The sequence below is a fragment of the Penicillium mononematosum genome (assembly GCF_028829835.1).
Source record: "Penicillium mononematosum strain IBT 11891 chromosome Unknown utg000001l:1.0-4488741.0:1.0-4491989.0, whole genome shotgun sequence".
NCBI lineage: Eukaryota > Fungi > Ascomycota > Eurotiomycetes > Eurotiales > Aspergillaceae > Penicillium > Penicillium mononematosum.
The window spans coordinates 910,430-1,177,422 of NW_026643271.1; the positions used below are offsets into that span (position 1 = coordinate 910,430).

General features: G+C 48.2%; 104 protein-coding genes across 104 annotated transcripts; 52 read left to right on the plus strand and 52 right to left on the minus strand.

Annotated features, from left to right (window-relative positions):
- Positions 1-432: 432 nt before the first annotated feature.
- N7519_000335 (uncharacterized protein) lies at positions 433-917 on the plus strand (the record flags this gene model as incomplete). The annotated part of the gene is made up of 2 exons (XM_057287114.1): positions 433-518; positions 614-917. 2 exons carry the CDS (start codon positions 433-435, stop codon positions 915-917), a joined length of 390 nt encoding a protein of 129 aa, XP_057153197.1.
- Positions 918-1,862: 945 nt separating this feature from the next.
- Positions 1,863-3,956, plus strand: N7519_000336 (uncharacterized protein; the record flags this gene model as incomplete). Its single annotated transcript, XM_057287115.1, has 5 exons — positions 1,863-2,037; positions 2,086-2,293; positions 2,349-2,984; positions 3,052-3,648; positions 3,698-3,956. The coding sequence occupies 5 exons, from the start codon at positions 1,863-1,865 to the stop codon at positions 3,954-3,956; spliced, it is 1,875 nt and encodes a 624-aa protein (XP_057153198.1).
- Positions 3,957-4,812: 856 nt separating this feature from the next.
- On the plus strand, positions 4,813-14,307 carry N7519_000337 (uncharacterized protein; the record flags this gene model as incomplete). Its single annotated transcript, XM_057287116.1, has 3 exons — positions 4,813-11,589; positions 11,642-12,932; positions 12,992-14,307. 3 exons carry the CDS (start codon positions 4,813-4,815, stop codon positions 14,305-14,307), a joined length of 9,384 nt encoding a protein of 3,127 aa, XP_057153199.1.
- Positions 14,308-15,752: 1,445 nt separating this feature from the next.
- Positions 15,753-16,170, minus strand: N7519_000338 (uncharacterized protein; the record flags this gene model as incomplete). Its single annotated transcript, XM_057287117.1, has 2 exons — positions 15,753-15,761; positions 15,808-16,170. 2 exons carry the CDS (start codon positions 16,168-16,170, stop codon positions 15,753-15,755), a joined length of 372 nt encoding a protein of 123 aa, XP_057153200.1.
- A 1,265-nt stretch (positions 16,171-17,435) lies between these two features.
- N7519_000339 (flavin monoamine oxidase family protein) lies at positions 17,436-19,553 on the minus strand (the record flags this gene model as incomplete). Its single annotated transcript, XM_057287118.1, has 1 exon — positions 17,436-19,553. The coding sequence occupies one exon, from the start codon at positions 19,551-19,553 to the stop codon at positions 17,436-17,438; it is 2,118 nt and encodes a 705-aa protein (XP_057153201.1).
- Positions 19,554-20,808: 1,255 nt separating this feature from the next.
- N7519_000340 (uncharacterized protein) lies at positions 20,809-21,207 on the minus strand (the record flags this gene model as incomplete). The annotated part of the gene is made up of 1 exon (XM_057287119.1): positions 20,809-21,207. The coding sequence occupies one exon, from the start codon at positions 21,205-21,207 to the stop codon at positions 20,809-20,811; it is 399 nt and encodes a 132-aa protein (XP_057153202.1).
- Positions 21,208-21,720: 513 nt separating this feature from the next.
- Positions 21,721-22,293, minus strand: N7519_000341 (copper transporter family protein; the record flags this gene model as incomplete). The annotated part of the gene is made up of 1 exon (XM_057287120.1): positions 21,721-22,293. The coding sequence occupies one exon, from the start codon at positions 22,291-22,293 to the stop codon at positions 21,721-21,723; it is 573 nt and encodes a 190-aa protein (XP_057153203.1).
- A 406-nt stretch (positions 22,294-22,699) lies between these two features.
- N7519_000342 (ferric reductase family protein) lies at positions 22,700-24,653 on the plus strand (the record flags this gene model as incomplete). The annotated part of the gene is given in 2 exon segments (XM_057287121.1): positions 22,700-23,900; positions 23,911-24,653. 2 exon segments carry the CDS (start codon positions 22,700-22,702, stop codon positions 24,651-24,653), a joined length of 1,944 nt encoding a protein of 647 aa, XP_057153204.1.
- Positions 24,654-25,277: 624 nt separating this feature from the next.
- N7519_000343 (uncharacterized protein) lies at positions 25,278-28,201 on the minus strand (the record flags this gene model as incomplete). The annotated part of the gene is made up of 5 exons (XM_057287122.1): positions 25,278-25,403; positions 25,457-25,531; positions 25,588-25,812; positions 27,001-27,800; positions 28,168-28,201. The coding sequence occupies 5 exons, from the start codon at positions 28,199-28,201 to the stop codon at positions 25,299-25,301; spliced, it is 1,239 nt and encodes a 412-aa protein (XP_057153205.1). The 3' UTR covers positions 25,278-25,298.
- Positions 28,202-29,047: 846 nt separating this feature from the next.
- On the plus strand, positions 29,048-29,785 carry N7519_000344 (RTA1 domain-containing protein; the record flags this gene model as incomplete). Its single annotated transcript, XM_057287123.1, has 1 exon — positions 29,048-29,785. The coding sequence occupies one exon, from the start codon at positions 29,048-29,050 to the stop codon at positions 29,783-29,785; it is 738 nt and encodes a 245-aa protein (XP_057153206.1).
- A 456-nt stretch (positions 29,786-30,241) lies between these two features.
- N7519_000345 (uncharacterized protein) lies at positions 30,242-30,451 on the minus strand (the record flags this gene model as incomplete). Its single annotated transcript, XM_057287124.1, has 1 exon — positions 30,242-30,451. The coding sequence occupies one exon, from the start codon at positions 30,449-30,451 to the stop codon at positions 30,242-30,244; it is 210 nt and encodes a 69-aa protein (XP_057153207.1).
- A 1,525-nt stretch (positions 30,452-31,976) lies between these two features.
- Positions 31,977-33,688, minus strand: N7519_000346 (uncharacterized protein; the record flags this gene model as incomplete). The annotated part of the gene is made up of 5 exons (XM_057287125.1): positions 31,977-32,138; positions 32,194-33,016; positions 33,076-33,089; positions 33,154-33,455; positions 33,514-33,688. The coding sequence occupies 5 exons, from the start codon at positions 33,686-33,688 to the stop codon at positions 31,977-31,979; spliced, it is 1,476 nt and encodes a 491-aa protein (XP_057153208.1).
- A 375-nt stretch (positions 33,689-34,063) lies between these two features.
- On the plus strand, positions 34,064-35,193 carry N7519_000347 (uncharacterized protein; the record flags this gene model as incomplete). Its single annotated transcript, XM_057287126.1, has 4 exons — positions 34,064-34,353; positions 34,404-34,864; positions 34,911-34,993; positions 35,050-35,193. The coding sequence occupies 4 exons, from the start codon at positions 34,064-34,066 to the stop codon at positions 35,191-35,193; spliced, it is 978 nt and encodes a 325-aa protein (XP_057153209.1).
- Positions 35,194-36,033: 840 nt separating this feature from the next.
- Positions 36,034-37,618, plus strand: N7519_000348 (fungal specific transcription factor domain-containing protein; the record flags this gene model as incomplete). The annotated part of the gene is made up of 4 exons (XM_057287127.1): positions 36,034-36,351; positions 36,400-36,454; positions 36,506-37,319; positions 37,393-37,618. 4 exons carry the CDS (start codon positions 36,034-36,036, stop codon positions 37,616-37,618), a joined length of 1,413 nt encoding a protein of 470 aa, XP_057153210.1.
- Positions 37,619-37,725: 107 nt separating this feature from the next.
- Positions 37,726-39,485, minus strand: N7519_000349 (CRAL-TRIO domain-containing protein; the record flags this gene model as incomplete). The annotated part of the gene is made up of 5 exons (XM_057287128.1): positions 37,726-38,201; positions 38,270-38,369; positions 38,429-38,470; positions 38,521-39,053; positions 39,095-39,485. 5 exons carry the CDS (start codon positions 39,483-39,485, stop codon positions 37,726-37,728), a joined length of 1,542 nt encoding a protein of 513 aa, XP_057153211.1.
- Positions 39,486-40,893: 1,408 nt separating this feature from the next.
- Positions 40,894-42,317, minus strand: N7519_000350 (glycosyltransferase family 2 protein; the record flags this gene model as incomplete). The annotated part of the gene is made up of 2 exons (XM_057287129.1): positions 40,894-41,927; positions 42,104-42,317. 2 exons carry the CDS (start codon positions 42,315-42,317, stop codon positions 40,894-40,896), a joined length of 1,248 nt encoding a protein of 415 aa, XP_057153212.1.
- Positions 42,318-43,859: 1,542 nt separating this feature from the next.
- On the minus strand, positions 43,860-44,868 carry N7519_000351 (uncharacterized protein; the record flags this gene model as incomplete). Its single annotated transcript, XM_057287130.1, has 2 exons — positions 43,860-44,411; positions 44,467-44,868. The coding sequence occupies 2 exons, from the start codon at positions 44,866-44,868 to the stop codon at positions 43,860-43,862; spliced, it is 954 nt and encodes a 317-aa protein (XP_057153213.1).
- A 640-nt stretch (positions 44,869-45,508) lies between these two features.
- On the plus strand, positions 45,509-46,276 carry N7519_000352 (uncharacterized protein; the record flags this gene model as incomplete). The annotated part of the gene is made up of 2 exons (XM_057287131.1): positions 45,509-45,918; positions 46,039-46,276. Coding segments are annotated over 2 exons (648 nt in total), but the record flags the coding sequence as incomplete, so codon positions are not given.
- Positions 46,277-46,716: 440 nt separating this feature from the next.
- N7519_000353 (uncharacterized protein) lies at positions 46,717-47,663 on the minus strand (the record flags this gene model as incomplete). The annotated part of the gene is made up of 3 exons (XM_057287132.1): positions 46,717-47,352; positions 47,423-47,610; positions 47,657-47,663. 3 exons carry the CDS (start codon positions 47,661-47,663, stop codon positions 46,717-46,719), a joined length of 831 nt encoding a protein of 276 aa, XP_057153215.1.
- Positions 47,664-49,848: 2,185 nt separating this feature from the next.
- Positions 49,849-51,176, plus strand: N7519_000354 (NADH:flavin oxidoreductase/NADH oxidase; the record flags this gene model as incomplete). Its single annotated transcript, XM_057287133.1, has 2 exons — positions 49,849-50,019; positions 50,079-51,176. The coding sequence occupies 2 exons, from the start codon at positions 49,849-49,851 to the stop codon at positions 51,174-51,176; spliced, it is 1,269 nt and encodes a 422-aa protein (XP_057153216.1).
- A 2,305-nt stretch (positions 51,177-53,481) lies between these two features.
- On the plus strand, positions 53,482-53,712 carry N7519_000355 (uncharacterized protein; the record flags this gene model as incomplete). Its single annotated transcript, XM_057287134.1, has 1 exon — positions 53,482-53,712. The coding sequence occupies one exon, from the start codon at positions 53,482-53,484 to the stop codon at positions 53,710-53,712; it is 231 nt and encodes a 76-aa protein (XP_057153217.1).
- Positions 53,713-54,854: 1,142 nt separating this feature from the next.
- N7519_000356 (Short-chain dehydrogenase/reductase SDR) lies at positions 54,855-57,388 on the minus strand (the record flags this gene model as incomplete). The annotated part of the gene is made up of 7 exons (XM_057287135.1): positions 54,855-55,041; positions 55,099-55,717; positions 55,786-55,968; positions 56,294-56,473; positions 56,533-56,860; positions 56,913-57,174; positions 57,246-57,388. 7 exons carry the CDS (start codon positions 57,386-57,388, stop codon positions 54,855-54,857), a joined length of 1,902 nt encoding a protein of 633 aa, XP_057153218.1.
- Positions 57,389-59,711: 2,323 nt separating this feature from the next.
- Positions 59,712-60,393, minus strand: N7519_000357 (GFA family protein; the record flags this gene model as incomplete). Its single annotated transcript, XM_057287136.1, has 3 exons — positions 59,712-60,015; positions 60,139-60,318; positions 60,386-60,393. The coding sequence occupies 3 exons, from the start codon at positions 60,391-60,393 to the stop codon at positions 59,712-59,714; spliced, it is 492 nt and encodes a 163-aa protein (XP_057153219.1).
- Positions 60,394-60,861: 468 nt separating this feature from the next.
- Positions 60,862-64,279, plus strand: N7519_000358 (uncharacterized protein; the record flags this gene model as incomplete). The annotated part of the gene is made up of 7 exons (XM_057287137.1): positions 60,862-60,911; positions 61,024-61,058; positions 61,153-61,267; positions 61,371-61,423; positions 61,767-62,852; positions 62,906-63,068; positions 63,130-64,279. 7 exons carry the CDS (start codon positions 60,862-60,864, stop codon positions 64,277-64,279), a joined length of 2,652 nt encoding a protein of 883 aa, XP_057153220.1.
- A 2,392-nt stretch (positions 64,280-66,671) lies between these two features.
- On the plus strand, positions 66,672-69,708 carry N7519_000359 (La domain family; the record flags this gene model as incomplete). The annotated part of the gene is made up of 5 exons (XM_057287138.1): positions 66,672-67,439; positions 67,495-68,286; positions 68,380-68,968; positions 69,015-69,072; positions 69,135-69,708. 5 exons carry the CDS (start codon positions 66,672-66,674, stop codon positions 69,706-69,708), a joined length of 2,781 nt encoding a protein of 926 aa, XP_057153221.1.
- Positions 69,709-70,828: 1,120 nt separating this feature from the next.
- N7519_000360 (SPFH domain-containing protein) lies at positions 70,829-72,210 on the plus strand (the record flags this gene model as incomplete). Its single annotated transcript, XM_057287139.1, has 3 exons — positions 70,829-71,191; positions 71,235-71,314; positions 71,400-72,210. The coding sequence occupies 3 exons, from the start codon at positions 70,829-70,831 to the stop codon at positions 72,208-72,210; spliced, it is 1,254 nt and encodes a 417-aa protein (XP_057153222.1).
- Positions 72,211-73,333: 1,123 nt separating this feature from the next.
- Positions 73,334-73,630, minus strand: N7519_000361 (uncharacterized protein; the record flags this gene model as incomplete). The annotated part of the gene is made up of 1 exon (XM_057287140.1): positions 73,334-73,630. One exon carries the CDS (start codon positions 73,628-73,630, stop codon positions 73,334-73,336), a length of 297 nt encoding a protein of 98 aa, XP_057153223.1.
- A 458-nt stretch (positions 73,631-74,088) lies between these two features.
- Positions 74,089-74,505, plus strand: N7519_000362 (uncharacterized protein; the record flags this gene model as incomplete). Its single annotated transcript, XM_057287141.1, has 1 exon — positions 74,089-74,505. One exon carries the CDS (start codon positions 74,089-74,091, stop codon positions 74,503-74,505), a length of 417 nt encoding a protein of 138 aa, XP_057153224.1.
- A 592-nt stretch (positions 74,506-75,097) lies between these two features.
- On the plus strand, positions 75,098-75,517 carry N7519_000363 (uncharacterized protein; the record flags this gene model as incomplete). Its single annotated transcript, XM_057287142.1, has 3 exons — positions 75,098-75,151; positions 75,265-75,335; positions 75,403-75,517. The coding sequence occupies 3 exons, from the start codon at positions 75,098-75,100 to the stop codon at positions 75,515-75,517; spliced, it is 240 nt and encodes a 79-aa protein (XP_057153225.1).
- Positions 75,518-76,738: 1,221 nt separating this feature from the next.
- hir1 (putative histone transcription regulator Hir1) lies at positions 76,739-80,306 on the plus strand (the record flags this gene model as incomplete). The annotated part of the gene is made up of 5 exons (XM_057287143.1): positions 76,739-76,775; positions 76,905-76,979; positions 77,076-77,297; positions 77,366-80,125; positions 80,191-80,306. 5 exons carry the CDS (start codon positions 76,739-76,741, stop codon positions 80,286-80,288), a joined length of 3,192 nt encoding a protein of 1,063 aa, XP_057153226.1. The 3' UTR covers positions 80,289-80,306.
- A 609-nt stretch (positions 80,307-80,915) lies between these two features.
- Positions 80,916-82,519, plus strand: N7519_000365 (YchF/Obg family ATPase; the record flags this gene model as incomplete). Its single annotated transcript, XM_057287144.1, has 3 exons — positions 80,916-80,994; positions 81,203-81,720; positions 81,968-82,519. 3 exons carry the CDS (start codon positions 80,916-80,918, stop codon positions 82,517-82,519), a joined length of 1,149 nt encoding a protein of 382 aa, XP_057153227.1.
- A 394-nt stretch (positions 82,520-82,913) lies between these two features.
- On the plus strand, positions 82,914-83,794 carry N7519_000366 (translation machinery-associated protein 20; the record flags this gene model as incomplete). Its single annotated transcript, XM_057287145.1, has 3 exons — positions 82,914-82,927; positions 83,152-83,292; positions 83,404-83,794. The coding sequence occupies 3 exons, from the start codon at positions 82,914-82,916 to the stop codon at positions 83,792-83,794; spliced, it is 546 nt and encodes a 181-aa protein (XP_057153228.1).
- Positions 83,795-84,172: 378 nt separating this feature from the next.
- N7519_000367 (uncharacterized protein) lies at positions 84,173-85,481 on the plus strand (the record flags this gene model as incomplete). The annotated part of the gene is made up of 6 exons (XM_057287146.1): positions 84,173-84,214; positions 84,270-84,335; positions 84,393-84,460; positions 84,537-84,760; positions 84,890-85,087; positions 85,141-85,481. 6 exons carry the CDS (start codon positions 84,173-84,175, stop codon positions 85,479-85,481), a joined length of 939 nt encoding a protein of 312 aa, XP_057153229.1.
- Positions 85,482-86,263: 782 nt separating this feature from the next.
- N7519_000368 (uncharacterized protein) lies at positions 86,264-86,557 on the minus strand (the record flags this gene model as incomplete). The annotated part of the gene is made up of 1 exon (XM_057287147.1): positions 86,264-86,557. One exon carries the CDS (start codon positions 86,555-86,557, stop codon positions 86,264-86,266), a length of 294 nt encoding a protein of 97 aa, XP_057153230.1.
- A 594-nt stretch (positions 86,558-87,151) lies between these two features.
- On the plus strand, positions 87,152-88,381 carry N7519_000369 (uncharacterized protein; the record flags this gene model as incomplete). Its single annotated transcript, XM_057287148.1, has 5 exons — positions 87,152-87,229; positions 87,286-87,366; positions 87,426-87,493; positions 87,545-87,768; positions 87,816-88,381. The coding sequence occupies 5 exons, from the start codon at positions 87,152-87,154 to the stop codon at positions 88,379-88,381; spliced, it is 1,017 nt and encodes a 338-aa protein (XP_057153231.1).
- A 757-nt stretch (positions 88,382-89,138) lies between these two features.
- On the minus strand, positions 89,139-90,182 carry N7519_000370 (GPI anchored serine-threonine rich family protein; the record flags this gene model as incomplete). The annotated part of the gene is made up of 5 exons (XM_057287149.1): positions 89,139-89,362; positions 89,481-89,734; positions 89,803-89,937; positions 90,002-90,080; positions 90,131-90,182. 5 exons carry the CDS (start codon positions 90,180-90,182, stop codon positions 89,139-89,141), a joined length of 744 nt encoding a protein of 247 aa, XP_057153232.1.
- Positions 90,183-91,582: 1,400 nt separating this feature from the next.
- On the minus strand, positions 91,583-93,663 carry N7519_000371 (alpha-amylase; the record flags this gene model as incomplete). The annotated part of the gene is made up of 8 exons (XM_057287150.1): positions 91,583-91,607; positions 91,698-91,950; positions 92,035-92,257; positions 92,311-92,331; positions 92,391-92,414; positions 92,469-93,064; positions 93,142-93,549; positions 93,606-93,663. The coding sequence occupies 8 exons, from the start codon at positions 93,661-93,663 to the stop codon at positions 91,583-91,585; spliced, it is 1,608 nt and encodes a 535-aa protein (XP_057153233.1).
- Positions 93,664-94,229: 566 nt separating this feature from the next.
- On the minus strand, positions 94,230-95,934 carry N7519_000372 (alpha-amylase; the record flags this gene model as incomplete). The annotated part of the gene is made up of 2 exons (XM_057287151.1): positions 94,230-94,868; positions 94,927-95,934. 2 exons carry the CDS (start codon positions 95,932-95,934, stop codon positions 94,230-94,232), a joined length of 1,647 nt encoding a protein of 548 aa, XP_057153234.1.
- A 2,896-nt stretch (positions 95,935-98,830) lies between these two features.
- N7519_000373 (uncharacterized protein) lies at positions 98,831-106,404 on the plus strand (the record flags this gene model as incomplete). Its single annotated transcript, XM_057287152.1, has 8 exons — positions 98,831-99,184; positions 99,240-99,415; positions 99,469-101,903; positions 101,974-105,148; positions 105,199-105,465; positions 105,521-105,726; positions 105,791-106,301; positions 106,356-106,404. 8 exons carry the CDS (start codon positions 98,831-98,833, stop codon positions 106,402-106,404), a joined length of 7,173 nt encoding a protein of 2,390 aa, XP_057153235.1.
- A 512-nt stretch (positions 106,405-106,916) lies between these two features.
- Positions 106,917-107,867, plus strand: N7519_000374 (uncharacterized protein; the record flags this gene model as incomplete). The annotated part of the gene is made up of 1 exon (XM_057287153.1): positions 106,917-107,867. The coding sequence occupies one exon, from the start codon at positions 106,917-106,919 to the stop codon at positions 107,865-107,867; it is 951 nt and encodes a 316-aa protein (XP_057153236.1).
- On the plus strand, positions 107,843-110,246 carry N7519_000375 (ankyrin repeat domain-containing protein; the record flags this gene model as incomplete). The annotated part of the gene is made up of 2 exons (XM_057287154.1): positions 107,843-108,796; positions 108,867-110,246. 2 exons carry the CDS (start codon positions 107,843-107,845, stop codon positions 110,244-110,246), a joined length of 2,334 nt encoding a protein of 777 aa, XP_057153237.1.
- Positions 110,247-111,092: 846 nt separating this feature from the next.
- Positions 111,093-111,914, plus strand: N7519_000376 (uncharacterized protein; the record flags this gene model as incomplete). Its single annotated transcript, XM_057287155.1, has 2 exons — positions 111,093-111,498; positions 111,673-111,914. Coding segments are annotated over 2 exons (648 nt in total), but the record flags the coding sequence as incomplete, so codon positions are not given.
- A 320-nt stretch (positions 111,915-112,234) lies between these two features.
- On the minus strand, positions 112,235-113,067 carry N7519_000377 (Dimeric alpha-beta barrel; the record flags this gene model as incomplete). Its single annotated transcript, XM_057287156.1, has 2 exons — positions 112,235-112,797; positions 112,851-113,067. 2 exons carry the CDS (start codon positions 113,065-113,067, stop codon positions 112,235-112,237), a joined length of 780 nt encoding a protein of 259 aa, XP_057153239.1.
- Positions 113,068-113,944: 877 nt separating this feature from the next.
- Positions 113,945-114,780, minus strand: N7519_000378 (glycoside hydrolase family 12 protein; the record flags this gene model as incomplete). Its single annotated transcript, XM_057287157.1, has 3 exons — positions 113,945-114,024; positions 114,090-114,310; positions 114,365-114,780. The coding sequence occupies 3 exons, from the start codon at positions 114,778-114,780 to the stop codon at positions 113,945-113,947; spliced, it is 717 nt and encodes a 238-aa protein (XP_057153240.1).
- A 4,330-nt stretch (positions 114,781-119,110) lies between these two features.
- On the plus strand, positions 119,111-119,635 carry N7519_000379 (uncharacterized protein; the record flags this gene model as incomplete). The annotated part of the gene is made up of 3 exons (XM_057287158.1): positions 119,111-119,273; positions 119,382-119,460; positions 119,527-119,635. The coding sequence occupies 3 exons, from the start codon at positions 119,111-119,113 to the stop codon at positions 119,633-119,635; spliced, it is 351 nt and encodes a 116-aa protein (XP_057153241.1).
- A 624-nt stretch (positions 119,636-120,259) lies between these two features.
- Positions 120,260-121,273, plus strand: N7519_000380 (uncharacterized protein; the record flags this gene model as incomplete). The annotated part of the gene is made up of 1 exon (XM_057287159.1): positions 120,260-121,273. One exon carries the CDS (start codon positions 120,260-120,262, stop codon positions 121,271-121,273), a length of 1,014 nt encoding a protein of 337 aa, XP_057153242.1.
- Positions 121,274-121,810: 537 nt separating this feature from the next.
- N7519_000381 (uncharacterized protein) lies at positions 121,811-122,560 on the plus strand (the record flags this gene model as incomplete). The annotated part of the gene is made up of 1 exon (XM_057287160.1): positions 121,811-122,560. The coding sequence occupies one exon, from the start codon at positions 121,811-121,813 to the stop codon at positions 122,558-122,560; it is 750 nt and encodes a 249-aa protein (XP_057153243.1).
- Positions 122,561-123,278: 718 nt separating this feature from the next.
- Positions 123,279-128,669, minus strand: N7519_000382 (putative VPS9 domain protein; the record flags this gene model as incomplete). Its single annotated transcript, XM_057287161.1, has 5 exons — positions 123,279-123,739; positions 123,768-124,579; positions 124,626-126,876; positions 126,943-127,192; positions 127,986-128,669. The coding sequence occupies 5 exons, from the start codon at positions 128,667-128,669 to the stop codon at positions 123,279-123,281; spliced, it is 4,458 nt and encodes a 1,485-aa protein (XP_057153244.1).
- A 346-nt stretch (positions 128,670-129,015) lies between these two features.
- tim44 (protein translocase subunit TIM44) lies at positions 129,016-130,593 on the plus strand (the record flags this gene model as incomplete). The annotated part of the gene is made up of 3 exons (XM_057287162.1): positions 129,016-129,860; positions 129,917-130,079; positions 130,108-130,593. 3 exons carry the CDS (start codon positions 129,016-129,018, stop codon positions 130,591-130,593), a joined length of 1,494 nt encoding a protein of 497 aa, XP_057153245.1.
- A 3,856-nt stretch (positions 130,594-134,449) lies between these two features.
- Positions 134,450-135,359, minus strand: N7519_000384 (carbon-nitrogen hydrolase family protein; the record flags this gene model as incomplete). The annotated part of the gene is made up of 2 exons (XM_057287163.1): positions 134,450-135,271; positions 135,318-135,359. 2 exons carry the CDS (start codon positions 135,357-135,359, stop codon positions 134,450-134,452), a joined length of 864 nt encoding a protein of 287 aa, XP_057153246.1.
- Positions 135,360-135,881: 522 nt separating this feature from the next.
- Positions 135,882-137,770, minus strand: N7519_000385 (uncharacterized protein; the record flags this gene model as incomplete). The annotated part of the gene is made up of 5 exons (XM_057287164.1): positions 135,882-136,130; positions 136,195-137,377; positions 137,431-137,501; positions 137,568-137,668; positions 137,710-137,770. The coding sequence occupies 5 exons, from the start codon at positions 137,768-137,770 to the stop codon at positions 135,882-135,884; spliced, it is 1,665 nt and encodes a 554-aa protein (XP_057153247.1).
- Positions 137,771-139,833: 2,063 nt separating this feature from the next.
- N7519_000386 (uncharacterized protein) lies at positions 139,834-140,307 on the minus strand (the record flags this gene model as incomplete). The annotated part of the gene is made up of 1 exon (XM_057287165.1): positions 139,834-140,307. One exon carries the CDS (start codon positions 140,305-140,307, stop codon positions 139,834-139,836), a length of 474 nt encoding a protein of 157 aa, XP_057153248.1.
- A 761-nt stretch (positions 140,308-141,068) lies between these two features.
- On the minus strand, positions 141,069-142,322 carry N7519_000387 (FAD-dependent oxidoreductase; the record flags this gene model as incomplete). The annotated part of the gene is made up of 2 exons (XM_057287166.1): positions 141,069-141,310; positions 141,359-142,322. The coding sequence occupies 2 exons, from the start codon at positions 142,320-142,322 to the stop codon at positions 141,069-141,071; spliced, it is 1,206 nt and encodes a 401-aa protein (XP_057153249.1).
- Positions 142,323-142,585: 263 nt separating this feature from the next.
- N7519_000388 (alpha/beta hydrolase) lies at positions 142,586-143,700 on the plus strand (the record flags this gene model as incomplete). Its single annotated transcript, XM_057287167.1, has 2 exons — positions 142,586-142,880; positions 142,958-143,700. The coding sequence occupies 2 exons, from the start codon at positions 142,586-142,588 to the stop codon at positions 143,698-143,700; spliced, it is 1,038 nt and encodes a 345-aa protein (XP_057153250.1).
- A 462-nt stretch (positions 143,701-144,162) lies between these two features.
- Positions 144,163-145,312, minus strand: N7519_000389 (uncharacterized protein; the record flags this gene model as incomplete). Its single annotated transcript, XM_057287168.1, has 3 exons — positions 144,163-144,467; positions 144,520-144,745; positions 144,800-145,312. 3 exons carry the CDS (start codon positions 145,310-145,312, stop codon positions 144,163-144,165), a joined length of 1,044 nt encoding a protein of 347 aa, XP_057153251.1.
- Positions 145,313-145,670: 358 nt separating this feature from the next.
- N7519_000390 (uncharacterized protein) lies at positions 145,671-147,388 on the minus strand (the record flags this gene model as incomplete). Its single annotated transcript, XM_057287169.1, has 6 exons — positions 145,671-145,875; positions 145,928-146,013; positions 146,066-146,131; positions 146,180-146,853; positions 146,907-147,165; positions 147,218-147,388. The coding sequence occupies 6 exons, from the start codon at positions 147,386-147,388 to the stop codon at positions 145,671-145,673; spliced, it is 1,461 nt and encodes a 486-aa protein (XP_057153252.1).
- A 424-nt stretch (positions 147,389-147,812) lies between these two features.
- On the plus strand, positions 147,813-149,316 carry N7519_000391 (uncharacterized protein; the record flags this gene model as incomplete). The annotated part of the gene is made up of 6 exons (XM_057287170.1): positions 147,813-148,028; positions 148,077-148,169; positions 148,220-148,417; positions 148,473-148,827; positions 148,879-148,941; positions 148,994-149,316. The coding sequence occupies 6 exons, from the start codon at positions 147,813-147,815 to the stop codon at positions 149,314-149,316; spliced, it is 1,248 nt and encodes a 415-aa protein (XP_057153253.1).
- Positions 149,317-149,434: 118 nt separating this feature from the next.
- N7519_000392 (uncharacterized protein) lies at positions 149,435-151,308 on the minus strand (the record flags this gene model as incomplete). Its single annotated transcript, XM_057287171.1, has 5 exons — positions 149,435-150,360; positions 150,411-150,955; positions 151,007-151,109; positions 151,169-151,211; positions 151,267-151,308. 5 exons carry the CDS (start codon positions 151,306-151,308, stop codon positions 149,435-149,437), a joined length of 1,659 nt encoding a protein of 552 aa, XP_057153254.1.
- A 1,037-nt stretch (positions 151,309-152,345) lies between these two features.
- Positions 152,346-153,517, minus strand: N7519_000393 (uncharacterized protein; the record flags this gene model as incomplete). The annotated part of the gene is made up of 3 exons (XM_057287172.1): positions 152,346-152,415; positions 152,471-153,465; positions 153,515-153,517. 3 exons carry the CDS (start codon positions 153,515-153,517, stop codon positions 152,346-152,348), a joined length of 1,068 nt encoding a protein of 355 aa, XP_057153255.1.
- A 289-nt stretch (positions 153,518-153,806) lies between these two features.
- Positions 153,807-157,285, plus strand: N7519_000394 (RIC1 family protein; the record flags this gene model as incomplete). The annotated part of the gene is made up of 5 exons (XM_057287173.1): positions 153,807-154,130; positions 154,195-155,589; positions 155,646-155,913; positions 155,970-156,445; positions 156,497-157,285. 5 exons carry the CDS (start codon positions 153,807-153,809, stop codon positions 157,283-157,285), a joined length of 3,252 nt encoding a protein of 1,083 aa, XP_057153256.1.
- A 1,131-nt stretch (positions 157,286-158,416) lies between these two features.
- On the plus strand, positions 158,417-159,338 carry N7519_000395 (SDR family NAD(P)-dependent oxidoreductase; the record flags this gene model as incomplete). The annotated part of the gene is made up of 3 exons (XM_057287174.1): positions 158,417-158,679; positions 158,753-159,063; positions 159,151-159,338. The coding sequence occupies 3 exons, from the start codon at positions 158,417-158,419 to the stop codon at positions 159,336-159,338; spliced, it is 762 nt and encodes a 253-aa protein (XP_057153257.1).
- Positions 159,339-159,873: 535 nt separating this feature from the next.
- Positions 159,874-160,842, minus strand: N7519_000396 (uncharacterized protein; the record flags this gene model as incomplete). The annotated part of the gene is made up of 1 exon (XM_057287175.1): positions 159,874-160,842. One exon carries the CDS (start codon positions 160,840-160,842, stop codon positions 159,874-159,876), a length of 969 nt encoding a protein of 322 aa, XP_057153258.1.
- A 1,930-nt stretch (positions 160,843-162,772) lies between these two features.
- On the minus strand, positions 162,773-164,393 carry N7519_000397 (uncharacterized protein; the record flags this gene model as incomplete). The annotated part of the gene is made up of 3 exons (XM_057287176.1): positions 162,773-163,644; positions 163,704-163,930; positions 163,984-164,393. The coding sequence occupies 3 exons, from the start codon at positions 164,391-164,393 to the stop codon at positions 162,773-162,775; spliced, it is 1,509 nt and encodes a 502-aa protein (XP_057153259.1).
- Positions 164,394-166,182: 1,789 nt separating this feature from the next.
- N7519_000398 (uncharacterized protein) lies at positions 166,183-168,598 on the minus strand (the record flags this gene model as incomplete). The annotated part of the gene is made up of 2 exons (XM_057287177.1): positions 166,183-168,013; positions 168,072-168,598. The coding sequence occupies 2 exons, from the start codon at positions 168,596-168,598 to the stop codon at positions 166,183-166,185; spliced, it is 2,358 nt and encodes a 785-aa protein (XP_057153260.1).
- Positions 168,599-168,910: 312 nt separating this feature from the next.
- On the plus strand, positions 168,911-169,657 carry N7519_000399 (RraA family protein; the record flags this gene model as incomplete). Its single annotated transcript, XM_057287178.1, has 2 exons — positions 168,911-168,964; positions 169,031-169,657. 2 exons carry the CDS (start codon positions 168,911-168,913, stop codon positions 169,655-169,657), a joined length of 681 nt encoding a protein of 226 aa, XP_057153261.1.
- Positions 169,658-171,153: 1,496 nt separating this feature from the next.
- N7519_000400 (uncharacterized protein) lies at positions 171,154-171,867 on the plus strand (the record flags this gene model as incomplete). Its single annotated transcript, XM_057287179.1, has 1 exon — positions 171,154-171,867. One exon carries the CDS (start codon positions 171,154-171,156, stop codon positions 171,865-171,867), a length of 714 nt encoding a protein of 237 aa, XP_057153262.1.
- Positions 171,868-172,160: 293 nt separating this feature from the next.
- On the minus strand, positions 172,161-175,745 carry N7519_000401 (LLM class flavin-dependent oxidoreductase; the record flags this gene model as incomplete). Its single annotated transcript, XM_057287180.1, has 2 exons — positions 172,161-173,377; positions 174,689-175,745. 2 exons carry the CDS (start codon positions 175,743-175,745, stop codon positions 172,161-172,163), a joined length of 2,274 nt encoding a protein of 757 aa, XP_057153263.1.
- A 580-nt stretch (positions 175,746-176,325) lies between these two features.
- N7519_000402 (glycoside hydrolase family 172 protein) lies at positions 176,326-177,699 on the minus strand (the record flags this gene model as incomplete). Its single annotated transcript, XM_057287181.1, has 1 exon — positions 176,326-177,699. The coding sequence occupies one exon, from the start codon at positions 177,697-177,699 to the stop codon at positions 176,326-176,328; it is 1,374 nt and encodes a 457-aa protein (XP_057153264.1).
- Positions 177,700-178,061: 362 nt separating this feature from the next.
- Positions 178,062-180,008, plus strand: N7519_000403 (uncharacterized protein; the record flags this gene model as incomplete). The annotated part of the gene is made up of 6 exons (XM_057287182.1): positions 178,062-178,176; positions 178,242-178,536; positions 178,598-178,951; positions 179,006-179,080; positions 179,132-179,711; positions 179,799-180,008. 6 exons carry the CDS (start codon positions 178,062-178,064, stop codon positions 180,006-180,008), a joined length of 1,629 nt encoding a protein of 542 aa, XP_057153265.1.
- Positions 180,009-180,092: 84 nt separating this feature from the next.
- On the minus strand, positions 180,093-181,933 carry N7519_000404 (glycoside hydrolase family 32 protein; the record flags this gene model as incomplete). Its single annotated transcript, XM_057287183.1, has 2 exons — positions 180,093-181,720; positions 181,792-181,933. 2 exons carry the CDS (start codon positions 181,931-181,933, stop codon positions 180,093-180,095), a joined length of 1,770 nt encoding a protein of 589 aa, XP_057153266.1.
- Positions 181,934-182,183: 250 nt separating this feature from the next.
- Positions 182,184-184,176, plus strand: N7519_000405 (putative MFS alpha-glucoside transporter; the record flags this gene model as incomplete). The annotated part of the gene is made up of 11 exons (XM_057287184.1): positions 182,184-182,194; positions 182,244-182,317; positions 182,364-182,687; positions 182,735-182,858; positions 182,914-182,955; positions 183,008-183,048; positions 183,098-183,302; positions 183,391-183,512; positions 183,707-183,822; positions 183,873-183,977; positions 184,030-184,176. 11 exons carry the CDS (start codon positions 182,184-182,186, stop codon positions 184,174-184,176), a joined length of 1,311 nt encoding a protein of 436 aa, XP_057153267.1.
- A 582-nt stretch (positions 184,177-184,758) lies between these two features.
- Positions 184,759-185,123, plus strand: N7519_000406 (uncharacterized protein; the record flags this gene model as incomplete). The annotated part of the gene is made up of 3 exons (XM_057287185.1): positions 184,759-184,860; positions 184,918-185,000; positions 185,069-185,123. The coding sequence occupies 3 exons, from the start codon at positions 184,759-184,761 to the stop codon at positions 185,121-185,123; spliced, it is 240 nt and encodes a 79-aa protein (XP_057153268.1).
- A 121-nt stretch (positions 185,124-185,244) lies between these two features.
- Positions 185,245-187,052, minus strand: N7519_000407 (alpha-N-arabinofuranosidase; the record flags this gene model as incomplete). Its single annotated transcript, XM_057287186.1, has 6 exons — positions 185,245-186,143; positions 186,200-186,299; positions 186,359-186,447; positions 186,507-186,634; positions 186,696-186,890; positions 186,946-187,052. The coding sequence occupies 6 exons, from the start codon at positions 187,050-187,052 to the stop codon at positions 185,245-185,247; spliced, it is 1,518 nt and encodes a 505-aa protein (XP_057153269.1).
- Positions 187,053-187,797: 745 nt separating this feature from the next.
- N7519_000408 (sugar porter family MFS transporter) lies at positions 187,798-189,620 on the plus strand (the record flags this gene model as incomplete). The annotated part of the gene is made up of 7 exons (XM_057287187.1): positions 187,798-187,824; positions 187,875-187,920; positions 187,971-188,046; positions 188,097-188,288; positions 188,356-188,563; positions 188,647-188,903; positions 188,963-189,620. 7 exons carry the CDS (start codon positions 187,798-187,800, stop codon positions 189,618-189,620), a joined length of 1,464 nt encoding a protein of 487 aa, XP_057153270.1.
- Positions 189,621-190,139: 519 nt separating this feature from the next.
- N7519_000409 (PSME3-interacting protein) lies at positions 190,140-190,984 on the minus strand (the record flags this gene model as incomplete). Its single annotated transcript, XM_057287188.1, has 2 exons — positions 190,140-190,696; positions 190,819-190,984. 2 exons carry the CDS (start codon positions 190,982-190,984, stop codon positions 190,140-190,142), a joined length of 723 nt encoding a protein of 240 aa, XP_057153271.1.
- Positions 190,985-191,628: 644 nt separating this feature from the next.
- gcy1 (putative glycerol dehydrogenase Gcy1) lies at positions 191,629-192,652 on the plus strand (the record flags this gene model as incomplete). The annotated part of the gene is made up of 3 exons (XM_057287189.1): positions 191,629-191,648; positions 191,720-192,097; positions 192,157-192,652. 3 exons carry the CDS (start codon positions 191,629-191,631, stop codon positions 192,650-192,652), a joined length of 894 nt encoding a protein of 297 aa, XP_057153272.1.
- A 379-nt stretch (positions 192,653-193,031) lies between these two features.
- Positions 193,032-194,461, plus strand: N7519_000411 (uncharacterized protein; the record flags this gene model as incomplete). The annotated part of the gene is made up of 2 exons (XM_057287190.1): positions 193,032-193,084; positions 193,150-194,461. The coding sequence occupies 2 exons, from the start codon at positions 193,032-193,034 to the stop codon at positions 194,459-194,461; spliced, it is 1,365 nt and encodes a 454-aa protein (XP_057153273.1).
- A 1,182-nt stretch (positions 194,462-195,643) lies between these two features.
- cbhC (putative cellobiohydrolase) lies at positions 195,644-197,145 on the plus strand (the record flags this gene model as incomplete). Its single annotated transcript, XM_057287191.1, has 6 exons — positions 195,644-195,882; positions 195,944-196,197; positions 196,270-196,407; positions 196,472-196,729; positions 196,805-197,046; positions 197,101-197,145. The coding sequence occupies 6 exons, from the start codon at positions 195,644-195,646 to the stop codon at positions 197,143-197,145; spliced, it is 1,176 nt and encodes a 391-aa protein (XP_057153274.1).
- An 854-nt stretch (positions 197,146-197,999) lies between these two features.
- On the plus strand, positions 198,000-199,268 carry N7519_000413 (Casein kinase II regulatory subunit alpha-helical; the record flags this gene model as incomplete). The annotated part of the gene is made up of 2 exons (XM_057287192.1): positions 198,000-198,704; positions 198,771-199,268. 2 exons carry the CDS (start codon positions 198,000-198,002, stop codon positions 199,266-199,268), a joined length of 1,203 nt encoding a protein of 400 aa, XP_057153275.1.
- Positions 199,269-199,603: 335 nt separating this feature from the next.
- On the minus strand, positions 199,604-200,617 carry N7519_000414 (arylformamidase; the record flags this gene model as incomplete). The annotated part of the gene is made up of 2 exons (XM_057287193.1): positions 199,604-200,444; positions 200,511-200,617. The coding sequence occupies 2 exons, from the start codon at positions 200,615-200,617 to the stop codon at positions 199,604-199,606; spliced, it is 948 nt and encodes a 315-aa protein (XP_057153276.1).
- A 438-nt stretch (positions 200,618-201,055) lies between these two features.
- Positions 201,056-202,336, plus strand: N7519_000415 (putative eukaryotic translation initiation factor 3 subunit EifCh; the record flags this gene model as incomplete). Its single annotated transcript, XM_057287194.1, has 4 exons — positions 201,056-201,063; positions 201,117-201,156; positions 201,226-201,695; positions 201,757-202,336. The coding sequence occupies 4 exons, from the start codon at positions 201,056-201,058 to the stop codon at positions 202,334-202,336; spliced, it is 1,098 nt and encodes a 365-aa protein (XP_057153277.1).
- A 364-nt stretch (positions 202,337-202,700) lies between these two features.
- N7519_000416 (uncharacterized protein) lies at positions 202,701-203,051 on the minus strand (the record flags this gene model as incomplete). The annotated part of the gene is made up of 1 exon (XM_057287195.1): positions 202,701-203,051. The coding sequence occupies one exon, from the start codon at positions 203,049-203,051 to the stop codon at positions 202,701-202,703; it is 351 nt and encodes a 116-aa protein (XP_057153278.1).
- Positions 203,052-203,848: 797 nt separating this feature from the next.
- On the minus strand, positions 203,849-204,802 carry N7519_000417 (MBL fold metallo-hydrolase; the record flags this gene model as incomplete). Its single annotated transcript, XM_057287196.1, has 3 exons — positions 203,849-204,023; positions 204,077-204,260; positions 204,319-204,802. 3 exons carry the CDS (start codon positions 204,800-204,802, stop codon positions 203,849-203,851), a joined length of 843 nt encoding a protein of 280 aa, XP_057153279.1.
- A 1,477-nt stretch (positions 204,803-206,279) lies between these two features.
- On the plus strand, positions 206,280-207,602 carry N7519_000418 (NAD(P)/FAD-dependent oxidoreductase; the record flags this gene model as incomplete). The annotated part of the gene is made up of 1 exon (XM_057287197.1): positions 206,280-207,602. One exon carries the CDS (start codon positions 206,280-206,282, stop codon positions 207,600-207,602), a length of 1,323 nt encoding a protein of 440 aa, XP_057153280.1.
- Positions 207,603-207,975: 373 nt separating this feature from the next.
- Positions 207,976-209,262, plus strand: N7519_000419 (putative mitochondrial carrier protein; the record flags this gene model as incomplete). Its single annotated transcript, XM_057287198.1, has 3 exons — positions 207,976-208,005; positions 208,097-208,286; positions 208,361-209,262. The coding sequence occupies 3 exons, from the start codon at positions 207,976-207,978 to the stop codon at positions 209,260-209,262; spliced, it is 1,122 nt and encodes a 373-aa protein (XP_057153281.1).
- A 442-nt stretch (positions 209,263-209,704) lies between these two features.
- N7519_000420 (uncharacterized protein) lies at positions 209,705-210,325 on the plus strand (the record flags this gene model as incomplete). Its single annotated transcript, XM_057287199.1, has 1 exon — positions 209,705-210,325. The coding sequence occupies one exon, from the start codon at positions 209,705-209,707 to the stop codon at positions 210,323-210,325; it is 621 nt and encodes a 206-aa protein (XP_057153282.1).
- Positions 210,326-210,754: 429 nt separating this feature from the next.
- N7519_000421 (uncharacterized protein) lies at positions 210,755-211,681 on the minus strand (the record flags this gene model as incomplete). The annotated part of the gene is made up of 1 exon (XM_057287200.1): positions 210,755-211,681. The coding sequence occupies one exon, from the start codon at positions 211,679-211,681 to the stop codon at positions 210,755-210,757; it is 927 nt and encodes a 308-aa protein (XP_057153283.1).
- A 3,189-nt stretch (positions 211,682-214,870) lies between these two features.
- Positions 214,871-215,247, minus strand: N7519_000422 (uncharacterized protein; the record flags this gene model as incomplete). Its single annotated transcript, XM_057287201.1, has 2 exons — positions 214,871-214,910; positions 214,997-215,247. 2 exons carry the CDS (start codon positions 215,245-215,247, stop codon positions 214,871-214,873), a joined length of 291 nt encoding a protein of 96 aa, XP_057153284.1.
- Positions 215,248-215,837: 590 nt separating this feature from the next.
- On the minus strand, positions 215,838-216,233 carry N7519_000423 (uncharacterized protein; the record flags this gene model as incomplete). The annotated part of the gene is made up of 2 exons (XM_057287202.1): positions 215,838-216,012; positions 216,073-216,233. 2 exons carry the CDS (start codon positions 216,231-216,233, stop codon positions 215,838-215,840), a joined length of 336 nt encoding a protein of 111 aa, XP_057153285.1.
- Positions 216,234-218,234: 2,001 nt separating this feature from the next.
- On the plus strand, positions 218,235-218,846 carry N7519_000424 (uncharacterized protein; the record flags this gene model as incomplete). Its single annotated transcript, XM_057287203.1, has 1 exon — positions 218,235-218,846. One exon carries the CDS (start codon positions 218,235-218,237, stop codon positions 218,844-218,846), a length of 612 nt encoding a protein of 203 aa, XP_057153286.1.
- A 550-nt stretch (positions 218,847-219,396) lies between these two features.
- N7519_000425 (uncharacterized protein) lies at positions 219,397-221,525 on the plus strand (the record flags this gene model as incomplete). The annotated part of the gene is made up of 4 exons (XM_057287204.1): positions 219,397-219,582; positions 219,690-220,184; positions 220,213-221,367; positions 221,406-221,525. 4 exons carry the CDS (start codon positions 219,397-219,399, stop codon positions 221,523-221,525), a joined length of 1,956 nt encoding a protein of 651 aa, XP_057153287.1.
- Positions 221,526-222,077: 552 nt separating this feature from the next.
- Positions 222,078-224,445, plus strand: N7519_000426 (dynamin family protein; the record flags this gene model as incomplete). Its single annotated transcript, XM_057287205.1, has 4 exons — positions 222,078-222,458; positions 222,521-223,117; positions 223,167-223,990; positions 224,055-224,445. 4 exons carry the CDS (start codon positions 222,078-222,080, stop codon positions 224,443-224,445), a joined length of 2,193 nt encoding a protein of 730 aa, XP_057153288.1.
- A 344-nt stretch (positions 224,446-224,789) lies between these two features.
- Positions 224,790-225,167, minus strand: N7519_000427 (uncharacterized protein; the record flags this gene model as incomplete). The annotated part of the gene is made up of 1 exon (XM_057287206.1): positions 224,790-225,167. One exon carries the CDS (start codon positions 225,165-225,167, stop codon positions 224,790-224,792), a length of 378 nt encoding a protein of 125 aa, XP_057153289.1.
- A 1,075-nt stretch (positions 225,168-226,242) lies between these two features.
- Positions 226,243-231,732, minus strand: N7519_000428 (uncharacterized protein; the record flags this gene model as incomplete). Its single annotated transcript, XM_057287207.1, has 4 exons — positions 226,243-227,601; positions 227,663-227,778; positions 227,837-230,738; positions 230,791-231,732. The coding sequence occupies 4 exons, from the start codon at positions 231,730-231,732 to the stop codon at positions 226,243-226,245; spliced, it is 5,319 nt and encodes a 1,772-aa protein (XP_057153290.1).
- A 1,565-nt stretch (positions 231,733-233,297) lies between these two features.
- On the minus strand, positions 233,298-234,529 carry N7519_000429 (uncharacterized protein; the record flags this gene model as incomplete). The annotated part of the gene is made up of 4 exons (XM_057287208.1): positions 233,298-233,433; positions 233,495-233,796; positions 233,858-234,354; positions 234,463-234,529. 4 exons carry the CDS (start codon positions 234,527-234,529, stop codon positions 233,298-233,300), a joined length of 1,002 nt encoding a protein of 333 aa, XP_057153291.1.
- Positions 234,530-234,746: 217 nt separating this feature from the next.
- Positions 234,747-238,423, plus strand: N7519_000430 (uncharacterized protein; the record flags this gene model as incomplete). The annotated part of the gene is made up of 4 exons (XM_057287209.1): positions 234,747-234,890; positions 234,958-235,266; positions 235,324-238,084; positions 238,149-238,423. 4 exons carry the CDS (start codon positions 234,747-234,749, stop codon positions 238,421-238,423), a joined length of 3,489 nt encoding a protein of 1,162 aa, XP_057153292.1.
- A 376-nt stretch (positions 238,424-238,799) lies between these two features.
- On the minus strand, positions 238,800-239,247 carry N7519_000431 (uncharacterized protein; the record flags this gene model as incomplete). The annotated part of the gene is made up of 2 exons (XM_057287210.1): positions 238,800-238,958; positions 239,026-239,247. 2 exons carry the CDS (start codon positions 239,245-239,247, stop codon positions 238,800-238,802), a joined length of 381 nt encoding a protein of 126 aa, XP_057153293.1.
- A 1,224-nt stretch (positions 239,248-240,471) lies between these two features.
- Positions 240,472-242,518, plus strand: N7519_000432 (C2H2-type zinc finger protein; the record flags this gene model as incomplete). Its single annotated transcript, XM_057287211.1, has 7 exons — positions 240,472-240,684; positions 240,741-241,821; positions 241,895-242,035; positions 242,084-242,160; positions 242,216-242,243; positions 242,298-242,360; positions 242,412-242,518. 7 exons carry the CDS (start codon positions 240,472-240,474, stop codon positions 242,516-242,518), a joined length of 1,710 nt encoding a protein of 569 aa, XP_057153294.1.
- Positions 242,519-243,041: 523 nt separating this feature from the next.
- N7519_000433 (uncharacterized protein) lies at positions 243,042-243,671 on the minus strand (the record flags this gene model as incomplete). The annotated part of the gene is made up of 1 exon (XM_057287212.1): positions 243,042-243,671. One exon carries the CDS (start codon positions 243,669-243,671, stop codon positions 243,042-243,044), a length of 630 nt encoding a protein of 209 aa, XP_057153295.1.
- A 714-nt stretch (positions 243,672-244,385) lies between these two features.
- N7519_000434 (EGFR-like transmembrane domain-containing protein) lies at positions 244,386-245,225 on the minus strand (the record flags this gene model as incomplete). Its single annotated transcript, XM_057287213.1, has 1 exon — positions 244,386-245,225. One exon carries the CDS (start codon positions 245,223-245,225, stop codon positions 244,386-244,388), a length of 840 nt encoding a protein of 279 aa, XP_057153296.1.
- An 883-nt stretch (positions 245,226-246,108) lies between these two features.
- N7519_000435 (DUF3176 domain-containing protein) lies at positions 246,109-247,206 on the minus strand (the record flags this gene model as incomplete). Its single annotated transcript, XM_057287214.1, is given in 4 exon segments — positions 246,109-246,517; positions 246,538-246,820; positions 246,859-247,103; positions 247,118-247,206. 4 exon segments carry the CDS (start codon positions 247,204-247,206, stop codon positions 246,109-246,111), a joined length of 1,026 nt encoding a protein of 341 aa, XP_057153297.1.
- Positions 247,207-249,917: 2,711 nt separating this feature from the next.
- On the plus strand, positions 249,918-251,595 carry N7519_000436 (Protein kinase-like domain protein; the record flags this gene model as incomplete). The annotated part of the gene is made up of 2 exons (XM_057287215.1): positions 249,918-251,097; positions 251,126-251,595. The coding sequence occupies 2 exons, from the start codon at positions 249,918-249,920 to the stop codon at positions 251,593-251,595; spliced, it is 1,650 nt and encodes a 549-aa protein (XP_057153298.1).
- A 1,257-nt stretch (positions 251,596-252,852) lies between these two features.
- Positions 252,853-253,947, minus strand: N7519_000437 (uncharacterized protein; the record flags this gene model as incomplete). The annotated part of the gene is made up of 1 exon (XM_057287216.1): positions 252,853-253,947. The coding sequence occupies one exon, from the start codon at positions 253,945-253,947 to the stop codon at positions 252,853-252,855; it is 1,095 nt and encodes a 364-aa protein (XP_057153299.1).
- Positions 253,948-257,392: 3,445 nt separating this feature from the next.
- Positions 257,393-257,613, minus strand: N7519_000438 (uncharacterized protein; the record flags this gene model as incomplete). Its single annotated transcript, XM_057287217.1, has 2 exons — positions 257,393-257,466; positions 257,541-257,613. The coding sequence occupies 2 exons, from the start codon at positions 257,611-257,613 to the stop codon at positions 257,393-257,395; spliced, it is 147 nt and encodes a 48-aa protein (XP_057153300.1).
- Positions 257,614-266,993: the final 9,380 nt, after the last annotated feature.

Consider the following 266,993-nt stretch of genomic DNA (forward strand, 5'->3'; position numbering starts at 1 on the left):
CCGTTGCCAACTTGGGCCTTAACGAGTTCTTGGGACTGATGTAAAGCAGCTTCACCAGGCCTGCTTGTTCAGGCCACTGCCCTGGTTTTCAGCACGCGCATTTTTCGGAGGACATCCTCCAGATATTGAGGCCCCGGTCAAAACCTCTCACCCCATGTGTCTCCAAGTTTGCTCCTTAAGCATGCATCATCAGCATTTCAGCTAGAACGACATCACCTCCATCGCCCAGCTGCAGGTTCTCAGTGCGAGTGAGATAGTAAAGACAGGTCGGACCTGCCCACTAGGACGACACCACTTTGGCTGGCAGATTTCAGGTCCTCAGTGCGAGTGAGGTAGCTGTTCTGTCTATTTGCACACTGGCACGCGCGTCCGTTCTCTCGGGTCGCATAGACAGTCTCGTCGGGTCCTCTCGACCCGTTCGTCACTGCCATTATGTGCCACGCCCCACAGGGAGAAGACTCTCTACTTCGCGTTACCGGCCGAGATCTCTCTCTGCCGGCAGACCGTGTCTCACAAAGGTGGCCAGGAGTATCCTGCCAGGAGTATCCTCATTGACCTTGTAGGATACCCCAGCTGTCCTTCACTAACCAAGCTTGTGTCCCTGGTCTTGCAGCCCTCTCGAGCACCCGTGGCTGTGCCTTAACGAGTTCGTCGAGGGTCGTCGCCAGACTGTGCACCCCGCTGGGGAGAAGCCACCAGGTGTCCTGGTCAGAGTTGCCCGTAGCTTTGCTTTAACGAGGTTCCGACCCAGTGTATTCCATGGAGCTCCCGAGCGGCGTACTCAACCTCCTGCGCCACCAGTTGTTTTCCCCCTCGCTGCTGAACGCCATCTAATATATTTCCATTTATCGCGTGCTGTCTTCGATATTTTCCTCATTCAAGTTCCTTGGCGTCTCGCGATCTCAGAAGGTGTTTAAGCTCAGAGGCGTCCTGTCTCCTACCTAGGCGATATCACAACCACTGGAGAACAAGTCCAGCTTCGGTCTCGACTACGAGTCGAGTAGGCGGTCGTCGGATGGTTTTCATAATCCGTTTTCCTATGGTTTTGTGGGGTGGAATTGGTGTCGTCAACCACGGAAAACTCTGCGGCCCGACCCCTATTCACCCCACGCGGATTCTTTTGGCTTCACCTCCACAGAGACGGTACTGACACCGGACACTACGAGAAGGTAAAAAACGATCGTCCTAATTGCTTGACAAAAGCAGTTACCTGACATGCTCGCCAGGGACTTGCTGGCGTACATTTTTAATGAAGATTGGTGTTGACTGCCTTGACCCCACCTTTGATTTGGAGATCGATGCTGACGGCCCCACCTACGGCCCACCAACAACCAGTGGAATATGTACGGCTCCTGATCAATGTTTTATAACAAATGTGTTATTACCTGCCAAACAGACTGCCGATCCAGCCTTTATTTGGTAGTTAAGACAAGTCAATCTCTATATTTCCGAAATGGGATGATCGCCAAGTTGCGGTGAAAGGTCTGCAGTCTTGCATATGTACCAGGACATGGGTGTTTGTGGGCTGTTGAATGATACCAATCAACGGTTTATAGTCGATAGAGTGAGCAGAGCAGTCCTTCGGATTGTACTTTCAAAGGTAGGAGTGGTTTGAGGTCAACGCGTTATCGATTCGTCAATAAGTGGAAACCTGACTTGAACATTGACCGATCGTTTCGTGTTCTTACTGATCTAGAAGGCCAAAACTTGCCGCGAGATCAATGTTCACATTGAGCTCACTTATTCTGCGAAATGTCGGTGAAGGAGATATTGACTGTATAAAGATGTTCTTTCCCGCTTTATTCGCATTCTAGGAATTTTCGAAGCACACCAGACCTGTTCCGTCTCTCTTGAAATTTAAAATGAGTGCCGAGGCAATCGACAAAGTCCAAGAACTATTTGAAATCCCGGAACTGCCCGCGGATCTCATCCAAGAAGCTCTCACTGTTGCTGGAGCCAAAAACCTCGCTCAGCTTGGTGCGTCCTGCATCAATGTTTGCTTCCAGGAAATGGGATACAAAGGCTTATTAAGCAGGGGTTAGTCATCACTTCGTGTAAGGCATATATGGCGCTAAAGTATTTTAGCGGCAATCTCTGATGTCATGACCAAATACAACACCATGGAATATAGAGCGGTTATAGCAAGGAAAAACGGTATCCAACGCTTGATTGAATACGGCAAAAATGGAAAGGAGACCGAGAAGATTCTCTCCTTCGCGATGGGTGCACTTATTGCAACCGTCCATCTGAACCGAGGGCTAGATTGTGTCCGAAGATGTGTGATCAAGTTAGGGTCTGTATCAGTGAGAGGAACGAGAATCTGACATTTTGTTAACGCTTTACTGCAGATTCCTTGATGAGGGACCCGGGCTTCAGATGCGGCAAAAGTATGAGGCCCTGATGCCGAAGTGCTCCGTACCCCTTCCTATAAACCCGCCTTCTATTTCTGCGGCTTTTGTTCCAAGCAACACTACAATGGATGAGCAGAGCTCGCCACTGCCCGTCCAGCAAAGCTCTGAAGTCAGTTTCAGTGAGAACAGTAGCTCACGAGCTGCCACACCTGAAACATCCTTGACAAGCGAGTGTGACGGTTTCATCCCGTTCAACCTGCCTAATGAACCTAATGGTTTGGATTTAATAGATTGTGATATCGGACATTTGGGGAATAATCAAAGTCATGTACAGGCAATTGATACTGCTCACTGTATGGGTCTTGACTCGCAATTTCGACAGGCCCTTGATGGTCTTCAACTTGTGGATACGATGCCATGTCTTTCAGAGAACTGTGCGTTCCCTGCCCAAACAACAGCCCTCGAGTCAACTTGTTGGCAAGGTTCAGTCGAGGTGGAAGCTGCCGTCACAACGGCTTTAGGAGAAGAGCCAATCAGTACTGCAACCTTGAGCAGCACGGCGAGGAAAAGAAGAAATGTCAGCGACAATGACCCCCGAAAACCCAAACGGGCCGACACGGAAGTCAGAGCAAGGTGGGTTGTCTCTTTGAGTAAAGAGAGAGAAAGATGCCAGTTTAAGAAATCCTGCATCCCCCCCTAGCGTCTTTTTCCGAGAAGATATCAAGATGCAGTGTTCCCAGTTGGAGACTCGTTCGACTGAGCTTTTAACCTCAATCCTTGTTCAAATTGCGGATTCAAGTTCATTCGTATGTTTTCGGGATGCAATCTGTGCTTCCAAGACGATGGAGTCAAACAAGCCCCGAAAGATCTCAATGCACACGTCAATGGCAGATCGACTCGACATCTTGGAGGAATTAAACGGAGGAAACAACTACAACGCTTTCTTGGCTCGCTATCACATTCTGGAGCTTTTCAGAAATTGCGGCGGCCATGGGGGCAGGGAAGACCTTAGAATAATCCCCTACGCTGCAGATAGTACGGTATCTCAGCCTGGGAAGAGGGGTCACCCAATCCGCATTGCTCTCGCAGAAGTCACACAAAGAATGATGAGCATGGCATTCCCGTCCGTTACCCCTGATACAGAGGTGTATAAATTGAAAAAAGCGATGATGAAGCGACACCGATCATTAGCAAGCCGTTTCCAGGCATTTGTGGACAAGTTTGGCCTCGCAATACTCTGCTTCATTCAACCTTATCACGGTCAAAATGGATCATGTGGGGGCATTTCAGATAACAAGTAAGTTATGTGAGGACTCCATGGAATTCCATATGCTAACGAGGGTCAGAATCCGAGAAATAAGCGAAAACAGCCTGAAGACCTTTATTGAGATTCTGGATCAGTCTCAGGGTCACTACCTAAGAGCTGTGTGTAAAGCCGCCGACCCGTTGTTGCAGTACCTGGTCTATGGAAATTCTACTACAACTGAATTTGCCATCGAGAGTACTGATGCAGCGGATATTCTCCAATTGCCCAAGGGCTCTGAGGAGCTGTTGCGCCTACTTCAGGGCACTCCGCGGAATGCTTCCATTGCGGGAATCTGCTAGAAGACATTTGGCGAGATCGAACCCGTCTATGCGAAAATTGAGATCAAGGAGGATTTACAATATCCAACTTGTGGTTTGTAGCATCTTCATAGATAGCAAGGCTATTCCCGATGAACTCATAAATCAAGTTTAGTTGAGTACAAACCAAATGAAGTGAATTCTCAGTGCCCGGGTAAATCGAAGTTCTTAGTAATTTACCGCTTTCCGTCTGTAACTTTTTCAAAGCGCCATGTGATCCCCGTATATGTTAAAGCGAGCTGGATTTGTGTAGACTAGTATGTATATGGACGAATGGGAAAGGGGTAAGTTGAGCTGTCCCATTGCGGTCGGTGTAGCCGAGTATTCGAGTGGCAATACCGATGTCGAGGTGCTACGCATATTATGTACAAACACATAGAAAAGATGGGTTGGATATGGACCAAGCCCATGTCACTCTAATAAATCTCTCCACTTTTCCAAGACAGTATATTTCAGTATCAGATGTTCATATTTGGTAATTTCATGGCCTTAATCTGTGGATATTGGATGGCAATGCTGTTCTTAGAATCCATGACATATACAGGTGGGGCCGGCGTCTTGTCGGCTATCTTTGCACTCACAAGAGATAACTGTGAATGGAAGTAACAGGTCCACCCAAAGAGGCTTCCATAGTTCAGGGACAGTGGCAATTAGAGGCAGACCGCCTGTTGCTAGTGAGGTATAAATAAAAATACATCCCAAGACAAGGCAGCTGTAGAATACTTTCTGATAATCACTTCAAATCAGGCAATCTATTACCCATCACAGACGCTCTCAGGCCTTATAGTGCTTTTAAAAAACCAACATGGATCATTCTCCATTGGAAAATTCTCAAGACATGTTATATCTCTTTCATCACTTATTTCTCCCTCCAAAACTCCCACAGGAAGACGACTACAGCGTCGACCGTGAGATTCTGCTGATTGATGTGGTGGCCGATGCTCTTCATAGCTTCAAGGCCTACTTTTCTGCAGTCGATGCTGAAGTTATTGGACTAGCTTCGACGATGATCATTCGACTGCGACGGATTCACGGTCCCAATGGCGAGATGGATGAAGTGGAGCTTGAAAAGATTCTGAGACGGCTGAAAGAAGAAGGTAAACTTGAATTCAGCGGACAGGGTATAGACGAAATAGTTAATAAGTCTTCAGGTGGTTTCCTTCCAATTCACGTCCGCGAGCAGAATGCTGCTATTTTGATCAGCAATAAAGGCATTAAGACGCATATCGAATGTTTCGAGCTCTCTGCCGCCAATGAAGCGGTGATGTCAACGAAGGGTCGGCTTGAACGCACATTTCCTGGCCCAACGTTGGCTTTCGATACCTGTGTCATCAGTGAGCCTGATCTGCTTACGATGTTGGCGCAAACAATTTCACGCATGAGCCAACAGCCCGTTGCAGGTACAAAGCCGAAAGTTCGAAAATCAAAACGCAAGCATGACGAAGACAGGGATACAACCGATCCGAAAATGGTCATCGACTTTCTCATGGCCACACTTCGGCCGCTGTCCACGGACGTCACGGACGAACAAATCCTGAAACACTCTCGTGAAGAAGTCATGTGGCGTGATTGTCGTTCTCCGTGGAGACGGTCAGCTTTATGGCTTCTCATTCGTGTCGCGCTTCAATTGGTCTTTTCCCGTTTGTCGGATGGCCGAGGACAGGCTCAGTTGTATAAATCTTTTATGATATATCTCATGGGCTCGACCATCGAACGAATGTCAGAAACAGCTTCTCATGAGATGCTTCACCTCATGGCGGCCAAGGTTGTCCGTCGACTATTGAAATTCGCGTCAGCGGGAGAGCCGGCGTGGTTTTCTCCAATCCGGTCGATTCTTCAGCGGGTGGGTGATAAAACCCAGATTGGGTGGCAGCGTGTCGTGGATCAAAACGACAGTCAAATTGATTTCCAGTCTCTGATGGAGTTGGAATTCATGAAAGATACAGAGTGTTCATTGCCTCAGCTGGATCGCTACTTATTGGACATGAGCCGGAAGAGTGATAAAAATCATTCCGAGTCGTTCCAGCCATCTCCGCAGCTTATGCTTTTTGAGCCAGGGAATCTGCCGATGGGCTTAGATTCGTGCGACCCTGGATCCATCGTACAGAATCTTTGTGGATTGGAAGATTGGGTCGAGTCATGTCTGGGCAGTTGGATAGAAGATCATCTTGAAGACGCCGCAACATGCAACCAGCTTGGCAGTTTAATTTCCGAGTACCACAAAGTGGCGTTCAGGGCATACCTGCACAATCCTGAAGCCATGTCTACTATGCTGCTTACACTGTTGGAATTATGGATTGCCTGCGACAAGTCAGTCATTCGCTTGCACTCACAGTTGAAAGACTATGATCCTTGCATACCCACGGGCTGCTTCTACTCCCTCTTACTCCCTTTCAAATCACAAATGATGCGACTTGCCCGTGCAGAGGAGTATCTGGATCAACGTCAGAGACAATTAAGACACCCCGGGCCTGGGATTTTCCATGATTTCGGAACGAGGTCTTGCTTCTCAGTTCGGTATTTCGATCAATCTGATGAGCATCGACAGTTACTTCGAACCATCGAGGAGCAGGCCAGCCACGCCAGGGACCAAAAAAGAGCTGAACTGGCAGAGAAACAAGCCAGATACACCCACTTGATGACTTTGGCGTCTGAAACTGAATGTCAGTACGAGTATGTTCTCGTGGATCGAAGATTTGGTTTCCGCGAGTCGCGGCATAGCCATTCGTGCCCATGCCATGGATATAAATCAAAGGCAAATTCAATCACGATTGACATTCATGAATGGCCGTTGCCGACCGATCCCCTGCGAGCGAAATCCACTATCTTCGAGCTGCGAGTCCCACAGCCATTCGGTGGGTGGAGAGACACCACGCTGTACGTGCTTCACAATTGCTTAGGTATCGAGTATTCGAAAATTGAGAAACCAAGATCCGAGTATCGGTTGAAGAAATATCAAGGGCTCTCTTCGTTTTTCTCTTCCCCGACTGACTCCAAGCGGCTCTGCCTTCTGTCACAAATTAAACCTCACCAGAAGACCCATCGCCGCAAGAGGTTAATCATCCATGTCGGAGAAGATGATGTTTGCTTAAATAATGCTTTGCACTTCCAGTACTTTGACAACACTGCAGGATGCTTTGTGAGCAGTTTTGAGAGGAAAGAGCAGACCGAAATCAGCTGTACCTATCAGCTGCCGCAACGGAGCTCCACGCTTCAGAAATTCCTGTTTCGTCCAGCCAGTCAACCACACGGTCTGTCGCCGAATACCGTGATTGCGACCCAGAATGCCACACCTGTGGAAATGTCACTGGCAGAATACAAATCTCTCGCAGCAATGCCACTGGGCCTCGAGATTCAATGGCAAAACATCCTTTTGGAGTTGTCAATGCCTTCGATCGACATGAAAAAGGTGGAGACCGCAATATTCTTCCGTCAGATTGTCAACCAAGCGGGCCTGCCCAGCACAGACACCTGGATGAGACGCGGGCATGCGATCTTGTGTAAACCGGATTTCATGGCGAGGTTGCTCTCCTCTATCAGTGAGGCAGCGGAGAGGATGAAAGAGAACTGGAACTTGGTTCATGGATACCACACGCTCATACATCTCCTTCTCCGAATGCTGAGTCTGTCACCCTGTGAGACTGACCGTCGAAGGTGTCTCGGTCTTCTGAGCTCAATGCGCCAAAAAGCCTTTCAATGGGTCGAAACGGTCAGGAAAACGGCCAGTCAGGAGATTGACGACGCGCGGAAGCTTGACCTGGTTGCGAAAGCCGTCCATATTGCTCTGGTCTGTGTTCAAACATTTGACACCGAAACCCATTTGCAGAGCTTTGCACTGTCGTCGGATGTTTCGATGTTTCTCGAGTGCTGCATGATCATCTGGAATGGACGTGACTCTCTGCCCTTGGAAGCGGGCTCCTTGCAGCGCATACTGTACTACCGCTGGCAAGTTTTGTGCTATCACACCCGTGCAATATTGGCAGAGAAATGTTCCAACACTTCTCCTTCCCCAATGGACACTGCCATTTTGGGAACGTGGGCAGCATACCCAGCCGGTTCAATATGGTCGAATGTTTCCCCATCTGTGGGATATTGGCTTCACTCCATGCGTTCCGAACCGGCTGAAGAGTGTACCCGAATGCATGTACACTATAACCTGCTGACAGGAGAACTTCTTGTCAACGGACTTCCACTCGCGCATCTGCCGGCTGAATATATGTCAAACCAGAGATATCGTACGCTATTTGGGGAAAGATCACAATTGGAAGTTATGCCAAGTGACCAGCCCAGAATGCAATTTTCGTGTCGAGCGGAATACTGTGGTCATACTGTTCATTTGGGCATGACCCCCGTCCCCGAATCGCCACGGTTTGACTTGTCAATCAAAGCGGTGAGAGGTGACCAAGCGTGGGATTTTGTGCCATGGAGACTACTTTCTGGCCATTTCCCTGATGATTTCGTTCACAATTACGCCCACTGGTACGCCATCGACAAAGGGTACATTGAATTCCGGCCTCTGTCATCCCCTTGGGTCTCATCCAAGCATCATTGGCGATTACGCAGGGGCAATTCGGACGATTCATGGCGTTTGGAGAATCAGGAATATCAACTGGTCGGCAGCACAAGCAAAACGGCGAATACCTTGGCTAGAATATTCAATCCCTTGGAAAAGGCTTCCGAAATACACGGCCGGCTCGACAAAATTGAATCGACGTTGCACATCGACCTCCCCCGTTTGCGATTGGAGTTCATCCTCCCGGAGCGCTCCACGTCGGTTCAATGTCGACAGTATCCGGGCATGATCATTGATGCGAAACAAGCATGCAATTCGCTGGTCGGGCTTCACAGTAAATTAATCCTCGTGAACACTAATTTTCGACAGCGCATCATTCTCATACCCGAAGGCGATGTTGTCTGGTCAAAAGCCGGCGATCACGTTCAAGTTAACGTGGTATGCGAGGCTCAATGGCATGCATATTCCATTGATGAGCGGCTTGGGCGTTTGGTAGATAATGAAAGCTTACAGAGCAAGCTGTTCCTGGCTTATTTGCATGCTCTCACTTCATACTTCCTCCCAGATCCATTGACCAAACGAACTGGCACCGAGCAGGCCCTTTCCATCCTCCGTTCTGCGTCTGTCCGATCGTTCGACCGACTCCAGCCGGAGAACGTCGCGATCCTCACCAAGATCGCCGCGCTGACCCCACAGAGAAGATTCTATCCCGATAACGAGCAGGTGATGCAGAGTGTGGAGTGGAGCCACGCTCTCGGCTGCTTGTCACAACACCCAGGGTTTCACGATGAGGTAGCAGCCATCCGGGATCAAAACTCACGGGTCGTCTTTTACTACCCTGGCGAAGAACCTGCCACTCCTTCTCTTCCAAAGATTGACCACCATCTGCTACTCCGTGATCAAATCCGCACTTCCTCATTCCGGGTTTCTCGATTTGGCGCAGAGGATCACACAACGAAGCACGACTGCCATTACGCAAGCCGTGACACCAATCGCTCGTCCCCGAATAGCACTCGAGCGTTCACAATCAGCACGATGCTTTGCAACAGGATATCTCGCACGCGAAAACTTGAATCGGGGGATTGGCTCTCCCACCTCTGGAAGTTTCTTTCTACTTCGTGTGAAATCCGCGGCCCTGGGGCCCAGATGGAGAGCGCTAAGTTGCGATATAGCGCAGAGTGGATGCTCACCTCCCGAGACTTTATTGTTGAGAATTGGTGTGCAATACACCATCTGGTTTCATCACAAAATCGTCGCTTTAACAAGTACCAGCTCCTAATCTGGTTGTCAACCATCGCCTACTCGGCCCAGGCAGACATGATTGTCGTCGAGACCATTGCATCATTGTACTTGAATCCAGAAATCATGTGCGAGTACACGGCCATCCGAGGACAATTTCAACCCGACGAAGGTTTTGAATGGGACCGAGAAATAATTCAGGCCCTCGTACAATCTGCACAGCTTGATTCAACACCGGAAGATAGACTTGAACCCATAGCCTATGAGACTTATGACATTTTTGGATCACGCATCAAGAAGCTACGGAAACAGAATCGGAAACTAGCATGCAAAACTGCGTCAGATCATTTTTCCCGTGAATGGCCTACTAACTCGCCATCGCGTCCTGCCTCACAAGAAGCCGTGAACTTGGATGAATACCTCAATCTTCGCAAAATCATGGACATGGTGACAGAGAGGTTCTGTATTTGGAAAGACAACGGTCAGCTTCGGCAATGCCTGGCCAGCATGATAAACCAGCTATGTGGACATCCAGTCAAAGGTATTCAGCCACCGTCCTATCCGCAGCTGGCCCATCCACAGGCGGCTGAAACACGAAGAGGGGGCATCTCTTTTGATGACTTGATGACGGTATCTACACTGCCTGATATAGAGGAGCCTATGTTGACGGATATTCTCCGGGAGAGCTCAAAAGCGATTGACCCGACCGGTGATCTGTTGAATCTGATTGATTCAATGGATAGCTACGCTAATTCTCCGTATGAAGAATGGTACGTGAAACTGTTAAGAGATAGTGTAACATCGCTGGCATACACAAAAAGACAAAATCAGTTCACGGTTGCCTGTGACAATCTCGAACGGTCTGTCAGCACCTACCTCATCTCGTGTGAGAGGTATACCCAGGATGTTTATACAGCTCTTACATCGCGGCTGCTGCCACCTGGTCCGATAGACGGGTCACCGACATCCAGCACTTTTAAAACAACTGTTTCCGCCCTGGCTTTCAGGGTTCACCACGCCCCGAGACTGTCACCCATTCTCGTGTTGGAGCAGCTAAGCCGGCATCGGTGGCCACGATTAGCCATTCCGTGGCAGAAGTGCTTCATAATCTACGGTCGTTCCATCACAATGCTCCAGCGAGCGGAGCGACTCTGCCGTCTCGTCCGCAGTCCCGAGGATTTTCTCAAAGAGATCCGCAACCCGGGCCATACCAATTGGGATCCTTTTGAAAAGCCAGAGAACCTTCTTTTAGAGATCGAAAATGGCATTTTGATTCGAGCGAACCAGGAAAACATTGCCCAAACGATGACGTGGTCCACCCCAGGGCAGAATATCGTGCTACAATTGAATATGGGGGACGGAAAATCCTCGGTAGTGGTGCCTATCGTCGCCGCGGCGCATGCCAATGGCCGATGCATTGCCGGTGTTCTAACCCCAAAGCCCCAATCGCGACAGATGCACCAAATGCTGGTTGGAAAGCTGGGCGGCCTCCTGGATCGTCGAGTGTATCAGCTTCCATTTTCGCGGTCATTGAATCTTCGGGAGGCTGAAGTGGATGAAATTCAGCGCATGTGTCACGAGTGCATGTCGAACGGCGGCGTCTTGCTTGTGCAACCGGAGCATATCCTGTCGTTGAAGCTAATGTGCCTTGAATGCTTCATTACCGGGAAGACCGTGGTGGGGCGCTCGCTGCTCCGAACCTTGAACCTCTTTGGCGAATATGCATGTGACATCATCGACGAGAGTGATGAAACTTTCAACGCCAAGTTCGAGTTGATATATTCCATGGGGGGCTCAGCGCCCTGTCGAGCTCAGCCCGCAGCGATGGAACCTCATTCAGGAATTGTTGCACTTGGTACGAGTGTACGCCAGCCAAGTGAAGGTCGATCTGCCAGACTCCATTGAGGTTATTCAGCAAGAGAAAGGAGGATTTCCACGAATCCGCGTGTTGGACTGCGATGCTGAACATGCGCTGCTCCAACGGATCGCGACTCATATTTGTGAGAACGGAATTGGCCCCCTACCGATCGCCCGACAACCTCACGTGGTCCGACAGGCGGTTTTGATCTATATCCTGAAGCCGGAACCCACCGCCGACGAGATATCCACAGTGGAATCCGACGGTGTGGCGGGCTTTTGGGACGAAAGCATCCAGAGTCACCTCTTGCTTGTACGGGGCCTGCTCGCAGGAGGGGTGTTGGCATTCTGTCTGGGGCGAAAGCGATGGCGTGTCAACTACGGGCCCGATCCGCGCCGAGACCCACCGACTCGGCTTGCGGTACCGTATCGCGCCAAAGACAGCCCTTCATTGCGCTCGGAATTCAGTCATCCCGACGTCGTCATCCTCCTCACCTGCCTTCAGTATTACTACAGCGGACTCACCAACGATGATATCTCCCTCGCCTTCGATCATTTGGCCAAATCCGATGAGGCGGAGGCAGAGTACCAAGCCTGGGCACAGGGTGCACCAATGCTCGAGCAAGACTTTCGGCAATTGACCAGTGTCAACCTGGATGATGAACATCTTTGCGCGAACCGAATTTTCCCTGCACTTCGGGTCTCGAAAGCTACAGTGGACTATTTCCTTTCCCAGATAGTATTTCCTAAGGAGATGAAAGAGTTTCCAGACAAGTTGTCCGCGTCAGGCTGGGATACGGGAGAGTTCAGAACGAACCCCACCGTCGGTTTCAGTGGAACGAACGACTCCCGGAAATCCCTGCCTCTGGCCGTCGATCAGCTTGACCTTCCGGAGCAAAACCATACAAACGCCTTGATCTTGGAAACTCTATTGAGGCGCGAGAACTCGGTGGTCGACATCCCCACAGGTCATCGATCAACACAATCGGATGCCCATGTGCTATTGGACTTGGTGACGAAGCTGGACCATCCCACAAGGGTGATTCTGGACGTGGGTGCGCAAATCTTGGAGCTGAGCAACGTGGAGGTGGCAAGGCAATGGTTATCCATTTCTCACAACGAGCAGATCCAAGGCGCTATCTTTGTCAATGATCAGGACAATATTTGCGTGGTGGACACGAAGGGTCGAGTGGAGCTTCTACAGACTTCACCGTTTGCGTTTCAGATGGAGGCTTGCTTGGTCTTCTTGGATGAGGCACACACGCGAGGCATAGATCTCAAGCTGCCGGTGGATTACCGTGCGGCGGTTACCCTGGGCCCGGGGATCACCAAGGACAAGTTGGTTCAAGGTTCGAATTCCTTCCCTATTAGATGGTTCCGAAGACATGCAAGCCCTAACACCGCATAGCCTGTATGAGGATGAGAAAACTTGGCTACGGTCAGTCGGTCATTTTTTGCATTCCTTACGAGATCAAGCGCCAAATCCTTTCCTCGCGGAGACGGGATGAAACCACGGACATTGACGTGTCCGACGTCTTGCGATGGGCGATCCTAGAGACGTGGAAAGACGTTAGACGCAGCATGCCACTCTGGGCTGTTCAAGGCTGCCGCTTCGCGAAGCAACAGACAAAATGGCAGGACCACCAAATGCAAGACAGCGTCAGCTTGGCCCCGGAACAGGCTCAAACGTTCCTCGAACCAGAATGCCAGACTCTCGAGCAGAGGTACAGACCGTCCCATAACACCGTCCAACAGATGGATGCAAATATTGAGGTTTTCGGGGCCATCCATGAGCGCTGTGGTGAAGTTGGAGGCCTAGCTCTGTCCTCTTCCCTCGATGAGGAACAAGAGCGCGAGCTCGCACCAGAAATCCAAACCGAGCGTGAAGATCAGCTCCCTCCCGCGGCACAGCCTGCCACGCACTGCATCGATAATGACGTCGTTTCATTCATTGAATCAGGCATGATTCTGCAATTTTCTAACGCCTACCAACCCGCCTTCATCACTTTGCGTAATCTTTCCGCCGCATTGCAGATAGACCTGGATCGATTTCACTCGAATCTGTTGGCAACTACTGATTTTTCCAAAACCATTCAATTTCCGGAAGGATCTTCATTTGTCGCCGATGCTTACCAACGATCTGTGCGATTCATTCTGTCCACTGCTCCGTCTGTTCCACGGAAAGGAGACAGCCTGGTGTACATGATGATCATCAGCCCGTACGAGGCAAATGTTTTGATGCCGGCAATTAGAGAATCAAGAGCGGTCGCTCTTCACGTGTATGCTCCTCGCCAAAATCGAGAGTTCGCACCTCTCGACAGCCTTATGCTCTATACCACCCCTCCGGTCCTCGACATGGGCCCTATCCCTGCCCTCCTCCGCATGCAGCTAAATCTTTTTGCGGGCCAGCTTTACCTCGAGTCTTATGGCGATTACCAGGAGCTTTGTATTTTCTTAGGTGTGGCATCGGCCCCAACACCAGCCGGTTTGTCGGTTGCGGCAGACGGTTTCATCAATATGAATACGAATGGAACTTTCCTTCGGAGCCCACTGAAGTTCATCAAGTTTTTACTGTCCCAAATTCGCAAGGACTGCCGAGATATCCGAAGGACCCATTTAGGACGGATTGTGGATGGTCAATTGTTAACCCGTTCGGATCTGGAAGAATCTGCCCTCGCCATTACGGAACGGGCTATCCGAGCACTGCAGCTCCCATCCAAATAAAATGGCTATGTCAGCGTTGATAGTATCGTTATATTATCTTGGCACGGGGCATCATGACCGAATTTTGCTCTCAAGCTGGAGACTTTACCGTTCGCGAAGGATCCCTTTGTGTCTATCGTCCTATTGTACTCATGGCACGAGGACCAGGAGTTCTAGTTCCGTCCCTGTCGCAATGTCAGATCATTCAATTTTGCTTTTTACGTATTTTCTGGTTACTGGTCGCATGGAGCTGCTCGTCAGGTTATGGCTGAAGGTAAAAGTAGATATGACAGTATAGGATAAGGTTGAATTGCAGCATTGGTTGCAGTGGTTGGTATTGACGTCGTAGTGCCTGTGTAGTTCAATTCTGGAGGGAACTAGCCAAACAACTCGTGAATTCTGATCTAACACATTTCCTATTGGTGCACCCACATGGCTCATTCATCTGTGTTTCGACAGAAAAACATCTCCTAATCTCCGAGCCAACTGCTGGCTCACCCGCGACGAGGACCTCCGTCAAAAGAATAAGTTATGGAGACAACATTGTAAGACGGTTCTGAGTGACCCACTTTTCTTGCCTTATGATATTCGTTCGTTCTCCCCGATCAAATATAGTATTGAATTACTAGTCCGTACTGCAGACATTTTTTGGCTAAGACGTCGTTAATGCTCGCACGCATGGGTAACGTTAGACAATTTGCCTCCCGGAAGTTTTGCGAATCAATGAGCCGGAGCTTGGACATGTCCATATTGGAAGGCTGATTCGGAATAGCGCTGCCGGGGAGAAAACTTATGATGGATGGTAATGCGTCTCAACACGAACATGTTCGGCGGTCAAGAAGCCACGCGAAAGGTCACACTTAGCCCGGGCGGCCAGATCAAGCCCTTTAAAACACCAATCTGTCGCTCAGATTCTTTTGTGGTAACGGACACAAAAAAACATCCGGGAATGGCTCTGTTGAGTGCCTCTATATTCCAAAATGATAGCAGCCAGCTTAAAAAGGCTCTCGGAGCGCTAGTGTAAGCCCCTTTGAGCGACCATCCTAGTAAATAGCAATGTCTGCACTCAATCGCTTGGTAATAGGTAAAGGACGTGTTTAGATCCGTATAACTAGCGAGTAATTCAACATAGTAACGCGACGCGCGTGCCTTAGCGTCGTTTTGTCCACGCGTTCCAGGAAGGCGGTGTATTATTAAATAGGTTGTCGAGGAGTGTGGGTACAGGGCTGTTGTTAAACTTTTCAGTCACTGTACACCTCGTGTTGCATGCAAAAGAAACCATAGAGAAATATTTAGTATTTAACAACCTGCGCGGACTCGATGACCAACTGTAATATGCATTTTTCTATCTTATGTTTTTGTACTGTCGCCACATGATTTTATGGGTACAATGCGTCTCAAACACCTACTTTTGGTATCCGGCATTCTATTCTGTCACCTTCTTTACCCCGTTATTTAATTGCATTTTAGTCGGCCTATACTTAGAACATCCAGTTAATACATCGAAGGCCCGAGACTTACCAAATCCCGCGACCTTCTACGAAAAATATAAGTCCGATTGATAACCAATTCTCCCGATTTGACCTTCCCGTAGAAGTAATCCAACATGGCTTCAGCCACTTCATGAACTGCGTCCTCGTCGGGCAGTTCGCCAGCGACGCGGATTGATAAACAGTGAGAGTACCTGTGGTGCATGGGGAATTCGTCGACTGTAACCTGTCGGTTCACAACCCGGTACATCATAAGACGGATCAAGTCTAGATTGTTGATCCTGGCCTCTTCGGGGTAAAAGTACACTGTGGCCCACACAACATGTTGTCCTGATGGGCCGTCGGCTATGGGAAGGTCGGTAATGCGCGTCCTGAATGCGGTTCGTGTAGACATATTGATCTTTTGTTGGGCTATTGAATATAGGGATGAGCTTGGGGATTGGAGGTACTGAGAGTTTTCCTTTCTCTTTTCTGGAACAAGGATTGTGATAGGGTTGGGTATTCTCCTCCCAAATGGTGGTGGTACCTATAGGAGGTGACGATGTTTAAATACCCAACACTGAGACAGGAGGATATGTCCTATTATAGTAGGCTTGGGCCGTTGATAGAAACAATGGATATTTTGTGAACAACCGCTTTGTCGAGTCTCCTGTACTAATTATAGAATGTACTCGGCAAGTTATTCGAATCCTTCTTTCTTACGCCTTGAAATAAAAGGGCGCGAGCCCTTGGCATGAGATCTCTTTGTTATCGGATTGGCCATGGAATATACCGAAAAAGGACACAAAGCAATCTTCCATTTCTCCTTAGTCTATTGCATTCTTTGTCCATCTACCATATAAACAAAAGAAATCCAGATCAATGAAAACCCCAACCCAAACACCTAAAAAGCATCCGACCTTAAATGAAACAACCGAAATAGTCTCTCCCGATCAATCTCAATATTCCCCGCCGCACATTCAGCCTGATAAAAAAGCGCCAACTCCAACGCATCCCTAAGAAAAGAATCAAAATACAAATCCCGAAACCGCGTAAATGCCCAATAATCCCCACGGGCAGGTAAGGAGAGACATCCCATGACTCTATGGTGCATGGGCTCGGGGTAACCGAGACACTGACATGTGTTTTCTTAGAGATTCTGGCGTGAATGGTCTCTGCCACGAGATTCATGAACTCCGCGTCTGTTTTGTTGCAGTTTTCTGGGGTTGCGACGAATACGTTTACCCATACTATAGGTCCGCGGATGTGGCATCTTTCATCGGTGTAGATCCCGTTGTGGGTGAACATACCTTCTTGTACCACTTTTGGCCTTGGTCTGTACTGGGACTCCATTTTGTAGAAGGAAAGCTCTTTTCCTAAGAGATCACTTCTGACTTAGGTACGGATCTTAGAATAGGCCATGCCACCCTAGTGACATGGGAATTTATGAGATATGCTCGTAATATTATATAGTTGAAATGCTCTCGGGTCTTTGTTGGGATTGAAGGACTTTCTTTGATACAATGGCTTTCTCGCGTCAATTGAAGATGAGCTAGAAATGGTCTCTATTGGATGGCTAAGACAAAGACCTTTCGGTTTCTGTTTTCTAGATAGCTGTGTAATGTATGTTGCTCATACATATTATATCTTCATCCTTATCTATTGGCTTGTCGTCTAACGTCATGCACTGCAAATTTCTAAGAAGTGGCTGCTCTGAGTGAAACACTCTCTATACAATCTCACAAAGGCGCCGTTCACCTCACAGCTTAATCCACCTCCCCATCCAAGTCTCAACAATCTCTTTAGCCTCATCAACCAAACCAAGATCAAGCAACAACTGCGTCGTCCCCGCACAGCGGAATCCAACGCCGAGAATATCCAAGCATGAGTATAACTAGTATGCTCCCCAATAAAGATCGTCTTAAACTCCGTCTGATAATAAGCAGGCAAATACAGTTCCTGCTGCCCAACAAGCGGACTAGCCCACGCACCCGCCTGATGCTGATCAACCTCCCAGCACTGGCGATCATAGACACTGGTAAACTGCTCAGCAGCAATTTCACCATGCACCTCGATCATCGTGCGTTGAATGAGTGCAACATGTTCCTCCTCGCTCAGCGCAGCGGTCGACCGAGCCGGTGTCCCCGAGATATACGATGCCAGAATCACACCCGGTCCAGTCGCATTCATGTTGAAGGAAGGGTAGCAGACACTCCCAACGCCGGGGACGTCGACTGACCCACATCCGCCGAAAATGGGCTCTTCCATGTGTTCCCAGAAGCGGGTCTTATAGAGCAACGACAACTTGCACGAGGGGCTGTAGTTCATGGTTGAGATTGCCCGGCTCAGGAGCGACGAGTACCGCGGTAGATCCCACAGTCTGACTTTACTGAATGGTGCAGCGACAACGGCGTAGTCGTATTCCTTTGTTTCTGGCACCATCTGGAACGGATCATCGCGCCATGCGACAGCGACCTTGCCCGTTGTCTCGTTGTAGATTAGTCCTCCGACTGTGCGGTTGAGGGTTGTCTTCTCTGCGACGTGTGGGTAGAATGCGCGAGGGAGGGACTCCAGACCCTTGTCGATGGTGCGCCATTTTGTGGCTGCGAAGTAGACGTCGTCGTAGAGTCCGCCCCAGATTGGAGAGTTGTCTGAGCTGGCGACGTAGTCGGTTATGTTGGCGTCGTAGCCCATTGCGTATTTCAAATACCCGGCCTCGGACCAGTGGAACATGCCGTCTTCTACGGCTTGCTTGTGGGCTTGGTACATGTTGGTTGCGATCTTGCGGATTGTTTCCCGGTTGTTGATTGTGGTGTAGTTCTCGAATGCGGATTCTGCTTCTGCGACAGCTGTTTCGTTGTATGACGCTGCCTTGTAGACTAGTGATGAGTTGGCGGCGACTTGGGCGGCACTGGGGATTCGACCGTTGGGGAGGCGGTTGCCGCCAGAGGCTGCGGGCACATTGGGGCTATTTTGTATAAAGGGGATGAAGTTGACCTGGAGGTCTGGTTTATGTTTGTTCATCTTGTTGAGAACGTCTGCGAGTTGGAAGACCATACGGTGGTCTTGAATTTCGAGAGTCTCGTTTGTGTCGGCATAGGTGATGCTAACTGGGAATCGCATTGGTCCCATCTCCTGATATTGGTATTGGTCTGGAGTGGTGTTGTTGAGGTATTTGGTACGAATACGACCACCAACTCGCCCGGATGATTCGTAGATGTGCCAATCATGAATACCAACGGACTCAAGCAGCAAACTCGTCATTAAGCCGGACATTCCACCGCCCAGAATAGCAACAGAGGTACTTTTCGCTTTGGAAACAAAGGCTTGGTTGTTTTTCTTCGACTTCATGTAAGCCACTCCGTCAAACCACGGTCCCATGGCATCTGCCACATCGGCGATACTCTCACGCTTCTTCACAGGTGACGAGACCATGATGGGAGAAGAGCGTCCCACAAGCGTTGATCCGGAGAAAGCATGCAGACAATGTGAATGGGGTGCGTCAGATGGTGTGGTCCAAACGAATCGCTCTGGTTGCGCTTCGCGTTTCACGAACGTGCTCCCGATCTCATGATGACTCTGCATCGGATCTTGGATCCCGCATTCCCCGTAGACAAGCTGCAGGTGACCTTCGAACTGCTCGTCCAGGAACTCGACGTGAATGTTGTGCAAAGAGTCGGGCGTTACACCCCCGGGACTGTGGAATCGTATCACCTCGATGTTCCTCCCCGCGACCCCGGCTAGGCTCAGGCCTGATAGACCCAAGCCCAGGAGGGTATGTCGTAGATATACTTTCATCCTTGGTCTGGACAGTGGTAATGTGGAAATGAAATACGAGCGCTTCGTGATAGTCTATTTGTCTCCATGCTTACCGGAGACATTTTATATGTCTTTCTTTTGCTTGCATCGAGTATCTTCGGAATAGTAGAGCCGGTATCTCGAGTTATCACTATCTTTGGAGTGATTCACTGCAGAACTCTTATCTGGCAATGAAATTGTAACTGGAGAAGATGCGTAGATACGAGGTCTGCATCCACGCTGTTATGCAGTGTTGCTATCCATAGCCTCGTACTTGGCCAGCGTCGATATCATCCATCTCAGGCCGTTACGTAAAATCACCACATGTCAAGTGCCTGCAGTATTCAATTAGAGTCTCAAATCTGGCTTATAAATTGGGGATTTGTTGAGTGCAGCCTGTCAGTGGCTGTCGGTTGCCCTTATCAAGGCGGAATTTCTTCCGACGCTCTACGTTATCTCAGACTGGGGAGCTACCTAATCCGGGGTGTCGGGATATTCCACATGTGCATATTAATTGCGGGGGAGATTTTTGTCCAGATATGGGTTTGGCGTCGGCAATCTTGATACTCTTATCGTTTGCATCCGTAGATGTAACAATCCAGGCAGGTACACCCGTAGACCGGAGGATAAGCAAATGGAGCCAATACGCTTGGGGCTTGGCAAGAGGCTCTTGGCACGCCCTTTGCGTGAAGACCTTCTGGAAAAGCCGAGATACAAACTTATCATCAAAGGCCGAGATAGATGAATGATCTGAGAAATTAAAACCACAAAGGTCGCTCCCTCACCTGCTATGGGTTGTCTTGTCGTCTCTAATCCCCGAAAACACCAGTTGATACCTCGTAAATATACCTTTGCTTGCGGACAAGCTACTATCCAACTGGTCTCTTCATCGGACAAGACCATGGGAATCTTGATCTGCTCCCAACTTTCCAGTTGACTACATGTGCTGTTTTACAAGGACGTTTGGTCAGATCACTCTATGTTAAATCCCCGCCTCATAGGGCGGAAAGAGCAAATATCATAGATAAGGAACTAAAGAATGATACTAAGGTGGAAGAAATCCATGCTCGGTAATTCCGGGGCTATCACCGGCATGTACTCGGAAGGCGTCGGACCCACGCAGCCACCGGGGAAATGTCCGATATCACGTGTTGATGCCTGAATATGAATACATTCCTGCCTTGAGTTGCTCATGATATGCATTTCAACTACCCCGATAAACGCAATAACATGACTCAAAATGGTTCAAAATCAACTAAAATGGAAGCCTGGACAGGAGACTTTCCAACCCAATACAGGCAACCTCAGCACAGTCATCATAAAAGCACTCGGCGAGGATACCTCGAACATCATCCAGACCATGCTGAACACCAAGACAATCAAAGCGGAATTTACATTCCAGGAAGTAACGTCTAGGCAACCCGTGCAAGACGAGCCGATTTGGACTCTCCAATGCCATTTCCGGGCCAAGTTCCTCCATATCACCTAGTAGGGAATCAAGAAGATCGAGTTGGTCGCAGACTTCCCAACAATTCTCCATGGTGAAGCCATCGTGTTGTAGGGTGTGTATGATGCTCTTCAAAGTGGCTGTGAAGTCTTTGTGGGCCTCGTTGAAGTGCTGTTCAAGGTCCTGGCAACCTTCGGATGGATTCATCTCTAGGAGGGAGGGGTGTTACTCCCAAGGTCCTTGTTATGAGTGGTATAGGCAACTTTTGTAGCGATAATCCAAGAATGTAGAGCTCGTAGGAACTTGTTCCAATGACGATAGACTGTTCAAGACTCTCCAGCTAGCTTTAATACTCATATTGGAAAGACAGTGAAGATATGGAAATCAATAGAAGTCAGAGTACTCATTGTTAAGATTTCTTTTTTTCAGCTTCTGTTCTTCAAAGTCTTAGACAGATGCATAAAGGAATTCATTGTTCTTGTTCAGAGTTACTGCATATGTCTAAGACCAGCGACAAAGGGGGAAATTGCAGGATATACAAGACAGCAACATCGTTGAAAGAGATTTCATGGGAAGGATTAAGTGCTCTTCCATAACCAAGACATGGTATATGTGAATAATGAAAGAGTGGGTTATAACTTATATAACTCCCAAATGCAAGTTTCATATATACAATAAAACGCTAAAAATGCAGAAAATGCAGCAAATGCTCATCCATCATCAATCACAACATATCGTTGTCTCCTCCAATTTCCGTGTCTCATCCTGCACGTCATCGATTCCCACCGTGACAACCATCCAATCACACAAGAACTTGCCCAGCCCCGCACCGATGAAGATGCAAATAATCACATAGACATTGAAGTACATGGCCAACAACATGGTGATATAAGCCCCTGCAAAGGTGACTGCATGAATCACAGACCTTGTCAACTGCTGCAAAGGTGTCGCTCGAAAAGTCACGGCCGTTCTGGCCGATTCACATTTCTTGGCAAACGTGCCGTGCGCGGCTTGGCGCTCAAACTGGCGGGTCAGGAAGTTGTCGTATTCCCGCCCAATGCGCCGACAGAACTCGACCAGTACAACAAGCAGAATTGTTCCAATGCAAGTCGCAGCAAACATGCCATTGTTCTTGATCTGCCATCCGGTGGACAGGAAGCAGGCATCGATGGTGTGAAAATTAAACAGCATCTGGACTTTGGTCAGCGAATCCACTTGAAAATCTCCAAATCTCTTGGCACCCACCGAGACCTTGCAACTGCTTGAGCTGCTGCCATGATCCATGCCCTCCATCTTGACTGGTGTTCTGGGTATAGGAGGATGAGGATTTGAGGAAATGGCGTGTCCGATATCAACGCTCGAGACCGACGCCGACGGTCTTATAATAACCTGATCACTCCCCACCTGCACTAAGACGAAGTGGAGCAACCCAGCGATGGTGTGGGAGAAATGTGCTCAAATCGCCGCAAATGTGAGATGGCCACTCGACACTTGCAAATCGGCGCTCGCGTAATGGCAATGAATAAAAGCTCGCGGACTTCTCCCACTCATCCCCTTTGCGCTTCGATTATCCGACCGGACGCAGAATTCCTTCTTTTCTCGACTTGAGCTGAATCGACGCTCAGGCTCATCGGAAGTGGGCTGAGGGTCATACTTGGTCATCAACGCCAGCCCACTGCACAGGGCAGTTCAGGACATAATGTCGTCCCCAAAATTGGATGTCCGCCACATCCAAGATATGAGCAAGGCGTCGGCATTAGAGCCTCATTGGGGATACTACGATCGCGCTCTTCCTTGTACCAGCGATCCAGGATCATGCGAGTATCTTGACCAGGTATACGAATCCCACGACCTGGGAATGCTATATTCAGGGATATTGTGGTGTGTCATCGGCACAATTTTGCTCCTCTGGGTTGTCTTGAACCAGTTCAATGTGCCAACGATAGCACCGACACTAGCAGCACCAGAACTAGCCGGTCTGTACAAGGTCCGCCGCTCTGTTGCCTCATTCGCCCGGAAATATCTCCTGCCAGATGCGGCTCGCCTGATTTTCGGCCGCACAACACGCCTTCAAGTGCTCACTCTCGCTCTGTTGGCTGGCTACCTCCTCATCTTCAGCTTTGTCGGCATTCTCTACAACACATGGGTCACGCCTGTGTCAGACATGCCCGGTGTATATAATACCCGCAACAGCATGGGCCCGTGGTCAGACCGCATCGGGACCCTGGCCTACGCCCTCACCCCGCTCTCCGTGCTACTGAGCAGTCGAGAGTCTTTCCTCTCCCTCATCACTGGCCTGCCATACCAGAGCTTCAACTTCCTCCATCGCTGGCTAGGCTACATCATCTTCGTGCAAAGCTCCCTGCACACAATCGCCTGGTGCGTCATCGAGCTGAGAATGTACCAGCCGCAACCCACCGTCGGACTCGAGTGGGTCACTCAGACGTACATCGTCTGGGGCATCGTCGCCATGATCCTTCTGCTCCTACTAGTCGTGCTGAGCACACCGTGGGGAATTAGACTCACCGGCTACGAGACCTTCCGCAAACTGCACTACATCCTCGCCATGGTCTACATCGGCGCCTGCTGGGCCCACTGGAAACAGCTCAAATGCTTCATGTGGCCCTCGCTGATCTTCTGGTTCCTCGATCGCGGAGCTCGCCTCGTTCGCACAGCCTTACTACACTACCACCCCGATCACTCCGGTACTCTCAGTCTGGGCTTCAAGCCCGCCGACGCGACCATCACCCGCTTCCCGGACACCGAACACGGAGACGTCATCCGCCTCGACCTACAAAACAACCAGGACCCCCTGGTCCATCGGCCAACACTACTACCTCTCCTTCACGAAATGCAGCATCTGGCAATCCCACCCCTTCACCCCACTCAACGTCCCCACCGTGTCAAAAGGCACAGTCCAACACTCCTACATCCTCCGCGCGAAAAGCGGCGAAACGAAAAAGGTCGCTGACCTCGCCGCCACCGGCACACCCACAACACCCGTCATCCTGACCGGCGCATATGGCGAGTCCATCACCAGTCACTTGACACCAAGCACGAATATAATCTGCGTCGCCGGCGGGACCGGCATCACGTACGTCCTCCCCGTTCTGCTAAATCTTGCCCGCCAGCAACCCTCGCCAGACCGCAAGGTCGAGCTCATCTGGGCGGTCCGCCACACGGCGAATACGGAGTGGGTTGCGGCAGAGCTGGATCTCTTGCAGAAAGCGCGGAAGACATTAAATCTCGAGATTCGCATTTTCGCTACCCGGGACGCGGGGAGCAAGACGCCTTCGGAGAGCTCAGATTCCGAAAACTGTAATCTGGAGGTCCCGAAGATTGGGGAGAAGGTCGTGCAGGTCTCACCTTCGAAGTCGGTTTCTGCGTGCTGTGGGTGTGATAAGCCCACGGCTGTGGAGCGTCTCGGCGGCGCTTCGGATGATGTCAATAGACATCCTGATCTTCCGCGGTTGGTTGGTGATTTCTTGGCTGAGACGGTGCGCGGCCCGACTAGTGTCTTTGCTAGTGGGCCTGGTGGTATGATTAGTGACCTGCGGGATATTGTTGCTTCTTGTAATTCTGGTGGCAAGGTCTGGAACGGGCAGGAGAGATTTGATGTTAGTCTTATCTGTGATGATCGGTTGCAGTGGTGAATGAGGCTTGTATATTGCCCAGGTGGCTGTATTACAAGTATATATACATCAGCAGTTATGGTTTCAATGTACATATTTATCACGAATCCTGTGGATCACTTCTCTCAACAGAGGAAATATCGGAGTGCAGAATAATATAGTAGGTTCTGTCAACAAATTATAAGGCTTTCGCTCCTGATTTCTTGAATGTGCATTGAAGGATGGAGTTGGTCCGGTGTCTAGGAGAATCATGAACAGGCAAAACCACAAACATTCCATGTTGAATTAAGTGACTGAGTTTTATACAGCATGTATGTGAGACAAAAATAGTATCATGAAAATAGTACTATGAATATGAAGGGATTCCAAGATACTGCGAGAAGTAATAAATTGATTTGTCTATCTTCTTTATATATAGAAAGAAGTATCTATTTATGCTTATTTCTCGTATACCTTGTCATGATAGAACATAAAGACTCGGGGCGAATAGATAGGACTCGGTGAGAATCAATAATAACTAGAAGAAGCAAAAACTGACTAAAAGTAGGTATAATTGAAACTTTACTGAGACTTGTGGCCACTTAGCACTAGAATTACCCTGGCCAAGACGAAATATTATGAATCATGCATTAGAGTTTATCTAACAGGCTATGATAGCATTGACTTTTACAACCTTGAAGTGCTCTCCTCGCGGCCAACAAGGTTAGGGTGGCCGGCGTTCATTGGTCGGGTGACAGCGTAGAAAGCAACACCCTCAGACTTTGTTGAGAACTATAAATGTGTCAGCAAGTGTATACAGGTTGATTGGAGCACAGAGAACTAACCTGAGCCTTGGATCCAACATGGAAGAAGGCCCAGTCTCCAGCAACGAGGTGGTGGGTCTTGCCAGTGGCCTCATCCTGTAGGTTATAAGTATCATTCGTAATATAGATTTTGAAATAGACTAGGATCTTACTGTGATGTCGATTTGGCCCTTGAGAACATACTTGGTCTCCTCGTAGTCGTACTCGCCGTACCGTGTGGGTCCGGGCACAACACGGTATAATCCAGTGGTCAGGTAAGGGGTAGAGTGTGAGCTCTGGGATTTGATTGAGTGGAAGTCGGCGATAATGGCGCAGTCGCCCTCGGGGATAGGGATGTGCTCATGGCCGGCGCCCTTGATAATGGTAAGAGGAACGATCTTGTTGTTAGACACTAGATATGTTAGGATAAGATTTTAGACGACGACTAAGTGCATCTTACTGTTGAAGCGTATAGATAAAGATTAGAGATATAGACAAGTAGGTACGAGACAAGCTGTCAGTACCTGCTTATATACCAATTGAAACGCAACATTCTCGGCGTACAACATAGATGGTGTTATCAGACCTGGGGATACGGGGTCCGGCTCCGGGCCGTAGCTCCGTGCTACCCCTCAACCTTATTCAGCTGCCACTAAGCTACAAAGAGGGTTAGTGTCAGCGAATTAAGGTGGACCGAGACATAACGTGATCGGAACCCCACGGCCCTTGGCCGGATTATACTGGAGGAAAACCGATCTTCCATTACCTTGTATTTTGTTATATGATCTGAGTTCCGAATGTCTCATCTGGTTGGCTCGGCCATCAAGGGACCCTGGGGCCACGGTTGCTTCTTCGCGCCCCTCTGTGGCTACAGGCAATGAAAATGATCTTTGATACTTGTGACTTGCAGCAGTATTCACTCAAACTCAAGTATTCATGGTCAAATGGAGATGGACGGACCAGGGACGGCTCCGTAAGCATCCGGGGTAGCTTATACATCCTCGCTTTACAAGCGGTGAACAGGCTTAAGCTCGACATCGAGGCCATTATTAGGTGATAGCCACAGCCAGGTGTTATTAGTAATCTCTTATTTAAATCAGCCTTCTGATTGCAACACTAAACGAGATCATAAAATCAGACCGAAGAAGCAAAAACTCACTGAAAGTAGGTATAATTAAAATACCGAAGCGCCGATACAGTGTGATAACGAACTATACTTAAGACAGCAATGTTATGCTCAAACTGCATACAGCTAATGAATATAGGCTTCTTCTGGCAGGAGCCTGAGTGCAGATTCTTCATGCCTGAGATCTGTTGTGCAAACCCCCGAATTAGGGTTAACGTTGCATACTGGAAAAGTCTAGTGTTAATGGGAATTAACTGGGATTTTCAACATTCCATATAATGCAAAACTGCACGGTCTATTGAAGGCATTGAGGTATGCTGTGCCTCGGGTATTCAAGCCAATAATCCCACTCCAAGCCAAGAAAGTCAGAAATAATCCTCAACATATAAACCCCAGCATCCCCGATCTGCCAAAGATGTTTCCCATGCTGCAGCAGCGCTGCATAGTAAGCCAGTATGACCAAAGCCTCGGGCTTTCTGGCTACCAACAAAGCCGTAAACTCAGGAGGTCCCAGCATTGGCCATGTGCAGAGCATATGATATCTGTTCCCCTGTTCCTCTTCCGAGAACACAGCATCAAATCCAACCTGAAGGTACCTAATCACGAGCTGGCAGGCTTTCTTATCCTCCCGTCCTAGACTTTCCGCTTGATGGACCAACTCACTGGCTCTTTGACAGTCGTTTCCTCTCGGTGAGCGCGATGTAAACGACGCACTCCATGAAAGTATTGGTTCGAGTTCCGACTGCATCAGCTGAGACTTCGCTGTCATAGCAATGGTATGTATACCCCTGTGCATTTCGACGAATTGCACGTAATTGGTCATGAATTCGTCGAGATCATATGTTGTCCGTTTAGCGAGTGTGTCGGTAAGTAGATGGTGCCCCAGGATCGATGAGAATAGTAATATAGCAACGCAGTTAGACTGGTTAATTTCTGTCCAGGCGGCATTGAATATCGAGACAGCGCGAGTTTGCAGTGTGACGGCCTGGTGTAGATAAGAGGCCGAACGCTCGGGTTTCAGAAAGGCCAGATGACGGGCGGAGAATGCGAGCAGCTGATACATGAGGTATGGTGACTCTAGGCCCTTTTTGAGGCCAAGTGCGAGTTCGGGGCTAGAGACTTCGTTTTTGGCGCCGTGAGTGAGAATTAGAAGCTCTTTGTCGGTGGCCAAGTGGACGAGGAGTTCCATATGCTTGAGGTTGATTTCCTCTTCAAAGGTTTGATCATGCTGGTTCCGGACATCTGCATTTTCAGTCGAGTCTGGATTGATTAGTGAGGCTCATTAACTTTGAAAGGGGGCGGCATTAGGCAGAGTCACGGTACCTTGGCTCGATGTGTTCCCTGGACTTGTTGAAACCTCAGGAGAGGGATTGGCTGGTGTCAAATGGGTTTGTGGTATTACTTGGTTTGCATAGCTGCATTCTCGCCCGGAAGAAACACAAAGCGAGCATATCGGACGACCTTCGTCGCACTGGGTGTTTGCAAAGATCCTTGATCAGTCACGTCGGTGGACGCTTCGTCGGGGAGCATTACCTTGGTATGTCGTTGTTTGCTATGTCACAAATGTCAGTATAATTTGAGAGAGGGGTTAGCTTTATTAGGAATTCGAATCACCATTGTAGACAACCTGTCCGGGATTTCTTATGGCCGCGACGGAGCATGTCGCGGGGCTGTGCAAGTAGTAAAACACGCGTTTCACAGCCAACCAAACAACGCCGCGGTCTATCAGAGGGAATACAAACCCTAGCAGAAATACATGTGTTCGAAAGTCAAGGTTCAATACGTGGATTTAGAGGGTGTTTTACAGAAAGTCAGGTGACTGTACACCATGCAGCGCATACAAGTAGTAGTAGTTGTCATGTCTCTTGAGATTGTTGTTTTGTCATTTTACTTACGGTGTTTAGTACTCGGGAAGGGTATCATACATCGTCATACGACAGATTTCTTCCAATATTCGTCAGATTAGTGGATAAGATCAGTCTCGTCCAGGGCTGCCGGGCCCCGTTATACCATGCTTGTGTAACACGCGTGTTAGCTAACACGCGTGTTCGGCTTCTTCCGAGATCCATTTCTATACTAGATTAGGCGATATTTGTAGAACCTAAGCAGTCTACTACATTTCTAGGGTAGTCTGCCAGAGAATAGAGTGCCTTGGCGTTAGGCTATATAGAAAATATTTAAAGATGCTGACCCCTCTCACCTTCCAATGATCATGTTGCCACTTGACCTGCTACCTTGAGCGAACTTCCACATTTTCCTGCCATTTCGACCACCAGCTTAGCCGACTGTGTGATATGCCAACTCTCGAAACATACGAAGGGGTCTATTTATGGCACTATGTACCCAGCCTGCCCCTCGCCATCACTTTTACCGCCCTCTTCTGCCTCGCAACAACAGCCCACGCCTGGAAGCTGCATACAACAAAGATGTGGTCCAACCTTCCTTTCGTCATGGGTGGAATCTGTAGGTCTCAATCCAAACTATTTTCGTAGCCTCTCATTAACATTATGGCTTCTTTAGTGGAGATTATCGGCTACGTCTTTCGAGCGGTATCGACATACTCCACGGGTGAGCTGGTACCGTACGTTATGCAAGATATCTTCCTGGTCTTACCCCCAGTCTTCTTCGCCGCAACTCTTTACATGACATACTCCCATATTGTCAGGGCCATCCACGGCGAACCTTTCTCGCCCATTTCCATGCGCTGGGCCACCCGTTTCTTCGTCACGGGAGATATTGTGTGCCTATTGATCCAAGGCAATGCTGCTGGCCTACTCGCTAAACCAGAAACCACGAAGACGGGCGACTACATCATCATCGCGGGACTTATTTTGCAAATTGTCATATTTGTCTATTTCTTGATATGCTGTCTGCTGTTCAACATAAGGTTTCGAGCGAAAGTTGGCGAGACTGGAGCCACAGCCCATGTCCCGTGGCAGGCATGTCTTAATATGCTGTATGTCACATCGACGGCCATCTTAGCGCGGAATATCTTCCGCGTGGTCGAGTTTGCCATGCAGTCGGTAGATGACGCTGGCTATCTCGTCACCCACGAATGGCCGCTGTACGCATTTGATGGCACGTTGATGTTGTCGGTGATGGTCGTGTTCTTTTTCTGGTACCCAAGTCAACTTCATGCTAAGTTGAGGGACTCGATGGTGGAACTTACGACCGGTGGGTCTTCATTCGCGGGCAATGATCAACGGCCTTGCAGCGAGGGCTCTTGTCGTGGAGAGCATGTTTGAATGGGAAATTCGAATCCACAGCTATAGTGGACTCTGGATATAAGACCTGTGAGGAAGCCTCCCTTTTGTTTCCTACTTGTTTCCGATGTTTGCCTTGTGTATATATGGAGCAAAAAGAATATACATTAGATGCACAGAATCAACTTAGGGCTTGGATTACGAGAGGTACGTGGAAAGGTCTACGTACTCACCCTGTTTTATTGGTTGGGTGTTAAGATTATACTAGAACGTGGAGTGGTTTAAGGGCTTGAGACCTGAATTGGATGGCCAAGTAAACACTAGCCCAGGTAGTTACATGGCTAAGTTATCCTCCCACCTAGATACAGGCTCCCCTTTGAAATGGCAACGCAGAATCACTATTATTCCGAACGAGTGTCAATTTCATGAAATTATCAGGCAAGAAGAATCATCACGGGATTGAGCTTTTTAGCTGGTCACCGGCCGGGCGCGTCCAGTCTAACAAGCATGGCGGTAGCCATCGCCAGCGCTGTTGTTGCTGGCGGTCTGATTGCCAGTGTTCTGGCCGAAATTCTGGTTGCCGGAGTTGTTACCGGTGGTGTTGCCACTGCCAATGTTGTTGTTGCTGCCGGCACTGTTGCCGCCGTTGTTGTTGTTCGGGGGGCAGGGCTGTGGGCGAGGAGCGCAGCGTTCGTGGTACCAAGTCATTTTGAATAAAGGTGTGTTATTGGGAGTGGACTGCTGTCCGAGTCAGTATAAGTGTTTCTTTTCTTCAAGCTCGGTTTCTTTCCCCATACCTTGTATGTATCCGGGATTGTTGTGCTTGCTTGTTCGAGCCTTGCGATTGATGAGCAGGAGAAGTAGATCTGTTCGACAGTTCTTCTGCCTCTCTATATACCTGCGAGTGAGGACCGTTGAGGATACTCGGTCTCCGTTTGCGGTGTCAATTACTGGCCTCCTCGATGATATCATGACCGCGATGGTGAAACAAATCGGTGGTTATCATGCTGTCATATGGGCGGTTTGCCTCCTTTGGACACCTGAATAGACATGTCCTAGCGACCTAGATCGATCTTCACTTGAGTCTGAGAAATGAAACGCATCTCAGATTGTACAAGGATATCATTGACTACCTCCTACGCATGACTTGATTGGATCCCGGATAGACCCGCTGGTGGGGTGGCGGTTCACACAAGCTTCGGGAACCCGGGGGATCGTCGATACCCGCTCATTGTGCCATTCCAGCTGTTGTAGACCCACGGTCATGGGGCTCAGGACTTCCAAGGTTGTTCCGCGTGGATTCTTTGACTAGCGCCCCGAACCTTCCCAATGGGCCCCCGCCTGAGCTCTGGAACGGATAGGGTCACATTGGAAACCTTGGAATGTCGGGGTCATCCTGATTCGGCCGTGTTCCATTCCCTAACACCTTCTGGCAGCCAGTCTAAGCGTGACTGAACGGGCCGGTAGCTTAGAACCGTGGGTTTGGAATAGAGTGCCGTGCCGTACAACCTTATTTTTACTCGCGCATGGTTCTGGACTGCATATGTTATGCTTGGGCGCAGCTGAATGGAACTCGATGATCACATTGCGGGCAACTTAAGAATAGCTCCGCGAATAGCACCTTGTCATTTTACAAGACCCATACAAGAGGTATTGGAAAAGTGAGTATGAGGTGCAGGTGTGTTCTATTTCCAACCTTATGAATCCAATTCCAGAAACCACGGGTCTGGGAGCATCCGGGCCTTTCCGGATTTAAACCGGAAATGGAAGTCAGATGTGATCCCGTGGTTTAGGGCCAGCGAGTAACCCTAACTGCCAAACCTTATGTTTATCACTTGCCTTTTGATCTCCAAACGGCCACTGATATTGAGCCCGGGCTGTTGCCTCCATCTCCTCTCTTTGTGAGATACATCCGGCATAGGTCTAAAAGCGGACATTGAATGACGAACAGGATGCATCCTTTACGTTGCAACTCAGATTGCACGGGTCGGATGACGCTCTTGCGCTATTTTCCAAGCCGTGCTGTCGGGTCCCAGTGCCGAATAATAGGGCTTCGATGTAGTACAATCGGGAAAGAATCGTCATTGTTCGTTGCGGCAACAGGCGGAGCGATGACAATTCTAGTACCGGTATTCGCTTACAAGGTAACAAGGTAGAATTCTGTGTAAATTTCATTCGGTTGAAACATGAGGTAAGGCCTCATGTTAATGTGATTATGCCTTTTCCTTCGTAACTAGAATGCCTCCTTTGTGAGATTCTGGCATGGTTTCCATTCCTGTCTCCAAGCTCTCGAGCGTTGGATATATGTGGTTGACTTGCTATCCTCAAAAAGAGCTGCGAGTTCAACCTCCGTCTTGCCTTTGGTCTCTGGAAACGTGAAGAATATGATCAAAGTCTGCAAAGTGCGTCAGTGTCCGGAATATGATATCAATAGTCGGGAATTCACTCACGCTAAGGATGAGTATCCCCAGGTAAAATATGTAGTAATAAAATCCAATGCTGTCTAGTGCAATTGGATTCACGTATTGGTTAATAGTGAGAGCTGCTTGCGAGACAGCCACTTGGATTCCTAATCCTTTGGCCCGGATAGAAAATGGCAGAATCTCGGTCGGATAACAATAAATAAGGGGGTTATTGGCCAAGTTAAAGGTCGCGTTGTAAAGGAAAAGAAGGACAACAACAGCAAACGAGGCGCCTTTGGACCCATGTTGTGCATACATGGCGGATGATATAGTAAATGGGATGTTGACTAGGATCATTCCAATGAAGGAGATCAACCAGAGGGTCCGTCTCCCGATTCGGTCCGCAAGTAAAGCTCCTGCCAGGGAGCAGAGTAGGTTCCATATCTGCAAGCCACCGTTGATGCCAGTCTGTTGAGTTGTAGAAGTGATACCGACACTGGTCAAAATTGGACTGAAATAGTATGAAACTACACCCTGGCCGTTCCAGAGTGCTATGAGGGCAACCGTAACTACCAGCGCAATCCTTTTCCTGTTTGCTGGCGACCGGTAGAGAGTACCCCAGCTATTTTGACCACTCTTTCGGGCTGCTGCTTCAGCCTCCAAGAGTATTTGTATCTCTTTCATCTCACTTATCACAAGAGCCGAGTCGGCATTTCCGTTGCTGTGGTACTTTGCAAGTAGCTGCCGGGCTTCTTCGCCTCGCTGGTTTGCACAAAGCCATCGGGGACTTTCAGGCAAGCCACAAAGGACGGATATCATGACAAATAGTGCGGGAACCCCTTGAATGAGGGATGGAAGACGCCATGACCAGCTGGTAGGCATATACCCGTGCCAAAGGTCGTCCATGCCGCGATGATGGACCCTACGTACCAAAGTACGTTGAACTGGAAGTCCAATATTAGCAACGGTTCTCATTGAAGTATTGGCTTGATAGCTCTGGGGTCCTACCAAGCAGGATATTATGCCACGCATTGCGGGATGGGCCAGCTCGGAGAGCAGCGATGGTCCAGCAACACAAGTGAAGCTAATTCCAAATCCAATCAAAAAACGACCACCAATAAACATATCAGAGTTTTGTGCGGCTGTTTGGAGGATTGTGCCCACAAATGTCAGACTTGCTCCAACAAACATGCCTACGCGTCGTCCGAAATGGTCGGCCGTGAGGGAGGCTACCAGAGCCCCAACAAAACCACCAACGAAGACGATAGATGTTATGAGTCCTATCCTAGATGGATTGGGATTTCCCATATCTGATAAAAGCGATGTAGTTAGTTCATGCCTTGGAAGTTGTTCGATAAAGCTGCAGACCTTTAGTCCAGGGCTTCATTGATTGAAAACTCCCGACAACGCTTTCATCATAGCCAGTGGTCATCTGGGACACAAGGATGGTGGCCTGCCATGCCAGTAACTTGCGAATACCAAGATCTTTCCACCATTTTTCGAATGGATTGGATTCCATTTCTTGGGTAGGTACATCGGCCATTTTGTGAGGATGAGGCTGATCTCTGGGAATAAACAAAGACCAGAATATAATGGTCTGCAATAACCAAGGAGCCCATTGAACTTATATTTGTTTTCATGCTTGATGGCAGCTCTCAACGACCAGAAACCCAATTGGCCATAGGGAAATGTTCAAAGAGCTTATCGATGTCTGTGGAAGTCGTCAAGGAACTCGCGCGAGACTCGCGCGAGTTTCGCAGGAGTTTCGCAGGAGTTGCCCTATCTGCGGCATCTCCCGCCCAACTGCTGTCGGAGCGAGACATTTATACGAAGAGTTAAATAGTGAGGACGAACAGGTGTTTTCCAGTATCAAATTATTAGCTTCACCCACTTGTCCCCGAAACTAACACATTTTGCCATGCCTAATCCAACGGCCAATCGAACCACTATGGACGATTCCAAAATCCATGGAGACTGGCGAGACGAACTGTTCCAAAATGGATATGTTGTGGTGAAAAATGCGATTCCTCAAGCACGATGTGAATACTATATCGACAAGATGTTTGAGTGGCTAGAAAGCTTCCCTTTCGGCTTTGACAAAAACGATCGCTCAACCTGGAATGAAAAACATTTACCTACCCACATTAAAGGGGGCATGTATCACGGATATGGAATTCAGCATGAAAACTTTGTATGGGAGGCTCGAACGTAAGTCTTCCTGGTATCTATCGAGAACTGTCTAATATTTCAAATTCCAGAGAGCCGGGAGTGATCGAAGCCTTCGCAAAGCTGTGGGACACAGACAAGCTTCTAGTCTCCTTTGATGGAATAAATTTCACGCTTCCATCTGGCACTGCTCTGCCACAAACGCAGCCCTGGCCGCATATTGATCAGAGCCCGCTGCGAGAAGGTATGCAGTGTGTTCAGGGTATCCTCAACTTTGCGCCGAATGGACCTAAAGATGGGGGTCTCCTCGTCATGAAGGGGTCTTCCAAGCTTATGCCCGAGTTCTTCAAGTCTCATTCGGCTACAATTGGCCGACCAACCTGGGGACCCATCGATTGGTTTGGCTTTGAAGAGAGTGAAGTGAAGTGGTTTGAGGAAAGAGGCCTTGAGATCCACAAGGTGACTGCTGACGCCGGAGACCTCATTCTCTGGGACTCGCGCACTCTGCATTTCAACTGCGTTCCATCCTCTCAGAATCTACGCGCCCTTGTTTGTGAGTGGTCTATCCCGCGTCCAAGTGGTCTTTCTAATGGTCATAGATGCGTGCTATACACCAGCTTCCTTCGCAAAGCCCGAGATTTTGCAACAAAAAGCAGAGCTTTTCGACAAGCGGATTGGAACGGTCAGGGCTCCCCACTTTCTCTTTATAATAGGGCTGCTTATTGATTTCTTTAACAGACTCACTGGCCTCATGAAAATCTGTTCACCGATACTAGCCGCGCGGAGCGCCCAGAAGATGACGATGGATCGACCAAGCGTCTTTTCGAGCAGCCCATTGAGACAGATCTGGTATTGAAGCTGGCAGGGAAAGTACCCTACTGATATCTCACAAGTCATGTCAGTTACCTTGTCTCGCGCACCGAAAATCAAGACAGGGTCTTCTTTAACAGTCGGCCCTACCTAATCCGCCCCCGATCCTTATAGCTATTTAGTGGAGTAAGAGGGTAGGATCATATTAGCTACTAGGCTATTAAGAATTGAGAAATTAGTAACATTACTACCGCTGCCCGCGCTTTCAATATACCGCATTTAATATTACGTGTTCCACCTTAACAGCTATACCGAAAGAATCACTATATCACAAATCTGTACTCCGTATATAGTAATCTCTTTGGAAATAGATTTTCTATCTTAATAATCGTAGAGTAGCCCCGCCCCCGCCCCCGCCTTCTACTATACGAGAGACTACCAACCCTAATTCCCGCGCCGCGCGGCACTTGGGTAATTCCAATGCTATCATGATCAAGATAGGTCAATGATAGGAGATTATTTGGGCCAATCAGAATAACACTCGTGTGATAGATAACTCACGTGTGATAGATAAAGACCTGCATTTGTGTCTGGGCTCTCTCCCTTCTTAGATATTCTAAATGGCCACACGAAAGAGTCAAAGAGCACCTACGGCTTGTTCAAGTTGTCGTAAACGTCGAGTGAGGTGTGACAAGAATATCCCGTGCAAAACGTGTCTTTCAAGAGGGCTCGAAAGTACGTGTGCAAGAGAAGTTGTCAATGTCAGAGGCCGAGTTATAAAGTGCGTGGAACAATATAGTACATGTACCAAGTACAGTTCTAATTGGAACCAGTGCAAACCAAAAAGGACCCGTCCTATCCTATTTTGAGCTGCAACAAGAAAATGAACGACTAAAGGCTGAGCTGTTGAACATGAAGCCCCCAAGACAGCTGAACACGCTTTCTGCGTCTCCAAGGCATGACAGCTACATCGGCGAGCTTGGAGATCAGATCGATCTGCAACATAGCAAAAGTCTTTATCGCCGGAAGGTGTGGAATCGGACAGACATCTGGATACCAACTAAAGACTGTAGCGACGTACTATTACATCACGGCTTTACGTGGACTTCGTGGATTCATTTCGCTATTCATCTGCAAACATTCGAGTCCGAGCACGAAACTGCTTGGATGAATGGGAAATTTCTTGATGGCGATTATCTCTGGCTTGCTATATACTTTGGCTTCATCGCGGTAGGGATAATTCTCCACTTAATTACGAAGGAGGCTGACGAATGAAAGATGAGTCTCATGTTTATGGATGAACATGAAGCAAAAAGAGCCGGCTTACCTCTAGGTTTGACCCCCACTGTTCTCGTTCAACGCCTGTCAATCTAATTCATCCAAGAAAATACGTCAGAGCTTGTACAGAACTGGTACGATGCTGCACTGTTCTTCCTCAACGAAGCGGATTTCATGCGGAATCCTGACTTCAAGACAGTACAAGTCATTGCAATACTTCTCGGCCTGGCCAGGAATGTCGGAGATTTTGACCTTGTACCAGTTCTTCAAGCAACGGGGATAAGGATAGGCCAAATTTTGGGGATGGATACTGAGCCTCCTTCGGTATCCGATGACCCTGTTGTCCAAGAAACCAGTCGGCGAGTCTGGTGGACCTTGGTAATCTGCGAATGGCTCTCTATACCAGCGCGTCCACATTGTATTCGCGAAACAGATTTTCGCGTCAGACTGCCATTGGTTCTATCGGATGAAGAATTAATCACGCCATTAATTGACGATCCGGATATGGCAGTCCGTAAACCTCGTCCGATTGATTATCACCATGCTATGATTCTCTTAGCAAAATCTAACCATCGATTTGAAGTTCAAATGGCCGCCATTGAACATATCAGCGGCGAGAATAAAATCGAAGACTTCGTTCGGACAACGGACGAAGCCCTAGCCAACATTATCTCACAGCTGCCATCTCATCTTTTGGAAACACCTGCACATTATCCACCCTGGGTACTATGGCAGCAAACCAGCCTATCTCTATCGCTATTGTTCTACCGAATGAAGGTCAATGGGGTCCTACAACACCGATGGGCATCTTCTTCCGATGTCTCGCTAGCCAGGTCAAAAGCAATTTGTTTGGATTCAGCCAATGCGACTGTATCAATGGTCAAGCGACACAAAGTCGCGTTAGCACGCCATCGCCCGTGGTGAGCCTCATTTCTCCTGCTACTATTGAGTTCCGGCCAACTAATGCTTGCATCACTTCTTTGTTTTGGGAAGGCCAACTACCTCTGCCCTGTTTTCTGCTGCCTTGACCATCGCTACCGAGGCAAAACGTCTTGACACGCAGGCAGCTGAGGAACATATTGACAGACTTCAAACTTGTTTCTCGTTCTTCGAGTACATCAAAGATCATAGCGCGCTTGCTAGCCAACTGCTGGGTGAATTGAGGATATTCTGTGCCGGTCTATGCTGTTATGATGACTCTGGAATATTAGATAAATAGTATTTCAAAAGTGGGTTCTAGACTCCGGGAATAAAGTAAAGATTGTGGAGGTATAAATTCATTGTATCCGTTCCCTTCTGATTCTAACAATACCCAAACAAACATCTCTACTTTGCCTGACCGTTGGAAATAGCGTCTTTCTCAAGTCCACGGCTAGCCGCAAGCATCCCATTCCGATCAACGAATGACCGGGCTCGAATATAAGGGTCCAATTTCCAATAGTTCGCGCGGAATTCATCAATAACAGCATTCCGTCGCGACTTGAGGTTTTCCACTTTCGTCACCTCTTCCTTCCCATCAGACTGCGAGCTGGCAGAGATCCACGCTGCTGTGGCACCAATCATCCGGATGCCGATCATCATGCGGTCGTACATGATGGAGTCGCGTGTTGCTGTGTCTTTCATCACCGCGTTCTCATCTTCCACGGGCTCGTCGTATTTATAGGTCCAGTTTTCGTCGCCTGAGAATTCTTTGGGGATCTTATTGCGTGGAATAAACTTGTCCAGGTCGGCGACTGACTTTGTGAAGTGCACTTTCGATGCGACGACGGGGTCCATCCAGCCGTGGATGAGTTTCCAGATCCCTGATTAGCGAAAGTGACGCTGTCAGTACACTTCAATGAAACACGGTGATTCCCTAGGAATGACTTACCGGAGAAAATCCAGGGTGCATTATGGATGAGCAGTTGCCCGAGAGACTCGGGATAGTTTGCTTCGAAGCATTTGAGGATGAACTTGACCGGTGGGTATTCCTGTTACAAAGATTAATATGAGACCAGGCATCTCATCTAGCCGCACTATGGGGTCCTACCATGTTGGACAACCCGAATCCTGTCAGATCAAAGACAATTGTCTGTGAATATGTCAGCGTGAGTCAATATCTCAGCATTCGCTCCAACATACACCCGTTTCAACCGGAGGAGTCACGATAAGTCGCACTGCCTCAATAACATGAACAATATACCGCTCGAGAGCTTCCTCACTCTGAGCACCTGGCTTGTGGATCTTCACCCTAACGTAGATAACAGGCCGACCGTCCCTATCAAAGCCATGAAGGAAGCTCTTGCCCATTTTGAGTTGATTGATAAAGTCAGCACCTGCCTTCTTCTCCTTCGACGGAGCCTTGGCATTACGGGATTGCTCCAGAGCATATTCCTCTCCCCGGGGCAGGATCTCTTCATCGACCTCCACTTCCTTTCTCCACAGGATATTCGACGCCATCATCGAGAACGCCTTTCCGACATCCCATTTGCGGGCCCGCAAGAACCGGAGCAATAAGCTATCTGGATGTTCCTGCTTGATCATCTTCAAGATCGCAAAGCACATTTCCTGAGGCGTCATCTTAGAGAGGATATCCTCCATGGACTTGATCTCTGCATCTTGCACGCCGAGCTCGCGGAGTTGCGCGAAAAGGGAAGAAAAGTGTGCGGGGTGACCTTTCGGTTGGCCATTTCCGAAATGATAGTGTCTTTAGCACGTTCATCCATGAGCGCGTCCACCTTGTCGAGTGATTCCTGCTCTTTATTGTCGGAGTGATTTTCTCCATTGGTGTTTCCGTTCGTTTCGCCGTTGGTTTCCGCGTTGCTGTCCCCATTTGGTTCTGCCGGTGCGGTCCCGTTCGTTGTCTGCTTATCGGTGTCTTCGCCCTTCAACGCGCTAATAATAGCCTCCACCGTCGGCTCATTGATCTTATCCAGCGCAGCAAACAGCTTACTGGGGGAGCCCTTTGGAATCGGGACCTCGTAAACAGCAGACAATACAGTCGCAACAGAGGTCAAAATGATGATCCAGAATTCGATTACCTTTGCCTCCTGGTCAGGAGTAAGGTGGCCGAGGTGCCCGGCCATCAGGTCAGGAGTAGGGGCCATGGTGTGAATCGTGGGTATAGTGCAGAGTTGACTGGAGGAAATCAAGTCACATTTTAGTTTGCAAGCCCACTGCTGATGGGGTCTTGTTCAATTCATTCACTTGCTGACGGGCCCACATGAACACGATGGCTGCCTCGGCCACCCCCGGATTCACAGGCGGATTCAAAATTGGTACCTCGGTGTTTGAAATCGGCCGATCCTTTTATTCAAACATGATGGTACCTTGGCCTTTTTGTGGGGATCTTGAAACAGGTCTCGATAAATGGGCGTGAACGGACCTTGTGAGGGGGCGGGGGAGGGGATGACGATCCCCCATATTGCGGAGAAGATCGTCGCTCTGGAGGGATTTGATTGCTCTCAATTTTGAGGTTCGAATACGCACAGCTGCGAGGTTTAGCGGATGGCTCTATTTTTACCATATATTTGCGTATGGCTTTAATCCGAACTAGGTATTCAGGATGTCAGAAGTGTAGACACTTCAATGTTTGGTTGTAAGGCACTCATTTCTTCAACACCCTCGGTTATTCCCAGTTCCCAGTTCCCATCGAGAAGATCCATATGCATTCTACACTTGATAGTATAACTTATAGTTTTGCTGGAAGACTACATGACGCAAACCACCCAACACTTTTGCTACGGAATTTCTCCCACTGTCCCTACCAACGCCCTACGAAGTAGCCTAGGCAACCTTCAATGATCCACTCAGAAGGCGCAAACTCAAAGTTCCCCGGAAATTAGTCTGTTGCTCCTCATATTTGAGTTCTCGCTGAAATTGCCGTTGATAACATTCCCGAGGTCCAATGTAACGTGACTGCCGTCTCGTGACCTCTTTGCCCGATGTTTTGCGATATTTTCTTTGCCGTCTAACATAAAGCCAAGCCAAGTTCTATGATATCACAGCACCCACAAATGCCCCCAAAAGAACAATTGGCACCACAAACTAGCAACAGAGGCCAAGGAAAGACTTCCCAGAGCTAAGTTCCCCTTCAACCTCCCCTCGTGGGTATGATAGCCCCTCCCCTGTGGTAAGCAACCTCGAGTCTCTGGAGGGATAGATCGGAGGATTGAAAAGATGAGCAATGGGTACCCAATTATTTGCCGTCACCAAAAGGCACAAGTGCAGCAAAGGCGGCCAAGCAATTGTAGTGAGCAGATTGGAAATTGTCGATCCATCGGAGATAGCCGCCCAGACCGCAAAGAGTATAGCTCCAACAGTCGCAATAAAAAGACAAATGTTCAACAAAGCACCACTTTGCAGAGTATCTCTGTATGCCTTTTGGAATGACGAAATGGACGTGGTATTTTCACTCGAGTTGGCGGTGCTTCCGGTAACAAAGGATCCCTTTGGCTTGCTTCCGAACAGATGGAATCGTACAATGGCGTACAAATGGGCTGTTAACACACCAGGTTAGGATCGATCTTCAGGCTCATTGGACATGTAGAAACCCGCAAACTTACCAGTAGCAAGCCAACTATTCTCTGCATGTGCAAAAGGCACAAATGGAACACCCGCATGTGCACTGCGAGCCCAATCATATGCCCACGTAGCTGCAACATGCACGGTAGCCAGAACAACCTGAACCTTAACCTCCAACGCCGATCCAGCAGGAATAAACCCACCATCGGAGACAAGAAGAAAAGGCAGAGCAACAAAACCAACCGAATAGCTCACAAGTCCCGCCATAATAGACAATCCCCCAAAAGCAATCTCACAACGCAGATGCTCTGGAATCGCCTTGTTAACAGAAGGAAACAAAACCGAAACCTGCTGAGAGTGTCCAATATGCCACCGATTCCGCTGTTTAAGATGCCCAGCAAGCGAAGTAGGAACGAGCCCAAACTGCAAAACCTCCTGTACCTGCATCGTGCGCATCCCCAACCCTCGCAGAATCAACGACAGCTGCCAATCCTCCGAGAAAGAATAGATCGGATATCCACCTGCATCGAGAATCGCATCGCGACGGAAGACAGCACCCGATCCCGCATCTAGCGCGTGGCCGAGGAGATTGAGTTCCGCATTCTCGCACGTGTAGAAGTAAGCGCGCGACTGGGAGAGGGGATCGCCGCGGGGTAGGTTATAGAAATACTGTCGCGTGGTCAGTAATGCTGCCTTCGGGTCTGCGAGTAGATGTGGCAGCGTTGCGCGTAGAAATTCCGGCAGGAGGATGGAGTCTGCGTCGACGACTGTGCAGAACTCCGGTGGGTCTTCGGTTTGGAGGGAGAATAGGGCGTAGTTGAGGTTGCCTGCTTTGGCAAATGATTGTCCGGATTGCTTGCCGCGGGTGTGGTAGGATAAGTGTGGCCATCTCGTGGTGAGTTTTGCGATTGCGTCGTGCAGGTCATTTGAGGCTCCGTCGTCTAGAAGTCGGACTCGGAAGCGGGAGGTTGGGTAGTCTAGGCTACATGCTGCCCGGACTGTGTCGAGGATGATTTCGATTGGCTCTCCGCAGCATGTTACTAGCACGTCAACTCTGGGGAGGTTTTTATCGCTACGCAATCTCTTGCGGGGGGGTTTGGTGGGTTGGCTTTGCTGTTGCGGCTAGGGACAAGCGTTGGTGGTTCAGGGACATGTCTAACTGGGTCAGCGGTTGTTGGGTGCTCTTTATTGGGAGACTTACGAGCAAACAGTCCCTCAACTCCAAGCATTGTCCACATTTTCCATGTTTGCTCCGGCGTCATTAAGACAAAGAACAGCCGCACTGCAAAGTAGATGTAGGTGGTCCATATTACTGCTCGCGCTACATGGTGGAGATATTTCCGATACTTCTGTGCAAACAGAGTTCGATCATCAGGGGAAAGCTCATCGATGTCATAGACATTGTCAAGAAACATTAAAGCGAACTTGTTGCTGTTGAGTTGTGTGATGATCGTTCTGTTGCATATTATATCGATGGTGCGCTCTTCAACTTTTCAGAGATCCTCCTCGGGCTTTTAAAGAAATGTTTTCCCAAAATTAAGGGGTACTGTATTCAGGGCTATCTACCCCGTTTGCTTCTAGAATGTACTGTGTCTATTTATACTATCCTGAAGACGATTGACTATTACTGCCGAGAACCAATCAGCACCGTGGTTTCATCCATGTCCAGGTGGGTACGTTCAACGCTGAAATGATTATGTAAGCCGGTTCCGGCAAGGTTATCCATGGCCCGGGGATGCATTTTGCTTATTAATCAAGTCCGACAACCTTGGAAGATTGTCAAAAAACCATTGCGTATTTTAGATTTACCAGTACGCTCGCCATTACACCTGATTGCTATCAATTTATTCCGGAAAGTATTGTAGGCATTGGATTGACTCTTTAATTACTTCTGTTTGATCTTTGATGCATCTCTTTCGGTAAATGATTAACCCACAGTGCAGGTGACAGAAATGGGCAAGACGAAGCCCGGCGAGGATCATCCTGACACGCTTTAGGGTATTGCCAACCTTGCACGGCCAGGGCCGGCTAAAGGAATCCGAGCAGCTCGGGGTGCGGGTGTTAGAATTAAGCAAGACGAAGCTCGGCGAGGAGCATCCCGACACGCTTTTGAGTATGGCTAATCTCGCTTTCGCCTGGAAATCTTCAGCTCGAGAAGCCGAAGCCATAAATTTGCTACGAAACTGCTTGACCAAACAGAAGAAAATACTCGGTCTGAGCCATCCCACTACTTTGTCTAATTCTGAAACATTGTTAAAAATGGTAAAGGAGCGTTTGATATGACTGCATAGACACTTGAATATTATATATTTACATCGCAAAACATGCGCTCCGAACACAGAATAACGTATTTGAAAAACAAGACAAGGTTTTGAATCACTATGATAGTGCTGGAGAATAGACAAATATATGATTTCAAACTGTATTGCAGCGTCAATTAGGCAGTAAAAACCACTCTTAGGCTGAAGTGAGTCACACTGAGAATATAACCAAACGAAGTGTTTATTCATTGCGAAGCTTGAGCTATTTTTCAGTTACGGTGTTTAATGAGTTCAACATCCTGCAACTCGCCGGGTCCTAACGTGATCTGAACCCAGATTTCTGCCCATAGCCTGCTAATGCTCGCTTGTACATCTCCTTTGCCCCCTTCAGCTTGCGCTGATTGCAACAGAGGCTCCCAAGCCTGTGGACTGTTCGGAGAAAGGATAGATGATCGGGAGCCTGTAGATAACTGCAAGTATCGTAACCACAATCGCCGCAACCAGAAGCAATTACCCTATGTGCTTCTCCAGAGAGCGACGTATTGTGGCGATATCCGAAGATGAGCTTTAACTTCTGTATTATGAGAGATTGCTTGTGCTATAGCTAATCTTTGTGGTCCAAAAAAAGTTATTTGATATGTAGCTCTCAATGAGATATGTTGTGTGTCTTGGCAAATTCCTATTCGGCAGATCCCATTATGCACGACTATAACGACCTTGAGTTCTACAATATATATTGTAGATGAACACAACCGTCAGCCAGAGCGGCGAGCTAGTTGCAAGAAGGATTATAATGAACAATGACTTCTCCTCAACAGTTGGGTGAAATGCTCCGTCTTTGAGAATTTCGGCTCGTCGCCGATAGAATATATTTTCTTCTTCTCTCATCTGCATTTTGACTTCATTTATTCGAGCATATCCCAGTTCCTGCGACTTGATGAATCTTTGTTTTATCCTATCAAGTTTGTTATATTGCTGGCTGGACCGCATGGCGATATCTCGCTCCTTTCTTTGTTGTTTTCTGATGAGGGCGGTTTCATAATCATCCTTTTGCTTTCGTCGGCCTTCTTCGGTTGCCTTACGCTTTGGGTGTCGGTGGAGCACCTGTCTTTGTTCGAGATCATGATCGCGTAGGACTCGGCCACGAAAAGATAGCAGTGATCCTGCATTAAGCGGAACCATGACTGTCAGTGGTCCCTTCGCTTCCATGTATGTTTTGCAGATATGATGACAGGGACACCAGGAAACCTTTTCGTCAATATATTAGTAGATTATCAGGACGTGTATCAAAATCAAAGCAAACCTGATATATTCCACGATCCGAGGCTGCCCCCCTAATGGCGAATTCAAGCATGTCACTTAGACTCTCTTTAGTGTTTTCAAGATCATCCAATCTGTCATTTCGCATGTTATGGTGTGCCATAAAATTCCTAATAACTTTTGATTTTCTCAACAGTCGGCGGAAGAGTCTTAATTCGTCTTCACTCATCATTTTGGCGAGGTATCCATCAGGTTCCCTCAATTGAGGACGGAGAATGCCGATGATAGCGGGCAGGTCAGCAGCCTGATGACATCGATATCCTGTCGTATTCAAGCCCTCCTCATCGATCAGCTCACAAAGAATATAGCCCAGGAATTCAAGCTCATCGGTCCAAGCCGTTAATCGTGCTTGAGTTTCAAAGTAGGTCACTGCGCATACTGCCATCTTGATAGACAAATTATGGCACAGTATAATAAATTTTTGCGAAATCGATGCTTGTATTTATGGAAGTTCAGATGGGTAGGGCTTTTGCCTTGTAGGCTATGCGCCTATCATGACTTTAGGTTTGGCTTACATCTTGATGACGTCGACGATTGCGAAGGAGCCCCTTCGATGAGAAATGGCTGGACCTCTCGATAGCAATAGAATCCAAATCCATTTGCTGGTACAGCAGAATTCGAAAATTACCTCCCCATACACATGCCGTCTTTCCCAGCGCCCCACAGTAATCACGCTAAACTGGATTCGGTCAAGACCAGTCCCACCATGTTGTCTTCGATGTATCTCTGGTAGACTACCAAACTTGCTGTAATTACAGGTTCCGGCATTGGGAAGATCACACCTACCGAAGCGCCCGGTAGCAAATCAGACACATTTCCAGGCACTTATACTTTGTTTGTAGGCCTTTAGCCCCCTAGCATTTCAAATAACCGTAATCTGTGAGCAGTGTCTATTTCCGGAAATTGGTGTCACCGCCTACTGTTCCAGGATTTCTCCGCTCATAATGCCAAGACGCGCTAGGGCGCGCTAGTCCATATTAAGGAAGTCATCGGAATATTGATATTTCAATATTTACCAATACAAGTCCTTACTCACGATAATCGTGGCCCGTCTATACCGGCTTGGCAAGCAGCTTCTACTCCGCATATCCATTAACTATATAGAGGTTAATTCGTCCAGTATCGACAAACGAGGAAAATCGTCCGTCACCAAAAGGATGCTCGGTGTACGAGACGCTGAGCTTGACGCTAAACAGGCTTCCGGTCAGCAATCAATCTGGCGGGATGTTTACAGAATTATGGGATCTCCAGAGCCTCCATGCCGCCACGAAGGACAATACTGCTGGCAGGACCCGGACGGAAAGACGCACTGTAAAACGTGCAACAAGGAGGAGTTATTGGGTCTCATGATAACATCCCTGAAAGCCTTCGCGAACAGCTTTATGCTGAGGAGAATCAGAGTCTCGAAAGACAGAAGAGGAGCTCGAAAATCTCTGTAAGCGGATTGACATGTCCTTCACGTCCTCCCAGCTCAGTCATCCCAAGTTTCAGTTCCCACCGGTTCTGAACTTACGAAGCCCGCTTCTCAGCAAACTGAATCACTTGGTATCCCTAGGCTTCTTCATAAAGCGGTCGAGGAATATGCTATCTGGCATGAGTTACGAGTGGGCAGTGAGCCCCTTAATGATAATATTCAGAAAGCCCGCGATGTGGCCCTTGAAAATTGCCTCGATCTTGAGCAGATCCACGATGATCAATATCCTGAATTTTTCGTCAAGCAAGGCGTGAAAGCGGGGGCAGCGCGACGTTTTGTTAGTGACATTAGCGATTGGGTGAAGCAAGAGGCACGATAGTCACTTTACGCGCTTGTGCACCTGTCTCCACTGCTTGGCAACCCGAGGAACGGAACCGAATTTCTGATGTGTTGGGAGGGGTTGACCTGTGCACGGACTGCATTTCAGATTCAGGCATGGTACAAAGTGCGACTTTGGAACCTATCCTTGCAGACAGGCTACGGTCGTAGCTGTTATTGCATTCTATCTGGAAACACTGATGACCCTTTCAACCCCTAGTCACATGATAAGCTGGCCTGATAGAATTGGAATGTATAAGTTCTGTACTGTATGCCACTACCATCAAACACTGAGCAAGACACTAGAAAGTTACACCACGCGAATCCAGCAAAAATGTCGATCTGATTGGCATCTCATAGATAATCATCTTATATCTCGCATCTCGCAACTGTTTCACCACGGACACCAGGTGCTCTCCCCCGAGCGTTGGTCCGACAAGGCTAAGCCCAACCTGCAGGTGCTAAGGCCATATGACTTCCTTTGCCGTTAAATGTCTTGGATTTGGAGAGCTGTATACGGTTCTTCACTTCCATTTCTACTTTCCTTGCCCATCGTCGAGTCATTCGGCCATCATACTTTTGCCATAACTTGGGTAAAAATTGGACGTCCTGCGCACAGTATTGTCGAATTTCATCTGAAAGGGGTCGAGTGTTGAAAACTTCGTAAGAGCCACCACATTCAGGTGCAAACATTTCTCTTCCTTTGTGTTTGAAAGCTTTCCAACTCGCTCTTTCATCCGCAGTCATTCCAGCATCGTTTTCTATGCATTTACCTAGTCCATTCACGCGTCTTTTCGAGAACCTGCGCGTTGCAAGCTCCATTAACTGAAGATCTTGCACGCCTGATAGTTCAATCTGATAGTGGCTGAAAAGAGCATCTGAATCGTTGCGGACGTCGAAAAACACCTTAGGAATAGAAGGCGACTCAAGGATAGCCCGAAGTGTAGTTCCGCTCGGTGCAGGATAAGAAAACGCTTTATCCTTCAGGCCGTATATGTCAATCAAGAATGTTGATCTTTTCGGGAGGACAAAAATTTGCAGAATCGAGATTGTTCCATGTCGAGAGAGGTAGACGCCCTCGAGGTCGATATACAAAGAGGGGGGGTTTTGTCGGCAGATCAGTCAAATCGCTTATCATCTCAGCCACCCCTGCACAAGTATCGATAAAAGTAACAGAAGCCTTGTCTTCCAACGCTGAGTTTTGGAAAGCCGCCGTTAGCGATGTCAAGGCATCTTGATCAAGATTCGCCGATACTGCATGTGGTGCTTGAGACTGCTCGGTGGTCGGTATCGGTTTCAATACCATTAAACTTTCGACGGAAGCCGCAGTGATAGCTTTCAATGTCAGCGTATATTATTTTCCGTAACAAAATCAACTCACCCGACATGTTGAGGACAAAGGCGTTCGAGTGAAGGATCTGAGAGTAGTAAAGATGGAACACGCAGTAATGTCACCGGGAGCAGCTACTAGTCAAAAAGTGGGAATGCGAAGATTTTATGTCCAAGGCTACAGATACGAGGCAACCTTGCAGGTGAACGAGCGATATCTTGATTTAGATTATTTCCTTCCACTCGCGGACACTTTATTGGTCATTTTGCATTCTCTGCTCCTAATTGAACTATTTTATTCCGCGTTATACAAGTCAAAGAGTCTAGACCAAGTAGCTTGCGACAAAATGTCTCAATCAAATACTATGGGAAAGAAAATAGCCAATTATGGATATACACGTACTTGCTTCGATGGTCCATGTCCGGAGGGAGTCCTGTACTTGATAACACACAGAAGCCGCTGTGTACTTTGTTCTTGTTGCCACGTATGGCCTGCAGAACGTGTCGCTCCCTCATTTGTGCCATTCGATCTTCCACATGTACGCCGCTCCAAAAGTAATGAGCTGTTATTTGTTATGCATCTGGTGACCATGAGATAATTAAATCCAACCGCACCTGCTTGACGAATAATGTTTTCAAATTCAAGCGGTCCCGGCCTGCCCGTAAGCCGTAATATCGGGTAAGTAGCGAGAACAGAAGACAAACCAGATTCGGTGAAGCGCAGATGATCTGAGAGCGCAAGTATCAGGTCAGGGCCTGGAGAGCTGGATGAAGCCCCAGGAATCGGATATGGCCACTTTCTATAATGTTCATGTTATGGCGCAGAAATGTTATTTCCCAGCAACGACAATCGCTGTGGTGTAGTTAGTGTACGTTGATAGACATTGATTCTAGGGTTCACTTGCTCATACAGTATTTCTGGAAATCAGTGTCACCACCTACCCTCTTTGATTGATTTTCTGGCCCCATGCCGAAATCATACCACAGTGCCGGGAACCTTCACTCCTGCGGGAGTCTTTACTCCTGCGGGAGCCTTCAGTCCTGCGGGGGCCTTCAGTCTCGCGGGAACCTACACTCCTACGGGAACCTATATCCTGCGGGAGTTTTACTCCTACGGGAGCCTATATCCTACGGGAACCTATAACATGCGGCCTGTGACGATCTAAGGAGGTTTCTACTAGACTTTCCCGCCTTAGGGTTTTCGGCCGAATAGTTTCTACTAAAGATTTCCGCCTTAGTTGTTATTTGTATATAATAGGACCCTATATATAAAGGATCTCCGATTAGAGGATCCTATCTTCCTTTCCCTTTACTTCTCTATACTTAGTATTCTCGTTAAAATACGCTCTTTTTCTTAAGGAACTAGCTAGTAATATAATACTAAGAATAGGCTAGAGGCCGAAATTCTAATCTCTCCACTTAAAACCTCAATTGCCGAGCCGAAGACCAGAATTTCCAAACTTCAACCTAAATGTCCAATGTCTACGTCGAGGACCTGAATCTTGAAACTCTAACATCATCATGAATGTCCTAAATGAATCAATGAAATCATACAACCCGCCCCGACCACAGCCAATACCGGTGCTTCTTCCTCCTGCAAACGCCAGCATGGAGACTTTTGAATGAACTCAACCCTCAACCCCGGTCACAGTTGTTCGATGTCCCTTTGTCACGGACCGTCTGATTAGGAAGCAATATGGCGATCATGTTGACCGCCTCAAGTGTGGGTGAATCGCACAGGGATAGCATGTTGTACCTTAGAAGAATACCAACCATCGAACGATGTTGTACACAAGTATCCCATTGTGGAGTCATTCATATCCACACTATCACTTGCACACTCAATGTTCCTAGGAGTAGAAATAAGCTTAAACTGCAGAGTTTGGGTGCAGCCGGAGACATTACATAATCTTCCTATGTGCCGAGGACGGAAGATCCCGATGGCAAATCGGGACCGAATTCAACCGGGTGGATCTCATTCGGCGACTTTTTGCAATTTTTTATAGGAGAGATTATCGTTTCGCTGCCCTGACAAATGGAACCATATGGCTAAACTGCGGGATATTGGATTCCGTGAATATTTCGTGATTTGTTCGCCTCCAGAATCAGACAGTAGTCCCATATCAAAAATTTTCGATGATAAATCAATCTTCCCCACTGGAGATCAGTATATAACTCAGTCCTACCCCTGTAAAATGGAATCACTCACGCTTATAATAATATACATACCTGAACACCACCAAAATGACCTGGCCTGACGTCTCCGTTAAGCCCGCCGAGGGCATCTCATACTTCACCCCTGCCCAGAGCCCCCCGGCAGGCACAGCTCGCGATCCTCAAACGAGCGGAAAGCCCATTCCCAAGCTATTCAAGCCTCTCACCATCAGAGGAGTGACTTTCCAAAACCGCCTTGGTGTATGTAATTCCCCCCATAGGTATCTTGCATAAACACATAGCTAACAATAACCCTCCAGCTGGCTCCTATGTGCCAATACAGTGCCGAAGATGGCCACATGACCGCCTGGCACATGGCGCACTACGGCGCCATTGCCCAGCGCGGACCGGGAAACATGATCATCGAAGCAACGGGTGTCGTCCCCGAAGGCCGTATCACTCCCGGCTGCCTAGGTCTCTGGAAGGACTCGCAGATCGCGCCTCTGAAGCAGGTCGTTGAGTTTGCGCACAGCCAAGGCCAGAAAATCGGTATCCAGCTCGCACACGCCGGCCGCAAGGCGTCCACCGTGGCCCCCTGGCTTGGCGGTGTTGTCGCTAACAACTCTGTCGGCGGCTGGACCGATAACGTCAAGGCTCCCAGCGCCATTCCCTTCGCTGAGGGCGACCCTATCCCCATTGCCATGACCCAGGACGATATCGCCGAGGTCAAGACCGCTTGGGTTGCTGCTGTTAAGCGTGCTATTGCTGCTGGCTGTGATTTCATCGAGATCCACAATGCTCACGGTTACCTTCTCTCGTCGTTCCTAAGCGCCTCTTCTAACAAGCGTACTGATAACTACGGTGGCAGCTTCGAGAACCGTATTCGTCTATCTTTGGAGATCGCTCAGTTGACCCGTGACGCTGTCGGTGATAATGTGCCCGTCTTCCTGCGTGTGTCGGCTACCGACTGGCTCGAGAACAGCATGCCGGATGAGAAGGGCTGGAAGCTTGAGGACACTATTGAGTTCGCTCGTGCTCTTGCCGCGCAGGGCTGTGTCGATCTGATCGATATCAGTACTGGTGGTGTGCATTCTGCTCAGAAGGTTACCTCTGGCCCTGCTTTCCAGGTCCCTTACGCTGCTGCTGTCAAGAAGGCTGTTGGAGATAAGATGCTTGTTGCTGCTGTTGGTATGATCAACAACGGAAACTTGGGAGAGAAGATTCTGAACGAGGATGACCTTGATGTTATTCTTGTTGGTCGTGCCTTCCAGCGTGATACCGGTCTCGCTTGGCAGTTTGCGAAGGACTTGGATGTTGAGATCGCCATGGCGGGACAGATTCGCTGGGGTTTCACCAGCTTCCGCAATGCGTCCGAGTATATTCAGCCTAACTCTATGAAGGCTTCCATTTTTGATTAGATTTAGATACACCCACTGTTGACCGGCATGTGGCCGGCCTGCATTGCATTATATAGACTTCTTGTTTAGACGATGAAAACAACGAGAATCGATATGCCGTTTCTGCTTGAGACCGGTGATTGGCTTCAGCCCCCTCCATTAGCTATTCCTAGTTCAGATGAATGTATCTTGTTAATATATCGGTGTCAGGTCATTGCAGTGTTGAAATAGCTGGCAGCTTCAGCTTATCTTTGGAGGGTTGGCCACGCACAATGAAACAGGAGTGCTTGTCCCAATAGCAGTTCGAACCGTGCGGCCAATCACTGACGGTCCACTACCACGCAAAAGGGGGAAACGTGTCTGTCATGTAGGCAAGAGTTGCATTCAACTCTGGCGCAGCGGCAATCTATGAAAAAGTACCTAGATAAGTAACAAACAGACAGATAAGAATCAAAATAAAGAGGACAGACGTACCTGTAACTGGTTCAGGTCCAGGTATCGCGATGGACAGTGGAGAACCCAGAAAAGTACAGTCTGTATCCGCAGAGGTGAAGGTTGAGAGCGCCCATAAGGGTCCTCAAAGGAAGCATAGAAGGGTTCTCTGAGTGGTCCAGGGGGTCTCAAGGGAGGTCCCTCCTAAGCTCCTCGAGCGGTCCTCTAAGACGTCCGCCTCACATGCTTCGTGCCATTCACAGCCTTAACTGGACCGCGTCAAAGACCCATAACCTGGACCTGGGGGGGAAGGATGGAAGAGAAAAAAAAGAAGAGAGAGAAATGGGGGGTGAAGGGGGTATTTATATTTTTCCAGTGAAGGCAGGAAGGAACTGAGGTCGACGAGGTCCTGACAGAAAGGGAAGGATGATGTCTGAGGGCTCACGTGGGTCGCACCTGCCTTTTAGCTTTGGAGAGCTATAAGATGATTCCTGATTGCTTTTCACACCGATGGGAATAGCTTCGTCTTCTCACCTGCCTATTCTAAGAGTACGGACACACTCCTGTAGTTGTCGTGTCCTTTCTGATGTCTTCTTTCTTGTCCTCGAAATCATCTTGATGCCGAGAACATCTTGGAATTTGTAGAGAGTAAATAAAGGTTCCAGGTTCTGGGATTCCACTTGCTTGTGCGATCCCTTTGTCCTCCTAAGTAGGGTGCTCCATTCATCCTCGGTTGCCATGTTAAACGACCGCATATGAGGCGAGTCGTATGGAGCTGGGCTGCCGCTTATGAATCGAGCTAACAGCGCCCTTTGATGGCGATAAAAAAGACTGATGAATTCAAAGAGAGAAGAATGGTAGCACGGTAGAGAGAGGCCATACCCTGAATCTGGGTACAGAGAGCAGAGAGGAGAGAGAAGGATTGATTCTCTAACAGGAATGAGCTAACATGGCTAGTGGAAACGGTGGAAGCCTGACAAACCTGACACCGGTAGATAGCCTGTCTCAACGAAATCCCCAGGGAGACGAACCTTGGAAGCCAACATATAGCAAGTTTACTAAGTTCATTCGCGTCCTACTGATCATTCTCGTATTGGTGGTAAGTTGTGCAATGGATCCTTCAATTACGTACTGCCCTGTCAAACTTAACACGGAAGGCTACTTTGAAAAGAATCATTGAAAAGGACATGATTGAATTTTGACTAATCTAAGAACGAACTATGCTTGGCTAGTGTTCTGTCTCGCTGAGACCTGATGACATTCGGAGCTCCAGTTGTATGACCCCTTCAGCGTACATCGAAAACCAGTTATATGGTTCTCAACGGACGCTGAAGAGGCCATAAAACTACAGATCTGAATAACCACTGGGGTCATCACCGAGGTGAGGCGGTACGTGATCCACCGTCCAGGCAGCAGCTATGGCCTCAACAAAAAAAACCCCCCCTGAAATGATCCAGGGGACATAAAAAAAAAAAAGGATGTGGCATCACTACCTCACTGAACACTCGCCTGGAGGTAGAGTACCCCTCAAAGGGAGGTCCAGTTTAGCAGATCTGCACGTACCCGCCGGGCTTTCAGCAAAGGGTTGCGACCCGCGATGCATCAGCCTCGTGCTAGGGTTTCTCACTCGGTTCCTGAAGCGCTGGGCTAGGACCCAGGTCCAGACAAGTTCCAGGGTTTCACTCGAATTACTCGCAGGTGTAAACCTTGACTCTCACCGTGCTCGCTTGGGCATCGGAAACACATTCATGAAGTTTCGCAAGTGGTTCCATAAGGGGCAGGTTGCGGCTACTCCTCTGGTATCTCGACGTTGCTACTCCAACAAAGCGAAGGAAAGGTTGTCATTGCTTCAACTTGGGATCGGATGGTTCGGCACAAAGAACATCCTCAACAGATGCCGGCAAGTCTGAACCAGGCATGGCCTGGTCCTCTGCATGCCTTCCATCCTACAGCCCTGCCGGAAATCCTGCTGTCCAGACGATGGGACCTGCAGGTTTTGCCAGTCAAGACTGCTGACGTCGTCGCGATGGCCTCACAAATCAAGAATCCTTTCGCATCCGCTCTGACCAACAATTCCAGTGGATTGGGACTCAGGGCTGCCCTGAGTCCGCTCCACAACCTCTAACCGATGCTTGGATCGGAGACTCTTTCATGTACTAGACGAATCTGATCACATGCAAATCACTTGAATCATCAAAGAAACAGCTTCGAATTTCCTCCCTAATCACGCTGTATCTCGAGCGAGCGTCCACCACAGGCGTGCTGTAGGGACGTCACGAGAAGCGGCAACCGGAGAGTAGCTCAAGGCAATGCAACTCAGACGAAAATATCTCATAATAGGTACCAACCCTACAAGAGAGGTCTAGGATCTCACCACTGATGCAACACCTCGCGGATCCCAAGCTAAGTGCGAGGTTTCTCGGTGTGCATTTCGGTCGGGACCTTTCGACAATTGCCGAAATTAATCATTCCCAGCAGATAGACAGGGCCCGTCTTACTGGCTGGTCAATCATAATGACGACAGTAGAACTCTATAGGCACGATCACTGATCATGAGACAAGGAAAACCACATAGAAATCCCAACAGGTCCACCACGGGCAGAGATATTCCAGTGAGCCTCGGTATTACCGAGAGATCAAGGAAGTACCTTTGGTGGACGAACCATGGTGCTGGGTGAGAGAACTCCTTCCCCTGTGCAGGTGCCAAAGAGCCGAAGGAAAAACTCAAGGACCTCACTGCTTGCTGAGACCAGGCCAAGCAGGCACGGTTGGGAGAACTCTGGAGGAAGGAAAGAGGGAGGAGGGGATTGGGAGGATATTTATATCCGCCCGGGGATGCGTTCCAAGGTTAGCGCCCGGGCGTTTGTGGATTACCTAATCATTGCCCCACTCCAGTCCGTCCCGACGCGTCCAACCTGACTTTTAGGGCTTTCTTTCCCTTCTGTCCTGTCACATTCAGCGTCATTTTGATGCTTCCAATATGTTTTTCTGTGCCCGTTCTTTTAGACATACCTGATAAGCCCCTTAATTCCTTAATCCGTAGACTTCCGACCTCAAGTTCCACAAAAATATCGATTCACAGATGGATGGATCACCAGGCCTTGGACTGTATGTTAAGAATACTACCTTGAAATCATATCACGGAGTCTGGAATGGTCCAAGAGGATATTGTAGGTAACTAGGCAGGTAATTGAGTTTATATATCATGATTTGTTTCGTTTTTCTGCCCTAGGTCTTTTAGATTGCTAAGGACACATGCCATCAACTTCAGATCTGCGGTTTATACAGCATAGCTCCTTTCAGAACAATCCTTAGGGTTTCGGTGTCCGGAAGGGACCTTAGCACCACAGCTCGGCGGGGATTTGCAAATTGTTCCGACTTTAGCGGACCGTCTGGCGTTAAGGGGTCAATAATGTTAGCGCATTGTTTCACCTTCAAACGAGGAACAATTGCTCTAGCGGAAAATCACCTTGTTCACAGAACTCAGTTTCTGACGATCTGAGCAGCTCACGGCAAAACCTCCTTCCCCATCCAATCCCAACACCTCCCTCTCCCTCCTGTAGCCTCCGGTGACAAACCCACAAGCATCTCCAACAGCCTGTCGGCCGCATCGCCCGGCTCTAGCATTTCCCTCGTTTCCCAATACTCCTTGGTAAAATCCGTGTGCACAGTCCCAGGATGCAGCGCTACCGCAATTGCCCTCTGCGCACTCTTCGCACGCAGATGTAAATCAAAGGTCTTGGTCAATTGGAATACAGCTGCCTTACTTGCACGGTAGGAATACCATCCGCCCAATGCATTGTCGGATATTGAGCCGACTCGAGCGGCCATCATCGCATAGATGGCATGTGAGGGCAGCCTCAGCTGCCCTGGGGAGTTGATTGCAGAGCTGGACTGTGTTGCCGGAAATCCTGGTGAGGATTTCAATGGGATGAATTGGGAGAGGTGCTTCATCAGCAGCAACGGGCCGAGAGAGTTGACTTTGAAGCTGTCCAGCGCATTGGCAGCATCGATTTTACTGGGTGATTTCTCAGCATGCAAAATACCGGGGATTGTCAATCCTAGCCTGAGCGATGTATTGGGATATTTCTGGCGGATTGTGTCTGCCATTGCTGATATTGTAGACTCATCTAGGGAGTTGTTTAGCCTTGTAACGTCAAGAGGAATATATTTCCAGGAATTGAGTTGCTTCTTTTACCAGTTACATCAACTTGGAGGATGCGGAGTCGCTCCTCTGCATCTTTGGGCATACCCCTGCTTGACAGCAATCGTTGTTGTAGTTCATCGCAGTTCTTGCGGGCTGTTGCAATCACAGGGAGCTCGGTTCGAGTTAGGAGCTGCTGTGCGAAGGCGAACCCCAATCCTCGCGAGGCAGGGGTTACTAAGGCAAAACCATGAGCTGCTGGTAACATGATGCATTTGCTGAGCCAGTATATGTTTATTTTTCAAGTAGTAAGACATGGTGGGAGACAATTACAACGTGGAGTTGCTGATGTTCGGCTTTAATATGACGTCAGAAAGCATTCCATTTAAGCTTCGATCTGATCTCTTGAGCTTTTCCACATTGTTAGGTTACTTCAAGGCAATTTGGAACAATAGGCGACCTGTCTACACTCAATAATTATGAGGTACTTGTTGTAGATTGACTTTTTATCTCCCAAACCCCTCAATCATAACCAATCTACCTCAAGTCTTTCCCTCCAGACCAATAAAGAAGTCCCTGCCAAACTCGTCACTGCTATCATTGAAGCGAAGCTTCTTGTTGATTTTCTCGATCTTCTTCATATCTTCCGGGCTTAGCTTGAAGTCCCCTTCCAGATTGGCTCTGATCCTCATGGGTGTTTTAGACTTCGGTAGCACCGAGTGGCCCTGAGTGACTCCCCAAGCTGCCAAATCACACTGCAGTAAGCATCATACAAGCTAAACTCAGGCAGACCACACTTACCAAGAACGACCTGAGCGGGAGTTTTGTTATACTGCTCCCCTATCTCCGCCAACACAGGCTCCCCGAGCAGCTTCACAGGCCCGCTCTTCTCACCGTACAGAGCGTTCTGGTTTCCAAAAGGCGAGTAGTGCTCGACATGTATGCCATTGTTACGATGCCAGTCCGTGAAATCATGCTGCTGCAGCCAAGGGTGACATTCCATCTGATGCATAGCGGGAACGATGGAAGTATTCTTGAGCAGGTGCTCCATCTCAGTCTTGTTGAAGTTCGAGACACCGATCGCCCTCACCTTGCCTGTTTTCAGGAGATGTTCCATTGCTCTGTACGTCTGCCTTGGTGTCAGTGCGCTTCAATTCATAGGCCAAGAGATGGGAACATACGTCGACGATGTCGATATTCTCCTGGACCAGCTTCCCATTTTCCTTCGGAAAGAGGTCATCGCCTCTTTTCCAGGCCACAGGCCAGTGAATCAGGAACATATCAACATAGTCCGTTCCCAGGTTGTCCAGGGATTCCTGCAGAGCAGGTGCCACATCGTCCGGGTGATGCTTGTTGTTCCATAGCTTAGTCGTGATGAAGATTTCTTCGCGTGGGACGCCACTTTTCCTAACACCATTGCCGACAGCCTGCTCGGTTCCGTAACTAGTATACATACAGTCAGTATGGTGCGCTGAGCCCGTCGCTCGCCTCGGTCAGGAAGCAAGGCTACTCACACGCGCGCAGTGTCTACGTGACGGTATCCTGCCTTGAGTGCCTCCGCTACGGCATCTTCCTGTTCACTCGGATCCTGCCAGGTGCCGAAGCCAATGGCTGGGATCTCGGCTCCGGTGTTCAACTTGAATGTTGTGGAGGACATATTAACTGATTGATTGATTGGCTTCAAGAATGATCCAACAGCTAGTGTCCAGCTCTAGTTCATACATACCTAAAGCACATCGAAAGACCGACAAGACTATCAATGACACGTCAACCTGACATATGTGGCCCGGGATTGTCCAGGTTGATGACGCAAAGGTGACATGCTTCGAATCGCATTGATAAGTGCAGAATACAAAGTCGAGGAGTATGCTTCTTCAGCTAGCGAGCTTGAGCCTTTTCCAGCCGGCAGCTTGTTTTTCCCTCTATGGCAATAAGCTCCTGGGTCTTGGGTGTGCTAACACTATAGCCGTGGGTGCTGGTCAGCTTCGTTTGATGCCAGGCCTTATACTAACTCCAGGGACAAGCTCAACATCAACAGGCTTCACCGCTAAGGGCTAGACAGAAATCATGCGGACGGTCATCTCGTGTTTGTGACGACGCTGCCTGGTCTTGTCATCGGATTTGCTGTTGATGCATCCTCACAATCAACTCCACGCTACGCTACGAAGCACTTTAGGGTGATGTTCACCGAGCACCCTTTTCCGAGCGCCTCACACTTGCATACTGAGGATTTCCGCGCAATTGGCCCTGTTTTTTGGATGTTGACATCATGAGCTTCTCCTGGGGTCTTCCCAAGGTTGGCCCAGCAGTTTGTTATGGTTGCTGAGTCCAAGCTCTTCAGCTTCTCGCAGGCAATCGTTGTGTCAGTCTATCGATATCTGATTGGCAACACAACCCACCGTACTAGCATGAAGCTTCTTGGAAGACACTAGCTGGAAACACTGCCAAGGAGATCAGATCATCTCCACCGTCGCAGTAGTATGTATTGTTGCATTTCGTATCTCGTATCTCCAACCATCCCTTTTCTGTCGGTGAGACTGGTCATTCCACATGAGGATACAGTTCCCTTCACCATACCCACTCCAACTCTCGGCCCAGGTATTTCGCCGATGTTTGATGCCAAGACAAACAACGCCAAAGGTCTCACGCGTCTACCGTAGTTTACCGCTTTAGTTTATATAGCGAGCTCCACCCGCAAATTTTTTTCTTCCCTTCTGTATCGCTTGGAATTCTCCAGCTCCCACTTTACTTTTCTTTTTTTCTTCTCAGCCTGGACTGTGTCCAATGATGGCACACACTCCAGCTGTTCTCAATGCCTGAGGTTGATCCCAGCGCTGCGAGTAATGCTCAGTTTAATTTTTTCCAAAAGGTAAGGAGAAACTTTTTTTTTCTTTCTCAATCCCAGACCCCCGGGGATGATTATATTATAGACATGCAAAGGCATTCCTCAAGCAGAAGATCCATGTTGAATCTGTCATTCTTTTAAGTTTCAGCCTTGTCTGACCCATCACAACAACATTATTACTTTTACAAGCCATTCATTGAGTGATCTTTGACTAACAATCTCTCGCTCAGGTAAATCACACTTGAATTCAATCCCATCCCTCCATCGCGGCTGTTGCCTAGCATGAAGAAATCTTGAACGAACGGGCGGACATAACGTACCCATCTCCCTGCATCCAATAAAACCAGAGCGTACAAACTCTGTGGGTGTATGGGAAGTGGATTACTTGTTGAGAATTCGTCACCTGAACCATTGCCCTTGTCACGATTATTTCATGTCGCATCGACAAGTTGAGACCAGCATTTCTAACAGAAATTCTAGGTAATTCATCACTCGTCTCTCTGCCCTTCCTCAACATGGTCATACCTATCATGATGAATGTGTTATTCACACTGTTGGACTTGGACCTTGTGTCCGGGAATGAACATTTATACAAAAATCTGATTTAATGAGGTATGTGTCTGCTATCGATCAGATAAACTGTATTTCATGCTGACTGACTTGAAGCCTGACTTAGTTGCCATGTCTTGATTTCGCTTTTGACTCATGCTTTTTGCTTGAATGCCATCGCTGACTCGACATAAGTGGACACATAGGAATACCCACAGGTAGACCATTTGGCTCGTTGACCGTGAGTTTACTCTGCTTCTATTCCCTTTTGTTGCATGATGAATCCCAATATATGCTGTTCTATCTCTGAACTATCATGTCGATAAAATATTTTCACCTTGGAGAACTGATCTTTTCCTTGACTACCATTATTTCACTCACTTTGTGATATGATCAATTGCTAATATGCATTACAGGAGCCATTGGTCGTCTTACAATAGCTTAATATCAAATAATACTTTTTAAGAACACTTCACAATTCGTATCTTCGGGCTTCTCTTTGGTCTCTCATGGACATTTCGTAAATCTTTTCCTGGACGCCGTTTCTAATTCCTCTACCACCTTGCCCATGCTCATTACCAGTGCCTTACTCGAAAAACAAACCATGCTTCTTGTGCCATCCCTCAAGACTCTCTTCCCCATACACCTCGTGCACACTCTTCTTTCCCTCCGGCCATCGCGCCCACGCCGGCTTCGATCCATCCATGATGCACACCATCTCGTCGGGCACCGGTAACTCTGTATCGATTGCAGAAGCAAACGGATGAATCAGTTCAGGCCAGTGGTGGTCCCAAAGCCACAGCATGGTACTGCAGTTCGAGCAGAAGTTCCGCTCGGAGGAGCAACGCTGCTCATCCGGTGTGCCGCGGTCTTTTATGGCAGAGTATTTCCTAGTCTGATGTTAGTATATGTGGGTGATGGTTATAATTTTCCTGTTCCAGTGTATGAAATGACAGTCTCCCGGTGGATTCTGTGCTCAAAAGTGAAAGTGAGTGGGTATCGATGGGTCGTACTTGATCAGATCTTTGCCCTTGATGATATTCAGGCTATTGGCGATGCCTCCTAGGTTCACAGCACCGATGTGCCCGCCTATCTTGCGACAGATGCTGCAAGCGCATAGCTGGTAAGGAACTGGTGTTTGGGACTGGAGAGTAAATTCAACGCCGCCGCATTGGCAGCTTCCTTTGAGGTTCCTGTAGACCCGGTTAGTACCATGTCTGTGTTAGGAAGGCAAGGTGGTGCTAGTGAAACTCCACGTACATAGGCATGGTTCGGTTGATGTATTTGTTTGATAGCCAGTGGCCAGTAGGAGTGTAACTAAGGCGATGTAGATGGGTTCGTGGAAGTTTGGATATATCCAGAGTTAAGAGACGCTACTCGATATATATACTTCCACCACTGGGAAGGAAAATCTAACAACAAAACGAGCAAAACGAGCAAACTGCACAGGCCTCATATGACTGAGAGGACGTATCCAACCCCATCAACCTATTTTCCATTAACAAACCTATATCCGAATGCTCGAGGCCTATTCCTTTGACGCCAGTCTGATCTCATGCATCATCGACCGTACCCCGCAGCCGTGATTGGCTGAACTTAGTGTTTGTTTCGTTTGTCCTGTTTGTCTTTCGGAGGGTTCGATTCGCTTTCGCCGACTGATGCTCACCTCGTGAGCTACAAAGCAGAATCCTGTTTCGTTGATATTAAGAGCCGATACACGCCAAATATTACTGAAAATGAGTTTCGGAGCCCCCGGCGGTGGGTCGGTGAACTACAAGCCATCACCGTGAGTCGGATTATTCCAAGCGTGCATATTTACGCCTGTGACATGTTGTCTAGCGAACGAACGGAGATGATCTCTTGTCTTGCAATTGCTGACCCAATGGGACATTCTACAGACCCGAGCGTGGTAGCTTTCCTCTTGATCACGAAGGTACGCCAGCCAGCAGCGACACAGCCCATACCCCAAAGGAACTCGGCAAGACCAGCAAAGACAATGGAGCTAATCATAATTCGGGACACTGCAGGTGAATGCAAGCATATTATCTCGGGATATCTGAAGTGTATCAAGATGAACAAAGGCACCAACGACGAGGCCTGTCGCAAATTGGCCAAGGAATACCTTTCGTGCCGAATGGACAAGTAGGTCTGCCCAATATGCGGAGGACTGGATATTGCCATTGGAGGAGGAATTGTACATGTGATGAATGTCGGAACAATATGCTGATCTGCAACTTGTGATTAGGAACCTCATGGCACCGGATAACTTCGAGAACCTCGGATTAGTGTTTAAAGACGGTGAAGGGAAAGGACAGACACCAGCTACACCAGCTGCTGGCCCGGCGAATCCAGAACAGAAGCGCTGATATGGATTGCGAAACATTGGATGATATTGTATGATATGGAAGAGTGGCGCTAGTCCGTGTTGGTCGGGTAGTGCTGGCATTATTCAAGGCGTTGTACATAAGAAAATGTATTTGGTACTTATTCAAGTAAACGTGTTCTGTATAAACGAGTTAACGTTGAAAATCGCAAAATTATTCCAATCCTTGTGGTGACCTGTTGGCTCTCGCCATATGCGGTTCCCCGCATGTGTAACCGTTCCGCCCAGCCACTCTTACAATCTCCAACACCTCCACAGAGCCCCAAGCCACCAAATGTCATCGATCGCCCGGCCACCAGACCCGTGCCTCGTGGCAATCATTCTCATTGTGCGCTCTCGCACCGGCCCCCGCCTCGTCTTCCACTACCCCCCCGAACCCACTCAGCGAGAATCGCATCAAAACCACCACCAAGGGCGGCCGGCGCGTCTCGCGCAACCGCACACGATCCAAGAATACCGATTCGAGCTCGAGCTCTGAGAGTGGCTTGAGCTCTGACGAAGACGAGGATGAACGGGAAACCCAGAGCCATGCTGGCGGGAGTTCTGTGCTAGCGGGTCGCCGCGCTAGCAACTTCGGCCTCGATGATCATCTCCCCGCTGCTGCGTCGCCTGCTGCCGGTGAGCCCCAGCGTCCTGGGTCGCTAGGCTCCGGGCGCGGCTCGTCCGCTCGGAAACGGGCTGCGGCCACCGATCAGGATCCTGAGGACGATGCAGGGACGGCGTCTGATCGGCCTGATGATGGTCCTGGGAGCTCTAGGCCGCCTTGGGAGTCGCTTTTGGGTGTACCTGGGAGTGTGTGGGAGAAGTTGCTTAGTCCGTCCCGGTCATGGCATAAGCGGCGATTTGAGGTTGGGATCAATGATTTGGCGCTTATTGGTTGGCCGGTCTTTGTGCGCGAGGATGGGTCATGGCGCAAGCAACGACGCAAGAAGCAGAAGAAGCCCCGTGCTGAATGGGATGGTGGGGAGTTGGGTCACAATGATAGTGCCGAGGAGGGCAAGAAGGACGAGCAACCTGTTACCTCGCCTGATCTGGGTGCCAGTGTCGCTTCCATTGCGGAATCGTTGACATCGCCGACAGATACTAAGCGTGCGTCGGGCAGCGGAAGGCCTGGAAAACAGGATGAGTCGCTTGACCCTGAGGACAAAGACCATATGACAATGTTCAATGTGGTGTTTGTTGTGGATCCTCCTCTCCTGGAGTACTCCATGCGCGTGAAGGAAATTTATGAGAATATCATCAAAAAATTTGCCAAGGCTCTTAAATGGGAACAGGCTCGCACTGACTATGTGTGGAAGGAGTCTCAAAATATCCTACAAATGAGGAGAAGAGCACGAGAGACAAGTATGTTCCCTACTAACAACCACCCTGCTGGGGCTGACAATACCACTGGACAGAAACATCGACCAATAATCTTTACTCCGAATTGATATCCCAGTCTTCTCTAGCTCGGGCTATCTACACAGTCTACAGCAGCATATCGACATCGAAAATCGCATCCGTATCACTCAGCCCGGATGTTTCCATCTCGCTCCAAATTCCACCTTTGACCTCTACTCCGTACCTTACTGGTCCTGATGGATAAAGCATACCCAGGGCTGTGGCTCACGACAGCAGACAGTGCAACCCCAGTCGACGATCCAAGTGCGGATGAAAACAACACGCCACATCAGGTCCTGGCAAAGCACTTTGCCCTACTTCTTTTAGACAGCGAAGCCGCAATTATCAAGGATGTTGAAGCGTCCGGGGGAGCACTTGCCCCTGCACTTACGCATTATATCCGATGCTCCAAGCCAACCAAGTCGTTTGCACAGATATCAGCATCATCGGGAATCCCACTATCCCATATCCAGATGCTGTCAAGTCATCTTGTGTACTGGCGTCGTGCTCGCGCCATCCCTCCCATACACCAGCGAGACACATACATCGTCTCCCCAAACTGTGACTTGAGCAAGCTTGAAATAGCTACGATCGCTTATCAGACAGCATTCCCAACGTACCCTAGTCTGCCAAAAATGCTTTCCACTCTTAGTGGTACCCCTCGTCCTTATAGCAACTTCATCCCCAGCAAAGACCACAAAGAGATATACTTCACTATCCTGGCCTGGCTACTGCGCGGCGGCTGGGTCACCCAGCTCCGCACTTTCGCGCGCATCAAAGTCTCACCCGAGATCAAAATGGCTGTGGAGATTGCACTGCGCAAGGAGGAAGTTGAGCGATACCTGTCTAAGGGCAACCCGGACTCTATCTCGGTCGATGAGGACAGCGACTCAGACGATGCAAATGACGACACGCACTCTTCCTCATCCTCTTCCCTCGACAGCCACGGCAGCGGGGATGAAACTCCCACGGCCAGTCGACTCGACCCACACGCCCGACTGCGCTCTACCCACAAACTCCTCGATCAATCAACAGCTCTCCGGCTGTCCTCTTTCATCCTCTCCCCGCACCGCGCATCCCCACTCGAGTCCCGCTGGCTTGACGAAATCTTCTCCCGATTCCCCGACGATCCCAGAACCACCCAGGGAGACGAAAACGTCAGTCCGGATATCGCGCCCAACGATAGTCAGGCCCTACACAAGAAGTACTGGCCTGTCTTCCTCAAATACTTCAACGGCTACGATGCCATGGAGAAGATTCCCGTGCGCGAGAATCTTAAGCGCAAGCTCGTCTGGCAGGTCCTTATGCGCCTGGGCTTGACGACGGGTCCACTGGGCGCTATGGATCTCGATACTCGTGAACAGGTGTTGGTCAGTGTTCGGCATTGGTAGATTTTTGTTTTTGGTGTTGGTTGGAATATGGAACATGGAGTTTTATCTACCAGGACAATGATATCCCTCTTTTACATAGACGTCGTTTTCGAAGAGTCTGTTTATACGTAAATCCCACTGCCAGCGGTACATATATATCGCGGACACGGCATGTTATTTTCAGTACAGCCCGCGTATTCTGATTACATACCCACTCTCCCATTCCGATGGTTTCCGCGTGCCCTCAGCCCTAATCACTGCCGAAAGCACAACGTTGAATATGGATTTATTAGGTGAAGGGGAATTGGGATGGTTCGAGTTAGTTTAATTGGATCTCATTTTTATATTAATATATACAAAAATAGTAGTGTTAGTATTGTACTAGCAGGGCAGTTCACGTGTTCCATGGAAGCATACAAATTATATCACATTCTTTTCGTCGCACAATGATCAACATGACAGTCCTACGCTGCAATATTGTATGTTGCAGGTAATTTTTTCCTCTCGCAAGGTACTATGTAATATCATATGTAATATAATATGTAATACCTCACTTGGCACCTCCAAAGGTCCACGGGTATTGAGATGTATTACGTTTACCCCGAGGGATTCAAATGTTTCATCACCGGCCCGTATATCCGAACAATCAACGGTCCAACGGGCTGAAGATTACAGGGTTTGGGAGGATTTGGGTAGTTGGGCATGCGTATACTAAGGTCGATAATACTATCTGACTGCGGTATAATATTGACATTATGATATTTTATATACAACATAAGTAAGTAGGTATTCAAAGGAAAACCTCGACTCTCCCACGTCAGATAATTCTATTGTGCGCCAATGGCTGGAAGGGGCTCCGGTGGACCCCGCGATATTCAGATGTACTTTGTATGTATTTCTTGCTTCACGTTGATGAACCGAGGATTAGTATAGGTGTCCTGTTGTATTAGAAGCGATTTCTATTGTTAGGACTCGAGTAGAAGCTATATATATAAGGTAAAAGGTCTTTGATTGAAGGTTTAGAATAAGAACGCCATAGTGTTATCCAATTGGCTGGACATTTGTTGCTTAAGACCTCAGAACCCTGAAGTATCGCCACTTCGACAGCTATTTTAATCATGGGTCGCCTGAGCTGTAATTGTCATTGGGCCAATACCTTCTAAAGAAGCATGCGGCTCAATAACTTTGAACTGGTTCTTTGTTGGTTTCATAGATGTATAAAAAGGTACGGAGATTGTTGACCTCGGCAATGCAAATATACCAGAAGTGGACATAGGGACATAGTATAAGACAGGGTATTCTAGGCATAGTGTGTTTATTCTGCAATGTGTAATAAGTATATAAGTACTATGGGAATATGGCTCAAATCGGTTAGTACAGACTCACCGAGATGCCCGATTACATCTGGATTGAGGGAATTCTCGAGGCAATCCTGACTTGAGGTTTTAAGTAAGGTATGATACATATTCAAAGGAATGGACCTTTGACAATTTAGAAAAGAAATCAGACCAAACGAAGTTTTTCAAAATTTCCTTTTATGCGAAATTCCACAATAAAAAAAAATATAGTACAAAAAACAAGCCATTCAAAATATTAATTACGTGTAAAGAAAAAACCCCGCTACCAGTTCTGCCCTGAACCAAATAATTTTGTGTCTTCTCTCTCTTCTCTCCTACATTTCTCCCCCCGGGCTGTTTTCTCCCTTCCGCGACTTCCTTCTTTTCCGGTACCTCTCCGTCTCAGAGAGAACCGACTTCCTCTCTTCCGAATCCCACGTGCGAATCCGCAGTCCCCATTTTTTTTTTCCAAGGGACATTCGCAGATTGATCTTGTGCTTCGCCTCAAACCCTGACAGGAATTACACAACGTTCCTGTGAATCCGACTTGCACTCAGCGAGATCTTTCAACCCTTCGCAGCCTAGCGACGTTGACAAGGCAGTGCCTTCGTAGCGTCGGTGGGATTTTTTTCACCTTACACACTTTCCTCTTTGTTTTCTGACCTGTGCGCTCACAAGTCACGGCTTTGAGATCACCCCTCCACCCCGAGATATCGACGGCCCATTTATCAATGCGATTTGTGGTCTAGACGATCCTCTCAGCAGATACAACTCCTTCGATTGCCATTTCGCGACCCGATACCACCCGTGGTCCTTCGTCTCGCTTACGCACGAACTCGTCCTTTTGACACACAATTGAGAGTCTCTCTGAAACGACGGGAAGCCGCAGATTAGTGGGGTTACAAGAAGCTGGAATCTTTCCCTTTCTTGATTTTCACTTTGCGCAGGTGCCATCTCGTCCCCAGTAGGCGTAGACTGAGCCCCAGAGTCACCCAGGTCATCCGGTAAAATAAACCGCGCCTCAATTTTCTTTCCCAACGCACTCGATCGGAGCTACAATAAGCTCTCAATACGATATGTCTACGTTTTCGTACGCACAAGCCGCCAAGGGCGCCTCCGGGACACCGACCCCGTCCAAGACACCATCAGAATCCGAGAAGCCTGACTCCAAACCGGAGGAGCAGACCATCGCTGAGACTACAACGAGTGAAACACCAGCTCCCACCGAATCTGAGCCCATCCAAAAACCCGAGGTAGTCGAGGAGAACAAGGATGATGATTTCACCACTGTCACCAGCAAGCATGCCGCCAAGACAAAGGCCATCAACTCTCGAACATCAAGCCCGAGCGTTCGCACAGGCTCGAAGTCGCGCAAGTCAAAGGAGGATGATTCAAATACCTCCAACGGCAACGCAGATGCTACCGAGAAGCAGGCTCCCAGTGAGGGACAGACCGAGAAGGCCGAAGGTGCCGCAGAGAAGCCCACTGAGAAGTCCGAGGATTCCGAGAAGACCGCATCACCACCCAAGGAGCTGAAGGCGGCTCCTCTCCCCTCAGTCAACATCTGGCAACAGAGACGAGAGGCACAGGATGCCAAGGTCAAGGCTGCCCCCAAGTCCACTTCCACTAGCAAGCCCGCCTCCAAGGCTGCCTCGACTGCTGATGAGACCCAGCAAGACTCCAAGGCCGGCTCTAAGAAGAAGGGCGCCGATGGTGCACAGGAAGGTGCCAAGGATCGCAAGAAGACCGATGGAAAAGGACGCGATGCTGGATCCGTTCCCCCAGTAGAAGACGCTACTGCATGGCCCACCCCCCCAAGTCGCGATTGGCGAAGAGAAGAAGAAGTCTCAAGAAAAGACCGATAAGAGTCCGGTAATCAGACCTCACGGAAAAGAAAAGTGGACACCCGTTCCTTACGTCCCTACTGCTGTTTTCAACACCCCCCTCCCATCTGCCGGCGGCCGTGGAGGTAGACGGGCCACTCGTGGTGGCCGGGACGGCGGCCGTGGAGCTCACGGCAATGGACCCGCTGCCACCGACAAGGCCGCCTCTGGACAGGCTGCCCAAGGCGCAAAGCAGGCATCTGGAGATCGGGGACGCCACGAGTCTGGCACTGGACGTGCCGCTTCTCTTCCCGCGCAGTCGAGACGGTCCACTAGCACCGACGCCGGTGCTGCTGATGCACGCAAGGCTTCCCAGGCACCCGAGCGCGGCCGTGGAGCTCGCAACGGAGAGGAGAGCAAGCAGGTGAATGGCGGAGAGAATGTCCCCCGCGCTCAACGTGAGGGCAAGCCCTTTGGTAGAAACCAGGATGCCCGCGCCGGTGACCGCAACCAGAAGGGTGGAAACCTGGCTGTTGACTCACAGGCTGCAGCCCGCAGCAGCGACCGTCGCTTTGAGGCCGGCTCGAAGTCTGCCGACCCCGCCGGTTTCAACGAATTCAACCGCGAACGTGGAGAGTTCCGATCTGAGCGTGGAGGCCGTGGATCTGAACCGCGGGCGTGGTGGTGCTTACTCCAACTTCGGCCAGAACGCCCAGTTCAATGCGTCTATGGCCAACAACTCATTCGCCCCCAAGTCGTTTGGCTTCAACGACCGTCAGCGGTCGCAGCAGCATGGCCTACCCAATGGATCTCAACAAGGAAACCGTATGCCCCTCCGATCGCCCTCTTTGCCCACTCCCGCAAACATGTACGGTGTTGTTTATCCTTTCCCAGGTGATATCAGCACGATGTATGGCTACCCGGCTGTCAACTCTGGCCCGATGAGCGCTATTCCTACCAGCAATACATGGAGCCTTTCTCGCTCATGAATATGCTCTCCATGCAATTGGAGTACTACTTCTCAGTTGACAACATGTGTAAGGACATGTTCCTTCGGAAGCAGATGGATTCTCAAGGATTTGTGCCCCTGAATGTCCTTGCCAGCTTCAAGCGAGTCAAGTCCCTCACCGAGGACTTTGAGCTCCTTCGTCACGTGGCCCGTCAGCTCCGCAACGTTGAGTGCCAAACTGGCGAGGATGGTGTCGACCGCCTCCGCCCCAGAGAGAAATGGCAGCAATGGGTCCTCCCCGTGGACCAGCGTGAACCTGCCGCCCAGCACGACGGCGCCGCCCCCGCTAGAAAGACTGACGAGAACACTCCCGTTCACAGCCACTCCGAGAATGTTATCAACGGATCCGCTCCTCAATTCGTTCCCAACGGCGTTGCCCATGATGCGAAGACTTCCCTTTCGTCTACCGCACCGGAATTCATGCCCTCGTTGCTACCCGCTGCAGTGAACGAAATTGCCAATGTAGGATACCCCTGGAACCCCCCCGCCTCCCCCGATGACTCGACAGCGTCGTTCTTTTTCGTCGTCTTCCTCTTTTCCCGTGGACCATTCAATTGTTGACCCTTCTTCCTCAGCGCGTGGACTAGATTCGCAGCCCGAACCCCCTCTGCCCTCTGATTTGGAACCGACGGTAGCCCCGATGAGGTATGCTGGAATTTTTACCTGAGATATATTTCTTGCCAGGCATTAACTGACTGTATGAACAGTTTTGACACAGAATGCTTTCAATACCAAGCCGGCGGTCCTGATTGGTTGATCAACAAGTCTTTGGCCGAAGCTCATCAACCGGCGCCCAAGTCAAATGGGAAGGGCCGTTTGTCCACAGAAACGTCAAATTATGTCCCAAAAACTTCCAATATGTCTCGCAAAGAAACTTTCGATGGCCGAGGCCCACCGATGGCAAGAAGGTATAGCTTTGGAATGACCCAGCCTTACGAACTCTGGTCATTCAGCTTGACAAAACATTTCAATTCGCATTTGTACAATGAATTTAGGCGTTCAGCCCTTGATGATCTTTTGACTCGACACGTTGACAAAGGTTTCAACGAGCTCGTGGAATTTTATCGGAACTGTCTGCTTCACCATCGCAACATTCCGGACATCGTGATGTACGACTTGATCCATCTTTCACAAGATCATACATCGGACTACCATACGCTCGTCTCCAATACGATCCATGAAGCCATTGCCAGTGGAAAGATGAAAGTGCGCAACCGGGGGAAGATCAGCAAATATTTCAATACCCAACCCGGCAAGACGGCGGGAGAAAAGTTATCATGAGCCCTTTTGCATTTTTTTTTCTCTGTTTTGCTTCTTCGCGACACGTTTCCTTCTACTGCTCGTTCATCTTTCATGACCGGCATTATTATTTTTTTTGTCCAAAATGGGTTTTTTTTTGCATGCATATTCGCCAACTTCTCTTCTAGAGTTCCAAGTGACCCTTTCATTGCAATAACGCGGTCAGGATTCTCGGTCAACTCGAACCTTCGGAGTTATTCACCTCCCTTTTTTTCTGTTTAATCTTCATTGCTTTTCAGTCATGGGAGATTCTCAAAACGTTCTGGCGTCCGGACATGATTTTACTGGCAGACTCTCTTTCTTCAATGCCTGCCGCCACGGTGTGCCGGGTCAAAATTCGTTTTTCACCCTTGACATAGATATTTCCACAACTTTTCTTGTTTCCTGCCTTTGCGGTTCCCCTCTATCGATCCAGTCAATTTACGATTCAGGCCTTTCATTGGCTCTGGATCTTAACAAGTATCAGCATGGCAATGACTCAGAAAAAGCACATATCTTAAAAGTCTTGTCTGAGGTTATCTGTGTGTCTCGAGTTCCGTTCATGGTGCCAATCGGAGATAATGAATCCAGCATATCTACATTGCCGATCTCTTCCTTGGGTGACTGTTCATCCGGTCTGCCAGTTCTTCTTTCGACAGATCCTTTGAAGTGGATTGATCCATTTCAGTGCCTTGTTCTTCTTGCTGGGGTTCCTGCACAGAGTATTTTATTTTCTGTTTGTTTTTTTGCATAAACTGGGCTGTTCAGGTCTTTGTGGAGTAATATGATTGATATGATTGATGTATACTGTGCACACAATGGCATTAAATTTGCTCTGTAGGAAAACGTAAACGTCAATTGTAAGACGTGTCTTGAGCTATGCGGATATGGTATATCTATCTATCTACATATATGTGCACTTGCATAAAGAAAGTCGAGTCTGAAAGAATGAGGTCGATAGTTCCTGCCTCAGGCATCCAGATCTTGCCAAACGGAGACAATTCAGTCCCGATCCGGCTCTAACAGCTCCCTTTCCCCCTCTCTAGCTCTGTTCTGCACACCTAACACTCTGTTCTTCTTTTCCTTTAAACCTCTTTACATCTAATCACACCTCTTGATCAAGATGGAGGGTGCATCCCGCCAAACGTCAAGGCTACTCCGGCCTCGTGGCCAGAAACTCCTTCCCCAACATCTCACACGAACCTCCGCAGTCAGCGCCACACCCTTCACTCAGATTCAACGACGGACACTGTCAAATTCTTCTCATCATCTTGCCCCAGAGTCTCTTCTCAACAGCTTCAGAGCTGGTTCATACAATGAGGGACCCACCAGCTATTTCACCACCCGGCAAACACTACCCGCGAACACCGTCGTGCGATTCGTGCCACAACAGACAGCATGGATCGTCGAGCGCATGGGAAAGTTCGACCGTATCCTGGAACCCGGTCTTGCGATCCTTGTGCCGTTCTTGGACCGAATTGCCTACGTGAAGAGCTTGAAGGAGGCGGCCATTGAGATCCCCCAGCCAGAACGCCATTACGGCGGATAACGTCACCCTTGAGCTGGACGGTGTGCTATATACGCGAGTTTTTGATGCCTACAAGGCAAGGTGAGTGATTTTATTGCCCCCCGGTTGCGTGGAATTGGACCAGTCGAGACAAAGCAATTGCTAATACATGGATCCTCACTTGTAGCTACGGAGTCGAGGACGCAGAATACGCTATTTCGCAACTCGCGCAGACGACTATGCGTTCAGAAATCGGTCAGTTGACACTCGATCACGTTCTTAAGGAACGCGCCAATCTCAATACAAACATCACCAAGGCTATCAACGAGGCGGCCCAGGAATGGGGTGTCGTCTGCCTCCGATATGAGATTAGGGATATCCACGCGCCGGAGGCGGTCGTTGCTGCCATGCACCGCCAGGTTACTGCTGAGCGCTCCAAGCGAGCTGAGATCCTCGAGTCTGAAGGTCAGCGCCAGAGCGCAATCAACATTGCCGAGGGTCGCAAACAGTCTGTTATTTTGGCATCTGAGGCTCTGCGCTCTGAGAAGATTAACCACGCTTCTGGTGAAGCCGAAGCTATCAAGCTCAAGGCCGAGGCTACCGCGCTCGGTATTGACGCTGTTGCTCGGGCCATCGAGGAGGGTGGAGAGAATGCCCACAACGCCGTTAGTCTCAGCGTTGCTGAGAAGTACGTTGCGGCCTGGTCGAACCTGGCACGTGAAGGTACGGCTGTTGTTGTTCCCGGTAATGTCGGCGACATGGGCGGTATGATTGCCAACGCCATGGCTGTCTACGGAAAGGTCAGCGAGACGCAGGCCCGGGGTTTGGCGAAAAAGACTCTTGGAGTTGAAGATGCCTCTGGGTCATCAGAAGCGCCGCAAGAGAGCCAGGCGCCGACATTTTTTGAGGAACAGGCTGAGCAGAACACACAGTCTGATATCGCCTCGCAAACAGCCGAGGAGGGATTTGAGACGGTCGCCGGCGAGCACAAGAAATAAGCGTCTATACTTCACCCGACCGAAATGAGAACGACGACTATAATTCCCTCCATCCTTTTTCCCTTTTTGTTACGGCACCTCCCCTCAGTCGGCTCTGGTGTATACCGCTCTACTCTTCCACATTTTCTCTGAATTGGGCTCTTTACATTTACCCAACACTTCCCATTTCCGCACCTTACTTTTCCAGCTCTCACTGCCGATTGTATTCTCATAGTTTCCCGGCATTTCTTTTGGAGTCTTCCAAAACGCACGAGCTTGTGCATGTGGCGTCGAATTCGCCAAACTGGTGTTCCTGTATGTGTACATAAATGAATTGTTGTTGATCAGGGAGCAGGCGAGGAAGGAGAATATCTCAATGTACAAGTATTGGTATTTTTACATTGTCCAGGAATTCAAGTTATAGGTCAGTGCCTTTGGTCGTGGCATCTGCTACATCTATCACACCTCTTCTTCCAGATGCCATCTACCAAAGTTACTACAGATTATTACAGTGGAGATGGAGGTCAATAAAACAAGTACATTGTTAACAGCTCTCAGCAGTAAGACGTGCGAGTCCCAGTTAGTTCAAACCAAAGGTACCTAGGTAGGAGGGGAACAACGCACCTAAAGCGAATGGAATCAAGCAGCATCCACCGAAGATCCAGGAATAGGTTCAATATCAAACCTGATCTCAAGTGCACAACTTTGATCCCACGTCACAATTCTAGAAATATAATACGTACCTCTGGGGAAAATATCCAAGACAAGATACACCGCACACTTCCCAACACGTGTACCCAGAAGACCCTGGTACTCCGGGGTGTTATACTGCCAGATCCGCGGTGCCGCACAGACAGGAGGCCAGGTGAGGTCATTGCGCGATGAATAAAGAACCTCCTGCACGAAATTCCTAGTATCGACATTGACAATATCACAAACATAGAAGTGTCGCAGACTCCGGGGCTCAGCAACCTCCTGCAAATGAGCGCGGGCAATATGAGAAAACTGCGGCCCATCACTTCTGAACATCCCCTCGGCAATGACCAATCCCTTTCCAACTAGGATATCATACACGTTATCGCAGCCTGCAAGCCCGAGATCGCCCTCTGCATAACCCTGCGTCAGTGTCTGGTTGTATACCGCTTCATTGGCGTATCCTGAGTGCAAAGGCGTTCTCTGCAACTTGGAATGGGATGTTACGCTTCGCGGTACGGACGTACCAGTGTGCGCTTATGAGGTCCGCTATGGTCAGGGTACTGGGCTGGATTTGGCATGTTGTGTCTGTGGGGTCTTCGAGCCATCCTTGTCGTTTGGCGCCTTCGTCTTGGATCTTGCCGTATCGTCGGGCTGGGGTCGAACGGGCGGGTGGTGTAGCTGGTGTGGTGGTTGGAATCCCTGGTGGAGGATTGGGGGGAACCCATGACTGCTCTGAAGGTGCCATACTGAGGTGTAGGTATCTTGTCTGTGAATGACTTGTACTGCTGTTTGAATGATGAGTTTGGGATACTGATTCAATGATGGGATGATTGGCCATATATAGTATATGTCGATATGGCGAGGACTTAGTTCCGCCAGTATAGATATCTATGGGAAGAAGAGAAAGAACGTGCAACAAAGAGAACAATGGCCTGGCAAAGCGCAAGGTAAAGGTAATGTAGATGACTGAACCATAGAAGACCGCTTGTCCCATAGTCCTGACAAAGAATGAAGACCTCTGTTTCAAGGGCTTTGTGCTTCTTTGTGAAAACGGATATTTGTACACTACAATCCCATCTCCGACAACAATAAAAGCCTGGGATTTTCCACCTTGTCGAGTCTCTCTCGCCATCCCAATTTGACGCTTTGCGAGTCAATTTGTCAAGACCATCCAACCAACCCTCGTCATCTTCACCCGCAACAATGTCTCTTACTAGACCTAGCCACCTAACCCACGAACAACATTTCGAGCGTGAATGCGAGTTCTTCCAGGAAGCTCTAGGAAGGGAGGCTACCTCGCTTCATCTTTTGGAAGACCGCCGTGCAGAAACCATTCAGGTTATTTATGATCTGATCGTTCAGCTGGAGATTATTTGCCAGCTCGGTGAGACTATGGCCAGGAAGTCCCCCATGTGTCCGACTGTCCTGATTAGCCCGCCGGGCTATTTCCTTGGTGAATTCCAAGAGTTTTGCCGCACGAGGATTCTGCCTGGGTTGGCTAGGTCGTTGAAATGTCTTAGAGAGTCAAACATTATCTATCGCGATATCAACTATACAGTGGCTGGTCAGTTGGAAGCGGCTCATGAGGATCTGGCTTTTGTTCTGGATTGTCGTGAGTAGGGTAGTGCATTTGCTGGATGGATAGAATGGTCCTTATAGTTTGTACTTGAAGCTAGTATAGGTAGCTTAAGAAGATGTCTAGTACAATATATGTTGTTATCAGAGAGTTTGTTGGTAATAAGCTGACATTTCGTGGCCTATATCGTGCATGGCATGGTGGTCTACATGTCTCTTGTAGTCTTGAAACCAGTCGTAGTACGTATTCGATTTCTCTGCCTGTAAACTTCTTGCATGTTAGATCAATTAAGTGACGGTCGATACATCATATACTCATTTTAAGGTGACCTGAGAGTGCTATGTATATGTGCTCTCTGATGCACCATCGGTTAAGCATCACACTTCATTCACATTTTGAGTATACCTAGGTACAAGTGAAACACCATAAAGCATCCAACTGCGTCGTAAGTGCCGAAATCGCAGCACCCAGTGATGAACATTGTTCACTGCGGATCTATTTGTGCCGTTTCCCCCCACCTCTAACAAACAAGACTGGTATATTAACCTCCTTCCCCCCTCTTCCTCTCTTAGTCTTCTTGTCTACTCCACACTTTATCCCCAAACAAAATACCTACAAAACATCAGAACATCCATCATGTCTAGCTCTGGAAAGGGATACACCGTCAACAGCTCCGGCACCAACAGCCAGGTATGTCCCCTCCCCAATTTTCTATCTCATGCCACCAAGAACATGAGACCTGCATTTATTCTATGGGGAATGTCAGACAATAATCAACATGACACTCACAAAAGCCAAATTAGGGCAACCACTATTGCTCTCGCGATTACGGCTCCAGCGCGTCCAACTCGAACAGCTACCACTACTCCAATACGTAAGCTACTTTGAACGAAGCTGCCATGCATGATGGAAACAGTTTATTCTAACCGTCCCGTTTCTAGCAATGGCTCCTACTACTACTCCAACCCCAATGGAAGCACCTACTACAACAGCGGTTCGGGAAGCTCGACCTACACTGCCCCCTCTGGAGGATCTGGTGGATCTGGCAAGAAATAATCGCAGCGGCTCGAGACTACCGTAGCTAGTGGTCATCTCACTACAAACGCTAGCGTGTGGCTAGACGACTGCGGACAATCTGGCAACTTCTTCTTTTCTCTTGCTTTCACATGGAGTTAGCTGGCACTATGCCAACATAATACAGCAGAAAACGTTGTCTATGACTATGTACCACTTCTCATGATCGTAGGTCGTAAGTAGGCAGGGATGCGGACCAACCGTACAAATATTGTAGTAGCTTCTATCACAAACTTTTCACCTGCCAAAATCCGTCTTTGGAATCATTAGCCCAGGGCATGTTGTCAAGTCAGACTCGGACTCCGTGGTAGCATTGCTAGGGTATAGAGAAATTGTTGATTCCCATTTGGATGATTTCTGATTTCTGATTTCTGATCAACCTGAACTGTAGATAGTGTATCAGAGAACTGGAATGAGACTATCTCGACGGTAGAGTAAGCTGGATACACCGATTAGAGATATTTTGTATATAGCATCATAGTAAAGTCCAAGGACGACTGGATCAGTTTCCAGCCATGACCGCTATCCCACTGGATTAGAATGATCACTCGTTGATCTTGTGAAGCGGCGTCGGTGTCGACTGGGGCCCAATACAGCTGTTGAAAACTGGGAATTATTGATACAAACTTCAAAGATTTTTGCCATAGTATAGATGCTAGCTGCGATGGCGTTGGTTGGAGAGTCCAGGAGAGAGCAGACTCCTACCTATGACTGTAGTGACTAATCGGACCCAGCATATATAGCATGCATAAAAGGATATTTGCATAAGACAGAACATACAAAATGATAGTATCTCCCCCCCAAGAAATCAATAAGTGCTAGTACCTAGCTAGGCCTTAGCCCTTGCAGTGTAGTTCCATCTTAACGCGGGAGCTCGGACCAGGCAAATCTGGAGATCGCGACTTTTGGTTTCGCGCCCTTTTAATCTCCGGTCTCTCTCATCCGGACCTGTGATTTTATTTACTTTCTTGCTTTGGATTTGGCGAGGAACATCCTGCTTTGGCTCTTGGTCCTGCCATGTTCCACGTTAAACCCATATAATTAAAGACCCGCTCGATCACACGTTGCGCCGCTCCCCTCCTTACCCACGCTCCGCGCGCACTTTGGTGTCGATACGTGTCGCACGACCTTACCTCGAGACACAACTACTCAAACCGCTGAGAAATAAGCGAATCACCGTGACTTTGCTCCGGGACTGGCACGATGCATATCATAAAGCCAGTTTGGCTCACCCATGGAGGTACGGAGCTTGATCGCCCTGGTTTTCTTTCCTTGACACTGTCGGGGAGGGATGGAGTGCTTGATGAGAGCAGAACCGAACCATCCCATGGAAGGGACAAAATTTGCTAATTTCATTGTTCTGATACAGGTGAACGCAAGGATTTCGAGGTCTACAGCTGCGATGTTTCGCCAGATGGGAAGCGACTTGTCACAGCTGCTGGAGGTGAGCTTGACCCTTTTTGCTTTGAGGTGGAGGTCACAATGATCATGCGCCGCAGAGAGAATTATCGCTGACATTCTGGCTTTTGCTTTGCTTTAGATGGATACGTGCGAATCTGGTCAACAGATGCTATTTACGGCACCGGAACCCCCGAACTTGAGGGCAAGCCAAAACAACTGGCATCCATGAGCAACCACTCCGGCACCATTCATACCGTCCGGTTTTCGCCCAACGGGAAATACCTGGCATCAGGTGCAGATGATAAGATTGTCTGCGTGTACACACTTGACGCTAACCCTCCAACACACTCGTCAACATTTGGTATGCTTTGGATACACTGGATATGCAGAAATGGAGGCAGACACTGACGGCTATGGGAAAACTTTTAGGCACCGATGAAGCACCCCCCGTTGAGAACTGGCGCACGATTCGACGGCTGATCGGTCACGACAATGATGTCCAGGATCTCGGATGGTCCTTCGACTCATCAATACTGGTCTCCGTTGGGCTGGACTCAAAGGTCGTGGTGTGGTCTGGTCACTCATTTGAGAAGTTGAAAACTATAGCGATCCACCAGAGTCATGTCAAAGGTATCACTTTTGATCCGGCAAACAAATATTTCGCAACTGCTAGTGATGACCGGACCGTCCGCATCTTCCGATTCACCTCCCCAGCCCCTAATTCTTCATCTCACGACCATATGAACAACTTCGTCCTCGAGCAAACAATCACAGCCCCATTCGCCAATTCTCCTTTGACAGCCTATTTCCGTCGTTGTTCTTGGTCGCCTGATGGGATGCACATCGCAGCTGCAAACGCTGTGAACGGTCCTGTAAGCTCTGTGGCCATCATCAACCGTGGATCATGGGATGGTGATATCAACTTGATTGGACATGAGGCACCTGTTGAGGTTTGTTCGTTCTCTCCACGACTTTATGCAACAGAGCCACCCAATAAGAAGCAAGCCGATGGCCAGCCTGTACCTCAACACCACATTACCGTCATTGCTTGTGCCGGTGGAGACAAATCCCTCAGTATCTGGATTACAAGCAACGCACGGCCGATTGTGGTTGCCCAGGAAATGGCTGCTAAAGCTATTTCAGACCTGGCATGGACCCCTGATGGCAAGTGTCTCTTTGCTACTGCTCTAGATGGCACAATTGTGGCAGTTAGGTTTGAAGATGGCGAGCTGGGCTGGGCCACGGAAATGGAAGAGAATGAGAAATCACTCACCAAGTTTGGAACTAATCGAAAGGGCGCTGGTATCACAGAAACCACAGACAGCTTGTTGCTGGAGGAAAAGAGCAAGGCTGGCGAGATCAAGCATGTCGAAGGGAGAATGGGTGCACTGATGGGCGATGGCGCTGAACCTACCACGAATGGAGAGAAAGCCCCACAGCCATCAAACGGGACCACCCCTGCTCGGGGCCCTTCGCCAGCTCCCGAGGTTACGAAGACTCAGACGAACGGAACTCCTGCGACGCCTGCCACCACAGAATCAGATAAGCCCGACCCTTACAAAGCCAAACTGGAAAGACTCAAGCAGCGTCCAACATACACCAAAGAGGGCAAAAAGCGTATCGCTCCATTACTCGTTTCCGGAGCTGGGGCTGGCGAGTCATCCCTCCCGCAAGCACGTTTGATGGCATCTGTCAGCAATCAGGTGAAGGCTGACGCCCCCACCACCATCGTTGACCTGTCAAAGCCCTTTGATGGTCTACCAAAGGGCGGCCTGACTGCTCTTCTTCTTGGAAACAAGCGCAAGCTGGCCCAAATAGAAGGCGACGAAGATGGCGGTGTAGAAAAGCGTGTGGCACTTGCTAGTCAAAACGGTGCAACTACCATCATGGCCAACACTCCCGACGGCCTTCTACCAGCTCAAGTTCAGTCTGCCACAACTGGTCAACAGCCAACCCCAGAATTCATTCGCCCCGCAGTCACAAATCCTTGCATGTCGGTCAGTCAACTTCGTCTAGCAGTCCCCAAAATTCGCAGCCAGATTCTCCGCGCGCTAGATTCGAGCGGCAAACCGACGGAACAACCTGCCCCTGGCACAGATTCGGGATCTGCCAAGACTCGGGTGGACGTGGTTTTCGAAGCTCGGAACCCATCCCCAGCAAGTCTGACTGGTCGTGCTGTGGACCGCGAGCCAGTACGTCTGACATTGTTCCGTGGAGATCAGCCGTTGTGGCAGGATTTCTTACCGCGGACTGTCCTGCTTGTGACTGGTAATCAGAGCATGTGGGCAGCTGGCTGTGAGGATGGATCAATCTATCTTTGGACACCGGCAGGTCGTCGTCTGGTAAGTGCACTTGTTCTCGAGGCACAGCCTGTCATCCTGGAGTGCAATGGGCCGTGGATCCTGTGCATATCCTCTGTGGGCATGTGCTACGTCTGGAATGTGAAGCACTTGTCATCTCCCCACCCACCAGTCTCCCTCCAGCCTGTTTTGGATGCTGCGATTCATACTATGGGCGCGAACCCCACCGCCGCTCCCGCAGTAACAGAAGCGCGCATTAATTCGGAGGGCCGAGTCGTCGTTTCTTTGTCTAACGGCGAGGGATACTCGTATTCCCCATCCATGTTCACATGGCAGCGCATCTCGGAAGCTTGGTGGGCCGTCGGCAGTCAGTACTGGAACACCACGGACGCACCCGTGAGCAACTTGCAAGCCACGGATGCACAGCAAGATACCAAGGACGCCAAGGCAGCTGTCGCAGCCGGTATCATTCCTTGGTTGGAGCGAAACACCACGAATGAGACCCTCCTTCGTGGAAGAGCATACTTCCTCCAGCGTCTCATCAAGGTTCTATTGTCACGCGAAGGATATGAGACTTTCGAGTCCAGCGTATCCATTGCTCATCTTGAAAATCGTCTCGCTGCTGCTCTGTCCCTGGGCGCGAAGGAAGAGTTCCGGTTATACTTATCTATGTACGCCAAGCGCATCGGCGCCGAGGGTCTGAAACTGAAGGTCGAGGAACTACTGAAGGGTCTCATTGGCGGTCTCTTTGAGGACGAAGACGATGCCAGCGAGCGGGTCTTGAAATTGCAGGCCAATGAGCGCGAAGGCCGTAACTGGCGTGAAGGATCCGATGATCTGTGTGGCTGGCCACGGGAAACATTGTTGAAGGAGGTGATTCTAGCACTTGGTATGTTCTTGGTCTCCGTGCTCTTCTTTCCTTAACGATCTAATTGCTAACGAACGTTCCTCTAGGCAAACACCGTGACCTTCAACGTGTGACAGTGCCTTATGCCAAGCTACTGGATATGGTTGACACTACATCGGAGCATGGTGATGCAATGGATCTTTAATGATGGTTTCTATCTTGCTATCTATACCTTTTCTCCTGTTTTTGCTGGCGTTCAATAAGTTAGGGCTGGGTCACCCAAAAGGGTTTGCATTATTTTATCTCTGCTGAGGCGGGATTGGAGATGATATGTCTGATTTCGTGGTGTATTTGTATCATAGGTTCTCCTTTGGGGTCGTTCTTAATTAAGTCAACCTGTTCCATCTTGCTATGGACATATCTTGCCGACTATGTAGACAGGCCCTAATAACCCCCCAGGGCTCGATACACAGGATTACGTACATGGCAGTGACGTCGTCAGGGCTTGACTCTCACGTGGGCGGTGGCAGCTCTGCAGGCAGAAAATTTGAAGATGCCAGGCGCGAACCTCAACAACATTGCTTTTTGCATAGCTAGACACGCATTCGTTTACTCTCTTTTTACTCATTGACATTGCCCGCAATTTCTGTGGGCAGCCGCCATCACGTCTTCCACTTCTTCTATCCTCTTCCTTCGTATCGTCGATCGATCCGCAGCTGGTCCTGCATTTGGCGCGCTCCATCCTTGTTCCCGCTTCCGCCTTTCGACATCCCCCCACCTCCCACCTCTCTTCTGTCGCTTCTACTCAAGCAAGAAGAAAAAATCAAATAAAATGGCACCCAAGAAGCCCCAAGTCCAGGAAAAGGTCCTTTTGGGCCGTCCAGGAAACAACCTGAAGAGCGGTATCGTATGTGAGCTAGGCCCCCACCCTTTCTCTTTTTTTTTCCTTTTTTTCCACACAGCACAGTCCACTTTTTACCTCCCGAAAAACTATTTAAACCCCCCCTTGCCCCCTTTCCTCACAACTTTTTTTTTTCCTTCTTTCTTCTCAACCATGATTGACTAACAATATGGCTTCAGGTTGGTCTTGCCAATGTCGGCAAGTCGACACTCTTCCAGTCCATCACCAAGTCCTCCTCGGTAACCCGGCCAATTTCCCCTATGCCACCATTGACCCCGAGGAGGCCCGCGTCATCGTCCCCGATGAGCGGTTCGACTGGCTCTGCCAGCACTACAAGCCCAAGTCGCAGGTTCCTGCCAACTTGACCGTGTACGATATTGCCGGTCTCACCCGCGGTGCCTCGACTGGAGCCGGTCTGGGTAACTCTTTCCTGTCACACATCCGCGCTGTCGATGCCATCTTCCAGGTGGTTCGCTGCTTCGATGATGCCGAGATTATCCACGTTGAGGGTGACGTCGATCCTTGCCGTGATCTGACCATCATCAACGAGGAGCTCCGCATTAAGGATATCGAGTTTGTTGAGAAGGCTCTCGACCTTCTCAGCAAGCAGACTCGTCGTGGTGGACAATCTCTGGAGATGAAGAAGCTCAAGGAAGAGGAGGCTACTACTGCCAAGATCCTTGAGTTCCTGAAGGCTGGCAATGACATCCGCAAGGGTGACTGGAACCCCAAAGAGGTATGTTGAAAATTTTTTCTTCTCCCCCGACCCTACTTGCCCTTCTCTATCTAAACCAACTCCTTTCCTGATGAATAAGAGCACTGCTCGAAATTAACCCAGCTCGTTGAGTGCCTCATTAAAAGGATACTCACAATCCGAGGCACCTTGAGAAAAACAGTTATTTGCTGAAATTTTGGAGTCCACTTCTACATGATTACATCACTCAAACTCTTTGAGAATCTCATGCTAACCAAACTGGTTATAGGTCGAAGTCATCAACCCCCTGTTCCTGCTCACTGCTAAGCCCGTTGTGTACCTTGTCAACCTGAGCGAGAGAGATTACATCCGCCAGAAGAACAAGTACCTCCCCAAGGTCTTTGAGTGGATCAAGACCAACTCGCCCGGCGACCCCATCCTTCCCGTCTCGGCTCAGTTCGAGGAGCGTCTGACCCTGATGCACGATGATGCGGCCGCTGAGGCTGAGTGCAAGACCTTGGGCACCAAGTCCGGTCTGCCTAAGATCATCACTACCATGCGCCAGGCTTTGAACCTGGGCAGCTTCTTCACCACTGGTGAGGACGAGGTTCGGCAATGGACCATCCGCAAGGGCACCAAGGCTCCCGCTGCGGCTGGTGTCATTCACACCGACTTCGAGAAGACCTTCATTCAGGCTATTGTGTACAACTACGCTGCTCTCCGTGAGTACGGTGATGAAAACAGCATCAAGGCTGCTGGTAAGATTATGACCAAGGGCAAGGATTACGTTGTCGAGGACGGCGATATCATGCTCATCAAGGCCGGTGCTGCTAAGCACTAGGTGCACATAGACAATAGTTTAAATGATACACCAGTGTTGAACAGTCTTATATCTTTTTCTTGTAGATTTCTATTATCTGTAAGCCAATTTGGCTTGTAAATTATCATTGATCGCTTTGTATTCGCTTGGTTCAATATGTTCGTTTCGTTGCACATTGCACGATATGTCGTATTTCCCTTCTGGAGTAGTTCAATTGCCTTGATATTTGGAAAGCAAGTCTGCAAGAGGCCATATTTGTAGTCTAACGCCATACATTCTATTCTATTCTTGAGTCGTTCAGCTTCAATTCAAAAAAATGCAAAGCACTCTATCAGTCACGTGACAACGTCCCCCGCGCATCCCACTTGCGTATCAAGAGCTTGATCCTCATATTACCACACCCTCAACCAACATCATGTTTAAGAAAGAGTGAGTTAAACCCTTCAATAAACTCACAGCAACCCAACAGCTAGGCCAGTGGTCTTATTGGAACCTTCTGCCTGTCAAATGGGAGCACACACATCCTCCGTTTTGACGCACCGCAAAGACCGCAGGAGCTGTTCAATACTCCAGGTCAAGACATACAGCTCCTATAGGATGGGCTCTTGCCACAAAGTTTATCAGACACCAGCTAACATACGTGTCCTATCTAGTATCCCCCCAAGCAACCGGTCTAAGGTGAAGTCCTCAGTGCAGCGCGGCCTGCGTCAAAAGCTGCTGGAGACATACCCCGGCCTCGAGCCCTACATTGAAGATGTCATGCCCAAGAAGGCGTCATTGGAAGCCGTGAAACTGTACAGTTCCCCTTGCCCTTCCCCGGTTTTTGCCTTCCAATCGCAGCAAATCATTTCCAGCTCGAATAAATATGATATGCATCTCATCCCAGGCTAACCAAAACCACCCAGACCCGATCGCGTGACCCTCTACACAATAGACTCAACCCCCCTCTTCTTCCAACCCATCGACGGACCCCCAGTCCCTCACCTCCGCCTCATCCACGCCTACCCCTCCGCCGTCCCGACAATCCAAATCGACCGCGGCGCCATCCGCTTCGTGCTCTCCGGCGCAACGCTCATGGCTCCCGGCCTCACCTCCCCCGGCGGCCGTCTACCCGATGCCGAGCACGCGCTTGAGGCTGGACAGATCGTGGGCGTCAAGGCTGAAGGAAAAGAGGAGATTTGTATGATTGGTATGCTGAAGGTTGGCACCGAGGAGATTAAGAGTAAAGGGAAGGGAGTTGTTATTGATGAGGGTCATTATCTTGGTGATGGGCTTTGGAGAATGCATTTGGATTAAGGGTTTTGAAAGATGCAGGAGATTCATTGGGTTGGGGTTGGGGTCTTTTGTGTTTTGGATTGGAACTATACTATACCTCTATACCTCTTGCACGTATATTGCCCGGGTGTATGGTGATGATTATGTTGGATGATTTGAAATGAAATATCCCTCTCGATGAGGATCATCATTCAATGGGGTGTATTGCTTTGGATGTAGATATTATGGCTTCTTGTTTCGAAGCTATAAAAGTGGTTCTTGATGTAGCGCTTTACATTTTTGTATGTACAACATAGAAGAAGTACTTGATGCTCTGTGGGGTGTTCGGAGATTCTTAGCTTCAAATACCCACTTCGCCTTTTCATCGATGTCTCCTTTAATCTCAACGTATATCGCACGATGGCTTCCAAGGACAGAAAATACCGGTTCTGGTCTGTGCCGGTAAGTCAAAGTTAATGAACTTGAGAGAACAGAATGATAATCTAAAAATTTCCAGCTCGATATGAGTATCCCGCAGAAGCGACAGCGGCCATACTGGGACCAATTTGGCGGATATCAGGTCGTCAGAGCAAGTCGTTGAATAACAACTTGTGATATGAGTCTGAACATCTTATCCTAGAACGATTGGTACTGCAAGCATTCGTACTCCTGTTATCCGGGCGCTGAATCCTACCACTACATCAATGTGTGAGCGTTTTTGCCTTGCTTCCCGTCAAAAGGTCTCATTAGCGCCCCCATTCTAATATCAGATCTTGCAACATAGGACTGGCTGGTACTACTCCATGAACCCGGATGGGAGTGAAGAGAAGCTCCATATGAAAAGGAAAGAAGCCTGGTTTGGCCCAGCTGACAGCGATACTTGGGAGAATTGGTCGAATGTGGTCCCTTGGGACAAATTGCCTGCCATACCTGATCGTTGTATTGCAAGAACCAGCCGTCCAGGTCCCTGGACCTGGAGCGAAATTGAACGACTAGAGCGGGAGCAAGGTATGGCTTGGTCCCTTCCTAGAATGTGGCATAGCTGACACTAGGAAGCTGGAACCCAGAGAACTGAGCCACAGTATCAAGGTGTGATCAAAACCACTGACAACACGACTCATGGCTAACATCGAGTAGAAAGTTGTAAAAACGATGACGTGGTTGATCATAGATGCAATAATCTAGACCCGAAGCAGTCCAGTGAAGGGGAGATGCCGAATGTGGACGAAGATGTGATGTCCACAACTGCGAGGGGTATCTCGGTGAAATCCGAGGACAATACATCTGAGGATGAAAATGAAGTGGCAAAATATACCAGCGTCAAACCCAAACCCAGTCACAGGAAGGTTGAAAGGCCAGAGAAAGAGCCCGAAGGGCACGAGGAGCAGAAGAAGAAGACGAAGACGAAGAAGAAGAAGAAGAAGAAGAAAAGAAGAAGAAGAAGAAGAAGAAGAAGAAGAAGAAGAAGAAGAAGAAGAAGAAGAAGAAGAAGAAGAAGAAGAAGAAGAAGAAACGCAAAAGCGAGCAGGCCGAGGAGCATGACAGTGCTCGAGCGAAGAAGATGCGAACCGGAGAAGAAGAAATCGAACGACCTGATGAGCAGGAGTCCCAAGAAAAACGCGAAGAAAGGAAGATTGGGAACAAGGAACTTGAGAAGAAGCTTCGGAGGAAGCCTGAGAAGAGGCTTGAGAAACAGAAGCAGAGAGAAGCTCAAGGCGAAGCATCTTAGAGGGAGATAACCACGTTGTCCGCGTTGACTCCGCTATAATATCTCCCAGCCCCCAGAATTCCTCCGAGATTTCTTCCTTGCAAGCAGGAACCACCGAGGAATCGTCCAAAGGCTATGGTGATCAATGCATGACAATTGTCCGAACAATTTTCCAACCAGCTCGTTCGGCATCTGGCATCGATGGCGACATGGCAATTCGTCAAAGCTATACTAGCACTAATTCGTAGGCTAGGCCACTTAAGCGACACAGATAATAGCTGAGTGTTTCAAGGATCTCCCGCAATAATGGTCCGATGGGGGCGATGCGGTCCCCGTATCAAATATCATGTTGATGCCTGTTAGCCGGCAGGGCGGATCGGTATTCATGCAATCCGTGCCTCGTAAAAGAACATCTGCCCAAATGATAGATAGGTGCGCTTCTCCCCATTCCGACCGGAGTGATATTTACAGCTCTCGGAATACCGCATTAGCCAGCCATCTGACGGAGACGCTCGTGAAATGCTTCACTGCGAGCGGGGCGGGGTTCTACCTTCTCTGGTGAGAGAAAAGTGCATTTCGTTCCCCGTTCATTCCCTGGGCAAGTTGGCGGAGCACACCTCCTGGACATAGGGTGATTGTTCTTTGATTGTCCCTCGTTGGCCTATAAGATATGATCCGTAAGTTCTCCGTCTAGAGGAGTAATCACTACAATTACTTACTGTTCTTCGTTATCGGCTCAAGGCGAACACTTTTCGCTTCAGTTTTGACAGCAGCTACCGCTGGACTGTATCTAGGATGATCGATCACTGTAGTTGTGCAAAGATTCTTTCACGCCTCTCACTGATACCCCTCTGCTTCGTCAACATGGCTCGCTCTTTGCTGACACCGAGCAGAGGGCCAGAGGTGAGGACTTGACTCTGATACTCCTGCTTCCCCGATGACAGTGACAGTGTTGTAGGAGTATGAGACAGAAGGGTTGGCTGCGTACCCAACCTTGGAAGCTTCAAAAGCAGAAGTCGCGGCTTTCGAGTGCTGACAAGGCAGGAGCGTGATGTCTTGTCACATGCCATAATTTGTTTTGTTTGCTCTCGAGTCATCTTCAGTTTACCCCAATGCTACTATCCATGGATGTTTTAACGAAAATGTGCATTATATCCTTCAGTTGCCTGAAGCCGCGGCATCGGGCTTTCCTGTCGTGGTATTCCACTTCCAAGTATACTCGATTAGAGAGCCTTCAACTCGGAACATATGCGAGTTACTATGTTAGTGTTACTGCGTTTCTAGTAGAATGTGAGAGGGGAAGAGTTATAAAGAAGGAACAAGGATGCGTAGGACCCAATTGTAATGGAAGAGAAGTGGCTCATATTGCTGGTCTGTTGAGTATCCGGCCGCATTGATTATGACCTACGAGGTCAAGTTCTAGCCTGTGATTTCCAGGCTATGAACATGATTTTGGACATCACGTCGCATTGGCTATTGACATAATTGGATTCAAGCTCCTGATCAGGTAGACTTCCATAATCGAGAGATGTAAATTCGCCAGCGAGTAGATCACCCCTATATATATGTCTACAGACAGACCCACCTGTGCTAGTCCTGAAGCAGAATCTCCTTATTTTCAGTGGTCTCCCCTGAATAACCTCGTGTTCGTTATGTCTTGAATTCGTTTTATTTGCATATCTAGAATAACCATGGGAGTTTCCGGTTCTACCCTGTCGGGTAGACCACTCCGGATGCAAGCTCAACGTGTCGATCCCTCGGATGGTCTAGTAAGCCCCAAGATAGCCATTCCAATCATACGCAAGTGCTAATCATGGAATATTAGATGACCGAGGGTCCCCTAAGAGATGCCTTTGGCGAGTATACAATTGTCACCGAAAAGTTCAACAAACCGTATAGGAAAAAGGTGACAAATGACTGCAGAATATATTTAACCCATTGTTCAAGTCTGACACTGCATTCCAGAGAGATTGGTACTGCAAGCACGAGTATGCCCAATATGGCAGCAATGATAGCTACCATTATGTCCATTTGTAAGTATTGCCCTCTTGGATGGTGGTAATATCTGGTGTTAAGATCTCTAGGGATGGCCGGTACTACTCCCAAAACCCAGATGGAAGTAAAGAGCACATAAATCTCATATTGAAGCAAGCCTCGTATACTCCACCGGGAAATAAAAGCCCGATCGATTGCGCAGATGAGGTCGATTGGGAGGAGCTGAATGAAATACCGGACCTTTGCATCGCAAGGGCGGTCGTAACTCACAAGCATATGGAGAAATTCATGCAGGACATGAAGACGCAAGAAAGTAGGTTTGAGTGGCACATAACAGGTGTTATAGCTAACAAGGTGCAGAGACAACTATCTACAAGGACATCGCGAAAAAAAGGAGGGAGTGTGCAAAATTGCTGAAAGAAAAGGAATCTCCAGGTGTCACCGAGGACGAGGCCGAAGAGACCGATTGTGAGACAGAAGAATGGTCCGATGAAGAGGAGCCGACCGAGGAGAGGAATGAGAACCAGCAAACAACAGACGAAGGGGAAGTCCGCACGCCGCAGGGGAGAATGATGCAGAGAATGACGCCCATGCCAGAGGAGCAGCTGTCAAGAACCATGACAATGACGCCAATGTCTGATTTGACGTCGGACAATGAGTCAATTGACGAGTCCCTGCATCCAGGAGAGACAGAGGGCAGATCTTCTCAAAAGCGGAAGGCCAATGAAATGGAAGACAGCGAGGACGAGACGCCTAGGACTCCAGCCCCGAAGAGGGGGAACATGGATAGGAGAGACGGCACTGGGCTCACTGTTGCCGAAAGAGAGGAGCGAAAACGAATGGCCAACAGGAAAAAGCGAGCGCGTGCGAAGGCGAAAAGGGCTCGGGTGAGGTGTGAGACGGAAGAGAGGACTTTCGACCCCTAGTCTTGCGAATATGCGCCCGGTTGCCATATTCGCATCAAGTTTGAGATATTGGCATTGCCTCCGGTGAGGGTGATGAAGTACCAACAGCGAGGTTGTCTATCGGCCGGTGCGTTCAGGCTTTCATGGCCGTTCGAGTCCCTAATCCTGATGGTATTTCAGCATGATGACGGATCCTGAATTATATGCTGTGGCTGATGGGTGCTGGGGTTGAATGTCGGAATTTTTTTTGTCCTGACCGGATGCTGGTTCCTGCATCCAATCGAGTGGTGCCGGAACCAATATTGAACATACCCACCCAGATACTTGAATTTTAAATGCCCAAATCCGTGTAGTGGGTGGGTGGTGGAGTGGAAGAGGCATGGAGGAACCGCATGAAAAAGCGAAGGAAGCCGAACCCAGGGAGTGCTGTAGATAATACCTCCAGTGCTGGAATATCAAATAACAATACCAAGCCCAGAGCCGGGTAGATCTATAGAGCGTTGTATAAACGAAGAAAATAAAGCCAAAAAAAAAGCAAGCTCATGCATGCATCATCCAATTACATAGCTAGTCCACATCAATAGATGGAGCTAGAGAGATCGACTAATCACCTCCAGAAAGGAAACAAAAAGCGGAAACCCATCTATTCATTACTTCCTCCACGAATAACCAAATTCTCAGAACACAGTTCTCAACTCAGCAAACCTTGAAGCTCGAGCCATACCGAACCTAGGCACATACCAAAGTTCGGCACAGCAGCCGATTTTAAAGTTGCAACTTACAGGTTGAGAGCCAGGAGACCAGCCATAAGGCCAGCAGCGGCACCGGGGGCAACGAGACCCATAGCAGCGCCGGTGGAAGGAGTGGGGGAGGCAGAGGCAGAGGCAGAGGCAGAGGCAGAGCCGGAAGCGGAGCCAGTGGCGGAAGAAGCGCTGGTAGTCATACCAGTGTTGGTGGAGGTCTTGGTGCCAGTGGTAGTTCCGGTAGAGGTAGAACCGGTAGCTGTAAGAATAGGGATATTAGTGCTGTTTTTGCTAATTGGAAGACCAGTAGTAAGGGGGGCCAGAGGCAAAGGTTCCGGTAAGGGAGGGTTTGGTAGACACGTCTGGGGTGGAAGTACCAGTAGTGGAAGCCTCGGTCTCAGTGGAGGAGACACCAGCGGAAGTAGAAGCAGTGGAAGTGGTACCAGTAGAGACAACAGAGGTAGAGGCAGTAGAAGCAGTAGAAGAGGCAGAAGAGACAGTGGAAGATGTACCGGTAGTAGTAGCGCTGGAGGAGCTCTTGTCGGACTCGGTGACATCGAACTGCTCAGACTGGGCGAGGATGCCGGTGTTCTTGGCCTCAGTGGAGATCAGGTTGATCTGGAAGCCGGAGCTGTAGCGCGGTTGAGTGTTAGTTGGTTGCATGGAGGCACAGTCGAAGCATCGCACGAATGATCTTACCCATCGGTGACGTCCTTCAGGCCAGAGGCAGTGTAGGAGCCCTTGGAGGTGTCGACGCCGGTGGCAATCTTCTCCTCAACAGGGGGGTAGACGGCATTGTTGACAAGGACGATGTCAACAGTGGAGGCGTCGGTGCTGTAATGGGTTAGTCTTGGCTATCATAGCTAAGGTAAAGTGAGAGGGATAGTAGTCAACATACCTAACGGACGACCACTTCACGGTGAAAGAGCCAGACACATCAACCTCGTCATTCTTAGCGGGCTCAGTGACCTTGATAGCTAGACTGAGTGTCAGCGAGACTCTTGTGTCACGGGGTGATTTTACATACCTCCAACGGAGAGGGCCAGAGGCAGGAGAGACAGAACGGTAGCGAAACGCATCTTGACTTAATTAAAGCGAGTGTGGATTAAAAAACGAATGGACGTTGGAGCGCAGAAGAAGAGAGATGCAAGAGAGAATTTAGAGATGAAGGTTGGAAAAATATTCAGATAATAGGATCCATGTCATTAAGTAGGTGACCAAACAGTTCATCTGATGTCGCACAACCTTGGATGCCCTGAACCGTCAACAATGTCTCTGACGCCCCCCAATACGGAAATATACACCTGAAAATAGAACTGACATAGTGAGAAACCCAGTTTTAGGGCATTTGAATAATATTTTAATCATTTTATTACCGAACGTGGGAATCCAGGGTCTGAGTAGGGTTCCATATGGTAGAAGAGTACAATATTCGGAGTACTCCGTACAGAGAGCGAGTGGTTCGCTGACGGAGCTAGTTTCAGGCGCAAATGCCACTCCCATTTGTAATATACTAGTCCATTATTGGGAGTTCTATTGTCATAATGTGCCGAATATCCTATGCCCACGGGTATTACTCCGTTGTGTAGTTATTCTTGTACATTCGGTGACCACGGGTATGGAAACCAACCAACCATGGGTGTGGAACACCGATAGGGCCGATAAAGAGGATGCTAGTGGGGCTTGGCAACACGCTAGTGGTATTTAAGGCGGCCTTGGCAGAGCGCGGACACGAACGGCACGGTGCGACGTTGAAATTCTTTTTATTACGTTCTTTTAAAAACCTGTCTAAGCTTTCTGTATCTTTGAGTTGCAAATTCTGCGGTAACTTACCAACCCATTTAACCGGAAATGTCAGCCTTGGAACCGAGACCCTGAATTCTCGTATAGTTTTTTAATCGGTTAGCTCCGACAGGGGTGTTGGCCACAAGTTTGAGAGGCCAGCACATAATCTCACGTTTCAAAGGGAATCAAAGGGGCGTCCATGGATATTCATAAACCTAGCAACATCGAACCTCATACCCAATATGTTGTATGTAAATTATTACGGTGTCTCACAATGAACTCGAGAATGGCCTGCGAGAACCGTTTCGGTGTCTGAAGGGAGACCCACCCCATACACAGGTCAATTTCAGGATTGAGACATATCTCAATAAGTCCTCGGACCACACGCTAAATACACCATACGTGGGAGCACCGGAGGCGATAAAATGAGTGTCTCACCAAGAACCTGCAGGCGCATTATTACGGACAAAATGGTGCCATTTCCACACCAGTTGAATAGCGGTCAATTCCGGAGGACGGAGTAGTCAGATCCGAATTAGTAAATATATTTTTTTGAACTTTATGATTTATGTGAATACGAGAAGGAAGATATGAGGCAAAGTGTTATCTCAATATGTATTATCTTGTTGTACATAATTTTCCGCACCGAAGAACAGCCCCCCGTATGTGGCTTGCGCCCAACCCCAACCAAAGATTAGGTATCGTAGATATTCACATTACTAGGTAGAAAAATGGAGTTAGTCATCAAGCCACGATCTAGAAACAGTCCGGAGTTCTCGGCGAAGCAAGGATGGGAACGGTATACATACAAGTCCCTCTTCAGACCATCCCGGTCCACTGTAGCCGAATCAACCCAGACACTGGTACTCATCGCCTGGACACCGAAATTTCCATAGCCCTTCTTGTCGATAATGACAGGTTTCATGCTGGGATGTAATATATCGATCCATTGCTCGGATGCATGGTGTTGACCGACAAACATGCGCTGCGAACCAGGACCGGCGTTGCTGATAACGCAGGCAAGTCCGGATAGGTGACGGGCGTTTCCGTAGCGGACGAATCCTGTACCGTGGTTAGATCTGGGAAAACGGTCTGGTATCCCCCATAATGGGGCTGGGTATCAAGTGGAGCAAGGGATAAGCGAACCTATGCAGTTGGGCTGGTTGAAATAATCCTGTTGTTCACCGTAGGCGTAGAGTTTGCGGGCTTGTGTAAGGACGGGCAGAAGGCCGTTGCAACTTGGTGTCATTGAGTTATCCACATTTGCTCGTGTCCCATACAGGTCACCCCAGAATACGCATGGCTGACCGTCTTTACGGAGGAGGACCAGTGCGTATGCTAGTAATTTGAAGGGTTGCGATACCGGGGTCTGGGGGTCGATTAGCTATGTTCAATCATTATGAATGGAGAAGGTCGCCTCACCTCAAGCATTTGTCCTGGTTGCTGCGGATAGTTAGCTACAAAGGTAATCATGCCAAGATCCAGCCACAGTTGGTACTTACCGTATCGTGATTCGAAACAAGGGTCTGGAGAAGTTAGCTGAATGTTACTCGTTGGGCATCGGGCATCAAGCAACTTACCACAGCGTGGTCCGGCCGACACTGTACCAGTGTATCTTTGAAAATCCCGCGAAGGTCTGGTGCCTGTGCATGGGACAATTTGGAGAACCGCTCCAAGAGAGGTACATCGTATGCAACGAGATCGTACTCTACTTTCTTGAGGTAATCTAGAAGGGATGGTAAATGTCCAGTCCAGTACTCTCCTATCGCGAAAAAGTCTGGGTTGGCAGTTTTCCGAACATATTGCACGAATGCGCGTTGGAACTCAGTTGAGAAATGCTTAGCGGCATCAAGCCGCATTCCATTGAGGCTCAGTGACTTGGTGATCCACGTTCCCCATTGCAGGAGATCTGCGCGGACTTCTGGGTGTGCAAGGTCCAAATCAGCGAACATCAGGTAATCATAGTTTCCGTTCTCCGTGGACACATCTTGCGCCCAATCCTTGTTGGACGCGACGATCTTGTAGATTGCGCTTTGCTTGCTCTTATCATCCCAGTCAACGCCGCTGAAATGCTGCCAGTTGTACTTCATTGAGCTGTACATGTCACCGCGACCGGCGAAATCGAAGCCTGTCCAGCCATTGACTTCCGTCGGTTTAGATATGTTCAGATCTCTTCCTGTTCTTTCAGTCAGTATATGACCGAGAACCCATGATGAATTGAACATCAACGGAAAGAAGGATAAGCTGGCTCACGTTTAGGATCGACCTTGACAGCCTGAAAGGGCTCTGGATAATCCGCGCCAGCTTTATGATTGAGCACAGCATCCCAGATCACACCAATGCCCAAGGCTTGCGCTTGGCACATCAGGTCTTCAAGTTCGCGCTTAGTACCCCATTTCGTAGGAACTGCACCTTTCTGATCGAACTCTCCCAGGTCATACAGGTCGTAGATGTCATAGCCATTACCATGAGCGTCCATTCCCTTGCATCCAGGGGGAATCCAGATCTGATCAACGCCAATGGCTTTGTACTCTGGTAAGGCATTCTGCAGACGGCGCCAATGCTGCCGATCGGCGGGAACATGCCATTCAAAGGTTTGCAATATCAGCGAGTTATCTGGAGCAGTCCATGATGGCAGCTGTTGTAGATTCGCAGCTGCTTCTGTACCATGTATTCAGGTTAGGGGTTGGAACCGTTTTCCGGTGGGGGAGACCGACCTTCAATCTGTTTCCATTTCTGGCCTTTCTGTCGAGATCCACACCACAGGAAAGGCATCGCGGAATTGTTGCAATGAAAATGACAAGTCAGGCTGTATGTATGCACATAAGCAGAATATGCACATCCCTTTTGGGGCTAGGGCTGGGATGTGGGGGCAACTATTTTTACTCGGAGGTATCTAGGTAAGGTACAGGTTTACAGGTTTTCAAGTGGATCAAAATTATTAGTCTGGAATTATTGAAATGTCTCAGTTGGAGAAAATTTCATCCATGGAACACCTGAACTTTTCTAGAAACTAGAAACTCCACCCAGGTTATCTCATTGGCTGGCCCATAATGCGTAAAGTTTAAGAAAATCAGAAAAAAAGACCATAATGATACAGAGGCCAAACAACGTATCAAGAAGAGGGAAAAGGCTAAGAATATCGCCAAAATAAAACAACAGAACAAAAAAGAATATGTACAGAAAAGGATATCTCCGCGAACCGAGTCGTGCCGCCAATACGGCTCACCGCAATGGGGAAAAATGGGGAAAAATGGCAAAAAAAGGTTGAAATTGAAAGACCAGAAGAAGAAAGAAGAAAGGAAGGGAAGAGCGAGGAAGGACCTTTCGGAGCATTTCTTTCAAAGGAACGTGACGAAGATGCTGGTCACCACTGCTAGCAGGACGGTAGCCACCCCGGTACCACTGGTAAATTGCGTTCCAGCCGACGTAAAAGTCCTGTGAGTCTTCAACATCTCGAGGGTAATGTTGGCGTCAGAGTAGCCGCAAAGACCACTGCCTTCCATATATTTGCTGGGGAAGAAAACCCGAGGCTCTCCCTTGTCCATATCGACACGCAGCATGCCCTGGTTGTCGACAGTGTAGTTGTTACAGTTCAGAACGTCCATTACCTCCGTGCCGGCATTGTAGCTGACTGTCAAGTCGAGATCGTAGCGCCCACTAGTTGAGGGTTGATTGGACAACACCATGACTACTTGTCGACCCTGGACACCCTTGGTGAACGCAAGCTCACTGGACCCCTGGTAGATCGGGTGAGTCGCGTCCTCAAAGTAGTCAGAGCCCAAGTAGCCTGCGTGGCTCCGAATGCGATTCAGCTTTGCTATCAGCTTGTAGAGCTCCGCCTCAGTGTCGTATTTGGTGAGCCAGATGGCCTCTCGGTTGTGAGGCACGCCATCTCCCTTCAGATGCTGCTCTTGGCCTTGATATATCATCGGGATTCCGTCAAACAGCATGGTGAACACTAGAACGTTCTTGGCAATCTGCCGAGTATTATAATTAAAAAAAGGCAACCCGTCAACCCGAGGAGGGCACACATACCGCCATGTCATCGTTATAGCTAGCAATTCGAGGCTTGTCGTGATTTTCAGAAAAAGACGCCATAGCATTAACATCTGGGATCGCGACTCTCATGTTCTCCACTGCTATCGCCAGCTGTGAAGTATTGCCATTGGTAAAAGCAGATAGGATTTCGAAATAGATCGGATAATTTGGCAAACTGTTGATGTAGTTGCTCTGGTAATCTTCCATGATGCTGACTGCCCCTTCGAGAACTTCTCCCGTCATGAAAGTGTCGACACCGTCGGAGAATTTGCGTAGAAAGTCTGGGTTGACGTGCTTGGCGGCGTCAATCCGGAGCCCGTCAATGGAATAGGTCTTGATGGCGTTATTCGCCCATTTGATCAACAGCTGCTGCACATCTTCGTGCTCCGTAAAAAGATCCGGCAGCGCCACCGTGTCGTCGCCTGTATTGCACTTCTGCGCAATGGCCGGGATACTCCAGTTCATCGTGCAGTAGGGATGGAAATAATCAGCGTTATTGAAGGGTGTAAAGACAGAGTAGTCAATGTCGGTAGCGGGATCGCTGCCATTCGTGATGTAGGCCATGTTGTTGATCACTGTATCCATCATGAAGTACATACCCCGGGAGTGGAGAGCATTACTGAGGTCTAGCAAGTCCTGATGCGTTCCAAAATGAGAGTTGAGATTGTTCAAGTTCAGTGGCCAGTACCCGTGGTAGGCCTCGCCATAGTCGACTCGGCCCTCGATATTCTCGATGATGGGGGATATCATCACAGCGTCAAATCCCATTCCTTGGATGTAGTCAAGGTGGTCAATCGTTCCTCGCCATGTTCCCCCGCAGTAAAGACCCGCCTTGGTATTGCATGGTGATGTTGTCGATCCATCTGTGCGAGCGAAACGATCCGTCATGGTCTGGTATATCGATCTGGGTTTCCAGTCGGCTGTCCTTGCGGCTGACGCCGAGGAAATGAGGCCCGCAATCAAAAGGAGCCCTAGCAAAGGACCAACAGTCGATCGTGACATCATGGCAGCTCGTATTCGTGGCAGCTCGTATTTGTGTGACGGGTGATTGGAAGAGAAAAAAAATAGAGTACAGGAGTTTCCGATAAAGAGTGACTTGATTAACTCACGAAAGCGCAAAGAAAGGAGAATAAATGAGTGACATTTGGACTTTCGCCAGAAACAGAGAAGAGGAGGCAAAGAAAGCAGAAGACAGAAAACGGGGAAATTTGCCTGGCAAGGGCAAGTCAGGTGGTATGGCTTTCCAAGGGTCTGGCGTCGATCCATACATAGGTTGGAACTTTCACCCCACAAACACACGCGCTATATTTCTATTTGGGGGGGGCACGCCCGAGTGTGTGTTCTATGTACGGGACCGCCTACCTAGTTATGTTGTATGTACCTGCTTGTGAATATGATTTACCTCGGGAGAGCTGCATGAACGGACCTGATCGCCATAGGTCCTACCCGGCTTACCCACATATGTTTGTTGATATGCCCCAGGATTTAGAAATAAAGTAAGGCATGATTATCGTGGGCTTTCCATCTTGAAGAACTACTCCAGTGGATTCATAAATTGTGTGGGACATCAAGCGGGGCCTGAAGAAACGATGTTTAGTTTGATTATGGTGTGTACGGAGTGCCCTACGAGGGGGAAAAAGAGAGACTTGACACGCTAGTAACGACACTATTGGAACACACGGAGTACAGGAGCCATTTTAGTGCTGTCAGGTACCCTGGCCTGGGGCTTGCTGGACGTTACAGTTAATTGGTTGTCACGTGGAGACACTGCCCTAATCTCAGGAACAGTCGCCCTATTCATCTCACACGAAGTGACAAAGTTTCGATGGTCCAATCATTTGAGAACAAGGTGCCGTAAATCCAAGACACTAGCGATTTTGCCCTGAATTTCCACAAGAACGTGTCAAAAGCTGTTGATAGCACTTTGATACGAGTACTCCGTATCGTACATGCATTACATACCCTGAATTGATACACCAGACGCTTTGGCCCTAAGCCTGTTGCATACGGGATATGATAGTGAGACAGGGGTTTATGGAAGGGTTTAATATCGAAAGCCGTGTTCAAATTGGACAATATTATGTTACCCGATTTAATTAGAGTTGATTATTTTTAGTACCAGATACCCAGTACAGAGTAGGACTACAGAGTTCTGCAATGACTATACTGAGTAGACCATGGGCGACGCGAAAAAGGTAAAGGGATACGAGAAGTGAACAGAGATAAGTATTTCCGGTTCGATAGATAAGTGGCTCCAGGTGGCTGTATGTTGTACGAGATTTTTCTGCGCCATTCTCGCTTGTTGGTGGCTTCCCGGACTTCCGTGAGAAGTGGCGTTGATACCATCACGGTAAATACTCCGTACTGCAGGGATATCTGACCATGTGGAGATTAAATCAGAGATTTCTCTTTGCTTTAGCTTAGTTTGTGCTTGTGTACTTCCAAGGTTTTGCTTGTATATTTTGTACTTCCAAGATTTCCAAGGTTGACTTATACAATGACATAGCGGACATGCCGTCTACAACATAATTCCTGGGCACATGGAAGTTATCCGTCTTGACAATTCCATGTTCCCCATTGGCTTTTATTGTAAACACTGGAAGGATATTTAATCGTCGCACCATGGTTGAGAGCTGAGGGACTGGAAAGAAGGGAAAAACTTGGAACTTCGGAGGGAGAATGAAAAATGAGAATGAAAAAAACAAGTTCCATACACTGTCTCGTGTACCACGGTCGTAATAGACTAAGTGGGGCCAGGTCTCACTGTGCCGGCCAATCGGGCGGGTCGGGCTATCAGGATCTCGGCCCCAAATCCCATGCGGGTCATGACCGAGAGGTATATCGGGATTGTCATAGGTTGATACTTGCGGGTCTGGAAAATCACCGGTAGAATAGAAGATTTACCTACAATAGTCGGCATATGTGCAAGTTACTCTACAAGGTTGCATGAATGTCTCACTGTCCAAGCCGTATTTTTTTAAGTTATCAACTTTCAGAGAATAGACCTGCATGTACGGAGTAAGCCCTCATGAAGTCTATAAAGCCATCCCGTGTCCCGCGATAAACAGACTGCATTTATGTTCGTCAAGATACCATCAGGGTCCGGCAAGTGGCACTATGGGTCCAATCCAATAGTATATATAGAACGTGGATGCAAATCGGGTAGCGCCGTTGTCAGGCCCCAGTTATTGTTCTTTTAAACGAACCAGGTTCCCTAGTCGGACGAGAATGCCGAGGGTCTGTTCTTCTGTGTATTCTGGTGGTATCGCCACCAGTCGCATTGGATGCCAAGGACAGGTGAGAAAGAAGAATAAAACAATGATAAATTTATATCCAAAGAAGCAAAAGAATAAAAAGAATAAAAAATTACAATTACATTAAACAGAAAAGGGAAAAGAACCAAAAATACCGAGGCTGAGGCGTTGGAACCCAATACAGTCTGGGGCTCTTAAAATTGATATGGGGTCCTGTCTCAACTGCTTTTATTTTTATCTTGAGCTTCAATGCGACTAACCTTTTAGCACTTAGCACTGAGCACAGCGCACTGCTGTTATGTGATCATTTCTCTCTCACTTCCATATTCCATTCCTCCTTCGTTTACATCCCTCATCCCTCATCCCTCATCCCTCGTCTCTCGTTCGCTCGTTCCCTCGTTCGCTCGTTTCTTTTCGTCCGCCTGTCGTTATCATCTTAGGCATACTGCCACATTTGACGCCTTGTTGGGAACTTGTGACGTGACCTCCACAAGATACCCACACTCCACTCCATGGAAATTGAGAGCTGCACATATCCATCTCTTTCATAGGATATCTCTATCTCATCCTCTCCTCCCAGCGGGGATATCCGCACTGCCCGAGGCGCGCGACCACCACCGCACAGCTCCGCGCAGTCAGTACTAGTCATGAAGTGGTCACTCGCTAGCGGGCTGGTCTCACTTCTTGTGACGGCCGTCACAGCTTGGCCCTATGACGAGGCCTACCTGGATTATAACATCAACACAAATAAGACGGCCACCAACCCGGCACATTACTGGGGAACATGGCCTGGTCACGAGGGGAAATATTTCCCCTCCCCGGATAACTGGCGCTTCCCGTTCTACTCTATGTTCTTGGATCGCTTCGTGAATGGTGATCCTACCAATGACAACGCAAACGGTACCACCTTCGAGCATGATATCGAACAACGCATTCGCCATGGTGGCGATGTGGCTGGCCTTGTTGACACACTGGATTATCTCCAAGGAATGGGAATCAAGGTTTGTCTCATCTGGATCGTCTAGTCGCAAGAAAATATATGCTCACAATGTCCAGGGTATCTATATCACGGGAACCTCCTTGCTGAACATGCCGTGGACCTCAGACGGATATGGAGTTGTGGATACAACGCTTCTCGACGCGCATTATGGCACTATTCAAGCTTGGCGAGACGCCATCACCGAAATCCACAAGCGCGGGATGTACGTCTTGTTCGACAATACCATTGCGACGTAAGTTGTCCTGTATGCACAGTTAAGAGAGCAGAGCTAACCAAATTGTACAGAATGGCTGACTTGCTTGGATTTGAAGGCCATCTCAACAAATCCACCCCATTCTCGGAGAAAGAATGGCCAGCAGTATGGAAGTCTGATCGCCGATACAGAGACTTCGACATTAAAGAAGGTAACTACAATGCCAGCTGCGACTACCCTCGATTCTGGTACGAAGATGGACTCCCCGTGAATGAATCGCAGACCGCGGGCTTGGTTGGATGTTACGACAGCGACTTCGACCAGTACGGTGATATTGAAGCTTTCGGTGTTTGGCCTGATTGGAAGCGACAACTGGCCAAGTTCGCCTCCGTCCAAGATCGTCTCCGTGAATGGAACCCGAGTGTGCGCGAAAGGTTGATCCGACACTCCTGTATGATCATTCATTCTTTAGACATTGATGGTTTCCGCTATGATAAGGCCACCCAAGCTACCGTCGATGCCCTTGGAGACATGTCCGCTGCCTACAGAGAATGCGCGCGCGAGGTCGGGAAGGAAAACTTCTTTATCACTGGCGAAATCACGGGTGGAAATGACTTTGGTTCTATTTACCTCGGAAGGGGTAGGCAGAGGAACCAGTGGCCTGAGAACTCGGCCGTCACAATGAAGTTGACAAACGAGTCCTCTGCCCAGTACTTCCTCCGCGAAGCGGGCCATGAAGCCATTGATAGTGCGGCCTTCCACTACACGACGTATCGTGCCTTGACTCGATTCCTCGGCATGGATGGACAACTTTCGGCTGGTTATGATGCGCCTGTTGACTGGGTTGAGGGCTGGGACTACATGTTGAGAACAAATGACTTGATCAATGCTAATACCGGCGTGTTCGATCCCCGACACATGTTTGGTGCGACAAATCAAGACGTCTTCCGCTGGCCAGCGATTGCGAACGGCACCCATCGACAGTTACTCGGTACTTTCGTGACTACATTAATGCTCCCCGGAATCCCACTTCTGCTTTGGGGAGAAGAGCAGAACTTCTATATCTTAGATGCCACCGCGGAGAACTACATTTATGGGCGACAGGCAATGTCGCCTGCAACTGCGTGGATGACCCATGGCTGCTTCCACTTGGACTCCTCCCAGTACTACAAGTGGCCCCTTGTGGCCGGTAGAAAGGGCTGTGAGGACATGACAGTTTCTTACGACCACCGCGACCCTTCCCACCCTGTGCGGAATATTATGAGGCACATGTTCCAGATGCGCGAACACTACCCAGTTCTCAACGACGGGTACTCCCTTGGCAACTTGACAAAGAACACCACGTGGGTTCGCTACCCTGGTTCCAATGAAACGGCTACGGAGACCGGAATGTGGTCCGTTTACCGGGATGTCAACACCGACGTGCAAGAAGAGTTGGCCTTGAATCCTGACAGCATGCCAGTCTGGCTTGTTTACACAAACCTCAATGACACAATGACATACAACTTCGACTGCAAGTCCGACAATCCGAATAAGACACTGACCGCGCCATTTGATGCTGGCACCACTGTCAAGAACCTTTTCTACCCCTACGATGAAATCACACTGGTGGAGGGAGCTCGGAAGCTTGGCTTGAATGGATCGAAGGAGGTGAATGGCTGCACGGAAAGCATGGAGATGAAGGCATACGAGTTCCGCGCATACGTCCCTAAGGATAAGCACAAGTCAGCTCGGCCCATGATCACCAAATTCACTCCGGGCCATGATTTCCCACTACGCTCTACCGTGGCGCCCAACCTTCCCGAGGATGTGACGGTTGAACTTTACTTCTCGGAAGAAATGAACTGTGACTTGGTGACTGATGCAATTACCTTCAATTCATCGACAGAAAAGGGGCAGGTTCCCACCATAGACCCCAAGACTGTTAATTGCACAACCATTCCTCCCTTGCTCCAATCAAATTGGACTGCTGAGATACCAAGCGTTTGGAAGTGGACAGCAAACCTGACTGGAGTGTATAACGGAGTTCACAAGTTGACTGTCAACAACGCAACCAACACCGACAAAAGCTCTTCTACCAACGCTATTGATCACTTCCTCTTCCGTGTCGGTCAAATCGATAACCCTATGGTATTCATTACTGCCAACTACTCGAGCAGTCTACTCCACAGAAGAGAAAATGGCGACCTTTTCATCCAGCACCACGCCGCTGGTGCAGACAAATACCGCTATTCTACCAACTGGGGATCGTCATTCTCCGACTGGAGAGACTACAAAGGTGGAAATGATACTATTGACAAGCTCCCATGGTCGGGAACCAAGGATCAGGAGTGGGATGGTGAGCATGTACGTGTCGAATACTGGAGTCGCTTGACCGGAAGCAGCGATTACGTGCAGCAAGGTGATCTTGACTGGAATCACCCAGTCACACGACGCTTCCCCCATGCTTTCTTCAACGGACCGTATAATCAATATGGATACGATGCGGGCCTAGAACAACAGAATCCGGCTCGACACGAAAACCGGGGTCTGGTCCTACCATTTCACCTCCGAATGGCCTGCAGTCGGGCAGCTCAACATCTGGGGAATTAATCCAGACGGAAAGCCCGATCAAACTTGGGTGTTGGGAGACATCGACAATGACACAATCCTGGACCGAAGTCCGCCGTCTGCTCTGAGCGCGACCGTGATTAATATCACTCAGGCGCCGGCTAAAGGATACCTCTCCCACAAGCTCTACTTCGACGATGGAACCCTCCGTTTCTGGCTTGATCCGGTTGGACCCCAGTCCACACAGATTGTCATGTTCATTCTATTCTGGATCATACCATTCATCACTGCCGTGGGATGTGTGTACATCTTCATGAAGTCCTTCTACAAGGTCAAGTTCAACGAGGTCGGCGTGACTGAGAAACAAAACATCCCCCTCGCAATTTGGAACAAGATAAAGCCCTCCCATTCTAGCAGGAACCAATCCTCGAACCCACTCATGCGCCTGGCCAACAAATCTGGCTTCATGCAAAGCACCAGTGCCCTCGGCGGGGCTCTTGCATCTGGCAAGCGCCGCATGGTTCTAATCGCCACTATGGAGTACGACATTGAGGATTGGGCTATCAAAATCAAGATCGGTGGTCTTGGTGTTATGGCTCAACTCATGGGTAAGACCCTAGGTCACCAAGACCTAATCTGGGTCGTTCCTTGCGTTGGAGGTGTCGACTACCCTGTGGACCAGGTGGCGGAGCCTATGACAGTCACTATTCTGGGCAGTCCCTACCAGGTTCAAGTGCAGTACCACGTGTTGAATAATATCACCTACGTACTGCTCGATGCTCCAGTGTTCCGTCAACAGTCGAAGACCGAACCGTACCCTGCTCGCATGGATGATCTTGATAGTGCAGTGTACTATTCAGCATGGAACCAGTGTGTCGCGGAAGCCATCAAGCGATTCCCAATTGACACCTACCACATCAACGACTACCACGGTTCTCTCGCGCCTCTTTACTTGCTACCAAGGACCATCCCCGCTTGTCTTTCATTGCACAATGCTGAGTTCCAGGGTCTCTGGCCTATGCGCACTATCAAAGAAAAACAGGAGGTTTGCTCGGTCTTTAACCTTGACGAAGACATCGCTCGTCGTTACGTGCAATTTGGTGAAGTGTTCAACTTGCTCCACGCCGGCGCAAGCTATCTCCGTGTCCACCAGGCAGGATTCGGTGCCGTTGGTGTTTCTAAGAAGTACGGCAAACGGTCTTACGCTCGCTATCCTATCTTCTGGGGTTTGCACAAGGTTGGCAATCTACCTAACCCCGATCCATCTGACGTCGGTGAATGGACAAAGGAGCCCACCAAAGAGGAAGATATCACCGTGGATCCATCGTACGAGGCTAGCCGTGGTGAACTTAAGAGGCAGGCCCAGGAATGGGCAGGGCTCGACCAGAATCCTGATGCCGACCTGCTTGTGTTCGTTGGTCGCTGGTCTATGCAAAAGGGTGTTGATCTTATTGCAGACGCACTGCCTGCTGTTATCGAATCTCGACCTAACGTGCAGTTGATCTGTATTGGTCCCGTTATCGATCTCTACGGTAAATTCGCTGCTCTAAAGCTTGACCACATGATGAAAGTCTATCCCGGACGAGTCTTCTCAAAGCCTGAGTTCACTGCACTCCCGCCCTTCATCTTTTCTGGTGCCGAGTTCGCCTTGATCCCGTCTCGTGATGAGCCCTTCGGTCTGGTTGCCGTAGAGTTTGGCCGAAAAGGTGCATTGGGTATCGGAGCTCGTGTTGGTGGTCTTGGCCAAATGCCAGGCTGGTGGTACAATGTGGAATCAGTCTCGACGTCGCATCTCCTCATGCAATTCAAGCTTGCAATTGAGGCTGCCCTCAATTCTAAGACATCCGTCCGTGCGATGATGCGTGCCAGATCTGCGAAACAGCGTTTCCCTGTTGCTCAATGGGTTGAGGATCTTGAGATCCTGCAAACTACTGCCATACAGGTTCACAATAAAGAAGCGTCAAAGACACATAGTACCAACAGCACTCGACCTGGCACTTCTTCTGGATTCGGCACTGTCAGTGCGGCCATGTCACCTTCTATGACCCAACTCGGTAGCCCACTGGCTTCACCCGGCATGAACTCTCCCTTCACACATTCCAGGGAGAGCAGCTACTCTTTCAACCAAATGAACAGCCTTCCCACCCAGAAGAAGGTCAGCTACAGCGCAGATCCAGACCAGGAAGAAACGGAGAAACCAAAGTCCGGACTGAGTCGTTCTCTCTCCCTGGGTGTCCGCTCAGGCCCCGGTCATGCTGGACGTCGGAGAAGAGCAGCAGAGGGTGGTATCCCAGAGAGCGATGAAAATGGAGCCACTGATGTCGACGAGAATAGCGATGAGGAAGCTGCCCACAACGCATTTGACGATGACGAATACACTCTCACCCCGGCCCAAGTCGAGGCAGGACGACGGGCCCAGGCTGCTCAAAGGGACCGCGCTCAAAACTTGCCTTCGCCAAGCAGACGCCCCAGTCAAGATTCTTTACAACCCAGGTTCATGGTTCCATTGGAAAGCCCGAGAAGTCCGGGAACTCCGCCGGCCGCGGACAGCCTGCTTCTTCCTCCCCAGCCATTTGCCGAGTCCAACCGTCTCAGCAGTGCATCCGTTCTCTCTCTGGACTCCGTCGTCGGCAACAAGACTGACTTCAAGCTACAAAAGGTTGATCCTTTCTTCATGGATAGCACTGGCGAGTACTACAGGATATTTGACAAGAAGTTGGATATCCTCAACGGATCCAACTCTGAGTCGCAGCTTTGCATCGAAGAGTTCTTGGTTAAGAGCGAGCAAGAGTGGTTTGACAGGTTCCGTAATGCCAGACTGGGTCGCAACAAGTCTCCCACTCCATCAATTCGCCATTCATCGAGGAACACCGACACCCCAGACACAATGTTCTACAACGATGATCTCGCCTCCAACGTGAACAGCGACGAAGATAATCATCTCCAGGATGATGAGTTCCTTCTCGGAAAGGACTATGTCCCTCCCACTGGACTTAAGAAATGGATGCAGATCAAAATTGGAGACTGGCCGGTCTACTCCATCTTCCTGGCTTTGGGCCAGATCATTGCCGCAAACTCCTACCAGATCACTCTGCTCACAGGTGAAGTTGGTCAGACTGCGGAGAAGTTGTATGGAATTGCAACAACATATGCCATTGCATCCATGTGCTGGTGGCTCGTGTACCGATACTTCAAGTCTGTCGTCTGCCTTTCTACCCCGTGGTTCCTATACGGTATTGCTTTCCTCTTGATTGGATCTGCTCACTGGGAAGGAGATTCCTTCGCCCGGGATGGATCCAGAATGTCGGCACCGGTTTCTATGCCGCAGCCTCCGCTAGTGGATCCATTTTCTTCGCTTCAAACTTTGGTGACGAGGGTGGTGCTCCAGTTGAAACCTGGATTTTCCGCGCCTGTGTCATTCAAGGTATTCAGCAGGTCTACGTTATTGCCCTCTGGTACTGGGGTTCCACCATGACCAAAGCTTCGTCAGAGGGTCTCTTGAACCCTGAGACCAACATTGCCAACAGCTGGAAAATGAGGTAAATACACCTGCCCACCTATTCCCTGACTTGTTTTTTACTGACTATATTCCAGTGCGATCTGTTACCCCATCTGCATTTTCCTGTGTCTTGTGGGTGTTTTGCTGGCTATGGGACTTCCCAACTACTACCGCCAAAAGCCAGGCAAGGTGCCATCCTTCTACAAGTCCCTTTTCCGGAGAAAGATCGTCACTTGGAACTTCATCGCCGTCATCCTGCAGAACTTCTTCCTCAGTGCACCATACGGTCGAAACTGGAGCTGTAAGTCCAATTCTCCCATTCCAACTTTCGCATACCGATTAATACTAACATTCTCCCCTCCCAGTCCTCTGGACCTCCATACACACCCACGCATGGCAGATCGTCATCCTCTGCGTCGTCTTCTTCGGCTTTGTCTGGTGCATCTTCCTCTTTGTTGTTAGTAGATTCTCAAAGCGACACAGTTGGTTCCTTCCCGTATTCGCCTGCGGCCTGGGCGCACCCCGCTTCATCCAAATCTGGTGGGCCGTCTCCGGCATCGGGTACTATCTGCCCTGGGCCGGCGGGTACACTTCCGGCGCGCTCGTCTCTCGCAGTCTGTGGCTGTGGCTGGGCGTTCTGGATTCCATCCAAGGTCTCGGATTCGGTATCATCCTTCTGCAGACTCTCACTCGAGTCCACATGTGTTTCGCCCTCATTGCATCCCAGGTGATAGGTTCCATTGCGACTATCTGCGCCCGAGCTTTCGGTCCGAACAGTGTGGGACCTGGCCCAATCTCTCCTGACATGACCCAGGGCGCCCATTCCTTGGCTAATGGCTGGTTCTGGGTAGCTTTGTTCTGTCAGTTGTTGGTCTGGTATGTTGATCTTTGCTCTTGCTTAGTGGAATTCTTGCTAACGTTTCTCTGCAGTGCCGGGTTCTTGCTGTTCTTCCGTAAGGAACAACTCGCCAAACCATAAGCTCCTTTCATTTTGGGGCTCTGTCTCTTGTCATAAAACGGCTACGGCCATCACGACGAACATGAATGATCAAAATTATCTCTTCTGCATAACTGAAGCATGTTGTCCCCTCTGTGATCTGTGATCTGTGATCTATTTTCTTTCTTCAGGTATCTTAATGTTAATACAAATGTTGAACTGGGTTCTTACTCGGTCGGAATATATCAAATCGTCCTTGTAGTGAAATAGAGTAGAATCCTATGTAGAGGTCTGGTAATTATGCCTTGATCATGTAAAATTCTCAAAAGGCACAAGCACATCCAGGACCAAAATTGTTCAACAGGGCCTTCTAGAAGTCCACAGAGACATCGACGGGCATGCTATTGACAAATTGGGTACCGTGTTGTGAGATGGGTGGCTCATGAACGAGACGCCCAAAGCGTGCTAGGTGGGCGATCTGTGTCAGCTTCCCCAAATTCCCCATAACGCTGGTAACTTTCCAGAATATTCAGTATCACACATTCCCTAGAGCCATGTCATTGTCCTCAGATGATATAGAGGCCGTCCTGCGAGCAGTCGACAAGGCCACAGAAGAATTGGGTTTTTGTCGCAACCGCGTTTGGGCGATAGCCAAGAGCCTACGAGGGGGTCCACGAGAATTCCCGAAGTTACTCCCTTCCCTTGAAGGTCAACCCCGCGAGACAAAAACGGAAGACCATCAGCTTTGCACGTTCGACTTCTGCGAGCAATCTCGAGTTAATTTCACTCTGGTGACGCAGCGTCACGAACCGCCTTGTGATGGAAACCGCTGTCCTCCTGTGAATTTTCCTTCAGATATTATAGAAGGCGCTGTCCGCGAGGAGCAACAAACCACAGCGTGGGATCTTCGGGGAACGAAAACTCTTCAACGCAACGAGCGGTATATGGCAATATCCCATGTATGGTCGGACGGTACTGGCGCCGGGAGTCAAGCCAGTGGTCATGTGAACAGCTGTTTGCTGGGGTTCTTTCGGGACTTTGCTCGGACATTCAACTGCGAGGGTATATGGTGGGATACAATCTGCATTCCAACACAGAAAGAGCTTCGCGAAAAAGCTTTAAAGCGCATGCAGCTAAACTACAAGGCCGCAGCAGTTACACTGGTCCATGATTGTTTTCTCAGAGAGTGCGAATGGCGCGATGCAGACTTGGCATGTTTTTACATCCTAATGTCCCCTTGGTTCAGCCGAGGCTGGACGGCATTGGAGTTGAAAATGTCCCAGAATGTTCAAATCATTTTCAAAGGTCCCAAGGGTCCGATCACCAAAGACCTTGACAAAGACATATTGCAGGCAAAGAGCACTACTACCAAGCATGAAGTCGCGAAAGATATACTCAAGAGACTTCGGGGGAGGAAGTTGACCGATTGGATCACCTTCTGGCCGTTCTCGGTCCACGCCACACATCTTGGCCGAGAGACATGGCGATCATTTCGGGGCTCATGATTGGAATCGAATTGCCAGAAAACTACGCTCATCAGAAGATTTATCAGGAGATTCTGCAGAAACTTGGCAAAATATCGCATGCGCATCTGTTCCACAATTCAGCGACCATGACGAATGGATACAACTGGTGTCCTACAAACATTTACGATCTTCCAGTTACGCTTTCAGCCAACACCCTCCAGATTGAAGAGAACGGGAATTTGTTCGGAGAGTGGAATATCATGTCTCTCGATCACATCAAAGATGAAAGCATTGTCTTAGGCCATGCCCATCCATTGATAGAAGGAAAGGTTCGCCTCGCCCAAAAGGAGAAAGACCAACATATGTTGCTGGTTGAGCCTGAATTCACCCTTGGCCAGACTAGGATAAGCAGAGGCCTGCTGGTCAAGCCTTCGCTTAGGCGTGAGAAGAACTATCTCGATTGTGTTTGTGATTATATCGGTCCAGTTTATTTCCATCCGCCATTGATCAGATCAGATATCCCAAATTTTGACCCGACGTTGTTATTCAAGGTTCACGTTGGAAACGACGAGACGACTCACAAGGGCAGCCATCAAAGCACCGAAAGGAGGCAGAGTGCCCAGAGCATGATCCAGGACATGAAGAATGGTTCACTACACCCGCAATACAGGAAACGGGAAAGTGATTTGAAAACATTTGACGTTACCGCATGGGACGAATTAAAATTATTGGCGGAGTTCAAAAAAGCTGCCGCTGATGGTGATTACGAAAACACCAAAGCTCTTCTGGAGAAGGTACGCGATCCGAACCACACAGACGAATCCGGGTGGTCTGCATTGCATCATGCCGTTTGGTCTGGCGAAACAAAAGTAGCCAAGCTGCTTGTCAAAAGGTTGAATCTTCAACAGCAGACTGCCCGTGGCGAGGAACCACTTCACCTCGCATCAGAACGCGGCAATAATGAACTGGTTCTCATGCTGCTCAAAGGATCCACTCCTAACTTGGCACGGAAAGATGGATTGAATGCCTTACACCTAGCGGCGATGGGGGGGCTTCACCGGAATCGTTGATGAAATCTTGAATGAGAACTGGGAAATCAACGCCACCGATCCTACAGGGCAGACTGCACTACATATGGCAGCGGATCGGGGCCGTGAGGATGTAGTGCATACCCTCACCAAGCAAAACGCCGATCATGGTCTAAAAGACAACAAAGACAGAACCGCTTTGTCCCTAGCGGTTTTCGGCGGCCACGAGAGCACTGCCAAATTACTCAGAAATGCAGGAGCGGATCCTAATGTCCACCAGAAGGGGATAACTCTGCTCCAGCAAGCAGGAATGTTGAACAACAACACAGCTATCAAAATACTCGGCGGCTTGGGGGCAGATCTCGACACACGGAATGGATTTAATGCGATTGAGCATGCGGCGTGGAACGGTCACGTTGAGATTATCGAGACACTTGTCCAACTTGAAGTGGATCTCGAAACCCGACATCAATTTAACCAAACTCCGCTTCATAGCGCGGCGGGCAACGGTCAGGTGAACGTTATCAAGACACTCGTTAAACTTGGAGCGGATCTCGAAGCGCAAAATAACCGGGGCTGGACTCCGCTTTATCTCGCGGCGATCAACGGTCAGGCGAACGCTATCGAGACACTCGCTAAATTTGGAGCGGATCCTAAAGTCCAAGATAATGTTGGCTGGACTCCGCTTCATCTCGCGGCGGATAATGGTCAGGTGAACGCTATCGAAACACTTGTCAGAGTTAATGCGGACCTTGAAGCCCAAGATAAATATAACCAAACTTCGCTTCATCTCGCGGCGAACAATGGTCAGGTGAACGCTATCGAGACACTCGTTAAACTTGGAGCGGATCTGGAAGCGCAAAATAACCGGGGCCGGACTCCTCTTCATCTCGCGGCGAACAATGGTAAGGTGAACGCTATCGAGACGCTCGCTAAATTTGGAGTGGATCTTGAAGCCCAAGATAGCTTGGGCTGGACTCCGCTTCATCTCGCGGCGGATAGTGGTCAGGTGAACGCTATCGAAACACTTGTCAGAGTTAAAGCGGATCTTGAAGCCCGAGATAAATATGACCAAACTTCGCTTCATCTCGCGGTGAACAGTGGTCGGGTGAACGCCGTCGAGACACTCGCTAAATTTGGAGCGGATCTTGAAGCCCAAGATAACCTAGGCCGGACTCCGCTTCATCTCGCGGCGGATAATGGTGAGGTGAATGCTATCGAGGCACTCGCTAAACTTGGAGCGAATCTCGAAGCGCAAAATACCTGGGGCCAGACTCCGCTTCATTTGGCGGAAGACGGTCGTCACGATCTCGCTATAAAGATACTGGGCGAGCTTATCAAAGCGAGACTGACTAAGGACAGTGACGTCGACATAGTCAATGAAAGCTAGGATGTAGGGAGGGAGAGGAGAAGCACATACTGAAGGCTGATGGGACACTGAGAGAGACCCGTATGAGGGGACAATGGGAGCACTTGCTGCATTTACGTTGGGAACGGCCAGGATATGTATCTACAAAGACTTTTTCTTGTTCCAACCGACTCGCTGCCGTTGATGACACGGAAAGAGCAGCCGCTAAAGTTATGGTATGGTGAATCATTTAATCAACCGAGCTCAAAGCTACCTAGGTAGGTCTCAAGGCACAGGGCCCCGCGGCTGTAAATTGATTTAGTCACTGATATTCCTCCATGGGTGGCCCGCCGGGAACACGGGCACTCCCGATGTCACCCGTGGACCGGTGTGGGGCGGCCCATAACAGCACGGTGGTACATCCCCAAGGTCCACTTCACACTTCCCAAGCGAGGCAGTGGCTCTCCTTCCATTCCGTTAACACAAGACGAGCATACAATCTCAAAGAGGCGTGAGCTAGACTGACATTTCCTTATCGCCGTTCCAACCATGGATGCCTTCTTCAAGGTTAAAAAGAACGAGGCTGGAAGTGACACGGACAGCCTTGGTGGCTGTGCTAAGTATCTCGACGAAATACTTTCACTTTCAAGGTAGTTAGCCGAAACCAGTGACATGGTTAATGCTGGCCTCCAGGTATTCACGGATGCCGGAAGTTCCACCGATAGCCCAACCAGAACGGTTGCCCGGGATTTTCTCCAGACCTATTTTTACATGAAGATAAAGGAGACGGCCAAGGTAAAGGTGGTGAAGGGTGGGTTTCTCGCCACTTATACAGCCTTCCAGATTACGTTACCGACCTCATTTAAGACAGCATCAAAGCAGTGAGGAACATTTCTCGATGGGCAGCCGCTCAAGAGGGGCACGCCACATTCCTACTGCGGTGACACATGGCTCGAAAAGGTCCCGAGGAGTGACGTGGCTTGGGATTCGAATGGGAATGATTTGATGGAACTTGATGTCGATGGGGTTACGTTGCATCCTGCTACATTTGAGGAAGTGCCAGCTTACAACAATACCTGTTTTGGACTAACCCGAACACGAACATACAAGAGACCACTGGCCTTGTTCCTTATTGGTCACCAGATTTGGCTTCATTTCTTTTTGACTCTGATTACGATGGGCGAACTTACTGCGCACCAGGAAATGGCGGCTTGGGAGCAACGCAAAACAAACAACGAAGCCCTCTACGATGACCTTCTGCCCTCTTGCTTTAGAATACGACCTGAATACCGAGGTTTTGGGAGAAAATAAGCCTTCAGCAAGGATGTCAATTACGAAGGTTATCCCGCGAAGCGCAACTCTCTACCATGAGCTCATCCACCTCGCCATTGGTACTGACAAAACACAAGATTACACTTGGAAGTTCTTGTCGGGTATGTTAGGTCAGACCAACGCTGATAACGTGAAGACAAATGGAGTAAGATGCAAACTGCGCTCAAGAAGCCCAATGGTACGCCGTCGAAGAAAGAAGAGGAAAAAACTGGGCAATATTGGGATGGGATGAAATATCAGGATATCATGCGCCAAAATCCTGAGACATTTGTCTTCTTCAGCATGGGGTATTGGTATTTTCTACAGACTACATGGAACAAGGATGCGCGGAAGCGGTGGAGCTTCGATACTGGTGCAGCCCGTCTCGTGGCGATATAGGCAAATGACGAAAATGGAAATGGACATTTTCTAGAAAGCGAAATCGACAAATTTGGTACACAATCACTGTTCAAAGTTTGACAGGGCCTTGAAAACTGTCTTTTTGCTTCTTTATTATATACAGTTGCATAGAAAGCGCTTTGGGACTTCACACTTGTCCTCGCTCGTTTTCACTTGTTTGTCGCTGGTTTGTCTCGTATAATTTTGTACGGCAGAATATGAAGTAAGATCGTGAGAGTTGCTCTATTAAGGGTATGAGGAATATAGTAGTAGTCGCTACCAATAGCAAAGAGTAAATTTCAAATCAAAAACAAAGACATTCAAGCAAGAGTGATTGGCTTGAAATCACAAAACTCTTCCTTCCATTCCAAGGCTCCGACGCTATCTAGGTTATCACCAAACTTCTCTAGTAGGGTTCTCGCGTCCCACATAAGATAGCCACTGTTAGAATATTTCCCAACATGCCTATACTCGGCGCTCTTTGCGTCCGTCCAGAAGTGCAGCCATAGCATCAACTGAGCTTCTTGGCCATGCACAAGCTCTGTTCCAATGGCCCATATCTTTAATGGAAGGTCGGTTTGACGACGCTTCACACCATGCCGCACACCGCCAATCCCTACAGCCGGTTCACGAATACCAATCAAATCCGAAATCTGAGTCTTCTGGGCATCGGTCACCGGTGCTAAAAAGGATATCCAGAACAATTCCACGTAAGAGCACGTTAACGCATCAAACCAGCTGGGGCCCACATAGTCGGAGCTCCTCTGCGAAAATGTCTCACGAGAGGACGTAGCTCTGATTCCTCTAGCCTCGAGGTTCTCCCGATAGAGCTGGGCGGAAGGCGAGGCCATGAATGCCCTCATATCCGAGGCTCTCTCCCATGCTTAGTGGCAGTTAGCGGGACGACCTTTGATCCCCGGTTGATACACAACTCACCTGTAACTACAAGAATTGTATCCGGGCGCTCCTGCACTCTTGCATACCCGGAACCCTCGTGCCCTGGGGCCCGAAGAAGTGGCTGAAAATGTCCAGCCCATTCGGTATCCAGCTCCAGTCCCTTGGAAACTTGAAACTCGGTCCAGATTAGGATTGCTTGGTCATTGAGGTCGTCAACCTGTGATCGATCTATAGTATCATCTCCCAAGGGCGCCATGACTGAAGAGGGTTGATTTGGATCTGAACAGAATTTTTGGAGAGAACGACTGCGGGCACTGGGGTTTTACAAAGGGCACTAGCGCTAGATAATCGTGCCAAGCCCACCAACACACTACCCGGTGTTGGTATGCACCACCAGATCCCGGATTTTCACCAGATACCGGATTTTCTAAAAACTAATACGGGAGCCGGGGGTGATGGGGGGAAGGGGCGGTGGTAGTCCACGGGTGTTCCTGTAGTTTTAGGTGTTATCGGGGCTGTGTTGTCCTTGGTCCGACCCCCAATTGGGCCTTAACCTTGGGCTTCCTCTACCCCCGAATGCTCCCGAACCTTAGGCACGGGTAGCACTCACCTTATCCCCTCATGGCGATATCGTATTTATGTTCGTCCATGGCCATAAACAATAATAAGACTTTTACTGAAGTGTAAAACTCGACCTCGCCGTATGCAGACTCCTACATGTAGAACCCAAAAAAATATTGTTACATTCTACACGATAATACGCATAATCAAACTAGACACGGCGTGTTTTCCCCTAATTTTTTGGACAGGCATAGGAATTCTGGTGACCCATGGATTCATCCCCGAGTTGTCTAAGGCTATTTGTAAGTCCATATGGGGGGATACTGTTAGGGACTACAAGCAGTAGGCACTAAAAATCAGAAGGGAGAGTGACATTTAGGAAGAGAGAGTAGCAAGCTCCAAAACAACTATCCACAACACAAAGGTATAGCCAGGGCACACGTATAGTCAGGGCGTGAAAACATATCACACTACTTCATGTATTTCGAGCCGACGATGCCTTCAAACTTCATCAGACATTGAAGATCTTCAGCGATGAACTGTCTCTAGAAAAGCAACCGTAAGAGGCATATTTATTCCACCTTAGCGGACCAGTTTGACACCGTGAAGGTAGACTTCGCGCCAGTGAATGGCTCTGTCCCAAATTGCACAGCTGGAGCAGGTGTAACACATTAGTATATTTCACGCTCTGGAACACGTGTATTTGGAATCACGTACTGATGAGGTTTTGGGTTTTGGCTGGGAATCCTTCCTTCTCAGTCAGGTAATCGAAAAACTCCTTGATGTCCCCGCTCCAAGATGTAATAGGGTTTGAAGCGACAAAGCTGTACGTCTTCTGCGAGCCATTGGCGCCACTCCAAAGCTCCCATTTGGTGCCCCCAACCGTAACCGTCGCAGTCTGGGAACCGATGGGTTGAACTGCGCCGTATCTAGCCAGCCTAGGTGTTTGATTTGGTTAGCAAGCAGCGAAAAGGAGAGATAGCCGCACATACCAAATCATGAGTTCATAGTCACCACTCCAAGTATCGTGGTTGATATCCGCTGCGGTGAAAAGGTCATACGCGACATCGGCGCGGATGTCGGTGTTGTCATAGTTCCACTTCACAGAACTGGGGATGCTGCTAATGTCGCTGACGGGCTGCTTCTTCAGGCCAACCAAGCCCGAGTTAGGGTAGCTCTTCACATTGTTCTCACCACCGGACCAGTTCCAAGTGGTGGACCATGAGACGCCCGAATCCGAGACGGATTTGACGGAAGCGCACTGAGAGCCACTTCCAGAATCCTTCCCCCAAAGATTGTTGCTGACACTGTAGGCGCCGCTTGAATGGGTACTGTATTGTTCACACAGTGTCTTTTCCTGAGCGAATGCAGCCGTAGCCAGCGCAATGACCAAAGAAGTTGTCTTCATCTTGAAAAGCAAGCGAACAATGTGTACTGTTGTGGGAATATATGTGAATGAATTGGGATGAAGTTTAACATCAGCGCGATATCTTCAAAGACTTTATAGCTAGTTGTAACAGTGGCCCTGATCAAGGTCAGACCCAAACTTCCTTTCTGATTTAGCCCACAAGTCCGATCATCAACAGAAAAAGCCCAGATTCGCCATAAGATCGACATTCATTAAGTTGAAGGACTCCATAATATAGATCATAAAACACCTGCATCCAAGTACGCACCAGATAGAAGCTCCTCTTTCGGAATCTCCGTGTCGCTAGAGGTTAAGGTAAACCTTTAGTGGGCCGCGCATTCCCATACAAAGTAATGGATCTGCGGATACCTTACCACTCAAGACTGGTATAGAATTAACATCATATGTTATACCAATCGAGATCTACATATGTCGTCCATATACGGCTTAGAGATTAGCTTCTTGAACAAAGTAGTATCTCTGAGTGGCCAATTCAACCCGTTCCTCAGGCCCTGCCGCAGTACTCCGTACGGAGCGGAGTAGAATCCTTCACTGTTACAGCTGGCGTCAAAGTCTCATCCTAATTACCCCTTGTCTCGCGCTTTTCCTTCTTTGGCATTATTGCTTGGAATTTATCTTCGTATTTCGGTTTTTTTTTTTCTGAGTCTCAATAGCGACCAATATCATTTCCTCTTTGTTCTCGCTATAGCCAGAACAGTGCGTTTTGTTGGCATGGATTGAATTGCTAGGGTAAATAGAGACTCTCCGAACATCAATACAAGCCCACGGCCCCTTCGTCCAGATAAAGTCACAGAAAGCTTGATTTTGTGCCAAGCGTTTAGGATTAGTGGTCAAGCTTCGATCTCTAATTAAAAGGAAGAGACTGATTTGGACAGTTGAACAAGCACCTACCAAGAGAAATAATGGTGGGACATTAGCTAGAGACATACAGCGGCCTTTGTCGAATTGTTCGTCTAGGGTAGATGAAAGGGATGTCGGATGCTATTGGTATTTTTATGCTATGTTAAGGAAAAGAAGAAAGCTATAGGCGTTAAAGTCTCGAAATGACAGCACCGAAGGCCGAGATTACGAGGGGACCCTGCATTAGCTTGTTATTCCTTAAAGCGTTTAGCCTACAACCCACCAGAACGGCCAGGGCTGCCACTGCAGATCCCTCTTCCGTGTCTATAGATGATACAGCCAGCGAAACAAACAACCGGATGGAGAATAGATTTGGGTCCAACTTGAAACCTTGAGATAACAGGAAGGATAATGCGACGAGAGCCCAATCGGGAAGTTGTAACATTTTTTTTCTCTACTACCAAGACCTTCGTCTTTATATACTCGAAGAAAGTGACTTAAAAATAATTGTGCGCCATGATTGGCTGATTGCATGAATACAACGTAAGGCTCACCGGGAAAAACCCCTGCTTTGACCCTTGACCTGAAACGTAGCCCGTTCCAAAACGGGGTTATGGGTATTTGGCTGAGATTAGCCTGATTAGACTGGCGCGAAGAACATCAAGTATGAAGATCAGTAAAGAATTACTCTACTCGGCATTTGATGGTGTTTAGACTGCCGTGTGAATTGTCAAATTCGGAAGCTCATTCCGGCTGAGATAGTGATCTAAGCAATTGAGTGCTGTAATTCATATGGGTTTAATTGATTTAGTTTAGTCTAGACCTTCGATGTAGAGGTCAAATATCAAGTCCGTCACCTGAATTGCCAAAGTGATTGAATGCGGGACGGGAAGGGTCACCTTTTTGATGTAAATCTAGTGGCGAAAGCAATGGCCCTGTCACACCACAGATATCCTAAATGACGCCAGACATATATCGACAAGCACATACACAAACGCGGGGCACTATAGGAGACCGAGGTATATCATATCCTGCTGTGGCGGTGGCTTCTTTAGGATTGCTAGGTGCTAAAGTGGGTAATATCGTCACATATCTCATTTTGGAGGGTCTATGGCTAGGGCGTGAAGCAGCTCTCACTACGTTTTCGAAACCGACAACGCTTTTCAACTGCAGTTCAAGATTGAAGACATCTAATGATGTTTCTCACCATGGAACTCGATGTAAGATTAGAAAGAACAACAGCTAACCATGGAATGTCGCTTTATATAATTGATTTTCCATTCTTTCCCCCGGCGGCGTTGGAATATAAGACTTGGTCGAACTGTGACGAGGCGGTCTCCCATGCGTTGTTTAGTTGAGATATATCTCCCGATTGAAATTAATAAGTTATCTTGGTATCTTCTAGTCGTTCATGACAATCTCTTTTGCAGAAATAAAGATGTAGCTTTTTTGTAGACCAGACCTCGATCAATGTTGAGTCTGCTACAATGACCCTCGGCTTCTTAATATAAAGAGCTTAGAGGAAACGTTGCACCAAAACCCCAAAGCATACCTAGGTACCTAGCCCAATCCACACACTCTATCCGAGGTTGATAACGATCGTTAACTTTAAGCTTAAAGCTCCCATGCTGTGTTGGACTTAGTAATATAAAAGCCATGGAGGACCGAAAAATAGAGCTATAGCTCTCGTAGATAAAAGAGTAGTATGCTATTAATTAATTCTATAAGAATTACATGCCAGTTGTGAGCCTCTGCCTATTGCCAGTCACCTCGAGTATATATATATCCCCACCATTGTCTTCCATGAATTCATCCCCTCGAAGCTCTATCCCCAATGGTAGGCACCAGCTTTGCCAATCCCAACCACCAACAAAGCGCATATTTGGGCCGAAGTAGCAATATAAGAAATTTGGTGAAGCCGTAGGACAGGGAAACCGTCACGATCGCCACAACAGAATCGAGCGAGTTGTGATTTGCGGCAAGCAACAAGTAACACCGAGGATCAGAATCTGGTGCACTATACTCCGTAACGAGTGGCAAAAAGCCAAACTCAATCACTGAGGACCTATGCGTTGGCTTGCGTTAGAGTCTTTGCAGGAACCTAGAGTGGTGGAGAAACAACAACCGGCCACAACATAAGTTAAATGTAAACTACATAGACATGGCTGCGAATTAGTGTTGGAGAATCCCCCTAGATGGGATGATTCTTTATGTCATGCAGACTGAGCCTTTGCTTTATCAGTTTGCTAGTCCTTTGTTAGTGCAGGCCCTTATAAAGGCCCTGTTTTGCTAGATTCCATAGCAAGAATCTCCCTGGTAGCACGTAGCCTCAAGAATTAGCCTTAGCCATAGATATCCCTTTCTTCGGAAAGCATGTTCGGCGAGGGCATAAAGGGGAAACGAAAACGTGTTTATCGACGCCATGAGTTGAAAAAGGCAATAAGAACATGCCACTTTGTTGCACTTACGACACATCCTGGCCCACATTGCCTTGGTGGCTGAGCCCAACCTTCGAATTACCCTCTGGTCAACAAGTACTGCGCGCGGTAATTTACCATGGACTCCAAGCCAAGGAAAAGACTTTGGAGGAATCTTCCTCATAATCGAACGTTATTCATTTATTAATTTGTTTATTTTTTGCAATAATTCTCTTCGGTTTCATAAGGGGTGAAATAAGAGCCTTGGGGTGGTCAACTACCAGTTGATACGACGGGTTCCAGTTGGGGGATACTCGAAAAAGAAGTACGGGATAGGATTACATCATTCCAACCTGTCAATACCATCTCTACCGGCTAGATTCTCTGTTAGCGCCCTATCAGGATTAGTTTTGAGGTCGGTATGGTTGAAGTAGTCGACTAGCTCAGCTAGGCTTAGTTCTGCAGCGGCCGGTTTAGTTGAGAGACAACCAAAATCTGCCATGCTTTTTCCTTTCCTTTTGGAAGACTATATCTATATTCTTTCTAGATATTATTACTCTGAATCATGCCCTGAGCCCTCCAGGGTTGGATATGTTGTTTTTCTAAGCTCCCTCCATCTATGGATGTGCGCCTCGGCCCGTCCTCGGCTCCTGACGGAAGAGGTGTGGGGCCATGCGTGACTCCCGCGAGGGTCTGTTACGCCATTGGCCCGGTCTTACATGCATCTTCAGTGATTATTCGCCTAATCCGGCTTAAGCTCGTCTTCTTGCAGACAGAAATATGCCTTTACTCATCACGACTGTATACCCAGGTTGGCAAATGCCAAGGCCGACGGCATGCCAAATCCAGCATATGTATGTTGTAGTGTTGCATCCAGCTGCAGATCCCACTCCTATACATGCTCACTTGCATACTCGGTTAATGGCTAGATCAAGTTAGAGGCAGGATCGGATTGGGGGCCAGAAAAGGGTATAAAATGCAGCGTCTTGACCTGGGAACATGTGGTATCCAGCTTCTCCAAGATCGCTTCTTTTCCGTTCAAACCGTCCATCATGCGTTTGTTTCCTGCCTTCCTGACCCTCGCCGCCATTGGCAGCGCCGCCGCCGCTCCCGGTGCTCTCCAGGCGAGAGAGGACCGCGTCGAGGTTGATGTTTGCACAGGCGTCAACTTGGCGGGCTGCATCAATGTTCCCGTCTGGACTCAGCATGATTGCCGTTAGTGACCACACCCAGGACCTAACACAACCTTTGAACCCTTCATCCTATGTAGCACCCATTGAAGTCAACCGGTATCAGTATCGCTAATTCACTTATTGCATACAGACAACTTGAACGGCAGTCCCGTCATGGACAATGTCCACTCGGTTAGAATCCCTAATGGATACCGTTGCCGCTTCTGGGAGTATGTGTCCTCCGCTTCTGTTTTGGTAGGGTGATTATAGCTGACTTGTGTTTTCTTTCCTCGTAGCTCGACTACTTGCAATGGCGGTGGTACAGGCGATATCCAAGCGCCGGGCAGCAATAACATCAACGGGGGCAACTTGAGCTCTATCAAGTGCTACAAGAACGCTAAATAAGCTGTGTTTGGGCTCTTTGAGGCCATCGATCAGTGAAGGACCTTAGAGAAGGGAAAGACTCGGACATTGTGGGGTCTAGTACTTTCTGCTGAGGTGGGTGCCGGGTAGACATATGGTTGACTTATTATTGAATGGAGGAGAATAAGACGCCGTGACAGGTCGGTATGGACCATTCCCCGCTTTGGATCAAGGATATATAAGTTGAAGAAACCCAATCGGGGCTTATTGCCTTTTCCCCATAAAATCTCGCTTTGGGCTGACAATTGAATTGCGCAGCTCCCCTTGAATGGTTGTAGGGATGTGCGTGCAAGTAATGAATGTCTGAAGAGAAAATAATTTATTTTATTTTCTCTGAATTATCTGAAGGATTTCTGGTACTCTGCGGACTTATTGTTATCCTCTCTTTGCATATAATGGATCCTAGATGCTCAATTGATGCTCGATTTCACCTTCTACTACTCAGTGTTGGCATTTACAGTAGTTGCCACAAATTCTACATCGCACCTGCTTTATTTCACAATTGCACTGATGCCAACATTTAGAGTGTTCTATACTCAACCCAACATGGCTCTATAACTCAGTTTCAGAGAGCAAAACATCCATTTGCCTTCGAACCCTTCCATCATGAAAAACTGGGACTACGGGAAGCTCGCCATTGCCACAGCCTCCATTCTCGGAATCCTCACACTTGGAGCGCTTATATACTTACTGGTGTGGTACGTTCGACGAAGGCTCCGCGTCCGGCGGCTTCGTCGCCAGGAGAATCAGAAGAATGACCAATTCAACCAGTCCACAGTGTCCCTAGCCGAAGACACAAGCCGGACGCTAGACGGCTTCCTCATGAAGGATATCCAGCCCGAGCGGAATTCAATCATTTTCAGCAGAAGCAGATCTCCATCCATCACCATCGTCATTGACGACGCAGACGATGCCGACCGCGACAAGTCTCCGCCTCAGCCTTATCCCACAGAACATTATACTGCAGCTTCTTCATCTGCAAATACGTACACCTCGACACCGATCTCGCCCCAAGAATCGGATCCTGATGACCCGCGATCAGATCAGACGGAGTGGAGCAGTTCGGGACAGCGTTCTTCAAGCACAACGCCAAGGGCATCCACCTCGTCGTCCGTTGTCCCAACGTCGCGATCATCCCAAATTTGGACTACGACCTCTGCTAGCACGCCGACGGAGCAGACTCAGATGAGCAGCTCGGGACAGCGCTCGTCAAGCTCCACGCCGAGAGCATCCATCCCATCCGTCGTCCCAACAGTTGGATCCTCCCAGGATTGGGCTACGACTTCTGCCGCGACTGAGACGGTTTCGCTTCTTAGTCGATCTTCGAACCATTCGCATAGCCCCCAAAGTCCCACTAGCCCAGTTGCCTCACGCAGACCACAGCTATATACACGTCGTTCAAATGCTTCTGCCTCCAGTGCAGGTATCTTGCAGTCCGCATCCCGCATGTTCAATGAGGCGGAGGCTTCTCGGATGGCTTACTCGAGAAATATCGATTCTGTTGGATCAAGGACTCCAACTTCCCCCGTTTCACCTGTGTTGGTGGACGTTTCAGCTGAAAACGATCGACCCCAATGGACCCCTGTTCCCCCAACGCCCTTTCCTCCCAGTCAGCTATGAACGTTGATGGCATACAGTGTGTTCTTTGCTTGGCCTTGTTCTCTTGGAAGTTGGTTCAAAGTCGATGAGGACGGACTGGGAATTGGCTCAGGATCCATCCGTGAATAGGACTATTGGACCATTGCCTTTGCTTTCCTCGCCGTTAATGTCTCTTGAAGTTAATGTTCCCGGAAGGGATTTCTTGTGACACCTCTTATGCATTATGTATAGTGTCCAAGTCTTTCCAATGCATATTCCTTTATTCATACAACTTCAATTTATATAGTTCACAGTATAGAGCGGTGTCAAAAGCGGTCTAAAATCAGTCACAGCTATAGACCTTCGCACCTGAGGCATCCAATGACAAGTATGGAAGGAGCCCTACAAGAGCGCTATCCTGCTCGCTTCTTTTTGTTTCTTCCCATCGTTCAACTCTTACATCCTCGTCTCCAGATTTGAAATCATATTTGATGGTATGTTGCTTGCCTGGCACAAAGCGCACTGACTGAATTTTATATCCAGGTACGAGGTCATTATTGATACATCTACCAAATCACCATGGCCATTCACCAAGTGAACCCCGCGCACTACCTCGCAGGCTACATGGTCCCTTGTTTGTACAAGGACCTCAGAGTCGGCAGTGGTCGCGTTATCCCCACGGAGTTTACTCCTCCGAGTCCAGAAGATACACCGCAGTCATTGTTCCCACACTGCCCTAAAGTCACAGCAACGGACCGAGTCCAGCGATTCATCCGTCTCAACCATGACAACCGATCCGTCGAGGACGAGTTCCTCATCTATACAGACGGCACATGCATGGATAACGGCAGACCGCACGCCAGGGCGGGTTGTTCATTCGTTTACAACGAGTCTACATCTGGTTTTGCACGCTTTCCTCTCGAGTACAAGGGGCCCACTGGCCAACAGCACCCATTGACAATCGACCGCGCTCAAGTCCGTGCCGTCGTTGCTGCTCTGCGGTACCGAGACTGGGCTGCGGATGGCTTCAGTCGTCTGATCATTGCGACGGACTCGGACTACGTGATCGACGGTATCACACGAGAGGCGTATGAATGGACCCAGTTTAATTGGATCACACGCGCCGGGGAACCAATCCGTAATCGGGATCTTTGGGAGTGTCTGCTCGGAGAGGTGGAAATGTGGGCGGAGAGGGGAATGAGCATTCAGTTCTGGCGGATTCCTAGAGAGTCGAACATGAAGGCGGATCGTCATGCCAAAGAAGCTGGGTTTATGGAAAGACATCGTGAGTTTACCGATCTGGCTGGTATCAGCAATGTTTCGATCTAGAAGCAGACGATTCACTGCTGTACTGGGACTCGTGACATGCCGAAGGAAAGGAGGAAGAATCAACTGGGACACGAAGGATGAAGGCCCCGTCCCCATCAGAAAGCGAAACGAAACCAACGCGACAAATGCATGAACCCAGTCTCTTGGGTATTAGTTCTATATATCTTAATCAATCATCAGTCCTTTCAAGCCAGATGACGAGCTTATACAGCCTTGGTATGCCGCTTTGAGTAGTCTACTTGGTGGGGTTCTTGGTAGTCCTTTTGGTAATCTGTTTTAGTAGTCTTATAGCGCATTAAATGGCTGATTGATAATGTGAGTTGCATCCACGGATATCTCCACGCTATATACCCAAGGTTGGCTTATATACTATGCCCACGTCTCTCACTTATCTACTTGGGCGGCTGTGTGGCGTAGCTCGTAGAAACGATATACAACTTCCAAGATAACAAGAAAATCAATGATCGTTACATTTCATTGGATTGTCTCTGAGCTACAAGAAAAACACAAAAAAGGGAAAGTCCCACCTCCACGCGCCTCGCTATTCCAGTCTGGAGACGCTTCAGACATAACACCGACAAAGATTAAAAACAACAAATACAGAAGCAAAGTTCTCGAACACATGTCCGCCATGAGATGTACAGGTAGGAAATGAGAGCTGACAACAAAGAAAACATACAAGTCCTTGAAATCTATCCGGATATAATCATCTTCATCTTCATGCATTCATATCGCGCACACTGCGTAGGCACCGTTCAAGGCGTTTGCCGCGCTCCTTTTCGCGGACAAGGGTATCCTTGACAAAGGTTCGGATGGCCTCGCGGCCGACCCTTTCCCGCCATGAGGTCCAGCCAGCGAGTTCGCCAACGACAACATCCTTGTTCCACGAGACCTCCTTTGCTAGCCGAGTAGACTCGGATTCGCCATCGCGAATCTTTTGTTCAAGGTCTCGGACGGACTTTTGGCGAGACTCCTCGAAGCCTGGCAGGTTTAGATTGAATTTGCGGGGGAGGGAGGAGGAGAGGAGCGAAGAGCGAGAGCGAGAGATATGGCGGTTTGTTGATGAGAGGGAGGACATAAGGGTCAGCGGACGGGATAGAGAGATGAGGATTGCGGCCGTTGTGTTGTCAATAGAGGAAATAGCTGCCAAGTACTGGAGGAGAGAGGGAGGAATCCGACCTAGAGGTCGATAGGTAGGTGGCGTAACGAGCAAAGGCCTCGATATGTGAGACCGGAAGTGCATTGGTGGGCGCTCGGAGTGTAGCAAGAATAGATGAGCATATCATCACCGCATCAGCCAGATCTGATGTTCCATTCTGTAGCGCGTATCCTCGACGAATCAGGGAACGCGTGTTGACGTGTACACCACGCACCATGTCCTGCGCGTGGGTGATAAACTGCTCTGTGTCGCGCATGCCCTCCATTGAGACTGGCGCATATTCATCCGCGATGGTCTCTGCGAGCACGGCAGCCTTGCTGTACGATCGGTCTGCAACCATCTCAGGCTGAAGTTCCGGAACGAGGAAGAACTCCCACAGCATTTCGTGGGTTGAAAAGGTTGGATGGGCGAGAAGGGTCTTCAGGAACCGGTCCAGTCTTTCTTGGAGATCATGGAGCACGGACCGCGATGGCTTCGAGTGGATCTGGAATGGATTCCGGAAATCCGAGAGAGACGGCATATAAGATGCTGGATGTTCCACTGCAAGCCATTTAGCCAGATTCTCGAAGTCGGAGAAATTCCGGCGACAAGTCGTAACGGTGTATGTTGTCGATCCGGGCCGCGACGATGTCACAGATTCGGTTGGAGGAAACGGCGCGCCAGATTTGAGAATGAAGCGCACGGTTGCATCCTCGACAAAGTACGACCGCACGACTGTTGTGACACGACCCGAGGGATCTCCACAGGCCGATGGAGGATGGGACAACAAGATCAAATCGTCAATGCGATTTCGCACCTCATCATCCTTGGCCAATTCCACAGCTGTCAAACCACGGGCTTCTTTGACATGGACGTCGACTCTTGGGTCTCAGGAAGAGAATGCGAACTTGGTCAACTCGCCCGTACTTGCTGGCCATCATTAATGGGGTAAATCTCTTGTCATTAGTCGCATTAGGATCGCAATCGCTGTCCTGCAATATGCGCCGGGTAATCTCAGGGTCACCAACAATATGTAGCAGTGTATTCCCCTTCGTGTCGACATGATCGTCAAGCTGAAGTGGTTTGTTGTCACCTTGTGCCCATTGCGCTGCAGTCAAAGCGGCTTGAACCATTGATTTGTATTCCGGATGATCATACGACCGACAGAGTGCAAAGAGCGGTGTTTGTCCATGCTTGTCTCGTTGTCGCCATGGGATGATGCTACCAAGTCTCCCTAGGAGCGAGGGTGTGCTGAAAAGATAATGAGCAACAGTGCGACCGTGGACGTCGGATTTGGTCAAGTAGGACGCAACCACACTTGTATCTGTCTTTGCAAATAGGAAGTCCAGGAGAATCTTGACTATCTCAGTGTGTGCGAGCTGCACCGCAGCGTTTAATAGCGTGGTCCCATCGGCGTTGGTGTCTTGGATGATTTCTTCCAAGGGGTAGTATTCTTCTAGAGTCAACAGATACTTCAAAGCCTCGGGCTGACGGGCCTCCACTGCCATCATCGGTATGGAATGACCAGCAGGGTCTTGGGTTTTTGTCAAGGTCTCTATCGAGTTGTCACCTTCAATGCCACTGGCCATGGATCCGAGGGTTGCAGTCCGGGAGATGAATGAGACGGCTGATGATTCTGATAGGCTGCGAACGTCCATTGAGACCTTCTTGATTGGACGGTGCGGGTGAGATTCTTGGACAACGGAAAGATCATCCCATGTTTGGAATGGGAACACATGGGATAGCGGCGGTGCATCGACAACAGCTTCATCCAGGTATGAGTCGCCATTCGTATGACTCGTGTAAGAGTGCCCGAGAGGGAGATCATCTAGCTCATCAGATTCATCTGTCTGGAACAGTACAGATTTTCGCTCCGGTTCCGGTGGAGTCGTGTCGTCTATTGTTTCATGATCTTCGTTTGGTTCCAGTATGGACTTCATATCCGATATCCTGCCAGCCTTTGTTGCTTGCCACAAGCGTCTGTTCCGGACACTGGCACGCCGTAATCCGGCGGAATCGGTCACGAGATACATCAAAACAGCTTCAAATGTACTCAAGGCATATCCCATCTCGCCATTATCCACGTCATCGATGTAAATAAAGTGCTGCATGTACAACAATCGAGCTTGGAGATGCCGTATTTGAGAACGAATGACAACAACAAGCAACAACGACACCAAGACATCGGCGTTGATCGTGACAGAGGGAGTTCCCTTCTCAGATGCCGAGCCGTCCATCTGATCATAACTTCCAGGGAAGGAGATAACCTTCACTGTTTCAAGGAGAGTGTTCAGCATATCATGGGGACAACGAGCGTCATTGATCTTTCGAAATTCTTCAACGGCCCGCCCAAGGCGGCGAATAAGTTCTCGTTTCCCATCACGTCCACCTTCAACAGAGATTCCGACCTGAGACACATCAATGCTCTCCATCTGGCGAATGCGGGAATCCAGCTCTGTGTCCTCTGGCTGGCGGAATGAACAAAGACGGGGGAAAAGCAGTGGCTCGTGAACTTGCTCGGCGACATAACGTTCTATTAGTCGCTCTACTAGAGGACCGGTGAGATCAGTAGTCGCGCCAAGCAACGATAATTGCTGCTTGTCAACGAGGCGGAAAAGATCAATGGCAGCAGTCACCGCGGTTTCTAAGCTTCGACGCATGAGATCTTCGTCGTCCTCGAAATATTCCTCGGAGTTGAACGGCAATCGTCCTCTGCTGCGCGACGACCAGCTGCGAATGGAAGAGCTTTCGTCTGTCCAAGACTCGGCGCGGGACAACTTGTGGGTGCGTTCACTGCCGGATGCAGATGGCGACCGTGAAGGAGGAGGTGGTAATGGTTTACCAAGTTCTTTCCCAAACTCTTTGAACAATCGTTCCAGGCCCGGATGCATCTGTCTGGCAATCATCGGATAATTGGCTAGCAGCTCCCCAAAAGTTTTGATCTCTTGTTTTGGCGGCGTCCCAATTGAATCTCCGTTTCCATGTTTCTTGTCCGGCCTAGTTTGCCCGAGGACGCTGGTATCGGTTCCAGGGACCGCGGCTGGTAAGATCTTCGTGGGGTCATATGTTCCGATCAACGGGCGAGAGATGTAGTAAATCAGCCATGGGCGCGATTCATTGGACGGGCTGTAGTATAGCACGTCGGAGAATAGTTGAGCTTGTGTGAGTGACTTGAATCCTGATGGAAATGACCGGTGTTAGTTAATATAGTTGGGCGAGCGCATTCACCAGCAAGTGCTCTCACCTTTGTTGCTGTACACTGAATTGTCCTTGATGATCACCGTCCTCCCATTGAATGTGGTAACCTGCTTCGCTTTTCCTCGATTTTCTCGCACATTATTTTCCTCTTTGGAATTCGCAGAGCCAGTATGGATTGGGATGCGGAGCACATGGCTCCCTAGAAACTCTTCTGACGCGCAAAGGTCGGAGTATAGCAGGTTGGTCTCCCGGTCGCGTGAACCGATGAGAGACTCTGTCGTTGGAACTAGCAAGACCTGAGGTGCACATGCGACATCAATTAGCCACTCCGGTTGATCCGACAACAGGTTCACGGGCTCCACCTACATGATTCTCGACCGGTATACACTGGCCCGGGACGGTGCTTCGAAAGAAGGCACGGAGGAAAGGGTTTAGAGGGTGCATCCAAACGGTTTTGGATGGCCCAGTCGAAAGACTCCAGCAATCATCAAGCCGTCCGTATCAAAGCTCCGCAGCAGGGGATATGTGCGCTGTAAGAGTTCGCGGGGAAGGGCTCGCACCCAACAGGCAGCAGCGCAATATGAAGTCAGAATGGGTCGTTGGATTTAATGGACAGAGTTGCAAATAAGCTTGAACAAAAGCACAATGCTAGGTCGCCGAAAACAAGAAGCCACAAAGATAAAAGTTGAAGTAGAAGCTCATGTTGTCGCGGGTGAATCCAGAACGTGATCGACAAGCTGATGGGCGCTATACCGCATTGGGTAATTCTTCCAATACGCTCCGACCTGGGCTCTTAGACATGAAGATTCCCTAATTTCCTAAAAATAGCTTATCATAGCAAGAAACCATGCACATCGGGACTGGTGTCCATTTACAGGGGCATTGCAGGTGAAGATGTAATCCTGTCATGATATTTCTAATATACAGAGAATAGATGGCGACAGGCATGCCATTAGATAAAAAGACAAAAAGGACAGCCGAGGTCTCTCCGCACAATGCAATCCAGTACAGCTGTGATGCACACAAGCTGCCAATCCAAAACAAAAACATAGTTCCTCCTCTAGAGGGAACTCAACCCAGTCTACGCACGTGTCTGCTGCGAGTACCACCAAACTTGAGTCGAGTGGAGTCGGTCACTCGCGCAACAAGCCCCCGGAGGTGTCGTCCTTCGTGGCCCAGCAAGACCTTTGTGAACGCATCGCGACCCTTTCCAAACCCACGGTACACGACCTCCAACCGCTCGATCTCCATCAGAAAGCCCTTTTCCTGAATCTGATTCATGACATGAGCGGACAGTTGGTATGCCGGGTCAAAGCCGGAGCGACCAGCTTTGCGGAAACCGATCTGACCGCATCCGAGAGACAGAAGGGGGCTGCCATTTGGTCGTGTCAAGGTGAGGATTGTGTTGTGCTTGTGGCAGTAGACGTGCAGGTGGTGGGGAGGAGCTCGGTCGGCGTAGGGATTCTTGATCATGTCGGCTTCGAGGCTTTCGGCCATCCTGGAGTAGTCAGAGCTACCGCGCGAGGACGGTGCGCCTGATCTTTTGCCCTGCATCATTTGTGTGATTGCAGAAAGCGGCGATGACGAACCGGAAGGTGACTCGGGTTCTCGATTTAGCATCTGGTTCTCAATGTCGCTTCCATCGTTGCGCGCAAAGCAGGTCCTTTGGTGGGAGAATGGACGTGTGATGCTCAAGGAGGAGATTCGAGGCTGAGCTTGGCGGGATACCGAAGGCAATGCCTTGGTCAACTTGCTCATCGAAAAGGAGCTCATGGTGATGATTGGAATTTGCAGAGACAAAGGACGGATATCAAATGATGAGACCAGCACTTTATTATAAACAGCTGATCAATTGAACACAAATCGGCCAATGCAAAATGCCGAGATGACCACAAAGCGCGGGTGGTGTAGAGCCGTTGTCGGACCGAAGGGAAACGCTGGAAGTTTTTCGAAGTCTTGGCATCTGCACTTTTTCCCTTCCCCGAGATCTTTGCCTCTTCCCCATCACCTTCTTCATATCGCGTCCAGGCTGGGCTGGAATCCATCTTTTCCCTACTCATATTTAATCCTATTTCGCTCTCCTATCCTGTCAACTCTCTAGAGCATGATTCCGGCAAAAATGTCTGCGGCACGAGCCGTTTCCTTGCGGTCTCAGGTACCGTCTCTCAGAGCATCTTCTCTCCGGTTGTCTCGCGCCGCCTCATATTCAACCGTCTCAGCTCAACCATTCACCCACTCCGCTAAGAGCCACCGAGCCATCCTTCAATCCCCTTCTCACCCCGTCTCTCAACTTGTCTCGCCGTTCGCCGCTCTCCCCTTGACGCGGTCTTTCCACGCCGGAACTTCCCTTTGGCAACAGCAAAAGCAACAAGAAGGAAAGCAGGGCGAGGACCAGAAGTCCGAAACACAGGGCGAGGAGTCCAAGGAGGAGAAAAAGGAGCAACAGGAAGAAAAGGCTCCGCCACCACCCCATGGAGATAAGTCTCCTTGGCAGGTCTTCCGTGAGACTCTGCAGTCCGAGTTCAAGGCCTCCAAGGAATGGGAGGAGTCCACCAAAGCACTGGCCTCCTCAGCTCACCAGTTCACTGAGAATGAGAATGTCCGACGTGCGCGCGCTGCTTACGAGGCTGCGTCAAGCGCTACGACCTCCAAAACCTCCACAGCCTTCAAGACGACCGGTCAAGTCATTGGGAAGGGAGCTGCTTGGACATGGAACACCCCCGTTGTGAAGGGCGTTCGAAAGGGTGTCAACGCAACCGGAGAGGGCCTCGAGAAGGCCACGAGACCCGTTCGGGAAACCGAAGCATATAAGAGTGTGAAGGAAGCCATTGATGATGGTAGCAGCTCGCGCTACGGTGGTTGGGTCGAGAAGGAGGAGCGTCGCAAGCAGCGACAGCGCCGAGAGGAGCTGGAGCGCAAGGCTGGAAAGTATACCCGCGTCGAGGAGAGAGTTGAAGACCCCAAGTAAGTTTCGACGAAGATAGGGTTTCGATTTTGGCCTCTGACTGACTTATCTCTAGTGCCGGCACCAACATCACCATCCACAAAGATTCGGCGTGGAAAGACTCCTGGAAAGACTTCAAGGACTCCAACCCCATGATGCAGAAGCTCTTCGCGATCAAGGAGAACTACAACGAGTCCGAGAACCCCCTAATCAGCACAGCACGCAGCATCTCCGATCGCGTTGCTGGCTTTTTTCGCCGAAAACGAGACCGCCATGGTCATCAAGAAGTTCCGGGAGATCGATCCCAACTTCCAGATGGAGCCTTTCCTGCGCGAGATGCGTGACTACATGTTGCCAGAAGTCCTTGACGCTTATGTTAAGGGAGATGTAGAGACACTCAAGCTCTGGCTCTCCGATGCTCAGTTCCACGTCTACGCTGCTCTCGCGAAGCAATACACCACTGCCGGACTCAAGTCGGATGGTCGCATTTTGGATATCCGTGGTGTGGATATTTCTCACGCCCGTATCTTGGACCCCGGTGACATTCCCGTGTTTGTCGTCACCTGCCGCACACAGGAGATCCATGTCTACCGCAAGATCAAGACCGGTGAGCTAGCCGCTGGTACGGATGACAAGGTGCAGCTGGTCACCTACGCCATCGGATTGACTCGTATCCCTGATGAGGTTAACAACCCCGAGACTCGGGGCTGGAGATTGATCGAGCTGCAGAAGGCTGCCCGTGACTACATCTAAGAGGGCAATTTGTACCTCTCCGTTCTATACTGCCATTTTTCTCTATCTTATTGTTGGCATATTCCCTCGTGGACCTCACCCCCTCTTGCATCTTGACTTCCACTCCACCCCTTTCAACTGTACAATACAACTGTTTGATATCAAGCCAGGTGGATCCTGGCACCTGTTACGGTTATGCCTGTTCCAGTGACTGCCAATTCGGGCTTTTGCTGGTTAATCGGATTTTCTTTTCTTCATGTATTAATGCTTCATTCGGTCTGACATTTTGTCTCAAGTCTTACTCTTTCGGACTTACCGCTCAGTCCGCTGAATCTGAACGTTCCATCCTTCCCATAGACTAGGACGCGTTGGATTTTATCTGATGGCATTTCTCTGGGTCTTGAGGTGTTCTGCTGGCGTCTTTGCATTTATTTCCACTCTCCCCTCGCCACCGTGTATGACTGCATTGGGTTGCTGGTTTTGGTTTCTGTTGGGGCTGGAATTGGTCCCAACGTATGAGGATCCTTGAAAATCGTGTAAATATATAAAAACACAGTTTTGGCATGAGTCGTTTTGGGTGTATATTGTAGTTATCTTGAGAGTATCATGAGACACCCTCTTTAAGCTCTCCTTGACTTCGTCTGAAGGATATATATCAGGGCTACGGCAGTCTCCAACCGCCTGTGCGCCCGCCATATGGTATTTTCCATATTAAGTTTTGACCTTTCGCACCACCAATTTACTATTATTTATTTTGTACAGGTTCTAGTAATTAGTTCATACAATATTAACTTTTATAGGGTTAATTTCTACAATATCTCCATTCCTATAATAAGAGCCTTATAAGCGGCCGCAGTCTTCGTAGTGGTCTTCTTAGGTAGTCTTCGCCGATAGTCTCCAGGGCTTTTATGCCTTTTAAGTGGCCTTTCCTAGTAGTCCCCCTAGGTAGTCCTTTTTAGATACCTGGTTGTATAAGATAGTGGGGATTGGCAATATGAACCCTCTTGAGATAGGGACTTGGTTTTGTTAGGATTTTATATACAATTTATAGGTACTACAGTAATACTAACTGTCACGTTAACACAAAGGCGGTGTAAAAACTAGGCGGCGGTGAGGCAGCGAGGTGTTGAGGCAGGAGCGATTACCTGATTAGGAAATATATGTCGCCTGAGGGTCCAGGCATTTTCAGGCAGAGAACCGGGTCAATCTTTCGTTAAATCTCTCATGTCACGATAGCAGCTTTTACCTTAGCTTCTGCTTGAATTTACTTTGTATTGTAGGTCCGTCATAGGTTCTGATAACTTTCACCATTTTCTTCTTCCCTACCTATCTCTCTAGCTACCCTCACAGCTATAGCTAAACCAATGCAGATCTCACTATCGCTCAAAAGGAGCCAAGGAGCGAGCACTAAAACAGAATCGGCCATGTCGCGCGACCTGAAATCCAGTGTGTATGTAGATAATCTTGGACGCAAGCCTGATATACGGCCCCGGGGACCCATCCCGATAAAGTCGCGTGGTCAAGAATAGACAAGAAGTCCATCGATGAGAATCTTCGGATTATCGGTGCCAATAGGGAAATCGCTGATTTGGCAGCCCCAGAGGGTTTACAGTTTTTCCTAAACCCTCCAGGGCTACATACGTACATATAGCAAATGCGGCAACCGTAAAATCAGGCATATTCAGGCAGGAACACCAAATCCGCCCCTCCTCTTCGTGCACCTTCGTACACATTAACCTAGCTTCTTCTAAGCCGTTTCTCTCATATATGCCTTCACTCAACAATTCCTACAGCCCGGCACCCAGTCAGCCACACAGCCAACACAAAGACGAAAATCATAACACTAAGCCACAAGCTATGCAGCACGTCAGGCACCTCAGGGTCCATCTCAGACATCGCGTCTTTGAAGATTATAAGTAAGGTAACGAAGTGGAGAAAGCCAGTTAGGCAGTGGAGGTAAGAAAATTGGTATATTGTAATGACGAGAAGGGTAGTAGTTTAAATAGGCAAAAGGCACCTATTTATGTATCTTCAAACTGGGAACCACCAAGTGAATCCAGTTCTTTATGAAGGGTGCCCTTCTTTTCGTCCCGGAGTCTGCATGTAATGATGATGCCATTTTGTCTCGTCCCCTTTTAGTAGTACACGTAGGTGTCTAGGAGAATCATTCGCTCATTTTCTATCCTTGGTAACAAATGATTTTCTAGCGTCAAGGGCCAAAGAACTTAAAAATACACCAAGGCATCCATGGATAGTATATAGCCGGGAGGAGTGAATCCCCACTACTGCACAGAGTATGCTTTTAGTGCGGTCTTCTTGTGCGGCACTGAGAATCTAATCATTAAGAATTCGACTCTCGAGAATTAGGCTTTGATTTTACACCTATATGAAGAGTTGGTGCGAATTGGTGCATTTAGACCACTAATGAAAGTGATTCTAAAGCGATATAAAAGTGAGAGATAAATGAAAGTAAAGTAAGTGATATTGTACATGGCAAATATATAATACTATCCTTAGTAGAAAGGATGGGATATAGCACTAGTGCTAACCTTCGATAGAACTGGTCGAATTTTATAGGTATTCTGATATAACTCGATGAATACGATAGGATTTAGGGGCCGAGAAGGGCCCTGTGACCTATTGCGACTACGCAAGTGACTACAGGGGAGAATCAAGAAGTGGGATCTGCTCTATCCAATCTAGGAGATGGAAAGTCCTTTTATAGAAGGCCGGGAAAACAGAGAAACAAACAAGAAAACAAGCAGACAAAATGGTCAGTCACCCCATCTATAAAGGATGGGATCATCTAACAAAGACACCAACTTCATTTCAAAGATCACTTCCGGCTTCCACTCAAGAATTTATCCTCACTTTGTCTTCAGATGGAGACCTCGTTGACCTCTCGTCCGTCCCCCTTGAGGGGAAAGGTGTACCAGGCAAAGGGCACTTGCGATTACACATTATGGTACAAGGGTGGCACAGATTAGGCCATTAACTTGGTCCTTGCTGAGGCGAAGGAGCTTGGCCTTGCTAGCCAAGGCGACGACCAGGCCTTAGGGTACATGGGTAAGTCTTTATCGACCAAAGTTCGAAAAGCTCTTTACTGACCATAAGTTCTGCTTCTAGCCTGCGTCACCAGAAGAGAAGGACCCAGCCTTCTCGAAACTCCACGGTTTACGGCCTGAGTACCGATGGCGAGGAGTTTCGTTTTCTCCGGATCAACCAAGCGATGTATGTTAATAAATTCCGAAATCTCGATATGAAACTAGCTAGCTAATCACATTAACAGTTCGCTAAAGTCGCCATGATAAAAACGCCCGGTGGGAACTATTCTCACATCACGAGCATGGTTGCTTTCATGATGAGGGAGGCGGTTTCCCAGTCGCCTTACACGTCCAGGAATTCTTCAAAGGATGTTTCGATGGAGGATGAACCCCCTGACTCTTCCGCCTGATGTGTAGTACGGCCAAAATACGATATGGCGCACTGGCGACTATACACTGTCGTACGCACCCCAGCGAAGAGGACCAATGGAAGTTGGCCCTACTAATACTTCCCGAGGGAAGGTATGGGGAACCTGCCGACCTCGACAACGTGAACTACTCTAAGTGGCTTTACATTGGTTTACGGGCTCTCTTCGACGAGCATAGGGGGTTTCCCCCTTATAAGCTGCAAATGGGTGCGAGGATCCATATCAACTATGGACATCTCCCGCAGTGAGGAAGATGCGGAGGACCTACCAGCGCCGAACAAATTCGAGTAATCCATAGTTGAAACTTGTTTTGCAACGTGCATACATATTTTAATGTAGAAGGATTATGCATAAAGTAAATGGTAAATGGTACTCGCATAAACTATACCCAAGTGATGTTATAGATTACCGACTGTATCCATAGTGCCAATCGGGCTTCGCAAGGTCCTCCCGAATCTTATAAGCCTGTTCCGCCTCTTCTAGTATATCCATATCAACAGAAACGATTTTTAATCCCTCGTCACAACCCTGGAACTTGTCCAAACAACCTTTGAACGGCACCGCGATCTGCGAAAGACCCGCAAACCCTTCATTAGCAGGACCGGCAACATTGCAAAACACAACCGCGCAAGTATTCTCAAAAGCCCGACTAACAACAGCGGCATCAAGAAAATCGCCTTCAGACCTCGGATTATGCTTCAAACCAACTTCTGAAGCATCACTCAGTTTCCAAAATGCAGGGACGATAATCATTTTCGCGCCTTGCATTACCAATTCGCGGAATGCTTCCGGGAATGCCAGATCCCAGCATATGAGTAGCCCGACTTTCCCGAGAGGTGTGTCGAACGCGATATGGCGTGTGTCGCTTTTGGAGCTTTTGACGTATGCCCGCTCTGGGTGCCAGAGGTTCTTCTTCTCGTATCTGCCTCTGATGCTTCCTGTGTTGTCGATGAAGTAGGCTGCGTTCACTATTGTGTTGTCGGCGTGTAGCTCGCCCAGACTTCCGGGGACGATGCAGATATTGCATTCCTTGGCCAATGCGCAGTAGTTATCGAGATAGGTCTTCCAATTGGAGCATTGTTGTCTGATGGTGGGGTCGTGGCTGGGGAAGAAGTCGGCGAGATGGTATTCAGGGAGAACGGCTAGGTGGGCACCTGCAGCGGCTGCATCTTGAATGAATGCTTTTGCCCGTTGGTGGTTTGATTCTATCTCATTTGGCTGCTCGAACTGTTAGGTCCGGTAAGTGAGAAGATTCGCCGACAGCTCGACTTACTTTTGGATAGAACTGAATCACAGCAATCTTATAGGTAGTCATATCTACAGACGAGGTTGTACTGATCGTTGGTCGAATCCGAGCTAGGTGAACGATGATGAGGAAATACAGAGACGGAAGTGGAAAGTGAGCGGACAGACTCGAAGGCTCTTTTATAGGCAGCAGGGATTTTATAAGTCGACCATACAGAATCGACATTTGCAATTTCCAATCCCCGCATCGGGTAGGACTGCCTGAAGTGGTTAAAGGCTTTTATCGTTTGCTGTAACGCCAGGAGCGCCCACATTTACCCACGCGTCTACGTAGATATCTTGAATGTGCCGGAGTTCTGGTACATTGCCGTAAGCGAAGAAAAGCAGAGAATAACGCGCATCCTCCCTAAATAGGGATACGGTGGGGATTGAAAAAAGGAGATGTGGGGATGAAGAAAGATAAATGTAAAGGGAGAAGAAATCGCGAGGGTTTTATACGACTTTCCCAAAACGACACCCTCCGGTGTTCCCTGACACATCAACAGAACCACATGGACTGACTATTGAAGCCAGAGAAATCCATATAAACTAGCTAATTTGCTCTAGACCTCAGCTGTTTCTTGCTATAATGGTGATATGTGCCAGCCAGCTTCGCCCGAAGCTTCTTCCCATAGTAAACGAAGAACAAATTACCCAAAAGAACAACCGTAGCAATTAAGCCAAACGTCACATAGAACCATGAAAGGCCCACCCTATCAACCCAAGGGGTTTGAGCGAAGATAAAGACCGTGGAGATGAGGTTGCGAACGAACGTGACTCCCAAGACCGAGTCCGCAATGATCTAAGACGAATAAAATATTAGCAATTGAAGACCCAACCGAGCACTGGAGTATCCCACGTCTTACATCGGTATATGCATCAGTCAGATAGGTCAATGCAGCACTGCTAGGAGGAACGATTCCCACGGCACTGATACCAAGTCCAAACGCGGGCAACAGCCAATGTGAGCCATTGTTCAGTCCAATGCCAAACATGAAAAGGCCCGCCGGAACCAATGGTGTAAATGCAATAGCCAGCCAAAGCCGCATCTCTGGCTCGAAAATGCCGCCATTCCGTTTTGCAAGGGTGAGGGCTATCCAATCACTCAACGGCCCGCAAATAATAGCTCCTATAGTGGTGCCAATAAATGGTGGCACACCCATTAGTCCGATTTGCGATGCGTTGAAATTATACGGTGGTAGCGTCATGACTGCTGAAAGTGTGGTTACCGGTACCGTTGTGCAGGCAGTCATGACTCCGTATAATATTGCCATGAAGAAGACACCGGGGATGCTAAAAAGGATCAAAAATGGCTGGTAGCAGTGTTTTGCTACTTCCGAGAACGGTATTAGGGAATTCGTCCACAGTGCGAGTTTCTGCCTATAAGTCTTTTCGGGAATTGAGTAGTCAATCTGGAGCACTTCAGGCATTATATGGCCCTCTTGTGCTGGATCGGACTTATCCACTGCCGATCGTTCGAGATCCTCTTTGTCAGGCTGCGGGTTTGGGTTCAGTTTATCGGCAACGGGAACCCCATCGATGGGGGAGGCATCGAACATGGTCTCCTCGTAGAGGAAAATGAAGGCCACAAGGCCCGCGCCGAACAGTATAGCCATCCACCACCAGACCCAGCGCCATCCTTGAGACTGAGTGATGAAGCCACCAGCTAGAGGTGACAGGGTCACTCCAACAGTCATGAACCAGAAGTAGATTGTATTAGTGAGGCCGCGCTGGTGAACAAAGTAGATATCAGCCACGGTCATCTGCACCAGCACTTCTGCAAGAGCTCCCACAATGCAGCTCAATATATTGACCAGCATGAGATCAGTCACCGTCTGCATCTTTGCAGACCACACACTGATTCCACACTGGATGGCAGTGCTGAACACATAGATTGGGCGGCGTCCGAATTTGAGAGCAAAAGGTACCAAGAATAGACCTCCGATACAGAGGGAACCACAACCTGCAGCATAGCTATCGTTGAGGAGAGCGTAACTAAAACCCAGCTCCAGGTTGAGTGGGCCCCAGGTTACTGTCGCGACGTCGATACTTTGTTTTGGTTAGCAGTCGTCCATTGGAGGCACTGTAAGGGGGAGGCTCACAGGGCGAGTACCATCACAACGTAGTAAGACACGAGTGCGAAGTTCAGATTCTTACGCCATAACGGCCAGTTCTAGAGGAAATCGAATGTTTAATTAGCGGTTGGGGCCTTCATTTAGTCTTCGTCATGGGTTCTCACCAGCGGGTCATTCGGACTTCTTGTAGGTCTCGGCTGAAGGACTACCTCAGAGTCTCCTGGCTGTGAAAGATCTTTTGTCGTGTCAGAGTTTGCTAGCTTGTCTTTGATTGTGTGGGAAAAACAATGCTTTGTGTTGCCACACCTTCAATAAGGACAGTCCCAGGCGGCCAGGCTGGATCAGGGACTGGTTGGCCAGGTGACATTGCTGTAGGAGGTGACTGAATAGATGAGAGGAGAGTTGAGTGGAAAATAAACAGAAAAACTGTAAGGATTGTAAGAGACAGTTGACGACAAGTCAAGCACTGCAATCTTGATACGTCTTCTCATGCTGGACATGGGTTTGTTATATGATATTGGTCCTAGAGCCATCTATCTGCCGTTATCAGAAATGATTTCACAAGCGTATCTTATCAAGGTTGGGAAGGTCCACGGATGGCATTCTGCAGCCAATCCACATCAGGAGACTAGGGGCGGTGGAACTCGCGTTGTCTTGAAGAGGAAGTTTGAACCAACAGCCAATTAACCAGTCTCAAACAGGTTTATCAAGTTTGCTGTGGATCTATAATGCGGGGGAAATTTAGGCAGAAAAGCTCGGAAGCTCCCGAGGTCGGGGTAACCCTATCAAAATTGCGGAGTAGTTCCGCTGAGATTGTGCTCTACAACATATAGGTCGACAGCTACCGGACACCCCCCGAGCATCGGATAACTTGATCTACGCAGAAGCTGTAGTATCAAACTTCCTTCAGCGTGCTCGCTTCAATTGCTATAGAAGCGGCTTATGTCGGCATGGTAACGAGATATAAATTCTGTTTTTCACGTATCATAGAATATTCTTATTGCTACCAGCAGTCCGTATCCAGACATTCTCGATAAGAATATTAGAAAATCTAGGCGTCCTTTCGGACGAACTATCTCATAGCCACTCTATTGACTAAAGCCTATACAACATATAGCAGTTTGGCTTTCCAATGTCCTGAATGCCCTACCTAGGTAGAAAGGCTAGATCGATTTTGACCAATAGCGGCAAATTGCGCTGCCCCAGTTTATTCGACCAAGGGACCCACTTATTCTATTCCAGCCAATTGTCATTCAGTTTAATGGCCGGTTCTTGTGGACCTGGGCCAAGGTCTCGGGTATATATCACGGCCTACTGACCATATCTACTGTCCAGTATTCTCAATATTCTCAAAAGGAAACTTCTAGAGATATCGGAACCTTAAATATTTCGGCTTCGCAACAAACAGTACGTAATCTACATCCTCCCTTGCGTTTGCTATGCTGTTGTTCGAACTTGTAATATCATACTACGACATCTTTTTCAAAAATGGAAGACTCTTCGTGCCGCCACAAACCTCGACATGTCAAGCTCAAGATTTTGCTGAAGGAACGATAATCGAAGATGATGAAAGATTCTACCGTGGGGTCCGTCGATAAAACAGGCGCACCGAAAGATGCAAGGATCAGAAAAGCGCATCGTCATTCCCGGATTTATCGACGCCTACATATTCTACACTATGGACAATATTTACTCAAAGACGGACTTGTTGGCATCTCCCCTACCACCACCATCAAATAGCCCACGATCTCCAGATCTTTCCTATAGTGGGGATGATCTTCAACGCAGTAATGGTTGGCCTGTAACCCTTTCTTGGCAAGTAACAATGCCATTTTCGAAATTTTTGTCTTTCATACAGCACCTAACGATACCTAGCAGCGTCGCAAGTAAATTATTCATAAGTAGATGGAAAGGAGTGTCACGAAATGACTCAAGTAGCGACCATGGGACTTCCTACGCAGTGAAGTATTGGAAGGCGAAAAGTAGGCCTTGCCAACTCTTTCAGGAGTGACATATTTTTGGTCCCATTTTCTGACCCCTAGTATACGTTAGGAATTATAGCCTATAGCAGCAAGGATCGGAGGCAGAAAGTTGTATTGGGAAAAAAGGACCGAGCTGTCATATCCACCAGGCAGGAACCATCCTCAGAGCCATTATCAACTTTGCACGTTCTCGCTGGCATAGGATAAACTGCATTTTTTCGGTATGTATTCGACATTTTCATCTTCAGAGTAATCGTTCGATTTGTTCTTCTTCAGGCATTTCGTATCCGTATCCGACTTCACGTTGCAACTTTTGTCTTCTCTTTTTTCAATGTCAGCGTCCGGTCTTGATTTCTTTTGTCATCATCATTTACCTCATTGCTTCAAAGGGTTCCATTGGCAATGGTCTGGTCAACGTGTCAGTGGTTTCTTTCGTAGAATTGCTGCGCTAATGTTGTAGGGCTCCATGACCCTCTCCGTGCATATGCAATTTGCATTCGTGCATGAAATCGTCTGCCCACTTCGTGCGCCGACCAGTCGTGGTGATCTCTTGAACAACCTTCCGGTCTATACTGCGACGAAGCCATTCTCGTACCTGCAGTGACAGTTCCTTCCAGGTCTCCGCATTTTGTGAGTTTCGCATTGGCCTCTCAATTGATTTGTCGATTAACCGGTGGAGACCGTGGCTCTCGAGGATCAAGGTCACTATTTGAAACCAGATGTCGAAGTGTTCTTTGTGTTTCAAGGGAGGAAACAGCTTGTAGAGTACAAAACTGCCTACCGCGGGAAGACCGTCGCCCTGGTCCCCAATAGCGTCTTCCACGGCGTCCCAGTCCCTGTCGGCTGGTGCGCCCACTCCGTACAATGGAGGATTGGTCGGTGTATTAGACCTGACAGGACTCTCACCCCCGTTTTCTCCCATTTCTTCTTCCGCTGTATCCGATAATTTGTGGACGTCGTTGGAGGTTGCTTGGGCGTATTTGGGTCCTCTAGATCAATGAGAGAAGGTGATTGGACGATAGGATATGGATTTTTGGAAATCCGTCGGTGAAAACTCCGATTTGTGGGGACAAGAGATAGTGGGTCCGGCCCCACCCAGAGAACGGGTCTCAGCTAATCAGCCAATTCTTCCTCAGGTGCTGTGCGACTCTCTTAGCGTAGGGTGGTAAAGAAATATCCTTCTGGAAGTTGATCATAGCTTAGAAAAAAAAGCGGGGGCTCATACCCTCCTTACGCACTACCGCTTGTAGACACCGAGAACCAGAAGGGATGGTGTTGTATTGGAAATGCAGAGCGGGCTCCCGCTATTCGTGAATTTCAACGTTGTGCTAACTTCGTGATGGAGTCTATGCAAAGACTACAATGGAGAGGAAGAGGGTGTTCAGAATCAGAAATAGAAGATGATGATGCTCTCTCACTAGCTGTCATGGAGCTGCGTCTAGATAGCTCCATGGGACAAAAGAAACCAAAGACGTAAATACAAACTCTATAAGCAAAGGAAGATCTGTCACACACTGTATGAAGGTAAAAGGTGTGAAATCCATGACGGCAAATGGCATAAGCTTCATGAAGGCAAAATCCATATATCGCATCCCTGTCATACATGCATACCTCGCCTTGATCTTTTTTCGATAACCAACTTCCGCCTTCCACATATCATTTGATACACGAAATTTCACTTGATCACTTAACAAATATAGCTCTCTTGGTCAATATAGCTGATGTCTCATCTAGTCTTCCCCAGTCATGCGCATCTCGGCATGCCTGGCGGCTTAGCCGAACTGCATGACTCGTGCGATCCCTCATTTCCCTTTCGCAACGATCAATCGCCACAGACGCGATCGCAGAGCCATTATATATTTGTTCAATAGCCTCCATCAAACGGTAGGCATCCAGCAGACCATGGTTAGCGGCCTCCCCACGATCTGCGACAGTCAGCATAAACCGCAGTTGACTTGGATAAAAAGACTTACACATCGTCATAGCGTGGGCGGCATCTCCTGCTAGAGTAACTCGCCCCCTCAGATTGTCCCAACCAAGACACTCCCAGTCCGCGAGTTTGATTTCTGTGACGGGTGTTCCCACCGGAATCCGATCGACTGCCCGTTGAAGGAATGGCACAAATCCTTGCGCTCGCTGCTTCATGTTTGCCAAGCGATCCTCGTCGGTAGTTCCTACTTTGTCTTCTGGCCCTCTCTCCGACCAGGACATGCAAATCTGTGCTCGGTATCGTTCATTTTTCGTCCCTGCCGTTCCGTTGATCTGTGGTGTCTCCAGCATCGAGAACCAGAAGAAAGTTCCAGTGGGCGGATAACATCCCTGAAAGAGCAATGGATCCATCTCTTTCAATGGTCTGATCTCCTCTGAGGTAAAGTCCACAGCGACTCCTGTGAAATTAATTCCAAGAGGTACATTTTCGAAGGCGTCTGGTCGAAGAACTTGTCGGATCATGGAGCGGCTGCCATCGATACCAACAACAAGGCTTCCTTTTACAGTGGCTTGATTATCGAATAATAGTTGTACTCGATCCGTTTCCGAAGTGTTCAGACCTACCACGCGTCGTCCCCAATGAACATGATCCTCGATACCATGTAGCAAAGCGCGGCGCATCTTTTCCCGATTCACACGCCATCTCCGATTAGGAGGAATCTTGAATTTCGGCTGTCCAGTTTCAAGGTTGATGAACAGAAAATTCCCGCTGTCATTGCGTGCGACATCTGGATCAACTTGTACATCTTGGATACGCGCCAGGGTTTCTTCGGGCAACATCTTTTCCAAATACTCCAGGGCCCAGTGCAAGGTGATGGCCCAACCCTGACCGCGCGCTTCAGGGTTTGCATCGCGCTCGTATATTTCAAAAGGGACGTTCTTTTGCTTCAAGGCTTGGCCAAGTGTCAGACCGACAATGCCGGCGCCCACGATAAGTACAGGATCCATGGTGTGTGTTGAGAGAATACCACTTCGCCATCACCGCCCTTTTTGTATCATAAATAATGAAAAGAAGTTACCAGTCCAGCCTTTCCCTATCCGATGTTGTATAAGTCCCGTCGCATAGATAAAATGCGGGGTCAATCGTGTTCCTATCCGACGGCAAATTCCGACGGGTTGGTTTGGGTCACTTGGAGAACTTGAACCACCTCGGTATTCAAATATAAGGTCATATGAACTATTGAATCAACAATATTCAACTCAGATCAATCATGTCGCACGAGGCTCTCAATCCCATTCATCCCTCAGTCCTCCCCCACCTTGACCCCGTGTTCGTTCAACTATACAACGAACACGTCGCAAACACACCTGGAGGCCCGATTGATCTTGCAGTGCTACGCACAAAGTATTCTGTATTGTACTCCTATGGAACTGGCCCTGCTCCGGACTGCGCGCGCATCTATGATTCCCAAGTGCCTGGTCACAACGGAGACCTGATCCCCGTTCGCGTATACGAGCCTTCTTCACCAGGGCCATGGCCAGTGCATATTGATTTCCATGGAGGAGGTAAGAATATTGCGTTTCAATGAGACCAAACAAAAGGATTCCAAAAAGAAGAAGTTTGTGACTGACCAATTCAATAGGCTGGGGCCTCGGCGACCTTGACACAGAATCACACATTTGCAAACACTTCTGCGTCAAAGCAAATGTTTGCGTGATTGACGTCGACTATCGCCTTGTACCCGAACACGCGTTCCCAATTGGGATTCAAGACTCGTTTGCTGCACTGCAGCACATCCACACCCAGGGTGCGCAGCAGTTCAATATCGACCCGACCCGGATCTCTCTAGGTGGAGTCTCAGCTGGAGGAAACATCGCCCTAGTATGCGCGCATCTAGCCCGTGATGCCAGTATTCCTCTCAAGCTGGTAGCTGTCGGTACTCCTACTGTTGACGACATCTCGAAATACAAGTCCGCAGCCGACGCGCCATGGCCCTCGATGCGGACCATGGAGCATGCGCCAACCCTAAACTGGGCCCGATTGAAGTGGTTCGATAACCTGAAGTGGCAGAGCATTGCGTCCGAAGGGCCGACGCGAGACTCACAACTCGCTGGGGTGAAGTGGTATGCTAACATACTTGACGCGCCGGACTTTACTGGCCTACCCAAGACGGTCATCTATACTGCTGGTTGTGATCCGCTGCGCGACGAGGGCGAGGCCTATGCGCAGAAACTCATTGCGGGTGGAAATGAGGTTACCCAGAAACGATTTGCTGGTGTTCCGCATCCGTTTATGCATATGGATAAAGGCAAGTTTCCTGTCGACGTTAATAAGAAGTATGCTGACTTGCTTCCTAGACCTCTGGCAGGCGAAAGAATTTATTGATCTGACGGCTGAGCACATTAAGGCTGCGTTACATTCGTGAATGGGATATAGATCATCGGATTGCAAATTACTAGTACAATAACGCGTTGAATGATATTTCCAACTTCCCGACCCGAATTTATACCGATGTGGTATACTAGGATTTTTGAAATGTAACATAAAAACAATCAAAAATTTATCCGTACATCAAAATATCGCTCTGAAGGACGAGACGTAAACGCTGGATGTAGCTCTTGTGGTTCAATATAAGAATTAGACGTTCAAAAGATATCGCTACCTATGATTTTGTGGAGGGTATAGGGTCAAGGTTTGGTTTGGAAGGGAGCAAGACATTCAAATTTGTAGTATATCATCGACGTATCTACCGTGGGCTTTTGAGATCCCCAAAGAACTGATTGATGGGCTATGAATATGTTCAACCTAAAGAGTGATATATTGAGTTGCAGATACACAGTTTACATGTTAACACCCCTCCATATCATATAGCTGCTCGGCCAAGGGAATAATTGACTGCTCTAGTCCCCGAAACCTGACTCCCAACACTCGTTGCACCTTTGATGAATCGCAGGAGTAGTGTGTGTCAGCAATGCGTTTCCCGGGTTCTCCCACAGGCACACGCTGTCTCTCTGGAAGTCGGGAGCGAACGATATCGGCAATTTCCTGTGTATCATAGGATCCCTGAGTCACCAGGAATCTTTCATGCCCCGTTCCCGAGAATGTCAGGGCCTTGAGGCTTGTCTCAGACAGATCTTCAACGTCAATCCAGACTTTAGAAAGGTATGTCAGTTCAGATTCTATAATATGGTGGAAAAGACATACCGGGAGCTTTTGTGGGCGGCATTTCCCCCTCTTTTCCAGCACTCAACACCTGCCAGACAATCTGGTTGCTAGCGTTGAGCTGAGATAGAGATGAAATTGGATGGATCATTCGACCAAACACCATTCCAGGACACAGAGTAACGAGTTGGTATTGTACGGAGTTATCACGAACATAATCCCAAGCAGCGCGCTCAGCGACAACCTTCGAAGCACGATATGCGATAGGCTGGACTTGGTCAGCGATGCACAAGACAAAAGACTCGCAAAAATGGGTACTGACCACAGCAGCAGCATTCACTCCGTCCTCATATGTCAACGGACACCAATCTTTCTCGGTATACACTGACCCCGGCTGCAAGCCGAGACTAGCGTCATAGACACTAGCAAAACTGGACATGATCACCACCCGTCGGATAGTAGAATGCTGTTTAGCGGCTTCACACACGACGTGTGTACCTCGAACCGCAGGGATCATCAATTTGTCTTCAAATTCTCCCGGTACAGCATCATAGTTAAAAGCCGAAGCCAAGTGTAGGACAGCCTGACAGCCTTGCAGTGTTGCAGAGAAAGCCTGTAAATCGGTGGGATCTGGCACGACGACTAGTTCGAGGTGAGAGAGATTCTGAACACCTGCCAAAGCGAGCGCGTTGCGCGTGTCATCTGCTTTCTGGGAAGAGCGCACTGTTGCCCGAACGCGGTAGCTGGATCGCAGGAGAGTCGCGATGCAGTGGGCGGCAATGAAGCCGTTGCCGCCTGTCACCAGTACCAATGATGCGGGGTCGATAGGAGCCATTTTCGATTAGACTTGATACAATTGAAAAGCAGCAGATAGGATTGATGATAGCTAATTATAAGTGAACAATCGGTTGGGTTAATGTTTACCCTGAGATCGGGCCTGCTTGCGCCGCCGTCGGATAGATAGTGTGATGCCTGGCACCGATGATATTTCGCGCACGACTCATTCCGCGTCTCGGGGCCAAGTGAATCATCGGGGATCCAAATTCGCTCGGATAAATTAGTGGCTGTCCCAAATACAACTATAGGAATTACAGCAGCTGTGTAAGTTGAACCTCCTACAGAAGCATCCAGGGTAGAGATATAGTTCAATGTAGTTTGTCCCCTAGGACCAATAAATTTCCGTAACGAGCAGCTTAATATACATAGCGGAAATTCTCATCATCGTGAACATCGTGTACCGTCCTTTTCTCGGCCAAACGTGTTTCTACGCGACTACGTGCCGGTGTGCCCAGCCGATCTGCGGTGGAGTTGCGCTTCCCATACACAATGCGCAAAGCAGTGGAGACGATGATGGCGGCAGCATTTGCAGCGACAATGGTGATCTTTGCCGGAATATATCTGTTGTAACGGTAAGCTATATCCATGTTGATCAACTGAGTGCAATGCTTACCGAGGAGCATCCTTTGCCTGGAAGGTTTGAGGTCCGATAATGTTCGCAATGCTGAATGCAGCGGAGATAAGGGCTGCACCAGAAACCTACAATAGTCAGTACAGAACCGCATAGGGTGGGTTGGATGAGGTGGTATACCTTCATTGTGTATCCCTTGAAATTTGCACCTGTCCAAGCAAAAATCAAGGCCAAAGGGGCGACAGTCTATTTGGATTAGCCATTTGGACTTGCTTAGATTCACCAAATACATACCGTGTTGACTAGGTAGATACCAGCTAAGGAACCACCTTGATTTGCCGCAGGGAGAAAAGACATCAAACAAGACCCAAGAAGTGTTGGAAGAAGTAACAAGTCAATTGCCAGCCATCGCGAAAATCCCTTTGAAATTGCGTACGTAGAAACCATAGTCGCCACGATACTCACGACGCCAGACGGCATATTGAGTAATGCACTTTCCTCAGAGGTATATCCAAAGTCCTTTATCAGGATGGCGGAGAAGGTTGTAATCACACTACTCGGGAATGTGATGAGGATAGTAAGCAAGACAAGAAGCCAAGTCTGGAGGTCTCCGAATGCTTCAAGAACCGATCGCAACCGGAAGACTTTGACACCCACGCCAGCTTGATCGTCAGTCAATCGCTGTGCAATCCGTCGTTTTTCTGAATCATTGAGAAACTTGGCTTCGTCCGGAGTATTAGGGAGAAAGAAGATGACAAGCAATGAAACCAAGATATTGACAACACCAATGACCACGAACATGATACGCCAGCCACCGAAAGACATATTCAACGGGGCTTGTTGAGCAGCAAAGGAAATGAGCCCACCAACGAGCTGCCCGGCCCCTAGGCCACAGTACCAGAACCCGTAACGCGGTGTAGATTCCGCACGAACGTACCACATGCTCGTATACATTGTGAGAGAGGGTGCTGGAAAGTTATTAATTAGCGCCGAATCGTCGGTTGTTTCTGGATTATCTCACCGATGACGGCCTCCATTAACCCCAAGAGGATTCTCAAGGCGAGCATGTGGGAGAAGTTCTTCGCAGCAGAGGAACAGCACAAAATGATACCCCAGCAGAAAACATTGACCCCAAGCACTTTTATCACTGGAAACCGCTGCAAAAGAGCTCCCTGAGGAATCTCTGCCACGGCATATGCAATGAAGAAGGCCGTTGCTAACCAGGAGAAATCATTGCCGGTCATCCCTAAGTCATCCTGCAATCCCATCACGTTCGCATACTTGAACTTGTCAGCTGGTACCACATAAATGTCATAGAACTGGTGTACATACGTTGATGGATATCTTGTCAATCATCTGCAAGAAATAAGTCATGAACATAAGGGGCAGAATGTGCCAGTCAAGCTTGCGAAGCAACTTCTTGTCGTCCATTGCAATGCTTCCCAGAGCACAATCCTCAGCAGGGTCATGTTTATCAGCCAGTTTGATGTTTTTATCCATCATTTCGGTTGCTTTGAAGGGGTAAGGAATATGTGAGGACCTGGGTACACAAATCCAAGCATATTATCGGTTGGTGGATTGGCTTTATGAACGAGCTGAGATGGAATGTCAGCCTTCGCGAGATAACAGCTCAACAAGTTGCCCAACCTTCTTTCTCCGCAAAATGATACCCTTGCAGCCACTGGCCTGACTGCGTCAAAGTAAAAATACAAAATGGAAAGGATCAGCAGTGGAGAAGCCAAGGGATGCAACCGTCGGATAGATAAAGCCCCTCGCCGTCGCTTATCGCGAGATACCAGAAGAGAAGCCGAAACAAGTGAGACCCATGCGATCCGATGTAGTTGAGAGAAGATGGGATGGAAGTATATATTATGAGAGATGAAGAGGTGTCCCATGGGTTGTAGAACCATCCGTGATTCAAGTCATCATGCCCTCTCGCACCGACTCACCTCTTCAAGTTGCAATTATCGGCGCCGGCCTCGGTGGTCTCGCAGCCGCTGTGGCATTGCGTCGTCAAGGCCATGCTGTCACCGTTTATGAGCGATATGATTTTGCGGGCGAAGTTGGCGCGTCGCTTAGTGCGGCGTCGAACGGATCTCGGTTCTTGGAAGAATGGGGAGTCGACGTAAAGGCAGCTAAGCCGGTATGTCTCAGAGAATCTGGAGAGGAAAACAACTAATGCTTAGACAAGGTTATTCTTAAACAACTTATAATGCACAATTGGTCCGATGGTGAGGTGCAAAGCACATACCCGCTTGGTGATTACAAGTCCAAGTTTGGCACAGTAAGTCTCGACTATGAAGTCAAGGAACAGTTGACGCTGATAGCGGATAGGACTACAACAACTTTCACCGCATTGATATTCACAAACAGCTCCTCAAGTCGGCATTCGAGGCTCCCGGGGAGGGTCCAAAGTGCGAATTGAAGGTGAACTTCAAGGCGACCGATGTTAATGCGGAGGACGGTGTAATCCAATTCGAGAATGGCGCTACAGCGTCGGCCGATATTATTGTGGCCGCGGATGGTATCCGGGTACGGCCGAAGAATTGAAACATTGACGTTCCGAAGCTGACAATTGAGCTACCAGTCTCTCACACGAAAGCAGATCGGGATCACACCAGACTTTGAGATGTCCACCTCGTGCTGCTACCGATGCATTATCGGGGCTGATAAACTGCGGTCTCTCGGTCTAGAAGATTACATCTCAAATGAGGCCATCGAGTACTGGGGCGGAATGGGAATCAACAAGATTGTCATGTCGCCCTGCAGCAACGGTGAAGTCGTGAGCTGTTACTGCTTCTACCCAGCATCCCACAATAATGTGCGTGAAGATGGCTGGAACATTAGTGCTTCGCCGCAGCAGTTGGTGGAAACCTTCCCAGATCTCGATCCAAGAATGAAGACCCTGATGCTAAATGCCGAGGATATCAAGATGTGGCGATGTAAGATGCGGACTTTTCCATGTAACAGTTCAGTGCTGATATATAGTCCAGTGTATAAGCACCAGCCCTATCCCCACTGGGTGAAAGGCAAGGTTTGCCTTCTTGGGGATGCCGGTGAGTGTCTTTTATTGATCCGAAAGGCTAGAATAGACTAACACGCTTCTAGCCCATCCTATGATGCCTGATCAATCACAAGGCTCCTGTATGGCCTTCGAGGATGCCGGGGCCCTGGGTCTTGTCTTTCACAAGAATTTCAGGGAGGAGTATGGGGCCTCAGAAGGACTTGCTCTTTACGAAAAGATGCGGAAAGAGAGGGCTACGCGTGTACAGGAAGCGAGCTTCAGAGCTCGTGAGAACCTCAACGAGCGGATTGGTTGGAGCTCGTCTATAGATCGACCAGGCAAGTTGACCATCGAGGAGGTTTGCGGATACAACATGAGGGATCATCTGGCAGAGCTGGTTAGAGAGCGAGGGGCAGCCAGGATGTGATATTGCTTGTTGGAACTTCTTTTGTACGTGCTTCAAGTAGACGAAATGCAATGTATTTCTCAAAACATAACCATCCCTCATCCCAAATGTACACCACACGCGAAGGTGTGGACGAAGTCTAGACAAAGACTACACCAGGGTACTGACTATATCGTACAGAAGCCCAGTTCGCATTTGGAGCGTTGTCTCCACCCTTCCAAACGGTCTCCAACAGTTGACGCGCATGGTGGATGTGGGTAAACCCCAACGTATTTTCCATCACCATCAGCCGCTCTTTCACTATCATTCGGCGCTCGACGCTAATACTACTGGATCCAGCAATGACAAGCGGGAAAAGTAAACACCCCTCGACCCTGCTAGCATATGGGATTTGCTGTACAGAGTCAAGAATAGTGACAACCGATCGCTCCACTAATTCATGCATAAGATCATAGCCCTCAACAATTTGGTGTAGCCGAAGCCGGATCGCCCATTCAAAGGCAGTAGTAGCGCGATCAGTGTCCGACGCAGGATCAACAAACAAGAATTCGGAATCATAATCAGCGCGCCACTCATTAATTCGATTTTCAATGTGCGCTGCTGCTGCTCGAAAGCCAATTTCGGATAGCTCATCAACGCGCCGGCTGCGATGATTGGCCAAGAGATTGACCATTCCCAACAAATCGAATAATGCAGGCGAAATGCCATATATGGCATCCATGGATCTGCTGCTGTCAAGCTCCGGTACACTGCTGCGCCGGAAAGAGCTCGTGAGTTCCGTCATGCTATCGTTGTTTTGCAGCAGGGGTGCCTTGCAACGAGAGATGGTCGACATGGAATCCAAATAGCGAAATAGACTGACGCAGAATGCCCACTCATCCGACAAAACCAGCGACTGGAAGGGGTGGGACTTCAGGATTACACTAGCAGCCTTCAGGTGCCATTTCCAGACACGGGACGTGCCATCAATCAACTCGGTTAAACATAGCAGGAGCACTGTAGCACATGCTTCGAAAATAGACTGCCTGTCCGAGCAACCCAGTAGCTGATTTACTTGGGTTAATGCTGGAAAATATCAGCCAATAGTAGAATACAGGTCATTGGAGGCCTCCTACCTTTGCCTTGGCGATTCAAAGCACTTCCCCAGATAGCCGGATGGACCCTCTTCCAGTGACAGCCACTTAAACTCAAAATAACACTTGTGACCGTATCCGAACCTGCTGCCAGGGGTAATAACGTGACAAGGAACGGATTCCGATCCGAATCATGAGATCGACAGAGCGCCCTTGATACAACACGGATATAGTGGTTGAATAGTGACCTGTCTTCCTCCGTGCGCAGATGTGGGTTCACTGAAACAGGCGACAGGTCCAGGGGAAAAGCAACGGAGTTCTGCCTTGGGAATGGGTGAGGAAAGAGTGTGGCAATGAATTCTTCTGCTTCACAGGGGCTAATGGGGCTAAGCATGGACGGACCACCATCGGGGTCATTAGTCGGATCTGTATCAGCAGGTTCCGTCGCATCGGAGGTGGGAGAACATGAAGCAATGATTGCGGGGCTGTTTAATTCGACATCTGGTGTACTTTCTCGCCACTGACAGCGGATATTCAGACGCCGGCAGTCACTGCAGGTAGGACGACATTCATCACATTTCTTCTTCCTAGATCCGATCAGCTTCCGACGGAAGGAGTCATAGCCTACAGTAGCTTACCTCGCCTTGCAGGAGAGACAGCCGCCGCGGGACCGCGATGCACGGGGCCGTCGGGTGGTCATATCCCTACCGGAACTAGCTGGTTTGCAGGCATGGCCCAGACCTGTAGCCAAGATATTAGTTCTTGATGTGGATGTCTCAATGCAGGAAGGGAACGCATACGCTTGCAGCGCTCGCAAGGAAGCTTGCCGTCGCATCGTTGCTTCTACTATCACACATTAGAGCCAGACAAATATTCATTGAAGGTTAGATGTACTGACAATACGAGAGCAACGGGCACAGACACGACTAGGGGTGCTCATTTTGGGAGGGATGAAAGGAAGTCACAGGCAAGAAGAGAACTCAGATCCGACGGTTTGCCCTTCTTATCGGAGGCTTCCGACTTGATAAGAGCTGCATGCTCCAATCATTCGACTGCGATACAAGTACCGGACAAGAACTTACCGAAGTGCGGGGAACGACGCCGTTGGTCTAATCTAGTTTAGCGTTCCCCGGATTTCCGAGATTCCAACCTTCGAAGATTCCAAGGCTACCAAAAAAGTAAAACCTTGGAATATTACGTACCTAGGTAGTTTACTTCACATCCAACGCTGGAAGTGCGAACTACGCGCAGTTCAACATCCAATACCGTTTAGCAATTGTCTCCAAATTTTGCGCTCTACTACAGAGACATATATAGCAAAGGTAAATGCTTCGTTTAGCGTAAATATATAGTCTGGCAATTGAAAATTTCCGTTTCTAGGAGTCCACTCTGTTCTATCCATCATTGGATAAACCACCATATCATGGCCCTAGCCCATGGTATAAAGAGATAGCAGGGAGACACCAGTAACTAACTAGTTGATACATAGAAGGGTGAACGAACAGATATCTAGCCATATGACGACCACGATGATGATCTACTCTCATAAAACCACTAATATAGCTGCGTGGGGTTAAAGAGGCCAATACCTAAAAGCTAGGTAGAAAGGATCTCATATCTCAACAGAGCGAAGATTAAACAGGCAAAGACTCAGCGCAACACGCAACACGCAACATGAAGACCCCAAGGACGACAACGCGGGGACGAGGAGCTACGACGATGTCGACACTAACGTTGTACCCTGGTTAGATACGCGATGCTGATTTGCACTTAGCGGGTTGCATTATATTCAGTACCGACATGTGACCGAGGTATATATGGCGGTCGAGATGTATCTACCACACGTGGACATGCATAAGAGCAAATATAGTGACTCTTTTTTTTCTATCTAAGGAACCGCTTTGAATAGTGGATTTGCTACATGGTATATCAGATTGCGTCTTTCAATTTCATGGCATCAATCATCGAACCAGAAATTTACTTCTGGTCTCCAGCACCGGCGCCACCGGCACCACCGGCGCCACCACCGCCCATCATGTTCCGAGCCCTGTGAGCCTATTGTCAGTAATGTGATTTCCGAAGTCTAGATAGTCCAAACTTACATATCAGCGAGGTTGGGATCGCTCATCAGGCTAGACATGTCAGGCATGCCGCCACCCTGGCCAAAGTTTTCGGCCATCTGGCGGAGGCGGGGGTTGCTCATCAGGTTGCCAAGCATATCGGGGTTGCTCATGAGATTTTGTGCCATGCTGGAGAACATAGGGTTGCTCATCAGGGAGCCCAAGTCAGGCATACCACCAGCACCACCGCCGCCTCCACCACCAAGCATGCTGGCCAAGGAAGACAGGTCAGGCATGCCACCGCCAGCACCACGCGAGGCGCCAGGAGCAGTGTCCAGTTCCTCAGATGGGGGCTCGGTGGTCCGGGATGACTCTTGAAGCTTCCGTGTCGATGTCTCCAAACCACGCTTCATGGCCTCACTGCCACCGTTGCCCTCTGCCTCAATGCCCTTCTCGTACGCTTCCTTGGCAGCATGGTAGTCTCCCATATCGAAGCGAGCGAGACCAAGACGGCTCCACGCCTTGGAGTACTTGGGATCGGCGGCAGCAGCAACCTCTGCATCTGCCGCGGCCTTCTCGTGTTGGCCCGAAGCGGAAAACGCGGCGGCGCGGTTGGAGAGATAGATAGGGTTGGCCGGGGCAATCTCGAGAGCTTTGGTGTATTGCTCAATGGCAGCGGCGTAGTCCTTCTTGGCCATGAGCGCATTTCCCTCGGACTTCAGCTTGTCGGATTCAGGTGTGGGCACACCAGCCTTCGGCTTCTCTTCCTGGGAAGCCTGAGCTCCGGTGGTGGATTGCGGGGTCGACTTGTTGCGCAGCTTCTCGTAGACGCTGTAGATTCCAACCAAGGATTGTCCTCCAACAGCATCCTTCACAGCAGCCTCATCGGTAGGGTCGACTTTGAAGGTATCCGCGATACAAGACTGGGCGATTTCAATCGACTCGGCGTCGTCGGCGGTGAGGGTGCCATCCTTCAGGCTGGAGCCGAGGAAATCAATGATGGCCAAGGCCAAGCGCTTGTTGCTTTCTGTTGGAGCCTGCAACGAATCAGTACCATGAATCGATCATAACACCCAAGAAGCTTACCATTATAGCAATCTTTCAATAAAAATTGTTAATGAAAGATAAACGCCGTTCAGGAGTGACCGAGATGGAAGAAAAAACAGGTGAGGCAATGCGGGGGAAGTGCTTTTGCACGTGATCGTAGCTTATCGTTTCCCCGATCTGTTTCCATGCAAGTTGCTTGGACTTTATTTCATTGCATTTGAATCTGTGCTTTGGAGATTCTTGTCTGCGTTGCTGACGGAGAATTGGTTCCCTGGAGATGACTCCATGTGAGCTTCATTATCCATCTTAGCCCCTGAACCTGACCTGAGCCATGTACTGGCCTCATGGGGTTCCCAGGGTCTACGCGGTCAATGGACCCGATATTGCCTATGCCCCCTCCGACGAGGATCGCAAAATCCAGGATGCCATTGAAACTACCGATCGAAATACTATTGACGACAATGTGGAAACAGGAGGGTATGACGGTCAACATGAGCCCGCAGACACCCAGCCCCATGAGTCGCAAACCGACTCGTCCCCGGACACAGGCAAATCAGAATGGGGAAATGAAGTTATCAGGGGTATTTGTGTTTCTCGATCTGGTCAGATGTTTGCCACAATGTCAGGATCATCAATTGCGCTTTGGCAGACTCGGGTATGTCGGCAGTGATGTTATGGTCCATGGGGAAGTCTGAGCTGGTGACTGACAATTCTGGCAGCCTACAGCAGTAGTTACAGCAATCACTCGATCTCAATTCTCGCTGAAAACCTATGGTCCGAACGTTTCACTCCTTATGCACCCAGATTCGACGATCCTGGTTGTACAGACACTTAATGGGTACCTACTTACGTACTCGGTGGCGTCGGATTCAACAACCCAAGTCTACCAGCAGCGATTCGATAACTCTACACACCATCGTCGTCAACAATTGGCCCGGTTTTCGGCAGTTGAGGAGGCCAATGTGGTTGGGGACATAAGCATCCGCTTCCGAATGGCGATCAAGGTCGAGTCGGGAATCGTCAAGGCGCTGGCGCTAGATCAAGAACTTGTTGTCGCCACTGTGAAACCACCAGCTATACAGTGCATTCGATGGACGCCCGAGGCGGGAGGAGCACAAACCACATCCGAGCTATTGAGTCGCATCCTAGGGATCTCGAAGAAGGTATCGATCGTGGACATGGTATACGATCGTGCGATGAATCTCCTCATTTGGATTACCAGCAGCGGCCAGGCATATGCTGTGCAACGAGATGCGGGCTCACAGCAGGATCCTGAAGCAGCCAAGAAACTCTTCCACGGACATTGCTTCCATAATCCGAAGGATGACAGTGAAAAGGCTGTGAAGGTGGCCGTAAATGCACGTTTCTCTCTATTGACTGTGAGCTGCGCAAATGGCGACGTCTTGGTCTACACTGCAAAAGATTACGTGGGAAACATTCCACTTTCACAAAAGCTCTATCTACCAGCATCGTCCACAACCACCGGGGCTTTGACTTTCATGGCCTATTCCCCGGATGGGTATTGTCTCTTTGCCGGTTACGAAAATGGCTGGACAACATGGAGTGTCTTCGGGAAGCCTGGAGGAAATAGCTTTTCAGTGGACGCAGCGTTGGCGACCACCAATTCGGAGGATTGGTTAACCGGGGTCTCAGACGGGTGTTGGATTGGCGGCGGGTCGGACATTATTCTGTCTGGGCAAAACGACCGTCGCCTATGGGTTCTGGAGACAGCTCGCAGTGCTTTGACTGGCTGTTTTTCGGCTGCAAACTTGGCTAGAGGCCTGTTGCAGACCGGTACTGAGTTCATTCTCTATCGCGGTCACGATCTTCCAGATCTCATGACAATCTCAGGGAAGGATTCATTGTGGCATCATGGCCAGTATCCTCCGGCATATCTTCATTCCCAGTGGCCGATCCGATCTTGTGTCGTGTCTCAGGATGGACGGTATGTTGCAATTGCAGGTCGGCGTGGTCTTGCACATTACAGTGTCAACAGCGGCCGATGGAAAGTATTCGAGGATTCAAAAGCCGAAAACTCATTTGCTGTGCGAGGGGGTATGTGTTGGTATGGCCACATCCTGATCGCAGCGGCGGAGAGTGACGGCTCATATGAGGTACGTTAATTCCCCCACTTGCGTTAGTTCTATGTATGACTGACTTCGATTGAAAGATTCGTCTTTATTCGCGCGAGGCTTCTCTCGGTAACAATTCGATTATGTTCATTGAATATCTCCCATCACCAGTCGTGTTTATTGGACCCTCTGGGGAAGATTCTCTCTTGGTTTATACATACGATAACATCCTGTACCATTATATCATTAATTCTACCCAGCCCCAGATTACTCTTGTCCCCGTTGGACAGATCGCTTTCAATGGGATCGTCCGGGCACCCTCTCGCGTCCGATCGATCAGCTGGGTATTGCCTGAGGAGCAGACACGTGAGTTAGCTTGTTTTCTTTGCCGTTATCTGAATACATTGCTGACAATACAGCAGGAAACGGGGATCCATCTCAGGACGTGAAGGTGGCATCCGTCCTTCTTCTTGTGGACGGCAATTTGGTACTGTTGCAGCCCACGGTCTCAGATGCCGGCGACCTCAAATACGACATGCGCATCATATCACATGATGTCGAGTATTATATCTTGATGCGCGACCAAATTTCTTTCAATTTTTCCTCACAGGTTGATGAATCCCTACCTGCTAGTCCTTCGGTTGATATGGCACTGGCACCACCTCACAGTAGTCTGTCGCTCCGGGACTCTCTCTGGATGTTCCGTGGTCAAGACTTGCTAGCCTGGAATGATATCCAAGATGTTTTGCGAGAAGAGATGGTGCCGGCACCACTCAGCATCCCCCTGGACTTTTACCCATTGTCTGTGTTACTGAACAAAGGCATTGTGCTTGGCGTTGAATCGGAAATGATGCAACGACGCGATGTGACCTTCACTGTTCTGAAATTCGCCATCCGGGTAAGCTTTTTTCTCTATAGATGATATTTTGTACTGACGTGTGCACCTCAGACTCACCTTTTCTTACCGTATTTCCTCCAATATGGCCTTTCCAGTGTCGGAATACCTGCGGCTCTCGCTCTGTGTCGACATTTTTCACATCTGTCTTACTTCGCTCATGGATTGGAAATCCTACTTCACCACGTGCTAGACGACGAAGTGGATAATGAGAGCCGAGCAAGTAAAAGTGAGGACCCACAAGCACGAGCAGAACCATTACTCCCAACCGTCATTGCTTTCCTCCAAGCCTCACTTCCCCCCAAGGATTACCTTGAGATTGTTGTACAATGCACACGGAAAACAGAGCTCCGATCATGGCGAACACTATTCACCTACCTGCCTCCGCCCAAGGACCTATTTGAACAGGCCTTGAAACTTGACTCCCTCAAAACTGCAGTCGGATACCTTCTTGTGCTGCAAGCCTTCGAGGACGAGGAGCAGGGGCATGATGGCCGCATCGAAGAATACGTCGTTCGTTTGATTGCCCTCGCCTCTCAGAAGGGAGACTGGGAGCTGTGTGCTGAGCTGGCTCGTTTCTTGATTGCCCTGGATGCTTCAGGTGAGATGCTCCGTCGCGCAATTTCCCGAGTTGGTCTGCGATCCGACTCTCAACCTGCCATGAAAGGCGCGTTTCCTGGCTCGGCACCCCGATTTGGTCCTGCAGGTGTCCAAGGTCTCGGCTTGAACCTCCCGATTAGGTCACCATCTTGGACGTCTCTTTCCCCAACATCGCCTCTTTCGCCCCGTGCAAGCCGGCAAGATGGTGATGTATCAGATGAACATTTGTATTCAGCGGATTAGCAAAATAGATAATTAATTGGAGTTTCGTTGGTAGGAAAAACAGTCAGATAATAACTTCATAATCGTCCAGTTGCTTTCCTACGAACAGAAGTTTAAACGGCAGGGGGTTATATGAAAGAAGAGCCCAAAAGCCTACGTCAACCGAACCACATAATGTAACTCCATTCCCTGAATGCCTCTATATCCAATCGAGACCCTATAATTCGCGACAGCCACCTCTGCTAAGACAATACATATTATTCAATTAGAAATTACGAAATTGGCTTCAGCGACAGCGCTATCCCATTACGTAGTGCTCATAAGGTATATTTCGGATTATACTGGAGACCAGTCAATTTCATAGCTGAATTAGGGATAGCGCGTTGTCCTTTAGCGCATTCAAATGTTTCTATGCATATGCATATAATGGGAATGTAAACAAACGTATTGATAAACAACTAAGATCTCCAATCTTAATTCTAGCATAATTTAGCCATTTTAATATGTAGCTTGTTGTTTTTCGGGACCTGGTTGGCATTGTATCCGGTGCGATCCACGACCACCTCGCATCCACATATGCCTCCAAAGAGGGTTTGAAATCAACAAAATACGCGGTAACTCTTCAATATAACGAAACTTACCTTTATCTAATCCATCCTGTTAAGCTATGTAAATAGGTAACTGCCAGACATCATTTCCTCGGCAGCTTGGCATATCCTACACGATGTCGACCCATTGCGGGGATGGGATATATCCATGGATGTCGGAATATCACCCACCGAAACGCCAAGGAACCGGAGTAACCGAGTCCGTCGGCGGGGCATCCAGTAGATCTGATCGAATGGGCATTCTCGCAGACCCAATTTCTGTCTAATGCGAGCTACTTTGCTACCATACCACTCTTGTACATGACCTGATGGACAGGCCTGTCTACCCTTTCGGCCTGGGCCTCTTATGTGGGGTAATAACATAGTCATCCTAGATCCTCGGGTCCTCGGCTATGCCTCAGCCACCTAACGAAAGGAAAGACCGGTTGTGACTTGGAATGACTACTAGATATATATATCCTACATCGAGCACTGTTATCCCTACCATTTTTATCATATTACAGCACAGCTGTTTCACATCGTTCCAACTTACAAATACGCCGAAATGGGCCTTCAAGGGAAAATTGCTATTGTTACTGGTGCGTCAGGCGGTATTGGTCGCGCCATTTCAATGAAGCTCTCCAATGCGGGTTGTGTGGTTATCTGCGGTGACATCCAGGAGACAACAAAGGACGATACATCGTCAACTCATGAGTCTATCATTCAGCAAGGAGGTATTGCAGAGTTTTTGACGTTAGACGTTACCAATGCCGAGCATGTGGAAAATGCAGTTAAATATGCGGTTGAAAGGTTTGGCAGATTGGACATGTCAGTCACCTGTTTTGCTTTGGATCGTTTTCTTTTCCTTTATTTATAGTAACTGACAGAGTACAAACTTCAGAATGGTCAACAACGCAGGAGTGGCATGGGAGGGAAAAGATCCAAAACCGATATGGGACTTCCCTCAGGATACCTGGGACAAGGATATCGCTATTAACTCCACCGGCGTCTTTTTGGGATGCAAGTATGCGACTGCACAAATGATTAAACAATCCCCTTTGGCTTGTGGAGACAGAGGTTGGATTCTCAACTTATCCAGCGTTTTTGGCTTGCAAGGGTCAGTCCTATTGGCTGGTTATGTGGCCTCCAAACACGCCGTAATGGGTATCACAAAGGCTGCAGCCCTGAGACTGTGCCCCTCATCGCATACATGTGAATGCTCTATGTCCTGGATGTTAGTATGCCTTCATAAAGGCCACATATGAAGGCCACACTTGCTACAATTGCTGAATCAAACAGATACTGATACTGCATTTATCTCGTCATTATCCGCCGACGAACGGTCAGTGGCGGAAAGATTACACCCATTTCGTGGATTGGGGCGGGCCGAAGACATTGCAAATGCCGCTTTATTCCTAGTTTCCGAGGAGAACTCGTGGATAAGTGGGGTTGGACTTCCTGTCGATGGCGGATACACCACTATGTGAGTCATAACTGGCTTCTCAAGAAAGGCCTACATCGAGATCATGTGGCCGGCAAACGAGCAGATAAATAGCTAGGAAGGGGCGGTCCGCTTCAAACTTAGGCAGCGCCTTGAGATAGAGGCCAAAAGAACACGATGTTCAGACCAAAGGGCTATGGGTTTATGGCCGAAATAAGGAATCCTAAGCTTTGATTGACTAGATCTACGATTGTCGACCTGACTGAATATTTCTGTTGATGAAAGACTATGTGAGAATCTCTAGAGCTGCTCCTTGAAGGCATTGCAAACGAGGTCGGTCTTGTAAATATAGTTTATGCCCATTCTTACATTGAAAATTGGAGAATTTAGAAAGTCTTTAAGAAAATCATAGAGTACCACTGCTAAAGCACACATCAAGTCACCGTATAATGTAGCTTGCATTCTCTGGACACCTCTATATCAAATAATCAGTTTAAAAATCATCACGACTCACCCGAAAGAAGAACTATTCATAGACACAAAACATGCGAATTAAACCTAAACATATTTGACCAGTGTGGTCAATCGGTTAGCGACGTAGGCAATGCCTCTATATCAAATCGTAGGTGTATCTCGTAGTTACGGCCGAGAGTGTGAATTCTAGCGATGCGATGCGTACCTCTCTCCCAAGCCCCTATCACAAGGCACGCCGCTGCCTTCCCTAGCTTTGTACCTAGGATCTCTTTATACTCGTCGGTATCATACTCCCATGTTTGACTCTCGATTCGATGGAGCTTGGGCCAGTCCACATCATATCTCGGGTAAAGGATTTCCTGCAGGTAGGGCAAGGTCTCGTCGTTCTGGACATTAGTAAAATAAAGATATTTGAGAGTATCGATGGGATGGTCAAAGCTGTATTGAGCAATGGCGATATTGGACCAATGAGGTCCCGCGTATCTATAAATACATTCAGCAATTAGAACGCCTTCCGCAATGGAATGTTGATACTGGCTTTCCCTCTTGTCGCTGTTCCTGTCATAACCGTAGTGTAACAGTCTTGCGAAGCGGTACTTTTCTTGGCTTGTTGGGAGCCCTAATTGTTGCAAGTCCACTTGAATGTATAGAGGCGGGTCACCGAAATGGTTCTCTGGACAAGTGAATCTCTCTTTCTCGTTGTTGGCGTTGAGTAATTCGAACAATGTCTTTCTTGCACGTCCACATCGGCATCCGGCTAGAGTTGGGTCGGCAATCCATGCTTGGTATGCATGTCCTTTTAGGTGATATTCACTGACTTGGTCGTCCGACACCGGGGGTCTATCATCTGACACAGAATTAGTGGGCGAAAGGACAATTTCTCCGTCGGACAGACTGACGCCGTCTGGAACTGGATACGGGGTAGGGTCTGAGGTTTCCTTGGGTTCCGTGTTCAGACGCCGCCGAGTCGCGGAGCTAGACGTCTCACTTGTATCGTCCTGGCTGCGCCGACGTTTGCCTAGCCCTTGCTCACGTTGCGCTACTGGCTTGCGTAGACCTGCTGGTCGATATGCCATTTTATAATCTGAGTCTTGCTTTGTCTTGTGTTGTGTTGTGCGGAAAAGAGAGGACTTTGGGTCTTGTTGATTGTGTTTTGTAACAATTTGATCTGGAATGAATACTTGTAATCAAGAGAGAGGTTCTGCGATTATATAGTACTGGCGAATTGGCCTTTGTGGTTAGTTGGATGGGGGCCATCAAAAGAAGGATGAAACGAGTCCTCGACGGAAATAGAACACCCAAGAGCCCATACAAGGCATGAAGATATCCATTGTTTAGATATGGGTTAGTACAAAGAAAACAGAGACCCGCGACAAAGAGTACAAAAATAATTTCACAAAGAGCTCTCGGCGAACAAAGCGAAACGAAAATTCCTTTGTTTGAACAATGCTATTCTAAGATATGAAGGAGGGACGGGTTACGTATAGCAAAGTTCACGCCCTTGGAAGATATAGATGCACAGAACAAGAAATTATGAAGTGCAACGACTGACATGGAAATGAGGCCATTTGGATGGAGATGGGCCAAGATAAACTGAAGGGGAGCTTCTCTCCAAGGAACCCCGATATATAGGTACTAAACTTCATACAAATACCTCTCTACCACGTACATTATATCAGTTTCAACCAGGAACCACAAAATCCATATATCTACAGCTCCCTTTCCGGCGAAATGATTATTGCAGACCAACGGGCTGACTCGAGATCTGGCGGACACAACCTGCAAATCCGCTAGCTGCTCACGAATTGCCGCTAGAAGCACTTTTAACGGACGCATTGGCAGCCATCTGACAAGTATAGGAGAGGAGAGAGCACCAAACCCCAAACCAAGGCAAGAGTATCCGCCCGAAACCAATAGCTCATCCATAGGCGCGGAGTGATATGTCTCGACAAAACTTGGAAACAAAAACAGAGAGTCAAAACATGGGTAATTGGGTTGAAATCACAAATCTTTTCCTTCTGTTTCAGGGGTCCTACTTCTTCCAGGCTATCACCGCACTCCTCTAATAGGGCTCTGGCACCGGGTGTGAGATTAACAGTCCGACTATATTTCACAACGCGCCTATACTGACCCGTGATCGGGCTATAGTTAATCTCCTAGAATCCACATAGCTGAAATCTTAAGTAAACTCGGACTTAAGTATGGATTAGGATCTATGATAAATTATTGCATAAGCTACCTAAGTAACCTTCTAAGCATACTGTCTAGGTAAGCATAAGCATACTAAGCATGAGCATCCTGAGCATACTGAGCATACTGAGCATACTGAGCATCTGAGCATCTGAGCATCTGAGCATCTGAGCATCTGAGCACCTGAGCATCCGAGAATCCTGAGCATCCGAGCATCCGAGCATCCGAGCATACTGACCTCGGGAGCATACCTACGGATAAGTAAGAGTATCTTTTTAGTATTCAAAATGCTGTCGAGTATTCATGGAGTATTACAAAGGGCACCCGAGTATTGCTACAGTATTATAAAAAGAATACGTAGTTTTAGTCAATACGTATTCGCGAAAACAACGGTAGAACATATAGAAATACGTATTAACCCCTCAATACCGTGTTCCGACGTTCATACTACCGGTATTATCAGGTGACCTCAGCGCCGAGGCCATCGACGACGCCGTCGAGACCCGCTTCTGTGGTTGAGCCAATCGTTTATCAGCGGGTCCCACCACACGCACGAGGTAAAATCGACGAAACGTCAACATACCCAATGTCTTCAAATGTTTTCGGTTCAAGAGGCGCACTAATATCTACGTATTTGGAAAAATATCTCACGATTTATGTTGGTTTCTGATAAAGACTGAACTACTTCGAGGTTGCTATGCACAAAAAGCACTGATGTCCTTAGGACAATCCTCGGCAACATCCGAGACCCCGCTTCCATCGTCCCCTATTACTACATCTTCGTGGGATCTTTCGGCACTATCCACGTTCCATTTGCTAGTAAGCAGGAAGATGCATAGTTCGCAGTCTTGTGAACTCATTGCGGCTGTGCTGGCCGCCTTCACGCCCCAAGCCAGTCGCCCTAATGTCGTTGAACCCCGCCCCAAACTCACGTCCAAGGCAGCAGTTCGCCCACGTCAGCTCTGCATGAAGGTGCTCTGTGACTCGCCTCATCCGACGCAGGTCATCGGTCAGCACAACAGCGCCCACTGCGTTGGGGTTGTCATTGCACAGTCTGACTGCTTCCTCATTATCAAATGGGCAAACAACGACCACAGGACCAAACATCCCCTCCCGTGCCAGACGACTATCGGTGCGTACGTTGCTCAAGATCGTGGGACTGACCCAGAAACCATTCTCAGGAACCTCCTGAGGGATCTCACCAGTCAGAAACAGGGCACGCTCTCCACGAGCCTGTATCAGGAGAGATCTGATCTTGGCATAACGCTCCTCAGAAACAACTGGACCGAGTCCCAAGCGCAGGCGGTAACGATCTTGGATGTGCGTCTTGAGCTTGTGCAAAAACGTATTGTGAATCGATCGGTGGACGTAGATCACAGAACCGCTCAGACAGAGTTGTCCACTGTTTTCGAACGCCGCGTACGCTGCAGCAGAAACTGCCTGCTCGATTTCGACATCCCCAAACACCAGGGTTGGGCTAATGCCTCTGAGACCGAGACACAGATGCTTGCCAATGTCGGCGGCAGTGTCCTTCCGAATCTGAATGCTTGTTTCGGTATCTCCAATGAACGACACTCCTTGAATATGCGGCGAGCGGACAAGGGTCGAACCAGTGCCGGGTCCATCTCCGAAAATAATATTCATGACACCAGGTGGTAGTGCTGCTTGCCGGAGCACCTCAGCGAGCACTATTATCATCCATTGTTAGTGAATTCCTGTAATCCCGTCACTTGAGAGAATCACTTACAAAAGGCCGTCATGCTGGTCCACTCGCTTGGCTTAGCGATACCTGTACATCCGAACGCGAGACAGGGAGCGATCTTCAACGTCAAAAGGTAAAGCGGCATGTTCGATGAAACGACAATGGCACAGACGCCCACCGGCACTCGCTGCTTGTGCATGAAAGTCCGTTCTGCTGCACCTTTCTGCAGACGTACTGCACTTTCGTCCTGCATAATGTATGTCGCGAAGTATCTAATAAGAAGGAAGGTCAGATGAAATCACATGCAGAAGGAGACGAAACGAACCGGAAATGCTCAATGGCATAGTCAACTTCAAGCTGCGCCCGACCGATAGCTTTGCCTTGGTCAATGCTTTCCCAGACTGCAAACATGTCTTTCTTCTCTTCCATGATTGACGCAATGCGAAGCAGAATCAGACCCCGCAGCTGAAAGGGGGTCTGCGACCATTCAGTGAAAGCTCGACCAGCGACATTGATGGCGTAGTCGACGACGTTGTCAGGGCTGCGAGGTACCTTCAGCAAGAGATTACCCGAGCGGGGAGCCGGCGAGTCGATCCATTCCGGTGTGTGCGCACTATCCAGGAATTGGCCTCCGATGAAATTGTGGAGTCTGAAGGGCTCAGTCTTGGAAATACTGAGAAACTGCATGGCTCGGCCCATGGTGTCGAGCTGCCACAATATCTCAAGAGTGTCCATGATGAAGCCTTGTGAGAGAGGAAATGAAGCCTCCATCGGGTTCGAACACGCGCGATGGGAATGAAAGTGAGAACGGAGAAATGTGATTCTCAGTTGTTTACTTTTTTACTTCCTGCCTGGTGCGGGGAGGCTTATCGATTCAGGCGGCACCGATAACAATGATTCCTCAGATGTATACACAAACATGCGTGTACCTAGGCGCAATTCTCCTCCCGGTTCTGCACTCTACGAATTCACTGAGACATCTGTTGGGATCGTGCCATTCCACATTCATGCTGATGCATCTAGCCTTGTTAGGGTGGCAGACTGAGCCCTTATTTCACAATGCAGGCGTCTAGAAAGGGCCTTTCCTTTCTCGGTTTCTATGCCAAGAGTTTTTTCCTCCTCCATCTCCCATGCAAGCATGTAGCCTCAAGAAGACCTAAGGCGGTGAATTAATGGTCACAAAGACAGATATGACATAGCAATTGCACCTACGGCAAATCAGCATCTGCGGTCCTGTACTGGTTATATTCCAGATTGGACTTATTGCGCACGTTCAGATAGTCTTCAGGCTACATGCTACCAGGGAGATGGAGGAAGAAACTCCTGCTATCCAAACTACCTAAGAAGTGCCTTTCATAGACCTGCATTGGCAAATCTGCCACCATAACGAGAGAGCTATCAAACCTAGTGGGTTCTATCACATGGTGATGCCTCAGGCATCCACAAAGGGTAACACTATTCACCTCAATGAAGATGATGGATTCTGGCTCCATGTAGGATTCCGGTGAGGTGCTAGGGGTAGGAGGCCTTTGGCCTCGCTACCGCTGCTGCCCCTAAAGCTGATGATGACAAGCTGCCTGGGGATTCGAGTAAGGATTCATAACCTCTTAAGGCTAAACAAGGGCTCAGTCTGCCACCATAACAAGGCATCCAGGTTGGATGGGATGATTTCAACAGATACTCAATGATTCCACAGTGGCACATACTAGAGAGAGGACACGCATCAAACTGTTGAGTATCTCCCCATACCAGTACACATGAACCCCGACGTCTCGCCCTAGGTACTGAAAGGAAGGTTCGGAAAATAGCCTGTAGTTATTCTTTACTATCCATTATCTCCCCCATGACCCGGTCACTGAGTCGTTGTATAGCCGCGATCAATCTCAAGCATTCATGATGTTATTGACAATATGTTATGCCGTCACTACTGAATTAAGACCGGATTTTGGGAGGCCCATACGTTTCATACCTTCTCGTCAAACCCTATCAACTTCTCAGTTTAAGATAATAAGAGTAGAGACTTCGCAAGTGGCCCAGACAGCCAGGGAGATCGTTGTGCTTGCAGACAACTCAACCGTCAGAGATGAAGGATAGACATAGTCTGCGCATTACATTCTCTTGTATAAAATGGTTGCCGCCTAGGTGTGGCATGCCATTTTGTTGGATTCTGGCCAGCTGAAAGGGGTTGTTGAGCTGGTGGGTGGCTCCGTTTGGTACCGAGTGATTTAAGTAGGGCTAGCCACAGAGCTTGGTTCGAAATCAAAAGATGATGTTGGAGGCCTCTGTGGAATCCTTCAAGTAGGATCTAACACACGGTTCCCCGTTGTCTGCCAAAGTTCGGGCTTGGTTAGGAGAGGTATGGTGAATCATTTTTACAATTGCAAAAAGGAACATTAGAAGTTGGGTGTAATGTGCCATGTACAGTCTGTAATGCTCTATCACAAATTGCTGGGTTACGATATACAAATATACCAAAGAAACGGACAAACGAATCAGCCCCTTCCATAAATACCAGGGAGATCACTCATTTCTGGAGCATAGTGGCCCTGATGTGATTCAACGCACTTCCAGCACGGAGCCAAGAAATCTGCCCTGGGTGATAACTGTGGTTCAACTGAGCCTCCCAAGCCTGACCATGGCGAGGTTGAACTCTCATAACAACCTGTTTTCCAGGCTGGAACTCTCCCTCCTCAACTCCAAGCAGTGTGATGCGATCACCTTCCGCAACCAGATTGTAATCAGTAGGGTTATCAAAAGTCAAAGGCAACATGCCCTGCTTCTTCAGATTTGTCTCATGAATGCGAGCAAAAGACCGGGCAATAATCGCGACACCACCCAAGAATCGTGGTTCTAGAGCGGCATGTTCGCGCGAGCTACCTTCCCCATAGTTATGGTCACCGATAATGCACCAGCGAATACCAAGACGCTGCAGTTCTCGTGCCACCTCCGGGACTACTTGAACTTGACCAGTCAGTGGATTCCTCGTGTGGCCCAAGGTTTGAGGTGTGTCGGGTAGGAATGCATTCGTTGCGGTAGTGAGCATGTTGTTGCTGATGTTCTCGAGGTGGCCTCGATACTTGTACCATGGACCGGCAGGGGAGATGTGGTCGGTGGTACATTTGCCAGCTACCTTGATCAATAGCTCCATCCCATTGGCGCACTGTGGCTGCCATGCTTGGAAGGGTGTCAGGAGCTGCAAGCGATCTGATTTGGGGTCCAATGCAATAGATAAACCGGACGCGTCGGAAGGTGGCGCTTGGAAGGTATCCTCCCCGGTCTCGAAATGCGGAGGGAGTTCGCAATCTGTGGGGGGTGTGAACTGGAAAGATGAATCACCAACAGCGATGCTGTCAATTAAAGGGTTGAAGTCCAGGCGTCCAGAATAAGCGAAGGCGGTCACCATCTCTGGGGAAGTGACAAAGGAATGAGTGGCAGGATTGCTATCATGGCGGCCAATGAAGTTGCGGTTGAAGCTTGAGACAACTGAGTTCTTCTCTTTCCCTTTTACATCTACATCTTTGCGGTCCCACGATCCAACACAGGGACCACATGAACTGCTTAACACCACAGCTCCGGCCTCCCGCAGTTCATATAGGATCCCGTCTGCCTCAGCAGTCGCGCGAATCTGTTCACTTCCAGGTGTCAAGAGGAAGGGGACCTTGAACCTTTCCATTCCTGCACTTTTCGCCTGAGCAACTACCTGCCTGGTCTTGTCAAGATCTTCATAGGAGCTGTTGGTGCAGCTTCCCACCATGGCATGGCTCAGGGCTGTTGGCCAGTCTTTCTCGGTGACGGCAGCCTTCAGTCGTGAGATGGGGTGCGCCAGGTCTGGCGTGAACGGTCCGTTGATGTGCGGTTCAAGTGTATCGAGATCTATCTCAATAACTTGGTTATAATAGTTATCCGAGCCCTCGTCGGCTGTCAATATGGTCTTCTTCACCTTGAGAGCTGCCTCCGACACATACTCGCGGTTCGTTGCATCAAGATAACGTCGCATGGCTTCCGAATATGGGAAAACACACGATGTTGAGCCAACTTCGGCAGACATATTGCAAATAGTAGCCATGGCAGTTGCACCCAAGGTCTCGGTACCAGGGCCAAAGAACTCTATCACCGAGCCCTTGCCACCAGATACAGAGAGAATACCAGCCAGTTTGCAAATGATGTCTTTCCCTGATGCCCAACCACTGAGCTGGCCCGTCAGGCGAACACCAATCACCTTTGGAGCAACCAACTCCCATGGCATCCCAGACATGGCGTCCACGGCGTCGGAGCCGCCAACTCCAATACCAAGCATGCCTAGGCCACCCGCGTTTGGGGTATGAGAATCAGTTCCAATGATCAGACCGCCAGGGCTATGAAAAGGGCCAAGTCAGTATACTCCTAAGTTATTTATCTACGCCAGAAACTTACACTGCATAGTTTTCAAAGATCACAGTGTGAATGATTCCGGACCCAGGTTTCCAAAACCCGATACCATATTTCTTACAAGCACTACTCAAGAAGTCATACACCTCCGCATGCTCAGATGTGGCACGCTGCAGGTCTTCAGCGGCACCCTTTTCCGAAATGATCAAATGGTCACTGTGCACTGTCGTCGGGATCATGACTCGAGGGAGACCTGCACTGATAAATTGCAAGAGAGCCATTGTCGCGGTAGCATCATGGCAGGCAACTCTGTCAGGTTGTAGACCCAAAATTGTTTTCCCGCGCTCAATCTTCTGTAGGTTCCACTCCTTGTCACCGGTGACGATATGACTATAGAGGAGTTTCTCGGTCAAAGTCAACGGTCGCTGAGACTGCTGTTTCAAAACCTCAAGATTTGCGATTTGCTTGTGGTAATTGACACCAAGGATTTCATGGCCATGGTTGAATCGCCTCGAGGTCGAATTGAGAATTCGCGATCTAGATGCTTGCGCGACCCGGGAGTTTCGCATCATATTGCCTTCGCTCAACACGATCGCGTGAATGATTAAGGAGACCTGACAGCGAAGCCATAACACTCGAAAGATATCTGCTTATAAGATACATTTTTGGCCTCCGACTTCATTTCGAACCGCCATAGGCGGAGAATTCGCTGGAGCGCTCCGGGTGGGTCCGGGTTACTCCGCGCATCAACCTCATCGGCACTTTGGATTAACCCGTTGCGATTTACGGCACTTTCGATTGGGGCTGTAACATACGGGAAGTCCTTTACTTCGAACTTTCAAGTATTGCGACTTTGTTTTCATTTTATTGTGTCATAATACAACATGGCCGCAAGTGCAAAAGCTATCCAAGCCTTGGGCAAGTTCGCGTCGTGCGATGTCAGTTCATCTTATATATAACGCGTATCTTCACGGAGTTTCTTTACTAACAAACGAAAACTGCAGATCGGAGATGCCCTGGTCGGTCTAGGGCTCCGTCATGGGGGATACCTTTCCGGCCTCAAAATGTACAGCCCAGGGTCAAACGGCGCAGTAGCCAAGATCTTTGGTCCGGCATACACAGTTCGCATGGTACCTGCTGCAGACAAGACCTCACCAACACCACCTTGTCATTTTGCCGATGCCATCCCAAAGGGCAGTGTGGTGTTTGTCTCTCAGCCGAAGGGTCTGATCAGCGCATGCTGGGGAGGCTTGATGAGCACACGGGCAAAGAAACTCGGAGCTGCTGGTGTTGTGATTGACGGTCGCTTCCGTGATATTTCTGAGCACCAGGAACTGAATATGGGTCTTTTTGCTCGGGGAATCAGCATCCTGGGGTCGAACACTTTTACACGCTCGTCGGAGCTCAATGTCCCTGTCCAATATGAGAACGTTGAGGTTGATGAGAAGGTTACTATTGAGCCTGGTGATTATATCCTCGGTGATCAGGATGGCGTTGTCTCTATTCCTGTTACCCACATCGAGGATTGTGTGCGTCTCTGTCAAGAGCGGTATGAGATCGATCAAAAGACATTGGAGTGTCTTGAGGCCGGTGAAGAGATGGGTCCTACGATCAAGAAGCTTCGGAAATGAAGGAGTTTCTGGATAAGAGGCAATCCACGCTCTTTCGGGGGATTTTAGTGTCTATCAAATTCATAAAGCTGTACAAAAGCCCGCGCATCTCTTCTCGCTCCAGATGATTCGTAATGCCGAGAGCGCATGATTGCCAAACCTGAATCGGCATAACAGCAGGATAGCTTACAATGAATCCCATCAACAGACCTCGTGACCTCCAGGCTTTCCCAGGTGTAGAAAATGTCGAATTTAGTCATCCGGCATTCGCCCCGGGGCCCCGGGGGCCGGTTGCTGTACCCCGGTTACGCTAAGCCTTTGATTTTCCCCAGGCCACACCTCAATTTGCGCCTTTCGTAACACTTTGAGCGAGTATCATAAAGTTCATTCAGCGCTGATTAATCAAATAAGGGGTGGCTCCGGACAGTCCTCTTCATGTTACTTTTTTCTAAGGCACAATGGTAGAAGAAGCCACTCCCCCGCCCAGGAATGTGCGATCGGCATGTCGACGATGTCGGCTGAAGCGCGTCAAATGCGATGGGGGCATACCTGCCTATGGTAATTGCGCCCGAGCAGAGGTGTGATGTGTCGATGTCCACGGTGGTAACAAGCATTTGTCCATACCATGAGACTTCATAGTAAAATGCGGGGCGCGTATTAAATGGCTAGAGCAGCAGTTCCTCTCACTTCAACCCGTCTTCGATATCTTGCAAGTGACGCAGGTCAACATGGAATTTATCCAGACACTTTTGTCTTTTTGAGGTTTCCCACCTTGCGAAGCATCTTCCCGGGAAGAAGAACCTGCGTCATGTCCAAGAAGCTGCCCCACCACTAGCCTTGCCTCCAACCGTGAAAAAGAGAAGAATCGAGTCGTCTAACTCAGAAGAGAACGATACTCCGACTACCGAGATCCTTCAGATAGTCCGAGGAAGGGATCATGTCATTCAACCTTTGAACAGTGCCCAGGCGTCTTTTGATGGCAATATTGGTTTCTCTTCGACCGCTTGTGATCATCTGCATACTTTCTATTCAGATGAGCTATCTATCGAGTCTGCGATGGAAGGCTTTATGGCAGACTATCTACACGATGACTGGGGCTGGGATCCCTTTTCGGTACCAGTTAGTTTATCAGATCACTATGGTAAATGCCAGAGGAAACACTACGCACGCGTGGCCCAGTCGGAAATCCTTGAGAAATGGAAACGAGGCCGTCAAGTTACCATTCATTGGATCAAAGGGAGAGAGGCAGAAGCTTATGGGTACATAGTGCTGTCTCTGCTTTGTCCATGACAAAGCCAAGGCAATCCCCGGGGCCACGCATGACACTCCCGTGTTCTTTGATTTGATAAGTCTTTGAGTCGTTGAGTCTTTGTCAATTCGTCCCACCCAATGTGTGCTGTACAATGCCATTATTAAGTCCCCTTTGTTGCTTTCGTTATATGTGCGAGCCTTGAGTATATAGCTCTGCCAGAGGTACGCTGTTGTCTATTGAGAGTGTCGTACCAACTCTGCCCGCAATGGCTTTCAAGTATCCCCAGTTTGAGCCCTATGGGAATAAGCTAATCCGATGGATGGAAAACGCCAACGAAGCCGATTGCCCAGTTCGGATTACTACACTCAACTCATGGTCTCTGCCACAGCCTATGGACTGGAATATCGAGCATGAAAGACAATGGTTAAAACCGGAACTGATTTCCTCTATCGTTGGTCTCGGCCTGCCAGTCGGAGAGCTAATTCCAAATGATCTGGATCCCACAGAGTCCCCGTGTGTACGGCATTCAATCATCAAGACACACAATGGAGTCACAGCGTTTGTTGGGACGATTGGACCAGGTGTGCTTTTCTTCTATTCTATTAGAAGATCACACGTCACGAATGATCCCTACGTGTCTGAGCTTGCCAAGATGGCCTATGAAATGCACTATCCGTTGAATGGTCTGAAGTATATTTTTATGAACAATATACTGGAACCCTCGACTGAACCATTCATTGAGGAACAGATCTACCCATCCCGTGAGGGGGCTAAGTATCAATCTGCAGAGCTCCAGACTTGGGACTATCCTTCACCGGAGTTCCGCGCTATTATGGGTACGCCTATTGGTAAGGTTGTCGGATCCCTCATTCTAGGTGCGTTTGGCCAGGGTGTTAAACGCATTGCACGAATTGTTACTTTTCAGAGTGGTTTAGACTTTCACAAACTGGATATTCGCTTCGATATCGAGGATGTTTGAAGTGGACTTTTCTTTTTGAGGGATTTGACCGGGATATGAAGATTGTATAGAAGATTGCTAATGTTCTTCTCTATAGAACCATACGAATGGGAGAGACTAGTTTTTATTCACTTCCACTTTAGCGCTGTATCATATTTCTTATTCTATCCCGCCCCTTCTGAGCAAGATGAAATTACCAGCAGGATATCTATCCGCAGTCGAGTTTAAATATTATTACTGTTTACCAACCGAAGAGACCACAGAGCGTAGAGCAAGGGGCCATATCAATGTATTGAAGTATCGGCACGTAGCTATCACCAGCTAAATCCTTGTTCACGCTCCAGATCCAGACGATTAGCTTCCTCCGCACAGAACATAGCAAACTCTCCAAGCGTGACGAACTCGTCATGAAATTCAGGCTCGACCGCTGTCATGAGTCTTTCAGTCAGGTGGATACCCAGCTCGAACTTCAAGGACTCATAAGGTCTTCCCTGGGCACCGGCGCTCTGCAAAAACTTGCATAGGTAGGGGTAGAAGTCATCTGTAGTTTTCATGGCCTCTAGCCTGTACTCCGTAGATTCGTCGTTGAACATCTCCTTGAGGTCCTCGAACATGTCCTCGGCTCCAGTGTACGGAAGAACGGCATCCTGGCTCAGACGGGCGTTCAAGTGCATGTGGGCCTTTCCAGTGGTTCGACAAGCCACGTAGGTAATTTTGTGCAGTTCAGTGGGGTAATGGTCTGCGTTGAGCATAAGCTTGCCGCGCATATCAACGAGCCAGCTCTCAAAGGTGGGGTTGACTCCATCGTCGAGTCTTTCCGGGTCGGGGAGGTAGGTGGACTTGCTGATTCGGGGCTTGGTGTCCCCTTCAACGCTCTCAGCAGTGAAGGCAGATTGATAGAATTTTGTTCGATTTGCGGTTTCATCGGAAGTAAGTACCTCGGGTCCCGCGGGAGTCGGTTCGTCAAGTCGCAGACGGCGCAGTGCGTAGGCGTAATCCTTTGCCTCTTCAACGGCGCGGTCATGTCGCTCCTTTAGCTCATTGTACCTCTCAAGCTCGCTGTACTTCATTTGCATTAACTCGTCGGAGTGCGCGACTTCAGCGGCCCTAAGGCGTTCGGTGACAGCACGAGTTCGGTGATGTTCAAGTCGGAGGAGTTTCTCGTATTCCGCCTGGGCTGAAATGATAGTATCGTACGGAGGATGGGGATCAAGGTCAAACGAGCGCATGAACTTCTCGTAGTCTGTGACACCCTGCTCCAGTTCACTAATTCCGGATTGAGAACCACGGTGAGCGGGGTTGTAGAAGTCTTCGTCACCTGCAAGGTCTCTGAGACCAGATGGAGCGGGGCCAGGTTTGTGTTCCTGGCAGTTGGCGCCAACAGGCGACTGAGATATGATAGTATTGTTCGTCATAATCGTATGATTCGGATCCGTTGTAGATCGGATCTTGCTCAGCCAGGCGATCGGAGCGGCAGGTGGGGCCGAGGGCGCAGGGCCGGCAAGTCGGCTCGGTTCGGGCCGAGTCTTGCCTTGCATCGGTGCAGGTAAGAAAGGACAAGATGAGAGGAGATAAAGGAATAGGTGTTACTGGTCCAATGTAAGATCTCACTTTTGATCAAAGAGTCAAAGTAATGTGAGACAAGAGGTACGGGAGAAGAAAGAAAGAGAGAGAGAAAGAGAGAGATGAAGGCTGATGGTGAAGGCTTTTATACCTGATCTTGTTTGCTTCATGCGCCCAGGTGGTAACTACATACTATCCAGCTTCACCCTGGCCGTCTGGTGGCTTTCTTCATCGATGAAACCATGATCTGCAGTTTCTATAGATCGACCGAGCTCCTGAGAAGAGCCCGATGATTCTCTCATGCCATGCTGATGGGGTCCGTATCCACTATAAACCCAGGAGAGTGTGGTGGTTAAAAGAATCAATCTAATATATGGTTATTATACTGAATGTCTATCTAACTGCCATGAAACTCTCGTTTATATAGCTTCGGAATAAAAGAAACGAAAGGGATAAAAGTTGGAAAAATCTAGCAAATACATATGTAGCAAAGGTCCGTCACAAACTGTATGAAAGCATAATTGGCATGAATGCCTCACCTGAGCTAGCCGATTTTTACTATTTGTCCGAAGACTTGTAATCCTGCCATTCTTTTTCCATTTCTAAAGCTTCGGCTTCGTAATACTACACATATTGCTTATTCTTTTCCCCCTATGTATCCCTGAGTGTGCATTCAAGCAGACTGCACCTGGAAGATTCTCACCTTTTACTACCGATTCATTCTAGGATGAGAATTGGGATCAAAAACACCAAAATGCCTATACCCGTGGGAGCCAGTGATTGTACATACACGATCAGTAACGGCATAGCCAGGGGCTGGGTCCTCGATCGCCGAGTGGGAAATGAGGAAGGTCATTGCGTCTGGGAGCGCCCAACGCGCTATCTCCCACCTTTGAGCAGATAGGGTACCAGCCACCAATGGGATATCCTACAAAACGCCGAGTGCAATGGGTGTGGCCCCTGATACGTGGCGAGCTGTGGAGAACGCAGCTACTTGAAACCATCAGATGACCCTGTTGTCCCGTCTAGAAACAGCAAGTGGTACTTAGTTTGCAATGGCACCCTTTGCTATAGGAATTTATCGTTTTGCAGGTTGGCCTAGATGTGGGTCGGTGCTCGAACTGAAATGAAACCTCGCCACTGGAATCGATTCATTGAGTAGCCACTCGACATCATAAAAACAAATATATATGTAGGACATGCATGATACAAACTAAGACCAGTTCTCATGTTGTTATTTAATTCCGCGTGCCATTCTCCCGTTCTTGTAACGATTGACGAACTTTGGGGAGCACGAACCGTCCATAATCAATGGCGTCGTTGAGATTATCATAACCCCGGATAGAGATGAGGTCCGCGCCAAGATCAATGTAGTCAAGGAGGGACTCGACAATAGTCTTGGGCGATCCAACCAGGGCAGTGGATGCGCCACGAGCATTAGTTGCCGTAACAGTCGGATACCAAAGAGCTCGGTCCTGGACCTCCCCACGGGCGGCAATATCAAGAAGGCGCTGGGAACCTGCGTTCTGTGGAGGTGGCGCATCAGCGGGGACCTTGCCTTGCCCCTTCGCTCGGTTGGTGGTCAGTGCATCGAGAGTCTTATGTGCTTTGGCCCAGGCGAGATCTTCGGTCTCTGCAATGATAGGACGGAAGGTCACCCAGATGCGAGGTCTGTCCGAGTCCGGGCGACCGGCCTTTGCTGCCTCAGCATAAATGCGATCAATTTGATCCTTGGTTTCTTTCAAAGGTTCACCCCAGAGTCCAAAGATATCAGCCAGGGAACCTCCAATGCGGTATGCTTCATCTGATGACCCGCCGACTGAGACCGGGATTGTGCCGTTGGTTGGCCGAACGCGGTTGCTGAACTGTTTGAACTGGTAGTATTTGCTGTCCCAGTCAAATAACTCGTCGGATTTCCATGCACGGCGGAGAATCTTGATATAATCCTCAAGGCGCGCGTAACGTTCATCCTTGCTCAGGAAGTCTCCTTCTTTGGCCTGTTCTGCATCGCTTCCGCCTGCGATAAAGTGAACAACGACGCGACCGGAGCTCAGTTGGTCCAATGTAGCTAGTGCCTTTGCTGCAACTGTGGGGTACAACGTGTTGGGTCGCAGGGCAATGATGACCTTGATGTTCTTAGTCACAGAGAGAATGGTGGCTCCAATGGTGAATGGATCATATGATGAGGAGTCATATGGCACCAGCGTGTAGTTGTAACCATAATCATCGAGGTTGCGAGCGTAGCGAACGAGGTACTCTGGATCAATCGAGGCGTTGGGGATTGGATTGATCTCGGTAGATGCGTTCGGGAAGGTGACGCTGATGAATTCCGGCATAGTGGCTTCTTTTTCACCGTTTGACGTTCTGAATTGTATTGTCAGATACTATTCTACTTTCCACCTCGCGGTAGATCCATCCTCTTTTAATACTTCAGGATTGGAGTTTCTCCGGGATGATTTGGCATCAACGTATGACGCAAGATGCTAAGAGATTGCGTCTTAGCACGCAAGTCGATACCCATAGCCTTCTGGCCCGGATCGTATGTTTTACTTAGATTTCCCTTCTAATTTGAGCAAGCGCTATTTCTACGGTCGCATCAAGTGAGCAATAGTACGAGGACTACAAGGCATTGCGCCAGTATTGCGCAAGATGGACCTTGAGTATCGCAATATGATGTTGACTAGGACCAGCATAGAAAACTGGCCGAGATCGCAGTTCAATTTCAAGCCTAACTTATCAAGACCTCACCTCCCTAGATAGAGATTTCGCAAAACGAATCCCATTGATGCCACTATCACTGGCATAATCTTTGGCGTGGTATGCCTCGCCGTGGCCAGCTATTTGGGATGCCATCTAATATATAACAGCAAAACAGTGATTGGAACCAGATATGAAATTGCAGTGCAGACACGGTTTTCAGTACAGTTGCTGGCCCAAAGTCTGCAGAAAACGCTGTCGGATATCCTTGCAGATCTCCACGTTGCTTCGCGCCCTATCCTGAGAATCTTGTGCGCGACGCGCCAGCCACTCGTCCCGGTCCTTGACAAACGCCTCCATCCGCTCGTCGCGCTGCTTGACCATGGCCTGTTTGTTGGAACTCATGCTGCTCACATCCGGCTCAGGCACATCATCGCCAGGCGGGAACTGAGGCTTGCGCGGAATGCGCTTCTCGACCGGCAGAATATCGAGCTTGGGACCAGGAAGTGTCTGGTACCAATAGGCGGTAGTGCTCCAGTCGTCGCGGAGGTGGTTGGCATGGCCAGACTCCATGGTTACCTTGATCTTCTTGTTGAAGCGCACTGGGTCAGCGAGGTGCCAGCGGTAGCTGACCTGGTAATTCGGGACATCTTCCTCGTGGATGATGGTGCCGCAGAATGGGTACGCGTTCTTCTGCATACCCCATCCCTGAGTGAAGTAGTCTTCACCACCTGTGCCGTGCATGCTAGGTGGCCAGGTGTCGTCGTCGATGAAGATCATATCGTCACCCTCACCCCACCAGGTGCCTTGGAAATGGGCCACGGATTGGTTGCAGCCGATGAATTGGCCAGCGCCTTCGGTCTCCAAAATGACGTAATTGTCCTTTCCGTCTAGGTTGGGCACTTGCGTTTCGAGGCTGTTTGTCTGAATACGAGATGGGGCCCAGCCGTTGGTTGGGTTCATGCGGCGCCAGTGCGCGTGGAAGTACAGCGTATCCGCGGGCAGGGGCTCCGGATAGAGTTCGTAGTCGACATAGAAGTACTGGAAATAGGCCTCATCGTTCTGATTCTCAATTTCGATGCGTGCCCGTTTGTTGAAAGGCATGGTGAGGTAGCAGTTGAACGCGGCAGCTCCGCCGAATTTCTTCTCCTCGGATGGCTTAACGGAGACCGTGAATGGGAGGGACTGGAAGTTGGCAGCCATGGAATGGCCAAGGCAGAAGAAGTCTCCGATCGGTGCAATAACGTTTGGGGTCTCCGAGTCGTCCCAGTACATCTTGATGAGTACCTTGCGATAGTAGTCTGGGTCGTTGACTTCGTAGTTGAGTCCGAGCGCATTGTGGATTTCCATCATCGCAACCCCGGACTTGGAGTAGGGAATCAGGCCTGGACCTATGATCTTGCGGCAGGTTTGAACAAACCACAAATGTGTGATGGCACCAGGGCCTTCCAGGTCGGCCAGCACAATTGACTGGCCCGGCAGGACAACAAAAGCATCCTCGTTGAGACCCTTCTGGTCCCAACTGGCCACGCGAGCACTGCGAGCCACCTTTCTCTTTGCCATGCTGGCCAACAGGTCGTTTCCAATGGGCATCTTCAAGGTATGATCGGAGAAGCTAGTTGGGTGAATTTGTTTGCAATTGGAGTTATCGAAGGCGAGTCTTCATGGCCCTTTAATAGCCACATCTTGCGTCTCTTCCTCCCCACATGACGATGACCGCAGTCGAGTTATGCGGAGTTAACTGTTCTCTCGCGAGAAATAAACTGAATCCATGGGTATTTAGGTCTCGCGGAGGTGCACCGACTCTCCGCGATAACAAGTGCGGGGTCGATGGATTGCTAGGGCGGAGGCCCCGTCTTCGTCCGCGATATAATATCTTCCCAACTTCAACTTCCAGAATCATACGATGGAGGACCAGCGCCCGCATAAGCGAAAACGCACGACCCTGGCATGCGATGCCTGTCGAGCGCGGAGAACCAAGTGCGACTCGCAGAAGCCGTCCTGTCGTTATTGTCAAACCCACGGACTTGATTGTCTCTACCAAGAAGCGCCAGTGGAACCCCCCAGTCGGTATCTCACAGGTTTCTCCGCGCCCAAAGAGATAGTACTAACATGTGACATGTTGGACAGGGTAGAAGAAGAATTGAATGGCGTGAATAAACGACTTGATCAACTAATCAGCCTAATGCTTCCAGCGCAACCCGTTTCCCCGGATGTTGGTGCTGCAGGTCCGCGAACTGAATACGATGCGTTCACCAATGAAGAATATTCACCGTTTGATTTACCTTCTAAGCTACTTGGTAATCCGTCTGTTATGCTTACGCTCGGACTGGATGCAGATTTTGCCCAGGTCCTAACCCGAAAGGAACGAATTGCCGGGCCCGAGGGCCTGGCGAACGCAAGTGCACGGGTGCTTGTTGTTCATCATCAGCATATAGTGGGGGTGCGTTGACCCAATGTGTGCACCAACATCAACTAATTACCACATTAGCGCATTGGCTGCATTCTCTGCTCGCGTCCACACCTGGTATCCCATTCTTCCCTCGGGATTTTCGCAGGAGTACTTCCGGGTACTCTGTGGACCCCTACGTCCTTCTTCGGAATCTTGTCTTTCCCTTCTTGTGGCCGCAATCGGCCATATAGTAGAGCAAGATGAGGCAATCTTAGATACCCCATACTTTGAAACAGCGCTCGCCTCGCTGCCAACCATCATCGCCGAGTGCAGTATCCGCAGCGTCCAATGCTTAATGTTGATTGGTTTGTATTATTGCTGTTTGTTGAAGCCTTGTCAAGCCCATGACTATTGCTTAATTGCATCGTCCAAGATCCAGAACATCATCAAGAGGTGATTCATTCCTTCTCCGAGAAATTTGACGCAAGGCTAATATGAATATTCTAGTGGGCTAGAAGGCGATGATCCAAATACCGTGGAGCAAACTCGGCTAGCGTACTGGGGTGTGCTATTACTCGAGGAGTAGGCAGTGCAACATTTCCAAGTGGGCTTTATCACTAACTTTCGTTGCAGTGAGATCGGCGGCCAATTGGATGTTGCCAAGAGCGGTATCTGGTGTCTGGATGAACATGTTCCACTGCCGCTATGCCACCAGACATGGCACTTTATGCCGGAGAGTACACTAAGAGCAGTTCCCTCGCCTCCCTCCCCGGGTAGTGCACACTCCACCCACACAAGCGTGCAAATTATGCAATCATATTTCCTTGCTGAGATTGCTATGAGACGTATGCTACATAGATGCAACACTGCTGTCCAGGTGACGTCCGGCGGAAAATACGTCTATGCACCGGGTATCGCACTGGAGCTAGAACACCAGCTTGAGGAGTGGTATCGTTATCTGCCCGAAACAAACTCTTTCGTCAAGGGCGATGTGTCACAGCCGTTAGCACTGGTCAATATACCATCCTGTCCTCTGTCGAACTTCCTGCGGGTCCAATACTACTGCTGCAAGCTTTCTATATATTGGCCGGCTGTTTACCAGGCGATGCAAGATGGAGCCACTACAAACATCCTTGTGGATCATTGCCAGAGATTCTTTGATTCTTACGCGATGCTCATACCAAGTATTGTTGCCGCATTCCGCGACTGCTGGGTGAACAGGTGGACATTATTTGTTAGGTGGGTTCATAATCTCTATTGTGAAATCGGTCGATATATCTTTACTAATATTGAGAGATAGTCTTTTTATTACTTCCGTGGCCGCCATGACCGCAGCAAATACCCCCTGTTTAAGTGGGCTCTGTTCGCCTCTGTTCTATCAATGTATCCAAGCATCTGGACGCGCGGAACAGACAATACTACAGAGAAGTCCATCCTTGATGCTGCTACAGGGCGTACTAGAAGGGCGCCTTTTAGAGTCTGGCCTTGTATGAAAGAAGAAGAAGAATGAAGAAGAAAAAGCAATCTTGAGTGGAAGTACTTATAACTCTTTTAACATTCTGCAAGACCTCCGAACTTACGTGCATATATACACTCATGATCTCCGAGCAGACGACAACCCCTCCCAAATATTTACCTCCTCAATAACAGCACTCCCCTGTTCCCCCTTGGCAAATGCTGATATGCCAGCAGCACCAATATCCGGAGAGTAGACCATCGTAGCCAAGGCAAACCAATTATTTGCAAAGACCTCCAAGGTATCTGCGTCGGAGATTATGTGAATCCGCAAGCTCTCCAATTTGTCCTTGGGTTCGACCCCCAGGTAATCGGTCCTGTAGAAGAGGGTAAACGGGCCTTGTTCGGGGCAATTGCGTATGTTTGGACCAGACGTCGATCTTCCCTTGTGGACGCTGATGGTCTCTTCCTGAGGAGAGAACTTGATCGTAGTGCATATAGACATATCGGTATTGTGGCGGATATGGAAACCGACTTCAGAGCAGCAACTCGGGTTGATAGTGATTTCTGCCTCGAGCTCCCACGTAGTAGAGGATGTTGAGCACAGTGCGTGTGATGCTCCCGCTGTTGGTGGGAGTGAGATATATTTTCGTTGGCAAGAATGGCGATGGCGTTTGCGGAGTCGAACTATCTCTTCGATAGGTCGTATCCCGAGAGTGTAGATAGTGGCTGAACCATCTCGGTTTGGAACTTGTTCAACAGACGATATCTCTGACAGAGGAGTGTAAAGAGCTCGAGTAACATTTGAGATAGAAAGGAGAAAGAGCTCGCGCGGAATAGCCAATGCGCCATTCCATCCTTTGTCTCTGGCATAACTCGCTGGTATGTCCTCTTCGGGAATCCATGCGTGCATTATATGTCTCTTAGACACCGGATCGAGAAATGAATTGGCTGCATATAATGATCCGCAGTCCAAATACCCGCCATGGGTGTACTCAACACGAGGCACGTTGTTTTCAACCCTCAAGTCACCAAACATCCACAGTAGAGAACGGACAGTCCTTGGAGGAATATGCGCACCACATTTAGAATTTCGGATATGTTCACGTTCTATGTCTCCCTCCGCCCCTAAGATGAGACACACGCGGCTTTTGCTGCCGGCTTCGATGGTCAGGAAATTCACGCATTCCCAGTTGACGCCGAAATTCCCAGACCATTTCTGCGAGGGCTGGAACCGAGCAGGCATATTGACCAAGGCAGACAGATAGTGCCATTCGGATACGTTCCTATGCGGCACGGAATATAGAAACGCTGTCGGTCCGTGGCCTTCAATTCCACCTGAAACAAGCCCGTACATGGAATTCAGCCCAAGGAAATCATTCAAAGCATGCCACTCTGCTAAGAAGGGGTCCCGAAACCCAGTCACCTGAATCCCCTGGGGCTCGCCAGCTAAGATGGGATTTTCTGAGCATTTTGTCCATGTCTTCCCATTATCCCTGGATTCGGCGATTGCTAAGCCAGCAGCGTCGCGGGGATACGGAGGTGTGCTCCAGTGAAATGGTAGATGGCGCACTGATGAGTAGACAACCTTCAGAGAACCTGGCTCGGAGTTTTCGGGTGGTGCCATGCAGCCTGTAAAGACTCCATCACGATCATAAGATTGATCGGGAGTCAGAGCAGGTTTGGTAGAGGCTGTCCAGTGTATGAGATCTTCGCTGATGAGATGACCCCAAGACATCGAGCCCCATTCAGTACCATGTGGATTGCCTGTTTGGTGTAAGTTATGTAAGCGAAATCTTCTCCCACCTGGGCAAGGTCGCAGCACCAAAAACGCTTACACTGATAGAAAACATGATATAAGCCTGTCGCCGGATCGTAGCCAGGAGCACAAGGATCGTTGATCCAGCAGTTTGCAGTGAAGTGCAGAGAGGGCCGGATGCGATGGGAATCCATGTTTTTGGCTTCATCACAGAACGACATCACTGTTAAACTTCAACACAATTTATACTGGATTGTCAATGCCAAGTCCCGCAGATGCCGATCTTGGCGTGTACTGAGTATCGCGGAGTAGCCTTGGGACTCCGCGAGAGTCCTGAACTTTAATTCCCCAGACTCCACCGTTTCCCCACGGGGTAATAGACAATGCGTTGGGGCTGCATATATAACTGGACACTCCACCCACCGGAAATGTGGGTATTGTATACCACTCCATTGGCGAAGATCTATCACGATGACCGACGAGTACACAGTCCACATCCCCAGCAGGTTACAGCTACTGACTTCTCGCCAGAATTGATTATACTGTTATCAACCCTGATAAGAGATGGCGAATGCTTCGCTCGCAGTGGCGGTTCGCTCTATGGGGTAAGTCCGAGTCCCCCAGGAACCATACATGCACTTACCATTTTAGCACTGTGGATATCCAGCGGTGTTATGATGCAGGGGTTCGACATTGTCGCGGGGAGTCAATTGGTATCATTGCCTGCATTTCGAAAGCAATTTGGTATCCTTGAGCCGACGGGGAACTACCTCATTCCAGCGTATTACATCTCGGCTTGGAGCTCGATTGCCCCAGCATGTGAAATCGTAGCCACCTTTATTGTTGTTCCTTCACTGGAGAAGTTTGGCCGCAAGCCGGGGATTATGGTGGCGACGATGATATCTGTCGCCGGTGTCCTCCTGCAACAGTTGGCCACAGATTGGCGAACGCACCTTGCCGGCAGAGGAGTCAATGGTGAGCGAAGCTCTTCACGGGTCTTTCGCAGTCTGACATTACCCTAGGAATTGCTATTGGTATCATGTTTACTATATCACCTCTGTGGATTGGGGAGACATGTCGACCAGAGCTACGGGGTTTCTTCCTCTGCTTCTTCAATACGAGCATTGTGTTTGGTCAGTTTGCGATGTCAGTATTACCTTTACCATGGGTGTGTGGATACAGTTACTGAATCTCTATACAGTGTTGTTGTCTCAAAGGGAGCAAGTCATATTGATGGAAAATGGTAAGCTTGCACTTACATTGGGCCCTGAGATTCAATTAACCCAGCATGACAGGCAATGGTGGCTCCCGGTGGTGGCCATGTACATCTTCCCCTGTGCGTACAAAACAGGTCATACCCCGACTATTATTAACATTTTTTGTAGTTATTCTCACTACAGGATGGTTTTTCTTCCCTGAGTCGCCATACTGGCTAGTCCGGTACGGAAAATCAGCTCAGGCAAAGAAGGAATTAAGAAAGGTCTACGGCTTCAACGATGACAATTTCTACGACATCGAAATCCGGAGAATGGAAGAAGAAATCCGCCTTGCAGCCGAAATTCAAGAAACAGCAGACACGCCTAACTACAAGTTTTTAGGGGGTTGACATGTCAGCAGAGGTCGAGTGCTTCAAAAGTAAAAACCGCAAACGAACCTTCACTGCTATCTTTGCTGCTAGCGGTCAGCAAATGGTTGGAGCTACCTTCGTCATCGGCTACGCGACCTATTTCCTTGAATTGATCCACGTAAAAGCTTATTTTGATGCCTCTGTGGTTCTCTACGTCGTCATGCTTTTGTCCTGTATGGCGGCCTTCCCCTGACGGAGATTCTGGGACGACGGACCCTGATCGTTTGGCCACAATTTGCACTGTGCTTTATTCTCTTGGTCATAGGGATTCTCGGATGCGTCCCAGACCAAACGAAAGCCAGTTGGGGAATTATAGTTTTTATCTACTTGTGGTCGATCATTTTTCAGCTTTCTATCGGGGCGACAGGGTTTGTTCTAGCGTCGGAAATTGCTACCATGCGTCTTCGTGGCGCAACCCAGGGACTTGTCACTATTTCCAACGCGGTCTGGGGCCTAGTCATGCAATTTACCATCCCTTACATGGTTAGCAGTGACATGAACTGATTTAGGTATATTGGCTAAACGATTAACAGATCAATCCGGATGCAGGAAACTTGGGTGGTAAAGTCGGGTTCATCTTTCTAGGGACGGGACTTGTTGCTGCAATTGGGGGGTGGTTCTTATACCCGGAAACAAAGGTATGACTTTCCTACGTGATCATTGCGTGCGTTTGCTAAATCGCTATACTAGGGAATCCCGCTCGAGAAAATTGATGAACTATATGCACTACACGTGGCGCCCAGGCATTTCAAGCGAGTGGGAAATGAGCTAGGCCTGGCTGATGAGCTAGGCCCTGTTGGGGAGACCCAGAAAGGCGAGAGCGTACATGTTGAATAGGGGTCACAGGGCTTGTTTATTTTAACGACAACCATATATAACTTATCTTTTTGCCAACAACGGCATGGGTTGGAGAATCATAAGATCAATCTCGCAGAGCTAAAATGTAAACGTCCGGAAATTGCTCAATTATTTGCTACAATTCGCCAGTTACCCCGCGACCAGTTTGAAGAAATATCTTAAGCAGTTGACTGCATCAAAGAAAGCCAAAAATCAGTTCACATCAATGTCTCAAGGTCATGAGTGGCTGGATGGCTCTGCGTCGGCGGCACTATTGCTTCCGGCGTTTAGCCATACTAGCGGGTTTAGGCTTCCGGGGTTTTAGTGTGCCATCCTCAACGAGGAACCTTGTAAGATCGAATAGAGACATATTTTATCGAAACTTGAAATTCCTCCTCATTATCTTAAGACCAGTAAGGAAAGTGATAACTTGCTGGCGCACGGATGATAAGACGCTAGTCCCAATCGGGATACTACGTCATCGATGGGGGACAGGTTATATCCACGACAAGCCTGACTTCTCATCCGTTTCTCCTACTCGTATCTTCATTTGAATAAATTGACTACTTCAAACCAGCCATTATGCCGCTCGTCGTTCCAGGAATCAACTCCTCATTTGGTGACAAGTCTGAGTGGGTCAACAAGCTGATGGGAAAGACCATTGGCGATACTAGTAATGAGACAGTACGTCACCTTTGAGAAATCGCCGAAATCAACCATGATATTCTAACTGTTCGCTAGTCTTTTGCAAAGAAGGATCTGCCTGAATCTCACCGGGTATTGAAGCCAGGTGACATGAAGACCATGGATCATAATCCGAACAGGTAAAGCCTCATTGCAAAGTGCCATAAACCCAACGACCGCGTTGCTGATAGTATCCGCACTGAAATAGACTCAATATCCATGTTAATGAGGAGGGAGCTGTTCATGATGTGAACTACGGTTAGAGCTAAGAGATATATTTTAGACCTATCCCGGCGCAAATCACAAGAATAAATTGAACCTATTGAATATCTATTGCGTGAAAGTCTATTGCTGTCCTCATGATACCATTTCGCGTGAGCCAACTCACTCAGCCTTCCATCTCAGTAGAGTAAGCGAGTGTCGGGGGAACACATACGACCCACTTCCATCCCAGGTCGACTCCTTGATCGCCACTTCTTCCTTGCCGTTCATATTTGACGCGGACAAATCGTCCGCTGTGACTGTGAACACAGTCACCTCTCCCTGAGCTCCCTCAACGCGACTGTCGAAGTCCTGAGAGTCATGAATGTTCACCACAGCAAGATTGACAAACCCATCATCTCCCAGAGCGGCACTGACATCCAACCAAGGTGTATCCTTGGCACTTCGGATCCACTTAGGAGTGGTCTCACCATCGTACGTTCCACAGGAAACATGACTGGCAACAGTCCAACCGCGCATGTAGCGCGAGAACAGCCAAAGAGGCCACCAGGTGGTCTGCTTGGTAATTCCCTCTGGGGTGGTCATCAAGGGCGAGATGACGTTCACGGTCTGCGCAATACAAGCCATGCCGACGTCCTTGCTCTTTCGGACAAAGACGTTCAACCAGGAGGCGACGGCGAGAGCATCAGAGAGCGTGTAGTTCTCTTCGGCGCCCTTGCTTCCCTCTGCGCGGATGGGATCCCAGACGTTCCACTCGTCGAAGCAGATTGTCGGTCGGAGTTGCTCAGGAGGAACTTGGTTCTCAACTCTGGCGAGATCGATCAAAGAGGATGTGATCTCAATTGCGCGCTCGGCGGCCAGTGGGGCTGTCACGTTGTGCAGGTGGGATGATGAGGACGTGTACAGGTGGATGCTGTGCATGTCAATCAGAGGGACTGAGCTGGTTGACAATGCCGAATGAGCGGGGACAAGACACTTGTTTAGTGTGTAGTAATCCCATGAAGCAGTGCCGTCTTGGCCGCAGAGGATCAAGACAAGGGTGGGATCAAGGAGCTTGAGAGCTGTAAGGAAAGCCTATTAGCGCGACATTTCTGCTGGTATTGGGATGAGGTATTACCTTTGGCCCATTGAATCGCCTTGTGAGCGTATGCCTCTTTGGTCATCTGCTCCACCTGCCAGGGACCCCAACACTCGTTTCCGAGGGCCCAGTACTTGACCTGCACAGATTGTTAGATGGGTTGTACCTCAACAGGTTGTGCTTCTGATCTGAACATACATTGTAGGGCTCCTCACGGCCATTCTTTCGGCGAAGGTTGGCATAGTAAGTATTGCCAGTTCCATTGCAGTACTCAACCCAGCCCAAGGCTAAGACGTTCCAACATCAGCATGCCTGCTCGTCAAAGTAGGTTTAAATGAGAATATACCTTCATCAAGGGTACCGGTACCAAAGTTGAAGCAAAGGTACGGCTCTGTGCCTACAGCCTCACACCATTGCATGAACTCGTCAGTGCCGAATTGGTTTGTCTCAGTTCCGAGCCAAGCAAGCTCTGGTCTGTCGCAAGTTCAGCATCAGCAAAGCTCTAGCAAAACGGATCTATGGGGAGTAACCATACCTGGCCGGTCGCTGATCCTTAGGGCCAACGCCATCAAGCCAGTGATAGGTGGCACAGAAATTGCCGCCGGGATACCGAACGACAGGGATGTTGAGCCCCTTCAACGCCTCCAGGACGTCAGTGCGGAATCCCTTCTCGTCTGACAGCGGGTTTCCGGGGTCATAGATGCCACCATAGATACAGCGACCCATGTGCCTGTGGGAGAAGTTAGTTCATGTCGCAAAACTGGAAGAAGACCGAGATGGCTTACTCGGTAAAGCCGGCGTAAATGTTCGGGTTAATCTTAGAGATGCGCCTCGACGGGTGCACGGAGATGAGAGGCGTCTCATGATCTTCCAATTTGGTAAAGGTCGTCATTGTTCCAAGGTTTATACGAATGGGAGGTTTTGTTTTCTACTGTTTATGTTGGAGGCGTCGCGCTGGCTAAATATGCGATTCGACTCCGTTCACCTTAAGGGAAATGTGTCCTTGTTTAAGATTCGAGGAAGGCAGTTAAAGAACCGAAATGCATTATAGTCACAAGGAATTTATCGAAATAACCGATGTCTCAGGCCTTGAAGCGGCAAAACTCCTGCGGGGGAATGAGTCGTGACTATCGGATGATGACCCCTGTATTTAGCACTAGTAGCGCTTGTAGTGGCTACCGGAGAAACGAAACGAAGCCTTTGTTGGCCTTTTGGAGGGAAGACAGCCCAATAAACCAATAAACCGGTAGTCTAGCCTCACGATATTCCCGAAATGGAAGAACCGCCGGAGATCTTCCGTCAATCACGGACGAGATCGAGCGCCACATTTCTGAGCTAACTCCTCCCCGCATATTTGGACTCGTCATCTCGGACCATTCCTACTAAAGGTAAAAATGCGGGATTCGATTTGGTCAAGCATGTTCCGCATTTCCCTCCGTTTGCACGCGACGTTAGCGCAATTCAAGCCTTGACTTCCTGATGTATTCGATTCTCCGAAGTCATGGTTAATTGCCACATTTGTGCGAGTTCCTGGGCTCCTTCGTATATGTAGAGATGATCCCCCGGAGAATGGGTGACATGTGGAGGTAGATCTTCATTCCCCATATTCTTCGATTCAATATCCACTTCTCAAAACCATGCGTCTCTCGCCATCATGGTACCAGGTATGAGGGACAACCCCCATCAAGAAGACTGAGCTCATGTTTCGATATAGTTCCTGGTCGGCATCTTTGCCTCCCTTGGTTCATTCCTTTATGGATGTATGTCTCCAATCGTCTTTCTTGACTCGCAGAATCTGATATAGTCGCAGATGATCTGGGTGTCATCGCCGCGGTGCTGGTCTCTCAATCTTTCAAAGCCAAGTTTGAAGCAAATGATACCGAAACGTCAGTCTCACATCCCGCATGAAATATGAAAGTATCTAACAACTTTGCAGAGGAGTAATTGTGTCTCTATTCACCGCTGGCGCATGCGTCGGTGCCGGCTTTGCGGGTCCCAGTGGTGATTATCTGGGTAGACGAGGGACCATATCGTTGGGATGTCTCATCTTCACTCTCGGAGGTTGCCTTCAAACCGCTGCGAAAACGATTGAATACCTCTACAGTGGACGATTCATCGCCGGGTTAGGGTATGTGATCGAAACAGCCCTGGAGATACCTAGGCATTTAAACAAGCACTAATCAGTTGGTTATCAGGGTCGGTTTCCTTACCATGATGATCCCCCTGTACCAAGCCGAGATCTGTCACCCCAAGATCCGTGGTCGAGTTACGGCCTTGCAGCAATTCATGCTGGGTATTGGAGCGCTTGTTGCTGGATGGGTTGGCTACGGGACCTACACCAACTTGGCACCGACTAACGATGCACAATGGCAACTGCCTCTCGGTTTGCAGATTGCCCCTGCTGTGCTCTTGGGTCTTTTGATCTCTTTCTTCCTGAGGTAGGACTATTTCCATCGGGTCAAGTCCAATAACTAATATCAATCCAGTCGCCTCGCTGGCTCATCGATCACAACCGCGCCGAAGACGGATTGCGCACATTGGCCAAGCTGCATGCGCATGGCGACGAAAACGATGCTTGGGTACAGGCAGAATTCACTCAGATTCAAGAGACCATCACATACGAGCATGAGCACGAGGCGAAGTCATATTCCGAGCTGTTCACCAATCGCTCCTCCTTCCGTCGCCTGTTCCTTTGCTGTGCATTGCAAGCCTCGGGCCAGATGACCGGTGTATCCGCCATTCAGTGAGTGCTCAACATGAATTATCAACATCGAATCCATTAGCTGACATGATTTCGTGCAGATACTACTCACCTCAGATTTATAGTCAAATCGGTATCTCCAACGGAGATACGTTGAAGTACCAGGCAATCAACTCCATCATTGCATTGGTTGCGCAAGTACTGTGCATGATATATATTGATCGCTTCGGTCGTCGATGGACTCTGATCGGTGGTAACCTTGGCAACATGGTAACTTTCATCGTTGCAACCATCCTGCTTGCCAAGTTCCCTCCATCAACCAACAACAACGGTGCTCACTGGGGTTTCATTATTATGACTTGGCTGTACAACTTCTCTTTCTCCTCAACCTGTGGTCCTCTATCCTGGATTATTCCAGCCGAAGTGTTCGATACTCGCACACGTGCCAAGGGTGTCTCGATTGCCACTATGATGTCGTTCGCTTTCAACACCATGATCGGCCAGGTCACGCCCATTGCGATGACGAATATTGGATACCGCTTCTACTATTTGTTCGTCATCTGCAACTTCACCAATGCGATCTTCTTTTGGCTCTTGCTTCCAGAGACAAAGCGCGTGCCCCTCGAGGAAATGAACCAAATGTTCACAAATGCTCCGTGGATTGTGCCTGGAACTCGCAAGGAAGACTACATGTCTCATGACCTGGAGCGGAAGGTCGAGGAGCAGGAAGTGAAGCAAAGCGCCCTGCATGTTGAGTAGAATAGTGTCACAGGGGACCTGCAGGGGGTATTGTTGGTGTTGTAGGTGTGGAATGTTTAGTTGATTTGGTACTGAGATACAATAATGTGCTGTTCCTATGGAGTGGAATGTTTCTAAATTGACAGGCCTTGTAATATAAGAAAATGTTGAAATCGTTCTATCCTACATGGATGCCTTATTGCTAGACAGACTGAGCTTTTGTTTGCCTGTTTGCTTCTTTGTGGCCTTATAAAAGGCCTTTCCTTTCCGAGATTGAACTATAGATTGTTCTTCCTGACTTTCCCCAGCAGTGAGTTGTAGCCTCAATAGAAAACATACTAAAAGGTGACTTGAGAAGTGCAACACATAGGGTACTATTACCAGTAGTAACCTATATATACTAGTGAGGGGCAAAGTCACGCCTTCTTACTATACTTGTAAAGAGATGTCCTTCATCAATCAATTTGATCTACATTATACAGTCCTAGGATAGATATTCGTGCTAACTAGCTGCCGCGGTCATCCAGACGTTCGCGAGCATCATTCAGAATCTGAGCTGTATCCTCCCAAGCCAAGCGAAACTGGGGTTGGCTTTGTCGGGCTTTTTGGCTTTACTTGCCCCTTCTCTGTATCTGTCACTACCTTGGACTGTGTGGAAGAAGGTCTGGCTTTATCGGACTTAGAAGTCCCTTGGTCCAGCTTTTTGGTACTTGAACCGCCAGCTTCAGACTGTTTCTCCGAGTCTTCCCCATTCTGTGTGTCCTTCCCTGCGGTCTTCTCGGTCACTGAAGCCTTGCGCTTCTTCCCTGCAATCAATGAGTTCTTCTGTTTATCACTCCGCCTCTTGCGAGCCAGTGCAGTCCATTCCTGTCCTTGCGCTGGTGCCGCATCCGACGTTGATTCCAGCAGTGCTTTCTGCGCCTCTTCGCGTCGTCGGTGGAAGGCTTCAAGTTGTTCCGCCGTCTCCTTCTTCACAGCCGCCTCCTTGGCGCGTGTTGACTCGAGAACAGAATCCAGGAATTCGACTTCGTCTTCATCGAGGGAGCGAAATTGGTTTCTGAGACGTGATTTCTCTTCAAATGCTTCTTGTTTGGCCACTGCATAATAACCGAGGAAAATCACCCTAACATGTTAGCCAGATTCCCTGGATGAATTGTCCGCTCATTTGCCCGTTCGTGTAGACAAGGTAGACAAGGCCAGGCAACCGAGTTGGGCTCACTTTTATTCCGCTCCAACACCTCAAAGAGACTTTTGCCGTCATCCTGCTTCCCTATCTCGGCCTTACGTCTCCGCTCCTCCTCGAGCTCTTGCTGCGCTCTGAGCCACTCATCGTCCCGCTCGATCGGCTTCTCGTTTGTTCCGGCTGAAACGAAACCTGATGACATGATGATCTGGGTAAAATGGATTATGGGGCACGGGGATGGAGCACTCGGGTATAATGGTCGGGATGCGAAATTATCCGGCCACGGGGGATTCGGGATGGGATGTGGGGCTTGGAATGAACCGAAACGCGGGCGAATAATAATTTGTGGACGAAAAGAGATTGGGAAGTTTCTGGAAAGGGAAATTTCACGTAAGTCAAGAGAGTCGGCCCCGGGGGGAATTGGATGAATTAGGTGGTCGACCTCAATTGGTCAATGTGGGCCAATATTGGGTCGAATCGCGCATTTAGCCAGAATGCACTCGGTGTTCCCCCTTGGTTACACCCTCAAAACGCTCTCCGGGGCTCCAGTATGACGATGAAAGCGTCTATCGCGGAGTTGGATATGGCCATTCGGGTAATTCTTGATCACCTCATCCACGGTTAACTTCAATATCTTGCAAATCCAACAGAAAGTAGAGAGAAATAACGTCCAATATGGCCAATTTACCACCCCACCGCCCCTCCCCCCTCCCCTCTGCCCCCCCACGACATCATCGATTGCTCTTGGACCTGCCCACTTTACATTTGGCCATTATATAAAGCCCCTTGTCTCTTGAAGCTCTTCCTTTTTCTTATTCATTATTCCATCTCTTAAAATATATCAAAATGTCGAACCAGCACACTCAGTATGTCCCAATGCGATACACTTCCCCCTCATTTCCCCCAGACCATCGCATTAACCCTTCTCTCTCTATAGGAAGACCTACACCCTCAACACCGGCGCCAAGATCCCCGCCATCGGTCTGGGAACATGGCAGTCCAAGCCCAATGAGGTCCGCGTGGCCGTGAGGGATGCCCTTCTCGCCGGTTACCGCCACATTGACACTGCTCTGGCTTACGGCAACGAGGCCGAGGTCGGTGCCGGTATCAAGGACTCCGGTGTGCCCCGCGAAGAGATCTGGCTCACCACCAAGCTGGACAACCCCTGGCATAAGCGCGTCACTGAGGGAATTGATTCCTCCCTCAAGGACCTCCAGACCGATTACGTCGACCTCTACTTGATGCACTGGCCCAGCTCCACCGACCCCAATGACTTGTCTAAGCATCTACCCGACTGGGACTTCATCAAGACCTGGTAAGTGACACTTCACATCCGTCCACTGGGGAGTCATTGCTGACTTATGTTCACCACAGGCAAGAATTGCAGAAGCTGCCTGCCACTGGCAAGGTCCGCAACATCGGTGTCTCCAACTTTGGCATTAAGAACCTTGAGATCCTGCTCAATGACCCCAGCTGCAAGATTGTGCCTGCCGTCAACCAGATCGAGCTGCACCCCAACAACCCCTCCCCCAAGCTGGTCGCCTACAACACCTCCAAGGGCATCCACTCTACCGGTTACTCCTGCCTGGGCTCCACCAACTCCCCCTTGTACAAGGACCCCACCCTCCTCCAGATCGCCGAGAAGAAGGGCAAGACTCCTCAGCAGGTCCTCCTGGTTTGGGGTATCCAGAAGGGCTGGAGTGTCATTCCCAAGTCCGTCAGCAAGTCCCGCATTGAGGGCAACTTTGACATCAACGGCTGGGAGTTGACTGACGATGAGGTCAACCAGCTCGACAACCTCAAGGACCGCTTCAAGGTCTGTGGTGACGCATGGCTCCCCATCAAGGTTTTCTTCGGCGATGACGAGTAAATATGTCAAAAATTATGAACGTTTTATGAGTACATAGGCTTTAGATACCAAAAGAATGATTTTTCCATGATACCGATAACTACTATTGTAAGTGTGTAAATTTCAGTAACTGTGAGAGTCATATTGTACACCTGCAAGGTACAATGCGACCAGATTTCGAATCCATTCGGATGTCATTATTGTATCAAACGTAACAAATCAGACAAAATGGACAAACAGAAATTTTAGTCACGCGGGTGGCGTCGCACAGCCACTGCGGAGCCTGGGTCTGAGGCGGAGAGATAAGGGTGTATACCCCAGCGTCATCAGGCATCCTTCCTCTCTTCCTAGCATCCGTCCCCAACATCTCCAGTGAACTATTCATCTCTGAAATATCACCATGGCGCCTTCAGCAGGGCACCTGCTGCTTCCTAAAATATGGAGAGCAGCAAGGTATGTATCCCCTCTTCTGCCCCCATATCGGGCTACAATGGAGCCATTGACTGACGTCCTCCTAGGTTTGCCTACGCAAAGGCCTCCAAGGCTATACGTTCCAAATTACCAGAGCCGACAGAGTATCATTCGGTGCGATACCAACCTGCCTATGCCCGAATCAACTCTCGCCAGCCAATTAGCCGTGCCGCTGCCATCCGTCAAGCCCGCAGTCGCCACTTCTCGACCCGTGCCGCCGGCGCCTTCGCCTCTGCGATTCGATCCGGGCTAGGAGCTGATGCCCCTGCCCGTAACACCTCTCGCATTGCGTCTAACATCAGTCGGCTCAGTAGCCGCGCACCTTTCGCTTCCACTCTTCGTCCCAATCTGACCGGTGGGACCCTTGGTCGGACTGCAGGAGGGTACGCTGTTGGAGCGGGCCGTTTTGGTGGGGCTAGATACTTTTCCCATGGGCCTGCAGCCCCAGCACAAGTTATTCAGAATGTGTCGCAGGGCGTCCGTGCTTTCTTCCTGTCTGGGCAGAAAGTCCGATTCGACGGCATCGATCCCCGCACTGGGGAGAAGCGGTATAAGTCAGTTAGCACGCTGCAAGACCAGGCGGAGCGAAAGATGAATGCCAACCCGCACAGAGCAGCTGGCTCGTACATTGACTTCCAAGTTTCCCCGACCATCACTGCACTCAGTGCTGTTGGTGGTCTCGGCAACCAGGACTGCTCCGCCTTGGGCAACTCTCTGAACTCCGAGGGTCTGATGGATCTGCTTTCTGCCGATTTCGCTCGAGCTTTGAAAGATTTCTCCGCTATCATGAACGACCTCAAGCGTCTTTCATCACTTGGTGATCTTCCGATCTCCCTTCACGACCGGTCGACTATACGAGTACGCTTCCCAGGCTGCGATGCAGAAACTGTAGAGCAGCTGTGCTGTGAGGCTGGAATTCAGCGGGGCCGAGTCGCCCAGGACGAAGACTTCGATATTCGCACTGGCGCTGATTTGGCTCTCTTGTTCCCTTTCGCACCGAGCATTCCCACTTCCTCCGACACTGACTATTACTTCGAAAAAGCCCCGAAGTTGCACTCACAGTATCCAGCGGATCTTGATTGGCAAGGGATGATGACACCAGAAAGCGGGACGCCATCATCGCCAGGTGGCAGCCCGGATTCGGGCAATGCCATCAGTTTCGAGGACAGTGAGCTATTTGGTGCTAATCCGTGGAAATCTTCAACCAAGAGCTACTCGAGTATTAACATCAGTGAGCTTGGAGATCAGCCTTTCTTCCCGGAAATCTCTAGCTCTGGCCAAGTCGAGAGTAACTCTGCATATGAAGGTGTCGAGGGAATTTACAAATTCTTGGCTGAGTGTGATCAAGCCAAGCGTTGACGAACATATGCTTAGATTGGCTCCTGCTTTTGCTCTCGTTCTCTTTCTTCCATTTCCTTTCTTATTTTCCTTTCGTTGATTTCCTTTGGCACATATCCCAGGCTGAGACTGGGACTACATGATGATGATACAGATACCACTCCACTCTTTAACACTTCTTATCGTGTTACATTTCTTTAATTGAATTAAGTCATATTGAAAGTTGCTCGCCCACTCAGAAGAAATCAATGTCACTGCCGGCATCGTACATCCAGGGCCTACCAGCCATCCTTTATGGAAGCGCTTGACTTGGCTCAATCATGATCTTTCACCCTTTCATCGCCCTAGAAACAGGATGTCATGTTAGTTCAGCCTAGACAACCCGATTCAGCCTTTTGAACCACCATGGCCTAAAGCGTCAGTTGGCACACCCTTAATTTCCCTTGCATGGAATAGACTTGTTTCATGTAAAGACAGATCCGGCTGAAGAACACTGCCGCCACGGTGCGGGGTCCGGGGAATGTGAATAATATGCCTTGTCGAAAGCAAATGGCGTTTTGATAGTAATTCCCTTTTGGAGGTTCCATCGCGTATGGTACATGTCTCTAGCGTGTCTGGTGCGGGATCCACTCCATTGCAACGGTTTCTCGAAACTATTCCTCCGTGAATTAGTCGAAATCAATTGTTTTAGTCCACTTCTTCAGTTAACTGGAGTCGAATAGCTTAACCTCTCAACGTGGGGCGAGCCTAATATGGTCCTCCCGCGCCGAGTTTGGGGACGATCGACGATGAATGTCCTGTTTGGGGACGGGGGATCTATTCCGTGCTGATGTCGGGGGTTTGATATTACATTACGTCCCCTCCCCTTGACTATCTAGGCAATTTATAGTGGTTTCAAGGTTGCAGATTACTTTGCTCCCTCTACCCGGACAAGACAGCATTTAGCCAAATATAACCACGTGTAGGGCAGAGCATGCTACTCTCTGCCTCCTCTCCCCTACATATGTCTTGGCAATGTCATCTCATACTCAAACTCCTCGCTATGGTGTGACATTATCCTCGGGTGGCCGGCTTCAATCTCCGCAAGGGTGACGGGACATGCATCTCGCTGAGGTATATAAAGAGATCTAATTCCGGCACGATTGCTACCAGCATCAAAGAGAAACAAGCAACATTCAAACCTATCGTTTCAAGAGGGCCAATATGCGATCTTTCATCCCATTTGTGCCTCTGCTGGCCACTTCCGCAGCGGCAGCTGCAATCTCGAGTACAGCTAGCCCAACTGTGACCGCTGCAGCTGCTGGAAATCCCTTCTCAGGATACCAGCTCTACGTGAATTCGTATTATGCATCTGAAGTCTCAGCCTCGGCCTTGCCATCCATGACGGGGGCTGCTAAAGCCGCTGCCAGTGCAGCCGCTAAGGTTCCGTCCTTTTATTGGCTGTGAGTTCCATTACGTTGGTGTCCTATACACATTACGCAGAGCACTAATATTTCTTTCCAGGGATACTGCAGCCAAGGTGCCAACGATGGGCGAGTTCCTGGCCGATATCAGGGCTCAGAACAAGGCCGGTGCTAGCCCGCCGATTGCTGGTCAATTCGTTGTTTATGACCTGCCTGATCGTGACTGCGCCGCATTGGCGAGTAATGGAGAGTACTCCATTGCCGATGGTGGTGTTGCGAAGTACAAGGCGTACATTGACGCCATCCGCGAGATTCTGGTCGAATACTCTGATATTCAGACTATCCTTGTCGTTGGTCAGTAGACCTGCTGATGGATGACCTTTCCGTGCGAGGCTCGGGGATAGTCGTTGCTGACATTGTTTCTAGAACCCGATAGTCTGGCTAACTTGGTTACCAACATGGCTGTGTCCAAGTGCGCCAACGCACATGACGCATACTTGGAGTGCACTAATTACGCTGTCACCCAGTTGAACTTGGACAATGTTGCTATGTACCTCGACGCCGGTAAGATTAAGCATCTTTCCTCAGTTCAACCATCCATCTTCCAAATATCTAACTATTGACACAGGACATGCTGGATGGCTTGGCTGGCCTGCCAACCTAGGCCCAGCAGCTGAGCTCTACGCCAATGTCTACAACACTGCCAACAAACCCGCCTCTATGCGAGGACTCGCCACTAACGTTGCCAACTACAACGGCTGGTCTCTCTCTACCTGCCCATCATACACCTCCGGAGATCCCAACTGCGATGAGAAGAAATATATCAACGCCCTTGCTCCCCTTCTCAAGACTGCTGGCTGGGACGCCCACTTCATCACCGATACCGGTATGTACTCGGGAACCCTTCGAAACAGCCCCATATCAAGTTCCCAAAGGTCTCACGCTAACTGTTTCTGTTCAGGCCGCAATGGAGTCCAGCCCACTTCGCAGAGCGCCTGGGGTGATTGGTGCAATGTCAAGGGAACTGGCTTCGGTGTACGACCCACTACCGAGACTGGTGACGCTTTGGCCGATGCCTTTGTCTGGGTGAAGCCCGGTGGTGAGAGTGATGGTACTTCGGATTCCAGCGCGGCCCGCTATGATGCCCACTGTGGATATAGCGATGCTCTTCAGCCTGCACCTGAAGCTGGCACTTGGTTCCAGGTAAGAGTGCCCTGATGAAATGTGATTAATTATATGATACTGACGAATTTGCAGGCGTACTTCGCCCAGCTTGTGGAGAATGCGAATCCCTCGCTTTGAATCGGTGGGATTATATGTTCTAGGGCTCGTGGCTAGACAGAATGAAGACAATGTATTGAAATTTGGGTTACTAAGTATCCTTGCAGCGCTCGCGATCCAATGAGTATATATCGAAGATTCGTATTGTGCATCCCAATGTCACGTACAACGTAGAGGTACTCCCGCCGCCTGTATGTTGTCATGCGTGCACGTGCCCCTGCCAAAGGGCGGTCTGATAGAAAGCTGGCAGTAGACTGACCGCCCTGTAGGCGAATGGCATCGATAAGCGGATTGCGGGATATCTTGCCCACTTCCCACTATAACTTGCAACAATCATTAACAGAGTCTCAGATTCTTTCACTTCTGGCATCATCTGTCATTATAAACTCGTCTGAATTACCAACTGTCCAGATTTGGGTGCTTCAAGTGCCGCGCTTGACCCCACCTGGTGAACAATACTCTTGACACAGCCAGAGAGTCCACGTACCGCATCATGGAGGACTTCAATAGTGAGACTGACAGTGACTATACCAGCTATTGGCGAGACTGGGTGAGTTCAATTTCACTTATCATTTGATTTCTCTTGAGATGCGCGCCGCTGTGGCGCAAGACAGGGCCACCGTGGGGGGTCGAGATGGATCACAGCGAGGGGCTGTCGCGCACGCAACCCGAGTGAATATGGCCCGGACCAGGTCCCTCGACATTTCAGCCCGTTGGTCCGACGATGGTCTCGGCGTTCCCGACGATTTGGATAGACAACGATTTTGGGTTGCCTCGCCCCGACATAAGTCCAGACTTGTTTTGATCCTTCAAATTTCTTCCCGCACACCCATCGTCCGTCAAGTTCCATTGGTTTTCTTGTGCTCAATCTCATCATGGACCCTCCTCCTTTCTCTCGCCGGACGCTCCACAGCATCCTAGTCTTCCTGTTCGCGGGATCGGTTGCGTTGATTCAACTCGCGCTTCGGGCCGCGCATGGTAACGAAATGTCTACTGCCTTCTTTTACGTATTCGTGGGCATGAATATCATCGGCGCTTTTATCCGTTTGCTCAACGTTTACGTCCGTCTTGATCTGGACCCGTCGGAGCTTGCCCGTTGGGGGCCGCATGGTCACGATGGTCCCAACGGGCCTCCCGGTCCGGATTCTAACCCCGGTGGACGCGGTTCCCAGCCCGACGGAAATGCATCTCGACCTTCACAGGGTGGCCCTGCGCGTGGAGGGTCCTCGGCGGCCTTCCGTTCCTCTGATTCCGCCCCTCGGTCCAGTTCTGGTCGATACAGAGGGCATGCAGTGTTCCTCATGATCGTGCTAATCGCAATCATGTATCTACAGTTCGTCTCATCCCGCGGTAATGAATACTTCTGCGAAATCGACGAGGACTACCTGACCGATCGCTTTAACCTCACCGGGTTGAACACCGAGGTTTCCTACTACCAGTACGCCCTTGACCTTGTGACTGACGTTTTCGATCTTGATGCCGACGACGATCTGCGCGAGCAAATCGAAAAGTCCGCCCGTCACCTCTATGGCTTGGTTCATGCTCGATACATTGTTACCACTCGTGGTCTTGCCAAAATGGTATGTTGGAACCCTAAACTTGTGTGAATATTGTTCCCTATAGTCAACGTACTAACCTTTATGTAGCTCGAGAAATACAAGAAGAGCGACTTCGGAAAGTGCCCACGCGTGATGTGCGATGGACACGCGCTGCTTCCCCTGGGTGAATCTGATCTCCCGAATGTCAGCACCGTCAAGCTTTACTGTCCAAAGTGCGAAGATATCTACAACCCCAAGTCGTCACGTCACTCGTCCATCGATGGTGCATACTTCGGTACCTCATTCCACTCGATCCTTTTCCAGGTCTACCCTGCCCTTAATCCCGAGAAGAGCAGCCGTCGTTATGAACCCCGGATCTACGGTTTCAAGGTGCACGCCGCAGCTGCACTTGCTCGTTACCAAGATAATCAGCGTGAGGAGCTCAAGTGGCGTCTTGCCGAGGCGGACATCCATCACAAGTTCATCGAGGACAGTGACAGTGATGATGACGCATTCGAATACGACGACGATTATGCTGAAGAGTCAGCCAAACACGACAAGCTCCTCGGTGACGCAGCTTCCACTCGCATGAACGTCGCCAAGTAATCTTGACAGGCATTCCATTTCCTGTCTTTCATTGGCAACATTTCGGCGCAACGAGGGATACTTAGGATGTTTTCACGAATGACGGCGTTGTCTGGCTCGCATGGTTGGTCCATTTGCGATGGGGTTTTCTTTTTCTCCGACTTCGTTTGTACCTAAATTACCAGTCTGGTCCATTCCTAGGGAAAATCAGGACTCAATTGGAACCACATAACTTTGATCCAATTCTTTGCAGGTTTGTATGGATACCAAAAGACAGTAAACTCATAACCAGGAACGCGTATATTATGCCGGGTACCTATTTACAGCCGTCTCCTGTGTCCTTCTCCGCGTCGGAACTACGGGTTCAGTCCCATTTCCTGCAGTTGTTCGAATGCAAATGTTACCGCGCGAGCCAGTTCCTCACCATTCTCCCATGCCTCATCATGAGCACCGCGGATTGACAAGACGCGGAGCCGTCTACCACGGTGTATATCCTCTTGCACAGGTATATGTGCCTCCGTCTTCTCCCAATTGCTCAAAGCCTCCTTCATGGCCTCCACCTGAGACCCGTCCACCAACTCATCGTCCTTGGAATGCGCCAGAACAGCCAACCTTCCAGACTTCCAGCCGCCTTCCACTCCACGAGACCCAGTCACCTGGGCCGGCGATACACCATCCCAGAGCATCTCATCCGCCCCGAAAGCCCCCTCAATAAACTCCTGGTAAGCCGAGATGTCAGCATGCGTATCTCGCAGCCGTCGCAGATCGTAGATACCCGCCACACCGACAATGGCAATGGGTTGCGCCGTCAATGTAGGTGGCAGGGGACCTGGAGAGCCAGATCCAGTGGAAGTCTCTTCACGATGACCTGAGACCGCGCCCATTACAGCTTGGAAGGCCAACGTTGCGCCGCAACTGTGGCCAACTAGGATATATCGCCCACCGAACCCGTATGTATTCTGCAGGAATGCGAGCGCTGCCTCCACGTCGTCGATGTGGCCAGGGTGTTTCGCATCTTGGAAGTCCTTCGGGTCGGTATTTATTTGGTCTTGCGGGTGATTTGGGTGTGCGCTAAGACGGTATGAGATCGAGGCGAATCCGGCAATAGGTAGGCCTTTCTCGCGGAGTATGGATTCCGTGGCTTTGAAGGATGTCGATGTAACCGCCGGATCCCGCCATGCACCACCGTGGATGAAGCTAGATCAGTGCATCACACGTTAGTTATTGCTTCCGGGGTAAGGATCGTGCCTGGGACTCGCGTACATCACCCAGTAACCATCTTTGCATGGATCTAAGGTTGTGACGGCGATGCTTTGGAGATTATGGACCGAGCCATAGACTACAGTCTGGGTATTTGAGTGATCCGACATGGTGCCTGGCGGAGTTCTACCTTGATTTATGGGGAAGTGGGACATATCGATAGATTACGGGCTTGGAAGGAGCATCGTGCAGAAGCTGTTACATACACCCATTCGACTGTCTGACATTGTAGGTAGACTCTGGCTTTGGATCTTCCAGTGTCCCCATGTCCTCTGGTTATTTTCTCTGTGCCTCCCGTCTGCTGTCTTGTTTTAGACCAAAATATAGCACGAGGAATCTCTGGTCGAATAAAAATTCTCCGATGAAGTCCATGGGGACGTAATATTACTGTATTGCCCCTCCATATACGTAGTGAAGGGCTGTAATATATTACCTTACGTTCTGGTCACAGGCTAAACCCAATCGGGAATAAATTGTCCCTTTCACACAAACCCTCCAAGTCCACCGTCTCGACCTTAACAACCGCCCAACTGTTGCAATCTTTCACAATGGCCGAGTAAGTGATGACCTTTTTTGATCTGTGACGACATGATGCTGACCGACTCGCAGAACTCCAGCTCCCCTCGCGGCCGTGCAGGTCGAGGCCTTGGTATGGTCTCCCCGACGAAAATCTCCCCCAGCCCTCGCCAGCCAGAAATACTGACGTCGGATGTTCCAGGTGGTCATGAAAATCATCAAGCACTGCTCCCAGACCTTCCCTACCACCGCCACCGGTGGCATCGTCGGTATGGATGTCGATGGCACCCTCGAGATCACCAACACTTTCCCATTCCCCGTCGTCGAAGTCCCCGCTGAGTCGCACTTTGAGAACGCCGCTCCCAACCCGGCCGCTGCCGCTCCTCGCGCCAAGGCAAATGCCGCGTACTCTGCAGAGATGATCCGCATGCTGCGCGAGGTCAACACTGATGCCAACAGCGTCGGATGGTACACCAGCGCCAACATGGGCAACTTCGTCAACATGAACGTGATCGAGAACCAGTTTTACTACCAGAGCCAGTTGAACGAGCGCACAGTCGCCCTCGTTCACGATGTCAGCCGCAGCGCCCAGGGCAGCCTCAGCCTCCGGGCGTTCCGCTTGTCCTCCAAGTTCATGACTGCGTTCAAGGAGAACAAGTTCACTTCCGAGGAGTACGTGCAATGACCTGGGAAATTCGCAAAATCATATCGTGAAAACTAACAAGAATATCAGCCTCCAAAAGTCCAATCTGCGCCACCCCGACATCTTCGAGGAACTGCCCGTCAAGCTCCACAACTCCCACCTGATCACCTCTTTCATCCACCAGCTGCAGACCCCGACTTCCTCAGCTTCCACTGAGCTCCCCTCCTCCCTGGCTGCCCTCGAGTCCAGCCCCTTCACCAAAACCTCCACCCTCACCCCCAACCTCGACAACCTGTCCCTCAGCATCGATCCCTTCCTGGAGAAGAACTGCGATCTCCTTCTGGACAGCATCGAGACCCACAACACCGAGGTCAACAACTACCAATACTACCAGCGTGTGCTCGGCCGCGAGCAGCAGAAGATCAACGCCTGGAAGGCGAAGCGCGCACAAGAGAACGCCACCCGTGCCACTCTCAACCAGCCCCTCCTCCCCGAGGACGAGTGGCAGCGTCTGTTCAAGCTCCCCGCCGAGCCCAGCCGTCTGGAGAGCATGCTCAACACTCGCCAGGTGGACCAGTACGCGCGCCAGGTCGACAGCTTCGTCTCGTCCAGCACAGGCAAGATGTTTGCCATCAAGGGCAACCTGCTGCCCAACGAGACCTCGAACTAAACGTTGATGATTGCGAAGGGGAGACACGACGCTTCTGGTATTGCATGACCTTTTTACGGCGTAGGGAGGGAAAATGTTCTCTATTTTGGATGTTAATATGACTTCCTGTTTCTTTTTTCTTCTATGAGCGGAGCTGAGTCTCGGGGCATTAGACTCCTGCGTTGTATCGACTTGTATTCGATCATAGAAGGAAATCTTTATTTTGTTTAGAATATAACAATCACATTGAACAGGTCAAATTCTCATGTATGGCTTTTTTTTTACAATAGGATAATCTACGGATGGAACAAATTGGTCTTACAAATGTAAGGTTAGATTGATCTATGAAATCAGGTATCTATGGATGCATCTACATGCATCATCACTACCATGTGGCTGGACGACTGAAGGGATCGCGAGCCTCCAGGGGAAGTGCACCCTCAAGTCTATCGGCGACCCTATAGCCATCGAACTCATCAGCGTCTGCCAACAGAGTGGCAATCGCGGGCTGCCAAAGATGCTGAAGGGTACAGCAGATCTGGTGGAAAACAAGGTCACCGACGACACGCGAAGCCTCAAGGCAGCCAGGTGTCAGCCGAGCAAGCTCTCGAAGCCCTTCAACCACAAACAGACGGTTAGCCGGGTTAGCTCGGAGCTTCAAGATCTGGGTCTCTAGAACGAGAAGGAAGTGGGTGCGGTCCGTAACGTAAACGCTGTCACGAGCAGGGATAGTCATAGTGAAGGTGGGATGGATGATAGATGGGGGTAATAGAAGGTTAGTATGGATCTGTGGGATCTGTGGAATCTGTGGAATCTGTGTGAGCTGTGAGTATTGTTCGAGGCACTGTTGGTTGGTGAGAATATATCGAGGTGGGATCGGGGCTATTTATGTAGTTCGAGTAGCCGACTCGAATACTCGATGGAGCACAGCTTGGAAGTTGAGAACAATAGAAGCACCAAAGATCCTTTGTTATATCTTGTCTTCTTAGTTTGCGGATCAATCCGAGTACAAAGGCATTGTAGTCTGCAAAGGAGAGAAGGGATCGGACAAAGCAAAGAGATATTGACTTTGGCAACTAGGAACGTTACAGGTATTGAGGAATTGGATCTCATCGAGGATCCTACTAGCATAAGATGTAACAAAGACGCTATCAAATAGATGAGCAAGGCTATCGAAATTTAGAAAGACAGTAAGATGCTGCTTGGTCTCATGTCGCTTGAGGTGGTACTAATATAGTTAGCGTGTACGTGATTCAACAACTAACGGTTAGCAGTTAAATGTATATACCTAAGGAGAGTACTAAAAAGACCACTAAAAAGACATTTAAGAAGACTACCGGAAAAGACCACCAGGAAACCATTGACACGACTACGGCCGGATAAGCGGCCGACTATATATACTTATACAATGTATGTACATGTAGTTGAACAAGAAAAGGGGTTTCGGCCTGTTGAATGTGCCACTTTTCGTCCTTGACTAGAGACTAGTTGATGAGTATGTACTCTGTTCCTTTACCTAATCGTATATCTCGGTTACCATGCTTCTTCCTCTGTGAGCTTCAGTGGAAGGTGAAGCAACCGCTGACCAAATTTCGTAGGCGAAGGAAGTCGGCCTGCTCGAATGTTGATCTGCAAAGATTGGTGGAGCAGCTTGGGCTCTGCCAATCCTGCATCACGTTCCTTTCGTAAAGCCACAAACTCTTCTTCGCTAATACCGTCTTTGAAATGCTTATTCAGCTTCTTGTGATCCTGGACACTCACCCAAGGCACGGGGTCACTCCGTCCTGCGGCGGATAATCATGACCCGTCCAGATCTTGACGTGGTCGGAGAGGCTCAGAAGCTTGCGGCCTGATCGAAAGAGGTCATTGGCATTGCCACCGGGGAAGTCACAGCGTGCAGTGCCAATGTCCACATGGAAGAGGGAATCACCGCAGAATAGGTTATCTGGAAGAGACTTGTAAGTAACTGTGTGATAAGGTCATTATTACTGGTGTATAATTACCTCCAATCTTGTAACCCAGATGATCCGGGGTGTGCCCAGGTAGATGGATAGCCTGTCCTTTCAGGTTCCCAATAGCGAAGGTCTCATCATCGTCAAAAAGCTTGTCAAAAATGCCTTTATATTCCTCTTCTGGGACACCATATCTTTCAGCAAACAATTTTTGCACTTGTTCAATGCGCTTGCCAATGCAGATGGGCGGCTTATGGTCTTGATTCTGAGCAAGGCGTTTCTGAAGGTAAGATGCTGCAGTCAAATGATCTGCATGAGCGTGGGTTTCGAGAATCTTGTCAATCTTATAGCCCTTTTCCTTGATAAGGAAGAGTAGGGAATCGGCTGCGTGAGTGGCCACAACCTGAGTGGCGGGATCATAGTTCAAGACTGGGTCGATGATGACAGCCGTTGATGTCGACGGATCGGCGATGAGATACTGCCATGTTCCAGATGTAGGTTCGAAGACATCGTGGATCACAGGCTCTGACGACATAGTGGATGTAGTGCTATATGTAGCTCGACGTGGGATTATATGCCTCGTAGGGATGGAGCTTGAACGTGGCGAGAATGGTTGGTTCCAGCTATGACCTGGTTGTTCTTTTTGTGATAGACGAATCGTCCTCTTGATTGAAGCGACGTTTCTTGAAGAATTTGAAGTATAAGATACACCTGTCCGTGTCGCTTGTTGAATGTGACGCAATTGACTGAGGTCGGCCAGTGGAGTTCGAATTGGCTTGCTAGACAATCTGAAAAGATCTGATGACCATTGCCGGCTGACGATTGATGGTTGCTGCCGAAAACTGATCATGATATACAAAATTTGAGGGACAAAAGTTGGTAAGGAATATAGGGTAGGAGCTCTGGCCATACTTCAAAGACATCGGTCGGCGACTCGGCGAGCATCTAGGTCGGCGATTGAAAACGCCTCCGGAGTCATTACGACACCGTCCATGGATATGTCCCGCGATTTCTTGCCACTGTCAAATTCTCCAGGAACCTCTGTTGTTGCGAGGTACATTGTTTTGGGTCCCGTTGCTAAGGCCTTAACCCCATAGTAATGACAAGGTGCGAAGGGGCATAAACGGCCAAAGGTCAAATGCCTGATTTTTCAGGCTTAATAGCTAAATGCCTGATTTCTGCTTGATTTTAGACTGGCAGAAAAATTAAGATACCTAAATAACTATAACAGACTCTTAACTAATAAGCAAGATATAGCCCTAGGTAGAGCCGAAATATTAAGCTAAACCTATATACGTAGATATACCGCCCTCTAAATTCTGCCGGTTCTGCCAGACTAAAACCCCTAAAAAGTTAGTGTATAGGCACGTGATCTAGCTCTAAAGGTTAGTAGTTAAAGGTATATACCTAAAGAGACTACTAGAAAAGACCACTAAAAAGACATGAAAAGACTATCGGAGTATGCTACCTAAAAAGTCCACCAAGAAGAGACTACGGCCGTATAAGTGGCCGACTATTTATTCTTATAGCAGTATATTTAAAAGGGAGGCGGTATATAAGGCGGTACATCTAGGTATAAGGTCGGAGGTCCCACTATATAATAATACTATGTACAACATACAGAGCGGTGTTAAAAGCGGTCTAAAATCGGGCATAAACCAGGCATTTAAGACATCAAGCCTGAAGATTGACCTTTTGGCCGTTATCCCCCTTCGTAGACAAGGTGAATCAGGGCCACACATCAACATCATCATGCACAACCACGATGCTTTGACCAATCCCTAAAGCGAGAGGTCCTTTGAATTAGAAGCGAAGCATTGGAAAATATTCGAAGTAAACATGGAACATCCAAGTACTTTCAGTCCCTTTCCCTGAACCCCGAACGTATTCGGCGAAGAAAGCCCGACTCCCCGATATCGGAACGAGTTAATCCGAAATCACGACATCATAAGATCAGCTCTTTTTGGCTGCTTCGGGGCCTTTTTTGTCATATTTTTGCATTATACCCAAACATGTTTCAGCGTCGCACAGTAGTTGCTGCCAAGCGCTCAGTTGCTCAATGGAGGAGCCTCGCAACTGCATCTCCCGTGAGCTCTGCACGAAACCACAAGATTGTAGTGGTCGGCGGTGGTACTGCTGGTCTCTCCATCAGCCACCAGCTGCTGCACTCTGGCAAATTTGCGCAAGATGACATTGCTGTGGTTGATCCAGCCGCGTGGCATAACTACCAACCTGGCTGGACACTGGTTGGCGGTGGCCTCAAGGACAAGCAGGAGCTGCGCAAGCCATTGAACAGCTTGATTGATCCTAAATTCAAGTTCTATAACGAGGGTGTTGGCGCCTTTGCCCCCACAGAAAATGCGCTTACCCTCGAGAATGGCGACAAGATCAACTACGAGCATCTGGTTGTTGTGCCCGGTATTAACCTCAACTTTGGCGCCATCAAGGGTCTCTCTGAGGCTCTGGCAGACCGGAACTCAACGGTGTCAACAATCTACAGCTACGACACATGCGACAAGGCTTTCCGCAACATTGAAAATTTCCGCGGAGGCAATGCCATTTTCACTCAGCCAGCCGGTGTGATCAAGTGTGCGGGCGCACCGCAGAAGATCATGTGGCTTGCGTTGGATCATTGGAAACGAGCTGGCCTTTACAACCCTACCAGCCCCTCCGAGTCACCCGTCAAGATCAGCTTTGCCACCGGTCTCCCAATGATGTTCGGTGTCCCCAAGTACAGCGCCGTCCTCGAGCAGATGCGGAAAGACCGCGGTGTTGAGGGATTGTTCCAGCACGATCTCCTTGCCATTGATGGCAAGGCCGCCCTTTTTGCCTCTCCCGAAGGAGAGGTCACCAAACAATTCGACCTGTTGCACGTCACCCCTAAGATGGGTGCTCATGCTTTCGTCAAGAACAGTGCTCTGGCCAACGAGGCCGGATACGTCGATGTGGACGACAACACCACCCGCCACAAGAAATTCCCCAATGTCTGGTCTGCTGGTGATGCTTCCAGTTTGCCCACATCCAAGACCGCCGCGGCAGTCACCTCTGAGGCACCAGTTCTCGTTCGCAACCTCTTGCAGAGCATGGAGGGCAAGGCACTGGATGCTTCTTACGATGGATACACCTCTTGCCCGCTCCTGACCGAGTATGGCAAGGTCCTTCTTGCTGAGTTTAAGTACGCCGGAGTACCCAAGGAGACATTTGGTGACTGGTTTGGTATTGACCAGGCCGAGCCCCGTCGTTCGTTCTACCACTTGAAGAAGGACTTCTTCCCTTGGGTGTACTTCAACTACATGATCAAGGGTAACTGGGCTGGACCGAAGGGCTGGCAATAGAGGAACCTGTGGAGGCTATGTATATTATCCCTGTGTTGCGATATGATGGTAGTACCCCAAGGTGCTTTAATGATTAGGGGTTAGCAATAGAAATACAAATATCCTCTAATAAAACATACAGACAGGTTCAAGTGTGCTTAAGTCATACAAAGTTCCACCAGGTCATGTAGGAGGACGTCCAGGGGTTCAGGCACCTTCTGCTACAGACACGTGACTACCGTGTGGGTGACGTCATCGGCACATCATATCAGCGATAATCGATAAGCGTCTACTGAATCAGGTGGAATTGTTCAATGACATTCTCTGTCGATATTTAAATATTTACGATGGCTCTTTCCCAGAAATCTGGGCTCTTTAGTTCTTTATCTTCTCCATGTACAACACTCCTTCCGATATTTGGGTTGTGGGTCTCTCTAATCCGACTGAGCGCATCCTTAAATTTGACAAATTTGACGGCATACATCAATGGCTAACTAGAATATACTCCTTAATAGGCAGGCGCATTTGCTGCAGTTGCAGTCGATTTCATCGTCTACCCATTCGACACACTCAAGACCCGTGTCCAGTCCCCAGACTATGCGAAGGTCTTCAAAGATGCGCGCACAGGAGCGGTGCGGCGCAATCTACTCTTCCGAGGATTGTACCAAGGCGTCTGGAGTGTGGTTTTCTCGACTATTCCAGCTTGTATGTTTTGACTCTTATTAATAAATAGGGGACAAGAAACATCACAGCTGACGATTCTATCTACGTCGATCTAGCCGGCGCATTCTTCACCACATACGAAGCCGTGAAGAGCATTATGTACAATTCCTCAGCAGAAGCTCCCACGAGCATTAAAGATGGCAAGAGGGTCTTCCCGGATGGCTCTCTGAATAGTCTTCGCTTGCCTTTCACACATTCCCTTCCGACTCCAGTTATGCATGGAATTGCCTCTTCAACCGGGGAGATGGTATCATGTCTCATGCTCACGCCGGCAGAGGTACTAAAGCAAAATGCGCAGATGATCCAAGGTTTCCAAACAAACACATCTGCCATGCGACAAGTACTTTTGCGATTTCGACGTCATCCTTGGCGTCTATGGAGTGGATATACGGCACTGGTTGGTCGGAACCTCCCAACCACAGCTTTGCAATTTCCGCTCTTTGAGTATGTGCGATCACACCTGATTAACCGGCGGAGACAACGGAAAGCGAATCGCAGCCACACCGGCCGACCGCCATCGGAACAGTCAGATCAACTAGTCGAACGGGCCGGCTTGACGGGTATAGCTGCGGCAATTTCGGGGACGGTTGCGGCAACAGTGACTACCCCAATTGACGTGATCAAGACCCGCGTCATGCTTTCGGCAAGTGATGCTGGTGCTAGTTCCCAAAATCAAAGTACTCGGGCTGGTTCTCGTGGCAGTGGGGCAGTATCTTCGGAGACACGAACAAAGACCAAATCTCTTATATCTGTTGGTCGTGATATTATACGATATGAGGGCATCCGTGGCTTGTTTAAGGGCGGATTAATACGGGCTGGTTGGACGGCAATTGCATTGGGTCTGTACCTCAGTCTTTATGAAGGAGGCCGCTTTTATCTGGAGAATCGACGGAAGGAGCGGGACCTTGTCAATGGAAAGCTTGGAAGGCCAACTGATGAAGGTGTTGAAGGGCTCTAGTGACAAGGGACTACGTGTTCTTACAGCCTTTCATCATGCTGCCGTCGCTGTCAGTGGAAAGATTCATGAATGCTTGACTCGCAAATTTCCATCATCAACACTGGCAATCCAGGCTTGAGAAAAAGATACGTTTGCTTTCTTAGGTCTGTGCTGTGTTACTTTGACTCCATTTTGGAGACAAAAGTGACTGACTGGCAATTAACAAAGAAACCCCCACTTTATGAAGGCCATTGTATTTTAGTCTCTCGAAGCCGTCTTTGAATAAAGGACAAAGGCCAAAGGCCAAAGAAGAACAAAGGGTGCCTTTGAATTCAGATGTAATACCGTGACTGGAACTTCAACTATATATTGATACTCCCATGCCGCCAGTAACTGCAGACCAATACACTAGTCTATTTCGATTCCTCTATCCGATCCATTCAAGCGAATACAGGATTCAACCATGCCAAAGCCATCTAGACTCCAGGGTCTGAATATCCCTGTTAACACTGACGAAAACTGGGATGCAGATGACGAGGACTGTGGTTCTGACACCACGTTTGATTCCTTTGACTCTGTGCCGCTGTCGCTGGCACTAGGATTAAAAAATGACGACAAAGGCCCATTCGAGAAATCCTTATTCCATTTCAGCGTCCACCGCGAAGAGTCTAACTTACTAGGCGCACCGGGTAAGTCTGATGGCTGGATTAGCATCTCTCATTTTCTCTGGACCATGTGTGCTACACTCGCGGATGCAGGCACTGATCTGGAGTGGACAGCGACATTCGAACAATGGCGACCCCAGTGGAACGAAATCCAGATGCAGGTGAAGAGGTTCGGATATACTCAGTTTTCTTCTGAGATCGCTCCTGCGCCAGTTGATCTTGCTTTGGTCCGATTCTTCGGATTCGGAGTTGACGAGGAACACAGAGAGTTTGAGATTGAACAGGAGGGTCCGGGTAGTGGCGCTGATTGTCAGGATATTTGGACTCTCTGGCGATACATCATTGAGACTCCTGCGAATCAGATTAGAGAGTTCCGTGTTTGTCTCAGGGATACTGCGAGACTTGTTGGCCCTCAGTGAGACTGAGACGAGCTCAGCATTTGCATATATGAGGGATGATCTTTGCTGTTGAGTCGGACTCGTTTTGAGTCTGTTTGTTTTTAACCAGATATACATATTTTTGCCGTCCTCAGCTTCATAGCCTACAGAGAATCTAGTTCCATATGTCATATTCTATTTTACAAACTATACGACGTAGCCCTTAAATGCCAGAACTAGCTAGGTTTGGAGTAGGCTATATGATGTGTAAAAAAACTCTAGTGATTAGAGACTGGGTCTGCACAAGCCATATGTAGAGAAACGCGTAGACATCATCTATGGCATTATCAACTTCCAGTGTCAAGTGTTGGAAGAAACACATAGAGGTATATTATCAGATAAAGACGGTGTATGAAGGCCCCCAAACTCAGCTTAGGTTACAGACCCCAATGGAGAGACCAACCAGTGTCTTCACTCATTCTGTGATTCTTGGTCTCCTAGCTTGGGTCTCATAACTGGGAATCCCAACTCTTCCCTCTTAGCCACAGCGCCATCGGGACAATGTGAAAGGTCAAGTTCCTTTATTAGAATCCCATCAGCCAAGACCCTTAATGTCCCCACATTCTCATATATCATGCTTCCATATATAATTCCATAGGAATCCAAGGCGAGAATCCTACAAATCCAGTTGCAAATCCATCGAGCCATCCATTCGGGCCGAGGTTTGTATCCTTCAAGTTTGCCATGACCGATAAGCTGTCTGTTATAGTCCCTCCAGTCAAATTCCTCCGGTGGGAATGGAAATGCTTCCTCGGCAGAGGTGAAATCCAGCTCGAGAACCCGGACTGAAATATTTTTGTTTTCGTATCCGTTATTATCCCGGCCCTTCTTCTCGCCGACGGGACCATACGTTAGGAATCTTTGCAGGATTTGATGAAAGGCAAAATGGATTCCATTACGTCCGCCATCTCCCATTTGCCTTCGCGCGGCTTTGTTGGTGATGATATGTCCGAAAAGTCGCACCTCCGCGCGCAAATGGTTTACACGGTGCGAGAGGCGGGGAACGGTGATCCAAGTTGGGAACAGATAGATATCGTTAAGAACAGATATGTCGAGGACGTAGTCTGTTTCCATGTGACTGAGGACCGATTTGGTCTCCGCGGAGATTTGCCGATTTGTCAAGAGAAGTGGTAAACAGTTGGTTGGGCAATGGTTGTGGCTTTCTTCGTAGTCCACTCCGCATCCACCTAGCTGCCACCTCTTGGCTATAGGTTTGAAATCTTCGATATAGACCCGGTTTGATGTTGAGGGGGTTGGTGGTGACTCTCGTCGATGTTGGAGAGTGTGCCGGATAATAACCAGACGCAGTTCGGTGGGTAAATTCATGAAAGATGCCATACTCAACTTCGTTTCGAAAATAAAATTTTTAGAATAGAATACTGATATGAGATGTGATGAAGTGAAGTTGAGTTTCTCACACGTGTGTGTGATCTGCATCCTAAGGCTGTTTCATCAAAACAGCCCCCTCACGGCGCTAAAGCTCCAATGACTCAGAAAGCGAGATAAGAGTCATAAACGGCTGTACTCGCAAACTACCGTGCAATTCATTGCAATTCATCATGTGATACCTAGATAGTCTCAATTTACCCTCCAAAGGTAGCTCTCCACAAATATGTGGAAACATTGAAGGTAGGGGTGTATAGGAGGTATAAAATACGGTATTATACGAAAAATGGTCATTTTCAGATTCAAAAAAGTGTATTCATTGGTAAGGGATTATTTACGTGTCTTGACGTACAAGCAGTACTATATATTCTCACGTAGCCTATTGAATAGCGTAGCTCTAGAGTAGGCTGTTTAAAGCTCAAGTAAAACTCCAATTGGTTCTTCATGTAGACACTGGGTCTACACAAGCCAAATATATAGCTGCACATAGATCATATCTACCGCATTATGTATCAAGTTTGGAACAGTGTGAAATGAGCAAAGAAACGCACAAGAGAATATTATCAGATAACTATTGAGATGTACAGCTCAGTTTATACAAACCCCGATGGAGGAGGAGTCCGCACACAGCGTTTTTTGATTCTTCATCTCATAACTGGGAATCCTAACACGCAATCAGTACGTCACGAAGTGACGATTTTTAAACACAGACAGTTGTCTTCTCGTTCTCAATATGACAAGTTATCCATAGACCAGATTGACTCTTCGTGGTCTACTCGTCTTTACATCGTGTTTGTATCCAAACACAAAACCTAGTCTCCTGCCTCACGTTCAATATCATCTTCCGCCTTGGAGACTCGAAGATGTCGCAATCTCAAGAGATGCTCCTCCGGCTGTTTCATACCTTTTGGAAGAACGTGCCAAAATACTCCGCCATTCTTCGTTGGATGAGCGCATCTTACGGAAGATCTACCAACATCTCTCACTAGTCGATCAAGTTTGTCTATCCCTCAGCTGCAAAGAGCTCTACGGCCTATTCGGGACGATAGTGAAGCATAAGGATCTTGAATTTCCACGACTCTTGCGTATCAGGAATCCAATACTATGCGTGAATGGTCAGGACGTGCCGCGAAATCAATTCCTTCTTCGACTCGAAAATCGCCGCTGGGCCTATTGTGCAAAGTGCTTGAAACTCCACCCACGGAAAGAATTTACGAGACATTTACTGAGACAATCAGCTCTGGAGAGATCCTGCACATACTACGCTGGTATCGCTGACCTATGTCCCTGTATTTCTCTTACGATTCGAGATCGAGACCAGCTTGTCAAGATCCTCAAACCACCCGCAAAGCCAGCCAAAACCATATATGGCCCTTTCGAGTATCATCTTGACCTTAGAGGACAACCCAGTCTCGGCCACGCCTGTGTATATAGCACTAAGTCCGGCTACGTTGTGCGAGTTTCTCTGGTTCTATATCTCAAGGAAACTGTCCAGTTATGTGCAGTGGCTCGGCATACTATATTGTTCTCTTTCTCCGACGCTCATCTCACAGCTGAGCCTACATTTGCTTGTCCTCATCAGGAACTCCTATCTCTCGTCCCCAGGGATCGAGCCGTACAAGATCCTTACCTGTACCAGATTTTGAATTCTTCAAAGCCTCATCGGAATCTCGTGCCTCTTGTCCTCGGGAAGCTGGTCTCAAAAGCCTGTCCCAGGTGTCCGACTTTGATTACAAAAGGCGATTTGTCTGAAGACAAGAACCTGGCTGTTTTCTGGGTGGCTCGAAATCTGGGAAGCTGTAAATGGCCTGCAGACCGTCCTTGGTTTGACCAGTCTCGTCTTACCGGAGCATTGTTTTCGCATAATGAAATATACTGGTGAGCTTATCAAAGGATCGCGGAGAAAGAAGAACTATTACTGAAATTGGCCTATAGGTATCAATCGCAGAACTTGCGGAAGATGACGCAAGGTGTTTACGGTCAGTGGGAAAGAGACTACTGCCTGGCACAGAAAAGAAGGTTGCTTCAACGTCAATACGAATCCCCAGGAACTGCAGATGACGGATCCCTGATAGCTGCTACCATCCCGACGCTGCTTTTTGCAGCATCGACTTGTTGAAGGAAAAGGAAAGCATGATGTGCATTCCTGGGATTGCTCATTTCTATTTTAAGTAGGAAGACTGACTGGCTTAGGGTTTGGAGAATTGACGAGACGATAATAGTAATACTCCGTCCTTTCACGATGATCGTAATGCTTCCATATATTCTATTTCACAAAACTATACAGCGCAATCTTATTAGTCAATTGAATAGCGTAGCTTCGGAATAGACTGTTTAAACCTCAAATAAAACTCCAATTGGTTGATCATGTAGACACTAGGGTCTGCATAAGCGATATGTATAGCTACCCATTGAGGAGTGTACGTAATAGTATCAGGAGTGTATTTTGCCATGGAGATGAAGGCAATATCTGAAAGATTATAATAGTAGAAGAAATGTATAAGTTATTAGATAACGATTAAGATGTACCTAGGTATAAAGTCCTATACAGCTCAGTTCTGGTTACAAAACCTCAATGAAGGGAAGCAGAGTTCTCAGGGCTTTACAGATCATTCGAGTATTTCGTAAAGCTACCGGAGTAAAGCGATATTTCCAGTTGCCATCGGCCTTTCCAGAGGTCATTTTATCCACTGAAACGTACCCAGGAGTTTAAACTTGCTTTTTCAGGGAAGAGTGAGAGGAGTGTTCATTGAATTGCATTGACGATACTATGAGATTACAGAGACTACTCAAAAGCAAAAGGTGTCAATCAAAAAGATCGTATGTCAATTCACGATAAAAAGTCTATGTACAAATGAGCTCGACTTAGCTTCACCCGAAGGTTACTAGTCACCAGCACTGCGAAGAAGTGCGAGCTCGGTGCTGGTGGCTTGCACTCCACATCCATCAGAGTCAGCCGCGCCGAAAGATGGGAGTATAGCAAGTATCAAGCAACGCTGCGACGACTGACCAAATCAAGTCTGATAGCAATCGCATTTTGTTTCCGTCATAGCCAGGATCATGATGTGAGCCACACTGTGAATATCAAGCTCTCGGGGAGCTTAATGATTCGAGAGTTTGGCTCTCGACGTCTAACGACGCTCAAAGTTCACAGTGGAAGCTGTACCACGACTCCGCAATCCTGAGGTGATGAGCCAAGATCCACAAGAGCAAGAGTGGAGAAGCAAGAGGTAGAGAGGCAAAAAGAGAAGAAGGTGGGCGTATCACCCTGTCCAGTCAATCATTGGCACATCGTTCACCCCAAGACCCAGCTCGGGATCCGGATCTCTATGAGGGTTGGCTCTCGGCGACGAGCGTTGCCAAAAATTAAAGATCCAGCCAAAACTCTGGGCAGGTTGGGTTGCGGCCTGTCCCTGCCAGAGGCGTTGAATGATATGTGTGACTATAGGCGTCAGTATTGCTGAAATAATCCCACAACCCCCCTGGACGAAGGCTGCGATAATTGTGTCGGACACCATGATGACCGACGATAAAAGGGGAACAAAAAGGTTAGATCAAGAGAAAATAATACTTATCTTTGCCTTTGTAGATTCGCGTGAGGAGAGAAGAGAAGAGAAAAGGAGAAGAGAGGGGCAGACTGCATTTGACCTGGGAAATTCACAAACTGAGGAAGCTGCTGCTGTGGAAACTACGATTTTGCTTGAGCCATCAAGGAAGGCTCGAAGTGGATGTTACATCAGAATGAGATATTGCTGTTGCAGCAAAGGTAAATGAATCAATGAAATGATTCAAATGATTCTAGGAAGAATGGAGAAAGAAGAAGATTGACACAAATTTCAGCGGTTTAAGCTAAGAGCCAAACATATCTCTCGTTTCGCCATACATAGAAGATAGATATACATCGAACACTCGAGTCCTTTCATTTCACAATGATCACCGATTCCCGATTCCCGATTATAGTGAGAGTGACCTCCTTTTAGTGCAAATCAACGTTGAATCACCCGTCCTGACCGAATATACTGCAACTAAAGACGCTTCTGACAGGGGAACCAAAAAGGAGCAAAAGAATTACCCTTCGAACATTGCACTGAAAAAAATCAGGGTCCATTTAAACCCTCTGACTTCGGCGAAGCAAGAAAAAATTGAAGTCAATGCTGACATGTACCCTTGGTGTAGGCAACGCAGTCACACAGAGCCTCTCAAGTCCCAGAGAGAACGTTGGCGGGTTACGGCCCGTCTGTTGGGGCATTTTATGGCGGCGTCCCTTATTGTAGCTCTCGGCGCTGCACGGGTACAGACTAGATTAGTCTTGTTTTGGACGCCGAGTTATAGATAGTTCCCACGTCACGGGCACCCGAGGGTCTGACCATGGGGGATTCAGTGTGCGTGTCAACCGCCACCACTCAACGAAGAACAGCACGATCAAAGCCCACATGACGGTTACGGTCATTGTTAGCACGAGAAGGGCGACGTCTTTGGCAGTAAGCTCATCCATGGTACCCATGGTGGTAGACAAGAAATATATAAGGATTTTGAAATAATGTATCGGGGAGAGAGGGATGGATAACGAGGTGGATGGAGAGATGGAGAGATGGAAAGACGGAAAGACGGAAAGATGGAGAGATGGAGAGATGGAGAGATGGAGAGTGAGGAAGGGGGAGGCAAAGCTCGCCAAATTCCATTTTACCTCATACTCATTGATTTAGACAGTTCCACGAATCTATCCATGGTATCATCTACGGAAAGTATATAAGATAGTGAGTAAAACTCCGTCACGGATTCTAAATTCGGCGTCGGAACTGTAGGACCAACGTCAGTATTTTGCGGACATCTTCCAACGTTTTTAAGCGTCACGTAGATAAAAAGCCACTTTCTCTAGACTTAGAATCTAGCAGTACCCATTCCCTTGAAGCTTGGTCGAAACAGAATCGTATATGTATATTGCAGTGGCCGGCTCAAGACTACCTAGGTAGACAAATATGCTGATGTAAGATTATACTTTATTATGCCTTCCATTTCATACGGATTAGGAGTCACGAAGGCCCTAGGATGTTCACTCAGTTTAGTTATAAAGGCCTTGTGCTCCGTATAAGCGCCCAAGCTGGGTGGTCATGTAGATATTAGCCAATGTGCTAGATCTGTAAGATAGCCAGCTCTTGTATTTTCCTTCGGATTTGATATTGTCTTGAGGGATGGGACTATAGCGATAACCCGCCGATCAAAAATCAACTACGCGGGACGGAGCTATGGCGTAAAGCGCACGGTTTCTAGTAAGGCATAATTTTGAAAGATAGAAGAGAAAGGAATGCGCCAAATAGTTTATTCCAAACTGAAGCTCAAGGCTTTCTTGATTAGACCCATATCTTCTACATGGTAAAACTTCACAAACGGCGCAGTGAGGTAGGGATGTATAAAGGTTTTCGGGCAAGAACACAGTATTATACGTGAGGCGGAAGTTTTGGGGTAAAAAAAGTGCGTACCTACTAGTACATGTAGGATATGATTACTTACGTCCCGTATTCATAGATTCAACCTTGAAAGCATGGGTGTAGCATATTATAGAAGCCTTATTAGAATGCCTTGTTACCCTCCTGCGGCGAGCATATACGGACACTGAGTGGAGATATGCCTACCAATCCGAGAATGCTCCTTGATCAGATGTTTTGTTTCTAGGTATGCCTTTATGGGATAAAACCCCTACTTCTGAAAAGAAAGTCCCGGTCAATATAAATGTCCCCAGAGATAATATCCCCCCTATAGCATTCTGCCAGTCTTATAACGATGGCAAGACACTCGCTGCGACTAGCGCCGTAAATTGAGACTGGGTACGATATGCAAAACCCCCTCCCCTGGTGTATAGGCTCGGGGTTCACCGTGAACTCCCCGCTCTGAAGGCGTTGAATTGCAAGATTCATCAACTCATCGTCAGAACAGTGGCGATCATTATTTGAAAATCTCACTGTGAACCACAGCGTGCCTCGGAACAAGCCATACTCATCGACAGTAGGAAGGCCTTCACGGAGAAATACGGTTCGTGCGGAAGGCATATCGTAGCCACTTAGCAGTAACTCAAGATTTGAAGCGACTAACGACTAGAGAGGGTTATTATTTTGCCGGTTTTGGCTAAGGTCGCCAGGGTGGATATAGATAGGCGTCCAAGCAGTATAGATGCTTTCTTTGTCTTGAACAGCAACAATGTCTTTCATCCATGGTCTTGTTTTAATTTGGGTTGTAACGAATAAATACAACGGCTTTGTCATTGTATCTGTCAAGGTCACAAAGCGAGAAAACCAGTTCAAAAACTTGAAAGAAAGGCACTGCAACAAACGAATCGCAAAGACTTTGTTTTCACTCCATTCCAAGACACAGTGAACCAAACTATATAAGGTCCGCAATTTGCGTGGGATTTTAGGAGTATTCCATTTGTCCAATCCATCCATCCAGTCTATCGGAGACATAAAAACTAACCATTTTCGCCACAGATACATAGATCTTATTCACCATCATGGCTGGCCGCAAGAAATCTAACCGAGCAGGAAAGGCCCCCATTGTACCAACAAGCAACGGTTTTACCACTGAGCGCGCTGTCGGCGGCGAGCGTCGTTCGATCCGCCACTACCACGATGGGCGAGTATCGCAACGAGAACCTCCTATGCTTCCGGCCGTCCGAACACTAACCGATAGCAAGGTCATCTCGAGGAAAGGCAGCTCTAGAGCTCTCTCCAACACCCAGTCTGTTCCGAAGCCCAAGGAAGAGGAATATCGGTCCCCTACTCTCGCTGAAATTGAGAAGCTTTCTGGTGCTGTTACTAATATCTTCCAGCCAGGAGGTTCTAAGCCCTTTGAGAAGATCCCCAAGGAGACGGAGAATATTCCCGAGGAGACGGAGACTCCAGAAACATGGAGCTGTGATAGCTCCTATGGCATGATTACCCCACCTTTGCCTGTAGACTCCCCTATGCCTGAAGACTCACCCGAGCTAATGAGCACCGAGGTTTTCCCCCTTCCAGTCACTTCTAACCCGGGTAACTCAGACGAGGATGCTGACACTATTTCTAGACAGTGGGCTGACCTGAGTGGGAAGGACCGCACTGGGCGTTCAGATATTTACGACTGAATGGATGTCTAGTGTGGCAATACAGACGAGCGACTACTTTAGAGCTAACATAGGACTACTCAAACAATATAAGGTCTGGTAAGAAAAGGTTTTCTTCATTAAGAAGTATTATTCACGTAGTCAAGTAGAACGTACGTAGGTGCATAGAGAGAGATTCGTAGTCCCAGATTACCGTCCTAATACGTAGTACCACCATGGAGAGCCATACTTGCTCTATCAGCAAGTTGCCACAATGGACTTCCACTTTTGTTATACAAACCTAAGAATTTCAATAATTATTATTGGCAAGGTGAGCGACTCGATGGCTACCTGAACAAAATACTTCCAAGGTTGAGGTGCCCAGGTGCCCAGGTCTACGGGTGGTTATGTTGTTAACATAAGCCATATCGCGCTAGTCCTAATCAAGGTTAGTGTGATCTACTATTGGCATCAGGTGTCCAGGATCGGCGTTTGTCCGGCGTTTGTCCCCTCACGATTCTCTTTTCCATTTCTCTGTCTTCGCAGGTCTGCAATATCCCATAGTCTTTGTTATTCCCCTTCAACTGAAAATATGGATAATGAGAATGCAATCCTCTTGAAAGAGCTCCATGGCGACCTTGTTCGAAAATATCGAAAGCATGCAGCCGTGGTTGAGACCATCTGGCAGTCTTTTAGCCCCAATGAACGAGGGGAATGTTTCAAGGCCGGAGCTGCGGATGGTGCCGTATTGCAGCACCCCTTAGATCAATCTCTGGGGGTTGTCTACAAATCGTACCAGAGTTGAATTTACGCGACCTCACATCCGACCCTGCCTTCCTTTTAAACCTTTTCAAACATCGTACCACCACATCTCTATTTCAACAGTACTGTGGAGGCCTCAATGGCTCGCCCGGAGATCATGCTATGATTGAGGAGTCAGTGCGCACACGGGGTCTCAAACACATCAACTCCTTTAAAAACTGTTACACTATGTTTCAAGGTGACATGTATGCCACGTCTTTCCAACTCATGGCTAAAGAGGCCCTGGCTGTTTTTGAACCCGCCATTCGCGCTCGCGTCTGTGTTCCCCAGTCAGTCGGAGAATTTATTATCCAAAGGCAGATCGCCACCTTGCAAACCCTCAATATTCTCATCGACGATATTCTGGACCAAGGATCGCAAAGTCGAGACCGAAAGGCCCCACCAAAGAAGAAGACCACTGACGATGGAGCGGCGTCGGCTCTGTCAAAACTAAGTATCCAGACCCCACGGAAGAAGCGTACACTTTCCGACCTGGTCGCCAGTGCTCGTGATCACCAAGACACACTTGAAGAGTACCTAGTTTTGCTCTCCACTGAGCCTGTCGTCCTTGCTCACGCTGTGAATATTTGGTTCTTCAGCCGCCCAGAACTCGTTCCTGACGAAAAAGGGACGGCGATTGCCAGTTCACACTGATAAATACATCAGTGCTGCTGTTTTCGAGGCTATCCACAGTTCAATCCAGGGAGCTGCCAACTGGAGATACATCGCTAGTGTCCTCGAGCTGCTTGAGAAGTCGGCCGAGGATAAGGCCTGTCGAGCTATTCTTCTTCAGGAGATATCCAACATATGCCATCTAGAATTCAGTCGTGCGCAAACTCTTTTCAAGCGTCATGTTCAGAGTGGGACGGGATGCAAGTGGTTCAAGAGGACTTCCAACATGTATGACAGCACCGGAAACCCGCGCGTTTCCGTAAAAGGGAATCCGGAAGACCTTACAGTATCTGATCCCCAGCTTCATTACATGTTGCGTCTCTGCCAGCCAAAGCTCACTGTTTCCACTGCCACGCCCTGGATTAAAAAGCTCGCCGTGCTTTACCAGACCCATCCTCAGGAGCGGGAAAGGCTAGAGGACAGAGAGGCCGACTCATTGGGTGATCTGGCTATGATTATTGGATTTGTTCAGGAATTGTCTTCGATGATTCCGATTCCTTCCTTTTCCAGCAACAAGGGGCAGATGTTTGCCTCTAAATCACAGGAGGTGGGATCCGAGTTGAATCACATCAAGGATCAACTTGACTTACTTGATTTTGTCGTTCCCATCGACAACCTCCTTGAGCCAGGAGTGGCCCATGAAGCTTTGAAAAAGCTAGACCAATTTACCATCGAAAAGTCCGGCACGAAAATGGGATTCTTGTACCAAGACATGATTGCGGACTGCCTGTCTGGTGTTCAAAGCCAATGCGATCAGGCCAAAGTCAAATTGGCGCAGGGATTGAAGGCTGAATGGCCTGCTGCTCCAGCAACGAGTCCCGAGCCCATCACCGTCCGGATCGAACACCGGAAACAAAAAGAAAAGACACGTCCTCCACATTCGTCTATATACGATATTGTTACACCCACCGAGCCGTCTCGTCCGCAGGAGCCTGCTTCGCTACCGCGGACCTTCAAGATAGACGAGTCGACAGCGGAGATATTCTCGAGGTTGTTTTCCAGATCCCAATCGCGTGGTCCAGTGGCCTGGGCGGCCTTCGCTGAAGCGATGGCTAAATTGGGATTCTCAATCTCCCCCAAATACGGCTCGGTTTACACTTTCTATCCCCGGACAGCATGACGGCGAAGAAGTCATTCACGGTACACCGGCCGCACCAGTCTAAAATCGAGGGATATCGAGCTCTCACGGTGGCCCGGCGGTTGAGAACGTTGTATGGATGGGGCGAAGAGACCTTCCAGGTTAAATAGATCGATGGCCCCATATTGATGAACCCGGGCTTCAACTAATGTCAAAGAAATTCATAGCTACGAACATTCTTCCTATAAGAATATGAAAGTTACTGAGGTTAGATCAATCATTAGCTACCGTATAAAAAGACATAAAAAGACTAAAAAGACCACCTAAGAAGACCACTATAAAGACTTCGGATACGCTACGTATAAGCGACCGACCTATTCTTGTTATAGAAATTGACCCTATAGAAGTTGATGTAGGAATTAATCACTAGAATTTGTAATAGTGAATTGGCGGTATGGCAGTCAATGTACCTAGAAGCCTGCCTACATATGTACCTAGGTAGGTAGGTACTGTTAGAATATGCGACAAGGGTTCCTTCCCATCTTCGCCTTTCCCTTTTCCTTGTCCTCCCCTTTCCTTCTCTCTCTCTCTCTTCTCTTCTCTTCTCTCACCTCAGTTCCTCTTCTTTATCACTTCATCTTCCAACTTCCACTGAAATTCTAGCTCACATCTTTCTCATCTTGTACCCTACAGTTTCAGTTTAGTCAGCTACATCCAAAGCCATGACGACCACAGAAAAGCACAGAAGTCTCGAGTTGGCTGATCCAGCTTTACTTGAGAAGATTGACAAACTTTTCGCCTGCAACGTGGGGGAGTATGTCAGTCTCCCCCAACTGGTTGTCGTTGGTGACCAGTCCTGCGGTAAGAGCTCGGTCCTTGAGGGCCTGACCAAGTTAAACTTCCCTCGAGATAGCGGCCTGTGCACAGGATTTGCGACACACATTATCTTCCGACGTGATGGCAACTTGGTTGTGCGGGAGATATCTGCGTCTATAATCCCTGCATCAGATGCAGCTCCAGAGGAGGACCAGAAGCTGCGAGGTTGGAAGGCCTCTGGCCTCCAGTCACTGAGTGCTGAGGACTTCAGCCGTACGATGAAAGAGGTACTAGTACTATACTCGTATGAACTGCGCTTTGACATTTTGTGCTAACTCCGGTTTGCAAGGTCCACGAGGTTATGAACCTTTCTTCATGTGATGGGGACCAAAAGCCGACATTTTCCAACAGCGTGCTACAGCTAGAGATTCGTGGCCCGAACGAGAGCCACCTGAGCGTCATCGACGTGCCCGGGATCTTCAGGAATACAACACCGGATCGAACTACAAAGAATGATATCACGCTGGTCAGGAATATGGTCCTTCATTACATGCAAAACCAACGGTCTATCATGTTGGCTGTGGTTCCAGCAAACGTCAACATTGCGACGCAAGAAATCATTGAGATGGCCAGCGAGATTGACCCGGAAGGAGAAAGGACCTTGCGGATCCTCACCAAACCAGATCTCGTTGACAAAGGAGCCGAGCACAAAGTAATTCAACTCATTCACGATGGCAATGCGAACGGGCAGCTGGGGTGGATCCTCGTCCGAAATCTCGGTCAAGAGCAGCTTCAGGCTGGCAATGCCGACCGAGATGCCGAAGAAAGGATGTTCTATCAACATGCGCCTTGGAATTGTGTACCGCCTGAGAATTACGGGATCTCAGCATTGACGGCTCGCCTCCAAGAACTCCTCACCTCAAATGTCCGCCGCGAGTTCCCCTCGGTACGCATAACCTTTCCTTGCTGTCAATAGGCTTGCTAATACTTTAAAGGTACGCTCTGAAGTGATCAAGAGGCTGAAAGTCTCAAAGAATCTCTTGCAATCTCTGGGAGTTCAGCGAGAGACAGCAGAGCAGCAAAGGCGGATTCTTCTAGATATTGTGTCGGCTTTTCAAGAGATTACACAGCACGCCCTTGCTGCAAATTATGGCGTCAATGATGTGTTCGATGAGGACAAGGATTTGCGCCTGGCTACATTGGTCGCTCTCAGGAACGATGTCTTTTCGAACAACCTCGCCCATTGGGGTCACACCTACACTTTCCGATCGAAGCCGGAGAGGCCGGAGGACACAGAAGGCAGTGTTGGTGACCGTGAAGAAAGGCGCAATAATCCAACCAATACTGAAAAGGAACAAGATATCATCCAAAGCCGGAAAACCTGGGATACAACTCAGAATACATCAGTGGCGGACCTTGAAGAGATTCTACATGCCTCTGAACCTGTGGAGCCCTCCTTCAAATCGGGCATTCTTCCGTGGATTGAGGGGATTTACTCCAATTCTCGGGGCTTCGAGATAGGTACATTCAATCATACCTTACTCTCTACCCTCATGAAGAAGCAGTCCGTCAAATGGCCGATCCTCGCGCGTGGCTACATCAGTGACATTATCAGTGTCGTGCATGCATTCATACGCAAAGCACTTGAAGTAGTCTCCAAAAACACACAGATCTCCACAAGTATCATGTCCCTGCTCGTGGGTGACCTTGTTGAAAAGTACAAGCAGGCAATTTCAATGGTTGAGTTTTTCCTGCGAGTTGAACGCGAAGGGACCCCGATTACACTCAATCACTACTTCAATGACAATCTCGAGAAATGGTCAGTTACCTATACTTTTCTGAATGAGTTTGAGGTTTGGCTGCTAACTTTGCAAACATTGTAGCCGGCAAAAGCGAACGTATTCGACTGCTGCCAAAAAGTCCTTTGATGATTGCAAGCACGGAGAGATTGTCAGACTGACTGACCTTGCTCACCAACACCATATGAGCAACATCGAACATACTGTTTGGGACATTCATGACATTCTCGACTCCTACTATAAGGTGGCTCGGAAGAGTTTCCTGGATAATGTGTGTATGCAAGCTGCGGAGCATTACCTGGTCACTGGCCCCGAGGCACCGATGAAGTTGTTTTCCCCTTCATGGGTTAATGACCTTTCCAACGAGAGACTGGCGGAGATTGTTGGGGAGGGCAGGGCTTTGAAGCGGAGACGACGCCAGTTGCAGAAGGAGATCGAAGACCTGGAGGCTGGAAAGGCAGTTCTCATGAAATGATTCATGTATATTGATAGTCCATCATGTCCCTAATGATGGCAGTCCTCCTGGAATCATTGATGTTGTATTGATAGTCCATTATTCCTCGATTATGACTATCAATACAGGTTTTGCAAAGGTCTTATGAAATTCAGTAGCTTTCATGGTAGGCCACATCTCTGCTTATGCATAGGAAGGCCATCTGTACGGTTTACACCAAGGGGAAGAAATATCTGACAACGAAACATCCAAAGGATTCGACAAGGTACGTGTAAATACAGCCATGGCCCTTATACCAGACATAAGTCCATAGGATAATAAACGATATCCATTATTCACAACTATTCATATCCCTAAGTCAGCCATCAGAAACCTGGCTCCGCCAGAATATTCATAATAATGAAATGCACACACATGTCGCATTTAGGATTGATCCCAAGCCTCATCGCCAGCTGAGGCATCCTAATCTGAAGCAGACTGCACATTTTCGGGACCATATCATTGTAAAACCGGTCCGGCTTTGCAGTAACGCAGATATGATCGCTTGCCTCACAAGCCATGAAAATGGACGCCTCGGTGAGTCGATCTAGGTATTCAGCGCTTCGTTCGCAAAGGTTGACTTTCACTTCTGAAATGGTATCTGGCTTCGGTTGGTGTCTGATAAGTCGGGCTTGGTCTTCGAGCCATGATAGGAAGTCGGTCCTCTCCTTTTGATAGTCTGTGACGGCATCTGGTGCGGACATTGCGGAGGGATGTGGGAGGTGTGTAATTGATGGTTTTGAGGTGAACTGCAGGTGGCGAGGCTTGTGCTTGGCAGGTTTTGTGGTCGAGTTCGAGGATCGATTAGAGATTGGTCTGGTGAGGTGGTTTGGTTAGTCACGATGGTATGGGATGCATGTAGGAGATATGATCATACCTTTATGAGCTGGGATCTGGAGATATTTATTTGAGACCTATCCAACTTCGAAGACTTGGGGGTGGTTCTCGGGGATGTCATTGGAGGAATTAATGGCAGTGAGGTTCTTCACTTCACTTGGGATTGAGAGAAGGAGAGTATCAAAGTGCCTATTGGGATACCTTAAGGATCAGGCTACACACTTCACTTCTCAGCGTTGGATTTGATCTTTTATTCATATTTGTAGTTTTATATCTGCTATATAGAAGCCAGGATTATCCTTGTCCAGATGCATCTTATCTTTAATTATATAGAGAACAAAGTCCTCTGTACGGCTTACACTTTATACCGGCCATTGTGTATCCTACATATTGGAGTCTCATATTTTAAATAACAAGAAAGACCACTGTAGTCTTTTTAGTGGTCTCTTCATACGTTGTTTTCTATGTATCTTTAGTGGTCATTCTCGACTTCTGGTTGTATAGATGTTTTCTTCCCCTTCTCAGTTTGTTGGGCAGACAGCAGCGACGTCTCTATCTATGGCCTTTGACACGAAGCACAACAAAATTAGAAAGACATGCAACAATAACTTACAGAAGCACGTCCCTCATACCAGAAACTAAAGTCCTAGGTCAAGGGCAAAGGCCACATACGCAGTGGACAACTGTTCGTAGTGAAGATACAGCGTATTTCATGGAAGCTATTGCTGTAGCATGACAATAACCATAAAGAATCCAAAATTGCGTATATTGCGGGTCATAGTATCATATGAGCTTCGTACATGTCGTCACATCCTGTCCGTCTGAAGTTTCATCAGACCTTGTAGATAACGAAAAAGAAAAGAAAAGTAACGCTGCAAATCGATATATAAAACAAACAACAAACTCCCACCACGTAGGGGCAGAGAATGACCAAATATCCGTTTACAAGTTCGTCAATTTACGGAACCAACTGGGCTTCTTAACACCCGAACTCGGCGGAGCACCATGTCGACTCCCCGGGTGAGACCTCATTCCACGATCACGTTCATAATCGCCACTTCCAGAGCTGCTCTTCACACCTTCACGACGAGAGCCACGATGCCGCGAACGACCATCGTCAATCTCCTCCTCGTACTTCGCACGACGGCGGGCCTTACGACGAAGAGCGCGACGGGCTTCCTCATCCGACGAAAGAGAGTGAGAATGAGCATTTCCTCCATCATCAGCTGCAAGAGGAGGCACATCAATAAGAGTGGGGACTATCTCTGGTGGCTCTGGAGGCTCGTCACTTTGCGAGTAAACCCACGAGGAAATCTTATCTTTCGCACCTCCGCCACGATTCAACCCACCAGTCATGAGCGGCTCCCGTGTTGGCTCAGGAGCGACCTTAGACTTGCGACGACGAGCGTTCGGGTCTTCATGCGCGCGGGAGCTACGGGCCCCACGACGATCGACCTCGCGTTCATCGGGATAGACCTCAGGAATCCTTTGCTCGCGTTCACGACGCCGGCTCGCTCTCGCGGCCATCATTTCCTCTTCGCGCAGTCGCCGGCGCTCACGGCGTTCTGCAGCCCTAGCTTCAGCCGCTGCTTGAGCTTCAGCCGCTGCTTGGGCTTCGGCTTCACGGGCCGCTTGCTCTTCTCGAGCACGACGTTCCTCGCGTGCAGCTCGCCGGGCCCGCTTGATTTCTCGTAGACGGTCTTCCTCTCGTAGGCGCTCTTCCTCTTCCTCTTCGCGAGCACGTTGTTCGCGCGCCCGTTCTTTTCGCCTCGCGCGCCGCTCCTCTGCTTCCCGAGCATCCGTTTCACGGGAGTCAGAAGGTGCCTTGCGGGACCCACGCCGTGAATGGCGTGCTGCGCGCCGAGCTTCGGCTTCGTCGGCTTCTGTCTCGCCGCCTGCTGCGCCAGCGGCGTCGGTCACGAACCCTTCGGCATCGGTGTCTGGTCGGACAGATCCTCGGCGTCGATCCTCGCGGCGTGGTCTGCGAGCGCCGTCGCGGTCCATTTCTGGATATCTTGCGTCGTCATCACGATATGACCGCGACTTCCGTCTTTCGGGCATCTCTGGACGTTCTGGGCGGTCGGGGCGTGTACTTTTTCTCAGGGAATCGAGGAGACCCATTAATCCACCGCTCTCTTGTTTCTTCGGCGGCGCGGTGTTGGACCGCTTCAGACGGCGTTCTCTTGGAGGCGCATCGACAAAGGCCATATCTTCGGGCCCTGACATGATATCTGGGCCGGGATGTGCTTGGTATGGATCAACCAGGACAGCATCGTCCTCGTCGTCAGGCCTCGGGCGTGGCTATAAGGATTATCAGTTGGTAAAGCGGGACAAAGAAAATAATGCAGTCATGCCGACATACCTGTCTCTTGGACTTGCGCCTGGAGCCCTTAGAGCCCTCCTTGGGCGAATGACCCTCGACATCCTCCATGTCAACCATAACAAGGTCGTCATCCTCGACTGCATACGGATCTCGAACTGTTTCGTAAACAGAAAGTCAGCGAGAATATAGAAGTTGAAACGCAAAACAACATACCTGATTTCCGCCTGTCCGTGCGCGGGCGCTCGCGTCGGGACTTGGAAGGATCCATCCCCATCAGCTTGGCTGCTTTTCCAGAAACCTCAGGCTTCTCATCCGGAGATGCTGGGTCGGCAGTTTTGTCATCCATATCAACTGATGGACGCCTGGATACGGGTTTCGACGAAGAACCAGGTTTGCGAGTCGATTTGCTTTTGGACTGGGGTGTACCCAGGACCATGTGAGCCAAGGCCACGCCACGTTGGTTCTTGGAGGATCGCCCCTCTCGTTCTCGCCGTTTCTCTCGGTCAGACGCAGAAGACCTTTCCACTTCTGGTTCCGGGTCTTTTGGTCGAGATTTTCGAGGAGACTCCTTTTTCTGTGGAGGTTCTACTTCCTCTGAGATTTTAGGCTCCTTCTTAGTCAACTTCTTTGGAGGTTCCACCTCCTCTTGGACCTTGTTCTCCTTCTTTAACTTCTTTGGATGTTCTGCTTCCTCCTGAGTCTTGTTTTCCTTTTTACTGGATTTCTTTGGGGGCGGTGCGGCTCCGAAAAATCCCCATGAAGAGGTGTTCGTATTCCGTTCAGCGCGTGCTCGCTCCTTCTTGGAGGGCTTGGGAGGCTCTTCGGCAGGCTCTGGTGGAGGGACGGGAGGATCACCTTTGCCCTTCTCTTCTGGCTCCTCTGGTACAGGTTCGGGCTCGGCTTCAGGCTCAGGCGCTGCCTCGGGCTCAGGTTCTGGTTCAGGCTCCGGCTCCGGGTCTAGTGCACGTGTCTCCTCGGGAGGTGGTGGGGTTGGCTCCCTGGCGGCAGCCGCTTCGGCGGCTGCGGCGGCTGCGGCGGCTTTCTCAGCTTCGGCCTTTTTATACTTCTTGAGTTCCTTTTTCGTCATTTTTGACAGGTCTGGGGCCGGTGGCTCAGGTTCCGGTTCGGGTTCTGGTTCTGGTTCTGGTTCTGGTTCTGGCTCTGGCTCAGGCTCGGGTTCAGGCTCGGGATCATCTCCAAAGTCAGGGAAGCTCCCAGGAACAGAGTCCTTGGAGACTTTCCTTTCCTCAAAGTCATCAGCCTCTGCTGTCTTAGACTTGGATTTTGAACTCTTCTTGGTAGGAGCGGGCTCCTCCACGGGAGGTTCAGGCTCCGGCTCCGGCTCCGGCTCCGGTTCGACCTTCTTTTCCTTAGATTTGCTCTTCGAGCTAGTTTTTTCGGCCTTGGCCTTCTCCTTCTTGGCCTGTTCCAGGGCCTTGATGCGTTCGGCCACACTAAGCTTGGATGTCTTGGACTTAGATGTCTTTTCGGGGGCAGGAGGCTTGGGTTCGGGTTCAGGCACAGGTTCCGGTTCCGGTTCCGGTTCTGGTTCTGGTTCAGGCTCTGCCTCCGGTTCAGGCGCTGGGGCGTTGTCGCCAACATCAATAAGCAGGTCTTCCTCTTCTATAGGCTCGGGTTCCTTCTCCTCTTTCGCCTTGGACTTCTCATCTGCCTTCTTCGTCGATTTGGTTTTGCTGGTAGAACCCCCTGTTAGGGTCGACCAGAAGCCTTTAGATGACTTTTCCTCTTTGGGGGGTTCGACGGCTTTCGTAATCTTCTTTGAACTTTTAGAGGTCTTAGGGGCTAGCTCAGCCCAAATATCATCCGCATGGTCATGGAAAGCTTCTGGCTCTGGAGTTAGGCCTTGAGCAGGAGGTGTTGGCGCACGTGGGGGAGGTTCTTCAATATCCTTGCCCTTCTTCTTTTTCTTCTCCTTTGCTGTGCCCCAAATTCCCCAGGATTCGTCTTCCGCCGGTTTCTCTGGTTCCGGTTCTGGCTCTGGCTCAGGTTCAGGTTCAAGTTCGGGCTCAGGCTCAGGCACTGGTTCCGGCTCCGGTTCAACAACCGGTTCAGGTTCTTCAGGGGGCTTGTCGGAGGGGAGCTCGAAGTCCTTGCCTGGAATGGGAAGGCCTTTGCGAATCAGCTGTTTCTCTCGCTTCTTGCGTTCTTTAGACGATATGTCTCGCCAATTTTCGTATAGAGGTTCATCAGGCACCTTTGAAGCCTCAGGTTCGGGCTCTGGCAGTGGCTCTGGTTCAGGTTCAGGTTCAGGTTCAGGTTCCGGTTCTTGGATGGGTTCTGGCTCAGGTGCTGGCTCAGCCTTGCCTTTGCTTTTCTTCTTGTCCTTCGAGGAAATTCCCCAAGCGGCGAAAACATCAACTGGCTCTTTTGATTTAGCTGGTGCCTCATCGATGATAGGCTCTGGATCAGCTAGAAGGTCAATCTTCTTCTTCTTTTTTTCTTTGGATTTCACTGGAACATCCCAACCGAAGTCATTATCTGCCTCGGGTGGCTGTTGAGTCTCCTCGACCACCGGTTCAGGTTCGGGTACAGGTTCGGGTACAGCTGCAGCTGCAGCCGCAGCTGCCGCTGCCTCAGCTTCAGCCTTGGCGGCTTCATATTCTGCTTGCGCCTTTGCTGCAGCTTCATCCTCGTCTTTGTATTTCTTCTCCATCTCCTTCTTCGCTTTACGCTGCTCTTTCTTGGAAAGATTTAGATACCAGGCTTCCTGCGTGAAATCGGCTCTGGGTGCAGGCGGAGGTGGAGGCACAGGAGCCTCTGGTACGGGATCCGTCTCCTTCTTTTTGTCTTTGCTCACATCCCAACCTCCCCAGTCGTCTTCTTGCTTGGTCTCGGCGGGCGCGGTGCCCAAGTCAAAATCGAAGTCGCCGGTCTTCTTGGAGGTTGTTCCCCAGGGATTGTTGTTCTTAGATTCGTCTTGGGAAGGGTCACCAAGATCAAGCTTGCCACCAGTATTCCAGTCTTTGCCCCATCCTCCGAAACTAAACCCAGTTCCGCCGGTCTTGGGAGGCGGATTGTCGAAGTTCAAGTCCAATTGCGGTGCGCCGTTATCAAGACTTACATCCTGGAACGCCCCAGGCGGTGCAACTTCGCCCTGTAATTTTACTTAGACAACCATCTTGTACATCGTAGGAGGATGGTCTTACCTTTCCTTTCTTCTTTTTTCCTACATTTGTGAAGGTAGCCCACGAGTCGTCGCCCCCACCCCCGTTATCCTCAGCCCAGCTAAGATCTTTGGCAGCGGAGGCTTCAGCAGCCTTTCGTTCTTCCTCTTCCTTGGCTATTCTCTCTTCTTCCTCCTTGGCCTGTCTCTCTTCCTCCTCTTTCGCTTTTTTCTCTTCCTCTTCTTTGGCTTTTCTCTCTTCCTCTTCTTTGGCTTTTCTCTCTTCCTCTTCCTCCTCCAGTTTCTTTTTCTTCTTGTCTTTCTTTCCGCTCACATTCCAATCGCCCCAATCGTCACCGCCATCTCCCCCGTCGCCGTCTCCAGCGCCGCCTGAATCACCACCATTCCCACTATCACCACCGTCGCCGTTGGAATTGTCGTCTCCTCCACCATCCCCGCCTGCCGGTGGTGGCGGCGGTGGAGGAGGAGAAGGAGGCGGTATTGGTTTCTTTGCTGCCGCGGGCTTTTTCTTCTTATGTTCCCGAACACCGGTAGGACTCTCGAAATCAATGCGTACATCCAGCATCCGATCTTTCAGCAACGAGTATGACGTATTGTGCGATTTTCCACGAGTCTTCAGCGCAAAGGAAACAGCCGTTGACCTGCGCTGCGCGAGCGGAGGCAGTGCGGAGTATTCTGGAGGAAGGTCACGGATCACATCGTCGTAGGGAGGCGGAGGCTGGTCGTACGACAGTGGCTCTGGTGAGCGAGTCGGAAAGCAAGAACTCAACCCGGTGACCAAATCGCCTTTTTCGTACACCCGGTTATCAGGCAGGCAAAAGTTCGTTTGCGTAGTCGATAAAGTATTCCAGACTTCGTTGAGGAGCCTCTCCTCCATTTGTACGTTCCGTTTGTAGTATGCGACATCCTCCGCGGCGCTGGTCTTCCCCGCGCATGCACGATAAGGCCCCTCAATCGTTTCCATGTTGAAAATCACATGCGCCGATCACGCCCGGTCCGATCACTGATACGGCAACTCAGCGATATCGAGTAACGAACACATCGGTGGGCGAGTTGATTTCGAGTCCTGGTGGGGATATATTGTCCCAATCGATCACAGACGTGTTTCTGGGCGCGGCGTTGCGGGAGAGCGATATTCGTGTGGTAGGTTGTCCGAGTGGGTGCTATGAGACTATTAGGCAAAAGCTCAAGTCAAATTCAAGTCAGTTAGCCTCCCTACACGACCGGCGCGACTTCAGGTGTTTTTGGATGCTGATAAGAGATATATAGACGGATTAAGAGGCAATGACGCAGTCTGTAAAACCGTGCCTGCTGTAAATTGAACACAAGAAACTTCAAGGAGTCAAGGGAGTCAAGGGAGAAAAATATGGAAAAGTTAGACTGGGGAGGGGATCTTCTCGAGAGGCAGGGATAAGTTCAGGCGGTGGAGGCGAAGATCATCCCATTTAGTCCGCTAAATTCAAGGTATGTACTCCGGCCGTACAATGTACTTGTTCAATGTTGTTATTATTGCATTTATGCGGTTGGGGTGCGTCAATGTTAATATAAGGTTTATTCGAGTCCCTCAAACTCGGACAACACACTTATATGAGCACCCCTGGGAAATTGAAAAGAAAAACACAGATGGCTGGGAACACTAAGCGCATACCTGGGCCAAGTACGGAGTACGGAGTACGGAGAAGGTGCTTGAAACTGACAATATGTACTCTGTACATATATGTATACTAAAATATGTATGTTGACTTTTTTCTCTACATGTACCCTGCATGGCATACTCGAGAGGTCAACAAATGTTGCACAGACCCCACGATAACAGTTCGCCGATTCCATGGTTCCCAACTTCAAATCCATGGAATGTGAGGAAATAGCTCGTGCCGTACCGTGGTACTATAGCCAATTTTAAGTCCAATTGCATAGAAGTATATCAAGAGGCACTATCTAGATATGTAGTCCACAATATATAGTGGCAATCTCCATAGCTACGTGCAGGCACTCCGCTATATATGTTGTCTAGATGCTGCGAAATACTCCTCGAAGCCAATGGTTTACTCAATGCAAATCCCAGACTAAAAAGGCCACCTGCAAGTGCAACACGTCTTTTGCACACCGCCACTTGAGCATCGGAGTGAAAAATAAGGGCCCAATGCGGGGTTGGTGGAGAGCGTGCATCGAAAAAAAAAAGAAAGGATCAGAAGGGCCCTTTTTCTCTCTGACTCATCGGTTCAATGGAAACGCTGTTGTAGAGGGAATTGAGTTGGAGATGGTAAACTTCGCATGAATTCATTACGATGTCCTATTGCAGCGCCTCCACAGCCCGACCAAAGAAAACAATCCAGTGTAACGAAACAGCTTGACAGACAGGACAAACTACAGTACAATAAGAAAATGTGAAACAAGTCATTTGGAAAACTGAAAAACAGCATGCGACGAACAAGCCTGGAGTCCCCACTGAGCAAAACCCTTTCCGAAAGAAACCTCCCTCGACCAGGTCAACACCATCCCATTGGAAACCCGCGGTATAAATCAGCTTCAGGTTTCGGGCTCATCTTCACAGGTAGTCTTCCGGTGATTGGTAATGAGAACTCTCGGGTGCTGGGATTCCATACACATCTTGATACTCTCTCTCATACCGTTGGCGATCTTCGATTTGCAATTTGCGGTAGCGCTGGATTCATGGTCAGCATTTGCACAATCCAGTACACATCGATACTGCCGAGGTTTCTTACGTCTTTCTCCGCTTGGGTAGTGCAATCCATTCGCGGCCAATAGCTGGGAAGCTCTCCGAGCCAGACTTTCCCTGGTAATCAGGGCTCTCCACGCGGTCCTTCAAGAACAAAATGTAGGCAGATCTAGATACCCTGACCAAGCGGTCATCTTTGATTGGAGGGTAATTCTTGTTGGTAAGACGCGAAAGGGATAGGCGGGCAGAGTTGGCCTCCTTGATCCGGAGAGGTGTGTGCGACTTGACCCACGAGTCGTAAGCGGCGGTGTTAGCGGCAAAGTTCGCCTTGGCTTGAGCTTGGAATCTCTGGATTTGGGGGATCAGTATGCCGCTTCTAACATATACTGAGAACCTCGAGGGCACATACCTCCCCATCTTCAGGGCCGATGGATTTGGCACGCTCCACGGCGGCTAAGAATGCTTCCTTGTGCGTGGAGTGACCTTTGGTCTGGGGCAGCAGCTCAGACATAGCAATAGCGAAGGCGTTAGTGGGAAACCTCTTGGGTCGCCCGCTCAGGAGGGCAGTCGCCTCGAGCTCTCTGATGTGAGCCCGGCGTTTCTTGATTTCCTGAATTTCTTGTTGTTTCTCGCTGAGAGGCTTCTTCTTCGCTTCGCTGCCAGCCTTCTTGGAGCTCTTCGCCTTGGGCGTCTTGCTCGCCTTGAGAGGGGTAGACGCAGTCGCGAATGAATTCGATTGGAACATCGATTGGGTGGAGGAAAGGAGTTGGACTTGCGGGCGCGCCAACCCAGAGCTCACTGTCAGGCTGACGCGACGAAGTTGATCCTGCAAGTCGCTCACGCCAGTACGGGGAGAGAGAGCACCGCGGTGCAGGGTGCGGAGGAAGCCCCCCCCCGAGCTGCCGACTGCCAAGGCATGAAGTGGTTATGGGTGGTAGATTTAGCTGGAGCGAGGTGGAATAATAAAGACCAAAATAAGTCAAATTAGCAATTCAATATTCAAAAGCTAAGAACCGATAAGAGGGAGCTGTTGACGCAAGCGGAGCCAGAGGCGCGCCTGCTTTGGTGTACCTATCCGCATCGGGCCTAGCCCGTTTATATGCCTTACGTAATCTGTTTCTTGATTCCAACGGTTTGCGCCGTGACGATGCGATAGACAAACACCTCACACGTTCTTCTCTCTCGGTGGCCTGAGACTTTTCTCGCGGGGCGCTTTCTTTTCCCCCCTCTCTCTCCTTATCGATCCGTGTCCCGGGTGCTTTTGCGTTCCAGTAACACTCACTGATCAGCCTGCAACAATGGCTCGCCACGGAGATACTCGCTCACCATCACCTGTAGGCAGCACATATTCTTCATCCCGTCGGCCTCGCAGAGAGGATGATCGCTATGACAGAACCAGGCGGGATGATGGGCGCAGTTACCGCAGATCCCGCAGCCCAGAGGTACGTGTGGCGCATCGCAAAATTCGCATATTTTCTTGCAATCTCTGACCATACTTGTGACATCCAGAGACGGTACCGCGGGCGCGACCGCCCTCGCGATAGAGATGCGTATCGACGACGAGACCTCCCCATAGATCGGCGCGACGAAGATACTTATCGGCCAGCTCGGAGAGACCGATCCCGAGAACGGCGACGAGATGACGACCATGATTTCCGCCGCAGAAGTCGTGATAGGGATTACCGTTCCAGGCGAGATGAATCCCGCGATCGGGACCGCAGGCGGATAGATGATTCTGCTGACTTGAAGCCCAAGTCTAGACGGGATGACAGCCGTGATCGTGTTTCGAGCCGACGGTCCCGGTCTAGAACCCGAGAGGTAAGCTGCCCCCATTTTGCATCATTTCGACCCCTCGATATTAATTGTATCTCGCAGCCATCTAAACCGTCCACACCGGTCCCAACTGCTCAGACAGATGAAGAGAAAAAGGCAGAGAGACTTGCCAAGCTTGAAGCATGGAAACAGAAACAAGCTGCCGAACGCGAAAAGAAGCAAAAGGAACAGGCATCGGTCGATCCCAAAAAGATACTCGAAGCGATTGACCGTAAATCGAGTGTGTCTCCAGCTCCTGCCGCATTTCCCGGAAAGTCGAAGTTCGATCCAAAGGCTATCGTCAAATCATCGACCTCGACCGCGGCTGCTCCCGCGGTGCTTGGTACTGATGTTGCCGTTCCAGCGTCTGCCAAAGCTCCATCCGTGACAAAGCCCAACCTAGGAAGTGCCCCGCCCGCCACACTCTCTGGTCCCTTGAAAGCCAAAGGTAATGTTAGCGGATTTGGCCTGGGTGCCAAGCAAGTTTCTGAAACAGAGAAACCCTCTGCTTCTAAAACTCTGGGATTCGGGGATGGAGATGAGGAATCAACACGCAAGAAACTTGAGAAATTGCCGACCACGCCTCTCGATGTGAGTGCACCCGTGGAGGATGCGGGAGAAGATGATGATGTAGACATGCAAGTTGAAGGAACGGAAGAACACGCAGCAGCCGAAGCTCGTGCCGCAACTGAACGCCGGGATACACGACTCCAGAATCAAAATGGTGATGTCCACATGGAGGAATCGACGAACGTGCAGGCCGACTCTACTCTCATGGAGGTGGACGATGCCGAAGAAGTCGATCCCCTGGATGCGTTCATGGCTGGACTCCAAGACTCGACGCCGCCTGAACGGACAACTGGGGCCACATTTGCCAAGAAGAAAACAAATCAACAACCAGAAGCGATGTTTGGCGACGATGAGGATGTGGATGTGACGGCGGTTGGTGACGAGAAGGCCGAAGACGTCCTTGCCCTGGCAGCGATTAAAAAGAAGAAGCGGGAGATGCCTGATATCGACCACACTAAAATTGAGTATGAGCCGTTCCGTAAGGAATTTTACACCGAACCATCCAACCTTGCCGAGATGACCGAGGAGGATGTAGCAAGCTTGCGACTTGAACTCGATGGCATCAAGGTCCGCGGTCACGATGTTCCTAAACCCGTTCAAAAGTGGTCACAATGCGGTCTCGGCGTTCAGACATTGGATGTTGTTCACAAACTCGGGTGGGAAAGCCTCACGTCTATTCAAGCCCAAGCAATCCCCACGATCATGTCCGGTCGCGATGTCATCGGCGTGGCAAAAACTGGTTCAGGCAAGACCGGCGCTTTCCTGGTTCCAATGTTTCGGCATATCAAAGACCAACGGCCCTTGGCTAGTACAGATGGTCCCATCAGTATGATCTTGGCCCCCACCCGTGAACTGGCCACCCAAATCCATAAGGACTGTAAGCCTTTCTTGAGGGCCTTGGGTCTTCGTGCTGTTTGCGCGTATGGCGGAGCCCCGATCAAAGACCAAATTGCCGAACTTAAACGGGGCGCGGAGATTATTGTATGCACTGCTGGGCGTCTCATCGATCTGCTAGCCGCAAACCAAGGACGGGTCCTCAATCTACGCCGTATCACGTATGTCGTCCTAGATGAGGGGGACCGCATGTTCGATATGGGCTTTGGGCCACAAGTTGTGAAGATCATGACTAGCATCCGACCGGACAGGCAGACTGTCCTTTTTTCGGCCACTTTTCCTAAGAGCATGGAAGCATTGGCCCGAAAAACCTTGAATGATCCAGTGGAGATCACTGTGGGTGGCAAGAGTGTTGTGGCTCCAGAGATCACGCAAATCGTCGAGGTCCGTAATAACGACCAGAAATTCTTCCGCCTGTTGGAGCTTCTGGGGAATCTGTACGAAGACGACGCAAATGAAGACTATCGCACGTTGATTTTTGTGGATCGTCAAGAGGCCGCAGATGACTTGCTCAAGCAGTTGATGTATAAGGGCTACCCCTGCATGTCAATTCACGGTGGAAAGGACCAGATTGATCGTGACAGCACGATTCAAGAATTCAAGGCCGGCGTTTTCCCCATCCTAGTTGCAACCTCAGTTGCTGCTCGTGGTTTAGATGTCAAGCAGCTCAAGCTCGTTGTCAACTATGATGCACCTAATCATCTTGAGGATTATGTCCATCGTGCCGGTCGCACTGGACGGGCTGGCAACACTGGAACCGCCGTCACATTCGTTACCGAAGAACAGGATCGGTATGCTTTGGATATTGCAAAGGCTCTCAAACAAAGTGGACAGGAAGTCCCCGAGCCTCTCCAGAAGCTGGTTGACGGTTTCAACGAGAAGGTCAAGGCTGGCAAGGAAAAGAATTTCTCACGTCATGGATTCGGTGGTAAAGGTCTGGACCGTCTTAATATGGAACGTGAAACTGCGCGACTGCGTGAGCGGAAAGCATACAAAACTGGTGATGAGGATGAAGAAGAAGATAAGCTTGAGACTGAGCAGGAATCAGACGATCGATTCAACAAGGCTCTTTCAGCTGTCCGATCCGCTGCTTCCCCGGCTGTTGCACCGGCTGCGGCTTCACCTTCAATGCCGGGTGTGCCGAAAGGCGTTGATCTCGATGGAAAGATCGTCGTTCATCGTACGGAGAGAGCACCGGCCGGTGCCTCAAAGAACCCATTGGATAAGGTGGGTTCTGCCGTTGCAGATATCCATGCACGTTTGAGTCGTGCGGGTGTGATGAGATCGGGTGTGCCTATTGATAACCGTGGCCCCGATGCTGGAGCGTTCCATGCAACATTGGAAATCAATGATTTCCCTCGTAAGTTATCCCATATTCCTCCCATCTTTGAGACAATTACTTACCGTTTACTTTTACCATACAGAAAAAGCACGCTGGGCCGTCACAAACCGTACGAACGTGGCAAAGATCCTGGAGGCATCTGGTACCTCCATCACCACCAAGGGCAATTTCTACGCAGCTGGGAAGGAACCTGGGCCCGGGGAACTTCCCAAGCTGTATATTCTGGTTGAGGGTGAGACGGAGATCTCCGTCACCACCGCCATCCATGAGCTTAGACGTCTGCTTAAGGACGCAACCCTGGCAGCATCAGAGGGTGAGGCGCGCGCACCAGTGGGTGGCCGCTACAATGTTCTTTAGATCATTCTTTAGTTCATGGTAGACTCAAATACGTCTTCAAAATTCAATGATTGTACGATATACTTGGCGTGTCTTGATTCTTGTAGAAGCTGAAGCCAAAGAGTACCTCCATGATTACTCTCATCCGGAGTTAGAATTGGAGAAACCGAGGCTAGTCGGAGTACCAGCTGAGACTAGTATCATCACATCATTTTATCTAAACCCAAAGTGAAGCTTGATTCCACTATCCCGCTGACAAACAAGAAGTCAATGAACTGCAACAAAAACAAAACGTTCGCTATAAGGAGACACAACGAGCCCGCAAATACAACGCCAGCAAACAATCTCTAGGATACCATGGCAGTCATGATCAAATTAAAACATTGTATGGGTATGCCTATTCCCATCTCCTTGCAGCCTCGACCCCATCTACATCTCGCGCAGCCCTCTCTGTGCGACTGACTTGGTCTAATGTCTGCGCCTGAGTCTGTGCCTTCTGTGCAGCCAGCTTTGAGCCCAATTTCCCTTTATTGGCAGAGGCGCTTTCGGCGCGTTTCTGTAACACACTAGTCAGCAATGATAGCTCTGCATAGCATATGTTTGCGGGACATGAGCTGTCATACCTGTGCCGCAATTGCAGCATTTGCACGTGCCTCATCCGTTCCACCGGTACTACCATCTGCAGTGCTCTCGCCTAATGTGCGGCCGGGTGTAGCCTTCCAGTTTGTCTTGGCCGGAAGTGGGGCGCGGGGTGCGGCAGTTCCCCCTGAGCTGGTGCCGACTACACGACCCGGCTGATTGAAGGGGTCTGTTTCATTGGATGAGCGGGAGCAGATGTTGCCCATTGTGATTGTGTAATGAGTAGTAGGGACCGGAAAGTTCGTTGCCGGTTAGTCTGGGTTCGGCGCAGGATACAGGATACAGGATAGGGAAAGGTCGTTGACTAGAGCCTCAGTTACGGTGCAGAGCTGCTCTTTGGAGGAACACAATTGAATATAGGGAATTTCTCTCGGGTAGGTTCTGCAGGTGCTCTGCTGGCTGTGAATCAACTTGTACGTTGTTCACGTTGTTGTGGGCGGGTCATCACGAGTGGATGTTGGAGCATTGCGATAAGCTGATAGTCGATCCGGGGCAAAGGCGGTGAATGGAGGCCGATTCAGTAAGTGGAGCTGAGTATTTGCGCTTAGTAGGAGATATGGAAGGTAAATAACCATGGATGTCATTCAGCTCATAGAGTTTATGCATTTTATGACTTAACATGAACTTTCTTCTCTACATCGGATGTAAACTGCAGACAAACTACCCGATTCGGAGACAGGTCGGACCTGAGTGGCAGAATATTGCTTAGTCAGTATTTTTCTTGAAGGGAAATCATCTCCGCGGGAAAGGAATTCTTCATCGGAATGCTGGGGAGCATTTTTCTTGGATTGCTCTCAGGTCTCTATTTCCTGCAGTTTTGACTCTATCTCACATCCACCATAAGATTTCCCCAAAGTTGCTCGCCAAACCACGCTCTACGATTCGCTCGAAAATCATGACGCCTAACCCCCAAGGTCCCCATCCTTTCCTACGTCCCGAAGGTCCTCACCACTACACTGAGGGGTCCCAGTCGTCACCAGGCTATGTCCCCTGATCTTCTCAAAATCCCTTGGGTTTGATCCTGCATCTGCTGTGACTCCAAGGTCCTCCTTTTTGATTTTCCTGCACGTCGATCTCGGTCAATTCTCCGATTGCGCCTGTTCTCAACCAGTCCGGTCCAAGCGCATGACACGATTGTGAAACTATCCGCACCGTGAGAGGATATCATTCGGTGCTACAACCTAAACTCTCCCGGGAACGGCGCACACACTGGGTGACGCTTGGACTCGTGGATTCGTGATTTTGTAGCGGGATATCGTACCTGACAGACATTCACTGTCCCACTTACGGTCGCACACTACTCCGTTCCTCGACTGTATTTTCCCCGTGTCGTTCGTCGTACACGCTGTTGTGACGACACTGTTCCTGGAAACCCCGATTTGATTTTGACCCAACACCTTCCCTGCGTTATCTGAAGTGAACCGTGCACCATGGTGTCCCAAACCCAACAAGGCGATTTCTGCCTTGAATGCAATTGGGAAGCGTTTCACATAGATGGTAAGGCTGCGGTCGATCCCTCGGGCAATGCTCTTCAACATCATTTGAACTGTTCAAGTCATGAAACCCAGTCAGCGCTGCCACATTGTGAGGTCGATGAGGCCTGCTGTGATGTAGACGACTGTGCGCTGACTGCGGGTCCATATGTGGCGGCTTTACGGGCTGTGACACTTCTACTGTCTGCTCAATTACTCACTGCGAGGATGATAACTGTGATGATAACTGCGACGGTAACCACTGCGACGATACTCATTGCGATACCAACCACTGCGAAGAGGTCAACTGCCAGGACAACCACTGTGAAAGTATTGACCCTCTGTGCTTCGAAAACCACTGCTGTGAAGGGACTGCGAGTCAAGATTGCGGCTTTGACGCTCTGTTTGGCCTCAACACCCCACTGTCGCTAGACACGGGGGTTTTCCCTTCCATGGCAATGGGGAATCATTCCGTTGGCCAAGCGACAAAGGCCATGCAGCATCCTCTACCTGGTCTCGTCGATCCGTTTCAACAGGAAAACTTCCTATCCTCATACCAAACGCATGCCACCCACTGCGAGCAGGACGTATCCAACCACTTCGAGTGCCATGATTTCCAGAAAGACTGGCAGGGCATGTTCGCGCCTCCTGTTCCGACACAGGCCGAGGTCAACCCAGCTGAGGTTTTCCACATGCTTGGTATGTGTTCCGACTTCTCGATATGCCAAGATCAACACGTACCTGCCCCTCAGAATGATCTCAATACCTTCGAAAAGCCCAAAATCGACACATCAAACGCATTCAATTGCTTCCATCCCGAACATCATCATGTCCACAGCCATTTCAAAAATCCTAATGATTTTAACCTGCAAGCTACCCGCAAAGGACCCCACCGCAACCATCATCGCTGCCGAGCTCACACCCATGCTCATTCTCACCCCTATTCCCCTTATTCACGACAGTCCCGCTCGAGCATCAGCTCTCACCTCCTTTCAAGTCCAGGAGAAACCCCACCACCTCTCGAAGGTGACACCTCATCTGTGCTTACCACGCCGGACTTTTCTCCTGATGACAGTAAGCTGCATATATGCAAGTGGGCAACAGAGATTCATGGAATCAAGGCTGCTTGCGGTGCTACTTTTCCCGATTGTGGTTCTCTTCAGGAGCACCTTGTTGCGACTCATATGAATACCGTTAACGGTGCCAAGGGCAATGGGTACTACTGTTGCTGGGAAGGATGCCATCGTCCGGACGAGCCCTTCTCGCAGAAGTCCAAGCTTCAAGGCCATTTCCTTACTCACAGTAACTGTACGTCATGTCTATTCTCTCGTTATTTATCGATGGTAGGACAAATGTACTGACACGAATGGCGTCTTTACAGATAAGAATTTTTCGTGCTCGGTGTGTGGCAAGGCGTTTGCTAGACAAGCGACATTAGATCGACACGAGCGTAGCCATCGCGGCGACAAACCATACACCTGCAAACACTGCGGTAAATCATTTACCGATAGCAGTGAGTTGAGTATGTCGTCCTGGAATTCCATCTCGAGTCCACTGCTGACTATCTCAGAAACACACTCGCGAACCCACACTGGCGAAAAGCCTTTCAAGTGCACCTGGCCAGGATGCAATTTCACCACGGGCGACGTGAGTTCCTCTATTTATATGTAACATACCTGCTCATGCTCTAACATCGAACCAGTCTTCCAATATGTCTAGTCACAGACTCAGTACGATACCCCTTCCATTTTGAACTTTTACCATATTTTACTGACTTCTTTTAGCTCACGGGGAGCGAAGACATAAATGCCATTTCCCAGGATGCACCAAGAGCTTTACTCGTCCTGGTAAGTGATCTGACCCCTGTTTAACCCGCCTACATACTAACCAATCTACAGATCAATTGAAGCGCCACCAGAGAACAACGCACAAACAAGACTTCTCCTCGTCACTTCCATCACCTAGCTCCGACCACTTCACTATGACCCCCTTCACTCTCGTCTAATGAACCATACCTTTGACTGCATCATTATATGCAATTGCCATGCCTTACGACCCAACGGATTCAGGCGCTATTTGCCGCCTGGCGTACTATGAATCGTTGAGAAACATTTTGTTTCTGGCGTTTTCCGGATTTTTTCGAGAACCACCAAAAAGCTTGATACCACTTGCCCTCGACCTTGCTGGGACTTTACCCCAATGATTTAATTGATTTATTGTCTTAAGAGCCTGAACCGATCAACTCTTTGATTGGCCCGGGTGATCTATTTCCTACATGGTTTTATTATGTTATGATTTGCTTTTTTATGAAATCGCATGTCAGGTATGATATATCGGCTAGGAAAAATGAAGCTTGCAGACTCAAGATGGATAATTCGTTTATTTCTTTTGCTGGTGTGGACCACAACATACCGAAGTACGAGTTAGACCTTAAAATATACAATTGCCGCATCTAGATACAGAATCCATACCATCGCAGCACCCCAGTAGCGATAAGCCGGAGTTTGAACAGCCATGCAGCAACGCGCTCAATCTTCCGTGGCCCTCTCCTCAAGCGCCTCAACAGCATTCTTCAACTCCCGAATCCGATGTCCAACCCGCCGACGCACCTCATCCTTAACACCCTGCGGAATCTCCGCCGGATTATATTGAGTTTCGACAATAGCACTCTCCCCAGAGTCCTCTACCTCAGATGATAACTCATCCGTCTCATTCTCGACTTCCCCAGGACGAGCAGTGTATAGGCCGTACACAGTGGACAGCTGGTTGAGAGCATCACGGGCAGACTCACGGTCCGAAGCAGCGTAGATGGTGGATGAGTCCGTGCTCTCAGTGGCAATTTCAAACTCGTCTTTGGCAACTTCATACAGCTCTTGTAATTCCTCGACCAGGAGATCGGCTTCGGCTTTGCCCGTGGATCCTTTTTGGTCGGCGTAGGTCCTCGCCGTAGCTTTGGGAATTGATGATCGGAGTGAGAAGGGCTTTTGGCATGAAATTGGGCTAGTCCGTACATTGTTAGAGCTGGACATGCTGTGCAAAGAGCGAGAGACCGGGCGCAGCCGCTGTATGGAGGGTCGGTTGATGTGGTGCGATTGTAGGCCTCCGAGGCGGAGGAATGAGGGGCTACGCGCAGAGCGGACGCATGGTAGGACGGACATCTTGAAAACAGGTGCGAATGAAGTAAATTGGATATGGATTTGTGAGCAATTTCAAGAACTCAGCTGAGCTGTCATAAGAGGCCGACGCCCTGGGATGACGTCGCCAGCAGTTTATCGCATCACGTGGTGATAAGACGTGCTCGCTCCATATCACGTGATAATTTCTTAGCCTCAAGGATCCACCTGCTGATGGTCATCTCCCCTGATTCAATCACTGAGCAGAACCTGAGCCTAGAGGCAAGTCGCCTCCTAGGTCATGATCTTAACAAAATGCATTATGCTGAACCCTCTTCTACATTACCCCATTACCTCATTGATGCACTAGCATCATCAAGACGACAGTCGGCTCGGAAATATATACTTCATTCTGGGGTGGGGGAATTGGGGAAATATTGCTTGGATACCGTGACAGTGCCACATTTCCAATCAATACGCTCAAGTATAGAAAGGAAATTGGCGATCATTTCTTCAGCAGCTTTGGGCCCACCAACTGAAATCCGGGGAATGCGGGCGAAGGCCTTGGTTTACTCAATCCGAGAACATAGCTTGGCTTTCTAGCTATTAGACGGACGATAACAGACAATTTCAAATGCTTTTTATTTCCCGAGTGTGGGTTATTTATTAACATAGGACATTAAGCGCCTCATGACATGCTTCCTGCCAGCTTCCGTATGAAGCCACCGTCAAATGATATTAACATACATTTTCTTCTTCTCAATACTTCTTATCTGCGTGGAATTGGGTTGCGTCGAGTTCATGTCGCTCTATCCCAGACCCTATCTCAGATGCAACGTCGGATCCGTGTAGTTCGCGGAATCCTTGTGCCCGATATATAGGTTTATTTAAAGCATGCGATTTTTCTTCGTGGGGGGAAGGAAGTTCCGCCATCGCGACAGTTGGACTTCTCCCGACAGCACTCGACTGTGCGGCATTCTGGCGTCGTCGTCGGATCAGGAAGAAAATGAGCCCAGCAATTGCCACTGCGGCTAGGACTCCCACGACGATTCCAGCAATCGCACCACCTGAGATAGTGGAGATATTATCTGTGCTACTTAATGCACTAGTCGCCGAAGAAGAGCTGGCAGCGTCGGCGGCGTCCGCAGTAGGTGTGGTGGCTATCGTGGGTGTTGGGGAGGAGCCTGTGTCGGTCGATGATGGGGAAGCTGATGTCGAGGAGTCTGAATTGGTCGGTGATGCGGAGGCTGATATCGAGGATGTCGAGGACTCAAAAGCAGAAGTGTTATTCTTCACCTTGAATGCCAAAAGATCCGCGCTCGAGACGTGGTCTGACCAGGGGTAGGTCTTGCATGTATAGCCTTCGGATGGCTCCTCGCAGTGAGTGTTTCCATAAAGGAAAAGGCACCAGTATCCCTCTTGAGGGGTCCAATCAAACACATTCCCTTCTGGATTATTCATTAACTTGCAGTCCTGGCCGATATCATTTTGAACCGTCAGCAATTTGCCATCTGGCTCGTGCCAACTGAAGATCCATGCTGAGACTGAAGGTAGGCAGGTGAAGTATAGCAGCAAGGAGAGAAGTGAAGAGGCAATCATAGCTGTGAATGGGGACCTGCCAAAAACGGGAACAATCTGGCTGTAGACACAAAATTAATGTTAAAATTTGAATCCAAATTTCTGCGGGGCATCCCTATCTTATGTTTAATTTAGCATCAGGGCCCTTAATGGCGGGCCATGCTGAGGCTGGAGATTGGTCCTTGCAGAACAAATTGTCGGTGCATAAGCGAAGCAACGGAGACGGCATGGCCCTTCGCTTGCTATGCAGGGTATGTTCGTTGTCCAATAATACCCTTTGTCGGGAGATTTCGACAATTTCTTGGCAGGTAGAATACGAGATGATCGGCAATGTAGCAACCTCGTTCCTACTTAGGGTGCTGACTTGCAGAAAGGACCCCAACCTGCAATTCTCGGTCGCGTGCTGAAAGGTTACGACAAAATCCACGGAAAAAGCAACCAGAGTGGGAGTATAGCGCGAGGCTGACAGCACCCGAATAAGGTATTTTATATTACTCCTATTTAAGGAATGAGGAGGGAGGTGGGGCAGGGCTGAAGAAGGGGAGGGAAATTATGCACCGCGTCACGGGCCAGTCCTGGACTTCGCCGAGGCATAACGGCCCTCGACAAGGCTCAATAGCTACATATGTACCTCCTCCCTCCTCCCGCAGACCCTCGTCACATCCTATTCACCCTGGGTGCGAAGCCAATAAAACATCTGAGACTATATCCTACTCCATATAGACTAGTTAGAAAGGAGACAGAATGCGAAACTACATGACTGTATGCCCATTAGTTTTGTGTTATTGAGGTATTGTGAATGGTTCTATTAAGCCCTCGGAATTACACCAGAAGGGACAAGTAACAATATACGCAAAAGCATGTTCAGTCTCTATTCCTATGGACATTAAATAGCATTAAAATGTTATCGCTCTGAGAACAAAAGGGGACCATTATCCTTTCCTTCTACAACAATCTTGATTTCCTTCGACATAGACTGTATCTGGCCTAAATGCCGAATGTTGGCGATTTCATGTTCTGGAGCAACCTGCAACAGCCCCATGAGGAGCGGAAAAACGGACGATTTCCATAGCACGGGTTGACCTCGACTAACAATCACTGTAGCCAGGAAGAGAGAGATAGACAAGATGACCGTTACTATGGGAAGAATAGCCCGCAGCCAACGGACAAGAATGTACGTCTCAGTTTGATAAGCTCTTCCGCTAACTTTAGTTTGTCCAACGCCTAAGCGCATATGCCAATCCGACCATTTCTGGGTAGAGTTCGTCCAGAATATGGGCTTGGAATTGGCCGGCAGTCTTGTGTGGCTGTTTCTGTAACATTTTCACAAGACGTGCAAATTCCAAGCGTGGTAAAGTCGGGATAATCGCAGGATTCCGAAGGACATATTGGGTCGAGAGGAGCGTTTGTTTGTGTCAATCCATTGAACATGGCAATCTGCATTGTAGGATCCATTCGAAATGCACCCCCATCCGATTTGGTGTGGAACTCCTGCGGTTTAAAGACATATGCAGTCTCATTCAGCACTTGTACTTGTCGTGATGGAAATGATAAGATCTGTTGTGTAAAAGGATCAATCGCAACAGCAAGAACCATCAGTGCTGCTCCTGCCAATTCTAGAAATGACCTCAAGTGCCAAAATATCTTTAGAGACCCCCAAGGACCACGGCTGGCTTCATCAAGAAGATGGAAATGATAGAGCTGCGTGGGTTTTGATCGTGGCCCTGTCTCCACTTCAACTGGCCAAGACAGATCGAAACTAAAACAAGCATCGCTGCCTTCGCGAAATTCGCAATGACGGAGATGACTGCATTAGGAGATATAGAATATTGCCAGCTGAGATAGGCTTTCCCATCCACGTATCCCAGAAAGCCTATTAAGAGGGCAAGGTAGACAACACTGAGAATGGACACCCGATTTCCCAGACCCAGGAACCTTCCCAGTCGTAATTGTCAAATGCCTTCTTGGCACGCGAAAGCTTTGTCCCTTGCTTAAATACCATGTTCCATCATTCTCGAATACTGGGTCGTATGAAAGTCTTCCATAGACTTTCAGTTGCTTCTCGTCAAAATGAGGTCCGGGTCATCCAAACTTGTGAAAATGTAGGACCTCCACTAAAGATCTTTTCGTCGAGGGCTGAATGAAATATGTTCAATAATATGTGCGGTTGAATTTCGTCTGATACTTTTTCAGAGCTACTCTATCGCGACCTGGGGGGAATCAGTAAACAGGACAAGGGCCTGTCGCAGTGATGATATACTTGCGCATAAGGACCTTCAAAAGCCAGATATATACATCAAACTATCAGGCCGGAAGGTCCTCCTTCTATAGAGAGAGAGAGAGTCTATCTATCTACTGCAGTGGGGGAAGCCTAATGTATGGCCACATGCCTCGACAAAGAGGCCTGTAAAATTCATATTATGGTACATCATGATAGAGTGTTCTTGAGGGTGATATGTTTAGTACATTTCGTAATTGTAACAGAATCAAAATTATCGGTACCAAAAATATCAATAGGTCGAAAGCTAACAGGCCCTTGAAGGCATTGAACATATAGTGTACATACTTGGGACCCGAGTGACGTAGCGAAAACGAGTAACATATAGGGAAGTATTCCAGCAAATAAATATGCGTCCCTACCCCCCTTCCCCCTGCAAAGTCAACGCCACCTAGAGCTTAAATGCAATTAGGTGGTAGCTAATGTGATGACCAAGCACATACAAAAGTCCTCATTGTCTCTTTCCATTTCTGTTTCCTACTTCGTATCCTGTTTTAGGCTCCCTCTCAAAGGCCTGGAATATTAAACAGAACCATTCCATGGTCTTGTCGCTCCAGGGTTGTGTAGATCCTCTTTACATGCCACCCCCTTCTTGATATCTCGATCCATATCTGAAATAGCATGCCCCGGCGGTGTCACAGGTGTGCTGTGAACTGGAAGATAAAGAGTATTGTCTAGGTCATCCAGTCCGCAAATATCATCACCGCTAGCGGTTCTTGCGTTAAATATTGTGGTGTTGTTGGAGCGATACCGCCGTTGAAAGTGATCGAAGCATTTCTCCACGGTTCTACCTAGAATAAATGCAAGGATCCCTCCGAGCACTGCATTCAAGAATTTCACGAACTGATTGCACTCTGGCTTATCTGATGCCATTAAAGCGAATTTGATACCCAGGTGTATGGATGTAGAGAAAGACTTAGCTGAATGAAGATTGCAAAGCTAGAGACAAAGAACAAAATAGGCGACGTTAGAATTACGTAGTATGTCACCTTGGGTGTGATTCGCTTCTTTGCCGACGACTGATATGGCTTTGTTCCAAAGAGCGTAATAGTAGACGTACTAAAAATTATAGTTAAATATAAAAGGACTTAGAAGAAGTAACTTTAATTAAAAGTCTACATGTACCGAATGCCTATTATATCGGTAATAGAAAGATACGTTTATATCTCTAAAACTACTGTATCTTACTATAGCGTAGTAGGGAAAGTAAAAGAAAAAGTCAGTCTATTGTACAAAATTATACATTCACCTGTCCATTTCAGATGAGTCCCAAAAACAACCAAACCGCCAGGATCGATTAAACCCGTCATGTGCAGTCGAGACTAAATATGACCATGGGATCCCAGGAACTAATGGCCCGTACTCGGGTTCTTCGAGTAGCCTGGGGCCTACTAGAACCAATAAACCTGTTTCTACGCATTCGCTATCTCTACGGCTTAACCTTTTCATGGAGGCTTTTGCTTAATTCTGAGATGCCGCACACTAAATTGAATATGGAATACATTCATGTGAGTCGGGGCAAATTATTCCAGAGCTTGCAAGGCCAATCATTCCTTCCGGTCTAATATCTCATCCGTGATGCTTTCAAATCACAATCATTAAGAAAACCCCAATGTTGGATTTCCATATATAATGAATTTGGCTTGGAATCTGGCGCAAGGATCGGGAATAATCGCGGTATGTTGCCTTGAGAGGTGACACGAAACTTGTCCTGCACACCCGGCCCCGTGCAGATCGCCTAGAACTGGCTAGATAATCTGCGTTAATCTATTCGCCCTCAGGGAAAACCTTGCTGCATTGCAGATGTTGATTGCGACCGAGCTTGCTGTCTTGTCTCACACGGAGACCCATGAGTTGCTTGCCTGCGCCAGCCAAGATCAAACCGGCATGCGGTGTTTTTCAGCCAATTCCCATTGGCGCATTGCTGCCTGATTCTCCTGCAGCAACACCAGGACTTGGATGTACTTTACCGTTCAAACTGCGTCTTGATCGAGCTGATGTACTGGGGTTGGACGTGATCGAAGTTTGAGGCCCGGTGATCAAACCCTCTTTGTGTCCAGACCTGACAAGACGCTGGATCCGGTTAATGCTTCCAAGGTTAACAAGCTAACTACCTAGTTAGGTAGTTACTGTGTGCACATGTGCAGTAAGTCCTACGTTACGAGGCCACTCCAAGAGAAAAAGCGGTGACCTTCATATTTTGATTTGACAGGAGTTGCCCCGTTTTGGAATTCTTTGTTTCCTGTCTTTCTTTGGAGACACTTTCTGACTCTAACCTCAGATCCTTTTTCCTTTTTCCTTTTTACCAACCTTAGTTCATTGCCCTTACGTTCGAGATTGACATGCCTCCCCAATTTCCCCAAAGGTCTGTCTGGAAGCCTTACGCTAGCTATTCAAACTGATAAGTCTGCTGAATAGCAACCATATCGAATGCAATGTCCTCTGTACCCCCAACCGAGGCAGCCCTTCAATCTCTCCGAGACGAATTGAAAGGCAACATCTTCCGAAATGTTAATGGTTTCTTTGCCAAGTACTTCGAGTGGAAGTCCTGGTCCTCAGCAGTCCAGAACAAATTGCAAGAAACAAAGTCAGCCGATATTATTAGCAAGTTATCTGCTGGTATCCCTGGCATTGCTCACTTCGACCCGCTGGTAGAATGGCTTGCCGAATTCCAGACCTTGTTCTTCTCGGTCGACCAAGCCAACTTCCGCTTCCACAGCCAGCCGCTCAGCAACATGAGTAGCACACCTGGGGCCGTCATCTACCTCGAGACATCCGATCTCCAGTCAGTTGCAGGTAGCACCCGAGTGTTTGGTGAATTCCATCAAGACAGTGGCTCCGTCTTGTCCGATGACGACGACGACACTCTGCGCTTCTGCGAGCGAGCAAAGCAGGTGTTCAAGGCCCAGTCGGCTCGATGCTTTGTACACGGGTTCCTGGTCCGCAGTACTACGCTGGAGCTCTGGGTTTTTGATCGGTCGGGCGCCTACAGCAGCGAGAGGCTTGATCTGGCGCAGAGACCCGACCTGCTGGTGCGGACTTTGGCCGGCTACACCTTGATGAGTGATGAGGAAGCTGGGTTTAACACCTTTGTAAAGCACGCACCTGGATCGGACAGCTATGTCGCATTTGATCAGAGCGACAAGCTGCACCTTCGACCAGAGTTGATTGCAACGGCGGACTATACAGTCGGGCCCGGGACAACCTGCTATGTGGCCTCGACATCGACAGTCGGGGAACCAGACACTGCCATCAAGTTTTCCTGGCGGGAGGATGAAGAGCCCACTGAGGTCCGCCTACTGAAGCGGGCGCGTGAGCGCAACGCCTGGGGCGTCATCCAGCTCCTAGGCTATCAGGACCTGGTGAACATCGCCGACCTTCGCCAGGGGCTGCACTTTCCTCAAACGGTTGCCAACCGGAGATTCTCGTGCGTCGCAAGCACCCTTCTAGGCCGTCCGATCCGACAGTTCACGTCGATTCCCGAGCTCTTGGAGGTCTTGCGTGACCTTGTCAAAGCCCTTCAATCCCTCTACGTGAATGCGAGGATCCTCCATCGCGACGTCGCCATTAAGAATTTGATCATCACCCCGCAGCGCAGCGCAGACAGCCCCAGGGGTGTCTTGCTCAATTTACTTCGCGCTAGATCTCGACAACGTCCGTCCTATTGAGCCAATGGTTGGATCAGATGGCTTCATGGCCATTGGCATTCTCTCCGGACAACGGCATACATACCGGCACGACTTGGAGTCCCTGTTCTACGCATTTCTATGGATCGCTATTGCGAACGATGGCGTGCACGACGAGGCAAATGACATACTGGAAGGCATACCAAAGACATCGCGGCTCTGGAAATGGTGCACAATGGACTTCGGTGCTGTCGGACGGGATAAGGCCGCCGACATGAGCCCTGAGGGCTTTGAAGGAATTCTGGACGAGTTTTCCTCTGACTTCGCTCCTCTCCGAGGTCTTGCCAAAGAACTGCACGCGCTGCTCTTCCCTGTGCGCGATGGGAAGGTTTTCACGGGTACTGAGACAGACCAGGTGGCTGTTCAGAGGCTCTATGATGGGATGGTGGATGCTTTCAACCGGAGTGCCCTGGAATTCCAGGGTTAGGAAGTATCAACTACTTTTAAGGGCGCCCATTAGCTGCAGTTAATTACTAGACTGCTTTCCTTCAAGGGTTCACGTTCTAATGGTCCAACTCCGCAGTGTAGAATATCGCACACAAAGACAACTGGCCGAGTCATGTGCCGCTTCCGCAAAGCGACCGTCTGGTATTGAGGACGACGATAACGAAGTTTCCGAGCCCCAAGAATGAGAAGGATGGCACCAGGACTTGCCAACACATGGCCATATTGAGCACACTTGGGGTTCATCGAAGAGAATCGGTGTTGATGACGAGGAGCCTGTCGATAGCGTCACAACTAAGAATGGGCTGCACTTGACGGGTGTCCCTCTAGAACCCGGGACTGCTTTCTACACGGCGGTTTTGGCTATCTCGGCGGCTGTATAGGAGTGACATGGATGGAAGTACTACTCAATCATATAAAGTAGAAACGGGCCCGTTTCCAGAACTAGACCGTTTAGCATCATGCGAAACTGTCGGATTTCTTAGTCTAGCTCTTAGCTTCAATAACACATTGCACCATGCACTTCGACGTCTTCGTAGACCTCTCCTCATAGGTTATGAGTCCCTGAAGCTCTATTCAACCTTCCTCGTTATCATCAGCTTTATCTTCTATCGGCCTCTCTATCGACGCCTGTCGGAGCAGTCACGTGACAGCCCGGGTCCCAGGACTTCCAGTAGTTAGTGCAGATAGCTTCCTCTCTCTTTTCCTCTCGAGAGTCCAATACAGTTTCCCCTATATCATTTCATTCCTACGTAGCCTTCTATCTCGCTGACATATTCTCTTTGATTCTTTCTCGAACCTTATTTCGAAATACGCTTATCTATATCTAATTTTGCTGTTTTGAATTATCGAAATATATTGTCAGACATTATCAAATGATGGTTTACCTCTCTAAATTATAAGAAGTAGCTAGTTATACACGATTCGTTGTCCCTTATCGTTAGCAATCTTCTAGAATACTCTTTGCGACTTCACAAATTCGGCATGTTACTTCTTTTCTATATGCCTTCGTAAAAATTCACTAGGCAGCCAAACAAATGCCGTGTTGGCTAGAATTTTGTTGACATTGCATTTGCCGTATCACTTCACTTTTATACGGTCTTCTTTAAAACATAACACCTCATTAGTGTGCAGCTTCTGTCGTAGGCAGGCACCTAACCAAGCTGTACGAACTTCTAGGGGATTTAGTCGTATAAAGATAGTTGAGCATCCGCACAGTACCACATCCATATATAGAATTTCAAGCTAAATTTTTCACACGCTGAGTGGCTGCCTCATCTAGAAGTCTAGCAATTGCTTCATGGCCATTCGATTCTGCATAATTCCGTGGTGTATTATCCTCTTCAACCGCAAAAGCGGAAACCTCCGCCCCTTTGTCGAGGAGAATTCTTACAACTGCTTCATTCCCGGACTCGGCCGCTATATGCAGTGGCGTATGTCCCAAGAAATCACGGTCCATCACGTTCGCCCCATTCGCTAAGAGTGACCTAACAGCCCATTCATTGCCATCCTCTGCAGCAAGGTGTAGTGGTGTCAAGCGCTGAAAATCTTCAGATACATTCACATTTGCGCCCTTCGCCAGAAGCAGATTAAGAATGGGCTCGCAGGTAAAATCGACATCAAATACATCAAATAACGCTGTACGCCCATTGGATGAAGTTGCCTCCAAGTCTACTCCCTTCTCTAGGAGCAGCTTCACAACCGCTTCATTTCTAGACAAAACTGCGTAATGGAGTGCTGTTTTTCGGCTGATCGTTAATGCTGTCACATCAGCTCCCCTCTCCAGAAGCAGTCTCGTAACTTTTTCCTGGCCACCACGGGCCGCATAATGTAGAGCGGTCTCTTGGAATGAATTAGTGACAGCGATATCTGCCCCCATTCCTAGGAGTACATGGACGGCTTTTTCGTGGCCATTTCCTGCAGCGAGTTGCAGTGCGCTACATGTCGGTCTCCGTCCCGTATCTATCGCAGACGATAGATCCGCACCAGCGTCCACCAAAAGCTCGATGATGCAATGCATTCCGGCCTCTGCGGCGAGACATAGTGCTTTGCTTTTCGCTTCAAGCGAAATTGGCGCATCCCTGGTTTTGCTAAGGAGCTTGCGGATTACAGGTGCTTGATTTCTTTTCGCGGCCCATCCGAGGACGGAGTTTTCGTCGGCGCAGATATGGCTGCGCGCACGTTGATAAAGATGGGAATCGAGGATGCTAGCATATCTCCGCGCCGTGCGTAGGAATGAGCCGACATCTCGGGTGTCCAGAATGTCCGCTATCATGAGGAGGATCTCGATTGGAAGGTCGAGTAGTGGACTTGGCCGCACCTGTCTGATGGGCATATTGAATTCCAGGTTTACTCCGAATAACCTCTTGCGTTATTTCACGAGTTTTACCTTGTCAGGAATGTAAGAGACAGATGTAGACGAAGTCTACAGAAAATGAAAGGGGCGGAGATCTTGCCAGATGTTCGTTGCATCTTCATTATGTTTGGACTGTTTGTCAAAACATTCTGCCCGATAGACACCTTGCGGACGGACCATACGAGCTTGATACAGAAGCTATTTTTACACAATTATTATTACGGTACCTGGATACTGTCAAGAACGGGATTCAGGAATAGACTAAACATAACAGGTATAGCGTAATGCAAACTGGTGCTGATTTCGATCCACATAGTACAGTGACGATAAAACATGTAGAAATGTATCCAGTCTATCGCATAACCCGGGTTTAGGTCGAGATATCCAACCCGGACCCAGACCCAGACTAGGTCCGGGTCGAAGTCGGCTAACCCGGACCTAACCTAGGACCTAGGCTAGGGCCCTATTAAGGCCCTAGTAAAACCTAACTTTATATAAAAATAAACTCTTAGCGTTTATAAAGCTACTAAATAATTAATATATAATATTAGTATCTTTCTCTATATTAGATCGAACCTATATAAACTAATATATTTAATATTAATTTTATATAACTAAACGAAATAAACGCTTATATTATTTTATATTAGCTAGATATTAGTTTATTACTAATAAAAATAAAAAATAATTATAATTATAGTAGTATTTAATAGATTAGGTTTACTAGTATAGTAGAAATTATAGAAATTTATATTAAATAGAGGAGTTTATAAGTATAAGACCTTACTTTACTAACTAATAACTATATAGTTTAATTACTTCTTTATAGGATTATATAATATATATAATATATTATTATAATTTTTAGGGTTTTAATTAAATAACTAGTCTAATATCTACTTTATAAGGTATTAAATTAGTTTTATATATTTAAATAGCTATATTAAAATATTTTTAAGATCTTTTATAGTAAGATTAGGGTAGGATTAGATTATTATTAGGTTTTTATTAGGTTATATTAGATTATTACTAGATTATTATTAGATTATTACTAGATTATTACTAGATTATTACTAGATTATTACTAGATTATTACTAGATTATTACTAGATTATTACTAGATTATTACTAGATTATTACTAGATTATTACTAGATTATTACTAGATTATTATTAGATTTTATTAGGTTCTATTAGGTTCTATTAGATTATTACTAGGTCTAACCTATTTAAATCTATAATATATACTAATTAAATACTAATAAAATAGTTACTTTTAATAAATAATAAATTATCTATTTAGCTTTCTATATATAGCTAGACTAATATATCTTCTATTTTTTATATATATCCTCTTTCTCTTTTATCCTTTTTTTTATAATTAATCCTTTCTATTTATTTTATCTATTATATCCTAAAGCTAGTAATCTAATTTAATATTATTTATTTATAATAAAGATATAGATAATTTTAGTTATTTTATCTCTTTAAACTAGTTTAGTATTTTTAAATTATCTAGTAGCTAGTAGATATTTAATCTCGACTCTATTAACCCTAAATTCCTTTATCCGATTATCTTTTTTATACCTTCTATATTATTTATATATATTAATCTTAATCGGAGAAAGGTATTTATTTTTTATAATAAAATAACTTATACTAAATAGATCGACTAGTAGTTATAAACTAATTTTAGAAAAAAAAAGATTTATTAAGACTTAAATTACTAATCTAATATTTAAAATAGATTTAACTAGATTATAAATAGTATTAATAAAGCGCTAAAGATTATACATAAAAAGTATAGTTAGATTTTTAAATATCTTTATACTATCTATCTTTATCTAATAGATAATTAGAAAGTATAATATTATAGTATATTAATAATATTAAAATATATTAAAAATATAGAGTATCGAAAGGTAAAAGGTAGATTAAAGTTAGAGATTATAAGATTCTTTAATAAAATTATATATTCTATTATAATTTAGTTTTTTATTCTCTTTTACTAAATTTTTTTAAAATAATACTCCGACTAAAGCTTCTTTTTTATAAAAGGCTTAAAAGGAAAAGATTTTATCCTTTTTATCTTTTAATCGACTTTTTTTATTTTTTATTAAATATTAAATATAGTTAAAGATTAGTAATAAAATATATTTTAGATATTTCTATCTAATTTAAAGATATCTATTATTTTTAATTATTAGAGCTTTTCTTTTTTATAAATATTTATAGTAATTACTAGCTATTTTATTAATAGCGATTAGATTTATTAAAAGGTACTATTAGATTTTAAGCCTATTTATAGTATATATATTAGTATAAATCTAAATAATATACTAATAGAAATTTTAATAAAATATAGAATCGAAAATAAGGTATTTAAATTAACTTCAGATAATATAGTAAATAATAAAACTTTTATAGAATCCCTTTTATAAATTTTATTAGATAGTATTATTATTATCCGAATTCTTTATTTTATTTATATTATCTAACTTAGTTTTAACTAGTTTTTTAGATATATTAAAGTAGTTCTAAAAAATAAGACTATAGAGATAAAATAGACTAATTAATAGTCTAAAAAGGCTTAATAGAATATATAGCGATAATAACGAGGGATTTCTTTTATACTAAATAAAATCTACTACTTTATAATCTATATAAATATTAGTCTTTAGTAATAAAAGAGTTTTTATAATCTCTAGTTTTAAAAATTTAAGATTATTTTAATCTAAGATATAAAGATCTAATAGAATTTAATATTCCTAATACTTTATTATATAAAAAGATTATAGTCTATTTTTATCCCTTTTTATAAAGAGTATATTTATCTCGATCTACTATTAGATATTAAAGAATAATATTAAATTAACTATCTTCTTTATATTATAGAGCTATTCTTTAATTATACTCTATAACTTTTAAAGATTTAAGATATTACTATATATTATATCTTTAAAATATATAATCGGCTTTTTAAATATTTTAAATAGTTAATAAAATAGCTTAAATAGAAGTATATTATATAGAAAATATAGATATTTAATACTTTTAAAGCTAGTTAACTAAAGTTTAATAAATATTACTTTTAGACTAATAATATCTAAAAGTATATCTTTATAATATATATAATATTTAGGGGATTGATAGAGGGACACCCCCTATGGATCCTGGGACACCTCTTTGGATCCTAGGACACCCCCTGCCTGAAAAACCAGGCTCATATTCCTAATCGGGTAACGTATTTCACAAGCGAGCTGCGCACACAAGCGAGCTGCGCACCCCACCCAACCTACTAATTTCAAATGCATTTATCTCAACCAAAACGCCATTAAATTAAATTTAAAAAAAAACATCATCTATCTGGACATGCATCTCTCCTATGACCCCGATTTTTACATAGCCCGCATGTTGGTAAAGCCCTAGTTCTTGGCTGTAAAGGTGGCGAAGGCCTTCTTCGTGGCGGGGGTATAGGTGCTTCTATTGCTTCCACCGGCTGCATAATTAATGCAGATGCTTCTTGAACTGAGAGGCCTTCTTCCGCCGGTATCTGCCTTCTGGATCTAGTACGCTTTTGCTTCTTCTTCTCATTTTCAGCGCGTAAATCGCTCACTTCTCTCTCCAGTAGTGCGGCGGATTGCATCGTGATCTGGCAGGCTTTCAAAACCTGGTTTATAGCGGAATTGAGCGGGCTCGGGGGGCTTCTTGATCTTGTACGAAGTAATGCTTTGATTGACAAAGCTTGTTTTTGCAATTGTATATAGTTCGAGGGCGTTTTCGGATCCCAATCACTACCCCGGCTAAAAGGGGGGGTAGGGGTAGCAAGCCGGATATTAAGCTTCGAAATCACTCTCTCCGGTGTAAAAGGGATTAAACCAGTAGATTGAAAGCTATTTTTAATAGTCTTAGATTTAAAGGCTTCCATTCGTGCAGTAGGGTATACTTTAAGAAAATCCAGTTTGTTAATATGATTCGATCCGCACCGCATTCGAAATTTAACTAGCCGGCTATAGGCTCGTTTTAACACTATAAAATAGCCTATATCTAGAGGCTGTAAAAGGTAAGAGGAATGCGGAGGTATATAGATTGGTATAATCTTATTCTCTTCACAAATTTCATTAAATCTCGGGGTTAAATGACTTCTATAGCCGTTAAGTATCAAAAGCTGATATATCCCCTTCGTACATAAAGAAGTAGTAGGAATAAAGAGCTTTTCAAGCCAACGAATCCCAATTTCATTAGTAGTCTAGCCGTTAGGACTAACTTTAAAACGCCAGTCAGAAGGAAGGCTATCGAACCAGGATTCAATAAAGACTTTGCCTTTAAAAATCACATATAGCGGAAGAGCCTAGCTAGTAGCATTCGTACACTCGATAACAGTTACCTATTCACGATTTCCAGGTTATAAAAGTGCTCGCCGACCGTAGTATTCACTTCTCGTAATCACCCTCGTAGTCGCCGTTAATCCTATCGCAAAACCGGTCTTATCAAAGTTATAAACGTCGTCCGGGTCGATCCCGAATTGTAAGATGGTTTTTTAAATAAGATTAAACCACTCTGTAATAACCTTCGGGTCTTCGTATTTCGCACGCTCGTAGTTATACCGTTTCGAAAACCGAGAGGATAGAAGAGGATGTCGTTTCATATAGTTCGTCACCCAATTTTCGCCGACCGAAAGAACCGGGGTAGTTCCGCGCTTTTTAAGAAGAAGATTCGCCATTTCTCGTACCATAGACGGCCGGGGAGCTGATCCTCGAGAATCCATAGAGAGAATCCATTTTTTAAGAGATTCCTCTTCAATTTCTGTCAGTTTATGTGAATTGGCGCGAGAATTCGCGCGAGAAGTGGTCCCATAAAGACGTGTCCGGAGGGTTGATTCGGGCACTTTAAAACGGCGCGCTGCTTCGCGAATAGCGCTGATTTCTTTATTCTTAAAAGCCTGGATAGCTAATAAGATCCTACCCTCCCTCTCTATTGAATCTTTAGAGGATTGAGAGCGAATTGGTGGCATAGTGGGTGGTTGAATTAACTAAGTGCTAATTTACGGACGCGTTTTGGGTGGGGTGCGCAGCTCGCTTGTGTGCGCAGCTCGCTTGTGAAATACGTTAATATTTCTGCCTCGACACCTACACCTATCTACCGCCTTTCTCACCGCCTTTAGGGGTTTACACCGCCTTCGTGTTAAATATACTCCGCCCTCTACCTAACACTATAGGACGATAGCAGATACCTATAATTTATATATAAAATATATAGTAAAAACAAGTCATTTTAGTCCTATATATATTATAGGACTCGAGTAGCAAACAAACTAATAATATAATTCTAGTTTATATATATTAACCTACCTTCTTCTAATCCATTTTTTATCAGTATCTATATCAAATTTATTATCGTTTTTATTATTTCAGCTATTAAAATAGCCTCTTTAGGCCTATTATACCTCGAATTATCGGATTCGGACCCTAAGATCGTCCCCGAGTCTCTACCCATAATACTAAGTACCTAGTCGTACACTTAGCTAATCACCGAGACACTCGCTAATAAGATATCTATAGAGCCGCTCTTTATATTTCCGCTACCCCTATTAAACTAGTAATACCGTATACTAGAGGAAGGTACTAAGGCACTAAATACATTCGCGCGCCTATATAGTTATATAGTCACTATCCGATACTCTAAATATACTAAAAAGGGTATTAAAAAGTCAGTTTACCTTTACTATAACTAAGGCCGCGAGGTAAAGTAAGAGAATACTAAAGAGACTACTAAAAAACAACGTACTATAACGCTTATCTATAGATACCCCTTTATAATAGTGCTTTATCTAGATTCTATAACTAGTCTTTAGCGACCGATAATTAACGATTCGAAGTCTAAATATAACTATCTCCTATCGCTAGTATCTACCTATATAGCGTAACGAAAGCTTAAGCTTATATATAAGAAAGATAAGATCGAAAACGCGCTTCGCTAAAGCCGTATAACCCGCTAGATTATAACTAAGATCTATAAAGCCGATCTAAAGAGTATCCTTATACCGCGTGATATTTATAATATATATAGAAAGCTAAGCGATATATTTCTTACTAGCCGTACGTCCCTCTAAGTATTATTAATAGAACTTCCGAAGGATAGTAGCTAGATCTTTAAATATAAGCTAGACGAACAATTATATATATCTACTTTATTTTATATATATAAATCGAGTATTATAATACTTTAGAAGAATCCTTAGGTAATCTCTATAGACTATATATATAAGACCAATCGGTATAGTCTTCCTTTACTAGATATCGTAGGCTTTACTACTACTAGATTAATATTCTACCTAGGCTTTACCTTTATATAAGATAAAAAGGATAACTCGTACGAGGTAAGTATATACCTAATACTCCTATTTAAAGCTAACTAATACTAATACCTTATTAGGATTACTAGATAATACTTACCTATCTCGCTAAAGTATACGACTCCCTAAGTCTCGATCCCCCGCGTATAATCCTTACTAATAAAGAGGGAGCTTTAATAAATATAATTAAGACTATTTTCCTAGATATAAAGAATATAATCTATATCTAGTATATTAATATAAATATCTTAAAGAAAGCGCGCCCCTTTCTTACTAATCAAATTATATAGGTATATCGAGATATTAGAATTAACTACCGCCTTACCCTAGCCGAAGCCTAGGAAGACTATAAAAAAGCTAAGTAGGGGTAGAAGAAGATACTCCGCCGGTAGAATCGTATTATTTATACCACTATAATTAAGGAAAAGGACCGATAATAGAGCAATTTTAAAAAATAATACGCTAATCCCCCTAGCCTCTTTACCCTATTATTAGATTATATATAATAAGAATAGCTAGACGACTACCCAAAAAGGTTCCTTTATTACTATACTAGATAATACCTCTATCTTAATAAGATCGCTACTTCCTATATAGAGAGTGTATATTAGCTTCTAAAGTAAGATCTCTAGATTTTAACTAGTGATTTACTAGTAGTACTCCGTTACTTTAGCTATATAGTAGAGCGTTAGTTCGTAAAGGTCTAGTAAGAACTAGAGATCTAGAAGATATATAAGCCTAAGTAGGCTTATTAAAAGCTCTACTATTTACTTTATTACTATATCTTAGTATAGGTAATCTAGCTTATAAAGGATATTTATACTCGGTATCTTCCTCTAGTAGATAATAAGCCCCTAATTCCACTAATTTACACTTATAATTCTAAAGAAATAGCTAGTTTTCTATATATCTATATACTAAAATAGTATAAAGAGGAAGGACGATACCTCGAGCTAGGGCTATATTACTAGTATTAGTACTTATATAGTATCGATATACCCCTAATTAATCTATTACTTCTTATATAAGATCCCCTTTAGGCTCGGCGATAAAACCGCCCCTAAAATACTAGGAATCTCCTAAGTACCTAGGCTAGTAGTACCTAGGCTAGTAGCACCTAAGCTAGTAGTACCTAGTAACTATAGTCTTCCGCGGATCCTCTTATATAGGATCGTTCTATATACCGAGATCCTTTATTATAGGAGGAGAGCCGAGGATAAAAACAAGGACGGCCACAAGGATAGGGAAAGGGACGTAGGCGTAGAATAAGTAGTAGTGAAACTAGTAGTAGTAATAGCGAGACTAGAGGATAGGGACGTAGTCGAGGACGGGGTCGAGGATAGGGTCGAGGACGTAGAAACCGGGCGTAGGGACCTATATAAGAAGTATATTCAACCTATATAAGTATATAAATGCTTAAATTAATAAAAATATACGCTTTTTTCTAATTAAAATGCATATTTTTTTACTATATAAACCGGAATTCCTATAGTTAGGGCAGAATTATATAGTAGAAAACTCTGCACTAGCAGTATATATAGCAGAATCTAGGGTCGCACTATATTAGGAAGGCGGTGTTATGTATGCCTAAAATCCCAGGCATTTTCAGGCAGGGGGGTGTCCCAGGATCCAAAGGGGTGTCCCAGGATCCATAGGGGGTGTCCCTCTATCAATCCCCAATATTTATATCTATAAATAAATTCTAATTCTTTTAGACTAATAATTAGGATTAAAAGTAGTATAATAAATATTATAAAGCTTTTTAAAAGGCTCTTTTACTATATTAAGATCGACTTTTTTATATTTAAAGCTTATAACTTTCTTATAATTAATCTCGATTAAGCTCTAAACTTAATAAAATATTAAATAATAATAGAAGATAGCTATTGGAAATTAAATAAAATAATATAATATTTTAATAGTACAAGTCGCATTTACCAGAGGACCGCCGTTTTCGGCAACCCCTCACGTTAGGTTTAGCGGCTGTCCTATCCCGTCCTACTCTGGTTTAGCGTCACCCCTATCGGGTATAGTGTTTAGTGCTATTCCCTAACGGGAACTACCGCTAGTCGCCGCCCTCGGGGGGCCCTCGTTAACTATATAGTCTAGACGGTGCGTCGCTTAACTATCTTTCTCTCTTTTCCTATAGCCCTTCATTTTTCTTAGCTCGCGAGCGCGGACTATAATACTCCGGCCCCCTCTATTTCGGAAATAACCGTTCCTATAAGATATACTTCGCCCCCTTCACTCCCTATTTATATTACTATAAAGCTACTAGTATTCACTGACTAATATAATATCCGCTATATAAAACGCTAATCTTTCTTAGATAGAGATATATAATATAGCTTATAAGTTACCCTCGCCTACCTATATTAACCGCCCTAAAATAGTCTTCTAGCTATTAGAAGCTACCTATTTTAGCCCGGTTTAAACCTCTTAAAGTAATCCTTCCTATTTAAAGAACCTATATATAGCCTATATCTTATTTCCGAGGTAAGACTATAACCTTTCGATAGGTATATAATAATATAATCTATTTAATATAGCGTAACTACTAATAGTAAAAATACCTCTTATATTCCCGGGTCCTTATTATCTAGTATATACCGAAGGCGCTATATTAGTTCCTAATAGATAATAACTTATAAAAAGGCTTTAGAGCGGGCTATATATTAATCTATCGAAATAGCCGCGGAATTATCCGGATAGTAGGATAACTATTAGATTATATTTATAACTATAGCCGGACGATATATCGCTTATAGGTAACTATACTAATTTAGAGACCGAGATAATATAGATTATAGCTCTATAAGGCTAATATAGAGCTACTCGCTATAGTTTATAGAAATCTTAAAGGGATTAATCTAGGGAATTAGTCTATAAAGACGTCTATATATCCGAATAGTCCGATAGAGCTAAAAAGAATCGGTATACTTATATATAAGATAGTAGCTATAGTAATTAACTATAATCTCTAAATAAGGTAGATTCCGATAATAGAACTATCTCTTTACTTATAGGTCTAATTTCTTATAGGTCTAATATAGCCTAGGAGATATACTACTAATCTTATAGATCTTAAATAAGGATACTAGTATATATAATCTCTAAATAGCGATATAGCGATATAGCGGAGTTACTTAGTATTATTTAAAAAGGTAATTTTAGATACTTTATAAGCCGTCCGCGCTCCTTTTCTATTTCGCTAATTACTTCTTAGATACCGTCTATTAATTTAGCCGCTATATATATTAGCCTTAATAATATTAGCTTCTACTCTTACCCTACTTTAAAGTCCTCCTTACGTATATTCCCTACTTCCTATTAGAGGGCCTATAATACCTCTATAGCTCTTTAACCCCTTCCCTATACCCTCTTACTAAGACTATATTTTTAAAAAGCGACCTTTAGCTTAGTATTTAGTATAAGTACTAATATCTCTCTAATATCTCGAGATACCTTAAAGGAAAATTTAGATTCTTATATAGGAAATAAATTTAATATTAAAATAGAGAGAACTATAATATAAAATAGCTAAGAAGTATATAAGAGAGACTTAGACTTAAACCTCGACTTAGGGCCCCGAAATAAATAATATATTAATATACCTAAAAGCGACTACATATATTTAGTAACTAGTATATTAGAATTATTACTAAACTATAATAAGTAAGCGTAGCTAATATTATCTATTAAATTATCTAGACCGATACCTTTTAGCAGACTCTTTTAGTAATATAGATATAGCTTTAATCTAGGTAGAACCTTAGTTATATTATATTAGTAAACGCAACTATTATCTTTCTACTCGACTTATCTCGCTAATTTATATAAGACCCACCTATTACCTTAACCGCTACCCTAACCGACCTACTAAAATACTACCGAGATAGTATCTTATCGCTAGGAACTTATAATAAGACTAATAAGAGCGCTACTCTATCTAGAGTTAGCTTAGCTTACCTACGTATCTTACTATTACCTACGATAGTTATACTATTATAGGCTAGTTTTAAAACTATTATCTAAAATAGATCTATTATAGATAACACTATATCCGGGCTAAAAAACTATAGAGATTAGTCGGGTATTATAAAGGATAGAGTAATAATATAAAACGTCTAGGCTAATAAACCCTTAATTAGCGAGAGTTAAGCCCGTACCTTCTCCTACTTTAGACCTTAAACTCGCTTAATTAACTACTTATAAGCTATCCTAGCGAACCCTCTATCCCTCTATATACGATAAAAAGTAAAGTCTATCTATTAGGAGCAATTTCCTACTATTTCCGTTATTATCCCTATTCTTTAAAACGATAAAGCGGATATAAAGACTAAAAAGAAACCTCTAACTAAGATATAATAGTATAATCGCTCGAGCGATAGTAGTAATAATAGTAATAGCCTTTAGAAAGATCGAGTAATATAGAAGTCGATAAGTAATTATTTACTATTATTAGATAGACTAGACTCTAAAGTAAAGGGGCGCCTACCGAAAATATCTAAAAGGGTAAAGGGAAATGTCTTAGCCCCGAGTAATAATATTATTAGAAAATACCCTAATTAGTCCTAAACGCCTTTAGAGGGTATTTTAGCTATTTTATTAGATTAAACCTAAGAGACTTTTAGCTATAGAGTTCTCTATATCTAAACTTAAAGTCCTCGATAGGCCTACTTTATAACGTTCCTTCTAAAGGTTTCTTATCGCCCCTCTATATCGTTACTATCTAATATATCTCTTAAACACTCTTTATAATAGCCTTTATACTTTAAAGCTTATTCTTAGAACGTATCCTCGCAATAGGTAGGATATAGAAAAGATTATAAATAAAATATATTAATAGCCTATAGAGATAGAGAGGGAGGGTTAATAAAACTACTATAATACTCGATATCTTATAATAGTTATAATACCTAGCGAAAGCGTAGGAGGCGCTTATAATAGTCTTCGGAAAAGGTAGATCTTTTACTTAAATTAAGAAGAGATAAGTAACGACTATAGTTAGAGGTAATAAGCTTATTTTTAGACTAATATCTAGGAAGAAGTCCTACTATAAGCTAAGTATACTAGAGTATATATAGGGATCGAGTAAGTAAGGCTAAAAGCATACCGACTACTATCTAAAATAAAGTATATATATAATTATCTATAGTATATACCGCTAAAAACTATATTCTTAAGCAATACTCCCCTATAGAGAATATATCTATATAAAAGTCATAAACTTAAAGAGTTAAAAAAATTATTCCTATATACCTAGCTAATATCTCCTTCCTATCGATACCCCTATTAAATATTTACTTAGATAGCGGCCTATATTAAAGCGCTCTAATAACTCGATATAAGCTAGAGGATCTAAGCCGTACTATCTCTAGTCCTTATACTAAGACTTTCGATTATAAAGACGTTTTATAATAGTAAGGTATACTAAATACCGAAGATATTAGTTCTACTATATCGCCTAATAGTATTTATCTAGATACTAAGTATCGATACCCTAGTTTCGAATTATATAACTTAGAGCCTACTATTATTACTAGTTAGTACCCTTAAACTATTGTCTAGAAATAGTATATAGACTAAAGAGCTTCTAAAAACCGAAATAATCGACCCTACAATTCTAGGCGATTATATCTTTCTAGGTAATAAATAGATCTAAACAATAGAAAATATCAGTAGGTTATCAGTTTAAGACAGGAGGTAAGGTATTATATCGATTCCCTAGTTTTATATAGCCGAAATAGGAAATTCTTAGAAAAATTATACTAGAGACAGACTAAAGTCCATCTACGTCCCCTCAGCCTCGAGACTATTTTTATAGTCAATTAGAGCCGTACAGTCCTTACCCTTATAATCGGCATATAATAGTAAAGGGCTGCCTTAAGTTAAAGCCTAAAGCAATATAAGAAGAGTTAGTTAAATAGAAAAAACCTATAAATAAAGGCTACTCTCCCAAGCGTCTATCTTCTTTTATAAAGTCTATTATAATAAATAGGTCTAGACCAAGACTATTACTAGCAGCGGGACCCTAAGCCCGGACTATTAGGACAGGAATAGTAGTTATATTACAAATAAGATTTAGGGCTGACACCTCTATAGCAATCTTCTTATCTATATAGTCCTTATAGACCATCCTAAAATAAGAAAAACGAACCATCTAAACCGTACTATCAGTAAAGACCATCTTCATACCGGCGTTAAACGCGCTATAGTAAAAGGTACTATCAAGCATATAAAGAAGGTTATCTAGATAGAACGTTAACACCCACTAGTAAAGACGGCTTATCATATAGGCCTTATTCACCTTATCAACCTAAAGTTAGCCCTACGCCATATGGATAAGACCGAGTAGCGCGTTAGTATCTATAATATTAACATAAACTTTAATAGTAAGGGATTAGTGCTAGATAGGGTCCGACTTCGGTAAGTGAACTAGTCGAGAAACAAGCGAGATAGACGAAGGTACTATACCTCATTTTATATCGGCCGTATATAAGCTTATATACCTTAGGCGTCAACCTGGGCGTGTTCTTAGCGCGGTATTTATCGGGGCTAACTATAAAGATAATTACTAGGCATTTATTAGATTAGATCAACTATATAAATTTTTACCAAAACTATTAGGGTCCTATAGCTATTCACAGCGCTCGAATCAAACACCGAAA